Source organism: Biomphalaria glabrata, chromosome 14 (assembly GCF_947242115.1).
Source record: "Biomphalaria glabrata chromosome 14, xgBioGlab47.1, whole genome shotgun sequence".
Classification (NCBI taxonomy): domain Eukaryota; kingdom Metazoa; phylum Mollusca; class Gastropoda; family Planorbidae; genus Biomphalaria; species Biomphalaria glabrata.
Genome location: NC_074724.1, coordinates 6765999 through 6981186, shown reverse-complemented (window position 1 = coordinate 6981186; position 215188 = coordinate 6765999). Strand labels below are relative to the sequence as shown.

General features: G+C 34.3%; 6 protein-coding genes and 5 long non-coding RNA genes across 19 annotated transcripts; 7 read left to right on the top strand and 4 right to left on the bottom strand.

The window, feature by feature from the left end:
• The first annotated feature begins 3510 nt into the window (after positions 1–3510).
• On the top strand, positions 3511–7284 carry LOC106069687 (homeobox-like protein HDP1). The gene is made up of 2 exons (XM_056011114.1): positions 3511–4192; positions 7280–7284. Exons 1-2 carry the CDS (start codon positions 3511–3513, stop codon positions 7282–7284), a joined length of 687 nt encoding a protein of 228 aa, XP_055867089.1.
• Positions 7285–11041: 3757 nt separating this feature from the next.
• LOC129922843 (uncharacterized) lies at positions 11042–24675 on the top strand. The gene is made up of 5 exons (XM_056010550.1): positions 11042–11293; positions 12673–13029; positions 15405–15523; positions 16974–17169; positions 23875–24675. Exons 1-5 carry the CDS (start codon positions 11233–11235, stop codon positions 23982–23984), a joined length of 843 nt encoding a protein of 280 aa, XP_055866525.1. The 5' UTR covers positions 11042–11232; the 3' UTR covers positions 23985–24675.
• A 4255-nt stretch (positions 24676–28930) lies between these two features.
• Positions 28931–31755, bottom strand: LOC129922848 (uncharacterized). The gene is made up of 2 exons (XR_008774760.1): positions 29119–31755; positions 28931–28972 (listed from the first exon to the last, which is right to left on the bottom strand). It is a non-coding gene; the product is annotated as an uncharacterized LOC129922848 (long non-coding RNA).
• Positions 31756–46829: 15074 nt separating this feature from the next.
• LOC129922844 (uncharacterized) lies at positions 46830–59903 on the top strand. Its single transcript, XM_056010551.1, has 5 exons — positions 46830–47319; positions 53110–53481; positions 55469–55587; positions 57484–57682; positions 59788–59903. The coding sequence occupies exons 1-5, from the start codon at positions 47259–47261 to the stop codon at positions 59901–59903; spliced, it is 867 nt and encodes a 288-aa protein (XP_055866526.1). The 5' UTR covers positions 46830–47258.
• A 12550-nt stretch (positions 59904–72453) lies between these two features.
• LOC106055300 (uncharacterized) lies at positions 72454–114735 on the bottom strand. Of its 2 annotated transcripts, XM_056010524.1 has the most exons (10): positions 114589–114735; positions 105747–105814; positions 105488–105571; positions 103099–103262; positions 96805–96997; positions 92806–93069; positions 88294–88353; positions 84742–84808; positions 83875–83895; positions 72454–76542 (listed from the first exon to the last, which is right to left on the bottom strand). In XM_056010524.1, the coding sequence occupies exons 3-10, from the start codon at positions 105543–105545 to the stop codon at positions 75999–76001; spliced, it is 1371 nt and encodes a 456-aa protein (XP_055866499.1). In that variant the 5' UTR covers positions 105546–105571; positions 105747–105814; positions 114589–114735; the 3' UTR covers positions 72454–75998. The 2 variants fall into 2 exon arrangements, with proteins under 2 accessions (XP_055866499.1, XP_055866500.1); XM_056010525.1 differs by lacking the exon at positions 88294–88353.
• On the top strand, positions 76542–84732 carry LOC129922846 (uncharacterized). 2 transcript variants are annotated; one of them, XR_008774758.1, is made up of 3 exons: positions 76542–77507; positions 81644–81731; positions 83549–84732. It is a non-coding gene; the product is annotated as an uncharacterized LOC129922846 (long non-coding RNA). The 2 variants fall into 2 exon arrangements; XR_008774757.1 differs by having other exon boundaries at positions 83521–84732.
• A 213-nt stretch (positions 114736–114948) lies between the features above and the next one.
• On the bottom strand, positions 114949–131836 carry LOC129922847 (uncharacterized). Its single transcript, XR_008774759.1, has 3 exons — positions 131717–131836; positions 124218–124686; positions 114949–115371 (listed from the first exon to the last, which is right to left on the bottom strand). It is a non-coding gene; the product is annotated as an uncharacterized LOC129922847 (long non-coding RNA).
• On the top strand, positions 125169–127812 carry LOC129922845 (uncharacterized). Its single transcript, XR_008774756.1, has 3 exons — positions 125169–125520; positions 126114–126190; positions 126470–127812. It is a non-coding gene; the product is annotated as an uncharacterized LOC129922845 (long non-coding RNA).
• Positions 131837–131917: 81 nt separating the features above from the next.
• On the top strand, positions 131918–176232 carry LOC129922840 (uncharacterized). Of its 7 annotated transcripts, XM_056010528.1 has the most exons (14): positions 131992–132057; positions 135389–135504; positions 136296–136333; positions 139692–139765; positions 144177–144536; positions 147214–147332; positions 148898–149084; positions 154853–154927; positions 157866–157967; positions 158315–158369; positions 159563–159585; positions 166770–166835; positions 168834–168971; positions 175263–176232. In XM_056010528.1, exons 4-14 carry the CDS (start codon positions 139702–139704, stop codon positions 175349–175351), a joined length of 1278 nt encoding a protein of 425 aa, XP_055866503.1. In that variant the 5' UTR covers positions 131992–132057; positions 135389–135504; positions 136296–136333; positions 139692–139701; the 3' UTR covers positions 175352–176232. The 7 variants fall into 7 exon arrangements, with proteins under 7 accessions (XP_055866506.1, XP_055866508.1, XP_055866507.1 ...); XM_056010527.1 differs by lacking the exon at positions 135389–135504; XM_056010530.1 differs by lacking the exon at positions 136296–136333.
• Positions 176233–184069: 7837 nt separating this feature from the next.
• Positions 184070–199465, top strand: LOC129922912 (uncharacterized). The gene is made up of 6 exons (XM_056011113.1): positions 184070–184088; positions 189067–189438; positions 193723–193841; positions 195608–195816; positions 198823–198826; positions 199364–199465. The coding sequence occupies exons 1-6, from the start codon at positions 184070–184072 to the stop codon at positions 199463–199465; spliced, it is 825 nt and encodes a 274-aa protein (XP_055867088.1).
• Positions 199466–201849: 2384 nt separating this feature from the next.
• LOC129922645 (uncharacterized) lies at positions 201850–204673 on the bottom strand. The gene is made up of 2 exons (XR_008774568.1): positions 202038–204673; positions 201850–201891 (listed from the first exon to the last, which is right to left on the bottom strand). It is a non-coding gene; the product is annotated as an uncharacterized LOC129922645 (long non-coding RNA).
• Between the last annotated feature and the right edge of the window lie 10515 nt (positions 204674–215188).

Sequence of the window (215188 nt, the reverse complement as noted above, 5' to 3'; positions counted from 1 at the left end):
AACCACACACAATTTCGCCATGTTTGGGTAAACCTGCAAGGCAGCAGAAATTTGAATTCAGTGTTCTTTCTTCTACGTGGTTAGCCAGCCAAAGAAAATGAGTCCCTCCTCCAGAAGCTTACTGATTTAGGCGCCAGTTACTCACATTTGCCCCTTCTCCTGTTAATGAAAACAGTTCCGCGGACCCAATATTTGAGCCGGACGTAAAAGATAAAGAAAATTGACGAGAAACTGTTCTTTTCTAAAACTTTTACAATGATACTTAAGGCAAGTTATTGTATTAAGTTATTAAAATTAATGTTTAAATGAATACTTCATAGAACAACAAATTCATATATGAAACATGTTATCCATTGCAACGGAAGACGAACCTGCAACAAAAAAAAAAAACGGTGACTGAGTGGTAAAGCGCTTGGCTTCCAAACCTGGTTCATATCCTGGTGAACAGTTTTTTTTTTTTACTTTTGGGAATTCAGGACTCCTCTGACTTAACCCATATATATATATATATATATATATATATATATATATATATATATATATATATATATATATATATATATAGTTCGTCCATCTTGGTTCGATGATTACCACTTTGTCATGGAGGGGGCTGAGGATTTGCACTCGGGTTTTATGCCTCCTCATGTGGCTGGTGAGACCTATGTGATCCCGAAATGTTCGGCCGCACACTGGGCAGGTTATTCCAGCTGGATCTAGTGTCGTTTGTCTTGCTTTTCTTTTCTGGCGTTTTTCTTCTGCCATATATAATGAGTATCTGACATTAGTTAAAGAAAGAAAAAAGTGGTTCGTCATTGTGCTGGCCACATGACACCATCGTTAAACGTTGACCACAGAAACATATACTTTTACATCATCTGTCTCATAGACGACAAGGTCTGAAACAGGAAATTTACTTTACGGCAAAGAAAGTTATGCGATTTTCAAAGATGACAACAACAAAACAAGGTTACAAAGATAGTAGAAACACAAACTCAAAATCGGCCTTCGAAGTGGTCCACATAGGCAGGTAAAAATAAAGGTTTCAATATTTTCAGAAAGAACACAAGAATGAAATTCTAACAAAGACAAATGAAAGAGAAACATGGGGAAAAGGGTTGACAGATCTTGTGTGGTGCCCCAGGGGGCCAGCAGACCAAATGATAGACGAAAAAGAATGTGAAGTTAGATGTGAACCTGGCGTAACTGATGTCTTAAAATAAATACTGTCAGGGAGAGGTATGGCGAGAATGAATGTTAGTTTGATATTTTGGTATGATTGTTATATCCCCTTGTTATGAATGCGAAGTGTTGCACGTGTTGTGAACTAAGTGATTAAGTCTTCGTTGAATGTGCGAGAGAATGTGTTTGTCAGTAAGGTCTTGCTCCCGGTCCAGGAAGGTTGGACGTTTACTTCCTGGACTGGTATTTATGCATTTATATATTTATAAGTTGATGGACTGGTGTTGTGTTTATTAATATTTACTTGAGCAATATTGGATATTAAAATATTGATATATTCTTGGAGATTTGGAGTTGGAGTTGATATGTAGGCTATCTAGTGGTAACTGTTCTTATTTGAGTAATTAAACAAGTATTGTTAAGTGTTATTGTGGATTCATACCCCCTAACGAGCCAAGTCAAGAAACACATCAACCAAAAGAGACAAGAGCAGAGCTAGCAGCAGCAGTATATATATATATATATATATATATAATAAGAACCCTGACATCTGGAGGCTTCGTCCGGGCAGGTATCGTTGTACCTGTTACCTGTATTATTAAACACCAGAGTATTAACCGGTGTACTAATACAGTATTATTCTTGACATCTATCTAAGGGCTAGTCCGCGCAGGTCAGTTATACCTGTTATGTCATTCGTCACGTTGAAGAAGTCGATAAGAAAATAAAGAATAAGCAACACAAGCAAAGAAAAGGATACCGAATTTTTTGAGCTTCGTCCGGTCTGGGACAGTAACTATTGTACATGACATTGTCTACTAAAGTTGGATTCAAGGCAATCTGTATTATTTGTAACCTACTACTCGTTGACATTTTTGGGCCTCGTTCGGCCAGTATTTGAGAGTCTCTTGACACAAATTGAAGGACTTGACATTGTTTACATTTTTGAGAACACGGAGGAACTATTTTTTTTCGCCATCAACACGTTATTGTTGAAGTCAAGGTCATTGACTAATGTGGACTTGCAGCTACTTCTTGTATACCGAGGTCATTGCGTCACCCACCATTTAAAGAGACATCACCATTTAAAGGGACATCGCCATTTAAAAGGACATCACCATTTAAAGGGACATCGCCATTTAAAAGGACATCACCATTTAATGAGACACTACTACTTACTTACTATTGGATTATTGGATTTAGAGATATCGCCATTTAAAGAGACATCGCCATTTAAAGAGACATCGCCATTTAAAGAGACAACGCCATTTAAAGAGACAACGCCATTTAAAGAGACATCACCATTTAAAAAGACATCACCATTTAAAGAGGCACTACTACTACTACTACTACTACTACTTACTTACTATTGGATTATTCTACATGAATGCAAGTACTCAAGTAATCGTGAATTATCTACCTTTGTTACATTGATGTTGGATTATACTGGACATTAGCGCATCGATGCCCTCTTGGTGATCGTTGAACGTAAAGGAAATATCACTGTGTCTAACCTATGGGACTGACTTGATTATTTGTATATCTGTTTTGTTTTGTATTTGTTTCATTCTCTAAATCTGCTGTGAGTCATAAAGCGTTTACAAGGAGGCCGAACAGCGACCTGACACTCCAGAAGTTCAACATTCTTAAAGCAACACTGTCGTGTGGGAAGAGTTGTCATTTCTTTCCTGGCATCAGACACAGATAAGTTGAGTTTTCTTTTGTCTGTTGTATCAGGGTCGAGTGTACATTGCCTTTTCAATAGGGGAGATAAAGGGTGAATTTTTTTTTCTTTGTTGATCCTTTTTATAATTTATTGTCTTATGTAAATTGAACAATGTTAATTGTTAACTTAACCTTTATAAATTAATTTACGCTTATTCAGTAATATATCTTATTATTTGTGATTACCATGGACGAGTTTAAACCTAGGTCAATTGAGGTATTAATAGAACAGGCTCACATGTTTGGAATTCAGGGTGATGAATTACGAGAGTTTGTTTTAAACCAACAAAAACTAGATCTAGATAGATTAAAAGATTTAAACCGACAAAAACTAGATCTAGAAAGATTAAATTTAGAATTAGAAAGAAACGCAATAGAAGTGGTAAAGTTGGAAATAGAACTGGACGAGTTTAAACCTAGGTCAATTGAGGTATTAATAGAACAGGCCCACATATTTGGAATTGAGGGTGATGAATTACGAGAGTTTGTCTTAAACCAACAAAACTAGATCTAGAAAGATTTAAAGATTTAAACCGACAAAAACTAGATCTAGAAAGATCAAAATTAGAATTAGAAAGAAAGGCAATAGAAGTGGTAAAGTTGAAAATGGAACTGGAAGTAAAACTGTCATTACAGGGAGATGTAAACTATAAAATAGAAATTGAAAATGACGTATTAACTAATGAGGAACAAAATAACTGCCAGGATATTGATAATAATATAAGTGGAATAGAAGATAATGAAGAAATTGAGAATGTCTTATCAAGTAAGGAACTAAATGATTGTAATTATACTGTTAATGATATTAATGAGATAGAAATTGGAGAAGTAATAGAAAATGTCTTAACTATTGAGGAACTTAATGATATTAATGAGATAGAAATTGGAGAAGTAATAGAAAATGTCTTAACTATTGAGGAACTTAATGATATTAATGAGATAGAAATTGGAGAAGTAATAGAAAATGTCTTAACTACTGAGGAACTTAATGATATTAATGAGATAGAAATTGGAGAAGTCATAGAAAATGTCTTAACTACTGAGGAACTTATTGATAAGGAACTTATTGATTGTCAGTTTATTGACAATAATAATATTCATGTTCTGAGACCATTTCACAGAGTACACAAACCATTAAAGAGATTAAACCTAACAAAAGGAGTTTATCAAGTTGTTGGTACTGGTAAAGTTAAACCAGACCCCAATAGGCTACAAATGTTTTTGTACCTAAAAATCCCCAGAAGACGAAAAAAAAGTCTTAAAGAAGTTTGTCAAGTTGTTGTTGGGGGTAAAGTTAAACCAGACCCCAATAGGCTACAAATGTTTTTGTACCTAAAACTTCCAAGAAAAAGAAAAAAGAAATCTTGACGTAGTGTTTCCCCTCTCCCAGTCGCTGAGAAGGGGAATGTCCACGAGGGTCACCTGAATTCCCGAGTGCGACTTGGCAATAGAGAAAATTCAGCATTGTCTGTCTTCATGTATTTTAATTAATTTTTTGTACCAAATCTTAATAGTTATTGTGTTTATCTAAACAGTACACCCGAAATAGCTTGCTGTGTGTTGCACCAAGTAGATGGCTTCCTTCCGGTAAAGTGCAGAGAGCTGACATATAGAGAGCAACATTACTTCATTAGTAGCGTGAGTGTCCAACGCCTAGACAGATACCTCTGATACCCAGGAGGATGCACAATTCAGTTTGACCACAGACCATTGTCTACTAACAGATACACTGTCAAGACTTAGCATATTTGTATTAGTTATAATTGATAGAATTCATTTTTTTCCCCAATACAATGTGAAACGTGCCTTTAACTATTAGAGATGGTATCTTGTCATATATTATTGCTATACATAGGAGTTGATCTTTTCTTGTATTTTTGCTGTTTTACATATTAAATATTAACGTGGGAAGTACTATGCCTGCCGACTTCAAATTGTAATTTAACTCTCCATCCCACTATTTTTTTTTCTCATTTATTCTTTTCTCATTTATTCTTTTCTCATTTATTCTTTTCTCTCTTTCCCTTTGTTGTAAATAGCTGGACACATTCCTTTTGTTAGGTTAATAAGGACTATTTCACTTTAATGTACATTATATACATTTGTTTGTAGATATATATGTTTATATATATATATATATATATGTATATAAGTATGTGTATGACACAGTGTGTGTATGTATGTATATTTATTTATATATTTGAATGACTGTTATCTAATAACAGTCATATCGTGAGAGGGGGGATGTCAGGGAGAGGGATGGCGAGAATGAATGTTAGTTTGATATTTTGGTATGATTGTTATATCCCCTTGTTATGAATGCAAAGTGTTGCACGTGTTGTGAACTAAGTGATTAAGTCTTCGTTGAATGTGCGAGAGAATGTGTTTGTCAGTAAGGTCTTGCTCCCGGTCCAGGAAGGTTGGACGTTTACTTCCTGGACTGGTATTTATGCATTTATATATTTATAAGTTGATGGACTGGTGTTGTGTTTATTAATATTTACTTGAGCAATATTGGATATTAAAATATTGATATATTCTTGGAGATTTGGAGTTGGAGTTGATATGTAGGCTATCTAGTGGTAACTGTTCTTATTTGAGTAATTAAACAAGTATTGTTAAGTGTTATTGAGGATTCATACCCCTAGCGAGCCTAGTCAACATGAACAAGAGACAAGAGCAGAGCTAGCAGCAGCAGTATATATATATATATATATAATAAGAACCCTGACAATACCTAATTGATCTGTCGGTCATCATTGGCTCCACCTGGTCATCTTTAGGCACATCTACCCAGCCCTTCTTTGGACGTCCCTAGGTGCAACTTTTAATTCTAGCGGTGGATAATTTTTAATAGATCCCCCCCCCCTTTTTCAATCGTCTATCTTTTCCTGCATCTTTATAAGTCTGCGTAAATTAAAATGTTTACAGTACATCGTTTCTTCAACCAAACCTAATCACAGTTCCTTATTTATTAGTTGTTTTTTTTATGTTAAAAATATGTGTATCTTATTTCATAGTGGACAAATGTAATATGAGTTTTCATAACTTTATTCATTATCTCAACAGGCTTATATACGCTTGACTTTATTTGTTAAACCACATCTGTTGACATAATGCCCATTGCAATTATTGATATCAGGACCAATGTGAGCTACATCGTCAATTAAATTAAACACATTCTAGAAATGAGCCTAAGTTGCTTGACACGCTCTTAAGAGTCAATAATTTACTGGACTAAATCTAGACTAGATTTATCTATATATGTGTAAATACAAACGACCAGATTGTATTAAAATATGTCTTTATTAGCTTGAACTTAGTTATCTAATATATTATTTAGATCAGTTTAGGGACCCCTTTAAAAGCCCTATGATATTAGCGGACCCCCGACGCAACCTGATTTGTCTGCCCTATTTACATATTTCTAAAACCACTGGCATAATCAAACTCACCGATACCATCTGTGTTTTTTTTTTTTTTTTTTGCATTGCCATAATATATAACTTTAAGAGTTGTTTTTTTTTTCTATTTCCTGCATTGCTCATAATTTTCTTTGATTTGCATACACTTCTGATGGAAATTATTAAAGAAAAAAAAAACAACTGGTTTCTCTTTCAGTTCCTTATGACAAAATGACACTCTTATTTAGCACGTTTCTAACTTTCAACAATGACAGAAACAAATGACACATTAAAATAAATAACCCATTCAAACAAATTACAAATTCAAAGGAATGACACACATGTCACGGATGAATGTGTGTATGTATGTATAATCTATTTTTACATTCTGCGCGAATGACCGGAAGTGTGTCTTGTTGTCAGAGGTTGATCAGAGAGAGACCAGCGTGTGTGATATACAGTAAAGCTGTTTAAAGTATATTTGTTTGATCTAGTGGTTTCATTGTTTTATTTCGTTAACTAGAACTGAACTAGGGACACCTAGACGAGACCTAAGGTAGATTCTATCGAATTATAAGTAGATAGAGTTATATAATAGGAAAGCGGTGACAACACACATACATATATATACATTCTAATGAACAAATTACAATGGAAAGTGTTAAATGAGTTACAAGTGATATAGGGCCTAAGGATTGTCGAATAACTAAGTGGTAAGCACGGTATGAGTTACCGAAGTCTAGTTTACCAGAAGTGTATTAGTCGTTCAATGACTACACAAGTTTCTTAGGTATAAACATTCTTAAAATAGACATGTACGAGGGTAACAAAAAAGGAAGGCTAATTCATAATGGGGATGACTATCTACCATATTTTTAACACATTTATGCAACCAGTTTTTAATTTTAGGTCCAAAAAAATAAGTATAACAATTGTATTGCTAAATTAAATAACTTCCTTTATACTTTCAGACTAACTCTTATGTTTACAAAAAAAAATTACTTTTTTTTAAAAAAAGAGAAAAAAATATATATTTGGTAAGCGTATAAGTAGAACATAATTTAAAACAACAATTAATAAGTAGTTTTTCATATTATCGCCATAATTTATACAGCGATTACATTTATCTTCACATTCACTTTCACCTATCTCTTCTTCTGCTGGATCGTTTTCAACACACAAAATCTATCAACATTCCTTTTCCATTCTTCTCGGACATCTGTCTTTGATAGTAATTCATTTTGATATTCTTTCTGAAAATATAGAAACCTGACTTATTTTAAGCCCTTTGAACACTACGGAGGCCCAATTTTAAGTTTGTGTTTCCACAAAAACTGTCTTTGTAACCTTATTTTTTTTTGGTTACAAACTTGCGCAACAACTTTGCAAAGATGTTGAAGAGTTGGGAAGCGCGGTGGCTAATTGTACAGCGTTTGGCTACCAAACCATGGGTCTCTGGCTCGAGACCCGGTATAGAATGACATTTTAAATTTCGGCATCTTAGGGTACCAAACATTAATTGTGGAAAAGCAAAAGTGATTGATCATTGTACTGGCCACATGACAAACTCGTTAACCGTTGGCCACAGAAACAGATGACCTTTACAGCATACGCCTTATTGATCGCAAGGTCTAAAAGGCGAACTTTATTTTGTACTATAATATAGTTTCCCGAGATGTTTACCATGCTTAACAATACTTTTCAAATAGCAACTAATGTATAAAATGTGAATATGATGATCTCGCGATACAAATGTAAATAAGACAGATAATATAAAGTCAATTTCATGTTATTGTTTATTAGTTATAAGCAGGAAAATGTATGATTAAACATACAGCTTTTATGATTAATATCCAATGTTAACGTTATGATTTAGATTTTATGACATTAGAAAAAAATGAATGATATTAAAGTTTGGGGTTTTCGAAATAGTGGGCAATCATAAAATAATTTTGCAGAACTAAAAAGATTGAGTACCGCTGAACTTGGCGATGTTTACGTGGCTTTCAGGTTAAAAAAAAAGAAAAAAAAAAACAAGAGCCAACAGTTTCATAACATGTTGTTAAATTTAGAACTTAAACATACGAAAATTTAGATAATCTAATTGAAATATTCAAACTTAATTTAGTAAGAGCGCTGTAATCATTCATAAGAAGTCTGTTAAGATTACATTATTATACATGTTTTCGACATTGTATAGTAAATTTAAAATTTTTTTTTTACAGATTAGTAACGTATAAAGCAGATGATGTAAAAAAAAATCTTCTGTTTCAATGGCAAAAGTGTTAACCAGGATGTCAGGTGGCCAACATAAAGACAAACCGCTATTACTTTTTTTTAAACACACGTCAGGTTCTTTTTTGGCTTGGCTGGCATCAAAGATCTCTGCAAATCCTTAACTTTAAAATCCCAGTCTCCACTGTGATTTGAACCATCTTGCTTCCACGACCCCGTAGTTACAAATATTGGTTGAAATAAAACTTGGATTTCCGTTATTCAATCTATGCCATTACAAACCACTTACCACCTCACTTACATAAGGGAAGATTCATGGTGAATTTTAAGTATTTGTGTTGCAAGTTGTATACATATCTCTTGTTTAACATTTTGTATTTAATAATCATTGAAATATGATCACCAGTTATTGTGTGATCGAGATTTTCATTGTTACAATGGCAATTACATATTCTGGTAAATAAACTGATTTAATATTAATAGCTTAAAATTGCCAATATTATTATTATATTATTTAATTATTATTATTTACTATTAAAGCTCTCTTATTACATATTTGTATGATGAAGTAGCAGAGTACTTAACATTTAATATTTTTAATATTTGATTTGTAGGCTAAATTTTTTTGTGTGTTTTGTTAAATATTTTACATGATTCAGATGTTTCTTCAGAAATTAAAATAATCTACTTCCTAGTCCAATCCTCCAAAAGGATGATGGGGGATGGAAGCCAGCAGGATATGAATTAGGACCATCAAAAATTCGAATACTACACGATAAGCAGCCGTCTATTTTTGCACTAGTGTCATCTCCGACACCCACTTCATCTTATCTTTACCTTCCTCTATGCAGATCAAAATTCTTGTTGTTGATTTGGCCCCTATTGACTTTTAACTCCAATTGAAACATTTAACAGTAAAACTACTTCATCATTGACCTCTGTACTCGGGAATTCCTCTCAGTTTGGTCTATGTCCATCCTGATGTCTTTGCTTCTTATTCCACTCTTAATGTTTGCGTTTCTCTACCAGCATATCATGTATGTCATTATGTACACGCTTGACCATTGATTGTTTGTATAATATAAAACGTATAATGACCTACATTTGTATCTTTTGTTTCGGTTAGTATGTGGGATTTTTTTTTATTGCTCTTTTACGCATATAAAAAATATAAAGTTACGGTTAGTGGGTCTCTGCGCTGACTCTTATGAGGATAATTCCTAAAGGAGGTAACACTCAGATGTGAAAACCAATTTATTAAAGCAGGCGAAAGACCAACAACTCAAGGGTACTCGACGCTGATGAACGATGCGATTAACGAGTTCAATAATAATGAAGGGAACCGTCGAATGTCGTCAAGCAAAATCTCTACATCAATAAAACCTGCCTCTCTCTAAAGCTTTCAAAAGTAGTTTGTTTACATTTCGCTATTTTTCATCAAATCCGAATCTTTTTATTTTACTGATAGCGTTATGAAACATATCATATCAAATTATTATTTCAGGAAAACGAAACAGACAGTTTCCATGACTTCTAAGTCAAAATGGTTAAGTCCGGCGCTGCTGTTTTGTGTTTGTAAAATGTTTGTTTGTAAAATGTTTGATTGCAAAATGTTTTACAATGTTTCGAATGTTCCGTCAGAGTTAAAGATAGTTTACTTTCTAGTCAAAACCTTCCATAGAACAAAGGGAGAAGGGAGCGGGCAGGGTTTGATAAATTTAAACGACAGTCCAGCGTTCAGGCAGCCGTAGTGTGAACACTACTCTTGTGTTTTCTCGTGGACTATCAGCAGAAACAAGAGAGTGATCTTTCCTTTACTTCTTGTTTAAAGTTTTCAAGGAAGAAGAGAATTATATATATATAGAAGAAGATTGTCTTTGTTGCTTTTTAACTGTAGCGTCCCCCCCCCCTTTCCACTGACATTCAACCGGTGGTGCAGCTCGAGACACGTGAAAATTATGCGCCCTCATGTTTAAAAGGTTAGGCACCTCTAAAAGTAAGCTCAACAAAACAATGTTATAACACATCGAGAAATGCCGACCTCTTTAAACATACGGAAGTATGAGATATTCTAATTTCAACCTTTAGCATAAGTAAGATCTCTGTCTGCCTTTACAAGAAGTTTGTTGAGAGCTCTTCAAACTTATCTATATAGATGCATAACAGAAAAGCATTCACTTCAGACTCGCAATCTATTGCGCAGATAAGCTACAAATTATCAGTTTCTATGACCAACGGTTAGCTAGGGTGTCTTTTGGCCAGTATAACTATCACCCACATTTACATTACACAAACTAATGTCAGGTACCTAGTAGGGTTGGATGGCATCAAGGGTGCCATAAAAATCACAAATTTCAAAATTTCAGCTTTTACTGGGAATCAAACCCGAGAAATTCAGCTTGAAAATCAAGAGCTTTACCAATTAACTTTTACGCCCCCATATTAATGCTCATAATACAAATATTTTTGAAAAACACAAAAAAAGTGCATTTCCCTTGTTCACTCAGTGTCGCGACAACCACTTACCACCACACTTACAAATATTGAAGCTATGTACACTAGCTGATAGTAACTATTTGTATTACTAAAATTAGGGTCTAATATATAATACATTTATACATACATTATATGTAGATAGTTGTTTCCATATCTCTTGTATAACTTTATATATGTTACTTCACTTTGGGAAATGATCTCCAGAGATTTTGGGATTCAGCTTTTCATTTTGACTATGGCAATGACTTTTTCTGGTAAGAGACTAATTGTAAATATTATTTAATTACTATTATAGTATTACAGCTCTGAAATCTATTGCATATTTATATGATAAAGATGCTGGTAAATTTTCATTTATTTTTTTTCATTTCTAGGCTACATCTTATTTCAAACACCCACTTCATCCTATCTTCTCTTTGGCTACCTCTCTGTAAATCTCTTCTCAAATTTCCTCTCAAATTTCTTGTTGTTGACTTTATTCTTTGGACTTATTGAAACATTTGGCCTGAATAGTACTTAGACATTGACCTCTGTACTAGATAATTCCTCTCAGTTTGGTGTGTTTATCCTTCTGTCGTTTCTTCTTGTTCCACTCTAAATGTTTGCATTTCTCTACCAGCTTTTCAGATCCTGCTTGATATAGACACTAATATATAATTGTGCACATGATTGACGATTGATTCTTTATTTAAAATTAACAATGTAAAGACCTATATTGTTCTCCTTTGGTTGGCTCTTAATCGTTTATTTAACTGCTGTTTTATTACGCATATGCTAAAAAAAAAAACGCTACCATCTTACTAAATGCTATACTTGTTTATGGTAAAAACTTAATCCCAACTTAAACACAAACATGCCATTTAGAAATCTACTTATTGTTTTACCTGACGATTTAAGATAGATAAGAAATACTTTCAAGCGCGGGATGTCAACTTTCGTGGCATCAAAGTGTCAGCATAACTGTAAAGTAAATTGAGACACCCTAACATAGTGTATTTTAATTTGCCCTCGAATGGATTAACTACGTATTCAGAAAGGACGAGAATTGGTTCACATCAGAAGTCACTCTAAGTCTCAGTACAGTTTTCTCGCAAAAAAAAAGACCTATCAGAGCTTGTAGCCTGACAGGATCGAAAATCGTCTCGGCGTTAGGAGAGTATTATAGAGCCTGACCTAATACTCTAACGGAATTTACTTGCCATTATCGCAGAAAGGGCCTATACAATTAAGCCATTAGAAAAAAAAAAGCCTTTTCTAATAGATCATATTTGATTAAACTAAACAAAAAATGATAAAAATTAAAAAAAAGTGTTACATACAAAAGAACCATGTATGTCAAAAAAGTTAAAATACTTCTTTCAGTGAATGTAACCTATAAAGCAGCTGATGTAAAAATAATTTGTTACTGTAGCCAATCTAATGTCACGTAGGCAATTAGTACCCATTACAGTTGGGTGAACTTAGAGGAGCTCTAAAATTTCCCAAATAAAAATAAATATCCCTCTTTTTGCCTTCTACTATATATTTTTGACATTATTAAACTTGCAACTAAATCAATAAATAATTTTTAGATTTGTTTCTGCATTTTATTAACAAAATTAAATTAGTCTAAAATAAATTATTTATCTTTCAGATTTCTTCATCTTAGAGTGTCCTCCTGTTATGAAAGGTGCAGTGGTAATAGTCAAAACATATTTTCCAGTAAATTATTCCCTTTTGAAAAATGGTAAATCAGCACTTTTCTTTTACTTAAATAACACACAAATAGGTAATTGTGAGCTCAATTCTAAAAATGTCTGTCAAAATGAACACAAAGATCCCAATATCAACTTAACACAAACTTTGACTGCTGGCCAATACATCTCTACATTAACATCAAGCGCTAACACAATTTGGAGGAAGACGTCAACCAGTACATTATCTGGTGAAACATGGAGAGTGCAATTAGGAAGCACAAAAATCAATGAAACTTGTGACATTCAAGTCTATGGTAAGATTTAGAGATAGAGATAGAATTAAAATTAATAATAGTATTTACTTTATTTTTTTTTCTATCTTGGTTTTTAATAATAGATTTACAAAAGCTTGAAATTTAATAACTTTTCCCCTGGTTGACTTTCGTTGTATTTATAACTTCTTTTTTTATCCGAGACGGAGGCGCGGTGGCTGAGCGGTATAGCGCTTGAATTGGGGAAAAGTAAAGTCGTTGTGACGGCTATATGACACCCTCGTAAACCGTAGGACACAAATAAAACAGATGCCCTTTACATCATCTGCCCAATACACCACATGGTCTGAAAGGGAAGCTTTTTCTTTTTTTTATCCGAGAGATGAAGAACAAAATTATGTTGTTGGTAAAGTCAAAGTTTAATTTGACTGTTTTAGTACAATTGGAAAATAACTGTTGTTTCCTGAAAACTAAACCTTATCTATGTTTATTGTTTACTCAATTAAAACGAATTAAACTTGGCATATCTTGTTAAGTGACACTAAGAAAAATTGAGATGCTACAGACATATCCTAGGTATCACATTTAAAGACCATATCACAAAGAAGAGATAAGAGACAGTGTTAGGGTTACTACAGCGAATGGTCCCCACGATGACCTGCTAACTACTGTACAAAAATCCGAAACTAAATCTCTATGGCCATGTTACGAGGTCTTCATGACACCTAAAGAATGGACCATTAGAAGAGGTACTATGCAAGGCATTAGAAAGAGTGGAATGAATAAAGACGGTCGACAAATCATGTTTGGTGCCCAGACGAGGAAGAAGGATTTAACCATTAACAAAGATAGAATCACAAACAGAAAAGAATTTGGCTGAAAGGCACTCGACGACTTAGCGATTTTGTGAGACGGTGCAGTCGAGAGCCATAGGTATCTATCTATCTATTGTTAAGGTCTCCGCGCGGTGTTGATTCTTGGCAATCTGTCTAGTGTAGATCTGACTGGAAGTAACGCTGAACTCAACTACTTCAGTAACACCGGCGAAAGGCCGAAACAATCAAACATGTAGTCGACGCTGATATGTTGTTCTACAAATATGTTTAATACTCAAGAAGGAAATCGTCCGATGTCAGTTATGTCGTAATCAAGTCTACTACTCTACAAGAAGTGTCTTCCTTTTAGCGTCACTTAGAGCGTTCTTATTTTTTAAAGATATGTCACGTCACTTGTCGCTAATTAAAACTTTCCCCTTATTCCCGAAACAAATAACTAATTCCTAATCATGTCATAACACTATCTATTTATCTATCTATTTATCTATCTATCTATCTATCTATCTATTTAGATATCTATCTATCTATCTATCTATCTATCTATTGTTGATGGTCTGTTTTGTTGATAATTATAGGTTCTAGATGTTGATGTTACATGCGAGTTCGTTGAAGACACAACAACAGATTGAACAATGAATATACTTGATAACGCAGGCTGATAACTTCAAACAATTTAATGAATAAACAAAAGGACACAGTCCTCTATCGTCGCTAGCCTAGCGTCGTCATCCAAGGCGACTTGTCCGTTATTCTCTCTAGTTCGTAATCCTACTTTTTAATTAATCGTCACGTCACTAAGGAAAAACCCGATTAAACTCAACTTCTACACGTCTTGTGTCATTACACTATCTCTCTCTCTCTCTCTCTATCTCTCTCTCTATCTCTCTCTCTCTATCTCTCTATCTCTATCTCTCTCTATCTCTCTCTCTCTCTCTCTATCTCTCTCTATCTCTCTCTCTCTCTCTCTCTATCTCTCTCTCTCTATCTCTATCTCTCTCTCTCTATCTCTCTCTCTCTATCTCTCTCTCTCTATCTCTCTCTCTCTCTCTCTCTATCTCTATCTCTCTCTCTCTATCTCTCTCTATCTCTCTCTCTATCTCTCTCTCTATCTCTCTCTCTATCTCTCTCTCTATCTCTCTCTCTCTCTCTCTCTCTCTCTCTCTCTCTATCTATCTATCTATCTATCTCTATGTCTGTCTGTTTTGTCAAAATAGATATTTTGAAATATTTTTTGTTTATTTTAAAATACAAATACAAAATCAATATAATACTATTTGAATCAGTATTCTTTTTTGTATAATAAACCCATCAGAGGCTCCGTAAAGATCCCTAATTAAAAATCTCAGTATTAACCAAGATTCGAACCTGGAACCCCGGTTCGGAAGCCAAGAGCTTTACCGCTCAGCCACCACGCCTGCATTAGTAGTTGTAGTCATGTTTGTTTGTTTTTTTGGTTCCTCGAGAGTGTAAAAGAAATATTGCACTTTTTGTTTACTTTCTTATTTTCTGGGAATAATATTAAACAAGCATGAAACTATTATTTTTTAATATACCTTGGCTAAAACTTCTTTTTTTTTTCAGCTATATTTGACAAACCAGAATGTTTCCCGAACATTTCAATGGAGCATTTTATTTTAACATGCTTTCTAAGAAAAGTATTCCCCGAGGCATTATGTGTATTCCATATTACACTGAATAATGTAAGTATAATCGCTAGTAGATCCTAGGCTACTATTAATAAATTGAATTTCATAAATTGAGTCTTCGGTGTTTAATAAGGAGATATTGTTTAGCATTGACTTTTAGAAAATATAAGCAATTTTGTATTTGTGCTCTTTGTCTTATTTCGAACTTAAAACTCAAGTGATGACATTTATCTTTCAATAGCACGTTGGGAACATATTTTTTGATAATTTTTTTCTTCAACCTCGACTCGTAACCTTTCGCTTTTTATTAATTTTACTTTTTTTTTAGCGGCCCTCAAAAGTTGAAAAGACGCTATTAGTTTTGTGTGGAATGTCTGTCCGTCCGTCTTTGTATTAAAAAAAAAGTTTACATATGTATAGCTAAGTTGAATAAGGTCTGTCATACTAGCTAGTACGTTTATATATGAAAAAGTGTTTACTATTTTTAAGAGAAAAATTCTATTTAGTATGCATATAAAATTGACTTAATTTAAAACCACAATTAATAAGTATTTTTTATAATTATGTTGTGAACCATGCTATCCCACATCGGAACAAAGGGATTTTTTTTTACGAAAATGTTTTATGTTGAGCATTTGAAAAGATTATCCTTTCCAAAACAATTTGATCAATAAGATAATCATTATATGAAATCAGTGACGTTCACATTTAACTTTACCATCACTTTCACCTATCCTTTCCTTTGGTCCTTTTGTCTATCTAATAAACAAAAAAACAACTGTACATGACAGATGAGATGATATAAAATGAATTAGTCCCCTTGAGCCCTTAAGTTCAAATTCAATTCTTACATTTTTTTTAATGCATTTAAAAAGCGATCACTGTATTCTTTACACAGATACCCCCTTCATTCTCCTTCCCTTTTCCAACTGGTCCAGACATGTGATAGGATCATAGCGTATTTAGAAAAGTATAGAATTGCGATAAACAAAAACAATTGGTAAAAATAGTTCGTATCGCAAAATATATTATTGTTAGTTTAGATCTATTACAGATTTATTTACATGACTGATTCAATCTAATTGATATGATTTTACATCGTATAAGCTTTGTGTTTTTTTTTAAGTATACTTATGTTTGTATTGTTCCCATTATAGTTAGCATTCCTTTTTTTGTAACTTAAGTTTATTCCCCAATACCAAATTAGAGCCTTCCGGTATACTTTTGTAGGAAGATTCTCAAAATGGAGAGTACTTCTGCTTTTAATAATCATATTTTAAGCATTTGAAAAAAAGATAATAATAATTTTGATTTTTTTTTCTGTACTGTAGAATGAATTTGTAGCTTCTTATGAAAAAAAAAAAAAACTTGCCTTTCTAAAATAAAATGTATAATACCAATTATTTAATACACATTATTGTATACATTTATGCAACTCCAAAGTATTTAAAAAAAAAATGTAAGCTGTATATTTCTAAACATGTGTTATTAACGTGTATAACAGATTTATATTTTAAACGGAAGTGTAGCCTATAACCACACCAAGATTGATGGTGGAGACTATTACGAAACATCTTGCACATTCAGTTCTCCGACTATAGAAAATGAAATACATCAGGTCACTGTGACTATGTACCCCAACATTACTGGTACAGTCAGTGATAGAAAATATGGAAAAAGTATCACATTTTTTTTTCCAGGTAATTTTTAGTGTATCTTGAAAATAATTTTTAAAAATGTACATTCTATGTCACTAGATCATTAATTGTTTGTTCTAGTTGATCGTTGTGTCTAACATGTATTAATTATGTTTATTATATCTATTGTTGTAAATGAATAAGATCAACAGTGTTATAATACACAAGTCCCTTCGTATTCAGTCATTAATTTACTACTTAACATTTGGTCATAAGGGTGATGCACGAGGAAAGTTCAAATGAAGTATCTTAGTTGAGACCTACAATAATTATTAAGTTAAAGAGTTGTTTGTATGTTTTTTAAACGTATATATTAAAGTTTAAAATAATATTTTCTCTTTATTTCGTCGGCCAGTAACAAAAACAAAAAAATAGACGAATGGGATTTTATTCTGGTCATAAGAACTTATTTTCTTTGCTTTAATGCTAAGCCATTCTTTTGCCAACTTTCAGATAACATGATATAAATATCATTGGCTGTAATTATCTGACTGTCTGAGAGATTAATATCGCTGATCAGATATACATATATATATATATATATATATATATATATATATATATATATATATATATATATATATATATATATATATATATATATATATATATATATATATATATAGCACAGTGTCATTTGGCCAGCACAACGACCGACCACCTTTACTTTCCCAAATTAAAGTCAGGTACCCGATAGAGTCTGTTTGACTCAGGGAAGCTATAAAAATAAAAATCGCATTCTTCACCAGGATTCGAACCAAGGGTCACCATTTTCGGAAACCGCCTGATTAACCACTCAGCCACCGCGCCCCACATATGGCCAACATTTTCAGACATTTTTGTTTAAAATATTTATGTTCAAGCTCATACATGCTGCAGGACGTGCATGTTCAAATCCTGAGCCATCGCGATGACAGACCGTAACGCATACGATACGACCAGGAATTTATCCTATTTTTATAATAGTCACCATTTTTTTATGCATCAACATATACTGTAATTACACTTCCATTAATTATTATTTTAAAAAAGCTTGCAATTAGCTATGTTAAAATTCACGTTTTAACTCTTTCTCTCCTAACCGACGATACAAACGTTGATTCCATCAGAATGTGGTAAATAATTACGGAGAGTTAATTAACAAACTCTATATAAAGTGTTACTAGTAACTATTATAAGCAGCTCACTCACTCATGATTTGAAATGTACGCTATATATTTGGTGTATGCATTAATATAGATCGTATATCTCACTGTAATAACACGTTAGACCTACACATTATAACACTCACAAAAAATGGTTGAGCCAGGCATGATGTCAACTCTGGTAGACTACTACATTTCTGTTGAATGGGTTATCACCATCAACACGCGCTTAAAAATATATACCAATATTTCTGGTACTACATCAAGTTTTTCAATGCAACGTTGTACCACAGTTGTATGCAAATAAATTTCGTCTGTATATTATAAATACATTTTGCTTTAGTATTAATTTAATGTCCCATGCCTTTTTTTATACTCTGTTCGTATATACGCCCACATAGATGTTATAAGGGTAGGTCTGCCATCACTAGACTTCTAGACTAGACTAGTCAGAAGTTTTTCAAGTTCTACTTTATTAATTTTTATAAGTAGAAAAAAACGATAGTATGTTTATGCAATAAAATTAGTATTTTAAGAAATGGAATTTTATTGAAAAAATATGTTTTTGTTGTTTTTTTAAAGGACAAAAACAATCTTATGTTATCTAATAAAATACAGACGTTACTTCAAAAATGATTATGATTACGTCCGACGCGTTATGGCTATGCATCTAGTCATGCATGTTAACCAATGAGTCAAATTCTGACAAGTCATTGGTCTTCCTGGCTGCCTCAGGCAACCCATTTAAGGCTCTGATAGCACTAGGGAAGAAGGAGCATTTGTACAAATTTGTTCTAGCATATAAGAACGAGGACTGTGCAGGAACGGGATAACACTGGCCAGTTTTTAAACTTCCTGCAAGACGAATCCTTATCCGTGATGATAATATACCAGAGTGCATATGACCAGACAGCAATCCAATTCTTCAAACTATGCTTACCTAGTAATTATTATTGTTAATGTTAATTCGTAATATTTTAGAATATATATATATACTAGACATATGTTACCCGCGACCCGCGGGTCTTTATTTGCGCATTACTGTCGATATAGTCACTGAGAGTGTTTTGTAAACAATTAAACGAAATAATAATGTAATAAGTAAAGCGAATGTGTCAATGTAAAAATAGTGTGAATGAAACTATCAAATCAAAATAGCTAATAGGCTTAATTAAATCCATTTTTTTTTTCAAATTAAAACATTTGCTTGTAGGCCTACATATATTTGATTAAAATTTGAGATGAATAGACTAAATTTTGTTCATGTGTATAAAGTATAAAGTAGATCTTGAGGTAGACGTAGATCTAAATCTACACTAATCTAGAGTTATGTGCTGCGCATGCGTGAACTTTTTTTCATGAATGAATATAGGCCTATCTCAACACGGCTACGCAGCTTTAGCGAACAGCGAACGAATGTATTAAAAATGCTTTAGAAAACAAATTTGAATGTTAATTTGATTAAAATATCAAATGAATGGACAATAATTAGTATGTTTATGTGTTAAAGCATAAAACTATCTTTGCGAAAAGAAGTTTTATCATCTTAGAGTTCAGTAGGCCTAAGAGTTTTAGACCTAGGCCTAGGCCTAGGAATAGACTCAGACCTCAGAAGAGAGATGTGTTAATGTGTAACCATTTGGTAATGTCTAATGAAAGAATGTTCGCCAGGAAATCTGTAGATATCAGGAACTAATTTATGTAAAAAATGCTTTTGAATAATCTAGTGGATTGGATTTATATGTATGTTAAACTTAGCTTATGATCCTTTCACGTTATTTCTCTTTCGCTACGAAAATAAAATTAGGTTTGCGAAAATGGGTTTACCCGAAGTCGATACATTCTTATCTATTAAAAACGAAAAGAGCGATAGCTTTGTTAAATGAATGGGATTATAAAGTGAACAATTAAACGAAATTATATTTAGTACGCGATTCATGAATGAATATAGATCTAGGCCTATCTCAACTCGGCTTCGCAGCTTTCGTAGGCGAATGTAGCTTTAGAAAACCAAATTTGAATGTTTATTTGATCAAAATATGAAATGAATGGACTTTAATTAATATGTTTATGTGTTAAAGTATACAACTATCTGTGCGAAGAGAAGTTTTATCATCTTAGAGTTGAATTAGAGTTTTAGATCTAGGGATGGGATTATAAAGTAAACAATTAAACGAATTAATATTTAGTACGCAATTCATTACGAATTGTCTAATGAAAGAATGTTCGTCAGGAAATCTGTAATCACAGATATAAGGAACTAATTAATGTAAAAAATGCTTTTGAAACACAAAATTGAAGGTTAATTTTATTATATAATGAAATCAATGGATCTTCTTTTGTATTTTCATGTGTCAAAGTAAAAAACTATCTGCGCAAAGTGTATTTTTTAAAATTAGATCTAGGTCTAAATCCTTTCTATCTTTTCTCATGTCAACATTGTAGACATGGCCTAGATCCATAAAATACTATAGCTTTAATAGAGTCGGACAACTTTATTTTTTTTGAGGGTCTTAAGTTTGTTTTAGGGCTACAATACATACACCACGGTCTAAGTTGGTACCCAAGGAACATTCCTGCCTAGTTTTATCAAGATTGGTCAAGCGGTTTTGATGTCTATAAGTAACATACATACATACATACATACATACACCTCACATTCTACTTTATAATATAGATAATAAATGGGCATTGACAATAAGAAGCATATTTGCGGCAGTGGAGTAGCTAGGGATTGGGAGCTCCCTGGGGGGGGGGGGTGCTTGACCTCTTTAGGGCCCCTGAATTTTGACATTCGTCATCATGACATAAGATAATGGCGTAACATTTACTGTAAAAAAAAATCTCGGACACTCATTTAGGAGCCTAGGGTATTTTCAAATTTTAACCCCCACCCTAGCTACGCCACTGATTGCAATCATTGCTGCTTGACGTCATTATTGAAATGCGTTTCAATATTTTATCAGTACATATAGATATGTATTACAAACACAGCTCTCTTTCTACTAATCTAAAGTTCTAGAAATAATTTGTGTAATCACGATTCTACCTTTTTAAAAGAAATCACTCATTTAAATAAGAACCAGAGATTTATCCAATACAGTCTCCATTGCTTGAGCCAGGCATTATATATACACATGTTCTATATTTCCAGATTATTTCACTGTCAACACATACACGAACAAATAAAGTCAACCTGAATGGTACTAAGTAAAGTATCTGGCCCTACAGTTTTTTAAGTATTTTGTTTGGTACATTTGAAATTTGAATGCGCTCGCATTTTTTTCTCAAACGTTAATGAGCCGCAACTCTTATCTGGATTTTTTTTCTTCACACAAAATTATTGTCATTGCTATAAAACATTTGAAAAGGTAGGTTGAGAATTTTTCTTTAATATTCAATTTAAGTTTCAAACAACTTTTTAACTTTAACATTTGGAAAAAACGTATTAATATTTTTTTTTATTTTGTAAATGTTATTAATAATTATGATTTGACCCAGACTAATTATTTTATCAAACGTTTTGATTTGTACTTCAATAAAGTCAGAGTACATTGCACCTTTATGTGTAGTTAGACCTAAAACCTGGACCATAAAACATAGTAGAGTAACGTTCCCTTTCAAACGTTGCGCTCTATATGGCAGATGATGTTACTTATACAACAATTATCGAACATGGTGTTATGTGGCCAGCACAACGACCAACCGCCTTTACTTTTCCATAGTCATGTACCCATTAGAGTTGGGTGGACTCAAAGGCGCTTTAAAAATCTCCAAATTCAAAATCCCAGTATTCACCGAGATTCGAACACCAGGTTCAGCCACATGCCCATGGCATATTATAGCCATGTAATGTTTTAGAATGATAGTCATTAAGTTTGTAGTGTGAATTTGGATCTATTAGAATGTGACAAGATCTAGAATTTAGAGTTTGTAAATTACTGGTCACTGTATGGCACAGAGTTTTCATATTAAACTTAGCCTATAGACTAAAGTGTAATTATAATTATCTGTATATGTCGCTCTCTCTCTCTCTCTCTCTCTCTCTCTCTCTCTCTCTCTCTAAATCTTTTGTTTACATTGAAATATACATGGACTTATAGAAATAAAATAGAATGTTATATATTTGTATTTTTTTAAAGAAAGACTACTTGTTATGAACGCCTTGGACAAAACAGCTCTATAACTAATTGTGATACAAGTCATACAGACATTGAAAGTTATGAAATTTCTAGCGATGATTACGGAGAAAAATAATCGGAGCTGTCGCCAATGCATTGAAATGGAATCATATTTTCTCTGTGATACATGTATTGAGATATTTCACATTTTTAGACATATTGTTACGTATTTCTGAATCTTCTGGCTAGATGTATTAGTAGGCACACAAATAAAAACACAGCAAAGAACTTGACGACTAAACTTTCAGTTTCATATAACTTTAATGACTATTAACTCTAACAATTTATTACTGTAACATGTAGCGTAGAAGACTGTACAATATCTGTCAGTTTACAGTTAGCTATACTTCGTTGCAATTCATCTCTTCACTTAGTTGCAATTCATCTCTTCTCAACTTCCATCGAGCCGTATTCCACAGAACAGACCAACGACACACTTCCCAGTGTCGCTCCAGGTCTCCTAAAGCTGAACCAAGTCGCACTCAAGTCTACCGAATCAGAGCCGCACACGTCTTACATCGACTGTAACGGCTCAAGTCCACTGTAGTTCGCTGTATAGACTTTAACGACAGTAGTCCACTCCAGTTAACTCTACCCTAGTTAACTTGCACCGAGTCGTACACATTTCTCTTCCACAGAGCCGCACACGTCTTACATAGACTGTATCGACTGTAACGGCTCACTCACGACTCCATACGACTGACTTTCACATTAACTTTCTGGCTTATATAGAGTCCCTAATCGCTTCTCCAAAGTTGCACAAACACTCCTAGTATCCTCTGGAATAACATGTCAGGAAACGTCACATCCTGTCTTTATTTATACACGTAGATTCCAGAAAACACTCGCTGCAGTGTCATCAAGTCGGGGTCACACGTAGTGACCTTTATCTGTCACTGTTCATTAGTAACTGTCCCCCTACTTAGATCTGTTCGTCCCCTGGAACAACACGTGTGGACACGTCACATCCTGTCTTTGTTTGTACATGTAGATTGCAGGGAACACTAGCTGCTGTGTCATCTCGCCGGGGTCATACGTTGACCTCTACCTATCACTGTTCATTTGTAACAATATGTTACTTGAATTTGTAATTGTATTATAAATTATCTGTATACCTTAGACACACTTTGTAAAGACTCATTTGATATCAAATTTTATTTCTTTAGTTTTCTTAACACAATTTTTAATACTTATTGTAGCATTACAATACGGATTATATTGTTTTATTTTCCACCCTAGACAATTATTAATATTATAATTTAAACTTTCGATGTCAGTATCCTTCTTTCATTTATTTATAATAATGATTATTACTTATGTCTAAATGTACAAGTATGCTATATATGATTTTATGTCTTGCTTACATGTATTAATCCTGGCAGATACTTCCGATGGTCTGTTACTTTTGTTCACCTTACTGTCAATACAAGATCCTGAACTATCGATAATAAGAGAGGTAAGTTTTGTCATTATTACCTTTATGACTCTGTAACTCGATCGGTCTTCCAGCTGATCGGTTTTTAAAATGGGAGTTGCTGCTCTTACGGAAATGCTAACATATTTATTTACTGTGTGCTGGGACAGATGTACTATCCGCAAGAACTTCGAGATGCCACCATCCTTGTACAAAAAGGTCAGGATACTTTTTGTCAGAATAAAGTAGCCTCCATAGTAGGCAGTGTGCTTTCTGAAAGTCAGTGTGGTTTCCGGGCAGGTATAGACACATTGGATATATATTTTGACATACGTCAAATGCAGGGAAAAGAATCTAGACTTCTATACTGCATTCATCCATCTCACTAAAGCAATTGACACAGTGATTCGCGATGTCTTGTGGAGGATTTTGTCTCGGCTCCAATGTTCTACAAGATTCATCGCAATTCTGAATCAACTGCATGAGGGTCAAAAAGGTCAAATCGGATTCAACGGTGACCTATCAGCTGACTTCTCTGTAGAGAATGATGTGAAATAGAGCTGTGTGCTTGCTTCAACACTCTTTGCAATATTCTTTAGAACAATGCTAAATAAAATGAGGCAACGCCTGCATGAGGGCATCTACATTAGGTTCCTAACCGAAGGCAGCTTTTTTAACATATGACGCCTGCTCTACCCTTGCACAAATTAAAGAGATGATTGCTTCTGAGTTAATCTATGCGGACGATTACGCCTTTCTTGCACACACCTAACAGAGGCTTCAACTTCCAGTCCTTGTATTTTGCTGAAGCTGCCTCGTTTGGTCTGTCCATCAAGGTAAAAAGAAACGTGTAGGCCATGCTTCAAAAGTCCCCAATCGGAATTTAACCAGCTTCACAAATCAATTTGATTGCCCTCTATTTTTATATTGTTCACCACTTTACTCTCTTTTCAGCACAGTGTCTAGCAATGGGTCACTGTACAGAAAAATAGACAATCGTCTCGCAAATGCAATGCTTTTGGTCGCCTCAAACTGAGTATAACAGAATATATATCTGTACCTTGTTACAAAAATTAATGTTTATAAAGCAGTGGTTCTCACCATACGTTTGTATGACTATAAGACCAAGTTGCTCCATCGAAGTCATTAAAGACTAATTGAACACTCCATCAAAGATGCATTCATTCCATAACGGGCATACGCCAAGACTACATTAGGGATGAATATGTTCTGCTGGAGGCCGGTGTAGACGGTATAGAAGCACTAATAACTATTCAACATCCGCGCTGCGTAGGACACCAATCCCGTATTGTGTTCGCATGTCAAAGGCGATCTTCCTTAGTAAGCTTAAAGGAGGAATGTATAACAGAGGTACCTCCATATAATCTATAAAGATCAACACATGCGCCATTTTGCCCTCATCGGCATAGATGAAAATAGTTAGCAACAGATGGCATCTAAAATAGACAGATCTCACAAAAGCTGCGGGACACACATTAAAAACTTAAACTTTGTCTGTCTGTCAGTTAAAAAGCTTGAACACGTTTTTTCTCTTATTTCCCATTCTCGGATCAAGTTGAAATTTTGGACAGTTATTCACTAAACCTGACAAGACATGAATCAATTAAAAAATAAAAAATCAGTTGATTATTTTTGGTGACCAATTATTTTGTTTTATTTTAAAATAAGGAGAAATAATGCTACTTAATGAGAGATGTGAATTTGTATATGATTTTAGTCCCCTTATTACATTTTGACACTTTTTTTCTTTCTCTCAGCCACTCAGGCACCGCTCCTTCACAATTTCTAGTAGGGTTTTAGTTTACTCTTCAATAAAATATTTTTTTCCTTTTCTTTATTTCTAATGTTTAGAAAAAGTAATATAATATATTCTATTATATAAAACGTAACATTATACATTTCTATTGAAATATTTTTTTTTGCTTAGATTTAAATATTTAGAAAAGAAAATGATACTCTCCAATCTGTAGCGTATACATGTATACGTGTACGAGAAAAAGCAAAGAAGTGTCCTGCATCTGAAATTGTAAGTAAGCAAACTAAATTTTAAAATAAACTTTCAGATAAAGACTTGTAAATAACAATGCTAATATAACCATAGTTGTTACTACAGTAAAATATATCCATTGTGCAATAATAGTTTGTGTTTTAAAAAGTAGCACACATTTGACGCAAGGCCTTTGAGATACTTGATCAAAGAAAAGGATTGGTTTGTGTGGATAAAAAGGAGAGATTTTTTCCAATTAGACCAAAGGTCTCCCGAATCACAGTCAGTCTTAAGCCGATGCTCTGTTCGCTAATAATGGCGAGACTGTAAAATTATCCATATTGAAGAGTCTGAAATGTAAAGCTACAACCAGTGAATCATTTTTTATAATAGCAGTGAAACATTCATTTTTAATATATCAGTGAAACATTTACTTTATAATAGCAGTTACACATTAATTTTAACCAAAAAAAAACAACAGTAAAACATGTCCGTAAGGAAATTTTTCTTACAATTTGTGCATTATAAACAAAACATTATAACTATAAAAGTCAAAATGTACATTCACACCAGACTCACTCATAATTTACATGTGAAAAGTTTATATCAGATTGTTTCTATTTAATGACTTGATAGCCAGGGGAACAAAAGAGTGTGTCTGTCTTTGGTATCAGTGTCTTGTATCTCTTTTGTGATGGTAATATCACAAAATTCTGACCCAAGTGTTTATTTTTTATTTCTAGAATCTTAGCTTTTTTATGAATGTTTGTCTCAAACAGCTGCCTAAATGTTTTTTTTTGCCAATGACTTTGGCAGCAGCATTTAGGGTTCTATGAAGTTTATTTTTATTTTTAATGTTCAGATTGCCATACCATCACGATAATATTAACCATTTTAATACACAATCCTAGAATTTTCAAGTTGCCTGTTATATTAACAGGTTCTAATTAAATAGTGAGATCAATATTGTTTCCACTCTGTCTGATCTTTTTTATTCCGAATTATTTTTTCTTCATTTAATTTGCATATCTTTATAATACTTTTGTTCACCTTACTGTCAATACAAGATCCTGAACTATCGAGAATAAGAGAGGTAAGTTTTGTCATTATTACCTTTATGACTCCGTAACTCGGTTTTTAAAATGGGAGTTGCTGTTCTTACGGAAATGCTAACATATTTATTTACTGTGTGCTGGGACAGATGCACTATCCCGCAAGAACTTCGAGATGCCACCATCCTTGTACAAAAAGGTCAGGATACTTTTTGTCAGAATAAAGTAGCCTCCATAGTAGGCAGTGTGCTTTCTGAAAGTCAGTGTGGTTTCCGGGCAGGTATAGACATATTGGATATATATTTTGACATACGTCAAATGCAGGGAAAAGAATCTAGACTTCTATGCTGCATTCATCCATCTCACTAAAGCAATTGACACAGTGATTCGCGATGTCTTGTGGAGGATTTTGTCTCGGCTCCGATGTTCTACAAGATTCATCGCAATTCTGAATCAACTGCATGAGGGTCAAAAAGGTCAAATCGGATTCAACGGTGACCTATCAGCTGACTTCTCTGTAGAGAATGATGTGAAATAGAGCTGTGTGCTTGCTTCAACACTCTTTGCAATATTCTTTAGAACAATGCTAAATAAAATGAGGCAACGCCTGCATGAGGGCATCTACATTAGGTTCCTAACCGAAGGCAGCTTTTTTAACATATGACGCCTGCTCTAGCCGTGCACAAATTAAAGAGATGATTGCTTCTGAGTTAATCTATGCGGACGATTACGCCTTTCTTGCACACACCTAACAGAGGCTTCAACTTCCAGTCCTTGTATTTTGCTGAAGCTGCCTCGTTTGGTATGTCCATCAAGGTAAAAAGAAACGTGTAGGCCATGCTTCAAAAGTCCCCAATCGGAATTTAACCAGCTTCACAAATCAATTTGATTGCCCTCTATTTTTATATTGTTCAGCAATTTACTCTCTTTTCAGCACAGTGTCTAAAAATGGGTCACTGTACAGAAAAATAGACAATCGTCTCGCAAATGCAACGCTTTTGGTCGCCTCAAACTGAGTATAACAGAATATATATCTGTACCTAGTTACAAAAATTAATGTTTATAAAGCAGTGGTTCTCACCATACGTTTGTATGACTATAAGACCAAGTTGCTCATCGAAGTCATTAAAGACTAATTGAACACTCCATCAAAGATGCATTCATTCCATAACGGGCATACGCCAAGACTACATTACGGATGAATATGTTCTGCTGGAGGCCGGTGTAGACGGTATAGAAGCACTAATAACTATTCAACATCCGCGCTGCGTAGGACACCAATCCCGCATTGTGGTCGCATGTCAAAGGCGATCTTCTTTAGTAAGCTTAAAGTAGGAATGTATAACAGAGGTACCTCCATATAATCTATAAAGATCAACACATGCGCCATTTTGCCCTCATCGGCATAGATGAAAATATTTAGCAACAGATGGCATCTAAAATAGACAGATCTCACAAAAGCTGCGGGACACACATTGAAAATTTAAACTTTGTCTGTCTGTCAGTTAAAAAGCTTGAACACGTTTTTTCTCTTATTTCCCATTCTCGGATCAAGTTGAAATTTTGGACAGTTATTCACTAAACCTGACAAGACATGAATCAATTAAAAAATAAAAAATCAGTTGATTATTTTTGGTGATCAATTATTTTGTTTTATTTTAAAATAAGGAGAATAAATGCTACTTAATGAGAGATTTGGATTTGTATATGATTTTAGTCCCCTTATTACATTTTGACACTTTTTTTTCTTTCTCTCAGGCACCGCTCCTTCACAATTTCTAATAGGGTTTTAGTTTACTCTTCAATACAATATTTTTTTCTTTTCTTTATTTCTAATGTTTAGATAAAGTAATATATTCTATTATATGAAACGTAACATTATACATTTCTATTAAAAATCTTTTTTTTTCTTTACATTGAAATATTTAGAAAAGAAAATGATACACTCCAATCTGTAGCGTATACATGTATACGTGTACGAGAAAAAGCAAAGAAGTGTCCTGCATCTGAAATAGTAAGTAAACGAACTAAATTTTAAAATAAACTTTCAGATAAAGACGTGTAAATAACAATGCTAATATAAACATATTTGTTACTACAGTAAAATATATCCATTCTGCAATAATAGTTTGTGTTTTAAAAAGTAGCACACATTTGACGCAAGGCCTTGAGATACTTGATCAAAGAAAAGGATTGGTCTGTGTGGCTAAAAATGAGAGATTTTTTCCCATTAGCCCAAAGGTTTCCCGAATCACAGTCAGTCTTAAGCCGATGCTCGGTTAGCTAATAATGGCGAGACTGTAAAATTATCCATATTGAAGAGTCTGAAATTTAAAGCTACAACCAGTGAATCATTTTTATAATAGCATTGAAACATTCATTTTTTATATCAGTGAAACATTTACTTTATAATAGCAGTTACACATTAATTTAAACCAAAAAAAAACAACAGTAAAACATGTCCGTAAGGAAATTTTTCTTACAATTTGTGCATTATAAACAAAACATTATAACTATAAAAGTCAAAATGTACATTCACACCAGACTCACTCATACATTACATATGAAAAGTTTATATCAAATTGTTTCTATTTAATGATTTGATTGCCAGGGGAACAAAAGAGTGTGTCTGTCTTTGGTATCGGTGTCTTGTACCTCTTTTGTGATGGTAATATCACAAAATCCTGACCCAAGGGTTTATTTTTATTTCTAGAATCTTAGCTTTTTTATGGATGTTTTATGGATGTTTGTCTCAAACAGCTGCCCAAATGTTGTTGTTTTTTTTTTGTTTTTTTGTCAATGACTTTGCCAGCAGCATTTAGGGTTCTATGAAGTTTATTTTTATTTTTAATGTTCAGATTGCCATACCATCACGACAAAATTAACCATTTTAATACACACTTCAAGAATTTTAAAGTTGTCTGTTTTATTAACAGGTTCTAATTAAATAGTGAGATCAATATTGTTTCCACTCTGTCCGATCTTTTTATTCCGAATTGTTTTTTCTTCATTTAATTTGCATATCTTTCCAATACAAAAACCCCAAACAAACAGGAAACTAGAAGTAGTATTTTTATGTTTACCATGTACTTGACATGACAATCATTTAGTCATATTTAACTAGGAACTTCTAATCATACATTAGACACCGTTCTGTACTTCCTGAGCATACTTTAAACACAAATGATCCACTTTGACTGTGACACAAAGAGACAATAGTTCAGCTTCGTGAAGTAAGTGATTGTTAAATTAGTGTCATTCAATTTTCTGATGATGGTGTGACTTTAGTTTTATGAAGTATATATTTATTATTATTTTAGTCTAACACTGAATTTCTGATACAAATATCAACTGGTAGGCATGTTGGGCACTAATATTATCTACGGGTCATTTGTCCTGGAATATAACAAAACTGTGCGAAATTTTAATCAGCGTTTTAAAGAATTATTATAAAAGAAAATGATAAAATGTCTAGATATTTTATTTCGTATTCAGGCATATAGGTAGTTTAGTAAAAAGAGTTATGTTCCTCTTTCAGACCTTTTCTATAAATAGGGCAGATGATGTAAAAGTCATCTGTTTCTGTGGCCCACGGTTTTACGAGGCTGTCAGGTGGCAAGCACAACAACCAACCGCCTTTACTTTACACCAACTGTAAGGTACTCAATCGAGCTGGGTGGACTCAGAGGCGCTCAAGATCCCGAAATGGAAAATCCCAGCCTTCACTAAGATTTGAACCTTTGGACCTCAGCTTTACCGCTCAGCCATCGCGTCTCCTATATAGGATGTTAGACATAATTTTGCATTAGAACTGTTCACAATTAACCTTATCTCAACTATCTGAAGTTTGTTTGAACCTTGATTAAGTTCCAGTACACATTTCTATGTTAGTGTTTTTCAACATTTTACAATTAGTCGACTAATAAGCTAGAAAGCTTCATAAAGGGGAAAGGTTTATATCTTAAGCACAAAACACCCTGACATGCAGGTATGCATACAGCTGCGGCCCTAGGCCAATTTTACATAATGCTCCAAATTGAGGCCCAAGCAGGGGCCCAAAAAAAGTACATTTAGCATCAGTCATAGCTTTTGTCACAGGCTTTCAAAGATGTAGGACTTACAGGATTAACATATTCAGAGTATCATATAATTAACGTAACTTTCATTAACCCAACGGCGCATATTGCATTTATTGTTTCCTATTGCATGTTTATATAATAAATGTTGATATAATGATCCAATTAATAAAAATAGTTCTTGTTGTAAAAAATAAATATTAGAAGAGCGTCTCAATAGCATACATTAAATTGGGGCCCGCAATTTGTAAGGCTGGCCCTGACAGTCTATGCATACGCCTACTGTCAACATTGCTAATTAGTCAAGTAAGAAGAATTCGGAATCACATGTCGCGCACATGTGTCTTATAAAGATTGATAGTTGTAAAATCCTTAAGAGTTAAACACTACATGTAGAGTGTTGGTTAAGTTGCAATATCAAGCTACTGAACAGAATTATGAACTTAGACCCTCTCCTTTTATGGTCTATGGTACAATGTATTCTTAATTCAATAATGTACTTCACTTTATCTATTGTGTACTAGGAAGCTTCTGGTGCAACTTCCACTATGATAGATCATCCAACTGCATGTTTAAAAAATTCCTCCGACATTGCTGTCAAGTTTATTTACTTAATTAATTAATACTGCGTTCTATTAACATAGTAAAACACAGATGGTTGAATTATTGTATCGCCTGATTTAGTCACGATACGACTATGGTTCATCTCAGGGAAATGAGGGGATTGCCTGCTTTGGTCAGAACAATATCGCCCACTTAACAAGGTTAACAGTTCCCCTCTCCACGGAGCTGATCTACCCAAAGGAACGCCAAGTGCAGACACAGTATTGGAACATCGACATCGCAAGCCTCTTCAGGCGCTATCACTGATTAAAAATGAATAAAAAAATGAATTCGTGTAAAAGAGGGTGTGTGTGTGTGTTTTTGTCTGTAGAGCATATTTGTCTTTTTCAATTAAAATATTCATTTAATTTGGATCTCTCATTATGTTTGTGTGATTATTTCAATAAATTTCACTATTTAAATAGAGACAGAAATACAGACACAAGAAGAAGATGCAAAATCTGTTAAAAATTGATATAAAAGGGAGGCAATGAAAGAAATGTCAAAATTAAAAAAATATGGTAAAAGCTAGCTAATTAGCATTGAATTTTAAAAGAAATTAATACAGTAATAAAACTTACCTTTTTAAATTTCTAACAATTCTTCAAATAGTTAGAAATTAAGATAAATGAAATTTACGGAAAATGAAAACCGATTCCGTGTATTATTTTGAGTACCACAGGTTAGTTTTTACATATTGTCCTAGGGGTTATAAGGCACACATACATCTATTACCTAGTCCACGAATGAGCAAATTACGACCACGGGCCACATGCGGTCCGCCGAAGTGTTTTATGCGGCCCGCGAACACCTAAAGAAATCAGGTGTGTCCTCACATTACAAATATAAAAATGCAAATATATTAAAAATAAATAATCGTAAATATGTATAGAAATTATTTAAACGTTTGATTATTATCACTTATAGCAAAGAGTCCATAGAAACATTGTCTGTAAAAGTCATTCTAAAAAGTTTAGAGTAAACGAAGATTATTTTAAATGGCAATATTTCGAACAATTTAATCAAAGACCCAAACTCATGTCAGTATTTATTCCATGCTATGAAAAATTTTGTTGAAGGTGTTGGGTTGGCTTGTACTAGATGGCAAGGTTAACAACTGATGGAGATCGTGATTAGACTGAGTTAAAACAGGCTTTGTAATAAAATAAAGAGCAATATCCATTTCCAACTGTAAACCGTAAACTCATTACAGGAAAGTTTACACAAAGCTGCATTGAATATCATGTAAATTAATGCAAATAAAACCACATGTTCTAATATAAGGCATAGGACTGGCCTTAGGCATAGGCAAACTATGCAGTTTAATGGGGCCTACGATTATTGAAGGCCTCGCACAGAACATATACTGTGTGATTTTAGAGAAGAAATAGCGAAACTTGTCCGCAGTGTTTACTGTTGAAGTACACTAGGGTTTTAATAACCTGCATAATTTTATTTTTTTCGCTGTAATTTTTTTTTTCTGTTTTATTTGGGGCCACCAAATTCACTTTGCTTAGGGCCGCCAATTATCTAAGGTGGTCTTGACTGGCAGTTCTGAAAAGTACTTGAAGATTTGAAAACAAAACATTCCGATGTTCAGTAGCAAAGTAGTATCTGCTGGCCTAGCATTAGAAGAATGAGAAGTCTAAAGGAAGAAATTGTTAGGTTCCTTGAAGGACATGGACTGTGACTTATTACAAATATTTCAAATGAAGAGTTGAAAACAGAATTCATGTTTATCAACAGAGGTGTTTCAATTAGTTGTTTGCACATGAAATGTATGTACATCTTAATACTTTTTAAACCAAGCTATTCCATTCTTGAGGCCAGCAAATGAAATTGTTTTATTGTTTTCCTAAGCTAAAAGGTGAAACCTTCTGGTGACATGTATCCTTTTCATGGCCTATCTTAATGATTTGCCCAGCTCACTCCGGTGTCGCAAACTGCTATATGCTGACGATATTGTCCTCTGGTCAACCGGGAAGAAAGCTGACCAACTTCAGGCAGCATTACAAGCCGACCTCCAAACCATCTCCTCGTATTGTTCAAAATGGCAGATTCAGATAAACGTTGCCAAAACGACCTGGAGCCTGTTCAGCCTGGGAATCGACATTCTTGGGGCCCCATTCGAGCTCCAACTTGGTGGGCTGCGACTCCAACGTGAAAACACGCCAAAATATCTAGGAGTTACACTAGATAGGAAGCTCTCAATGCACTTGCACATCCAGGATGTTGAACGAAAGGCCTCGGAGAAGTTGAGGTTACTCAGAAAGCTAGCCAGTACCAAGTGGGGCGCCCGAGCTGACACGCTCCGCACACTGTATACAGGGGCTGTCAGGTCCCAAATTGAGTACAGCCTGCCCGTGCAGGTGTACGCAAGCAAGACAGCCCTCGAATCACTCGACCGTGTACAGGCCCAGGCTCTCCGATTCATTTGCGGCACCTATAGAAAGAGCCCAACTTCCGCTGCAGAAATTATGTCCAACGTGGCTCCTCTCAGCCTGAGGAGAGAGCGCGCCGTGCTAACTGCCCTGGAACGCTACAAATGTGCGAACCAGGGCTCCCGACCCACACTTTAGTCAGTCATTGGAGAGAAAAACATAGGATCAAACGGACCTCATTTATGCACTGCGCTACAAATTTGAGTGCACAAGCTGGCCTCTCCACTGACCGGGTCCCAATTAGACGGATAAGCACGTGCCCGACCTGGAGGAGACAGCCCATCCCTCCAATAAATTTCACTATACATGGGTTGGAGGGGGCCACAAAAAGACACACACACCCGGACCTACTTCGAAAAATGGCATTGGAAACACTAAAGACCTACCCGGCCGATGCCATATACCGTTACACAGACGGGTCGGTCATGAAGGACCCCGTAAGAGCTGGGTATGGGGCCTATATCTGTTACCCAGACCTGAACCCTGAAAAGCTGGCAGGCACATGCGCCCTGCCGCATGTAGCTTTGATGCTGAATTAACGGCGATTACGAATACCCTAAAACACGTGCTCCAAAAACTGCGCGAAAAGATAACCGTTGCGACTACCGTTGTAATGGTTAGCGATTCCCAGTCCTGCCTCCAAGCCATGGCTGACTTCGGGGGAAAGTCCAAATTGGTGGAAGAGGCATTAGGCGCCGCAAATAACATCCGCCTGCTTATTGGAGCTGTCATCGTTATGCAGTGGGTGCCCTCGCACTGCGGCGTGAGGGGCAATGCCGTGGCTGATGCTCTAGCACGAGAAGGAGCGCTGGCCGTGCCCGCTTTCGAATCGCCAAGTACGTTCCAACAGCCTACGACAGTAATACGAGAGGGGGTACATGAAAAGTGGTTGAAATCCTGGGATGACTCCAACACTGCCAGGGGAGTCTGGCAGCACATGCGCCGCCCAAATCGAGAGGACCCGTGGTGGAGGCTAAAAAGGTCGGAACAAACAACAATAGCGCAGTGGCGTACGGGACACTGCCCCATAGGTGCGTACTTCGCCCGGTTCCGGCCAAATTTTGATGCCCGTTGCCGACACTGTGGGGAATCAGAAGAGACGGTGGCGCACGTCTTGCAAGAGTGTCCGCAGCTCCGAGAGCTGCGGGAGGACGTATCTAGTGGTTTACTAAATTTGTATGGAAGCTACGAGGCACTACGCCAAACAGCAGAGTTCCTTACCAGGGCACTACGGGAGACCTAGGTCTCCCTGCCTTGTCACCAATTGGAGTTCATCTCAGGTGACATGGTTGAAAAGTACAAGACCTATTTTTATTCCTTGAATGTGGAAGTTGAAAGCAAGACGTCAAGAACTTGGAACTGTTTTCAAAAGAAGCTGATTCAGCTATAGATGACATACCTCCTAACAAATTGTGACCTGAAAGAGAAGTTCCAGTCAGTTCTTTCACGGGAGTTTCATGGGTGCCAGAAGCTGTATACCCGTGCTTAAAAAAAATTGCTACTAAACTTTCACATTATTTGGAGTCACATTCATATGTGAACATTCTTTTTTTTGTTTGAAAATTACCAAGTGTTAGAGCAAGTCGATGCTGATAGACTGCATTTGACAGCAGCCACGAGAAAACAACAACTAGTAAGCTAGTTCGACAGTTTCGGAACTTTATACACGAGAGTAAACAATTATATACTTTACATTAAATACTACTATACTTTTGTGGTGAAATGTGGTGATGTAAACAGATGATAGCAATATTTTAAAATAATATTCTTAAAATTAGTTCAAGAAAATGCTAATTCTTGTAATTCCTCAATTAGGTGTGCAAAAAAATAATATGCGGCCCCCCAGTCCACACTTTTTTTTAATGCGGCCCTGGGCAGAAAAAGGATGCCCACCCCTGACCTAGTCTATCTATAGTGAATTTATGGCTGCAGGCAAACTCTAAGAGTCTAATTATTCAGTCGCTAGTTTCTCCTATTCCAAAAACGTACAGTAGTTCCTGCCCATTGCTCATAGGCATCTTATCCTATCAAAGAGTTCCTTTAATAATAATAATAATATTCTTTTTGGAAGTTCCTTAATGCACTTCTCTGTTTCATTGTAGAAGCTCTCTAATTCATCATCGGAAGTTAAGGCATACACTTAAATAGTTATTACGTTGAGAGTCTCGCCTCGACTCAAAAGGGCTTATCCTGCTATATACAGGAAACTAAGCGTGACGTATAACACACACAATATTCTTTACAACAATTCTTGCCCAATGCAAAGTATTTCCTAAACACTGAAACGCTCACGTAACACCATCCTCACTTTGTATATCCAACTAAGAACAGTCACTGACAGGATAGATCTGAGAGATTTGACGAAAGTCAAGAGAATAATTTTTGCTTTGATTTTGTTTATTTTATTTGAGATTTCAATACTAAAGCATCACTTGCCAAACACAGCCAAGGGGGTTTTGAGTTGAAAACCCCCCTACCAGGGAATTATGCAGTTAAATCACCGTAATCTATTTAAAAAAATGCCTTAGACAATCCACATATCCCAAAAGCACAGCAACGGAAGATTTTGATTTTTAAAACCCTCAACCAAAATCTATATATATATTGTTGTAACTCTCTAAGGCAGGAACTCAACGAAAGACAGGTCAGCAACAGTAAACGATGTATTTATTTATTATAACTAGTATAAGCATCAACAAATAGTAATAGTTACTAGTTAGACTTGGACGTCTGCTATAAAGTCACAAGGAGTACTATGTCTTAAGTTCTAAGAGTCCTACTTCATACCAGAACACAGAACAGACCACCGACACACTTCCCAGTGTCGCTCCAGGTCTCCCACACAGTTTCCTAGTATCACACAGGACAGCACTCAGCACCAGACTGTTCAGACTCCCATGACTTTTAGCCGGCTCACAACAGTCCTTCTTCCTGTCTCTATATGTCTTTCACTAGTCGTGTTCAGTAGTGCTCAGATGCGCACCATTAGTGTAGCGCGGGAGCGGGGTTACAATACAGACGTTACTTCAAAAAAGGAAAATGAGTACGTCCTACGCGTCATGCATCAACACATGCATGCCACTGGTTTTCCTCAGGCAACCCATCCCATCATCTAATAGCACTAGGGAAGATGGAGCATTTGTACTAATATCCATTAAAATCCATTGTGCATGTAGATTTCAATGTTCTATTTACACAACCTCTTACCTCATAAACTATTTTTATACAGATTTTAATTTGTAGCTATTGTGCAAATCATTAAGTGTTTTGTGTTGACAATGAATGTAAATGAATGAAATTTGTTTTTATTTTAGACATCGGGTAGTATTGACCTTTAGCAAAGTTCAGCTCTAATATTTTTTTAAGTTTCAAGGCATTGTTCCTTGTAGAGTTATATTTTAGAAAAAAAAAGAATTTGAGAAAGAATTTTTATTTTTTAAACTATGTGACTGTGTTTTCATACTATTTTATTGCTTTTCACGCTGGCTTAAAATATGTATTTAGTTTCGCCATGGTTTCGCTTTAAATTTGTTGTCTTAAAGAGATCTATTAAGTTACGTATGCATTTTAGGATTAGGAAATGATATAAACATTATTTACCTTGTCTATGTAATTGCATGTAATAATTTGTGTATTTGTTTTACAGTTGAATATATATAGCCAGGATTTTTTTCGGAGGGTTTGTGGATTCCCCCTATGAGATGGGGATATGTTTGTGTGTGTGTATATATACATAATAAATCTTCATTATATTAGAATAGTCTCTTCTGTTATTTAGTAGAAAGACAGTAGACATCCCGCCCTTACCACCAAGGGAATCTGGAGGAGCGCTGTGAGTTATCTAAAGCAAATTAATCTGGTACTCTTGTAAAAAAAAAATATAGGTCAAAATCCAAATATGCTATTCATTGCACTTTATTAATGGAGCCCAGAAAATGGTAACTATATTTTTGTATAATTGTTTATTGAATGTGGAAGGGAAACCGCAAGATCCCTTTTAGTTAAGCTCATTAAATTTAGTAATTGTAGCTTTTCCTTTTTCCTTTTGCTGCAAATGGGGGGGGGGGTAACATTGAAACCCCTCTTGGTTACGCTCATAATGGAATATGGTCTTTGTAGTTTGCTTTCGATCTTTTATTGACAATGGAGTTTTATTGTCAAAACCATCTGTTAGGCGGTTTTCAACTCAAAACCATCTGGAGGTTGCTTTTAACACTAACCTCAGTTGGCTATGTACATACAATTCGACGTCTGTATTTTACATTTGTTTAATATTGAAGAGGGTGTTTTAAACTCAAAACATGCTTGAGTAGGGTTTTAATTAAACTACACACCCACTGGAGGGGGTTTAAACTAAAAACCTGCTGGAGGGGGATTTAAACTAAAAACCCTCTCATGGGGTTTTAAACTGAAAAATTCTCTAGGCTACGTTCATAGAATTTGGTGACTGTAGCTGACTTTTTTTTTATATTGAAGAGGGGGGATAAGGGGGATAAGGCTTAAACCATAAACCCCCAACGGTTTTTACAGTAGAAGTGATGGATTAAAATTATAATCTCTATTATAATAAACAAAATTAAAGCAAAGAAACAGTCACATAATTCGACCCCTCTCTTGCTGGGGGGATTTATATAAACTCAAATTCGTGTCTGAAAAGTAAAGAGATGTGAAGTACATTACATGGTTCTATCTCTTATCTATTAGTTTTATCACATCTATAGCGCAGAAGTTACTTTCTTTTTTCCGTTTTATGTTCCCTTTCAGTCGTCTACGCCGGTCCTCAGCAGTAGATTTTCATTTGGTTTCAAATGTGTTTCCATAAGGCTATATCACAGATCTCCATTTTGAAGCAACTAGATGTCAGGTACTTTCCTCTATGCCAGTTAAAGCATGGGCTTCAAATTACCTTTTTAATAACGTAAATTAAACTGTATTATTCTTTTTGATAAAGTTGCTGTTAAATTAAACAATGTATGAAGTATATAAAATAAAAGTTTTTGGTAAAAATCAAACTTTATATGTTTTTTTTTTTCATTCATAGTTTCGCAGTTACAAAACGTACCTTTTTTTTGTCTCAAACATAAAAAGCTAATACTATGAGATGATAGCTAATGTCTTTTACTTCAAGTATTTCTTTAAAATAAAAAAAAAAGTCTTTAATTGAACAATTAATAAAATTAAGATATTATTGGTAAATAATTGAAACAAATAGACAACATATGGATATTGAATATGTCAGTTTGACTGCTTATCAACAACACGGTGTTAAATTAAAATAGCACTTCAAACTGAACAAAAAAAAAGTTATTTGATTTATTTAGTTTTACTAAACTTCAATATCACTGCCTGTTATTGCAATCTGAGCATTAAAAATAGGAATAAACTTTATAGAATCCTAAATGCTGCTGGCAAAATCATTGGCAAAAAACAAACCCCATTTGGGCAGTTGTTTGAGACAAACATCTATAAAAAAAAGCTAACAAGATCCTCGAAATAAAGAATCACCCTTTGTGTCAGGATTTTGTGATTTTACCATCACAAATGAGTTACAATACACCGATAGCAAAGACAAACAGACACAAACACTCTTTTGTTCCCCTGGCAATCAAATCATTAAATAAGAACAATCTGGTATAAACTTTGTCACATGTAAATTATGAGTGAGTCTGGTGTGAATGTACACTTTGGTTTCTTATAGTTATAATGTTTTTTCGTTTGGTGTATTATTATTATTATTATTATTATTATTATTATTATATTAACATTACTGTTTAATTGTGTATTCATCGTTCCTATCAAAAATCTAAAATAAAAACAAACTATTAAAAACGACATTAATTGTCTTCCTGAGATATGTTGAGAAACTTAATTTTAGAAAATGTTCATTCGGCGTTACACTGAATAAAATCTGCTTAGCTTGAAAGACAGTACAAGAATCACAAGGTTGTGCTAAATATATAGACGGCACGTACGACTTGAACGTCATTAAGTGAATAAAGCGCTTTCAATAAGGTAAAAATAACTAAAAAAAAAACATTTTAAAATGTATGCATTTTGATGAACGTGGCGAAAGCAAATATTTTTTTCTTTATCTAAAGCTGGCAATTGAGAGAGATTCTATTAAATGCAAAAGACAAAGAGGAACGGAGAAATACTATGACAGATCATTTGTGGAGCCCAAACGGCTCAATAAGTGATGGTGAAGAAACATTGATAGGAAAGTAAATTACTTTTTATTCAAATATTTGTTACCCAATTATAATTCAATGTTTATATATTTAAAGGAAAAGGCAGACGACAAACTCGTGATGATCACGCGTACCCATGTTTAAAATCCTGTTGGTTATTAGTCATAATCTGTATATTTTTTAAGTGCTGTTTGCTGTAAACAGCCTAAAGGTCGCCGGCTCCTTATTGTTCCTCAGGGTTCAACCACACACAATTTCGCCATGTTTGGATAAACCTGCAAGGCAGCAGAAATTTGAATTCAGTGTTCTTTCTTCTACGTGGGTAGCCAGCCAAAGAAAATGAGTCCCTCCTCCAGAAGCTTACTGATTTAGGCGCCAGTTACTCACATTTGCCCCTTCTCCTGTTAATGAAAACAGTTCCGCGGACCCAATATTTGAGCCGCACGTAAAAGATAAAGAAAATTCACGAGAAACTGTTCTTTTCTAAAACTTTTACAATGATACTTAAGGCAAGTTATTGTATTAAGTTATTAAAATTTAATGTTTAAAGGAATACTTCATAGAACAACAAATTCATATATGAAACATAATATCCATTGCAACGAAAGACGAACCTGCAACAAAAAAAAAAACGGTGGCTGAGTGGTAAAGCGCTTGGCTTCCAAATTTGGTTCATATCCTGGTGAACAGTTGTTGTTTTTTTTACTTTTGGGAATTCAGGACTCCTCTGACTTAACCCATATATATATATATATATAGTTCGTCCATCGTGGTTCGATGATGACCACTTTGTCATGGAGGGGGCTGAGGGTTTGCACTCGGGTTTTATGCCTCCTCATGTGGCTGGTGAGACCTATGTGATCCCGGAATGTTCGGCCGCACACTGGGCAGGTTATTCCAGTTGGATCTAGTGTCGTTTGTCTTGCTTTTCTTTTCTGGCGTTTTTCTTCTGCCATATATAATGAGTACCTGACAATAGTTAAAGAAAGAAAAAAGTGGTTCGTCATTGTGCTGGCCACATGACACCATCGTTAAACGTTGACCACAGAAACATATACTTTTACATCATCTGTCTCATAGACGACAAGGTCTGAAACAGGAAATTTACTTTACGGCAAAGAAAGTTATGCGATTTTCAAAGATGACAACAACAAAACAAGGTCACAAAGATAGTTTGTGTAGAAACATAAACTCAAAATCGGCCACCGAAGTGGTCCACATAGGCAGGTAAAAATAAAGGTTTCAATATTTTCAGAAAGAACACAAGAATGAAATTCTAACAAAGACAAATGACAGAGAAACATGGGGAAAAGGGTTGACAGATCTTGTGTGGTGCCCCAGGGGGCCAGCAGACCAAATGATAGACGAAAAAGAATGTGAAGTTAGATGTGAACCTGGCGTAACTGATGTCTTAAAATAAATACCTAATTGATCTGTCGGTCATCATTGGCTCCACCTGGTCATCTTTAGGCACATCTACCCAGCCCTTCTTTGGACGTCTCTAGGTGCAACTATTAATTCTAGCGGTGGATAATTTTTAATAGATCCCCCCCCCCTTTTTTTCAATCGTCTATCTTTTCCTGCATCTTTATAAGTCTGCGTAAATTAAAATGTTTACAGTACGTCGTTTCTTCAACCAAACCTAATCACAGTTCCTTATTTATTAGTTGTTTTTTTTTATGTTAAAAATATGTGTATCTTATTTCATAGTGGACAAATGTAATATGAGTTTTCATAACTTTATTCATTATCTCAACAGGTTTATATACGCTTGACTTTATTTGTTAAACCACATCTGTTGACATAATGCCCAGTGCAATTATTGATATCAGGACCAATGTGAGCTACATCATCAATTAAATTAAACACATTCTAGAAATGAGCCTAAGTTGCTTGACACGCTCTTAAGAGTCAATAATTTACTGGACTAAATCTAGACTAGATTTATCTATATATGTGTAAATACAAACGACCAGATTGTATTAAAATATGTCTTTATTAGCTTGAACTTAGTTATCTAATATATTATTTAGATCAGTTTAGGGACCCCTTTAAAAGCCCTATGATATTAGCGGACCACCGACGCAACCTGATTTGTCTGCCCTATTTACATATTTCTAAAACCACTGGCATAATCAAACTCACCGATACCATCTGTGTTTTTTTTTTTTTTTTTGCAATGCCATAATATATAACTTTAAGAGTTGTTTTTTTTTTCTATTTTCTGCATTGCTCATAATTTTCTTTGATTTGCATACACTTCTGATGGAAATTATTAAAGAAAAAAAAAAACAACTGGTTTCTCTTTCAGTTCCTTATGACAAAATGACGCTCTTATTTAGCACGTTTCTAACTTTCGCTCAATGACAGAAACAAATGACACATTAAAATAAATAACCCATTCAAACAAATTACAAATTCAAAGGAATGACACACATGTCACGGATGAATGTGTGTATGTATGTATAATCTATTTTTACATTCTGCGCGAATGACCGGAAGTGTGTCTTGTTGTCAGAGGTTGATCAGAGAGAGACCAGCGTGTGTGATATACAGTAAAGCTGTTTAAAGTATATTTGTTTGATCTAGTGGTTTCATTGTTTTATTTCGTTAACTAGAACTGAACTAGGGACACCTAGACGTATCGAGACCTAAGGTAGATTCTATCGAATTATAAGTAGATAGAGTTATATAATAGGAAAGCGGTGACAACACACATACATATATATACATTCTAATGAACAAATTACAATGGAAAGTGTTAAATGAGTTACAAGTGATATAGGGCCTAAGGATTGTCGAACAACTAAGTGGTAAGCACCGTATGAGTTACCGAAGTCTAGTTTACCAGAAGTGTATTAGTCGTTCAATGACTACACGAGTTTCTTAGATATAAACATTCTTAAAATAGACATGTACGAGGGTAACAAAAAAGGAAGGCTAATTCGTAATGGGGATGAATATCTACCATATTTTTAACACATTTATGCAACCAGTTTTTAATTTTAGGTCCAAAAAAAAATAAGTTTAACAATTGTATTGCTAAATTAAATAAGTTCCTTTATACTTTCAGACTAAATCTTATGTTTACAAAAAAAAATGTTTACTTTAAAAAAAAAAGAGAAAAAAATATATATTTGGTAAGCGTATAAGTGGAACATAATTTAAAACAACAATTAATAAGTAGTTTTTCATATTATCGCCATAATTGATACAGCGATTACATTTATCTTCACATTCACTTTCACCTATCTCTTCTTCTGCTGGATCGTTTCCAACACACAAATCTATCAACATTCTTTTTCCATTCTTCTCGTACATCTGTCTTTGATAGTAATTCATTTTGATATTCTTTCTGAAAATATAGAAACCTGACTTATTTTAAGCCCTTTGAACACTACGGAGGCCCAATTTTAAGTTTGTGTTTCCACAAAAACTGTCTTTGTAACCTTGTTTTTTTTTGGTTACAAACTTGCGCAACAACTTTGCAAAGATGTTGAAGAGTTGGAAGGCGGCGGCTAAGCGGTACAGCGTTTGGCTTCCAAACCAGGGGTCTCTGGCTCGAGACCCGGTATAGAATGACATTTTAAATTTCGACATCTTAGGGTACCAAACATTAATTGTCGAAAAGCAAAAGTGATTGGTCATTGTGCTGGCCACATGACAAACTCGTTAACCGTTGGCCACAGAAACAGATGACCTTTACAGCATACGCCCTATGGATCGCAAGGTCTAAAAGGCGAACTTTATTTTGTACTATAATATAGTTTCCCGAGATGTTTACCATGCTTAACAATACTTTTCAAATAGCAACTAATGTATAAAATGTGAATATGATGATCTCGCTATACAAATGTAAATAAGACAGATAATAAAAAGTCAATTTCATGTTATTGTTGTTTAGTTATAAGCAGAAAAATGTATGATTATACATACAGTTTTTACGATTAATATCCGATGTTAACGTTATGATTTAGATTTTATGACATTAGAAAAAAAAATGATATTAAGGTTTGGGGTGTTGGAAATAGAGGGCAATCATAAAATGATTTTCGCAGAACTAAAAAAATTGAGAACCGCTGAACTTGGCGATGTTTACGTGGCTTTCAGGTTAAAAAAAAAAAAAAAAAAAACAAGAGCCAACAGTTTCATAACATGTTGTTAAATTTAACTTAAACATACGAAATTTTAGATAATCTAATTGAAATATTCAAACTTAATTTAGTAAGAGCGCTGGAATCATTCATAAGAAGTCTGTTAAGATTTCATTATTATACATGTTTTCGACATTGTATAGTAAATTTAAAAATTCTCCTTTACAGATTAGTAACGTATAAAGCAGATGATGTAAAAAACAATCTTCTGTTTCAATGGCAAAAAGTGTTAACCAGGATGTCAGGTGGCCAACATAAAGACAAACCGCTATTACTTTTTTTCAAAACACATGTCAGGTTCTTATTTGGCTTGGCTGGCATCAAAGATCTCTGCAAATCATTAACTTTAAAATCCCAGTCTCCACTGTGATTCGAACCATCTTGCTTCCACGACCCCGTAGTTACAAATATTGGATTTCCGTTATTCAATCTATGCCATTACAAACCACTTACCACCTCACTTACATAAGGGAAGATTCATGGTGAACTTTAAGTATTTGTGTTGCAAGTTGTATACATATCTCTTGTTTAACATTTTGTATTTAATAATCATTGAAACATGATCGCCAGTTATTGTGTGATCGAGACTTTCATTGTTACAATGGCAATTACATATTCTGGTAATAAACTGATTTAATATTAATAGCTTAAAATTGCCAATATTATTATTATATTATTCAATTATTATTATTTACTATTAAAGCTCTCTTATTACATATTCGTATGATGAAGTAGCAGAGTACTTAACATTTAATATTTTTAATATTTGATTTGTAGGCTAAATTTTTTCTGTGTTTTGTTAAATATTTTACATGATTCAGATGTTTCTTCAGAGATGAAAATAATCTACTTCCTAGTCCAATCCTCCAAAAGGATGAAGGGTGATGGAAGCCAGCAGGATATGAATTAGGACCATCAAAAATTCGAATACTACACGATAAGCAGCCGTCTATTTTTGCACTAGTGTCATCTCCGACACCCACTTCATCTTATCTTTACCTTCCTCTATGTTGATCAAAACTCTTGTTGTTGATTTGGCCCCTATTGACTTTTAACTCCAATTGAAACATTTAACAGCAACACTACTTCGTCATTGACCTCTGTACTCGGGAATTCCTCTCAGTTTGGTCTATGTCCATCCTGATGTCTTTGCTTCTTATTCCACTCTTAATGTTTGCGTTTCTCTACCAGCATATCATGTATGTCATTATGTACACGCTTGACCATTGATTGTTTGTATAATATAAAACATATAATGACCTACATTTGTATCTATTGTTTCGGTTAGTATGTGGGATTTTTTTTTACTGCTCTTGTACGCATATAAAAAATAAAAAGTTACGGTTAGTGGGTCTCTGCGCTGAGTCTTATGAGGATAATTCCTAAAGGAGGTAACACTCAGATGTGAAAACCAATTAATTAACGCAGGCGAAAGACCAACAACTCAAGGGTACTCGACGCTGATGAATGATGCGATTAACGAGTTCAATAATAATGAAGGGAACCGTCGAATGTCGTCAAGCAAAATCTCTACATTAATAAAACCTACCTCTCTCTAAAGCCTTCAAAAGTAGTTTGTTTAAATTTCGCTATTTTTCATCAAATCCGAATCTTTTTATTTTACTGATAGCGTTATGAAACATATCATATCAAATTATTATTTCTGGAAAACGAAACAGACAGTTTCCATGACTTCTAAGTCAAAATGGTTAAGTCCGGCGCTGCTGTTTTGTGTTTGTAAAATGTTGGTTTGTAAAATGTTTGTTTGTAAAATGTTTTACAATGTTCCGTCAGAGTTAAAGATAGTTTACTTTCTAGTCCAAACCTTCCATAGAACAAAGGGGGATGGGAGCGGGCAGTGTTTGATAAATTTAAACGACAGTCCAGCGCTCAGGCAGCCATCCGTAGTGTGAATACTACTCTTGTGTTTTCTATCAGCAGAAATAAGAGAGTGATCTTTTCTTTACTTCTTTTTTAAACTTTTGAGTGAAGAAGAGATTTATATATATAGAAAAAGATTGTCTTTGTTGCTTTTTAACTGTAGCGTCCCCCCTCCACTCACATTCAACCGGTGGCGCAGCTCGAGACACGTGAAAATTATGTGGCCCTCATGTTTAAAAGGTTAGGCACCTCTAAAAGTAAGCTTAATAAAAAAAATGTTATAACACATCGAGAAATGCCGCCCTCTTTAAACATACGGAAGTATGAGATCATCTAATTTCAACATTTAGCATAAGTAAGATCTCTTTCTGCCTTTACAAGAAGTTTGTTGAGAGCTCTTCAAACTCATCTATATAGATGCATAAAAGAAAAGCATTCACTTCAGACTCGCAATCTATTGCGCAGATAAGCTACAAACTATCAGTTTCTATGACCAACGGTTAAAGAGGGTGTTTGTTGGCCAGTATAACTATCACCCACATTTGCATTACACAAACTAATGTCAGGCACTCATTAGGGTTGGATGGCATCAAGGGCGCCATAAAAATCACAAATTTAAAATTTCAGCTTTTACTGGGAATCAAACCCGAGACATTCAGCTTGAAAATCAAGCGCTTTACCAATTAACTTTTACGCCCCCATATTAATGCTCATAATACAAATATTTTTGAAAAACACAAAAAAGTGCATTTCCCTTGTTCACTCAAAGTCGCGACAACCACTTACCACCACACTTACAAATATTGAAGCTATGTACACTAGCTGATAGTAACTATTTGTATTACTAAAACTAGGGTCTAATATATAATACGTTTATACATACATTATATGTAGCTAGTTGTTTCCATATCTCTTGTATAACTTTATATATGTTACTTCACTTTGGGAAATGATCTCCAGAGATTTTGGGATTCAGCTTTTCGTTTTGACTATGGGAATGACTTTTTCTGGTAAGAGACTCATTGTAAATATTATTTAATTACTATTATAGTATTACAGCTCTGAAATGTATTGCATATTTATATGATAAAGATGCTGTTAATCTTTCATTTATTTTTTTCATTTCTAGACTACATCTTATTTCAAACACCCACTTCATCCCATCTTCTCTTTGGCTTCCTCTCTGTAAAACTCTTCTCAAATGTCCTCTCAAATTTCTTGTTGTTGACTTTATTCTTTGGACTTATTGACTCTAAGTTCACCCAACTGTAATTGGTACTAATTGGTACGTGACATTAGATAGGCTACAGTAACAAATTATTTTTACATCAGCTGCTTTATAGGTTACATTCACTGAAAGAAGTACTTTAACTTTTTTGACATACATGGTTCTTTTGTATGTAACACTTTTTTTTTATTTTTATCATTTTTTTGTTTAGTTTAATCAAATATGATCTATTAGAAAAGGCTTTTTTTTTTCTAATGACTTAATTGTATAGGCCTTTTCTGAGATAATGGCAAGTAAATTCCGTTAGAGTATTAGGTCAGGCTCTATAATACTCTCCTAACCCCGAGACGATTTTCGACCCTGTCAGGCTACAAGCTCTGATAGGTCTTTTTTTTTGCGAGAAAACTGTACTGAGACTTAGAGTAACTTCTGATGTGAACCAATTCTCGTCCTTTCTAAATACGTAGTTAATCCATTCGATGGCAAATCATAATACACTATGTTAGGGTGTCTCAATTTACTTTACAGTTTTGCTGACACTTTGATGCCACGAAAGTTGACATCCCGCGCTTGAAAGTATTTCTTATCTACCTTAAATCGTCAGGTTCGGTCGTAATAAAGCCTAGGTACAAATCCGGTCATAATAAACAATAAAACACCTAGCAACAAATCAACCGCTTAACCGGTGCATAGGGCTAGTTTATATATAGGTCTGTGACGGGACTCTTTCCAGCACAAGTTGTAGGATTAAAAAAAATATTAACACGTAATCTCTAATATATAAATATATCTATACTATAAAGTAGAATGTGAGGTGTATGTATGTATGTATGTATGTATGTTACTTATAGACATCAAAACCGCTTGACCAATCTTGATAAAACTAGGCAGGAATGTTCTTTGGGTACTAACTTAGACCGTAGTGTATGTATTGAAGCCCTAAAACAAACTTAAGACCCTAAAAAAAAAATAAAGTCGTCCGACTCTATTACAGCTATAGTATTTTATGGATCTAGGCCATGTCTACAATGTTGACATGAGAAAAGATAGAAAGGATTTAGACCTAGATCTAATTTTAAGAAATACACTTTGCTCAGATAGTTTTTTACTTTGACACATAAAAATACAAAAGAAGATCCATTGATTTCATTATATAATAAAATTAACCTTCAATTTTGTGTTTCAAAAGCATTTTTTACATTAATTAGTTCCTTATATCTGTGATTACAGATTTCCTGACGAACATTCTTTCATTAGACAATTCCGTAATGAATCGCGTACTTAATATTAATTCGTTTAATTGTTTACTTTATAATCCCATCCCTAGATCTAAAACTCTAATTCAACTCTAAGATGATAAAACTTCTCTTCGCACAGATAGTTTTATACTTTAACACATAAACATATTAATTAAAGTCCATTCATTTCATATTTTGATCAAATAAACATTCAAATTTGTTTTCTAAAGCTACATTCATCTACGAAAGCTGCGAAGCCGAGTTGAGATAGGCCTAGATCTATATTCATTCATGAATCGCGTACTAAAAATTTTTTCGTTTAATTGTTCACTTTATAATCCCATTCATTTAACAAAGTTATCGCTCTTTTCGTTTTTAATAGATAAGAATGTATCGACTTCTGGTAAACCCATTTTCGCAAAACTAATTTTATTTTCGTAGCGAAAGAGAAATAACGTGAAAAGATCATTAGCTACGTTTAACATACATCTAAATCCAATCCAATAGATTATCCAAAAGCATTTTTTACATAAATTAGTTCCTGATATCTGTGATTACAGATTTCCTGGCGAACATTATTTCATTAGACATTACTAAATGGTTACACATTTACACATCTCTCTACCGAGTCTATTCCTAGGCCTAGGTCTAAAACTCTTATTGAGCTCTAAGATGATAAAACTTCTTTTCGCAAAGATAGTTTTATGCTTTAACACATAAACATACTAATTATTGTCCATTCATTTCATATTTTAATCAAATTAACATTCAAATTTGTTTTTCTAAAGCATTTTTAATATATTCGTTCTCTGTTCGCTAAAGCTGCGTAGCCGTGTTGAGATAGGCCTATATTCATTCATGAAAAAAAGTTCATGCATGCCCAGCACAGAATGAACTCTATAAAAGCCAATTTTTAACTCTAGATTAGTGTAGAATTAGATCTATGTCTACCTCAAGATCTACTTTATACTTTATACACATGAACATACAAAATTTAGTCTATTCATCTCAAATTTTAATCAAATATATGTAGGCCTACAAGCAAATGTTTTAATTTGAACAAATGGATTTAAGCCTATTAGCTATTCTGATTTGATAGCTTCATTCACACTATTTTTACATTGACACATTCGCTTTACTTATTACATTATTATTTCGTTTAATTGTTTACAAAACACTCTCAGTGACTATATCGACAGTAATGCGCAAATAAAGACCCGCGGGTCGCGGGTAACATATGTCTAGTATATAAATATAGCGTAGCCAGGGGGGGGGGGAGGTTTGGGTTCATTTTGTTTATTTTAGGTGAGATTTTAATACTGTTACGATTCTCTCTCTCCTAATAAGGCCTTCTGTAAACACTGATAAACACAACACATCAACATATCAAAATCTTGACAACAAGAGCTCCACAATATCGGGTACTTTAATAATGAGTGAATAAGTAGGTAAAAGCCAATACTAGACAATTGGCATCAAACACATCAACAACTAAAATGTCACTCTGTACATCACCGTACAAAACTCTACTGTCTCTCTTTCTGGACTTGTACATCAACACATGAGGACTCAACCAGGACCGACTTCATAGCCGACTAACAGTCCCGGTCTCGACGCTCTCCGGTCTTGAACTGCCGCTTTCCTACACACTGTGTCCTCGTACACGCAGGCTTTCGATCACATGACATTGGTCATATTTGCGTGTAATCGTGTAATCGTAGTACTGTCCCTTGTCCATGGCCCCGCTGACCTGAGTGATTCACGTGTGTGTCAGCTGAGCCTATAGTTAACGCTTTTTCGACGCCAATAGGGTTATAACAATACTAAATCATCACTTACCACAGCACAGTCAAAGGGGTTTTTGAGTTAAAAAGCCTCAAACAGGGGGTTTTGAGTTTAAAACCCCCTACCAGAAGGTTTTGAGTAAAAAAAATATCAGGGGGTTTTGAGATAAAAACCCCTACCAGGGGTTTTGCAGTTAAATCCCCCTCTTCTATAAACAAAACTAAAAAAAATGCAAACGACAATCCCCAAATTCTAAGAAAACAGCTAAGGAAGATTTTGACGTTAAAACCGCCTCCAAAAATTACGATAAACCCCTCTCAATATAAAAAGGCAAATTACACGCTCAAAATTCTCAAAGGGGGTTTGAGTTTAACCCCCCCCCTTACAGTTGGGGTTTGAAGCTAAAAAATTCCTCTTCAATATAAAAAAAGCAAATTACACACTATAAAATCTATGAGCTTAGCCAAAGGGATTTTGAGTTTAAAACCCCCTGCCAGCGGGGTCTGAAGCTGAAAAATACCTCTTCAATTTAAAAAAAAAGCGAATTACGCACTCAAAATGCTATGAGCGTAGCCAAAGGGGGGTTTTAGTTTAAATCCCCTTTCAGAGGGTTTTGATGCTAAAAAATACCTATTCAATATAAAAAAATTCTTTGAGCGTAACTAAGCTAATTAGGGGTTTTGAGTTTAAACCCCCCTCCTCCAGATGGCTTTTTTTAAAATTTAAAACCCCTCCAGATGGTTTTGAGTTTAAAATTCCCCTACAGAGCGTTTTGAGTTGAAAGCCTCTCTCTTCAATATTATTTTAAAGCAAACTACAGTCAGCAAATTCTATGACCGTAGCTAAATGGGGTTTTGAATTAAAAAAAAACAACAAAAAACTCCAGAGATTTTTTAGTTTAAAACCCCTCAACAGATGATTTAGACGATAAAACTTTCCTTTTCGATATAAAATCTAAAGCGAAATACAGGCATGTAATTCCAAGAGCGTAGTCAAGAGAGGTTACAAATTTCTACCAGTGGCTGGGCTCCATTAATAAAGTGCAGTGAATAGTCATCTGCCGAAATTGAAAAACACTCAAATGTGGCTCAACAAAGATGGCTAAGATAGATTTTAGGAGTCAGTTATGGAGATTCGGTCTAAAGTAAAGAAATCATATATCGAACTCTTAGTAAGGTTGTGACAGAGCGTCGCATGAGGTTTTGCGGGACATGTTCTCCGACAAAATGAATTACGCATAATAAGAGTTGTCGAAACAGCTTGCTGGAAAATGCGCCGAACGGCGCGAGGGGGTCTAAGTCAGTAAGAATAGCACATTAGGTTTTTGAAATAAAACTTTTCAATAGCGAGATCCTGCACTGCAGATATCTCAGAATATGCATTTTGTTGGCTTTCAATACCAGAAATAGTGCTCGGCGGCGGGGCTTCGCCCCGCGCTGGAGGAGCGCTGCGAGCTCCCCCAGACCCCTTTGCTAGCAAGGGCGAGGAGTCTACAAATTTTCCACTAATTTCAGGAAGAACATTATCTAGGGCACAATAAACGTTCTCCGAAAGGGTCTGAATGTAATATAATATAATTTTATTCCGCCGGGGGTCCCCCCCGAAAAAAATCCTGGCTACGCCCATGATATATATATATATTTGTGTGTGTGTGTGTGCAGGGCCGGTATTAGGTCACTGGAACCTATGCGACCGCAGTGGGCCCCGCGCTTTCATAGGCCCAGCGCGATGCGAATTATAGGTGTAAATTATTAAATTAAACCATTTTAATTAAATATTAAAGGGTTCCTGGAATTTTCCTTAAATAATAAAATATAAGAAAAAGTCATGAAAATCTCCTGAAATTATTAAAATCTTCTGAAAACTGATGCAAAGCTCCTTTAAACCGACAAAATAATTTTTTCGGGGTGTCATTCAATATGGAAAACGCCAATCCACTCGCGATTAAAAAAACAAACAATAGGCATTGTCAGCTTTTATTTAATAAAAATGTAATAATAAGCAGAACTTTAACCAAAACAAGAAGTTCAAATACTTAATTTACTTACTTACTGGCATACAGATATACATCTAAATCTATCTCGACCTCTTAGAGAAAAAAAAAAAAAAACAAAAGCGATATCTTGCTAGTCGATAGTAAAACTAACTGGCAGATGTGAATGTTTATCGGCTTTTTTTTTGTTTGAAAATTACTAGTCTATCTACTGTAGATGGCTCGTAAAGTAAATTTGAATGTGATTTGATACACAATAAATAAAATGCAAATACGAATTTATTTTCTAAAACAAAATCTTAATTTTCACTAATTATCCTAATCACAACCCAAATTAGGCCCCGCGCTATCCGTTTCGCATAGGGCCCTGCAACCCGTAGGACCGGCCCTGTGTGCGTGTGTGTAAAGTATAGTCTTCTAGTATTCTTTTATTTATAAGTGTATCTTAGCATCATTTTGTTATCTTTATTTAATGTAATATTTTCACAACAAAAACTACCAATTTTTTAACATTCATACTTTAATTAATTAATAGATCTTTTTTTTTTTCTCTCAGGTTCCTTTATTTTAGAGTGCCCTCCAGTAAATGAAGGTGCAGCTGCAATTGTGATAACGTATTTTAACAGAAACTATAATTACATATTTGTAAATGAAGAGCCAAGACTTTTTTATTATAGAAATGACATAATGGTAGGTTACTGTGAGGTAGATTCTGTCTATGTCTGTAGAAAAATAATCCAAGGAACCATTAATGCAGAAATCAATTTCAATAAGAATTCTACTGAGGACCAATACATCATCACTATAGAATCACGCACTACCTCAAAGCTGAGAAACATGACATCTAAGAAATTCTACAACGAAGTATGGAGAATATCCTTAGGACTCAATGCACTAGACAGTAAAACATGTGACATTAAATTCTATGGTAGGAGTTTAGATACTGTTAAAAAAAAATAAAATTATTTACAATGAGTAATGCATTGTTTTATTCCTTTATTTCTGATATTCTCCTCCACCCAACAACATCTACAACCAGTGGCGTAGCTAGGTATTCGTGGCAGAAAAACCTGATGGGCCCCCTTCTCCCATAATAAGAAGAATCATATTGGTTGAGAATAGAATATTTTTTGCCGATTATAGAGTTTAGATATAGATCTACATTTCATTCATTTGTGTTCTAGTTTAAAAAAAAAAAAAAAACATTTGTAAGTATCTTCTTTTCGTAATAAAATGAGTTAAGGAATGAATCTGATTTATAAATATTTAATAACGGTATTTACTTTTCATTTTAGTGTGTTTTTTTTTAAATTGTGCAAGTATTCCGTATTGGATTATTATTACTATTATTCCGTTTTGCATTATTGATCATCAGTATTTATAATTCAGCGTTTCTCAAACTTTGGGTTCCCTCTGGGATGGGGGGTGTGCAAGTTCCTGGCAAAAATGGGTGTTATAGAGCGTGTGTGTTTCGTAAGCGGCAGTAAGAAGAGGTTAAGCGATTGATTGGTGGTTATGCATTGAAATTAACGTAATTCAAATATAAAACGACAGACAATCTTCAGACACGAAAGAGTGAAGACGTTATTTTTGTGGTGAGCTAGATTCCGTTTAAATATCAGTATATTTAATTAATAATAGATCTCTATCTAAAATTAAATTTGTGAATATCGTAATAACAGTTATATTGAGGGGTTTTTTTTTCACATAAGAAGTTGTTTAAATTTTATTTAGCAAAAATGTAAAACGCTTACATTGGTCCAGTTGTACTAGTTGTTTATAGTGACAAGCCAACGACCAACTAACAACAGAGAGGAGGGGGCGGCGAAAAAAAAGTTTCATTTTCAGTGTAATTTATCTTAAAATTAGTAAAATTACAAGTTTAAAAATTAAAATATCTTAAGTAAGAGAATCCGTTTTATCGTCTAATAAGACCTTGCTTAATGTAGGCCGCTTTTTTGCGAGGCGCGTATACAACAATATGGGTCAAAGCGTTTTAAAGAAAACGATTTCGCTAGTGTGATTCTTCTTTTATCTCAGAATAGTCGAATTCCATCTATCTATTGCACTTTATTTTAGCGACGACTTTTGTGTGGCCCTCGCCTTTTTTTTTTTACAAGATGAATAGTGCGTTCTGAAAGAAAACACATCAATATTAGCTTTTTTAGTCTTTTTTCAGAGAGAAAAAGGCCAGAAGACGCTTAGCACCTAGTCATTACCGAAATCAAACACATTGCGGACTTTGACTAAACATTTAAAACGCTTAAAATTTATGTAGGCAACACTATTCGGGAAAAAAAAAACTGACTCATTGTAGTGAAATTTCATGAAATAAATTTCGATAACATACATAGTGTTAAAAATATAAATGAAAAATAAAACCTAAAAATTGTGTTATAATAGACTAAGTTTGTTTTCTTAATCATTTTATACTTTTAAAAAATCAAAAATTAAAATTAAAATTGAAAGTAAAACATCTTAAAGGGAGGGCATTGGGATATGACAACGATACAAATGTGGAAGGGAAATAAGAATAAAACAAAAAAATATTTAAATCAAAGAGCAATTTAGGTACAGTCAAAATAAAAAAAAGTTCTACAAAAATAAAAAAATGGGGGTCGGCATTTTTTAATTTCGCACGCAGGCAACCGCTGCTCTGATTAGGCCTATGCTGTTTGCATGTTTAGTTGTGCATCGTAAAAGATAATAATAAAATCTCTAGATAAATTCCCCACTATGCCTAGATGGTAGCTTAAGTCTAATCAATAAAAATATGTCATCACCTCTCGGTTCAGCAGAAAGAAATAATTAGTAACATTAATAATAATAGTTAACGTCCTTATTTTCTGGGAATAATATTATGAAACTTTTTTTCTTTTAATTTTCCTTGGCTAAAACTTCCTTTTTTTTTTCAGCTATTTTTGACGATCCAGAATGTTTCCCGAACATCTCAATGGAGCATTTTATTTTAACATGCTTTTTAAGAAGAGTATTTCCCGAGGCATTATGTGACTTCGATATTATACTTAATAATGTAAGTAAAATTGCTGGTAGATCCTAGGCTACTTTTAATTCTAAAAAAAAATAAATTTTATAAATCTAGCTTTTGGTATTCAATAAGAAGATATTGTTGAACAATAAATTTTAGAAAACATAAAGAATTTTGTTTATACGCTCTTTAACTTCATTCAAAATAAAATCTCTATATTTTCGCTAGTAGTAGACAATACAAATTATTTTTAAAAAAATAATAATAGAAATGACATTCATCTTTCAATAGAACGCTATAAACAAATTATTTTTTTTACTTTTTTCTTCAATCTCGATCGTAACCTTTCTAATATCATTAATTTTTACCTTTTTTTTTCTTAAAATCTTTTTTTAAAAAAGCAACAGAGTTTTTCTTTCTTGTACAAAAGATTGAATTCTTTATTTCTCCCACTTCCAACCTCTTGTAAAGCTAAATTTTTGCACATTTAATTCAATGAATTTATCCCCTCGAGGCTTGAGCCCTCAAATTTAAATCCAAGCCTTACAACATTTTTAAAAATGCATTTAAAAAGCGATAACATTATTCTTCACACAGATAACCCCTCCCACCCTTACCCAACTTGTCCAGACAAGTGATAGGATCAAGGTGCATTTAGAAAGCTAAAAAAGCGTTAAACAAAAACAAATATTTCAATCACACATATTATTATTATTAGTCTAGATCTAACATGGGCGTAGCCAGGATTTCTTTTTTCGGAGGGGGGATGTTGGGGGGATCCCCCCCCCCCCGCAAAAAAAAAAATTATATTTTATATGTATGTATTTATGTATGTATGTGTGTGTGTGTACATAATCTTCATTACATTCTGACCCTTCATTCTTTCCGAAGACGTTTATTGTGCCCTCTTTGTTGAGCCATATTTAGTGTTTTTCGGTTTCGCAGATGTTTATTCACTGCACTTTATTAATGCAGCCCCGCCACTTGTATAAATGTATAACCTCCATGGGCGTAGCCGGGGGGGGGGGGTTGGGGTTCCCGATCGGAATTTAGTCACTGATTTTTTGCTTTGATTTCTGGATTTTTTTTTTATTCAAAACCCCATTTAGCTACGGTCATAGAAATGGCTAACTGTAGTTTGCATTAGAATAACATTGAAGATAGAGGTTTTCCACCTCAGAATTCCCAGTAAGGGGATTAGAAACTTAAAACCATCTGGAGGGAAATAGTAATGAGCAAAATGAGGAACTCCTTCGAAACGTGGAAAAATAATTGTGTTACTAAATTCCAATCCTCCCCATCGGGGGGGGGGAGATTTTATTTCGGAGGGGGGGTCCCTCCCCCCCCCCGGCTACGCCCATGAGATCTATTATAAATTTAATGACATAACTGGTCCTAAATAATTAATATAATTTCACTTCGTAAAAGTTTCGTGTTGTTGACATGTTGTTGTTCTTTAAGTATTTTTGTTTGTCTTGTTCCCAATATAGCTCAAATTCCCTTCCCCCCCCCCTCTTTCCTCTCTTGTACTGTTTTTATTGTTTACAATATAAAACCAAAACTGAGAACAAAAATCAAGTGTTAACAAAGAACAATTTACATATTGTAACTTTAGTTTATTCCCCCATACCATATTAGCCATACCGTATTGTAGCTTTAATATATTTTAGTAGGATAGACTCTCAAAAGGAAGACAAAACTTGCTTTTTATAATCGACGTACTTTGAAAATAGATAACAATATTAGTTTGTTTTTTTCCTGCACTTTAGAATGAAGTTCTAGCTTCTTATGAGAAAACAAAACCTTGTCTTGCTAAAAGAAAATTTTAAATACACACTTAACTTAACACACAGTATTGTATACATTTATGCAACTCATGTGTATTCTAATTTTTTTTTTAAATGTATATTTCTAAACATGTGTTATTAATGTGTTTAACAGACTGATAGTTTTGTAGGAAGTATAGACTATAAACAGACAGAGATTGATGATGGCGCCTATTACAAAACATCCTGCACATTAAGTGCAATGACTAGTACAGAAAATGGAAAATATCAGATCACTGTGACTATGTACCCCAACATCAATGGTATTGTCAGTGATAGAAAATATGGGAAAAGTATCACAATTTTTTATCCAGGTTATTTCTAGTGTATCTTAAAAAAAATAGCATGTGCCCCGTATATGTTATGCCACTAGATCAATAATTGTATGTTCTATTTGATAGTTGTCTCTAGCATGTAGTAATATTGTACATTTTCATCCTTGATATAAAGATCAACCGTGTTATAATGTCTGTTGTGAGAACGAGCAAAATATGTTCTTTCACCATTTCTCAACATTCTATAATTAATTTAATACTTATTTTTTTGACATATGGTTGATGCAAGAGGAAAGTTTACACGCAGTCTCTTAGTTGTGACCTTCTATAATTATTAAATTAAAGAGTTGTTGTTTTTTAGTTATTTAAGTTTAGTTTATTTAAGTTTATTAAGCTCATCAACAAATAGTAAAAAAAAAAACACGAATGAGATTTAATTCTTGTATTTGTATGTATATGTATATATATATATATACATCGGCGTAGCCAGTGGGGAAATGAACTCTCCCCCCCCCCCCTGGGGGTCGGAGTTTAGTGACTGATCTTTTGCTTTAATTTTGTTTATTATAGGTGAAATTTCAATACTAAACAATCACTTGACCTAGCACAGCCAAGGGGGGGGGGTTGAGTTTAAAACCCCCTGCCAGAGGGTTTTGATGGGTTTTGAGTTTGAAATCTCCTACCTGGGGGTTTTGAGGGGTCTTGATTTTGAAACTCCATACCAGGGGGTTTTAAGATTAAGTACCAAGTACGCTTATGAACACCCGACTCTAGCAAAGTTGTGTTTTAGTGAGCGTCTAAAGGCAGCACAGAAAAATCTTCTCCAAATACCTAGTTCCCTCTCATGTCCACAAATGAGCTTGGACCAAAGCATTCTTAGCATGCTATAAGCTATATAAAAGCCTTAATTTTTGTGATGTCATGATGTGATGCGTTTCAACTTATATTTTTATCTGTGCATATAGATATCTATAAAATAACACTGCTCTCTTTAATCTAATCATAAGTTCTAACAATAATATTTTTTTAACACGATTCTTTTTTTTCTGTAAGAAATTAATCATTTAAATAAGAACCATAAATGTATTTATCAATGGCTCCATTGTTTGAGCAAGTCATTAAGTAAATGCTTGTTCTACATTTCCACATCATATTATACGTAACACTGTCAACACATACATAAACAAATAAAATCATCTGTATGGTACTTTGTAAGGTATCTGACCCCAAAGTTTTTAAGTATTTTGTTTGGTTTATTTGAAATTGAAATGCTCTCTCTTTTTTTACGCTCAAAACTTAATGATCCGCAACTCTTGTCTTGTTTTTTCACACAAAATTGTTGTCATTGCTATACAAAATTTGAAACGGTAGGTTGCAATTTTTTTTTAATTAAATGTAAGTTTCAAACAACTTTTAGCTTTAAAATTTGTAGCAATTGTGACATTAAATATTAAAAAAAAAAAACATTTGTATTTTTACATTTTGTAATATCCATTAAAAGTTTGTTCCGGTCTATTTATTTTATCAAAAGTTTTGATTTGTAATTCATAACAGTGCCAGTGCAGTACATCTCTATCTGTAGTTAGACCTAACACCTGGGCCTAAAGCATAATATAGTAAAGTATAGTTGCCCTTTCAAATGTTTGATGTGGCAGATGACGTTAAGGTTATCTGTTTACTTATCCAACATCCAACAGTTAACGAACATAGTGTCATGTAGCCAGCACATTGACCAACCGACTTTACTTTTCCAAAGTCAGGTACCCATTAGAGTTGGGTGAACTCAAAGGCGCCCTAAATATCCCCAAATTCAAAATTCCAGTATTTACCGAGATTCGAGCACCAGGTTCAGAAGCCAACCACCAAGCCACGTGCCCTAGCACATTATTTGCTTGTAATGTTTTAGAATAATAGTCATTTACTTTATAGTGTGTATTTGGATCCGTTAGAATGTGACGAGATCTAGAATCTAGAGTTTGTAAACTAGTGGTCATTGTATGACATATAGTTGTCCCAATAAACTTAATCCATATGCTATATTTTGTAATTTTAATTATCTGTATATGTCTCTCTCACTCAATTGTTTTGCATGTATTGAAATATACATGGACATATATAATTGAAATATTATCCTTTTTTTATAGAAAGGCTACTAGTTATAAAAGATTTAAAGAAAACAGTTCTAGACCTAATTGAGATGCTGGTCAAACAGACATTGAAAGTTAGGACATCTCTAGTGATGATGACGAAAACATCCTGAGCAGTTTCCAGTGCATTGTCCGTAGAAACATTACTTACAGAGAAATGGACTCAACTTTTTTTCTTTATGATACATGTATTGAAGAATTTCACATGTGTAGATCTGTGTTACTTGAATTTGCAATTGTATTATACATATTTTGTATACCTTAGTTACTCTTTGTGAAGACTCATTTGATACCAACCTTTAGTTCTTTAATTTTCTTAACATATTTATTTATATACAAATTGTAGCATTACAATAAGGATTAAATTGTTTTATCTTCCACCATCCACTATTATTATAGCAAAAATCAAATTTTTGACATAAGTACCCTTCTCTTATATATTTATAATAATAATTATCTTTACGATTTTATTTTTTACAGAAACAGAATCTTCTGATGGTCTCTTACTTTAGATAACAATGACTGTCAATGCAAGATTATGAACTATCAAGAAAATGAGAGGTAGCTTTTGTTATTCTTACCTTCATGTTTTCATAATCTTAACTATACATACAGCCATGAGTTTATGAACTTTCCTGAACTCTTAATGTTAATTTTGAATTTTTGCAAATTAAAGAGACAAAACGCAAGGCTCGTTCGATTATCCAACTCACGTTTTTAAAATGGGTGTTGGTGCTCTCACAGAAAGGTTAACATACCTCTTTACTATGTGCTGGGACACATACGACTATCCCGTCATAAACTCGAGATACCATCATCCTTGTACAAAAAGCGACAAATCAGACTGTTCCAATTACCGTGGCATTATCTTATTGTTAGTATCAAGAAAAAAAAATTAAAGCATTTAATATTTGAAGCAATTTAAAAGTAAGTCATATTTCAAGCAAAAAAAAATATATATATCTCATCTTGTGAGCTCTTCGTGGGATGTTCTTCAAAAGAACGAACTACTTATACCAAGAGATGCAATGACTTGGAGGCCAATACGATGATAGTGTTTTTTAATTTATTGTAAACGGCAATCTCCAAATAACATATACTCCAGTCTTGAACTGTTATATCAAAATAAATAATATAGGTACAGAAGCAAGTTTATTATCAGCAAATGTATTCATTATAAGGGACGTCACTCAAAAAATAAACATTGTTGTTCGCTGTACTGGTTAATGGACTTGCTCTACTGCTATGTTGTTGGTTGCAGAAATTTTGCAACATCTGACACCCTTAAGGGAGTGAAAAAAAATGCTACAAAGATCTTGAATTTCTATATAACCAAACTCAAAAAATTATAGCTTTTATATAGCGCTACTTTCATGCGTATAGCATGCCTAGAGCGCTTTGGTCCAATCTCAGTTGTGGACCAGTTGGGGGGGGGAGGGATGGGGGTATCTAGGAGACGGTTTTTCCGTGCTGCTCTGCCCGAGTCGGGTGTCGAACCTCGAGCCCCCTTCATAGGTAGCCAAGACAAGCCATGTTCAAGCGCACTTAGCCTCTCGACCACATCCATATTAACGGTGAAACATAAAACAGTATCATTGGTATGAATAATGTAGCCACCTCAAGAGTCAAATGCCAACTGATAATAGCCTACATATTAATAATTTCTTAGAACTCCTTATTACCATGATGTACAATGTCACGTTACAATTCCGTCAATTATGGTGCGTCCCCTTTCTAGATCATTTTCTAGACAAACTAATATTATACTAAAGTGAATAGTAATTTTAGAATTAACATTTTTCGCTGTATATTTATTGTAACTCATTTCGTTTATTTTAGCTTAAAGTTTAAAGAAAAACGACAGACCATGTACTTCAATGGAGAAATCATCCAAGCATCATCAAATGCAGTTTCTTTAACATCAACCACCTATAATAATCTATATACGAATAACGAATTGGCTAAGAAAAAAAATTCACTAGCTTCTAAGTAAGAAGCTAGTGAATTTTTTTCTTAGCCAATTCGTTTAGATTGATAACTATGCAATATTTTTTACTATTTTCTTTAAGGAATCACTTTGAAAATTAATTTATTAAATGATAATCCATAAATCATTGTTAAAATGTTAAAAAAAGAGATGATTCTGATGTTTGACCCAAAATTGATGATTAAAAGTACAATTTTTTATATAGAATAATAATACATTTTACAAAGCTTATATCAGCTTGCTCTGTCTATCTCTCTCTCTCTCTCTCTCTCTCTCTCTCTCTCTCTCTCTCTCTCTCTCTCTCTATATATATATATATATATATATATATATATATATATATATATATATATATATATATGTCTCTCTGTCTCTTTAGTTAAAGTTCAAACATGTTCTTCTCCCATTTCCAATTCTGTGAAAAAAAGTTGTAACTTTGCACAAGTATTCATTGAGCATGATAAGACTACAGTTTTAAAATATAAATTACCAATTAATTAATCTATTATTAATGGGGAATAAGTGATACTTAATGAAAGTTGCGGATGTATATATGGATTTAATCCACTTATTACGTTTTGATACGTTTTTTCTTTCACTTCCCTTCTGGTCGATGACAATTCACGAATCGATCAAAAAAATTAACCAATTAGGTAATCAATTATTGCTTATTAATTAATTGTGTTTTATATATCAGAAAAGGAACTAGACCCTGCCATTTTCTGGAAAAAAGGCAGTAATCAGAAGCTCATTCCCTTAGATATGTGTTTTTTAGCGGCCCCCGAAAGGGGAAAAGACGCTATTAGTTTTGTGCGAAATGTCTGTCCGTCTGTCCCGTTTAGATCTCGTAGACTAGAAGAGATATTGAAAATCCGACTTCACAATATTTTAGACCATTCAAAGTTCTGATGCAACGGCTACTTTTTTTTTCCCTGAAAGCGAAAATTTTCATTTTTAAAATCAATTATGCAAGCAGTTTTTTATAAGAAAAAGCTAATTAGTATGCATTGTAAGTTAGACCTAATTTAAGACGAATAGTAATCTTATAAACATCATTTTCGTGAAAATTTTTTTCTATGTAGCGGAAATTTTTTTTTTTTTTTTTTTTTTGAGGATTCGAAAATGAGATTGAGCCTTTTCATAACAATTAACTTATTTAGTTCGAACCGAGGGTCCCTGGTTCGAATCCTGGTGAAGACTGGGATTTTCAACTTCTGAGTCTACCCAGCTCTAATGGGTACCTGGCATTAGTTGGGGAAAAGCAAAGGCGGTTGGTCGTTGTGCTTGGCTACATGACATCCTCGTTAACCGTAGGCCACAAAAACAGATGAACTTTACATCATCTGCCCTATAGACCACAAACTAGTTAGGCCAGGTTCACATCTAACTTTACATTCACTTTCACGTATCCTTTGATCTGCGGGATGGTTGGGGCACTACACAAGATCTGTTAACCTTCTTTCTCCATTATTATCTCTCATTTGTCTTTGATATAATTTCATTCGGATGTACTTTCTGAAAATATTGAAGCCTACCTGGGTGGACCACTGGTCGTGCGGTTTGCGCGCTGGACTGTCGTTTGGATTTATCGACGATCGAAGGTTCAAACCCTGCCTGCTCCCATCCCCCGTCGTCCTGCGTGAGGTTTGGACTAGGAAGTAAAGTATCTTCAACTCTGAAGGATTATCCGAATTATGTAAAACATTTTACTTCGGGGGCCGATTTTGAGTTTGTGTTTCCACACAAACTGTATTTTGTAACCTTGTTTATTATTTTGTTATGTAATATTTTTTAATGCTTGTTTTTAATTTATTGTGAAATCTTTTATTCAGAAATGTGGTTTGTTTAAGCTGGTAGCTTCACATGAGAGATTTCCATCCAGTTCTAACAAAGGCAAAGCTAAAAAAGGGGATGGGTTGGTTGAGGAGCATATTATGTGTCTCCAAAAAATATTTACTTATGATTTGTTAAACTATATTTTGAAACAATATTTGCATTTAATTAATTAATAGTTTATTTGTTTATTTTAAATGTCTTTATGAACTCCTATTTTATTGTTGTTTTTTTAAATAACGATTAGCTTTTCATTTCATTGAATTGACAGTGTAAAACTAAATTAGTCTCTTATGTTAGTATGACATTTTTAATTCAGCAAAAAGTTCATATATAGATGCATACATAGATATTAATATAAGTATTATAGGCACTGTATTTAACATCACCCTCACTGGTGTGAAATCATATTTTTTATAAACCTGCTGCATATAAGGAACATAAAGATGCCTTTAAGGATGGGATGACTAAGGGTACCGCGCTTGGCTTCCAAACCAGGGTCCCTGGTTCGAATCTTGGTGAAGACTGGGATTTTTAGTTTCGGGATCTTTGGGCGCTTCTGAGTCCACCAAGCTCTAATGGGTACCTGACATTATTTGGGGAAAAGTAAAATTTGTGCTGGCCACATGACACCCTCGTTAACCGTAGACCACAGAAACAGATGACCTTTACATCATCTGCCCTATAGATCAAAATGTCTGAAAGGGGAGGTTTACTTTTACTAACTAGATGCCTTTAACAGCACACTCATTTCCAATAAACTCGAAAAGGCTGTGAAGTAAAATCTTTACATGCAACATATAAAGCAGATAAAATACATTACAGTACTGACTGCTTTTGGTCTTAGGTTCTGCTAATGTTTCTTTTTTAGCTAAATATAGCATACATATTATAAGTTATAACACAAGTTATATATCATCTCTGTGGGATTTTACAATTCGAGAGACGATCTTTTCCCTTTGCAACTTCTTGTGTGACTAAAGAGGAGTCCAATGCTTGATACACAGCTGCGATCGCAGGTTGGGCATATATAATCACCAGGCGCCGTTGCATTTTCACCCTTCGTTCTGCTTCTGTAGTGTATGGCATCTGCAATCCGAGACACTAATTTTATGCTCTCTCTCTCTCTCTCCATGTAGATCCATCCAGAGCTACTTTTTCCCAGCTGCTAGTGTTTATTTTGAAGACCTTCATGTCGCGTTTGCATTCATCCGTATAATGTTAGAGTGGGCGACCAGCGGTTCTCCTGCCTTCTATTAGATCGCCATAGAGACTGTCCTGTGGAAGTCGACCTACTGGCATTCTACGAACGTGGCCAAGCCAGCCAAGGCGTCTGCTGCTGATAACAGAGCGAATGTCCTGGTGCTCTTTGTAGCACTTCCTCATTGGTTATCTTATCTTGCCACCTTATTTTAAAGTTCCGCCTTAGGCATCGGAGGTGGAAAACATTCAGCTTTTTTTCCTGCCATGAGTAAGTTGACCAAGTTTCAATTCCGTATAGCAAGGTGCTCAACACACAGGTCCGGTAGACTAGGGCTTTAGTATTGTTAGTCAGCAATATGTTGTCCCACACTCTTTTCTGCAACCGTGACATGGTGGCCATTGCTTTGGCTATCCTGTTGTTAATGTCTTTATCCAGTAGAGTATTGTTGGATATGATGGAGCCAAAATAGCAAAAGTGATACACAATTTCTAGTGGTTGGCCATTAATGTTTACTTGAGGTGCAGTATTTGTGTTCTGGACTAGTATCTTAGTCTTGCTTTGACTAATGTTTAAGTCGAACTTCTGGCAAGCAGCAGATAGTTTGTCAACCAGGAACTGAAGCTGAATATCGGAATCAGCCACAATAGCTGCATCATTAGCATACAGGAGATCCCTGATAAGTATCTTCCTAACCTTGGTTTTTGCCAGCAGCCTTGATACATTAAATAGTTTTCCAGAGGATCTTGTATGGAGAAACACACCTTCGTTTATGTCGTTGTACGCAGTAGACAGGAGAAGAATATGCTAAACAGAGTAGGTGCGAGCACACATCCCTGCTTGACACCACTGCCAACCTCAAATTGTGCTGATTGGGCTCCATTGAATTTGACAGTGCCTTTCGTTTCCTCGTTAAAGCACTCAATAAACTTAAGTAGTATGGGAGAGCAACCTATTTTCCGTAGGAGTTTGAAAAGGTCACTTCTACTGACCATGTCAAAGGCTTTAGTAAGATCAACAAAAACGATGTAAAGGGGTCTGTCTCTCTCTCTGAATTTCTCCTGCAGTAGTCGTAGAGAAGACATCATGTCTATAGTGGATCTACCACTCCTAAATCCACACTGAGACTCTGGGTAGACTCTAAAAGCTATCACTTGCAGCCTGGATAGTGCCATTCTTGCAAAGATTTTGCCAACTATACTGAGGAGAGAGAGATACCCCTATAATTGTAACATTCACTCCAATCCTCTTTGTTCTTGGATATTGTGACTATAGTTGCGTCACGTATGTCCTCTGGGACATGACCTGTTTCCCAACAGCGGCAGAGGAGAATTTAGAGTTCAGGGATCAGGAGTGATTCGTTCACTTTAACTACTTCCACTGGGATACCATCACTCCCTGGAGATTTTCTATTTTTCATGCAGTTAATTGCTTTTTTGAGGTTACTAAGGCTCGGAAGCTCATCTAGGCATTCCAGTACTGGAAGATCTGGTAGAGAAGACAGGGCGACGATCGTCTACTGTATTCTGTGTGGCATAGACATCGAGGTGGTGTTCTGTCCATCATTCTAGCTGCTTGGTTTGATCTGTAATTTTTTCTCCAGATTTTGATAGAAGGGGGGCAGGCTTAGACACTGTTGGACCCAGGTCCGCTTTAATGCCATCAAACAGAGCTTTAATACTTTCTGAGTAGAGACTGTCTTGGATTCTGTTGCAGATATCCCTCAAAAAATTAATAGAACATTGTCTAGTCATTTGTTTCGCCTCTTTATTAGCACTTTTAAAGGCTTGCAAAGATTTTGGACTAGGCTTTGTCTTGTGAGCGAGGTGTGCAGATCGCTTTTCTCGATGCAAGGTTCCATATGGGCTAGATTCGCCTCAAATCAGTCTACATTTTTGTGTTTTTGAGGCCCAAAGGCGGTGATTGCTGAACTGTAGATTACATCTCTTAATTTCTCCCATCTGATAGAGATGTCTTCTTTATCACTTAACGAGGGGATTGAACTGCTCAGGAGCTAGCCAAAGAGTACAGACTTCTCTGGGTCACCTTCATGGTTGACGTTGATTCGCCTAGTTCTAATTTGAGTGGAAGTATAAGCCTTCTTGAGAACCAATTTGACCTCGTATATATCATTTACCTTTAAAAAAGCTTATTAACACTTCCTAATTTTAGTACAGCAGATACACAAAAAGGCTTTCTATTTCTAGTTATTCCTCCATATTTCATAATATCAAATGCAGGGGAAAAAATAGAGAAAGCACAATCCTCGCTACACTGTTTTTTGATGGCTTAAATACTTTTTCCCTCGTTAGCTATAATTTCACACACACTCCCACACACGCACTCAGAAATGCATCTAGAATTGTAGGTATTTTCATAACTTCTTACCTCTTATATATATATTGTAAAAATGTAATGATTTGTGGAGGCCATCTACAATATCCAGCTGCAATGAATATTTATTGTTGTATTTTTTGTTCAAATTTCGATGCATTTTTCCTCCTTGTGTAATAATGTCGAAAAAGTATATTTAAAAAAAAAAAAAATTATTCTCGCTATTTTAAACTAAGAAATTTTTGGCTTACATGATGTCATTGCTTTTCAAAATAGTTTGCATCTTTCTTTTTCTTTTTTTGCTTGAAATGTTCATGTCTTAAAGAAGCAAATAAAATAATCTTTGCAGTTTTAGACTTTCCAATGATATAAACACTTTTTTTTTTAATGTCTGTAAATAAACGTCATAAATTATTTAGCATTACAATTGAGTGTATATCAATATATATATATATATATATATATATATATATATATATATATATATATATATATATATATATATATATATATATATATATATATATATATATATATATATATGTTGGGTTTGGCACAGAAGAACTAAATAAAAATGACGAAGGCAACTCGTGGGCCGATTTCAATCCGTTTATTACACACTAAAGACCTGTTAAATGCAAACGAAAAACATAATTGCATATGGGCATAAACTAAACATAATAAGTCTAAACGGTTAGTCCAAGTTGTACACATAACATCCAAGTCTAAATATTACATTAAAAAAAAACAACCATATAGTGTAAACCAATCATCTCTTATACGAACACAAGAGAGATATGGAAAACCCGAAACATTATAAAAATAAAAAACAACGTAGTTCTCTAAAAATAAATCATTCATTGTTTTAATAGTTTCGCTCGTTTCCTCTCCATACAAAAAAAACAACAAAAAACAATTAAGATAACGATAAGGCCTACAACAGATCTATACATTTATTCTTAAAGCTATTATCTACACACTGGTTGTAAAAATACATTTACAAGATGGACTATTAATATTCTATATAGTATCTATTTCGTCTAGTATCATAAATCTACACAATTCAATAAACGAAATCATTTACATGCTGGTTTTCTAAAATAAGGATAGTCCAACCAGTGGCGTCACTAGGGTGGGTGTCACCCGGTGCGGTAAGATCAGGTTGGCACACGCGAACGCGACATGAAGCTCTTCAAAATCGACACTGGCAACTGAGAAGAGGTGGCACTGGATAGATCCACATGGAGAGAGAGCATAAAGGAAGGGTCACGGATTGCAGATGTCATACACAACAGAAGCAGAAAGAAGGGTGAAAATGCAACGGCGCCTGGTGATTATATATGCCCAACCTGCGATCGCAGCTGTGTATCTTTAGTCACACAAGAAGTTGCAAAGGGAAAAGATCGTCTCTCGAGACGTAAAATGCCACATATGTTTAGATATTAATTTTTTTTTAAACTTATGCTTTGCTTATTATTATCCTGTTATAATGATTCAATCGGAGAGTCATACTTTGTTTTTAAAAAACGTATTTTAACAAAACACACTCCTAGATTTTTTTTATTTTTTTTTAGCAAAAAGACGTATAATTAATTAATATTTTATAAATTAAAATTCCCATATTAAAGACATTTACATTCTAGAATTTAATATTATTCAAAGAAATATTTGTTGAAAAAAATCTAGATCTATATTACATTTACATTTTAGGAAACACAAACTCAAAATCGGCCCCTGAAGTGGTACACCCAGGCAGGTAAAATGGCAGGTTTCGATATTTTCAGATAGAAAATCAGAATGAAATTCTATCAAAGACAAATGATAGTGAAGAAAGCAGATTGACAGATCTTGTGTGGTGCCCCAACGGTCCATCAGACCAAAAGATAGGTGAAAGAGAAGCTGAAGTTAGTTGTAAACCTGTCATAACTGATGTCTTCTAATGAATATCTTATTGATCTAATTGTTTTGTTATGGGTCAATCTCTTATTCAAAGCCTGAAGAAAAAACATTTCCGTAAAAAAAAATTCCTTTAGTTAAATGTTTGGTATTGCACACTGTGGTGATTGCTGTTCACTCGATAATATGAAAAACTACTTATTAATTGTTGTTTTAAATTATGTCCAACTTATATGTATACTAAATAGATTGTTTCTCTTTTTAAAGAAAGCAAACTTTTTTTTTTGCAAATGAAGAAGTTAATATGACAGAGATTAATTAACTTAGTAATACAAATGTATAAAACAGTGTTGTTGTTGTTTTTTTTACAAAAAATCTAAATCCGTTTACAAAAAAGTGTTGAAAATATGTTGGATTGTCATCTCCCCTACTAAAGGGCTTCTGGTGTTCTTCTTCTTATATAATACAGACGTTACTTCAAAAAAGAAGATGATTACGTCCTACGCGTCATGCATTTAGTCATGCATATTAACCAATGACTTAAATTCTGCCAAATCACTGGTTTTCCTGGCTAGATCAGGCAACCCATTCCATGCTCTAATAGCACTAGGGAAGAAGGAGTATTTGTACAAATTTGTCCTAGCATATGGGACGAGGAATGTGCCTTTATCTTTGTGTCTTTCAGAGTATTTTATTAAATTTTGTTTTTGTATTTGAAGATTATGGTTCAGTGTTTTATGTATGATTGCTACTTTACTTTTGAGCCTTCTGTCCTGAAGGCTTTGTAAATTCAGTGGTGTTTGTTACTATTACTGGTAAATAGTTGTAAAACTGCTTGCATAAGTGATTTTAAAAATTAGATTTTTCAGAAAAAAAAGTAGCCGTTGCATCAGAATGGCATTAAATTAAATTGCATAAAATGGTCTAAAATATTATGATGTCGGAATTTCACTATGTTTTCTAGTTTACGAGATCTAAATAGGACAGACGTACAGAAAATGCACACAAAACTAATAGTATCGTTTCCCTTTTTGGGAGATGCTAAAAATTAGTGTAAGTATTAAGATCCTAAGGCAGGCGATGGCTGCTTGCTTGGCGAAAAGAAATTTAAAAAATAGATGTTATTTTCACTAGATCTAGGTCTCCATGACAATTTTGTCATCCATTCCTCACTCACAACTTACCCATCATTGATTCTCCCGCTTGCGGTGAATGTAAAAAAAAAAATTGTTTAAAAAAAATGCGAACATTTCATTTCCATCTACCTTGTGTCTAAAACAACTAATTCATTTTCATGAAAAAAAAACGCAACAGTTAAATTGAATAAAATATTTTTTTTAATACGACTCGTTGTGTTTTTGTTTTTTAAGCCAATACATCAAAAGAGTATACTTCCTTCCATTTTTAAACTTTATTGATTTTATGTTTGTGTGTAACTGCATGGCGTGCAACTTGCTTTTGTAGACATTGTATACAATTTCATTTTCTTTTTTTTTATCTTATGATCCCAACATTGACTGAATACGTCTTTTGTATGTAAAAATGTATAAAGCAATTAAATCTAGGTAAAACTATATTTGTGTGTGTGTTGAAAGTTGTGGTAAAAAAAAAAAGATAATAAAATTCTTGGGTTAGAGAGTAACAACTAAATATAGAGCTTTTTGAAGTTCTTATACGTTGAATTAAATAGCTGAAAAATGTAAGTGGTTAATAAAATAATAATAATAATAATAATGAGCATCTGCTGTACTGGGATAGGCCTATTCTGACCGACAAAACGGTAGATTTCAATCGCCAGGATCTTCTACCATTATCGACATCGCCCTACCACTGTCGCATAACTTAAGAAAAACTGAGATATAAAAACAAAGAAAATATGGGAATCTAAGATTGGAGATTAAACGTATATGGAAATTGTCCAAAATAACAATATACCCCATTGTTATATCAACCGAGGGGATAATAACAACTGACCTCACAGACACCTTCAAGACCCTTAGCATTCCTAGGAACATCCTCGTTGCCTGTCAGAGGGCGGTACTGCTGCAGACCTGCCACATCACCAGAAAATTCCTCAGTGGAAACTGTTAAAGGGACTACGATGAATTTTGTTTCTCTTTCGCGAAACTCGACCCTGGCAGCGCCCAGAGAATGACTACTCGTTCATTTCTAACATAATAATAATCTTTATAATTTGTCTTACATTCTGTGCATTACACCAAACAAAACATCATAACTATAGTTAACCAAAATATACATTCACACCAAACTCATTCATAATTTACATGCGAAAAGTTTATAGCAGATGGTTTCTATTCAATGATTTGATTGCCAGGGGAACAAAAGACCGTTTGTCTTTGCTATCTGTATCTTGTATGTAGAAAATTTTTTGTAGAAGTAGGCCTAGTGAAGGGAGAGATTTAGAAAAGTGATACTAGAATTCATAGAGAGGTCGATATTCTAATTAAACTTAACAAACTTATACGTCGGCCAAAATTATGTTGGAGGAGAGTTGAAATGGTGAAGAGGAGGTTGGGCCAAAATATTGTGAACGTTTTATGCGCAAGTTGCAACAATAAAAAAAATGGCTTTTTAAGAGCCTATCAAATATTTCTAGTAAATACTGAAAAGCAGAAGAATTTTCAGATAGTGTTTAAAAAACTTTTTTTTTTAATTAAAAAGTAGAGTTGGAGTGGGGGGGGGTGTAGAAGAGAAAAACAATCAAATTTACGGACCGGTCCAATTCAAGATAATAGATACATTAATTCGGTTGACCAAACGAAGGGTGCGTTTACAAGTGAAACTTTGTATTATTATTATGGTAACAAAACAGAGAAGAGTTCGTGGTAAAACAATATATAACCTCGGAACAAATCAACGGGCATAGCCGATGGGTAAGGCAACTGTTGGTATATACATATAGTGCTAGTAGAATTTCACTAGTTCTAAGACTTGTGTTTTATATCTACAAGCTCTCGCAACTAAAATCTTTCCTTTTAAAAAGTCTTATTGGAGTTTCCCGTTACTGAATTTGTAATCACGGATATTTCCGTTCGCCGTTCTCCATGGAAAAGCAGATGTGTGACGTTGTCAGGGTTTTTCAAGTTGATATTACTTATTGCGCGGTTTTCATCTCGCTCTGTTCAAGATCAACCATAGTCGTTCTACGACTGAAGGATGCCAATATTATTACTAAATGCTTATATTTTTATGTTGAATGTGCAGCTTACAAGTTTATGTCTCAAGTGTTGATTTGACACAGATCTTAATTACTTGAAGTTATCCATATGAACATAATATAGATATACCTTAATTAACTAAGGAAAACAAATGTATAATTTCCCCAGGTTAAAACCATACAAAAAACTTATCACGTACACATTCACACATAATATAATACAAAACTAAGCGGTTGATTTTTTCTTGGCATTTAATTCTTTTTACAATTGTTAAACAAAATGATAATAAAAAAGAAAATCGATTAAGTTATTAAACAAAGTAAGGTGACCAGACGTATCGACTTAGGCGTGACAGTCTCGCTTTGGACTAAACTTCTAAATGTAGATCGTAATTTTCAACTGGTAGCTCTCAGTAAGCCTACATCAGGGTAGTCTACTTCTCAAACATTTAAATATTCTTATAATTAATCAATTTGCAGCCGCTAAAGGTATTTATCATACAGTTTTCCATGCAGGTACAGAATGTCAGTGCTCTTGAAGTATTAACTTAATGGTTCAGAAATGCACGAAAAAAGCATGGAAACATGAAAAGGTTCCTCCTCAACGAAGTAGGCCTACGCATGGATGACGCGAGTTGGTTAGAAAAAGTGATGTAGCAGTGACAATCATAAACTTATACGAAAATTATGCCTTGTACCGGATATTTAACAGAGAGAAACGGCATATGAGATTAACGCTTTCAGATAGTTCGCACAGAAAGATGCTATACCGTATCTTAGAAAACGTTTCAGAAAGCCAGCTGTTTAAATTATTGTGTGTCTGTGTGTACATGATATATTGTACTAACGTCTAAGTTGTTAAAATATTGCAATAAAAATCCAAGCCTGTTCTTTTTACGCCCCGAGATGTGTCCCGCTTTGGGTCCCAAAAAATCTGGTCACCTTAAAAAAGTAAAAAGCATAGCATAAGCATGACAACAATTATTAATTATTTTAAATACATTTCTTGAAATAAGTGTAACAATTAAAATATATAAATAAATATATATATATATATATACATATATATATATATAGGAATATAAGTAAACAGTGTCGAAATTGGGGAAGTATAGACAGTGCGGCCTCCAAAGGGGTCACCTTTTGAAAATATTAATGAGTTTAAATGTAATCTAACATCATTTGAATGTATTTTCACTAAAGACTTCAAAGGAGCAATGTGGGTTTCAATTTTAAAAAATCTGCCTGGACATACTCTTTATTAAATCACATATGAAAAAAAAAAATTCTTAAGAAACATAAGCCAACAAAAGAGAAAAAAAAAAAACATAATAAGAGACAATGTGTTTTGTATATAACAATATTTAATGCACATCATGAATTTTTCAAGATATCCCTCCAAAACAAAACAAATAAAAAAAAATGAAACAAAAAATTATTATATACCAGATTGTTTAATGTCCAAGTCAACATTTACACACAACATAATTTGAACACTGGGCAAAACAAGACTTTGACAATATTTGCATAAAAGGATATTGACTTTTTTTTTTCACAACAATGTATTAATTACAAAACAAAATCTTTTATAATTACAGCCTCAAAAAAAAAAAATTGCTGAAGAATCATTAAGAACTAAACAATACTGACAATAGGTTTACAAATAGCATAAAGCTGACTTAGTTATTAGTTTGATAAGCTTCTACACATGAATCAGTAAAAAGTTTAAAAAATATAAATATTTACAATATGAAATGAAATGTTTCTATGTTAATTATTATTTTTTTGAATGAAAACAACGTTCTATTGCTCTGGGTTTGATAGTCTGTGTTGTTAGCCCTTCTTACACCCTAATTAAATTGTTCAAGATTTTCAGAAAATTGGTGTATATTTTGCTTAAATCTTAGTAATTCTAGCCAAGATAATAGGCTAAGATATCCCTCACCCTAACTATAAAAAAACTAGACTGCTTAAAAAAACAACTTTAGTCTTTTAGTCGCTAGAAAGAGCCACTTCACTTGTTAAAGCGTGCCTCTTGAAAAAAAAAAAATATATATTTATATATAATACCATAGTTTTCCTTTCTTAACTTTAATTATCAAGATATCAGAAACATTTAAAATTGCTCAAAAGTTTTTACCTATTAGTCTCTAAAACTTCCTAAGCTTTGTTAAGATCAAAATTTTCCTCAAGCCATTTCAAAGTTAAATTTGGCAAAGAGCCTTTTTTTCATTCTAATAGACATGCTAATTCCAAAATTGAGTTTAAATAAGTCACAGAAAATTAAAAGTAAGGATCAAAATGTTCATTATGAGCTGAAAGGTTAAATTAATAATACTTTTACAATGTATAATCTGTTAGTTACAATGTGAAATCAGTAAACAAATGTTCTTTTATTACAATTTACCTTTCGAGGGAGAAACTCTTAAAGATAAAGTATACCAAAGTAAAAAAGATGACATAACTATTGCATGTGTGTTGAGATGTCCAAAAAGGTTCAAGATAAATCCCTTTTAAGGACCTTTGACCATGGCCAGGATAAGGAATTGGCTCTTCACCAACCCTTCTCTCTGTAGGCCCCCATCAACTAGATTTAATAGCATCCGTTTGTTCATGAGTCAGGGTACCTTAAGCCAATGCAATGGGTTCTCCCGACCCATGCAAGGCCGGAGGCAGAGCCCACGAGGGGACACTTCATATTCCTATAATTTACCATTGCTCTCCGTATAATCTCCACTGGAGAATGGTGCAATGGATGCGGACTGGTTAGCAAGCCTTTCTCACATCCTCACCACATGCAAGTACACTTGCTAGAATATGACTGTGGTAGCTCACTGGAGGCCCTATTTGCTCTCGTTCTTAGCCTTTCCACTTTTCCCAGGCAGACATTTCCACGGAGGCGCAGAGGTGACAGGAGATTTTCCTAGGCCTAGATGTGTGTAGATTAATGTTTCGATTACTAATTTCATTTTGACAACTTCAAGTGATTAATATGAACATATACATTATTGCAACTGCAGGTTAATTATTATGAAAACTTTCTTGGATCATGCCTGATAGTTTCATAGTTTAATTGATAATTTAAAAAAAAAAAGCAACAGAGATTTTTTAAAAAGTCTGAGTAGGCCTAAATTGAAAATAAAAAATCCAAGCTTCTTAAATAGATATTGCATTAGATATATGGTGGTTATAATTACATATATCGGTACACACTACATATATATATATATATATACATGCATTTATACCCCCAGGCCCCCCCCCCAAAAAAAAGACATACTTTAAAAAAGATAAATCATTTCATAATGTGTGTATTACAATACTGACTGTTAAACATGCAATATCTAGAGTGTATCAACCAAAACAAAATCTTAGTTAGTAATGCAGATTATTTCATCTCAAAACGCACAGTTAGTGTTAGTTCAAGAAAAAGGATTGGCAGCTAAAAAACTTGATATTAACTGGTACTCCGGAAAAAAATATTAGAAAACAAAAGCAGCAATAGTGGAAAAGACACATTCAGATACAGAAAGACAGCCCAATGAAATGCTGAATTCAAGAAAAAACACAATTCTATCGCCAGCTTTACTTTAAGCATATACTATGACTGTCAAAAAAACAACAAAAAACAACTTCAATCAACAGCTTAATAAAAGCTTATTGTGAATCCTCAATTGGCAAGGGGTGATTGTGAATCCTCAATCGGCAAGGGTAATTGTGAATCCTCAATTGGCAAGGGTGATTGTGAATCCTCAATCAGCAAGGGTGATTGTGAAATCTCAAATTAAAACCGATTGTTCTGATTTTGGATCACCCATTTCATTTGCTAGCTTTTTTATTATAGTTTCAAGCTCATTATTCCCATCTACAAGATCCTTATTATCATCTTTTAGATATTCATTCCTCTTTTCAAGATCCTGTATCCACTGTTTATGATCCTGATTCGGATTCATATTTTTCATTTCTTTTATCCTTTTTTCAAGATCCTGATTACATTTTTTTATTTCATTATTTCTCTTTTCAAGCTCCTGTTTTCTCTTTATAATACATCTCCTCTTTTCCAGCTCTAGATTCCACTTTGTCAAAAACAAAATATGATTCCTTAAAACAAGTTCATTATTCTTCTTTTCAAGGTAATGATTTGTCGTTTCAAGGTCATGATTATCATTCCTAAGCTTCTTATTTGTCATTTCCGGTACGTCTCTGTGAGCATAAATATCCTGGTAGTCTTGAATCAACTTCCGATGGTTCTTCTTAAGCTCTTCAAAAGTCTTTATAAGCCCCTGATATCTAGCATCCACTACTGGTGTAAAAATTATGATCCTGGAGGTAAAAAAACAACAAAATTAAAACATTTAGTAGCTTTATTAATTTTAATATGATTTATATTTAGCTTACATTAAGGCGTACATTGATTGATTTTAGTCATAGTGCAAAGAGATAATGTCCTCTTCTGTTCTGTCTTTCATCTTCAATAGTTACTATTTGAGCATTTGAGTAAAACTAAAATAATAACTCTTTATCTATGATGAGGACTCAGAGCTTATACAAACTTAAGTTGCACATATGTATCATTAATAATGCTTACAGCTAATCCAAAATTTCTCAAACAAAATAAATAGATAATTATATCCTTTGAATGTCGCATTAACTAAGCCTAGTCTAAATTAGGATCACTGATAGAAAAGAGGAAAAGCCTTCCAAATGAGGACAGAAAAGAGGACAAAAAGTACAAGTAAATTTAATTTATTAGACATATCAGTAAAAACTAATACTGAAAATTTGATCTATTAAGTATCTTTATTTTGATCAGATCAAGAGACATTTTCTTCAGATTTTATTTTTAGAAAGATGTCTCTGAAAGACTCAATGGAGATTTCTTAATCTGTTTTGTCAACTAGGCAGATACTGTGAATGGGACAGTTCACACTTTTTATCATAGGAAAAAAAGTTGAATGTATACGAGTCCAGATTTACATATAGAGGGTTGTAAAAAAATGTTCCATATCTTTCTGTACTGCAAATGATTTCAACCTGAAAAGTTGTTTAAAAAACTAAACATTCACATCTAATTCTTTTAGGTATAGTATTCTTGACAGTGTAGAATTGTAAGTGACCTTGTACATTTAAATCAGAAAATATAAAGGAGTAAATTTAATGCTAGATTCATATGGCATTGCATTAAATAACAGAGTGAGGCTAATTTTTTTTTCTTTTAGGCTAAAGCCTGCATGACGGAAGACAGGACCTCAAAAACGAAGACCAGAACTCCTTTTGCCAGATGCCTGGTAAGCCTACTTTAAAATCAATACCTCAATTTTAATCAAGAAGCTCATTTCTTTTAAAGACAATTTGTTTTTTTATGAATTTGATGACTTTTTGAAAGAACGATTAATATGCTTTTAATAAATAATTAATAAAACTAATTAATAAACAATAAATAAAAGATAATAAAGGATTTTTTTCCCACCCCTATTACCTTCACTTCACTAGAAAAAAAAAATCTTAGTTATTTCCCTGTATATAAATTCATAGTTTTGTGATATATAATACAGACGTTACTTCAAAAAAGAAGATGATTACGTCCTACGCGTCATGCATTTAGTCATGCATATTAACCAATGACTTAAATTCTGCCAAGTCACTGGTTTTCCTGGCTAGCTCAGGCAACCCATTCCATGCTCTAATAGCACTAGGAAAGAAGGAGCACTTGTACAAATTTGTCCTAGCATATGGGACGAGGAATGTGCCTTTATCTTTGTGTCTTTCAGAGTATTTTATTAAATTTTGTTTTTGTATTTGAAGATTATGGTTCAGTGTTTTATGTATTATTGCTACTTTACTTTTGAGCCTTCTGTCCTGAAGGCTTTCTAAATTTAGTGATTTTACTAAAGGTGTTACTCTAGTCAAATGTGAATATTCGTTTGTTATGAATCGCACTGCTCTATTTTGTGTCTGTTCTAGTTTCTTAATGTTTTCTTGAGTTGAGGGGTCCCAAACAGAGGATGCATATTCTATTATTGGCCTAACCAAGGTTAAATAACATTTTAGTTTTATGTTCTTATTTGATTTATAGAAATTTCTTTTAATAAATCCTAATGCTTTGTTTGATTTTTTTGTAGTTTCATCAATATGTGGATTCCATGACAGTTTTTCATTTATTATAACACCTAGGTATTTTGCGTTTTTAGTCTGTGTTACTGGTTTGCCATGAATAAGATAAGTGGAATTAATTTGTTTTAGTTTTTTTGTTACTCTTAACAACTGACATTTTTCTGGGTGGAAAGACATGCTCCAATTTGATTCCCATTTCTGTAATTCATCTAATTCTCTTTGTAAAATATCTGTGTCTTGTGTTGTTTTTATTGTTCTATATATTATGCAATCGTCTGCAAATAATCTGACTTTTGTTCCTGAAGTAATGCAATTTGGTAAATCATTTATGTAAATTAAAAATAGTAGTGGACCCAAGACTGTTCCTTGAGGTACACCTGAGTTTACTGTTATCGGTGTTGATTTAGAGCCATTTATTATTACAGTTTGTTCTCTCCCTATCAGAAAATCTTTAATCCACTGATGCAGTGGACCATTAATGCCGAAATATTTTAATTTTTTAAGCAAACTATGGTGGTGAACTTTGTCAAAAGCCTTAGAAAAATCTAGTAAGATAGCATCTATTTGTTCACTATTATCTAAACCTTTTGAAAAATCATCAGTTAGTCCTATTAGTTGTGTTTCACATGATCTATATTTCCTAAAGCCATGTTGGTATGGTGTGAGGACATTATGTTTGTCTAAGTGGTTTATGATGTTGCTACATATTATGTGTTCTAGGATTTTACATGTAATGCTGGTAAGTGATACTGGTCTGTAGTTTCCTGGGTCAGATTTTTCTCCTTTTTTAAATAGGGGGGTGACATTAGCTTCTTTCCAGTCCTTTGGTACTCTGCCCTGGTTAAGTGAAGCCTGAAAGAGTATTTTGAACACTGGGGCTAGCTCATTACTTAGTTCTTTGAGTAATCTAGCTGGAATACCATCAGGTCCAGAAGCTTTATTTGGTTTGGTGTTGGCTAATAGTTTTTGAATTCCATTTTCTTGTACTACTATATCTTCTATGTTGTCTACTTGGTTCAAATTCAGTAATATGTCTTTGTCTCCTGGGGCTGAGAATGCTGATGCAAAGTATTTGTTTAGAATGTTTGCTTTAGTTTCATTATCATTATGTATTATGTTATGTTCATCTTTTAATGGCGCTACGCCTGTTGTTTCCATTTTCTTAGACTTAATGTATGACCATAGGTTTTTGTTGTTGTCTTTAGATATTACATTGTTTATGTATTCACTCTGCAGCTGTCTGCTTACTTTTTGGGTTAAGTGTTTAATTTTTATATACTTTTTGTAAACTCTTTCTGCATTAGTTTCTTTAAATTTTCTATATAGGTTTTCCTTCTGTTTACAAAGCTTCTTTAGTCTATTATTAAACCAGCATTTATTTATTTTGTTTGATGTGTATTTAGTTGGTATTTGATTTTCTATAATGCTTTTAAGATGGTTTTTAATGAAATTCCAGAGGTCATCGACTGGTTGGTTAATGTCTTTTTCTAATAAGAATGTTTGTTGAAAGTTTAATGCAGCTTGGTGTAGTTGTGTTAGGTTACATTTATTCCAGAGTAATATTTTTCTTTTGGGTTTTGTATTGGCTACTGCTTTTATCTGACTGTGTATTTTTATGATCTCATGGTCTGATAGACCAGGGATAATATCATAATCAACTACTAATCCAGGTCTGTTGGTTAAGAAGAGATCTAATATGTTGTTTAATCTAGTTGGCTTTTTAATGATTTGATCTAAACTTAGGTTGTGTAAAGTTTCTATAAAAAGCTCATTTATGTCCTTAAGGTTTTGGTGTTTATCTATGGTTAGTGTTTTCCAATTTATATCAGGTAGGTTGAAATCACCCATAATCCAAAAAACTGCATTTTTATTTGTCTCTTTAAGTGTCGTAATCTGATTATATAGTTCCTGCATGTATTCTAAACTAGAATTTGGTGGTCTGTAAATGCTGCCTATTATTAGGGATGTTGAGGTGGTATTAATTTTACAAAATGTTGATTCTATATTTTTTGAGTTAGGTAAGGTAATTTCTTCTGCTATAAGAGTGTTTTTTATTGCTAAAAGAACTCCTCCATGATTATCAGCCCTATCTTTTCTAAAAATTTCATAATTACTATTGAAAATTTCTGCATTATAAATTTCAGATATAGATCCAGACTTGGAAACATTCAAAAGACAAATCTAAACTATAATAGAGCTATGGTATTAAAGATTCTAGTTTTGTGATAAAGATCCAGACTTAGGAGCATAACAAGGCAGCAATCTAGATAGAATTCTACATAAGTGTGCTCAAAATGTTTCTGAAAATCTATTTCTTCATATAACTCTTTAGCGAATATAGTTTGGAATTTTCAATGATGTTTGTTTAGTATATACATTTTTAGACCAAATTTTATTTTAAGTTCATTATATCCTAAGACATCATAATTGTCAAACCAAATTTTTTTTCTATAAGGCGAGTTAACTCGTAACTTTTCCAAAGGTATAATTGAAGTTGCAAATTTCTAAGAAAGCAAGCTAAATAGTAGTTAAAGTAAAGTTTCCCATTTCAGACCTTGCAATCTATGGGGCAGATGATGTTAAGGTCAATAAATAAATAGAGGAATGGTAAATACATTTTAGATTAATAAAGTAAGTAAAAAGAAAAAGTTCCCCTTTCAGAACTTATGGTCTGTTTAAATAAAGAAAAGTGATAAGAAAATACATGTGATTAAAAGTTGGTTAAAACAATATTAAAAAACTACAACCATGTAGCAATTTAAGTCTATGATTATTTATTTAAACATTTTGTTACTAATATTACCAGCATTTTAAACAAACAGCTAAATAATTTGTAGGTGTATTCATATTAAAGAAGTTTGTTAGATAATACTAGATATACCAAACTATTTGACTTAGTTAACATGATGTACTTTTTAAGGACACACACATTTTTTTTCCATAAGATTAATAGGGGACAGTGGCGTAGCTGAGGAAGGAGGCATGGGGGGGGAGGGGGGGAAATTTGAAGATCCCCCTAGGCCCCCACTTGAGGGGGGCCCCCAAATTGTTGTCCGAGATTTGTTTGAAAATACATAAATTAATATATTTGATTGATAAAGAGTGTCAACTGGTGTTTTTTTTTCAACATTTATGGATTAAATTTATAACAAAGACTTAGATCTAGGTCTATCAGTAGACTGTTGCCTTTGTTGACATTTTAAAAATATTTTTTCCCACAGAGATCAAAGATGTTTTTTTAAAGTTAGTTTTACATTTTAAAATGCAAATCTTTAATAGATTTGTTGCCGATTTATTTTCCTTTTTAAAGAGATCAAACATGTGCTGGCAGCAGGAACTAAGAACATCTCTCTCTTTGTTGCCACGAATAAAACTGTTTGATATACATCGAATCCCAGGTATCTTGTTACCTTTACTAATAATAGATTTAAATGGCGAGTATTTTAAGGTTATGCTAATTAACCTTGAAAAAAAATTTACAGAATCGGTATAACATATCTAATAGTTATTCTTAATAATGCTAGAATTGTCCATTATTTGGGTTTGGATTCTATAATTTCAGAATTCAACTTCACACTCGAGTTATTACCCCTCTATTCATCTTTCCTCAATCCAATGGAAATATGCTTTTCTAATTAAAAAAAAACCCAAACAAACCGTTCTAATAGAGCGATAAAAGAGTTGATTGCAAAGGTGGGAAAATGAATCAAAAAACCTAAATGTATGATGTCTTTTCATCAGACGAAATTTCACAATCATGGCATATTTTTTATTTGTGAAATACGTCAGTCTGCTTATCGGAGTATTTCTATACTCGAGCATAGCGAGATATTGATCTTTCCCACTTTTGTATGCTTTGAATCCTTTTGCTTTAGCACAAAAGATAACCAACAATGACGTATATATTGTATAATATTAGCACATAATCTTCATGCAGTGGAAAATTAAGAATTTTTTGCCTATCTGGAATTCTGGTCAAAGCTCCTGCGCCCAATTAATATAGTTCAGAAGAAACTTCAAAAGTCTTGACTGCACATAGGGAAGCTGCAGAAGAAATTAGTACCCTTTCATGCTTTCTGCAAAATGATGAGAAACAGACAAAAACCCAATCCATCGAAAAGGCAAAAGAAGGTAGTGAATACTATGGATGCCCTATAATCAAAACAACCAGAAGAAAGAAAAGACTTGATGGGAAGTTGAGTTCTGATGTAGGACTGTCAATAGAACTGCAATTCAAACGTGTTGTGACAGAAGTGCTGGACAGATTTCATATGGAGATGAAGGGCAGATTACAAAGGCTGGAAAGAAAATGGATACCTTTGGATTTCTTCTTGAACCAAGACACCTGTTGGATGATGATGTGCTCATGACAAACTGTTTTACTTTTTCCTGTCTGTATGATGAAATAAATGGCAAATCGCTTGTTCAATGATGTCATTAATGCACGAGCACTTTTCATCAACAAACCGGTAATACAATCACCAATAGATATATTGCGGAAACAGGCTTCATATGGTAATGATGTGTGCTCAAACCTTGCAACTTCCTCTGATATACAGCTTACTCAGGCCACTTCCATTGCGTCATGTGAGAGATCATTCTCAAAGCTCAAGCTCATCAAAAACTATCTCAAGAGCACAATGACGCAAGAAAAGCTTATCATGGCTTTAATGTCAGTGAAGTCACTAATACTAGAAAGTATTGATGTAGATGATGTTATAGATGTCTTTGCTGAACAGAATGCACGAAGTGAAGCAATATGAATTGAGATTTGTCACTTGTGCATTATTTAGCTAATAAACAACAGTATTATTCATTAAAAGAGTCTTAATGATTATTTTTTGTTAAGTTTACTGATATACTGAACCAACTTGATTTTGGGCTTATATATTTTTTACATACATTATCTCATGTTATATGTCGAATGGCAAAATGCAAGGGGCCCACAAAGAGGTCAATTGTCCAGGCTCCTAAATCCCCAGCTACCCCCCTTGGGGGAAGGGGGGGGGGGGGAGGGAAGGGAAAGGGGAGAGATGTGTTGAAGATTTCTTTTTTGTTATATATGATATTTTACTGTGTTTTCAATAATGGTAATTACTCACCAATCTGGTTTTATAAAACTTGCTATGATTAAAATCAAGTAAACTAAATATGCATTGTTCATAAAACCTCATGATTATTTTTCAGACATATTTCTCTAATTTCACCACCACAGGCCTAGTTTGTATGACATCTATAAATGTGGAAGGCAGACAGGAAGAAGAGTTACCATCTTCTTCAATTCAAGTGAATCATGCAATAATCCATGGATACAGTAATTGTTTCTTCCCATGTCTAGCATATATACAAGAAGGTAATAAATTTTTATCAGATGTGACTCCTGCATATAAACTATGTATACATATACATATTAAATGAGCTATGCAAAATATGTATTTGGGTTAAACACTTTGACTTTTCCAATGAAAAACAAATTCAATAAATCAACTTGCAAAATTTAGGTACACATTCATTCTTCTTATTATAAAGGTAAATACTTACAATATCAGAAGTCCCAATGCTCTGAAGAAATGGAAAAATATGTTTAAAATATACATAAATCATATATCCTAATGTTGTTTTTTAATATGTTAACACAATGACTGAATTTTTTTTTCATGTTAATGGCTCAGTTGTTTTTTTAAGAGTTTTATAATTTTAATAAAACTTCTTATAATCCCTTTTTTATTTAATTATATTTTTTTTTACAAAATTAAATATTAACATTCCTGCCATTCTGTTGTTATAAATGTTTTGTTTTGAACTGAATGAACATCAAAGTGTACATGTAGTTTAATACTAATTGCATAAACCACTAAACTTAAGTGATATGATAATGAAAAAATTTCCAAGCTTTTGAAAATTAACTCTGATTTTACAAGTATTAATTTAAAAAAAAAAAGATGATGCTTATGTTGAAATTATTATTGTGATATTCAATTTGTTTCAAAATTAAGATTTATATTTTTATTGAATGAATGAAATTTATAGGAATAAAATTAAATATCATGAAATATGCCTGTTTGTATTCCATTGTGAAATTTAGCAAATAAGTGCATTGTTATCACACAGAAGGACAAAAGTAATAATAGTTTAACTCTCAAAATAAATACATAACTATTAGGTATTCTTGGCTGCTAAAAATCTGGGTTTCTTTAAGGCAATGACACATACAAATATACAAAGAATTATAAATCAAACCATCTACTGAATAACACTTAAAATTTTAGATACTGGTACCCAATTCACTGAAGCAAGACATATCAATAATATTATAACATTCATTATTTTTTATTAAGTAAGCACGCATTGACATGCATTAAATAAAAGGGACATAATGTAATACATTGTCAGTTGGGTATAACTTACATAACACTGACTATGGCAAATAAAACAATCCAGACAATACTGCTACAGTTGCATGATTCATCAGCATCTGTATAAGGAAAAACAAGGATAGTACTTACTTAAGTTTATTTAAAATATTATGGATACTGATTATTGAAACTTTACAATATAGCATCTCATTAATCGACCAGATTGTGAACATGCTTAGTTGTTGATACAATTATATGTAGATTTTGTAAATGTTCATAAAAATGCTTTGATACTACTGTAATTCCATAGCTTGAAGAGATTCTTTTGAAACCTTCCACTTTATTCCATGTTAAAATCATTATTTTAAAAAAAATCATTATTACCTAACAATTTTTCTTTTACATAAAAATTGATATAAAGTAATTTCAATGAAAGATTTTTAGATGCATGATTAGGGAACATGAGTACAATTTTTATATAAACTCATCGGAAATCTTATATGTATCTCTTATAATGTTTAGAAAGAAAAAAAAAGTTATTGAACTCTAAACTTATTATATCTACAACTGAAGGATATTTCTCATGCAGAGTATAACAAAATAAATTATTTTAGCAATGACACCACAGGTTATAAGTCTCAACCAATGGATTATTGCAAAATGTGGTATCTGTTAGGTGGTAGAAACATGGGTTTGTAAGTATTCACTGATTACAGGTAGTAGATTATTAATGCCTTGATTGATTGTAAGAAATTCAAACATTACAACAGAGTGATATATATGAAAATAAAACAATGTAGAAAGAACTGCAAACTTATTTATATTAGAACAATTACTTACTGCTTACTCGCATTTAAAAAACTTATGTTTGTTTGTTTTTTTCAAGCATAAGAACTTTAGTTTTTTTCAGACCTTGGGGGCAATGTGGTATATTATGTAAAGCTCATTCATTTCTATGATAACATTCATTAAAGTTACTGTGCGGTCACTGTCAGCACAACAATGAAAATTATTTACTTTTATCAACTTTAGTGAGATTACCATTTTTTCTCCGGCAATACTTCTAAGCCTCACCAAGGCGCTTGGGGGGGAAAATGTTGTTAGAGGAGACGATTAGGCCATAGAGGATTAGGCCAATAAAGACAAAAAAATCCCATTGAGACTTGTCAAGGTATTCAAGAGCTATCCTAAAGCAGTAGATTTGTGCAGGTAGACTGTAGTCAATTTGTGATGAGACTGCGCCTCAATAAAACCATCAAAGCATGTCTGCTCAGGCTCCTCACTTCATGGATGCCAACTTCCGCACAATGCAAAGTTTCCTTGTTGTTCTTCCATTCTCCAGCTGAGGGTGAGTCAGAAAGGCTGCCTGAGCATGGCAGTCCTGAGCGTGAACAGAGAATAGAACGTCTTGGAGGTGTTCATCTCAAACCTTCTTTTTTTTTCTTCTGTAGAGCTTATGGAGATCTTCTTCCAACAATTTTTGTAAAGTGGTTGCATTTCTTACAGATTTCCAAAGGACAATATCATCAGCATATAGAAGCTTTTAGCATTTTAGCTGAGCTGATGGGTCATTTATGAAGGCCGTGAAAAGGATGCATGACAGGACTGAGCCCTGTTGGAGGCCTTGCTCGAGGATCATTTCCCTTGAGACTCCTCCTAGCATCATGATCTGATTGTACCCTCTTGTAGGAGGTTTCTAATCCAGTAATATCCATCCTCTCACCCCCACGGCTCTTAACTTATGAAGCAAACCAGGCCGTCAAAATTGATCATGTCTGTTTTAAATTAAATAAAAAAAACTACAAAAGTACTTTCTGTCCTTCGAAAAAATCAGTAATCTTCCATGCTCTGCACAAAGATGATAACTTGGTCTGTTGTGGACATTCCTTGTAAATAGGCGGATCTGATAGGAGACTGACTCTGAGTTTGTATAATAAAACAGACTCTTTTTGTAAACTTTTTGTGTTTATTTTTGGGAAAGAGGATGCTATGTTATATGTGTTCAGTATTGGGAAAAATGGTAGCCCTTTTTTCAGGTGGTACATTCTCCCTTTCTACCAACTTGACAGATTTGGTGGTGTAAGTTGAATTAGTCCCCTGAGAAATCTTGAGCCATAAGTGAAAATTTGTTTATGGATTTTAAAAAATGCAAGATGTAAACATTTACCATGATACCCCATTCTTTCCTCTCCCTTTCACAACTGGTCCAGACAAGTGATAGGATCATAGCGCATTGAGAAAGCTAAAGCTAAACAAAAAAATTCTAAAAAATATTTCTAATTGCACAAATATATTATGTTTAGTTTGTACATAACTTTTATTAAATTACATGACTGATCCAGACTAATTAATACAACTACACTTAATAATGTTACGAATGAACAGTGACAAGTAGAGGTCACTACGTGTGACCCCAGCGAGATGACACAGCAGCGAGTATTCTCTGGAATCCACGTGTATAAAAACAAAGACAGGATGTGACGTATCCTCACGTGTTGTTCCAGAAGATACTAGCAGTGTTTTTGCAATCTTGGAGAAGCGATTATGGACTCTATATAAACCAGAAAGTTAACGTGAAAAGTCAGTCATCTGTAGAGTTGTTAGTACAGTCGTCGTTACTGTGGTCTACTGTGCGAGACAGTAGAAGAGAGATGTGTACGACTCAATGCAAGTTAACTAGGGTAGAGTTAACTACAGTGGACTTGAGCCATTACAGTCGATACAGTCTATGTAAGACGTGTATGGCTCTGATTTGGTAGAGTTGAGTACGACTCGGAAAAGCTGAGTAGAGCAGACTACATCTTGATGCGAGTTGAGAAAGATTGAAGTGCCGTACAAAGTACAGAAAATTGTAAACAACCAAAATTCATACAGTCTTCTAAGCTACTTGTTGCAGTCAGTTTATATTTAATAAAGTTATATGAAGCCGGAAGTTGAGTTGTCAAGTTCTTTGCAGTATTTTTATTTGTGTCTAGTAGTACATTTAGCCAAAAGATTTAGAAATACATAACAATATAACCTTTCATTTAATTTTGTTTTTACAGTATTTTTCTTTTGTTATAATGTTATAAATTATTTTATTTCCATAATTTATGTCGATTTAAAATAAAATATTGTTCTTTAAAATATATGAATATATAATAAATGTTTAAAATATATATTATTTCCAAGACATTTAGTAGTTTTTTGTTTTTTTTATTGCAACTGCAAAATATTAATAACAATGTAAGCACTTTTTAAAGCTTTATATTATAAATGTGCATTATCTGGATGTTACCTACATAGCGTGTTTCCGCAAACGCAACAACTCTTTGCATTAAGAGCATAGCCACCTGCATGTCCCATATTTTCTTTTATATACAAGTATTTCATTGACTTATTTTTTTTTTTATTGTTTTGCAACTAGTTTCCATTTCTGGTTTAATGTAAACAGTATTAAGTTTAATTATTCATATAATAGCTGTTGTACTTTTACGTAGCAGCAATGTCTGATAAGAAGCCATCACCTATAGTTATATGGAATTATTTTGATTTGATAACAATGGACATCTCTAAAGCACCATGCAAGCGTTGCAAAGGTGAACCGCCCAAAATAAATGTTTACCTTTTGCAGTTGGTTTTGTAGAACTTTCAGGAAATATAGGAGTTTGCTTCACGTCATCGCCTAAAAATATTTGTTATGTTATTTTAGACAATTCATTTATAAAAGCGTAAAGTCCCGAAAACTTGTTGTTTTTTTATGACAGATGGTTGCCCATGTTTTATTTTTTAATGCCAGTTATAGAAAGTACAGTTAAAAAAGGAAAATACAGAAAAAAACAGTAATATTGTACTTGTATGTTTTGTTTACTAGAGAGTTCACAATAAAAAAAAAAAAGCAAACAAAAAGTATGAACTTAGGCATACAGAGTGTAGTCATTTACCTTCTAAAACATACAAATAGAGTTCTGCTTTCTATAGAGTGGTTAATATACATGTTATCTGTTTCTGTGGCCCACGGTTAATGAGGGTTACATGTGGCCAGCACAATGACCAACTGCCTTTATTTTTCCTCAACTAATGTCAGGTACCCATCAGAGCGGGTGCTGACTCAGAGGCATCCAAAGACCACGAAATTAAAAATTCCAATCTTTACTAGGAGTCACTTTGGAATCTAAGAGCTTTACCGCTTGGCCACAGCACCTCCTTATACATTAAACTTTCAAGACCAAATCTGTCTGTAATGCGGTTTCCTGTAAATTTTACATTCTTTTGCTTCTTTATCTCAAAGAGGACGTCAGAAAATTAATTACAGGCATGTTTAGTCTTTAGTCCCTGACTTTGTACGGTTGAATTCTTACACTCAATGCCTTTATCATTTTATCATTACATGTGAAATATTTCTGCATCAAACAGTATGTCTTGCTTGCAATCATTAAGGATCATCCTTTTTAAATCAACCTTCTTCTTCTTCTTCGTTTTCATTTTTTTTTGTTGAGTGTTGAGATGACTAGATCAATACATGAGATGAACTCCGCAGTGGTTTCCAAATCAAAAAGCTATCCATATAGTTTTTTTTCTGTTGGGGTGTTTTGAGGCCAGTGTTTTGTATGGGCCTCTTGGTAAGAGAGCAGTTTTGGAGGATGTGGTCAGCATTTTCTGGTGACACTCCTCATGGGCAGATTTCACTAGTTCCAATTTTGAGCTTCTGGTATTGTCACATTCTGTTGTGTCCGGTCCTTAGTAGAAAGATTAGACGTCCATCTTTCATATTTCTTGTGATTTGGATGAGAGCTCGTCCATTTCTCATTTATTTTATTTACAATTAATTTCTTCATTTCTTCTGGATAGAGTGCAGAGTTTGATTGTGAGTTTGTTAAATCAATGAGTGGCTATTGTTTATTTTATTTTGCCAGGTTATGCTGTAGCCAAGTTATCCGGGCTACTGGATTATTAAGTTGAGTTTTCGGGACTCTACTGCATTTTTTTTTTCAGAAAAAAAAATTTTGACTAATTTAATGCTTTAAAATTATTTGCAAAATGGCTTATATCTTAATATGCTAGACAAGAGAATAAGAGTGTAAAACACAACAACATTACACAAAACAATCTTTATATATAATTCTCTTCTTCCCTCAACAGTTTGGACGAGCAAGAAGTAAAGGAAAAATCACTCTCTTATTTCTGTAGATAGTCACCCCATGAAAAAACAAGAGTAGTATTCACACTACAGAAGGCTGCCTGTGCGCTGGACTGTCGTTTAAATGTATCAAACCCTGCCCTCTCCCATCCCCCTTTGTATTAGAAACTAAATTCGTCTATGCATTTTATTCATTCTTTACTACGTACCAAATTACTTTACGAGCCTTGCGTGTAGCAAAGTCATACAGTACATCATAATAATTCTGTTTCCTACATACAGGGGCGGCCCTGGGCGAGCGTCATGTGCGGGGCCCTTATCCATAAGGGGAGACTATATATACCATACCACATCACGCTATAGGGATAATATGATATGTCCGACTCTAAGCTGTGGGCCTTATTTTTGCTCTAAAACATAGAACAATACATAGGTACTGAAACATACTTTTGGCTGACTGTTGGCAGCTCAAGTACATTTTTATACTGTTTTGGAATTGTTCTGCATTAACAGGAGCAAATACAAAGGAAAATACTTGTGCACTTCTAATATTATGTCTCCTCCCTCACTCTGAAAATTGAAGCCAATTGGAGGATCTATTAGAACAAAGTATGTTATAAGAGCTACAGAGGTCCATACACTTTTGCAGACCCGACTATACCACAGGTTTTCAAATAATTAATTTAAAAACAAGTTTTTCCATGGTCACACAATGTCTATGCATAGCAGCCTTTTGGAAAAAAACAACATTTTAATATGTCATCGCCAAACTTTGTGGAAGCTGATTGGCCGGAATAGCTGTACAAGCACATCAACTGGTTCATTACAGGCTAGGTTACAGTACCAAATAAGGAATCCTTCTCATATACCCTCAACCCTTTTTTTTTCCATTGCAGACTAAAATAACAGTATACTTAATGTATACGTACCAGTTCTTTTAATACTACTATGTGACATAACAGTGATGTATGACACTTAAAAAAACTACTGTACATTTTTAGAGTTTTTAAAAGGAACAGCATGTATAAGTTATTAATGTAGTGGGATATGGTTATCTAATGGTTTTAAGTGCTTGGGGATGCCATATGCTATTGTCTATATCTGAAAATAGTTTACGTTTATAAACTAAATACTATGACAATCTGAAGTTTGCGTGCGGTCTTCCAATGTATTACCAGCATAAGTCAATAAAACACTGTATGATTGTTTATTAATTTTCATTTTTTAAAAATCTATTTTCCTATGTAGCATTTATGTTACTAAAAAAAGTTATAAATAACTTTTTCATTTACAATTTTTCATAATGCAAAGAGTAGTTCACACTTCATTAGTATGAATTTCGCTGATCAAATCTGATTGGACGTCGATGTTTATATACAAAATAAATGTTTTGGAACTTGTTGCTTCCACCTACGAGTTTTTATTGATGTCAAGGTGAATTGTTAAACGATGATAGCCTCTTAGAATCGGCAGGTCATTAGATGCTGTCTTTATCAAAACTGAAAGGTATTTTGAAACCAAAAATGTATGTTAAGAGCTTAAATGGTATTTGGTATTATAAAGATATTGGGAAAATATTGCGTAACAAGTCCTAGTTTATGAGAACTGATTTGGTTTTTGAACTTGGTGATGATAAACGATCGCAGGGCCCCTCTCAGGCGCAGGGCCTGGGGCAGTTGCCGCTACTGCCTACAAAGATCACACTCAATAGCAAGAATTGCCAAATGTTTCAATCTATCTTTGAGAATGTTGACCTCAAGTAATTCTTCATTAGTTTGAAGCGTGTGAAGCTTCTTTTACCTGATTACACAATTACGGCTAATGCATAATGTTTTTATTTATCGCGCATAGGATTGGTGTTTTCCATATTGAATGACACCCCTAAATGACAATTTTTTTCTAAATATTTGTGTATATTTTAAGGACTTTTTCATATATTTTGCAATTTCGGAAGATTTCCAGGAGCTCCAGGTAAATCGACAAGGAGGGCGCGGGAAATCTGTTTTAAATATAAAATGGTTTAATTTAATAATTTATACACCTTGAACTAGAGCGGGTAATATGAAAGTGCGGATCCTTTCAAAGTGAGGGCCCACTGTGGTCGCATAGGTTGCAGTGGCCTAAGACCGGACACGACCTATGCTACGCCGCAGGTCGACTAGTACAAGATAAAACAAAAAGAATTTTCTCATACAGTTATACACACTAAGGTCAAGAAGCAAATATGTAACTCAAGATAGAAACAAAACAAAATATATTTGCTTCAATAGATAGCTTTCGATTTAAACCATATCGAAAACTGACAAATAAGTTAAAAATCATACCGGGCAAGTGCAAACGATTCTAAAACAATATCAAAAGTAAATATATAATTTCTAGAAGAATCCAAATAGCAAATTACATATGGACTAGATGAGTTAGAGGAATCGATCAATCGGCTTTATGTGTAATGTAATTATCTGCATTTTTTAAAATTGATACTTTTGAGCTTGCATCAAATGTAATTGCTCTGATTGAGAAATATTTTTAACATATGCACAATTCAGTGATCATTTATTGTCAATTCATTGGTGTATTCTTACGAACCCATGTTGAAAAGGGAGATAACAACATACACACACTCAGTTTTCTCATTGTATTTTGAGAAGTTAGGTCTATGTAATGGTCACTTAATCATTGCATGAGTAAAAGACAGAGGTCTATAAGGAAAAAAAAACAACTGTTTATCATCGTAATTTTAATTAATTAAGAAAAAATGCATAATTCAATGGACAGTGTGCATAATCAATCATTATCATTACATGAGAAGTAATAGGTAGCTACTAACTAAAACAAAATATTACTTCTAGGTCATGTGACAATGGCCGCACATCACTACCATTGAATACTTTTAAAAAAAATATATACTTTTGTCATATACAAACAAATTAAATGTTTGTGTATTATATGCATAAGTCCTACTTAACCCCTCACAGAAAATTCTACACAATTACATACCATAGTATAGAAAATTCAAGTTGTAACTTCTCAGCTCTTCATCACACTTCTTTATTTTGATATTAACTTTCTCTGGTTTCAGTTTGATTTCCCTGCCGCTTTCCAAGATTTGATCCTCAACAGTATAATGCAGACTCAAAACTTCCGGTTCTGGAGGCAACAAACTCAATGGTAATTTGTCAACATTGTTTGGAATTAGAACTGTATCATTGTTTTCCACAGCCTTTTTATTGAGGATGAGCAGGAGAGATTCTTTAGCTGGATCTGAAATATATATATGATTTTTATAGCATCATTATTATTATAAATGCAATATAATTAAACAATGATTAATTTAACCTAATATGTTGAGCTTATCTTATAAAATACAGAAGTTACTTCAAAAAAGATGATTACATCCCATGTGTCATGCATGTAAAACAAAAAAAACAATGACTTAAATTCTGACAAGTCATTGGTTTTCCTGGCTGACCCATGCAACCCATTCCATGCTGTAATAGCACTAGGGAAGAAAGAGGATTTGTACAAATTTGTCCTAGCATATGGAACAAGAAATATGCCTTTATCTTTGTGTCTATATGAGTATTTTATTAGGTTTTATTTTTGTATTTGAAGATTATGGTTGAGTGTTTTATTAAAGGTGTTACTCTACTCAAATGTGAATATTTGTTTTTTATGAATCTCTGCATGAAATGTATCACTATCTGAGCTTAAAAAGAAACATAATTCATTTAGTTTTGTAGTTACACAGTCATGTTGCAAGTTTAACAACACCATTGAAGATGTTTATGTTAAAATAAAGAATGTCAAGAGTTATAAATTAAACTTCACTGTTTCCGACATCTTAAAAAAAAAGCTTAATTTAACAATACTTCAATGCATGCGAAGTTGATCTTAGTATGAAATCTCTTTTTATATTACCGCTGGTTAGTTGCCCATTTGTTTCTTAAAATAAAATTCAATGATATAGAGAAAATCTCTAATGCTTCCTCTGTTTTGAAATTACTTTAGCTACCAACTGAAACAATTGGAGAATTTGATTACACAGATTTCAAATGCGCAAAACCCCACAGACCATTACATATTATTCTGAGACTGGACATGAAGATCCCTAACACTGCACAAAAATGTTGTGAAAAAACTTTTTTTTTAAAATTAAACAAGGTGTTGTTTTGTAAAGTAGTTATAAATAAGAACTTAAGTTGTTTTTTTTTTGGTCAAACCTTAACTTATGCAACATATAATTTAATGCTAACATCTAGATCTAATATTCAGAGTAATTGAACATTGAAAATAATAGCATTTTGTTTCATATATATATATATATATATATATATATATTATTTTGCAATTTTGAGATACATAATTTAGATCTCAATAGGTCTAGGTTATCAATCTATTTAAATGTAAAATGCATAGACTTATATATACTATATCTAGATATCTAGACTGGACATGGAGATTTTTTAACACTACAAAAAATGTGAAAATTTTTATAAAAGTTGACACAAAGCAATGTTTTGTAAAGTAATTATAAGAAGAAAAGTTTTTATTTTTTTCAACCCTAACCTATGTAACATATTTTAATTTTTAAATCTAGATCTAGTAATTGAACATCAAAAATATGAGTAATAATTATTATTTTGCAATTTTTAGATAAATAATCTAGAAAGATCAAGGTAATCAATCTATTTAAATGTACATAATAATGCTTGTCTTCAAGTGCGAAGATTAGTGAGGAATGCAGGATTTCCCCTGGCTGCGCAGCCCCAGTTGTGACCTACATATTTTGCCACTCAGGGCAAGCATAACCATTGTCCACAGGTGGCCAATTTAGAATTTCTTTTTGCCGTCTGCGTCTGTCCTCGGCAGCGGATTTTCTTTTTGTCTCAAATGTGTATCCACGACCTTTGTAAGTGACCTCCAGTTGTCTCATTCGGAGGCCACATGCAACCAAGTGCTCTCTTCTATGTCAGCTAAGGCAAGTTGACGCCTTAGCTGATCTTTGAAGTGTTTCCGTGGGGCGCCTCTGTTATGTCGACCACCTTTTAGCTCACATACGTTTATCTCCCCTACGCAATACGTGCCCTGCCCAGCGTAACTGTCAGACCATAAGAAGTCCCTCTATACTGTCCATACCGGCGTTCCCAAGGACATCGCTGTTTGTAGTGTGGTCTTGCCACCGTATGTCCATGATGGAGCGCAAGCATCTTTGGTGAAAGCGCTCAAGTAGTCTTAGTTGCTGTCTGTATAGTACCCATGTCTCAGATCCATATAGAAAGGTTGAGAGAACCAACGTCTTTAAGAGATTGATTTTTGTAGGCAGGCGGAACGATTTATTCCTCCAAATTAAAAATAACTCATTCTATTTAAAATCTACAAAATGGTTTAGCATTATTTTTAAACTTTTAAAACTAAAGTTCTAAGCTATCAAAGGCAGGTTCATCTATGGAACAACCAGATAGACCTGTTAACTACCTCACCCTAAGGTCAATGTTAGTCAACAATCACAAAGAGGAGTGGCTCAACCAATGGGCATCAGGAAACACAGGCAGAGCCATGTACAAAGAAATGACTACACCTAACAAACTGGACAGTATTAACTTTCTCCCCCGCAAAGAACAATCTACATTCTTCCAACTAAGAACAGGACACACACCACTATTAAATTACCACCTGAACAAAATAAACTCCACACAACTCCCCCTTTGCAGACACTGTGCCCACCACTTTGAAACCGTAAACCATATCCTCTTTGAATGCCCCTCCCTAATCCACCTTAGGCAGACCCTACTTCTACTACAGCCCAACATAACCAACACCCTGTACTGCAGTGCTGAACAACTGAAGAAAACAGCACACTTTTTTTCCTTGGCACAGTCTGCAAAAGAGCTCACAGCTCAGCAGCAATAAAGCTGGCTACAAGAAGAAGAAGAAGAAAAAAAAACTTAAGTTCATTATTTTTCTTAAGCAGAAAAGATAGTTTTTTTTAGATTCGGGGCAACATCCCCTACAGCGTGGAAAAAAGGTCTGTGATCTGATCATTCGTTTTTCATATAAGTGGATCTGGTCACGATGTTTTCCGTTGGGACTGTGCCATGTTGTTATTTGCGACTTTTCGGGGCATTTTAATGTGTTAGCCAGCAAAAGATTGTTGTACTTCACAAATTCTAATAGTCACAGACTTTGTTCATTAGTTAAGAGGTTACTGTATCCTCCACTTTCCAGTTTTGGTAGGAGTCACTTCCTAGCCTGAAATTCCAGTCTCCCCTTACAACAAGGATGTCCTTTTTTGGTGATGCCTTTTCATGTATTGAGATCATAGTTGATGTAGTTCCTGTGTACAAGAAACCCCAGTCCTTTTTCGTGAACATCTTGTAGTCCATTGCAGTTTATGAGGGCAAGATACTTGCTTGGCGGAGCCCATACCTCTCTTTGCTTGACCACAGCAGAGTACCTCCAATTAGGGGGTTCGCCTTGGTCCTAAACATGTAGCCGTTGTAGTCCATCCTGGGACTCTTCCGTCCTGGCCAGTAGTCTTAGTCAAGAAGGCCTTTCGCCCAGTGGTGCCATGTTATCAGCACCGCCTCGCATGGTTTAGTCCACTAGCTGAATGAAATTTTGTGAATTTAATTTTGTATAGTTTTTTTTTGGATTGTTTGAATTCTCATAGAAATAATTAATGGTGTCCCGTGACTCGTAGAGACAATTTTAGGTAAGGGGAATGTCGAGTTCAATGCCTTTTCCGTAACAACTAAGATAATTTTAGTGACTAGAAAATGCATAAGAAATCAAAATGTTACAGTGTGTCAGTAAATGAATGACGAGGCTTCTGCAAAACTTACTTTGGACTTTTTACCAAATGATTTTTCCTTTTAGCTTTGGCATTTTATTCTTAGGTCATTTAATTTATTGATTTTAGTTTTCAGTACAAACAATTATGTTTCCATCAAACTATAAATAATTTTAAAATAGAAAAGAAACAAAAAAAAAACAAACCTTTTATAATGCGTGGTCCGGTGATAGTGTTGGAAGTTATCTTCTCCAGCGTAAAATCATTAAATAATTCTGCTCTTATTTGCATTTCACTCTGTGTAACATCGGCAGTAAGATTCCAAAAAAATACATTTTTTTCAAAACAATAACAAGGTGGACTGGTTTTGCATCCAATTTTGAAACTATATTCACACAGCTGAAAAATAAAACATGAACGATTTTTTATTGTTTTTCATTCTTTGTTTTAATTAAAATTAAAATATTACAATCTATTTTTATTTTAACTATTATATCAAGTAACTTATTAAGTATTTGTAATTTTTCTGTAATTGTAACCGAAGAGCCGTTGGTTATATCACTTAAAGGTGCTATTGTTTTTTCTACTTTTGTGTTTTTGCTATATCTTTGAAATGTTTTTTTAAATCATTACATAAAAGTGTATATGTGTATATACTATATATATTGAATGCATAAAGGCAGCACGAAAAACCTTCTTCCAGATACCCCACGCCCACTAGTTCACAAATTTAATTGGACAATAGTGTCACAGTCTTAGTTGACATTGCATGATCTAAAGTTCACGTCATGTTAATAGTTTAAAAGACACGTGGAATTCCTGATGTAGAAAACAGGAAGTAGAATGAATAAAGTTGACTTAGAGGGCAGTCAAGTCAAGTCAGTAAGGTCTTGCTCCCGGTACAGGAAGGTTGGACGTTTCTTTCTGGACACTGGTGTATATATGTATATAGCATGATTGTTGTTTAATAATATTTGAGAGTTGATTTCATAATGTGCTTATTGGATATTAAGGTATTATTCGTATTTCAATGGATATCTATAGTTGAAGCTCCAGTGTCACTAGTAGTAATTGTTCTTATTGTTACCCGCTGAGATGCGGACGTGATTGATACTTTTGATACCGCTGTTATGCGGATAGGATTATTATTTCTTGACTTGTAGCACTAACAAGGAGTGCAGTATATTATTATTATGTTGTAAATAAAATCTTCATGTTGTCTGCTGAACGGACTTGAGTCAGTCGTATAGTGTTTGTCTCGTCACGTGTCTAGAGTACTTCAGGAAGTAAGAACCCAGTATTACACCATTCAATCAGTCTCTAATATTCTACCGGTCATTGACATTCAACCTGTCATTTTACATTTTTGGTAGCCAGTATGTTGTGTTCTAGACACGCACGGACTGAAAACTCAACACCACTCAAGCGAAACCAGTCACAAGTATTCAAGTAGATCATCATTGAACTAACCTGAGCCTGCACTTTTTCACCGGTTGACCTGACCCGTATTTACTAGAGTCCACTTTATCATTGACCAATTCGAACTTAACATCAATAACTTGTATATTTTAAACCTGGTCAATGCTCATTTCTCCACTATTGTCGACATCTTGAGATTGAGCACGGCGTGACATCACCATCGGCAGAAACCGAAGACAGCTGATACTTGTGTGGGTGAAAAACTCAAGGCGTCGCTCGAAGACAGCTGATACATTTGTGTGGGTGAAAAACTCAAGGCGTCGCTCGAAGACAGCTGATACATTAGTGTGGGTGAAAAACTCAAGGCGTCGCTCGAAGACAGCTGATACATTTGTGTGGGTGAAAAACTCAAGGCGTCACTCGAAGACAGCTGATACATTTGTGTGGGTGAAAAATTCAAGGCGTCGCCTGAAGACAGATGATACATCGTTTCCACGTGAGCGCTCGTCACCAACTTTTGACACGCTCTTGCATTGTCGAGGTCTCACCTTACATTGCTATACAGAAGGTCCTCCATTTAGACCTCTGTTCACTTATGGTCATTCTAAATTTTTCAGAGACTTTACATATTTGGATTATCTAAGCTGAAATTTTCCACTTAAGTACTGTTGGATTATTTATACGAATGTTCAAGTACTTTTGGATTATTGATCTTTGACGTTGAAGTTGGACTAACTTGTACCTATTGGCGCTCTCCTAGTCATCGTTGTACGCCGAAGAAATAACACGTGCCTGCATTACTACACTTAACTCTTGGATTATCTTATTGGATTATTTGGATTACCTGTTGGACTTGTGTTAATTGTAAAGGTCAAGCGGAAATATTTTTTGACATTACTTGAGCATTTGAGCCATCTTATGGCATATGACTGGATTATTTTACTACTACTTTGATGCTCACATTGATGTGTATTCTCAATCGGATTATTTAGTTACCTTACCCATGGATTATTATTGAACTACTCAAGCTGTATTTGTATTTGACAAGCTACAAGAGAGGATTAACCTACTTCAGTCTACAAAAGAAAGTCTGTAAGTTATAATTAAGGATTGAATATATTCATTTGATTAATAAAGTACATTGATTTTGCTGTGGTATAGCAGTAATTGAAGTTGATTATATATAGAGTTAGTGATTGATAACTCTTGGAACCATATTAAATTGTTTTTCATTTTTGATATTTGTTACCTTAAAGGGCGGTCGGCGTGGGTCTGTCTTATGTTTTGAGACTGAAGCGGCACAATTTATTTGTTCCGCTACATTTCACTTCATCTGATAGGGATCTTTAGGGATTTTCTTTTTGTTCTCCTAGTCCTAATAAGGTCCGAGTAGACCAGCCTTGTTCGGTAGGGACTTCTAGATCATTCAGAAATTTTTTTGTTTAGTTGTATTTAGTTATGTTTGTACAATCGTAGTGTAATTTCTCTTAGTATTCATATTGTTTGTTTGTGTAAGTCTTGTATTTACATATCTGTGATTCTCCTGTCAAATTCTTCTATTTATTGATTTCTTTTAAAGCAGGCTGTATTGTTATCTGTATTGTTTTTGTGTTTGTCATTTATCCTTTAATATATCTCTTTATTCTCTTATTAATTTAATTATTTTTTCATTTCATTTTTTTCACTGCACATATAACATGTTACAAAGATATATTTGAAATAATACTATTGTGTTATATATACTATCACTTGATTAGAACTTTATTTTTTTTGAGCTCATGTACATATTTTGTGGTGATACATTTTGACACAACACTTGTCATTATTGATTACTCATCCATTGAATCTATTGATGCCATATTCTACATATAACTTTGATTGTATTAGTACACATGACACTTCAGAAGGTCATGTGTTCACATTTTTGCAAATGTGTAAATTATTTTTTCATGAGTCAATTTGAACAGAACTCAGTCATATTGGAACCTGAGTATGTGACACTATTTATTGAAATGTATTTTTCATCTTTTCAAATGTACATAACCTTTGTAAATTGTATAGATATGATTGTGACATTGATCTTCACTGATGAATTTATTTTTTCCCACATATCAGTTTTGAAGACTATTTGAGCTTAATCTATGGCTTGAAGTATATTTGATAGTGTGTGATGTAGACACTGATTTTTGAGAAGAATATTGTATTGATATGACAAAATTATTGGAGCATTATTGATGGCTCATGAAGTAATATATATAAAGTGTGATGTAATCACAGATTTTTGAGGTGAAGATTGCATTTAATGAGAAAACTATTGGAGCATTATTGATGGCTCATGAAGTAATATATATAAAGTGTGATGTAATCACTGATTTTTTGAAGAGAAGATTGTATTTAATGAGAAACTATTGGAGCATTATCGATGGCTCGTGAAGTAATATATTTGATGTGTGTCGTAGACACTGATTTTTTTAGAAGATTTAATGAGAAAATTATTGGAGCATTATTGATGCCTCGTGAAGTAATATATTTGATGATATGTGATGTAATCACTGAATTTTTGAGAAGATTGTATTTAATATGAGAAAATTATTGGAGCATTATTGATGGCTCGTGAAGTAATATATTTGATGATGTGTGATGTAGACACAGACTTTTTGAGGAGAAGATTGTATTTAATGAGAAAACTATTGGAGCATTATTGATGGCTCATGCAGTATATTTGATATTATGTGATGATAACACTAATTTTGAGAAGAATATTGAATGGATATGAGAAAACTAATGGAGCAATATTAATGGCTCAAAGTAATATATTTGATTTTTGAAAAGAACATTGTATTTGATTGATGAAGACTATTAGAGCACTACTAATGGCTCGAAGTAATATATTTGATGTTACATAATGTGAAAAGCTGATTCATTTTTTTGAGAGAGGATTGTAACTTATACATATGTTAAAGCAACTTGAGTTCACAGTAAGACATATGAGCCAAATGAATATCATGATAACAACCTTCACGCTTTAATATGCTTATGACTTTGATGATTTAGATATGTTCCTCATAAATCATCATTGAAGAATATATTTTCTTGACTTTCATGATTTAGTAGCATTGTCGTTCACATTGCCCATTATTTTTGTACATAAACCATTGAGACAACATAAATATTTATTATAGATACATTTCACTTGCATTGATTTATTTTAAAGAACATTGTCAATATTTTTTCATTTGATCATGTAACAATTGTCAATATTTTTCATTTGATTATGTAACCTGATTGGATAAACTAAGTATATTAGTATACGAGCATTTTTCATGGCTGCTCATTCCTTTGTAAAATTAATATTGAAAGCATTCTTTTGATAAATTGAGAATTTACTTTGAAATTTTGTGTAAAGAAGAAACACTTGCTTTTTCAAACAATGTTGACAACTATGAGTATTGTCTACACAGACAAATATTTTTTCAAATATTGTAAGGTCAAATGAGACCATATATTAGTCTCATCAAATTTTTTGATAGCATGATAAGACATGTGCAAGAGATTGTAGAACATATTGTACATTTGTAGATACTATTTTTTCTCTCAAAAGATGCGACTATACATATAATAGTATTATTACTTAAATTTTAAAAGATTTTTACAAAATCTTTTTTTGAGGGAAAGGGCGTAATGTCACAGTCTTAGTTGACATTGCATGATCTAAAGTTCACGTCATGTTAATAGTTTAAAAGACATGTGGAATTCCTGATGTAGAAAACAGGAAGTAGAATGAATAAAGTTGACTTAGAGGGCAGTCAAGTCAAGTCAGTAAGGTCTTGCTCCCGGTACAGGAAGGTTGGAATTTCTTCCTGGACACTGGTGTATATATGTATATAGCATGATTGTTGTTTAATAATATTTGAGAGTTGATTTCATAATGTGCTTATTGGATATTAAGGTATTATTCGTATTTCAATGGATATCTATAGTTGAAGCTCCAGTGTCACTAGTAGTAATTGTTCTTATTGTTACCCGCTGAGATGCGGACGTGATTGATACTTTTGATACCGCTGTTATGCGGATAGGATTATTATTTCTTGACTTGTAGCACTAACAAGGAGTGCAGTATATTATTATTATGTTGTAAATAAAATCTTCATGTTGTCTGCTGAACGGACTTGAGTCAGTCGTATAGTGTTTGTCTCGTCACGTGTCTAGAGTACTTCAGGAAGTAAGAACCCAGTATTACACCATTCAATCAGTCTCTAATATTCAACCGGTCATTGACATTCAAACGTTCATTTACAAATAGCGCTCTGAGCATGCTATAAGCATAAAAGAAGCGCTTTATAAAAGCTATAATTAATTGAATTTTTAAATTTATAATGTTACCTTTGAAATACAATTAAATTGGATAATGTGACAAAAAATTCATTAACAATATTGAAAAGAAATCATCAGAATAAAGGCCTGTTTTGGGTTTACTTTACCACCAGTTGCACTCTTCTTTTTTCCACACTTTAATGATCACTCTCTCTCTACCTCCGATAATTTAAGAATACAAATATGAGGTAAGGTGATAACCCAGATAACCTATGGATGGAATAATTAAGTGGTTGTCAAAATGTGGTGCTCAACCCCCCACCCCCACAATATAGTAGGAGCATTGGTGATAATCATTATGAATGGTCAAGACAAGGAATTTTACATTAAAGATTTTAATTGATTCTTTATTATTCCAAGTTTGAAACTAGCCTCATATTATCTTTCTGTAGCATACAACATGTTGCGTTCTTTGGCCATCCCAAGAAGCCCTTTTGCGTTGGCCGTACAGTTCTTATGCCACCGGGTATTCACCTACATGTCAAGTTCTATTCATTCCTAAGGTGTAACATCAGTGTTTACACCACATATTTTAGCATTATTAAATGTTAAATTAGCAATATATGTGCGAGCTTTATGACTCAAGTTAAATGACAAGTCCTTTTCTATATGTTTTCTAGTTTTTAAATACATAAGTAGCACATTTTATAATAAATAAAATAAGTTCTGGTTAGATCACGTCAGATCACGTAAGATTAATTACTTACTGGATCATTTTTTATGAATGGCATATAGAAAAGGCCTATATATCGAGTCATATCAGTTATATCAGCATTGATGTGGGCGATACAATCAAACTTGTCCACCTTGTCAATGAGAACATTCCCGCACTTAGGTCTACTTACACATTCTAATGTGATGTTGGTAGATGCTGAAGATTAAAGTATAAATATGAAAGAGATTTATTAAAAAGTATACAAACAAACAAACAAAAGTTGTAGGGGTTTTTGGCCTTTGGTTTAACATAAAATAACATTCTAATATTTTCGTTTCATTGCTTCATCTGTCCACAAATATTCATGTGTTAAAGAGATTTCAAAAGATACCCAGGAATTTTCTTTTTAATAGTATTAAAATAAATTATTGAACATAATTTAGTTTTGGAGACTTTAGGTCTAGGGGTTTCTAACGCCACCATAGACCAGCATGCGTTACAGATCGAAACAGAACACACAGGTAGCATACAATTGATAAAAGAATCCCTTTTGTCAACAAGATAAAATAGTTTAATGTAATTAAAATAAAAGGGGGGAGGGATTACAAAAAGAGAGGAGAATAATCATACAACCTAAAGCAATATACAAAGTAAAGTAAAGATAAATGAGATGGTTAACTCATCATAATGACTGGTGACTGCATAAATGTGTGAGTGTCCTATTGTTTGTATGACTTAGCTCTTGGGATCCTGGGTTCGGTCGATGTCTCAGAAGCTTATCCCTCTGCCTAGGTGCTGTAGACTGTTTTAGCCTGCTAGTATGAGCATCAGCTTGGAAGGTGCCAGCTCCAGCTGGAATACCTTGGTTGAATTAGTAATAGCCCAGCCGCTATTATCTGTCCTTGAAGTGGGAGTGGCACAGCGGGGGTGGGGCTGAGAATTGACTTCGGGTTAACTTAGTACCGGTACTCAGTGTTCACTGATGCCAAGGTTCCTTCCTCCAGCCACGGAGTTAAAGGTAGGTTCAACAGGAGCAAGAAGTTTGGGGACTCTGCAACAGGCAGGAATTCCACATAGCAGGAACCAATCTGTGTCTCCAGTCGCAATCAGGCACAAGATCCAAGTGAAAAGAACAAGTGAAAGGGAGCACAATAAATAGGATTTGTAAACGCCCCTCAATGTTCTAAATAAAATGTTGCTCCCGATTAGAGCAGTTTGAGCCTAATATGTCACTTGGCCAGAAACAGGAATTGGGATGGACAGCATGTGATAGATCATGTGATAAGTCAAGATAGATAGTATGACATCCAGTCAAGATTAGCTCTTCCCACTCATTTGCCAATGAGAACACCTGGCTAGAGGTCAAGTGTGATGTGCGCTCAGGGTCTAGAGTCTAGACAAAAGGGGAAGGAACAGTAAGATGAGAGGAGCTTAGATTGTCTCGCACTAATGATAAAGTCAACAGGGTTGATGGAATTGAGACAAGAATAGAATAATGGAAACTTGCCGGGATGGGCAAACTGGTGAGTAGCAAACGTGGTTTGACATTCATACTAAGAGAAGGGGAGATAAGCCAAGGAACATGACAACTCGGAGGACATTGTGGTAGACTCAGTCTAGCGAGAAGAGAAAAAGGTGGGGTTTGGTGGTGAAATCGGGCCTAAGAATAAGAAATAATTGGGATGAAACAAATAAATACTAATTAATGCTGTGATAAAATTGAGAGACTGTCAGCAAGCTTTTGACCTGTGACAATATCAACTGTGGGGATAACGACAACTGACCTCATAGATATCGCTGCCTTTCAGAGGATGGTACTGCTGAAGACCTGCCACATTACCAAAAAGTTTCCCAGTAAACACTTTTAAATGGACTACAAGGAATTTTGTTTCTCGCTAACGAAGCTTGACTCCTGGCAGTGCCAGAGAAGAAATATTAGTTTGATTTTAACATAATAATAATAATACTTTTAATTCACAACCTTATTACCAAACACCAGAGGTCAATCTACTCCCTGACTCGAAACACAAATATGAAAGGTGCTGTTAGTGATAGAACAAGAGGAGCCAAAAGGATTAAATGGAGGAAAGAAATGGGTATTGACATAATTAAATTGTTCCCCTGTAGAAATAAACGTGATGATAAACCTCTCCCAGCTAATAGGCAAAATCTCTTCCAGGAATTCAATAAAATCTTCAAAGCCCTTAATATTCCGAAGAAAATTAGTTGCCTGACAGAAGAAGGTACAGATGAAGACCTGCCACATCACCAGAAAATTCCTCACTGGACACTGATAAAAGGACTACATTGAAATTTATTTCTCTTTAGCAAAAACTCGCCCCTTGAAATGCCAGTAGCATAATAATAATTTGATCAATAATGATAATAATAATAATATAATAATAAAGAATAATAATATTCCTATTATTGTCAATAATTACCTTCTTCAGTATTCACAAAAATAGCTAATATATAGAGATTGTAGAACAACCGCAACATTGATACATAGACTGTTTGAAAGTTATCTGAAGAAAATAATTTGATAAAGTAATAATACACATCAATATCTTGCCTTGGTTTAAAAATAGTAATGATGGTTAGTTTTTTCTGTTATCAATAATTTTATAATTAAAATTTATGTTTGTGTATTGAAGATTAGTAAAATATGTTTTTAAAATGCATTAAATATTGCTCAATTACCTTTTTGAAAATGTATGACTTGACAATAGTTTTAAAGTGTTTGTCAACCTATTGCCATTGACGAAGCCCTAAAAGAAAAAGATGGTAGTTACAAACGTTTTTGTTTTTATTCACGGTAGGGTTAAATTTAAGAGTTTTACTCTACCATGGCAATCACAAAATAGTAAGATTAAGGTCAACTGGTCCACGTGAATGTGTGTATGGCAAATATATAGATCTATATATATAGAATATAGACATCTAGAATTCTAGATCTAGATTTATGATCTAGGAATAGGATGGAGCTATCATACTAGACTCTAGTATCATAATCATTATTCATACGCTGATGATAAGGTAAAAAAAGCTAGATCTAAAAGGTTATTTCGCATTTTCGGGTAGACTCTATATAGATAGAGATCTATTTCAATTTTTATGTCGGCAGATCAAACTTATTAGAATTAGATCTAATTACTAAGGTACGATCATGGTCTTAGGGACTTAGGCCGGGGCAAAATGGATTTGTTTCAAACTTTTGTTTACGTTTTTGATAAAAAGCGAAAGTTCGGAAATAAGCGCATGCGCCATAATTTAAGAAATGTAACTTCCTGTCTTTCTTTGAATTCGATTTATTAAGTTTTAGTTTAAAAGATCAAAACGTAATTGAATGTGAAAAAAAAAGTCCGATACCAAGCCGGCAATCAGTCAGACTGGCATTTGCCGGCAAGCTTTTTTTTTTTACTTAGATTATGCCGGCGATCTTGCATTCATGTCCTTGATCTATTATAAGAATCTAGATCTATATTTCTATATCTAGTTCTAGATCTAAATTAATCTAGATGTTATCAATCTAGATGATACATAGTAACATACTAAATTAGATCTAGAATGTAGAGAATCGTAACGTAATGTCTAGCTAAACTTTTACTCTATTTAATACTCTTTTATAGTTATAGGGTTGTAGTCCTAGACTTTGGACTAGATCTAGATCTAGAATCCAGATCTACAATGTGTTTTGAGAACCCCCCCCCCCCCCGAAATGAAATCCCCCCCTCCTCTGGGACCGGGGGGGGGGGGGGTGTCGAAGTTTAGTGACTGATCTTTTCCTTCAATTTTGTTTATTTTAGGTGCAATTTTAATACTTAACCATCACTTGCCATACTAGCACAGCCAAGGGGGTTTTGAGTTTAAAAACCCCCTACCAAGGGGTTTTGAGTTGGAAACCCCCTACCAGGGGGTTTTGAGTTTGAAACCCCCTACCAAGGGGTTTTGAGTTTGAAAACCCCTACCAGGGGGTTTATGTTTAAAACCCCCTACCAGTGGTTTTGAGTTTAAAACTCCCTACTCCCTCGCGTTCTTCATTTCTAGACTAAAGCTATTAAGAACCAGTCAGATATGGGCACAATGTGTTCACCCCACCTTTTCTGCCCCCCCCCCCCCATAGGATGGCTTCCAGTGACCTCCGTGACCGCTCGTAAGCTAGTCAAGAGAGGGAAATAAAAAAGGATACCATCTTCTATAAAAGAAACAAAAAATGCAAACGACAATCCCCGAATTCCAAGAGCACATCTAAGGAAGATTTTTATATTTTAAACCCCTCTCCAAAATTTACGATAAACCCCTCTTGAATATAAAAAAGCAAATTACACACTAAAAATTGTATGAGCGTAGCCAAAGGGGTTTTGTTTAAACCCCTCTTCAGCTGGTTTTGAAGCTAAAGATACCTCTTCAATAAAAAAAAAAAAAAGCAAATTACGCCCTCAAAATGCTATGAGCATAGCCAAAGGGGTTTTTAGTTTAAACCCCCCGCCAGCGGGATTTGTAGCTAAAAAATAAAACTTCAAAATAAAAATTTAAAAATTCGCAATTAAAATGCTTTGAGCGTAGCCAAGCCTCTTGGGTGTTTTGAGTTTAAATTTCCTTTCAGAGGGGTTTGATGCTAAAAAATACCTCTTCAATATAAAAAAAAAAGCACTAAAATTCGTTGAGCGTAACCCCGCTGCGGGGAAGAAGAGGAAATCGTGCCTCATATTCTGTTTGACTGCCCCAGACTTGCTGATCTCCGTGTCGATAGATCTGGGAAACCCAAAATTCTCGACCTGTATGGCGACATTTATACACTACGTAAGACAGCAGGGTTTCTGTCCAGGTCTTTTGCAAGAGAGGATTTGAGCCTCTCAAGCCCTCACTCTAATGGAGTTTGATGATGATGATGATGATGATAAAAAATAAGTCTTCAATATAAAAAAAAAAAAGCAAATTACACACTAAAATTCGTTAAGCGTAACCAAGCCAATTGGGGGTGAGGAGGGATTTGAGTTTCAACCCCTCTCCTCCAGATGGCTTTTTTAAAAGTTTAAAACCCCTCAAGATAGTTTTGAGTTTAAAATCTCCTTACAGGACGTTTTAAGTTTGAAAGCCTCTCTCTTCAATGTTATTTCTAAAGCAAACTACAGTCACCAAATTCTATGACCGTAGCTAAATGTGGTTTTGAATTAAACAAAACAACAAATCCAGATATATTTAGTTTAACCCCCCCCCCCCCCAACAAATGATTTTGACGATAAAACATCTAAAGCAAAATAGTCACCTAATTCCAAGATCGTAGTCAAGAGAAGTTACACAAGTCTACCAGTGGCTGCTCTCCATTAATAAAGTGCAATGAAAGCACTAATTGTGGCTATACAAAGATGGCTAAGACAGATTTTAGGAGTCAGTTATAGAGATCGGGTCTAAATCAAGGAAATCCTATGCCAAAGTGGGACTCGACCCTTTAGTAAGGTTGTGACAGAGCGTCGCACGAGGTTTGCGGGACATGTTCACCGACAAAATGAATTACGTTTAACAAGAGTTGCGATGACATCCTAGTACAACTTGGCGCCAGACTTTCATGGAGGTCCTCAGAGCAGGTGGGAAGAGGCTTCAGACATTGCCAGTGACAGATTTTTGTGGAAACAGCTTGCCAGCCAATGCGCCGATCGGCGCGGGAGGGTTTAAGTCAGTAAGAATAGCACATTAGGTTTTTGAAATAAAACTTTTTGATAGCAAAATAATGCACTGTAGGTACCTCAGAATATGCATTTAGTTGGCTTTCAATACCAGAAATAGTGCTTGGCGGCGGAGCTCCGCCCCGCGCTGGGGGATCTCTCAGCGCTTCCCCAGACCCCTTGCTGGCAAGGGCGAGGAGTCTACAATTGTTTTCACTAACTCCAGAAGAACCTATTCTGGGGCATAATAAACGTCTTCCAATAGAATGAAGGGTCAGAATGTAATAGAATGTAATAGAGATTAATTATGCACACACACACACGCATCCATCCATTCAAACAATTTTTTTTCGGGGGGGGGGGAGAAAAAAAATCCCCCCAAACCTCCACTCCCCCGAAAAAAAAACCTGGCTACGCCCATGTATTTCTACTGATGAACCTACAAAAAGATAAGTCGAGTTGGTTTAGTAGCTACTCAGTAACTGAACGGTACCAACCCGCCACTCCCTCACTCTCGCGTTTTTCATTTCTAGACTAAAGCTATTAAGAACCAGTCAGATATGGGCACAATGTGTTCACCCCACCTTTTTGTATTTGCGTACTGACGGTCATTTTTGGGAGATTTTGCGTAACGAATACGCATTTTGCGTAACGGTAGGACAGTGTCACTATGTGATGTAAAACTAAAATATGATTTTATTCTTTTTGACTCACAATCGACTGGTGTCTGGAAATTTAAGCTCCCAGTAATTTAGGCACCCGGAAATTGAGCACTTTTTGACAAGGCGGAAAATTAGGCACTGTTCAATAGAGACTTAATTGTGAAGATAATTGATTGTTTAGCGCATATTTTATTCCGAAAATACCAACAATAACTATTTTCAACAGATTCAAAAGAAAAGCTGACAAAACGAAAAAAAAAGGTCAATCACAAGAATGCGGGGGGGGGGGGGGCGAATCACATAATATAATTTCGGCCTACACATCAAAGGATTCTGGGGAGGGGAGGTAGAGATGATTCCCCGCTTACTGCTTCACATCCATCACCAACCCTTTAGATCGGGGATTCTCAACAACCTGTGGTTCGCGACACCCTTGTGGGTCGAATGACGATTTGCCGGGGGTCGGATAAGACCATAAAAAATATGGACACTTTGTCTATTCCATTGGAAATTATTTTTTCTTTAGTTATTGAGAGACAGACAACAGAATGATTTCCTTAATGTTGTTGCAGTAGAAATATTTTTGACAATTTGTAAGTTAGTGAATAACATACATTACGTAATGTGGAATCATATAGGCCTACATTGTTTTCGTCGTAACGCAAGTGAAAAGCTGCTTGGTTAATAATGAATAATACGCCATAGTTTTATAGTCCATGTCATTGGAGGTAATATTTCCATTTTAATCATTCAATGAAAATGTATCTCCACAAAAAAAAAAATGACAACAAAAGAGAATATATAATGTCGATTTTTACGGTATCATTTTACTTAAAGCAGCAATCGCAAAACCCAAGTGCGTCATTTGTAACGAATCTATGAAGCCGAAATAAATGGAACGTCATTTTTATAACAAACATCCGATGTTTGCTGACAAAAATACAAAGTATTTTAGAGGTAAGTTTTCTCTTTCGTAAACCTCTCGAGACGACTTAAACAAAGTGTTTAAAGAGAATGCTGGTTCAATTTTCGAAAATTAGCCTATAAGATTTTTTGAAAAAAATATGAGTTGTGTCTGCACAGATGGTTCTCCAAGTTTGCTATTAGGTTGATTGAAAAATATTACAAGTTGTCAGCACCTTAAATCTTCAGCAAAATATTTAAAATATAACGTCATAGATCTATACAATAATTCCATCATATGTAGACCTAAATCTATTTAAATTCAATTTTTATAACAAAAAAAAAATGGGTACCTAGATTTACACTTCATTATGTTTTTGATGTCATTCTAATTTAAGAATAATAATTTATTACTCCCACCCCTCCCCTATTCATTTTTAAAAGTACTACTTCTATCTATCTATATCTATATATGTAATTCTCCTCTTCCCTCAACAGTTTAAACAAGAAGTAAAGGAAAGATCACTCTCTTATTTCTGCGGATAAAATACGAGAAAATACAAGAGTAGTGTTCACACTAGGATGGCTGGCTGCGCGATGGACTGTCGTTTAAATGTATCAAACTCTGCTCGCTCCCATCCCCCTTTGTCAAGCGGGAGGTTTGGACTAGGAACTAATCTAAGTAATCTAATAATATATATATATCTTAAGGAACAACCCGAAACATGTAAAACATTTTACAAGCAAACATTTTAAAAACACTAACTAGCAGCGCCGGACTTATATTGTAACATTGTAACCAAGAAGTTATGGAAAGAGAACAATTAAAAAAATAAATAAATTGATCCTTTACCAACATTAGACAATTAGTAGACTATTTCGTGTACGTCTATGCGTTCATTATAAAAGTTTGCCAACAAGTAAAAGTTATTGGTACCAGTAACATATTGTTAAGGCTCAACCCTTAACCCCAAATATGTTATTTAACACTTTTCCATACCAAGTTAAAAAAAACTAAAATAGATGCGATGCATTTAATAACAAATCTCCTCTCTTATTGCTAAAGACATTCCCTTGACGTTATGATAGTGAAAACAAACAAATTTAAGGATGTAGGCTAGACTCGAAAACTTCTTAAATCCTAACTAAAGCTTAAAAAAATGTTTGCCAAGTACTGAAGTAGTGATTGTTCAACAATTCTGTATGGATTCTGTACAGGAAGCAGCTACGATGGGAATACGCGGGACGACCGTATGCAAAAGGTTTAGGGAGCTGAAAGGTGATTGATGTAACAAAGGTGCTCTATCGAGTTCACTAGACCGAATCAGAAACCCCATTAGTAACGAACCATGCCGGGATTGCCAGAGTCGGACCACCGCCCCATACCCAGCTCTCACAGTGCCCTCGAGCGTCTGCACGAAGCCGTGGACACTCCACGGACGGGGAAAGGGCAGCCCGCTCCACCGGTAGATTCATTTCTCTGACCAGCCCACGCGCCACATGTATGAAGCAGAGCCGTTTTTTGAGACGTCTCTTGCCCTCCCAGTTGTCGACCAGACTTCTGAGCGGACATCCCTCCTCCAGCCCCGCATCAGCTTGCTTTAATTGCCATAGAAAAAATCACATGGGAGCTGGTGGCTTTAAAAGGAGACAGCTGGAGATCTCTTACAAAGGATGCCGTCATTGTATACTTTGTTACTCGATCTACCACTTCGAGGGGGTGGTCATTCATTCAATTGATTTAAATGGATATTTCTAAAACATAACTTAAAAAAAAAAGATTTATTGTTAAACCCCGATTTACAGTGATTTGAATCAGTCTAGATAATATATAGGAACAGGATAAACGGTACATATAATAATAATAATAATAATAATAATAATCTTTATTATCTGTAAGAAAATTTGTCTTACAATTTGTGCATTACACCAAACAAAAAACATTATAACTATAAGAAACCAAAGGAGACTAGATCTGATGTTATGAATTTTGTAAATTTAAATAATCTCGAGCTACTAGATCTAGAACTAGTCTAGATCTGTACACCTTGGATAGCTGTATGAAGTATGTGAATAAGCCTATGTACTTAGGACTGTCGTCTGATGTTATGAATTTTGTAAATTTAAATAATCTCGAGCTACTAGATCTAGAACTAGTCTAGATCTGTACACCTTGGATAGCTGTATGAAGTATGTGAATAAGCCTATGTACTTAGGACTGTCGTCTGATGTTAAGAATTTTGTAAATTTAAATAATCTCGAGCTACTAGATCTAGAACTAGTCTAGATCTGTACACCTTGGATAGCTGTATGAAGTATGTGAATAAGCCTATGTACTTAGGACTGTCGTCTGATGTTAAGAATTTTGTAAATTTAAATAATCTCGAGCTACTAGATCTAGAACTAGTCTAGATCTGTACACCTTGGATAGCTGTATGAAGTATGTGAATAAGCCTATGTACTTAGGACTGTCGTCTGATGTTAAGAATTTTGTAAATTTAAATAATCTCGAGCTACTAGATCTAGAACTAGTCTAGATCTGTACACCTTGGATAGCTGTATGAAGTATGTGAATAAGCCTATGTACTTAGGACTGTCGTCTGATGTTAAGAATTTTGTAAATTTAAATAATCTCGAGCTACTAGATCTAGAACTAGTCTAGATCTGTACACCATGGATAGCTGTATGAAGTATGTGAATAAGCCTATGTACTTAGGACTGTCGTCTGATGTTAAGAATTTTGTAAATTTAAATAATCTCGAGCTACTAGATCTAGAACTAGTCTAGATCTGTACACCATGGATAGCTGTATGAAGTATGTGAATAAGCCTATTTATATGTACTTAGGACTGTCGTCTGATGTTAAGAATTTTGTAAATTTAAATAATCTCGAGCTACTAGATCTAGAACTAGTCTAGATCTGTACACCTTGGATAGCTGTATGAAGTATGTGAATAAGCCTATGTACTTAGGACTGTCGTCTGATGTTAAGAATTTTGTAAATTTAAATAATCTCGAGCTACTAGATCTAGAACTAGTCTAGATCTGTACACCTTGGATAGCTGTATGAAGTATGTGAATAAGCCTATGTACTTAGGACTGTCGTCTGATGTTAAGAATTTTGTAAATTTAAATAATCTCGAGCTACTAGATCTAGAACTAGTCTAGATCTGTACACCTTGGATAGCTGTATGAAGTATGTGAATAAGCCTATGTACTTAGGACTGTCGTCTGATGTTAAGAATTTTGTAAATTTAAATAATCTCGAGCTACTAGATCTAGAACTAGTCTAGATCTGTACACCTTGGATAGCTGTATGAAGTATGTGAATAAGCCTATGTACTTAGGACTGTCGTCTGATGTTAAGAATTTTGTAAATTTAAATAATCTCGAGCTACTAGATCTAGAACTAGTCTAGATCTGTACACCTTGGATAGCTGTATGAAGTATGTGAATAAGCCTATGTACTTAGGACTGTCGTCTGATGTTAAGAATTTTGTAAATTTAAATAATCTCGAGCTACTAGATCTAGAACTAGTCTAGATCTGTACACCTTGGATAGCTGTATGAAGTATGTGAATAAGCCTATGTACTTAGGACTGTCGTCTGGTTACGCTGGCCGACTTTAAGTCCTGTCAGCATACATCTTTTTGTTGTCCAGTAGAACGTTTGGAGTAGGACGTAATAATAGTTTCCTAGTGAATATCCTAAACTTACTAAGCAAACAAAAAAAAAAAAAAAGAAACTAGATAAACTAATTCATTTGGGTTATTTCTATAGGCCTACTCTGGTTCTAAGATTAGTTATGATTAGTATCGAGGATATTCATGATCTGCTGAAAGATCAAGAGTAGTTATGGACTTGAATGACAGCATAGAATGTTTAAAAATTCTCTGGAAGCAAAACAAAATTCACGTATTAGGGTTTATATCAGCGGTTCTCAACCTTTAAAGCTCGGCGACACCCTTTTTACAATCTCACTCTTCGGCGACCCCCATCCACACAGCAATAGAAGAATAGACAAAAAACGATCCATATTTTCGATGGACTTAGGCGACCCCTGGCAAATCGTCAATCGACCCCTAAGGGGGTCGCGACCCACGCCCACAGGCTGAGAACCCCTGGCTTAGATCTACATAAGTAGGTAATAGATCTAGATCTAGTACGGGTAGGCCTAGAAGTTAAGATTATTTACAACCGTACAGTCTAGGTCTGAGATTATGATGTTCTAAACAAAGTATTTAGGTCTAATTCTTCTCAAATGCATTTGAAGATGTAAACATAAAATCCTAAAAATAATTATATTATTACCTTTTAGGTGCTGAATTTGGTCTTAAAGAATTCTTTGTAGATTGTATAGCTCACGTATCAGAAATTACCGATTTTAGGGACTTTCCAGTACTAAGTGATGAAAATTCCGAACCTTTCGTAGTCGTTTAATTCAACCAAGGGAGATAACTATAAATAGAAAGCTATAATTGGTATCATGGTATAGAAAAACAGTTGGATTTACTAGATCTGTGTACTGCATTGTGTATTTAATGAATTATCACTATATCAATTTTTTAAGCTCCAACGCTATCTATCATATCTATCTACATGGGCGTAGCCGGGGGGGGGGGGTTCTTGGGGTTCAACCCCCCCCCCCCCCCCGAAATGAAATCCCCCCCCCTCAAATTATGCACTCAAAATGTTATGAGCGTAGCTAAATGGGTTTTGACTCAGGTGTTCCTCAAGGAACAGTCTTGGGTCCACTACTATTTTTAATTTACATAAATGATTTACCAAATTGCATTACTTCAGGAACAAAAGTCAGATTATTTGCAGACGATTGCATAATATATAGAACAATAAAAACAACACAAGACACAGATATTTTACAAAGAGAATTAGATGAATTACAGAAATGGGAATCAAATTGGAGCATGTCTTTCCACCCAGAAAAATGTCAGTTGATAAGAGTAACAAAAAAACTAAAACAAATTAATTCCACTTATCTTATTCATGGCAAACCAGTAACACAGACTAAAAACGCAAAATACCTAGGTGTTATAATAAATGAAAAACTGTCATGGAATCCACATATTGATGAAACTACAAAAAAAATCAAACAAAGCATTAGGATTTATTAAAAGAAATTTCTATAAATCAAATAAGAACATAAAACTAAAATGTTATTTAACCTTGGTTAGGCCAATAATAGAATATGCATCCTCCGTTTGGGACCCCTCAACTCAAGAAAACATTAAGAAACTGGAACAGACACAAAAATAGAGCAGTAAGATTCATAACAAACGAATATTCACATTTGACTAGAGTAACACCTTTAGTAAAATCACTAAATTTAGAAAGCCTTCAGGACAGAAGGCTCAAAAGTAAAGTAGCAATCATACATAAAACACTGAACCATAATCTTCAAATACAAAAACAAAATTTAATAAAATACTCTGAAAGACACAAAGATAAAGGCACATTCCTCGTCCCATATGCTAGGACAAATTTGTACAAATACTCCTTCCTCCCTAGTGCAATTAGAGCATGGAGTGGGTTGCCTGAGCTAGCCAGGAAAACCAGTGACTTGGCAGAATTTAAGTCATTGGTTAATATGCATGACTAAATGCATGACGCGTAGAAAGTAATCATCTTCTTTTTTGAAGTAACGTCTGTATTATATAAGATAAGATAAGATAAGATAAGATTGACTCAGTTTTAAGTTTAAACTCCCCTCCAGTGGAGTTTGAAGCTAAAAAATACATCTTCAATTTAAAAAAAAAAGCAAATTACACACTCTAAAATCTAAGGGGTAGCCAAATGGGTTTAAACCCCCCGCCAGCGGAGTTTTTTATATCCCCCTTCACAAGGGTTTGATGCTAAAAAATACCTCTTCAATATTAAAAAAGCAAATTACACACTAAAATTATTGGAGCGTATCCAAGCCAATTGGGGGTTTTGAGTTTAAACTCCATTCCTCCAGATGGTTTTGAGTTTAAAATCCCCCTACAGAGCGTTTTGAGTAGGGAAACCTCTATCTTCAATATTACTCTAAAGCAAACTACAGTTACCAAATTCTATGGTCGTAGCTAAATGGAATTTTGAATTAAAAAAAAAATAACAAAGTCCTGAGATTTTTAGTTTTAAACCTCTAACAGATTATTTTAACGATAAAACTTCACTTCACATCTAAAGCAAACTACAGTCACCTAATTCCATGAGCGTATCCAAGAAAGGTTACACATTTCTACCAGTGGCGGGGCTCCCTTAATAAAGTGCAGTGAATAGTCATCTGCCGAAATTGAAAAACACTAAATGTGGCTCAACAAAGATGGCTAAGACAGATTTTAGGAGTCAGTTGTTGAGATCAGGTCTACATCAAGGAAATCCTTTGCCGAACTGGGAGTCGACACCCTAGTAAGACAGTGACAGAGCGTCGCATGAGGTTTGCGGGACATGTTCTCCGACAAAATAAATTTTGCATAATTAGAGTTGCGATGACATCCTAGTACAACTTGGCGCCACACATTCATGGGAAGAGGTTTCAGAAATTACCAGTGACAGATTTTTGTGGAAACAGCTTGACGGCAAATGCGCCGAACGGCACGGCATGGTCTAAATCAGTAAAAATAGCACATATATTTTTGAAATAGGACTTTTTAATAGCAGGAAATTGCACCTCAGAATATGCATTTTGTTGGCATTCTGTGCCAGAAATAGTGCTTGGCGGCGGGGCGGAGAGCCCCGCGCTAGGATTAGTTCCTAGAGCTCCTCCAGACCCCCTTGCTGGCAATGGCGGGGAGTCAACAATTTTTCCACTAACTACAGGAAGAACCTATTCTAGGGCACAATAAACGTGTCCCGAAAGAAGGAAGGGTCAGAATGTAATAAGGATTATGAACACACACACACATACATATATACAAATTTTTTTTTCGCGAGGGGGGGGGGGGAGAAAAAAATCCCCCCCCCCTAGGCCTCCCCCCCCCCCCCACAGAAAAAAAAATATATATCCTGTCCCATTTCAAGACGTAATCAAATCCAATGACTCATCTGGGCGCATTCACTAGCGGATCCAGAACTTTGGAGTGGGGAGGGGGAACTTTTTTTTTCAAACCCTAACCCTAACTCACAGTAAACCCTAACCCTATGCATAAACGTGCTTACAGCATATATGTGAGAATTAAAAAAAACACATTGTTTCTCAACTTTCGGTGAAAGCTAAAATATGATAGCATGGGGGTAAGGGGGTGCGCAGTAAGTCTTTTCAGTGGGGTTCGGGGCGAAGCCCTGACGCCAAAAGAGTTTTCTTGCATTCTTCCCTGCTGAAACGCATTCTTTTGACATCTACAGCTCATCATTCATCAATGGGGATCGGGGCAAAGCCACTACGCCAAAAGAGTTTTCTTGCATTTTTCACTGCAGAAATGCATTCTCCTGACATCTACAGTTCATTATTCATCCTATTAAATAATAACTTTTTCAATAATGTTTTACTTGAAAAATTTTCTAATATGAATTTATAGGCCCTTACTACAATGCAAATAAAACCATTTGAAAATATCCCACATATTAAGATTAAGGTTTTGTGAATCGCAGTCGAAAAAAAAAATTCGAAAAATAAAATTTTTAAAGAAGCTCATTTGTAAGTGATACATTTTGTTCAATAGGCATGTTTGTAACTTTGTTTTGCTACAGAACTATAATTCAAAGCTCTAACAAAACATTTCGAAAGTAGGAGGAGAAATTAAGTGGACCAATTAGATTCTAGATAAGGATTTGAGCATAAATTTTGAGCTATAGTTTCAAATTTATTTAACTAAAAAAATATCAGATTGAGTAAAGGTTGGAAAAAGGTGACTAGGAAAAGAATATTTGGGTCTTTCTTTTAAAAAATTATGATAAATTCATGTGAAATTACATAAACACTGTCGCCATATTTGACCTGTTTTAAAACATCATGTTTTCGTCTGGAAAGCGGAGGGGTGGTAGAGTGAAAACGATTAAACCTCGCTCCTTTTTTATAATTTCTGCTAATGATTTGGCATTAAAGAATAGAGGTGGGGCTACTCGATATAAGAATTTAATTGATAGCATTTATAAATTATATTAGTGACAGATTTTTTTTTTAATTTTGTAATTTCTTAACTATAAAACAAAAAGAAAAAGTATTGGTTTGCCCGATGGGCGGAAGGCGATTGCATGTATCGCCCCTCCCACCTGGTAAACTCCTTTTTCATTTTATATTTACTAATGATAAAATTTGAGATTAGAGTGTTGTGCGACATAATATACAAATGGGTTCACATATCAATACGTAGCTTATATTATATAGATATTTAACTAATTTTGTTCACAAACTATGATTTTTCCATAAAAATAGGACCAGCCAAACCACACACTCAGAGGGCTAGAATGGGGAGTAGATTCAATCGCCCCCCCCCATAACCCCACTGAATCGGCCAAGATACCAGAAGGGAGTCGATATAATATATAATTTATATATCAATTCAACTGAATTTGTTCACAAACTATGATTTCCCCTTAAAAGTAGACCCCCCCCACTCAAAGGGTTTAGGTGGGAAGAGCAGTAGATGCATTCTCACATTCCCCCCCCCCCATTCAATCGGCCAACAGGGAACGACATAATATAATGATCTTTTAAAACACTAATAACAAGTTTTAATCATATAGATAGATAATAAATTGATTCTGTTAGCAAGTTGTGATTTCTACAAATAAATTAGACCGCCCCCCCACTCGAATGTTTAATGGGAGGGAGGCGTGATTGATGCCTACGCCCCCTCCTGACCACACCAAATTGGCCAACATACTACAAGGGGGGGGGCGACATCATCCAAAAATAGGTTGAAATATAAATAATTAGTATATATTATTATCATAAGCAATAATATCGTATACAAATTGTGTGAATTCTGTACTAAAATTCGCCCTTCAGGGGGAGGGGGTCGGTCGAGTGGGGGGGGGGGGGCAATCGCCCCTACCGCCCCCCCCCCACTGGATTCGCCAGTGGGGCGCATCCATTGTCTTCCGAGACAGAAGGAAACATATATATATATACATATAGGGGCCTATATGCAAATATATATATGGGCCTATATGTATATATATATATATATATATATATATATATATATATATATATATATATATATATATATATATATATATATATATATATATATATATATACATATAGGGCCTATATGCAAATATATATATATATATATACATATAGGGCCTATATGCAGCCCAACAAGAAAACTCAACAAAGTTTGCATTCAAAAGTTTCCTAGAGTTTACCTAGCTGTCGTAAGGAAAACAAAATATATTACCATTATCAATTATTTTCTTGTCCTCCCAAAAATTAAATCGTTTACGATTTATCTTCCTCTTCTCAAATACTTCTGATCATGTGGTTTAAAGATGCCAGGGGGTGGAGAACGGGGTGACTGGAAATTTAGGCACCGGATATTTAGCACCAGGAAATTTAGGCATCCGGATAAGTAGGTAAACGGAAATTTAGGCACCGGATAATCAGGCACTTTTTGACATCGCAGATAATTAGGCACAGGGAAGTTAGGGACTCTCTAATAATGACCTTCATTTTGAACATAATTAAAAAGCTTTAACGTGGGGGATTAGGTGGTACTGATGTTGATATTGATGATCATTTCTTTTGAGGTAGTTGCCTCGAAATAATTACTTGTATATAGATTATAAAATTAATACTATTATTAGTTTATTAACATGTAAAAACCGATACCTATTGCCTATTGTTATAGCGATAACAACGATTGGTCTTAAACCTCTAAGTAATGCACATAATGCCCTTAGCCTCCCCCCCCCCAAGCACTATCACTAAAAGGAGAGGATTCATCTCGAGTGATGTTGAAGTTGGTCGTGAAATTACGTAATGAGTCATTAGGCTACTCACTGGAGTAATGGGTATGGAACAGCATTGTACAAGGGTGCTGAAATGGAAGTCTGTAGAAAAGTTTCTCCATATAGTAAAGTTGGAAATGAAAATGAGGGCTTTAAGATCGTTACTTATAAGGATAAAATATGTTAATAAACTAAAGTAGTTTTCATTTCTAGCGGTCCCCGTAAAAATGTAAAAGCCGCTATTAGGTTTGTGCAAAAATGTCCGTCTGTCACACTCAGATCTCAAAATCTAGAAGAGAAATGAAAAATATTTTACATCTTGTGATGCGGCTTGAAAAGTTTAGGTGCAATGGCTACTTTTCTTTTCTAAAAGCACACCTTTGGTTTATAAAATAAATTTTGCAAGCGATTTTTTCACAAAAATACACAAATTCTAAACCAATAGATAAATGTAAGAGAGATAATGTTGCAATATGTTAACAAAGAATGATAATTTTTTTGTGTATTTTCAGAATCACTAAGCCAGATGCGCCTGTTGAATGTACAAGAAATGTTCACAACAAATATAAATATTATTTAAAGGTATTTTTTCTGGTCAACTAGCTGCTAAAATTAAAAGAAAACATTTATGTTTGTTTATGTAGGCTTAGAATGCACCTTGTATATAAATATCACGCACATTTTTTTAAAAGGGACTTTTTAATGCTGCAAAATCAATGCCAACGACTGTTTTTTTGCTCTTAAAAATTATATTACATTCAATTTCCAAAAACACAATCAATATGTTGTTCCGGTTTTTTAATGTAAATAGCATATAAAGGCTAAATGAAAATGTCTATACTGACTTATATTTCATTAACTATAAAGTTGTTCCGGATAATGTTTAATAAAAAATAAATTATGTCTAATGATTGTTTTAAATCAAACAATTGTCTTACATTACACTTATATTTTTGGACAATACGTCACTATAGTATAATTATCGATATAAAATTGTTTCGTATTTTTAGCTTCTAGACTTTCTAGACCAGTGGTTCCCAAACTTTTTTGTCTCGTAGATCCCTTACCTTGTTTTCTGGTTTTCCATAGACCCGCTGCTTAAGTTTAATTGAATTTTTGAAAATTCATCCATTTCAATATTTCGTTTAAAATAATATCTAACCAGTGACACGAGGAGTGCAAATGTAATTTAAAACTACATTTTAAGTTGAATCTATTTTTTTAAAATAAATTTATTAACAAAATTCAAATTTCAACCCATTATTTAATAGTTAACACGTACAGCATACAATCACTAAACACATTGGAAACATTTGTTTTTAAAAGCTTGCAAGCTCATATTCCATTGCTAAGGAGATTATTTTTCATATACGGATTTGTTGTTTTATGAAGTAGTTCTTCAAAACATTAAATATTAATGTGCCTTAAGTATCACAGTAAAAGTTTTTAACAAAGCATTTTTCGTGGACTTCTGAAGCCATAATAATTTGAATTTAAAAAAATCCATCATTACTAGACAAGATTGATTCAGCCAGCTGTATAGAGAAATACATCCTTTGCAAAGACTTACTTAAGAAGAATGAAATATTTGACTATATTCCAACGGAGCTCAAGAATTTAGTGAACTCTTCTACAAATCCATTGCCCTAACACCCCATGAGTCAGAGTTTTGCATGGATGGTTCTCAGAAAGCCACCACAAAAGGAGGAGCTGGAATACTCATTGAATGGCCCAATGGAGAAAAAAATAATTTAAAAATTAAGTTTATTATAACTAATGAGCTCTATGACAACCATAGACAAGAAATAGGAGCACTAGAGCTAACAGCTACCATGCTAAAAAATCAGCCAAGTTCACCAAACAGTTAATTTTATTTCGTGACCAATATAAAATAAAGTCCTTGACACTTGACAAACTCTGATGCCTCCTAAATAAAACAATTCATGATGCCTGGACTGACGTTCTGTGGTCACCTTGCCTGCTCGCATCTCCCGTCGGGAGATTTGGGATTGGATGTAATTATCCACATAATCTGAAGGAACATCCAAAAGATTTTGTACAAAACATATTGTGTGACTCAACAGCAACATCAAGAACACTATTCTACCATGTTGAAATAGAAGGAAACAGAAGGCTGACACACTTGCTAAATGTAAGAAAACAAATACACACTTGAACATAGCACTCTATCCTGAAGAAATGAAGAAACTAATAGTGAATTGTAAAAACGAGAAACGGACAAGCTCTTATTCAATATACAAGAAAGATGAAACCTATTATAAACTATCCAATAGGACCAACTATAATTGTTCACATCAGAAACGTTCACATTATAATGAGAAAACAAATGTTCCGGAAGCTAAAAATTGGGACCATTGAAATTTGCCCTTTTGGAGTGTCCCCAGAGAATGCGGACCATGTCTTCAAAATTGCATTCTTCATCAAGAGGCCCAAAACAAGACTTAGACTTACTTAGACTTAGGTCCTCCCGCGCCGTTCGGCGCATTTGGCGGCAAGCTGTCTCCATAATGATCTGTCACTGGCAATGTCTGAAGCCTCCTCCCACCTGGTGTCCACTGTTCTGAGGTCCTCCATGAAGGTGTGTCGCCAGGTAATACGAGGACGTCCCTGTTTGCGCTTTCCTCGTTTTATCTTCCATGTTATCTCAACTCTTGGTGTGCGTAATTCATTTTGATGTAGAACATGTCCCGCAAACCTCATGCGACGCTCAGTCACAACCTCACTAAGTGTTCGACTCCTAGTTCGGCATAGGATTTCCTTGTTTGAGATCCGGTCTGGACACCGGCCACAAAAATCCAAACATGAAATTCTTTTAATGATATAAGTTTGTGTAAGAGATTTTACAATTTCTTCAACGGCTGGTAAAAATCAATATCGTGTGAGGTTTTCAGAATTTTACGATAATCATCAACTTCTCAATGTCAGGTCAATGAGAGATTGTGTGAGTGTATTCTGAACTTTATCTTTGAGTGTTTGAAAGATTTGCAAAAATCTCAAATGATCCACCAGCATAATTGGTTTCATAGCATCATAAAAAAGGCACATTAACACTCTCTTGTTTGACAAGGAAGTAATGAAGTTCAATTTCAAATACTTAATGCTGTAAAGTCTACATTTCTTTTTGTTAAATTAATAACTAGACAAAATTACACTATTTAAATATAATTATTAAATAAAATAAAACAATGTTTCATTTAATCAGCAGGATAAAAATTTTAAGGATTTCCTAAGGAACAAATCATAAATGTTTGGATGAAAAAATTCCAATTGTCAAAATTAATGTCACAACATGCTGAATTAAGATTCTTTATCGTAGACCCCCGAACACATCTCATAGACCCCCTATTCCCATTTTAACTTTCGTAGACCTCTTGGAAGTCTTCGTAGACCCCTGGGGCCTGGGGGTCTATATAGACCACTTGGGGAAACACTGTTCTAGACCATAGACAGAGTACTTTATGCTGTTCGGACACCTATTGGCCAAAATTTCAAAGTTTGACTTTGACAGCGTATTATTTAATAATTGTTTGACATAGAAACGAAAATGAAGTACCAAAATGCTCTTTAGTATAAGAAGAAAAGGTTGTCTACCTATTTTTGTACCCCTAACCTATATTTTTATTATATTTAAGGTCAAAGAGACCATGTGTCATTATTTAATTCGGACAGATCTGTCACAGTTTTTTGATTTCGGACACCATAATTTATTTCAGTCTCTATATTATGGCTTCAATAAACTCAGATTTTAATTCTATATTAATATTAACTAAATTTTAAGATACCCCATGTATTTCCAATAAGACAATATATGTTTATTTTTAATTTCAAAGTAGTTTTGTCATAGTAAAATCAGTTTATATTGTATGACTGAATAGAGTTAAATTATGAAGATTGTAGCCTATATTAATTTGTAGTTTATTTTATGTTTGCATGTTTTATTGAGAGTTTTACTTTATTTTCGACTGTTTATTTTATTTTGTGTTTATTAATTTTTCACTATTTATATTAATCATCATCATCACCATCAAACTCCATTTGAGTGAGGGCTTGATAGGCTTAAATCCTCTCTTGCAAAAGCCCTGGACAGAAATCCTGCTTTCTTGCGTAGTGGTACACGTCGCCATACAGATCGAGAATTTTTGGTTTTCCAGACCTGTCGAGGAGGAGGTCAGCAAGTCTGGGACAAAAAGAATATAATGCACGGTTTCCTCTTCTTCCCCACAGCATGGGCACCGTGAATCAAAATTTGGCCATAGCCGTGAGAAATATGAGCCAACAGAACAAAGGCCTGTCCTGCACAGTGCTATAATAGCTTGCTCAAGCCTGGACAGCTTCCACCTCGGGGAAATGCGGTCAGGGCGCCTCATGCGCTCCCATACTCCACGGGCTTTTGGGGTTTTGTCCCAGCACTAAAAACCACTTTTCTATTTCTGTTTTTTTTTAAATTATAGCCAGTTGGTGGAATTTGCCATCCCTGGTGGGCCAAGGAGTCTGCAATAGATCAGAGATATAACAATGTATTTATTTCAAACTCATTAAGGCTGCTATTGTATTGTTAGTAGTTTTCAAACTATATACATGTATAAATAAGATACAGTACGTAACCCTACGCATACATCAAGTCTCCGATGCATTATCAAACTTAAAATACAAATATTACACACATATAGTATGGCATGCCGTTTGTGGGCCGGGTTATATGGAAAATGCCAGGGCCGATTTTGATACCCAGTCCGCCCCTTCATGAACAAAAGCTATTTTCAAATACATCTATATATATATAATTCTCTTCTTCCCTCAAAAGTTTAAACAAGAAGTAAAGGAAAGATCACTCTCTTATTTCTGCTGATAGTCCACGAAAAAACAAGAGTAGTGTTCACACTACGGATGGCTGCGCGCTAGACCGGCGCCTTCGACATAGAAAGCCTATAGCTCTGACCAGGTCGCGGCCTACGTCATCACTGGTCAGAGGCCAAGGTTATGCGTCACTGATTGATGCGTGTGTACGTAACCACTCAGTCCACTGTGTTGCTGTGTAGTTTACATAGACAGAAATATTTCTTTTGAAACAAATAGAATCTTCATCTAAATATGATTTAGACTTTTCAAAATATTCATCATGGATTAAAACTCTAGATCTACAATGGTGAACAAATGTCTCGTTTTGTAAAGGATCTAGATCTAGCACTACTAGTAACTAGCAGATATGCTTTCCGATTACCAAAAGATGATGAATGGTGGCTTAGAAAGAAAAAATGGCCAGCGGTAATACCTTTGGCTTAGTAGAAGGATTAGATCTACGTACCATTAAAGGAGTACTCTAAAGTAAGTAAATATTTCTAGATCCAGCATATTAACATTATACATAATTAATTGACTTTTATGCTTTTGATGATTAACATGATAATCATTATATAAAGTCAAAGTGGGTAGATCTAGAAATCTAGGCCTAGCCTAGGCATTGAATACTTGATCTAGGCTAGGACGATGTAGATCTAATTGTAAATCTATTCATTTAATAACGATTCTGTCAATAATTATAGAGTCTAGATCTAGTTTATATACCAATAGCATAGTATAGTCCGTATATTATATAGAAGTACAAATAGACAGGTAGTGACTTATAGATTTATAATAGATAGAGATACATAAATATATTTTATATATATTATATATATATTATATATATAACCAGTAGAAGTACAGATCTATAATCTTTGTAGTCTATTACTAGTATTCTATAGTTACATAGACTCATTCTATGAGACTGTTAGACAGTTACTATTAGATCTGTCATATTTTATACCTCGGTATATACCAAATTATTCTAGTAAATATATAGGCCTAATATATACATTTTATTTTATATTTTATACAGTTTGCATTTCATTTCAAAAAAATTAATTGTAAACTTTCAGATCTGCCATTAACATTTTCAAGACGAAGTATCATGGACAGTATTGAAGGATTACGTACTATAAAGGAATACTCTAAAGTAAGTAATAATTATTACTAGCATCTAGCATATAATATTAGTATTATAAATAATTTAAATTTTTTATGCTTTTGATGATCAACAAGACTATAAAAAGAGGCTATTGCTAGGAAGTAAATACTACTTTAGGCTAGAACTATGTAACTCTATTAATTTAATAACGATTCTATCAATAGATATTCTAGTAAATGTTTGATATTATTATATTATATACAGTATCTATTTACAGTTTGCATTTCATGTAAAAAATATTAATAGTAAACTTTATTTAACTTTCAGATCTGCCGTTAACATTTTGAAGACGATGAAGTATTGTGGACTAGCTACTACACATGAAAAAGTAGAGAGTGCATTAAAAAAAGTGTTAAGTCTCAGGAAGTCGCAGGATGGCTGCCTGGTCTTGTGGTTTGCGCGCTGGACTGTCGTTTGGATTTATCGATGTCTCTGTTTCAAACCCTGCCCGCTCCCATCCCCTGTCGTCAACTCTGAAGGAACATCCGAAACATGTCAAACATATAAGGATATAATAGTAAAAAAAACATATCAGTGATTTCAGTGAATTTCAAGATAGTGTAAGAAATATAAATGTGTCTTCGTTTTGGATGTTCTTTGTCAAGAGGAGTGTATGATTTATGTACATTGTAAAGGTTCTGGTCCAGTTAAGGTAGTATATATATATTCCAATGTTCTTGGTACATCTCTTTGATGTTTTTTTTTTAAACAAACAGAAGTATTTGGTAAAGGTGATAAGCTACTTCTTAAAACTGTATCCTACATTTATGAAATTACTAGTTTGTTAGAACTCATAGAACAATATTCTACAAAAAATTTTACCAACAATACTAACAGTTTTTAAATGCTATTAAAGAAAACACTAAGTACACAAATACAAAAAATGACAATGAAATAAATATATTAAATTGACTTAAACCAAACAGGACTAAATAAGAAGACCATGTCACTTTTTATGGACTATCTAAATTAAGTATTGTCTACCCAAATCCTGCAGATTCCTGCTTATATAAGTTATTGACCATGTACACTACATATATTTAAAGGTTTAAGATACAGTGGGATAAATCAAAAAGATGAAAATATTTCTTTTATCTTTCCTAATTTTAATGATTCATCAAAACATCATAAAGGTTCTCTGTAAGTCTAACTGTTAGATGTTATATTATGGGTAATTATCTTGTTTTTTGAAGTAACTTGTGTAATCTATAAGATAAGATATGTTGCTGGTTATTGTGTTCATGTGGTTCTAAAGAAATTTAATGACTGCATGACTGGGGATGGGAGCGGCCAGGGTTTGAACTTGGGACCATCAATAAATCTAAGCGACAGTTCGGAGCGCAAGCCGCTCCACCAGGCAGCCATCCATATATATATAATATATAATTTAAATAACATTAACATTATATGAGCAAACCGCTTGAAAAGGCAGCCATCCATATATTTAAATCACATTAACATTATATGTAATCATTGTATTTTTAAAATGTGTATTGTAAATTATTGAAATTTTTTTTTCCATATGTTCATTAAGCAATTGCAATAAAAACTTAACTCATTAAAGTGGTATCCTTTGTCTGCAAATAAAATTGCTATATAACACTACACATTTGTTTTCATGTTATGTTATTTCTGTTGTGATGCTTGTTATCATTAGTGTGTACATTAAGTTGTAAAGCAACTGATCAATTTTATATTCTAATAACATATGTAGGTGTAATACTGTTTATAGAAAAGTCATAACATACATGACTACACGTTAATGAGTTATAGACTATATCACTTAGCCTAAGCACTAGTGCAAACATTCAGCCAGGTGTGATACAGTTCAGTTTACAACACACACAAAGCAGTCTTCAATCACTTAGTGTGTATATTAAGTAAATACATAAAGTCTAGACCTAGTAATTAGTCTACTTTAATAATACGTCTGTTTATAGTTATGAGGATCTAAGTCTGATCTAGTACTTAATCTACTTTAATACGTCTGTTTATAGTTATGAGGATCTAATTCTAGACCTAGTAATTTGTCTACTTTAATAATACGTCTGTTTATAGTTATGAGAATCTAAGTCTAGACATAGTAATTTGTCTAGTTTAATAATACGTCTGTTTATAGTTATGAGAATCTAAGTCTAGACCTAGTAATTTGTCTAGTTTAATAATACGTCTGTTTATAGTTATGAGAATCTAAGTCAAGATCTAGTAATTTGTCTACTTTAATAATACGTCTGTTTATAGTTATGAGCATCTAAGTCTAGACCTAGTAATTTGTCTAGTTTAATAATACGTCTGTTTATAGTTATGAGAATCTAAGTCTAGACCTAGTAATTTGTCTACTTTAATAATACGTCTGTTTATAGTTATAAGCATCTAAGTCTAGACCTAGTAATTTGTCTACTTTAATAATACGTCTGTTTATAGTTATGAGAATCTAAGTCTAGACCTAGTAATTTGTCTAGTTTAATAATACGTCTGTTTATAGTTATGAGAATCTAAGTCAAGATCTAGTAATTTGTCTACTTTAATAATACGTCTGTTTATAGTTATGACAATCTAAGTCTAGACCTAGTAATTTGTCTACTTTAATAATACGTCTGTTTATAGTTATAAGCATCTAAGTCTAGACCTAGTAATTTGTCTACTTTAATAATACGTCTGTTTATGGTTATGAGAATCTAAGTCTAGACATAGTAATTTGTCTAGTTTAATAATACGTCTGTTTATAGTTATGAGAATCTAAGTCTAGACCTAGTAATTTGTCTAGTTTAATAATACGTCTGTTTATAGTTATGAGAATCTAAGTCAAGATCTAGTAATTTGTCTACTTTAATAATACGTCTGTTTATAGTTATGAGCATCTAAGTCTAGACCTAGTAATTTGTCTAGTTTAATAATACGTCTGTTTATAGTTATGAGAATCTAAGTCTAGACCTAGTAATTTGTCTACTTTAATAATACGTCTGTTTATAGTTATGAGCATCTAAGTCTAGACCTAGTAATTTGTCTACTTTAATAATACGTCTGTTTATAGTTATTAGGACAACAACTACATGTTGGTTGTGTTACGTTTTACAACACTTCGCCTAAGCGCTAATGCTAACACAATCACTTAGTGTGTATATTAAGTAAATACATAAAGTCTAGATCCAGTGATTAGTCTAGTTTAATAATACGTCTGTGTATAGTCATCAGGACAACTACACGTTGGCTGTGTTACAGTTTACAACACTTCGCCTAAGCGCTAACACACAGCCAGGCTCTGGTTACGATCAGAAACAATGGTCGCTGACCTACTACGTCACAAACCAGCCTTACGGCCTGGGGTCACGGAGGTCACGGCTAGACTGTCGTTTAAAAATGTATCAAACCCTGCCCGCTCCCATCCTCCTTTGTCCTGTGGAAGGTTCGGACTAGAAAGTAAACTATCTTTAACTCTGACGGAACATTTGAAACATTGTAAAACATTTTACAAACAAACAGAAAAAAAAACACAAAACAGCAGCGCCGGACTTAACCATTATGACCTAAAAGTCATGGAAAGAGATTAAGTAATCTATTATGTGTATATATGTTAATAATACTTAACCATTGTGGGCCCTATGCGAAACGGATTTCGCGGGGCCAAGTTTGGGTAGGGAAGCGGACAATAAGTGAAATTTAAAAGAGTTTGTATTAGAAAGTAAATTTGTCTATGCATTTTATACATTCTTAACTACGTACAGAATTACTTTAAGAACCTTGTGTGTAGTAAAGTCATAAAACATATCATAATAATTATGTTTTCTACATAGATCACGATTAATAGCAAGAATTACCAAATATTTCAATCTATCTTTGAGATTTGTTGACCTCAAGTAATTCTTCATTAGTTTGAGGCGCAAAAAGCTTCTTTCACCAGGTGACACAATTACAGCTGATGCATAATGCCGCGTGTAAGTTTGGCGTTTTTCATATTGAATGACACCCCAAAATATTTTAAGGACTTTTTTCGTATATTTTGCGATTTAGGGAGATTTCCCGGAGCTCCTGGTAAATCGACACGAGGGCGCTGGAAATCTCTTTTAAGTTATACAATGGTTTAATTTAATAATGTATGCGACTTGAATTATGAAAGTGCTGATCCTATGAATTTATATATATAATTTTCTTCTTCGCTCAAGAGTTTGGACGAGAAGAAGAAGTAAAGGAAAGATCACTCTTTTATTTCTGCGGATAGAGTTATTCCACGAACTTTACGAGCCTTGCATATAGCGAAGTCTTACATTGTATCATGAAAATTGTATTTCCTACATAAATAACGCTTGATGAATAGCAACAATTGATGAATGTTTCAATCTATCTACGAGAATTGTTGAACTAAAGTAATTCTTCATTAGTTTGAGGCGCGAGAAGCTTCTTTCACCTGATTATACAATTACGGCTAATGCATAATGCCGTTTTTATTTATCGCCCGTAGGACAGGCGTTTTCCATATTGAATGACACCCCAAAATGACAATTTTTACCTATATATTTCACGAGATTTGTATGAGTTTTCAAAAGATCTTTTAATAATTTCCGGAGATTTCCATGACTTTTTCATATATTTTGCTATTTCAGGAGATTTCCAGGAGCACCTGGAAAATTAGGCGGCGGCGAGAAATCTGTTATAAGTTATAAAATGTTTTAATTTAATAATTTACACATAGAAGTAGTTCGGGTCCTATGAAAGTGTGGGGCCCACTGCGGTCGGAAAGGTTGCTGTGGCCTATGGCCGTCCCTGCAAAATAGCGGCGTATGCTACGCCGCCGGTTTACTAGTATTTAATATTACAATATTAAGATTTTATAGAAACTTAATAGTTGATGTGCATCGCTGAGAAAAGAATTACTGTCTCTTTAGTTAGTCACACGTTTCACTAGTTTGACCGTTATAGTTTTTTCAAAAGAAAAAAAAATATATTTATGTAAATTTGGCATGACTAGATTTAAAAAAAAAACACAACATGGCGTAATCAGCCATCGTTTTCAGAAGATATACGATTACTGTTTTAATTTAAATTGGCTTTAATTTTATTGAAAGAATTTCTAAGCTTTACTAACATTTTTTTACGTAAATACAATCTAGATTACATTTCGTCCAGGTTTTGTATTAGGTCTATATGACCATATAATGATAATATTAATAAATATTCACACAACGTATGAATTACAGATGGCTGATATGATAAATATTTATTTTCACACAACTGACGGTGTCAAAATCACGGGTTCGATAGACGGTTTAATCCATATATTTTACTTATTTATTTATTTATATATATTTTTTTTACATATATTAAGTTCTATAATGTCTTTTTAACAAAGCTTTTTTAAATAATTTTTCATGTTAAAAGTCAAAGACCCCCCCCCCCCCAAACACTAAATGCCATGAAACGTGAAAATTTCATATTAATTTAACGTCGCCGGGTAAGAGGTGTATACTAGGGTTGTCTGTGAACAATAATAAAATAAAATAAAGATATATCACATACAAATCAGGCAACTCAACATCCTAAGGTTTACAGAACAAGTTAAAATCTCTAACCATTCCTTAAAGAACAAAATGTAAACAGAACACTTCTACAAAAAACACTACTATAGAAAATAAGCCTCTGAGGACTCACACTACAAAAGCTTTGCCACAACCGGACAGTTGTTTACACATCCTATAAAATTTTAGAGATTCAGACTTTTGAGAAGCTGCTTACAACCACTTAACACCACTTGAAAAAAAACAAAAACAAAAAAAAAATACACACGTAACGTCAATTTAAAGTAGATGCTGTTAGTGCTTTCGTAGTAATAGCTGATTCCTATTGTGTTTCTGTTTTACGTAAGTATTTGGTTTATAATATTGTTACTTAAATTATTCACAACAGTTACACATGCATTAGTATTTGCTTTTACTCGATTACATAAAATTACATATATATGCTACCCCTAAAGTGTAATGTTCCGACAATCTAGATTTTTTTTTTATCCGTTAATTTGTGTAATTCGCATTTTACGTAAATAATGTATATTTAAATTTCTTTTCTTCTTCTTCTTTCTCACTATTAATTTTGTAGTGTTCAGATGACAAGACCAATATATGGCATGAACTGGGCAGTGGTTTCTAAATTAGGGAGCTCTTCATATAGTTTTCTTTCCATAGGGGTGTTTTGGGGGCAGTGTCTTGTTCGGGCATCTTTGTAAAGAATGCAGTTTTACAGAAATGGTCAGCATTCTCTGGTGACACTCCACATGGCAGATTTCACTGTTTCCAATGTTGTCTCATTACGTTGTGTCCGGTTCTGAGGCGAAAGATTAGACGTTGATCTTGTCGGGATAGCTTTTAATAGGCATCACCTTTCTTGATATGCAGATGATAACTTGTCCGTTTCTTATTTATTCTATTCACTAATGGTTTCTTCATTTCTTCTGTTATAATGCAATGTTAACTTGTGTGTTTGTTCACCCATACTTGGCAAGTGTGTCAACCTTCAAGCTCAATTTGTGCTAGTATCCATCAAATTACAGCTTTTTAACAACACCGTAATGGGAAAAGGCTGATATTAGGTTTATGCAAAATGTCCGTCTGCCCGTCTGTCAGACTCAGATTTTTGCGAAAACTAAAAAAGAAATGAAAAAATATTATTTCACCATGCGATGCGGCTTAGATGTGATTTTTAAAAACCAACCGTTTAATTTATACATTAATTATGTAAGAGATTTTTTTCATTCCGGATATTGTTTGATAAAAAATAAATTATGTCCATTGATTGTTTGAAATCTCGTAATTGACTAATATTACTCATATATTCTTTGACAATACGTCACTATATTTTAATTATCGATGTCAAATTGTTCCGTATTTTCATCTTAAAACAAATTTATGGCAAATGACTTTCTTTTATACATTTTTTAAAATGAAAAATTGTTTAACTCTATGTAAAATGGCAATCCTTCTTACACTACATTTAATTTTCTAGCTAAAACGTTACAAAATCTAATTATCTTAAATATTAAGTTCCGATTTGAAAGGAAAATAACTTTCTAACACAAAAGTATGGTTGAAAATCTCTCCACAAGGCTACGCTACATCTAATTTTCATACGAGATTATCCCAAAAATGTATTTATGGCATGGGCGTAGCCAGAGGGGGGGGGGTTTGGGGTTCAACCCCCCCCCCCTCCCCAGAGATGAAAATCCCCCCCCCCCCGCAGGATGGATGTCAGAGTTTATGGACTGATCTTTGCTTTAATTTGTTTATTTTAGGTGCAATTTTAATACTAAACCATCACTTGCCCTAGCACAGCTAAGGGGATTTGAGTTAAAACCCCCTACCAGGGGTTATGAGTTTGAAACCCCATACCAGGGGTTTTGAGTCTAAAACCCCCTACCAGGGGCTTTGACTTTAAAATCATCTACCATGGGTTTTAAGTTTAAAACCCCCTACCAGGGCTTTGAGTTTCAAACCCCCTACCAGGGGGTTTTGAGTTTGAAACCCCATACAAGGGGGTTTTGCATTTAAAACCCCCTCTTCTATAAAATAAAAAATGCAAACGACAATCACCAAATTCCAAGAGCACATCTAAGGAAGATTTTGATTTTAAACCCCTCTCCAAAATTTACGATAAACCCCTCTTCAATATAAAAAAGCAAATCACACACTCAAAATTGTATGACCGTAGCCAAAGGGGTTTTGAGTTTAAACCCCTCTTCAGCTGGGTTTGAAGCTAAAAATACCTCTCCAGTATAAAATAAAGCACTTAAAATGCTATGGGTATAACCAGCGGGATTCGAAGCAAAAAAATAAATCTTCAAAATAAAATAAATAAAAAATTTCGCAATCAAAAATTTGTTTTAAGATGAAATTACAGAACAATTTGATATCGATAATGCTTCTAACTCATTTACTTGAAACAAAACACTTCTTTGTCACAACCAAAGCGAGTGGAGATGATGCCAATTTGTCATGCGTCGAAAGCGAATTTAAACCTACATAGAAACATCCGACGACGGCCGAGAGCTTCCGACGGACTGACAACAGTGGCGACACGTGTAATGGGGAGGTGTGTGGTGAAAAGCGAGTACAGTTGGCTGAGAGATTAAATCAGTACCTAATCCTTGTTAAACGATTCAGAACTATTTTAAAAAAATATCTCGATAAAATAAATAATATTTGCGTATGGAACAAGAGCCGCAGCTTCACATCCAAAGAGCCGCATGTGTCTCGCGAGCCGTAGGCTGCGACCCAAAAGTTAGGCCAGGGGAGGCGCGGTACCTGAGTGGCAAAGCGCTTGGCTTCAGAACCGGAAGTCCCGGGTTCGAATCCTGGTGAAGACTGGGATTTTCAACTTCGAAATCCTTGGGCGCCTCTTAGTCCACCCAGCTCTAATGTGTACCTGACATTAGTTGGGGTAATACATATATTATTGCTGTAACTAAAGGGAGGCAACTCAACGAGGCAACGATGTTTATTTACAGGGACATCACTGGTACATAAAACATCATCTGTTTTTAGCACAGTCTCTTCATATCGGCACTATCGTTCTCTCCTTCCTTATGTTGGCATCCTTCTCAGTCTGGTTTCTGACAGTGCGCACCCTCTGAACTATCTTGAATAACTGTGTGCATGGGAGGGTTATAACAATATATATATATATAAGGATTACAGACACATTTTTAGTGCTTTTTACCTTTCGACTGTCTCTCTATCATGTTAATATAACAAAAAAGATAAAAGCTTATGTAAATCTAATTAAGCTTTAATTTCCCTTTCGAAACATCGTAATAATTTTAAGTATCTGTAACAGATTTTTTCGGATGTTTATATATATATATATATATATATATATATATATATATATATATATATATATATATATATATATATATATATATACATATAGTGAGAGAAAAATATATACCATTAATCATGGACGTAGCCAAGATTTTTTTTCGGGCGGATGGGGGGGGGGGGGGGGGGGTTGGGAGGGGGGAGAGACTCAGTATTCCGAGTTCCTTCTGTCCAAAAAAGTGCGATGGCTTTTCAAAGGTTGTAACTTTTGCTTTGTGCTTGAATGAAATACATACATTTCTAAATGCAAAAGACATTAGTCACCCAGAATTAGAAAACGACAAATAGTTTCACAAATTTTACTTTATGGTTGATATAACAGAAATTAAATGAGGTGAATCTAAAACTGCAAGGAAAAGGAAAACCCATCCTAGGGTTTGTTAGAAGAATAAAAAGAAAAAGAAAAAAAAATTCTTTTTGCAGAAGCTATCCAGAGCGGTAAGTTACTTCATTTTCTATGTCCAAAGTAGTATCGCGATAAAATCAGTGCAACTTATGACACGATTTACTTCAGCACAGTTATAAAAAAAAATCAAAGATGAATTATCTCAAAGATTAGAGCAATCCAAAACCATTTAAACCAATCTAGCATTCCTAGTACACCATCTCAACACAAATAGTAACGAAATCCACATTGATGTATTTGAAATTGATATTGGATCTCTAGACATACAATTGATTTAAAAAGTAAAGCTTTGAGGGGTGGAAAAGTAATGTAGGAAGACTTGGAGCTCTATAAATGTATGTACGTAGCGCAAATAAAAGTGGACAGCTTTTGAAGGAATGTCTCGAGTTATTTTGGCGCATGAAATAATTTTCTAGATTGCTACAGTGAGGTGAAGAAGTTGGCATTTGGAGTGCTGACTATCTTCGGATCGACATATTTTCGTAAGCAGGGCCGCGGCTACATATTGTGCAATGTCATTATTCATTATCATTATTCCAAGTTTTTTTTTTTTTTTTAATTTAATAAACAAAATTATTTAAATATTTTATATAAATTCTAATTATTCCGCTATCCTTTTAAAAAAAAAATATTTTGGAAATTTATAAAAGAACAAAAATAGAGCGGCACAGTAGGTATTCCCACTGAAATTACCATAGGCGCCTATTCATTTCTGGACTTGAATTTTGGCGGGTTGTTTGTAATATTTGTTTTGAAAGACACTTACAGAAGCAGATCAGTCAACACATTATTTTCTTATTATTATTATCTACTTACTCCATAGATCTATGACCACTATTGTTTAGTGAAATAGCCCGCCCTGTAAGTAGAACTAGTAATTAAAAAGTTAGTGTTGAAAATATTTTCACTTTTATTTTAAATGGCTGTACTAAGCAAGTTAAATCTCCTTATATTGTTATAACAGTTATATTTTGTTTTTTATCACAAGAGAAGTTTTTTTCAAGTTATTTAAAGTTTATTTATTAAAAATATAATACGCCTACATCGGTTCAGCTGTCTCATCTGTTTGGAGCTACAAGCCAACGACCGATTAACAAAGGGGGGGGGGCCGCAAAAACAAAGTTTATTTTCATTGTAATTATTAATCCATGTCCGAATATTATTAAAATTACATAATTACCAATGTTTAAAATAAAATATCTTAAGTAAGAGACGTCGTTTCATCTTCTAATAAGACCTTGTCAAATTTAGACCATTTTCGCGAGAGGTGTATGCAACGATGTGTGTCAAAACTTTTTGAAGAAAAAATTTCAAAACGTCTCCGTTATAATGTGATTCTACTGGATTTTCTTGTCTCAGAATGGGCGAATCTCTTCCGACTATTGCACTTTATTATAGTGAGGACTTTTGAGTGTAAAAAAATGGTCCGCGAAAGAGATGTACTTAGCTCGAAGATGGTCTTAAAAAAGATCATGCCAATTACAGACGTCTATGCGCTACACGTACCTAGAATGTCGCTCGCATGATAGGGGCCTCTTACTGACCAGGGTTGCCTCTTTAATTAGACTTAATATGGTCCTCGACTTTTTTTTTACTAGGATGATTATTTCGTTCTGAAAGAAAGCACAGCTGTGACGATACGAAACTTGCATACAAAAGTTCATTTGAGTTTTTCCCAGCAAACCTTGAGAAACTTTAATTTTTAACTTTAACAATTATTTTCTTGTCCACCCATAACTAATTTCTTTTAGGATTTATCTCCCCTCGCACTGCTTCTCACGGGACGAATCTCGACATAAAACATTAACTAGCCTCTTTAGGGCTAACTTTTAATTTTGACCGCTGTACAGATGACCAGCACACAATGGTCGCGGCACCAGCGCGACCCGAAATGAAACCTCTTGCTGACTTCAGCTGAAACTCTCCCCATCTTCAATTCTATCTCCATGAAGAATATTTTACAAAGCTTAAAAATTGTATAGGCAACACTATTTTTGAAAAAAATAAAAGCAACAACGGACACATGTTGTGAAATTTTATTATGTAAATTTGGATTCTAAAAATAGTTTTGAATTGATAGAAATAAAAAAGAAAAAAGAAAAAAACAATTAAGAAATTGTGTTATAATTATGAATACGTTTCTTTTCCTTTTCATTACTTTCTTTAATAAAAAAAAAAACCTCACGGAACTCACTACATCGCTCCTCTAGATCCCCAGCTTCTAAGGAGGGCTCGAATAAAATTTAGTAATGTAGGGATCACATTGAAAAATGCTAGAGGAACACTGCCTTAATTTGTTTTCTGTTTTATTTCAAGTCATTGTAAATGTGACTTGTACTTGTGGAATATTTATTTTGTATTCAACTCAAGAAAAATATTCAGCGCTGAGTTGCTTCATTTTGTACTGGTGGTGTGTTGGATAAATTTGTAGGCACTACTGAATGTATGTCAGATGGTTGTGAGGCCAATGCACATCTCTCCAACATACAATCGTGATGATTATTCTAAAAAATTACGGAACGTTGAAAAAGATTCACCATCAATGGCTTTTGTATTTCGAGGAATTTATCCTAAATTTTATGATCTTAATAACCTCACATGAAATTACATGAAAACGTTCTGGGGTTTTGCCTAATTACTGAGACAACTAGAGAAGGGCTTTGTGACGTCGTGGAAGAAAAGTTTCAAAGTTAAAATTGGAAATAAAACATCTAAAAGGGCATGATGGATGCGACAACAACAGTTTGAATATGAAACAAATGATCTACAAAAAAAAAAATAAACGAATTTAAATCAAAGGGCACTTTTGGTACTGTGTCCAGCTTATTCTTAAATAATTTCTTTTCTAGAAAAAAAGGGGGGGGGGGCGGCATTTTAAAATTTTGCACCACAACCCTCGCGGCGGCCCTGTGCGTAAGAAAGCGTTCTCTTGCATGATTATAATTAATAGTAAAGTAAAAAGCCAACTAACAAAAGAAAATTTAGAGTCAACTTTGAAACTAAAAACAAGTTATTAGCCAACCCAAATGTATCCCAACTTTCTAAAACCATGCAAAACCATGGCTCCCATTGAATTTGTTTGCTCAATTGTTTGTTATTTAAGTACAAGTTAGTAAAGTAAGTAAATGTATAACTGCTTAAGTTGTTACCAAGATACAAAATAATAATAATTATCTAATATAGCCATATATATATATTATCTAATGTGTTGTGAAAAACACTACGTATATATGAATAAATACATTCGTTTTTTTATTTAAAAAAATAATTGTGTGAGTACTATTTAATTGGCAAGAAATAAATTTGCGGCTCTTTAGAAACTTTGAAATTTCGTAAATTGTAATTTATGGCTCTTCCGACTCAAAAGGTTGCCGACCCCTAGCCTAACTGAAGTGTTGTAATTGATGTAATTGTTTTGAAAAGGCTCATTCTCTTATTCAAATCCTCAAAAAGAATGAAGCTTGAGTTATTTTAATGTAGAAGTCTGTGAACTTTTTGAAAACCTTACCTCTTCTGAAGTTTTTTTTTTTTTATTTTAAAGTGTTGAATTTTTTGAAAAATCTGCTTGCATATATAATATAAAAAATTAAATGGTTTATTTTCGGAAAAGAAAAAAAGTAGCCGGTGCATCAGAACTTTGAATGATCTAAAATATTATGATGTCCGATTTTTACTTTCTTTTCTAGTTACTGAGATCTAATTGGGGCGGACGGACTCTGAATTAATGTATGATAAGGATCAAAGTGATCTTTAGTCCCAGAGTTACATAAATTCTAAATTTTCCAAAACTAAGACTTTCTTCAAATAAAAATGACAAAGTAATGCACAATTACATAGAATCTGCCTCCATATTTGACAATTTAAACAGTAATGTCGAAGAGTAAACGATTAATCATTTAACAGATGTCTTTCTATTTTATAAGTATTGCTAATGATTGTAAAGAAACGACCGCAGCGCAAAAATGTCTGCGCTGAGCTCACATGCCCGTTTAGATTGACAAAAAGAAAACTTTATCATTGTAAAATAGTCATTTTAATGATTTTGAGCATGGTGTAATTGTAGTCACTCACTGAGCTTTTCTGTATGTTGTGTCTGTTCTTATTATTCTTATTAATGGGATTTTTTATTATTAAAAAAAAAAAGCCCTCGTATAAGGATAAATAAAATAGTCAGTCTAAATATTTTTTTTTTTAATGTTGTTTCTTTTTCTCATTGTAGGTTGAAGAAAATGAAAATTAATGGTGATGTTAAGGCTTTATTTATCTTTGTGACCATGTTATTTATCTTCTCAGGTAAGATAATGAATTAATAATCTAAAAAATTATTTAATAAATTACAAACTCGTTTTATTAAATAATACTCGATTAGTAAACATTAATATTAAATCTTCCCATTTTTACTGCGCAAACAGCGATTCTCAGCCTATGAGTCGTGACACTGATGGATTTAAATCAAGATTAGTCAGTGGTTGATTGGTAGTTTTTCCGAATATGTGAATCTTTACATTGCAGTTTGTTTTGTATTGTTAATTTATATCCTATATTATTTATCGAGTAATTCTTGTACATAACCATTATATCCTGGTATTCAATTTAGATTCTCTTTTCGCCGTCTAGGTTTGTCTTCAGCAATGGATTTTTTAGTATCTAATGTGTATCCAGTGGCCTTTGTAAAAAAAAATAATCTCCAGCTATCACGTTTTTAACCCGCCTACTGTCAGATGCCCTCTTCTATTTCAATTAAAGCAAGTTGATGCCTAAGCTGGCCTTTAAAGCTTTTCTGTGGTCATGTCTGTAACGTCAACCATCTTTCAGCTCACAAAAAAAAGAGGCTGACTTACGGATTAGTGCTTTCTCCAGCGTAACTGTCGGACTCTAAGAAGTATCTTTATACTGCTCATACCGGCGTTCGCTAGAACATCGCAGTTTGTAGTGAGGTCTTGCTACCGTATGTACATGATGGAGCGAAAACATCTTTGGTTAATGCGTTCAAGATGTCTTAGTTGTTTTCTGTATAGTACCTATGTTTCAGATCCATATAGAAGGGTTGAGATAACCACTGCTTGGTAGACACTGATTTTTGTAGGCAGGCAGATTGATTTATTAAGCCAATTCACTCCTGGACACGTCCAAAATTACTACTGGCCATGGCCATACCATTGTCAGACGGTTATCATTTTCCTTTGAAAACGATGCGTTATTCGATACCATGCTTTCTAAATACCACGTTAAGGGGATGTCCATTTACGGGATCTTTGGGGCTGACTAGATTTTATTGGCTGAATATTACTTTTGTTTTTGTTTTTTGAGGTTTAGAAATAATCAAAAAAAAGCATCAGCGTACGCGAATTCGTTGACTGCTCCGACTTTTTTGTCCAAAAATTGATTTGATGAATACTTCTTTAGAATACTAACGCAATATTATTAAAGTCTTTCTACCATTTTATTTTGTTAAAAGTAAAAAAAAGTACATGTTTTACCCTAGAGATAATGCATTTTTTAAGGTTTCGTACTAAAGATTTAATGAATGCACCAATTGCACTATTAATGTCTGAACGTGGCCATTTGAAAAAATACACTGCAAAGACTTTTTTCCAAGCCAATAGTAGCCCAACACTTTTAGGCAAAAGATGAAATGTAAACGACTCGACGTGAGCTGCGGTTGTCTAAACTGTATTATATTCCCATGGTGCCCACAAAATTCAGGACTTCTAAAATGCCTATGGGGGGAAATATTTCTCTATTGGTAACATTATCTCGGTGTATTAATCGTAGGACTCTTCTCGCCAAGTTAGGTAGCCGTTTGGACAATGATTGTATTGATAAAGTGGATTTTAAACTCCAGTCTAATTTATTAGCTTCTGCAGATAGTCCGCACTTTTTGAAAGACAGCTCCTGCTTTCCAGTCCAACAAGCAAAACTACGATATGCATCTTTATGGCTTGAGATTGCGCTACCTAGATAGGTGAACTTATCTTTTTGTTCAAAATCTGTCGGACCAATGTTGATGAGGTTACTGATTAACCTGCACCCAATATGCATAACTTCGAAGACTTCTTTATCCGTCATCTCGTGTATAAATTTAATAGTACTTCAAAGTAATGCTATTTCGTCTAAAAAATTTAACCCGGTTTGGTTTACGCCATGGAAATTTGAATGCAGCCTGTTTAATGTACTTCTATTACATCGTTGATGGCTATTAGAAAGAGAAATGGAGATTAGATACACCCTAATCTTATATCCGTCTCGATGTGATACACCAGCTTGATTTTCTTTGGACATGTTGCTGAATCTAACAAATTGCAAGACGCCTTACTCTCTTGCTATTTTCCAGAGTTATTCCTATGGACGCTCTAAAACTTTTTTTTTTAATCTACAAAACTGATCAACATCCTTGTGACGACCCTCGTGTATGACGTGTATGAGTGGCTTTTTAGGAGTTTAGAAAATGATTAGTTTTGAGTTGCCACACACTGGGCCATCAGATATATATCGAGAGCAGGAAAGCAACAAAGCAAAAAATGGAGAAAGATACAAGAATTGTAAAAAAAAAATGATGAATATTTATTTACATAATATGTACAAGGCAAAAAAAATGGGAGGGGGATTTGCATCTATCTCTTAGTGATGTTGTATCATCATACTTGGCACTTTATGAGAGAGTATGTCACTTTTGTCTTCCGAACTTATCTGGTTGTCCTACTGATGCAGCAGCTGGCTATACTCATGGGTGAAGGTCTTGCAGCTGGAGGTGGCGCTCTAGCAGGTAGAGGGTCGCCGGTGATTCAGTTCTTGTCACAGTTCTGATATCTGTTGTGGGCACAGTAGAGCGGGTGAACGGCTACCGTGGGCACAAGTGGACTGCGGGCAGAGCTGATCTGCCGTGGGCAGCGTCATTAGCAGAATAGGTCCTGGGCGAAATAGAAGGTGTAGTAGTTGAGTGATAAAGCATTTGGCATTTTGAAAAAAAAAATAGATCAATTATAAGACATCAGTTAGGCCAGGGGAGGCGCGGTGGCTGAGCGGTAAAGCTACCTAGATAGGGTCCCGGGTTCGAATCCTGGTGAAGACTGGAATTTTCTACTTTGGGCGCTTCTGAGTCCACTCATCTCTAATGGGTACCTGACATTAGTTGGGGACATTAGTAAAGGCGGTTGGTCGTTGTGCTGGCTACATGAAACCTACGTTAACCGTAGGCCACAAAAACAGATGAACTTTACATCATCTGCCCTATAGACCACAAGGTCTAAAAGGCCTAGTTAGGCCATTTACTTTCACCTATCCATTGATCTGCGGGACCGTTGGGGCACTACACAAGATATGTTAACCTTCTTTCTCCATTCTTATCTCTCATTTGTCTTTGATATAATTTCATTTGGATGTTTTTTTCTGAAAATATTGAAGCCTGCCTGAGTGGACCATTATGGGGGCCGATTTTGAGTTTGTGTTTCCACACAAACTGTCTTTTGTAACCTTGTTGTTTATACTTTTCAGTAAATATCAATTGACTGCGTGAACGTAATTTTTTCCCTAATCATTTTTCGTTTGCTTTTTTTCGATACATTTTTTAATGCTTGATTTCACTATGTTTAGAAAATTAATCTATGTTTTTTTTTTAATTTTATTTTCACTTTTTAAACTTATTCATTAAGTTATTAAATTTATCTCTTTCATAAACTGTGTATTCGTTTCTAATATATAATGAGAAAAGGTAATAATAATAATAATAATAATAATGACACCTTCAAGGCCCTTAACATTCCTAGGAACATCTTCGTTGCCTGTCAGAGGGCGGTACTGCTGCAGACCTGCCACATCACCAGAAAATTCCTCAGTGGAAACTGTTTAAGGGACTACGATGAATTTTGTTTCTCTTTAGCGAAACTCGACCCTGGCAGCGCCAGAGAATGACTACTCGTTCATTTCTAACATAATAATGATAATATAATAACAATAATAAGGCTTAATTTCGAGCCCGAAGATTAATAACGAATGCACTATTTTCATGCAGTTACGCAGCCCCTACTGTGACATACATATTTTGTCACATCTAGCGCAGGCATAACCATTGTCGTAGAATTAGATTTTCTTTTCACCGTCTACGTCTGTCCTTGGCAGCGATTTTCTTTTAGTCTCAAATCTATATCCCGCGTCATTTGTGACCTCCAGCTGTCTAGTTCTGAGGCCGCCTGCAGCCAGGTACTCTTTCTATGCTAGTTTTGGCAAGTTGGTGGCTAAGCTGGTCTTTAAAGCTATAACAAGAATTCAATACGCCAACATCGGTTTAGTTCTCAAATATTTTTAGGGTTACAAACTAATAACTACTATCAACATTGGCATTTAGTAATTGATCCCTAGTGCGGATTTTCTATATGTATCATCTAAATATATGTATATATATATATATATATATATACATATATATATATATATATATATATATATATATATATATATATATATATATATATATATATATATATATATATATATATATATATATGATCTTCTCATTTTTTGTCTGCACTTTGCTTTATACTTCTTTTTTTGTATTACTGTGTTTTATAATTTTCTATGTCTAAACATTTAAATTGTTTATGTTCATACTGACGACTAGTGACGACCTATAATATCCATTATGATTTATACTCATGCTGCATTTTACTTTTTTATTAATAATTTAATTTGTTTTATTATCTTTCAGATTCCTTTATTTTAGAGTGTCCGCCTGTTAAAGAAGGTGCAGATGTTATTGTTAAAACATACATCCCTCAGAATCAGAATAACACTGTTACAAATGAAATACGGAAACTTGTTTTTTATAGAGATGACTCAGAAATATGTAGCTGCTCATTAATTAATGATCATATTTGTTACAATAAAATACAAAACGTGAGTAAAGACATATGTGTCACAAATAATCAGACCTCAGACAAATTCAACACCACCATTAAATTACTTACAATCCCAAGTTGGAATAACATCTCATCCAAGATCTTTAGTAACAATACATGGAAGGTGAACTTTGGAAACGTAAATGAAACATGTGACATTAAGTTCTATGGTAGGAGTTTAGACATAGACATAGAATTAAAATTTACAGGATTATAATATTTTTTAAATAAGATATTTAGGAACAGTTTATTCTCATTTATATACAGCTATTTTATTTAATTTCAACATAGTTACACTGTTTCGGTTCCATTTTCCAGTCCATTTAGGAAACAATCGAGTCAAAAAATTTGAGCAGTCATTTTTTTATCCAAGTAAACAAAGATGCCAATTAGAGCTTGCACAATAATTCAGAGGCATCTCCGACTGACGATACATTACAAATATTCCGAGTGATGCTTCAGAAAAATAAAAACTTAACGCTTGATATTGAAGCATCGAGTTATTATAGCATTATATTTATCAATTCATTCCGTATGACGTGAAAAAAAAATACTTTTGACTACGTCATTCGACCTAGTTAGACTAAACAATTTTTTTTTCAGAACGACTGAGTTGACAAGGGTTAATAGACATCGGGGCAGCGAATTCTTATAGGCTTTCATTTAAAGATATCTTTCCGAAAACGTCAATAAGAAAAAAGCAGTAATTCATTACGTCAGACAACACAATAAGACAAAAGATGTCTAAACGATCATTATCTTTACTTTTTTTGGTCCACTAGAGTGCCCGATAGTATGTAAAAGTAAATTTCTAACTTAAGAATAAATAATAGTGTAGTATACATTAAATACAGAGAATGTCAAATGCCTTATATCTTTAAAAAGGTAAGAATACTATTACAATACTTCTATTCAAGTCAGAACATCATGGAGAGCGGAACTGGGACGCTTGTATCAAAAAACGGTTTAAACAATATTTATAGAAATTTAACAGTTGGTGTATATCGCTGGAAAAAAGAATTACCACTCGTTGGCCACACGGGGGAAAACTCTAGTTTGATCGTTATAATTATTCAAATAGAAATGAAGTGAAAACAAATGTGTATAGAGATCAAGACATAGATCAAGATTTAGATCCAATATCGGTTTTGAAAGGACTACCGTGTTTATGAAATGATTATCGCTTGTGGGAACTTCCGATTACATAGCTTTTCTAACTGAAGAGTTTAATACATAGTATTTAAGATAGCTCAGCATCGTCTTCTTAGTGTAGATCTAGATTATCAGAATATTATATAGTGACTATAGTGTTCTTTCTCGGAGAGAAAGGGGGAGGTGGCTTGGTAAAAAAAAAAAAAAAAATTTAAATCTAACGTTCATTTAAAAAAAAAAAAACCTCTGTAAGTTCCATAAAAAAGGTATTTTTTTAAATTTATTTTTCTTTCTTGTTCATAATTGTATTGCATTTTCTCCTTCAACCAATCTTTAAAAATTATCCCTTTTAAGAAAATTAAAATTATATCTATATATATATATAATTCTCCTCTTCCCTAAAGAGTTTGAACGAGAAAAAAAAGTAAAGGAAAGATCACTCTCTTATTTCTGCGGGTAGTCACCTCACGAAAAAACAATAGTGGGTGGGGGGAGAGAACAAATGGGTATTCACACGTCGATACGGATGGCTGCGCGCTGGACTGTCAAACCCAGCCCGCTCACAACTTCCTTCGTCCTGCGGGAGGTTCGGACTAGGAAGTAAGCTATCGTCAACTTTGAAGGAACATCCGAAACATATAAAACATTTTACAAGCAAACATTTTACAAACAATAAATATCAGCGCCGGACTTAAGCATTGTGACCAAGAAGTCATGGATAAAGAACAAGTAATCTACTATGTATATTTACAGGTTACTAAATAGCAGGCCCGGACTTAACAATTGTGGGGCCCAATGCGAAACGGATTTCGCGGGGCCAAGTTTGGGTAGGGAAGCAGATAATAAGTGAAATTTAAGAGTTTGTATTAGAAAATAAATTCGTGTATGCATTTTATTCATTCTTTACTACGTACAGAATTACTTTACGAGCCTTGCGTGTAGCAAAGTCATACAGTATATCATAATAATTGTGTTTCCTAAATAGATCTCGCTCAATAGCAAGAATTACCAAATGTTTCAATCTATCTTTGAGAATTGTTGACCTCAAGGAATTCTTCATTAGTTTAAGGCGCGAGAAGCTTCTTTCACCAAATTACATAATTACGACTAATACATAATGCCAAATTTTTTATCGCGCGTATGATTGGCGTTTTCCATAATGAATGACAACCCAAAATGACAATTTTTGTGTATATATTTATTTCCGTATATTTTAAGGACTATTTCGTATATTTTGCAATTTCGGGAGATTTCCAGGAGCTCCGTGTAAATCGATAGGAGGGCGCGGGAAATCTGTTTGAAGTTGTAAAATGGTTTAATTTAATGATTTATACACCTTGAATCAAAGCCGGTCCAATGAAAGTGCGGGTCCTATCAAAATGCGAGTTCTATGAAAGTGCGGGATCCACTGCTGTCGCACAGGTTGCAGTGGCCTAAGGCTGGCCCATTAAAATAGCGGCGTTTGCTACGCCGCCGGTCGATTAGTGCTATATATTATATCTCGGTCATGGAATGTATTGAACACTGCTAAAATGACCGAAAATAGTTATGGTAAAAAAAAAAGATTTAAAATGAGGCTGCAGATGTTAAATCTAGTTAATTGTGGGCATTACGTTTCACTTCTTTAATTCCGATAATGGCATAAAGCAAATATGTAATATTCAATAATGTTGTTGTTTTTTTCTTTCTTTTTAGCTTTTCGTGGCAAGCCAGAATGTTACTCAAATATTTCATCAGAATATCTCAAGATAATGTGTTATTTAAACAATGTTTTCCCACAAGCGAAGTGTGACTTAAAGGTTACACCATATGAGGTATGTGAAATTCTTAGTATATGTAAAAAACATTCTAATGATTCCCCTGTTACCTACTCTTTCTAAGGAGCCCATGTAAGGGGAAAAGAAGCTATTAGCTTTGTGTATGTCTGCCGGTATGTCAGTCTATTAACTTTTAAATCTCAAAATCCTGGACAGTAATGGATAATCTAGTAACAACATAATTAGCGAATTGCAGGTGTAACGGAACCATTTTTTTTTTCAGAAAGCAACTTATTATTATTATTATCTTAAATTCTGCAAACCGTGCTATTGTAAAACATTTAGGGGTATTCAATAAGCCGGGAATTCATGTTTTAAACCCTTAATTCTTAGAATGCTTCTCATTGTTACAATGAATGCATCAAAAATAAAATTTTATTAGACTTTAGACTATAATATGGGCCTTATCTTAATGACTAACAAAAAAAAAGACAGAGGTCCCGTAAAGACCAGTGAAGGTGATGTTTAATTGCCAACTTTTTCTACATAATTTTTATGCTAACCGTTTTATTTTAAACTAAAGGTTTTATAATTACAGTTAAAAAGCTAAAAACGCACTCGAGGAAACGAAGGACCCCCGCTTGACTTGCTATGCCATAAAGTTAGATTTGTGTAATTCTTTAACACATTATCGGAACTGCGTTATAGCTTTGATAAATAAACCAGAAAAAAAAATTATAAAAATATAATAAAACAATACCTTTTTTATACAATTTATAGAGCAATTACTTATCTCTTTGTAAAGATTAAATGTAAGTTTAAAAAAAAAAACTCGCTTCATCTATCGAATTCCCCCGAGAAAGAAACCTTGTTAAATGAATTTTATAATATTTCTATACGAGTCATTTAGATTTAGATTTAGAAGACGATGCGCAAAATGTTCCTGAACATTAATTTTTTTAACTCTTGAATCAATAATGCCTTACATTCACAAATTTCGGATAGTCCTTTTAAAACACTCGATAGTTCTTTTAAAGCAGATGTTGGATCTAGATCTAGACCTAGTTCTCTAGCCAAACTTTAAATATTTTTTACTCCCCAAAATTATAACGGTCTAACTATAGTTTTCCAAGTATGGCAAAAGAAATAGTAATTCTTGTATCAACAATATACATCAACAGTAAATTATTTCTTTAAAATTAATTAGAGCCGTTCTTTAAACCCTGTCAAGATTCCCCCAGGTTCCAGGTTCCTCCACGACTTTGTTATTTGAATAAAGGTATATTAAAAACAATTTGTGCACGTTATTCTCATATTACTATTATTATTTGGATGGCGAATTATGGTAATAGTAGTAAACCAGACAAAATCTTAACGAATCAGATAAAGAATGTATTCCACAAACAGATGTCGAGGGGAACGATCGAAGAACGTGACTCTGCTAGTGTCACCACCAGGTTTATTACAATATATAAAAAAGAACAATGAACTAATCTGTGATTTTTTTTTTCAAAATTGACCGTAAAAGATGATTTGCTTCTGATTGAATAATACATCTGAAACAATAATTTTAAATCATTACAATACTTTGAAAATATATTCATTAATACATTTTCTTTCAGAATGTTACTATATCTGCGACTTTAGAGTATAATGTTCCTGCTGGTGACTATTACAATTCATCTTGCATATTTAATTTATCTATGCCTGAGAATGTAACATATAAAGGGAAGGTGACTATGTACCCTAATATTACTGATGATAAAAGTGATTTACAATATGGGCAAAGTGCTGAAATTACTTTTTCAGGTAATTTGTATATGTCTCTTCAATATATAAGGTATACTGATATTTTTACTAATTCAAATAAATGTCAGTATGTAATTGTTCTGTACAGTTAAGAATACATCCCAAACAACCTTTTTCTTCGTTGGTTCATTGGCATACCAAGCATCTGTCCAAATTCCCGTCTAGCTAAGGAGAAATATTTGTGACTTTTCAGCGGCCCCAAAGGGAAAAAGAAGTTATTAGTTTTGTGGGAAATGTCTGTCCGTCCGTCCCGTTTAAATCTCAAAGATAGTGAAAATCCGACATCATAATATTTTAGTCCATTCAAAGTTCTGATGCAACAGCTACTTTTTCTTTTCTAAAAGCGAAAAAACTAATTTTTTAAATCACTTATGCAAGCAGTGTTTTCATAAAAAATACACCATTTTTATAACTATTCACTAATAATAGTAACAAACACGGGAGGCTCTTTAGTAAGTGAGATGACAATGCAACATATTTTTAACACATTATGCTAACGGTTTTTGATTTTTTTGTTAAAAAAAATAACATAAATTTTGCTACGTTATGTAAGTTCTGTCCTACTAACTTCTACTTTTACCCCAAAAAATGTTTAATTTTTTTAAGAGAAAAAATCTATTTAGTATGCATATACGTCGGACATAATTTAAAACAACAATTAATAAGTAGGTTTTCATATTATCGCGTGAACTTCAGTGTCTAAATCAACTACTATAGAACACTTAACTAAAGGAGTTTTTTTATTTTTTTACGGAATTTTTTTTTTTTTTTAGGATTTGAATAAGAGATTGACCCTTTACAAAACAATTAGATCAATTAGATATTCATTATAAGACATCCAGGTTCGCATTTATATTTTCACCACATTCACTTTCACCTATCCTTTGGTTTGCTGGACCGCTGGGTCACTACACTAGATATTTCAACATTCTATCTCCATTCTTCTCTGTCATTTATCTTTGATAGAATTTAATTTTGATGCTCTTTCTGAAACTATTGAAACCTGCCTTTTTTCCTGCCTGGGTGGACCACTTCGTGTCCGATTTTGAGTTTGTGTTTCCACACAAACTATCTTTGTAACGTTGTTTTTTGTAGTTCCATCTGGGGATAATAGAGTATCGGCCTGTGGTCACTTGTGGCTAGCTGGTCAGCTATATCTCTCGTGCACTTTTTGAGATATTACTGGTTACAAAGGCTAGAACTGGAATGAAGGATGTTTACCAAGCTATTGAGAAGAAAGTTGGCTAATCACCAGGCTTATTTAACACGATTGTCATTCTTCTAGTTCTTCTCCATTGTAATTGAGATCTGGGTATCCCCAACTCGGGGAGTGACTGTTCATATCCCCAATAACCAGACAACATTCTTCACGGTTGTTAATTTCTATACATTCTAGATTCAGTTCCTTTTCCGGGGGGCAGTAGCAATTGAAGATATCTTATATATTATCATATATAATACAGACGTTTCTTTGAAAAAGAAGATGATTAGGTTTCCCTCTGGAAGAATCAGCTTAGTACTCATTATTTCTGATTCTGCTAGGGTTGTGCAGTGTTATATCTGTGGTAGAAATGTAACTTTTTTATATAATGGTGACGATTTCTCCTTTGGGCTTGTTTTCTCTATCTTGTCTGATACTGGTGTAGCCTGTAATAAAGAAACGTAGGCTACTATTCACGTGGTCTTCTCGAATGCAGGCTGCATCTGTTTCATTTTCACGAAGAACTATTTTTAAAGATTTTTTTCCCCCTCTACTCCATTGAACGATTTTTAGTTTTTTTTTCTTCTTTGTCTTGGCTTGGAGTGTTGGCCATGAATTTAAAATGTTCACGCAGAAATCCAGGATAAAAATCAAGTTAAGAATACTCTCGATGAAAGATAACTAATCTAACAAGTTTCATTTTTATTGCTTGGCTCGTTAGGGGTTTACTAACAATTAAGAACACTTAATACTAAATATAACTTCAACATCCATGAATAGCAATAATACTTTCCATGAAATAATAATAGCTCTAATATTTAATAAAGCAAACAATAAATATTAATACACAATCACTAGTCCAGAAAGTAACCGTCCAACCTTCCTGAACCGGGAACGAGACCTCACTGACTAACACACTCTCTTGCACATTGAACTTAAAACAGAACTATTTCTAGATTTAGACTCTAAATCTAGACCTAGACTTAGATCTTAAATCTAGATTTAGATCTAAAACTAGGTCTAGATCTAGTTATATCTATTTCTAATTTGTATGACATTTGACAATGGAGATATTAATTTTATTTGCGAAGGCAAAGTCTTGTTATTTGTATACAATTGTATCTTAAAGTAGGTCAAGAATCATTTTTATTTCGTGTTTCCATTCTATTTAATTTTGTAAGAAGAATAAATCTTTTGTAGTTTCTCTTCAATTCATGTAACATGTTATTAATTTTGAATGTACGGATAAGGTTAATAATTATTATTTTAAAAAATATAAGTGTACGCTAAATAAATATATGGAGATGCTGTGGTTGAGGGGTAGAGCAATTTGAACCGTAAGTCCCGTGTTCGAATCCTGGTGAAGACTATCAGTGGACCACTTCGGGGGTCGATTTTGAGTTTGTGTTTCCATATAAACTGTTTTGTAACCTTGTTAATAATGAAATTGCATTTTTTAAATTAGTTTGGTAATAATCTCTTATAATAAAATTACCTACATTTTCTTGTTAATTTGTTCCAAGTCAACCATTGTTGAGAAGATATCCGGTTATTTCGTCCCCGGTCACTTCATCTCCGGTCACTTCATTCCCGGCACTGGCGGATCCAGAACTTTGGAGTGGGGGGGCAATTTTTTTCCAAACCCTAACCCTAACGCCCAGTTAACCCTAACCCTACGCATAAACGTGCGTACAGCATATATATATATATATATATATATATATATATATATATATATATATATATATATATATATATATATATATATATATATTCGATATATAAGAATAAAATAAGACTGTCTCTAAATCTTCGGCGAAAAAAGCTGAAAAAAAACCAGTCATGTTGAGGACTTTCTCTTGCAAGCTTGGGGGTCTGGGAGAGCGCTGAAAGCTTCTTAAGTGGGGTTCGTTTTCTTGCATTTTTCACGTCTGAAACGCATTCTCTGACATCTACAGCTCATTTCTTATCAGTGGGGCTCGGTGCGAAGCCCCGACGCCAAAAGCGTTGTCCTGCATTTTTCACTGCAGAAACGCATATTCCTGACCTACAGCTCATTATTCATTCTATTATAAAGGACCTTTTGAATAATGTGGAAAAATATTCTAATATGAATTTTTAGTCCCTTAATACATTGCAAATACAACCGATTTGTTCTTTAAAAAGATAAGATACCCCAGATATTTAGATTAGATATTTAGATTAAGGCTTTGAGGATCGCCACCGAAAAAAAAATTCAATTAATAATATTTAATAAAATTCAAGCATAAATTGTGAGTAATAGTCCTAAATTTATTTAAAGAAAAATATGAGATAGAGTAAAGGTTGGGAAAAGGCGACTATGAAAAGATTACCTGTCTTTTGAACTCATCTCAACCGTGACTGTTATATTGAAAAATTTCGTTTGAATTATAACTTTTCCAAAGCAAAGTCTTTCTTAAAATAGTTAAGATAATACATAAACTCTGTCTGGAAAGGGGAAGGGCGGTAAAATGAAAACGATTAATCCTCGCTCCTTTTTATAATTTCTGCTAATGATTGCATTTTGCATTAAAGAATAGGGGTTGGGCGACTCGATACAAGAATTTACTTTATAGCATATATAAATTATATTAGTGACAGATTTTTGTAATTTTGTAATTTCTTACTATAATACAAAAAGAAAAAGTATTGGTTTGTCCGATGGGGGGAAGGTGATTGCATGTATCGCACTTCCACTTGTTTATATTATATAGATGTTCGACTAATTTTGTTCACATATTATGATTTCTCCCTAAAAGTAGGACCGCCCCCCCCCACACACAAAGGGTTTAGATGGGAAGGGCAGTAGAGGTATTCGCTCCTCCCCTTCCAATCGGCCAACAGGTGAACGACATAATATAAAGACCGGTTAAAATACCAATAATAAGTTTTAATCATATAGATATTTAATTGATTCTGTTAGTAAGTTGTTTTTTCTACAAATAAATAGGACCTCCCCTCCCCCCCACTCGAAAGTTTATGGGGGGGGGGGGCGGATTGATGCCATCGCCCCCTCCCGACCCTACCTAATCGGCCAAAATACTAGAAGGGGGGGCGAAATAATCTAAAAATAGGTTGAAATATAAATAATTAGTATATATTATTAACATAAGTAATAAATTCGTATACAAATTGTGTGAATTCTATACTAAAATTCACCCCCCCCTTCGGGGGGGGGGGTCGGCCGAGTAGGGGGGGGGGCGATCGCCCCCAACCGCCCTCCCCTGGATCCGCCAGTGATTCCCGGTCATTTCATCCCCTGGTCATTTCATCACCTGCTATTTTTATCATCTGATCATTTTATCTAACAAATAGTAATTTTAAAATCATGAAATAAGCAATATTTAATAATTTAATTGTTTTATTTAAATGACAAAAGTGTAACACATTAGACGAGAATAAAATTGAAATTAAATGCCATTAAAGACTATAATAATTTAACTATATAAATATAGAGGTAATGTAAAAAAAAAGTGTTATCCTCATATGGATGAAGTTAGCCTTTATTAGGAAAAAACAACAACACCATATTTTAAGGCTAAAAATGACGCGCCCAATTGAAAAAAAGAGCGATTGAAAATAAGATAAAGTGAAAGTGAAACATGGTCGTACTTCGATCACACCCTGACATTTGATGATAAGTTATCAGCGGCACGATCAGCAGCACGGTCATAATTATTCTAATCGCACTTTTGTCTCTCAAAAGATTTTCTCTAATTCCACCAAAGCTTGGCCTTTCATCATTACCTCATTACGTAATATTTAATCCTCCAAGTCCAATAGAAGCGCTATAGCTAAGTTCACACCTAGATTTACAATATATTATAATATTTCTCATCAAGAATGCAAAGAGGAAGAGGAAACACTATAAACGCATTAGTAACATGTCAAAAGATATCAAAAAGCATTCTGCATAATCATATTTATATTTTAGATAAAATGAGGGCTTAAAGTCGAAGCCTTAACAGCATAATTAAACAATGACAAAAAGAAAAATATGAATTGGGGATGAAATGACCAAGGGATGAAATGACTGGGGGATTAAATGACCGGGGGATGAAATGACCAGGGGATGAAATGATCGGGGATGAAGTGACCAGGGATGAAATGATCTGTGATAAAATGACCGGTCACCGTTGAAAAAGAAAAAGAAAAGTGAAATTTCGACTATTTGTAAGATTTTAAAAAGCCTAAACTGCATTCCATCAAATGTTCTGTATTCATTATTTGGGCTAAAAAGCTGGCATTATAGTTATTACTGCACTTGATATCTGGTTACAAAGTAAAGCACGATATTTTTCATTGAGAGATGTCAAAACCATAGACAAGGAGCTATAGACTGCACGTAACGCGTTGCTAGCAGGTTTTTCAAAACGGACTTTTGAATCACTTTAATTAATTTCAATAATTTATGTTTGTAAGGAAATATTTAAATATATAAATATGTAAATATTTAAATATAGTATATTAAATACATATGTTTGCTATTATATTTACAATTTAACGTTTTTTCGCTTTTTTTGGCTACTTTCATTGTACCTTCTAGACTCACAGGTTACACCAATAGAAACATCTACTATACAACGTACTAATCAAACAACATCTTACAGTAGGATTAGCGGTAATTTAATTATTGTTATAAAAAATATTTTAAGTATCTATATATATATATAGGCTAAATCTATTTAAAAAAAACAAACAATTACATTATCGATTTAGAAAAAAAAATAGTCAATATAATCTTTGTTACTAAAAAAAAAAACTTATATTTTAATTGTTTTGGTACTTTGTATAATAACATTAAGAATAAGATTTTGTCTTTATAAATCTTACTAATGTAAAAGACTATTTGAATTGTATAAGTATTAAGCTATTTTAACCCGCTAAAAACAAATATATTAACATAGACATTCTATTGAGCGGCCCAGGAAGGGGAAAGACGCTATTAATTAGATCTCAGAAACTAGAAAATGAAAATCGGACATCATGATATTTTAGATCATTTAAGTTCTGATGCAGTGTCTACTTTTTTCTTTTCCGAAAGTGAACCCTTTAATTTTTTATATTATCTATGCAAGCAGATGTTTAAAAAAATACACCACTTTTCAATGAAAAACTTCAGGGAAGGTAAGTATCATTTAAAAAGATCACTTACTTCTTCATTAATAAGTCAAGCTTTATTCATAGATTCGCGCATTGGTACAAAAAATTTGCATCCAAGGTCACAATGGAAAAAGTATCAATGTATTATTAGATCTAGATCTAGTTTGCATGTAAAATGAAAGGGAAGATATTATGTTGTATTCATTAATAAAAGTCTTAAATTGTGTGATCCAAGTCATTTTAGCTCATTACCTAAAGTTAGTCAAGAATTGTATTTTTCGTGTTGCCTTCTTCTTCTTCTTCATCGTTCTCATTGTTATGTTGGAGTGTTCATATGACTAGACCAATACATGAGATGAACTGCGCAGTGGTTTCCAAATCAGGGAGCTCTCCATATAGTTTTCTTTCTATTGGGGTGATTTGGGGCCAATGTCTTATACGGGCCTCTTGGTAGAGAGAGCAGTTTTGGAGGACGTGGTCGGCATTTTCTGGTGATACTCCACATGGGCAGATTTCACTGGTTCCAATTTTGAGCTTCCGGAACATGTGTTGTCGCATTCTGTTGTGTCCGGTCCTGAGTCGAAAGATTAGACGCTGGTCTTGTCGGGATAGCTTATAGTAAGCATCATCTTTCTTGTGATTTGGATGGGAGCTCGTCCATTTCTCATTTATTTTATCTACAATTAATTTCTTCATTTCTTCTGGATAGAGAGCAGAGTTTACTTGTGAGTTTGTTCTCCCACTCTTGGCGAGTGTGTCAGCCTTCTCATTTCCTGCTAGTTGTATGTGAGCTGGTATCCATTGAATGACAGTTTTTTTGCTGTTGTGGTTGAGCTTTGTGAGTGCTGTTCTGAGGTTTTTAATATAAGGGGAATCAGAGTTTTGCAGGCTTTGGAGGGTTGTTTTTGCGTCTGTTAGAAAGACAATCTGACTGTGAGGGGAACTTGGATGATTTGCTAGCATGGTAGCAGCTAGTGCTAGTGCTTCCCTTTCTGCTCTGTGACTGTCAGAGAGCTCTCCAGTTGCAAAGGATTTTTCTAGTTTTCCTCCATCTGGCCATTCGATAAGTATTCCAGCTCCTCCATTTGTGGTGGCTTTATGGGATGAGCCATCCGTGTAAACTCTGATCCACTGATTGCTAGGGTAATTGGTATGTAGAAAACAGTTCACTATTTCCTTGAGCTCTGTTGGTCTGTAATCAGATTTTCTTTTTATGTTTTCAATATGGTCCCTTATAGTAGGAAGAGGGCTTTCGTCCCAGGGTGGAGATTCATTATAGTGTATCGAGGATTCCAGAGTAATTTTTTCAAGTTGGTGTTTCTTTTTAGGTTTAGAGATTCCTGTATGAAATTGGTCCTTTTGAGACGGTTTTTTGTGCCAGTTTTGTGGATTTTTGTTCTGAGTGGGTGCCTCTCCAAGGTTTCCAATTTTGTGAATTGGGAAAGGATTTTTATTTCTCTTCTTTCATCCAGAGAGATCAGGGCAGCGGTTTCCTCCATAGCTCTTATGGGTGTTGTTTTGATTGCTCCTGTCATTATCCTTAGACCAATATTTTGAACCTTGTCTATTTTTCTAAGGTTGGTTTGGGCTGCTGAGCCCCATGCTGTGGCACCATATTCTAGTACAGGTCTTACATAACTGGTATAGGTCTTTTTCAGGATGTTGTGATTTGCTCCCCAATCTGTGCCAGCTAATTTTTCTCATCCTCATCGTGTTGCCAATTTATCTAATTTTGTAAGAATAATTAATTATTTTTAGTTTTTCTTCATTACATATATTATTAATTTTGAATGTATGGATAAGGCTAATAATTATTATTTTGAAAATATAAGTGTACGCTAAATGAATATATAGAGGCGCAGTGGCTGAGTAGTAAAGCGCTTGACTTCCTAACTGGAGGTCCTGCGTTATAATACTAATGAAGGCTGGGATTTTTACATTCAGCTCTAATGGGTACCTGACATTAGTTGTGGAAAAAGTAAAGGTGGATGGACGTTATGCAGGCCACATGACATACTCGTTAACCTTGGGCCATAGAAACCGATGACCTTTACATTATCTCCCCCATAGATCACTAGTTCTGAAAGTGGAACTTTTTTTAATGAATACTTGAAAAAACAGTAACTTGTGATTGAAAAAGTAGCCTACTTATTTTTGATAAAAAAATATTTTGAAAGATTTAAACTTTAAAAGAAAAAAAAAATTATTTTATTATTACTATTTTATTGCCCAATGATTTTTTTTAATTTTATTACTTTCATCGATCAAAACAAGACTATGGCTTGAATATTCGTGGTCCATTGGTGAATTCGATAGGAGTGGCCTCTGATTTTGTATGAAAACACAAACTCTCTTTGCTATCTTTTTGTTTGTGAGCTTAACATTTCTATTGTATAAAAATGTATTGTTTAAAAATCACAAGTTAGAACTTTTGTTATTCTTTTATTTTTCAATAGAAATTAATATTGTATTGGTCCTGACAGCATCTGTTGTTTGCCTGCTACTTTTTATTACTGTTGCTGTGATCGTAACTTTTCTCATTATAAGGAGAAGAAAAGGTTAAGTTTGTTTTATTTATGAAAGCTATTGCTAGACTGCTGCTTTCACTTAGTCTACTATGTAACTTCTAATTTTTCAAAAACACAATTTCCCATACATTACCTAATACTTTTTTAGCTGAATAGCTTTTTAAACTGTCTTTCCTTGTACACACACACACACATATACAAACACATACATACATACACACACACATACACACATAAACACACATACATGCATACATATATACATACATACACACATACATATATATATATATATGATATATATGATATATATGATATATATATATATATATATATATATATATAGATATATATATATATTTCAATCTTTGATTCAGGTTATATTGAGGAGGATAACTGTTGCACATGTTCTTGGCTTACATCAAATTATAAGTAAGTCAATCGTTTCACATAACATTACTGTGGCTTTAGTAGCAACGAAATCCATATTTAACAAAGCTTATATTAACTCATTCGTCCGTCTATACGGTGCAAATTTTGAACACGCTTTTTTTTTTTTCACTTCCCATTCTCGGATCAAGTTGAAACAGTTGCACAGTTATTTATTGTCCCTAAAAACACAGGAATCAAGCAAATAAATTAATAATTGTTTCAATTAGTCGTAATTAATTATTTATATAATAACAGGACAAGCTAACGTAGATGAGCCTTTGCAGAGAATCAGAATGTCGCAAAAAAATAAAATCGAAACTGTTAATAGATAACTATATAAACTTACTTCTCGAAAGCATTCGTCTAGCTCAGTGGTTATCGTGTCGCATCTCCATGAAGAAGCCTTAAACATTCGAGTTTGAATTCAGGTCAAGCAACTTATGATACTATATTTTTGAAGTCCCAGCACAGAAACCTTCTCACAGACACTCCATTCTTCCCCACCCTCCAGCTGGTCCACACAATTGATTAGACAATGGCGCATTAAGTATGCTAAAAGCAGACAAATAGCTCTAAATAAAAATCAATTAATAACCACTTTTTCAATTGCAAAAGGTGTAATTGTTTTTCCTAGATCTATTACAAATTGATTACATCATTGAGTCCAAATATTTAATACAATTTCACTTAATATAAGGTTTTATTTTGAAGTATTTATATATTTTACTTGGCTTGCTACGGCATTTTACATGTTAACCTTGCGTATAATGACTCTTTGTGTATCAATGTGACAAAATGTATAGATCTCAACTGGGTTTGCATTGTCACGTTAAATATTGTACTCAACAGCAATCCCCATCTTTAAGCTTGAAGATAATGCCTTAATACATATTTTGTTTAGATAATATATTTTAAATAATAGTTTCAAGAAGTTTAGAATGATCATCTATTTAATCAATATAAAATTCCTTTAGGGAAACAAATAATTTACTACTTTACTACTTTAAATAAGTTAGCATCATTATGCGATTTATAAACATGGATGTTGTTCTGTGTAGACTATTGATTTTAGGAAATGTCTTTAGATCATAAATAAATGCTGATTTTGTTTTAATTTACAAATGGTTAAGAATATTTTAAAAGTAATATTTATTCATCTTTAAAACAATTATTTTTTTTATCTTCTCGCACAGATTTCTATGTCATAATAAAAAAGGTAAATTTAAATATACTCCATTTTTTAAAAAATTTTATTCGTTTTGCTGAAATATAAAATGTCTCTACATATCTTTATTACAATTAGAGACCGGAAGTTCCATTTACTTACTTTAAAATCATTGAATGCCTTAAAAAAAAACATGAGAATACAAATCTTACGTTAGAAAATTAAAATACTAAATAAACAAAATATCTAAACAGATGTGCTTAGAGATACAGTGCCAAATTAAAAACCAGAATTGCTCTATTCGTCGAAAATTAAAACAAGTAAAATACAATCTAGAAATAGACTTTACACTCTCGCCATCTTTTTTTGTTACTATGATGAGACGAATGCTCAAAAATGAGTTGTAACAGATCGCAATTTGCATGGGCGTCAAAATTGGGACATTCTATTGTACTTATCCTACTTGTTATTTGGTATACAGTGTGTAAAGTGTGGCTAAGTGAAACAAGTCTCTTGACTTTCTATCAAGCGGGCTCGAGTTTCAATCCCAACTCGAGCAGAGTTATGTTAGCTCAGCTTCTAAATGCAAAAAGGAAACCTGATTAATAAAATAGATTGGCCTATAGTGGCTGAGCGGTAAAGCGCTTGGCTCCTGAACTGGGAGTCTCGGGTTCGAATCCTTGGGAATAAATACTTTCGGGATCTCTGACACCTCAAAGTCCACCCAGGTTTAATAGGTACCTGACATTATTTGGGGAAAAATAAAGGATGTTGGTCGTTGTGCTGGCCACATGACACCCTCGTTAGCCTAAGGCCACAAAAGCCTATGACATTCACAACATCTGCCACATAGACCATAAGGTCTAAAAATGGAACGTAGAGTTCTGTGATTGCTATAAGCATAAAAGTTACTCTATGCAAACGAGAGGCCGGATTTTTTTTTTTCAAGAGAGGGCAGTTGGAGCTTCAGTCCCCGGGGTCTCCAAAAGAGATATTTAAAAATATAGGCATTTATACGGGTCAGAAACTTTTAAGTTGTTTATTGTTTTGTTTCTCTCTCTCTCTGTTTTGTTTTTCATTTTAACAATAGTTGGCTTACGGTTGGCGAAAGTGTGTTCGCTTGCAGCGCGCTTGTAATATATAATAACTGCTCCGGAATTAAGGACAGCGTTTTTAGAATGTGTATATTAATTATTTTTTTTTAAATTGAATGAAATGTTATACAATATAAAGGTACTCTCCTTTACCTCATAAATGTCATGCTTTTTAAATATAAGTATTATTAATTATAACTATTTAATGAAATGTATAAGCGAAGCTTTTGAAAAAAATCGAATAGGCCCCCAATAAAATCCTGCCACGGGTTTTCACTATTTAAAAATTAAAATGTAAGTCATAATTGATAATGTTTCGTCGCTCTTATAATGTACTTTAACAATGTTGAATAAAAAATTGAATAGTTTATATCTTAAAAGGATTTAAACTGAACGAAGCAGGAACAAACATTGAATGAGAGTTGTAAGTGCACGTTTTATTTCTGCTGATAATTCAAGTGGCAATTAATGAGTCAGTTTTTTTAAAAGCCTTTCTAAAACTGTGGAATGGGAAATGCAGGCAAGAGGGATGTAAAGGAAAAATAAAAAAAATCGTTGTTTTTTTTTTTTTTGGGGTACAGAATCCATGTTTCAGTATTAATTCTGTCGTTTTATTTTCTATGTAGTAGGATCGTGCAAGCTATGTTCGGGTCTGCAACAAGTTCAAATTAATACTTATTTTTTAATAACGACAGATTAATAAGTATTCGCAATTATGACTTTAAGTCTGTCTTTCTTACATAAATACATCAATACTCTTTATGTCTTTTGCGTGAACAGAATAATCCATTCGCAAAACAACTATCTGTAAATAAGGATGATCCTTCGGCTATCAAGCACAATGCAAATAAATATGCTCTACAGACTAGGATGGTACAAAAAATGACGCAAGAAACACGGAAACATTCGGCTAACGGAGATTTAATAAAAAGACAACTTAAAAGAATGAGTTTTAGCCGACTCGTTCGCAAATACGTCTGATAAAAAGTTAGATCTACATCTAGTTTATTTGACAAATGGAAGAGGGAAATGTAATTATTTTTTTTTTTCTGCGAGGGGAAAAGTGACCCAATTCATCTCTTGCTCACTACCTACCTTTTCGTGATACTAATTTATCTAATTTTATAAAAAAAATAAATCTTTTCTTTAGTTTTTCTTTATTACATGTAACATTTTATTAATTTGAATGTATGGATAAGGTTAATAATTTTTATTTACAATAATATAAGTTTACTCAATGAATATATGGAGGCGCGGTGGCTGAGTGGTAAAGCGCTTGTCTTCCGAACTGGGGGTCCTAGGTTTGAATTCTGGTAAAGACTGGGATTTTTACATTCGGGATCTTCAGTGCGCCTCTGATTCGATCCAGCTCTAATAGGTACCTGACATTAGTTGGGGAAAAATAAATTTATTAGTCCTTTTGCTGGCCTCATTACACTCTCGTTAACAGTGGGCCATAGAAACAGAAACTAGTGACTTACACATTATCTGCCTCATAGATCACTAGGTCTGTAAGGGGAACTTTACGTAAGGAATATATGAAAAACAACAAGTTGTAATTGAAAAAGTATTTGTGTTTGATAAAAATTCATTTTGAAAAATTTAAACTTTAAAAGAGAAAAATATTTAATTTTATTATTTCTATTTTAGTGCCATATGATTTTTCAATACTATTACGTTCAACGATCAAAACAAGACGATGGTGGCCCCCTCTGAGTTTGTGTGATAACACAAACTTTCTTTGTAATCTTTTTTTTTTATGATAAAATATAACTTTTTGGAGGCAATGAGAAAGAAATTCTTGCAGGGAAATTTTTGGGCGGAGAATAGTGCAGAGTTCACCCTGTTGACTGAAGAGTTTGAGAGTTAAGGGTCGCAAACGTAAAACGTGTTCGTCAAGCGGACGACGTTGTTAGTGTTAAAGAGCCCCTGTTTTACTGGGAACTTCTTATCCTACTAGTACACACCACTCTCTACTTCCTGAACATACTTGAAACAAACACACTTCACTGCTGCTCAGTGAGACTCACACACACAGGAGTTCAACTCATTCTAGTGTGTGACTGCTAAATTTGATGAAGTTAATTAGTCAATTAAGTGTGACAATTGTAGCATAAACAGATAACACTGATGTACACATACACAATACAAAGACAACAAATTGAAAAAGCACTTAGTGTATGTATGACTATGTGTGTCAGGGTTTTGTGTGTAAATGCTGCTCTTGTTTTCATCTTTAGTGTTATTGTTGTATTAGTTATACTAAGGTGGACAGTTGTAGTTAAACTGAATTTCTATTTGTTTGGACCAATAAATTGATCTAATTTTATTGTATCTTACAATATGTTTGGTCGGAAATTGAGAAATTGTCAGGGCTTTGCTCTATATGCTTCCCTGTGAAAAAAAAAAGAAATCTATGAAAAGAAAATGATGTAGTCTTTACATCATGAGCGTAGCCATGGGGGTTGGGGTTCAACCCACACACCAAAATGAAATTCCTTCCTGCTTTGATGTTGTTTATTTCAGGTGAGATTTTAATTTTAAACAGGCAAATGGTTAAGAGTTAAAAAATTCTCTTCCAGGGAATTTTGAGGTTAAAACCACCTCTTATATAAAAAGAAAAAATACAAACTACAATCACGAATTTCCATGAGCGTAGCCAAGGAGGATTTTGAGTTTAAAATCCTCTCCGAATATTTTTAAATGATAAAACCACCTAAGACCAAACATATAACAGTCACCAGATTCTATGAGCGTAGCCAAGAGGCGTTTTGTGTTTAAAAACACCTCTACAAGGCTAAAAACCACCTCTTAATTATAAATTTAAAACAAACAACACAAACAAAATTATATACGCGTATTCAAGAGTTTAACCCCCACCCTCACTCGAACTTTACGTTAAAACCCCCTCCAGATGGTTTTGAGTTTAGAAACCCCCCACAGGTAGTTTAGAGGTTAAAAAACCCATCTTCAATATTATTATAAAGCAAACAACAGTGACCAAATTCTATGTGTGTCGTTAAAGGGGTTTTAAGTTTGTTAAAAAAAAAAAAACTCCAGTAATTTTTTTTATTTTAACCCCCCCCCCCCAAACAGATGGTTTTGACTATAAAAACGTCCATTTTAATATAAGATCTAAAGCAAACTACAGTCACCAAATTCCATGAACGTAGCCATGAGGGGTTACACATTTGTACCAGTTGCTGGGCTCCATTAATAAAGTGCAGTGAATAGCGGATTTGGTTCTTGAACTAAAAATTTGTAATAGCAGGAAAATGCACTGTAGATACCTCAGAATAGTATTTTTTTTTAAATACCGGAAATAGTGCTTTGAGGCGGGGCCTTTTTCGGAACGCAACTGGCGGAGCTCGCAGCTCTCCTCCAGACCCCCTACCTGGCAAGGGGCCGGGTGTCTACAATCTTTCAACTAACTCCATTAAACTAAACGTCTAACGAAAGAATGAAGGGTCAGAATGAAATAAAGATTAATTTCTTTCACACTCACTAACAATATATATATACATCGGGGGCGAGAGGGATTAATAATCCTGGCTACATCTATGCTTTACATTATTCTCTTCTGTGCTATGATACAAATCCTTAAAATAATCTTAGGGCACATTAGAGTGTCAAAGGAAATTTTCGCCGTGAAATGGTTGATAAGATGCATCTAAAAAGACAACGATAAATAATAAAAAAAAAAACTACAAGAACCATCTCTTATTTATATTATTATGTTGTTGTTTTTTTTCGTATCTTGCCGCTTTTAGACCTTCCAATCTATAGATGCGTCTATTGTCAAAGGTCAACATACGTCTGTACTTTAAATTGTTATGACATGTGAAATTAGAAGAGTTTTAATAACCTGAAATTCAAGACTCCAGTTTTCATTAGACCCAATCTGTTTGAATGTATGCGCTTTAAATCATCATCTTTTTAAAAACATTTTATTTTTGTCATACACAGAGAGGAATGGGTGTCACAATCGTCTCAGGCATTTCTATACTATCTGGCCTATGTTTATGATACGATGAAAATTCAATTCTAGTTCTGTCATCAAAGTCATTCTGTTAAGTTTGATAATGTATCAATAGCTGTACACATGCATACTCTGATTATAGATACTTCGCTCAGAGGGCGTCTTTGTAAAAGAATTATATAAAACCTTTAACAATTTAATACGTGCCTTAATGACATCCATGCGGCCCTTATCTTATAAAATACTGACGTGATTTAAAAAAAGAAGACGATTACTGTGGTACTACCGGCCCCTTTTTGATACCGGTTCACCGGGCGTTTGCCCGAATGCCAATATAGCCAGTCCGCCACTGGTCATACATCTATTTTTTTTATACATCTATATTTTTTTTTCTTTTTCTTTGTGTCCTTTTTTTTCCGAGAAGAAATCATACAAAGATGTTTAGAAAAACGGATGTCTCTCATGATTAGCAGGCATTGTTTTAGTAGTGGCACAACGGAATGCCCATACAGGGGAAAATTATTACTTAAATCATTATTGACAATCTAGTCTTTTGTTTTCATCTTGACTATTAAGATCCGGCTAGCTTTATTTAAGACAGCGCTTCTCAAAATTATACTAGCAACATGTCCCCCTTAGAAAGAAATCAAAAAACATTCCTTAGTGCTAGGAATAGCTCTGTTAGCTCACTCACCGTGATATAGGCAAAGCACTGGTACCAAGCTTTCACTTGCATGTTAAGAGGGAAGAATGGATTATCCTGACGATAGGGCTCAATTCAACCTATTGTGGACACTGAAATTTCACATGTCAAAAAAAATAGTGTCCAACTTAAACTTAATGATCACCTCATAAGTTATTCAGCGCTCCCAAAAGACCCTCCTATAGGGAACAGTATCTGGAAAAAAGAAGAGGAGGAAGGCAGAAGAAGCGATGGAAAGACAACATCAAATGACAGGCCTGTCATTGAATACAATTCTATCCAAGGCAAAGGACAGAAAGAAATGGAGAAAGACGGTTAACAGATCTTATGTGGTATCCTAATGGTTCAAAGTACTAAGGGATAGGTTAGGTGAAGGTGAACACATGTTAAGCATATACTTCTGAAATGGGTGTGACCGTTGTTATCTTCATGTTAATTGACAAAAAATGTTTAGTGGGTCTGTTTTGTTTTTTCCTCAACAACAAAGTGTAACAAATTTCTGACACAAAAATCTGACTTGAGAGAGAGGGGTACAATCGGATTAAATAGATTTATTGAAATGTCTTTTTGGGTAACACTTTTTAACCAATCTCCTTAAACAGATACCAGTTGAAAACGAGCTGAAAGTGCTATGGTCATATCTCTTGTTTGTGTGTGTGTGGGGGGGGGGGATTATCTGGGAGAAGTTTATATGCTACCTTTTGGCATTCTGCAATCACAAGTCTGGTAAAAGTTTGTACACATCATTTCTCCAACTACCAATCTCGGATTAAGCTGAAATTTTGCACAATTATTTATTTTATTTGAAAACACAATAATCAATTTTAAAAATTAACTAATTAATTAATTAATTAACTATTTGTAATTAATTACTTTGTTTGGCATCTTAAACAAGGAAAAGAAATCGTACATGCCAGATGTGGTGGTATAAGTTAAATTAGTCCCCTTGAGGACTCTTAAGCCCTGAGTGAACATTTTTGATGGATTTAAAAACCGATCGTGTAAACACTCACCAAGATACCCCCATCTTCCCGCCTCCTTTTGCATTGGGTCCAGACAAGTGATACGATCATAACACATTGAGAAAGCTAAACGAAAACAATTGAAAAATATATTTCTAATGGCACATTTTTTATTATGTTTATATCTAAGATGTAGGGTTACATATACATATCGAATAGCATGACTAATCAAAACTAATTGTTTTGTTTAAAACATTTTAATTGACTTTTAGAAATGAAAACCTTTACGTCTAGCCTTAACCTCAAACATAAATGGATCGAGATTCAAGCTCGAGACGATTGTGACGAAAGCTAAAACACATAGGACTGGATCATAAGCCATTAATATTGCTTTTCTAAACGGAAGAAAAACCAAGTTTTAAATGTTTTCAATAACGCTAAATTTTACAATTCAAACGCTGCACACTTGTGTAATTATAACCATTTTGTATTTTTAGTAACAGAAATCAACAACACTATGATTTATACACTTACTTTACCTAGACTAAAGAGTAATATTGGTGGTAATACTTTCTTTGTTTCAAAGCATGTATTGTATCTGAATCTTGCTGTTAATAGAAAGTGTTATTACTATTCCTTTAGAATCGTTTACTATAGTTTCAACATATTTCATTGTTACTATCTTACTCACCACTGACATATCACTAATTGAAAGTTTTGTTAACTTTAACATAATCAACATGACTGCATGTGTTTTCTTAAGATTCACGTTCACAAGCTTATTATTGTATTCTATCTCTCTGTTTATATTTTATTCTATCTATCTATCTATATATATATATAATTTTCTCTTCATGCTTCAACAGTTCGGACACCAAGTAATGGAAAGGTCACTTTTTTATTTCTGCAAATCGAAAGGACTAGAGTTACCCCAAGTAATTTTAGAGGCGCAAAAAAGAGGAGTGGGGGAGAACAAGTAGTATTCACCAGTCACTAAAAGCTATAAAATTTTGTAATAATTTATACACCTAGAATTAGCGCGGGTTCTATGAAAGTGCTGGTCCTACGAAAGTGCGGGAGGTTTGGACTAGGAAGTAATTATCTTCAACTCTGAAGGAACATCCGAAACATGTAAAACATTTTACAACAAATATTTTCAAAAAAAAATATCAGAAACTATGAACTAAAAACTTATAATAACTACAACCCTATCTCCGTAGGTACAAAAAAGAACCAACTTGTTATTGCCAAAAGTGTTGCCGATTCTGTTGCATTGTTAGTTTTAATATTTTTAATATGTATATGTATTCAAGGCTTCAATGTGTAATTTACAAAGACCGAAAGAAGAGAATAGAAAGAGGATTAACACAGACATTGGGCTCACTAAGACCTTTCTTCCAGGAACAGTACTAGGAAGAGACGATGGGAGGGAAGCACGAATGGATAGACATTCTACACAAAACTAATAGAGGCTTGTTCACTTTCGGGGACCGCTAAAAATGGAAATTATTGCATTATTTTACATATAACAATACACACCCTGATAGTCCCATTTTAGTATAGTCCCTCAATTCTCGATTATTACAAATCACACTTAACGTTTACTGTTAATAGTTATCTGTGTGATGAACTGTCGAAAATATAGCCGTCTTTGTCTTGCATCACCATTGTTTAGACTATTGATAATAAGATGTTCTTTGTTAAATTTGTTGATTTTACCTTTACTTTTACCTATCTCTTAGTCTGTTGCACCATGCAAAATTCGTCGACAGTCTTTCTCCATTCCTCTCTGTCTTTAGCCTTAGTTAGAACCTCTTTCAATGGCAGGCCCGTCAAATCTTTTACGTAGTCCTCCCATTGCTTTCTTTGTCTCTCTTCTTCTTTTTCCTGGTACTGTTCCCTAAAGGAAAGTCTTTGCGAACCCCGATGATCTTATAATATGTCCATAGATTTTTAGCTTCCCATTTTTACGATAGTTAGCAGGTCATCATGGGGTCCAATTGATGCAGTAACCCTGTATCATCTCTTGCTTTGTGATGCGGTCTTTGAATCTGTTGATACCATTTCAAATGAACATTATAATTATATTATATTTCTTCTTTGCACTCGTGATGATTCATTATTTTATAACGCCTGCTGATTTAGTAAGCTTTTTTACTGAACATTTTACGTGTATGCAATGTGTATAATAAAAATTTTAAATAACAATTCCTGAGTATTTTTTTCCTGAAAACTTTGATAGTTTTCTTTTTAACCATCCATTATATTAAGACATAAACATGCACAAAGTTACATATATTACGTATGAATGTTATGTGTAATTAATAATGCCTGACTAGTAGCATGTCATTGAAATATTTTCTCATAAAGTTGATTATTGCATTTATTATAATAAAAAATATATCTTTTAAATCCTAATGATATTGGCAGTACTAAAACTTTTAAGATATGTAATGAAAAGAGAATTCTTTACTTTTGTTTTTTTTTTACAGACATATGACAGTTTGAAAAGCATTGTATTGAATTTTTAGTTATAGTATTTTCCTTTTTTTTCTGCCTAGATTCATATTCCAATGTGAATAAACTTCAGTTGTCAGGCTTTACAGTTTGTCATTCTGATGATCTAAATACAGCAATTTTGAAAGTAACCCAATCAAAGACATTCGACGCGGGATATGAAAACTGTACGAGTGTTACAGGTAGCGTTACTATGTTACTAGACAGTGTTTCTCAAATATAGATTTGTATATCATAACACAAGGAGAAAAGTTTTATTTGCAACCGTTAACCACCAGGTGGTCTCACAGTGTGCTATCAGCTACCACGAATGTATGAAAGAAGAATATATATATATATATATATATATATATATAGAGAGAGAGAGAGAGATAAATAGATAGATAGATAGATAGATAGATAGATAGATAGATAGATAGATAGATAGATAGATAGATAGATAGATAGATAGATAGATAGATAGATAGATAGATAGATAGATATGACTCTCTTTGGTCTCGGAAGGCGATGGATGCGCCCAGATGAGACACTGGTATTGGTTTCGTCTTGAGACGGTACAGAATCTGCTGTGGCTAATCAAGCCAATTCTAGAGCGGTAGACTTTGCCATAATTCGTGCATGTATATACATCTGATTTAGGACTAGCGGACAGGGCAGCTTTCTTTTTTTTTCCCTCTTGATTAAGGCCGCTTCGTTTCATTAGCTCTTAGCGAAGATCGTCCCAGCACGCACAGCGTGTCTCCATGCACTCCTGTCTTTGGCTATTTCTTTCCACATACTTTCCTTTATATCTGTGGCTCTCATGTTTCGCTTGCAGACATGTTCATAGGTTAGTCTTGGGCGACTCTTGTATCTGACTCCCTCCACAAGCTCAGCATATAAAATGTCTTTCGGGATTCTACCATCTGGCATGCGGTTGACATGTCCGAGCCAGCGTAGTCTTTTTTGTATCAAAGAGCATACATGCTGTTCATATTGGCCAATCTCAAAACTTCCTGGTTGGAGACATGGTCCCTCCAAGAGATGCGCATTATGCGTCTCAGGCAGAGCAAGTGGAAACTATTCAATTTGTGCTCTTGGTACATGTATGTTGACCAGCTTTCACTGCCTAAAGAAGAGTGCTCACTACATAGGCATTGTAGACTAGGATGTCGGTTGCTGTGGTCAATTTGGCATTTTCCCATACGCAGTCAGAGAGTTTTGCCAATGTTGTAGAAGGTTTTCCTATTTTTTTTGTCAGCTCGAAGTCTAAATCTAGGTTACTGGCAATAGTTGATCCCACGTAGGTAAATTTCTGTACCACCGTAAAGGTGTGGTTCCCAATATGTATCACAGGTATTTCTGTGACATCTTGTTCCTGGATTTCGGTCTTGGAGAGACTTATTGTAAGGCTAAACTCTTGACAAGCAGCTGCCAAGGCCTTCACTAGCTTTGTGAATAAGATGTGAGTGCCACGTCATGGCGAACAGCAGCTCTCTAATCTAGATATAATATCTTTTCGTTTTGGCTTTAAGACGTGCCAAGTTAAAGAGCCTTCCATCGGATCTGCTATGGATATATATTCCTTCTTCCAGGGATTTAAAAGCACTGGTTAGTACAACTGAGAAGAAGATGCCAAATAGTGTAGGGGCCAGTATACATCCTTGTTTTACACCGCTAGTAATGGAGAATGACCTGGAGGAGGAATTTTCAAACTGTACAGTGCCCAGCATATATGAAAAGCTGACACTAGTTTCCTTAACTTATTTGGACATCCAATTCTCTCAAGTACAGCAAACAGACCACGTCTGCTAACAAGATCAATATATATATATATATATATATATATATATATATATATATATATATATATATATATATATATATATATATATATATATATATATATATACACACACATATGCCAACATCAGTCGTTTTTTTTTTTTTTTGGTGAGCTGAATGGTGGTCGACATAACAGAGGTTCCCCGCGGAAACGCTTTAAAGACGAGCTTATATTTATATTTATTTATAAGTATACCAGTTTAGGCGCCAAATTGCTTTAACTGACATAGAAGAGAACACCTGGTTGCATGCGGCTTCAGAACAAGACAGCTAGAGGTCACTTACAAAAGCGGGGGATACACATTTGAGACCAAAAAAAAATCCGCTGCCGAGGACAGACGCAGACGGCGAAAAGAAAATCTTAATGGACCACCGGTGGACAATGCCTATGCTTGCGCTAGACCAACACAAAATATGTAGTTCACAGTTGGGACTGCGTAGCCATGTAGATACTGCTTTCGTCATAAATGTTCGGACTCAAAGACAAGCATTATTATAACGCATGTACGTCTGTAATGATCTTTGTAGGATTATCTTTGAGTTAATTAAGACGTCTAGGACCTTTTATTTCAAATACAAAAGTCTTGAACAAAACGATGTCAAAATGTCCGAATGTAGAGGCATGTACACAAGTTGGTATGTGTTCATTTTATACACTTACGGATATGTTTTGAAAAGTCTTCTAAAAATGTTTTTAATCAACATTGACTCAAGACATTTTATACCTCTTAAAAGCTTCTTCTTACTTATAATATTTATTTTTGAAACATTGGTAGCAGTTTCATTTACTTTTTATTATTCATTCTTGAATTTATAATTAAATTGGAAAACATTCTTTGACCCTTGAATAATAGATTAACAGACTATGCTTTACCTCCCTTCTCAACACATATGAAACTTTTTTTTTATTTGGGTGTGGGGAAGGACAGCCTACAGTTTGAGAAATACTGTAAGGGTAAAATCATTTTAATGCAAGTAGTGTAAATACCTAGCAGAGATTTAAAATGTTACACGTGAAGAAGAAGGTTCGTATGTTATGTCCAGTTTTTATTTTCAATGCCAAGGTAGGTAACTCTAAAAAGGGAAATAGTGTATGGTTGCCTGGTTATGTGACTGCTCTATTGATAGGCGCTCTAGCTGGCTTAACAAAATGAGCAAAAAAAATTCAAGTCTTTGTTTAAATTTTTCAAAACTATTTTTTTACTAACTCAAATCAAAGTCTCTAAATGCAGGTATATATTTGAACATTCAATTCACTATGAACATTTTCTGGCAGAAGAGTAGAATCAGTTCAACTTCAGCTGTTTGACGAAGGATTTGTGGCTGAGTAGACTAAATCATTTAATTGGCTACCTCTCAAGGGATGGGATCTAGCTTAAATCCTTTCTCAAAAAGTGCTTGATGAGGTCTAAATTAAGCGCGAAAACCTTTTCCCAGATCTCAATATAAGAGAATTTGAGAATTAATCTTAGCGCACTCGATACAAATGGGATAAAAATACTAGGCTAAAAAATAAAGCCAATATTCAATTTTACATATAGAATGATTTTTTAGGGAAATATACACATTTATTTTGGTAAAATTTGTGTAATGACGAAACTGAGCGATCCAGTAAGGACTACCATTCCGTACAGATGCTCTGGTGTTCTTTTAGCTCTAAATGTTATTGTACATGGCAATTGGGAAAAAAATTCATAAGTTCTAAAACAGTGTTGGAAAACATATCTCGCGTCGTGTCGTTTTACATTGCATCTTTTGCATAAAACTATTGGCTTATTATTGGTTTGTAGGTTGCAGCTGGGACTGCGTATCAACGTCAAATACAGTACTACACATTTTTCTTCGAACTCGAACAAAAGACATCATTATTATTATTATTGCCTTGGAAGAATGTCATTGTAGTTGAACTTCTCAAATGGTTACGTTCAGACATTTAGTTTTGACATTTAGTAAACTCATTATGGCTTTAGTACTAAAGTAATATACATCTTTTGGTAATATGTAAAAGAGAGACTTTGTAACAATGTAAAATTTGCGCAATTTTCTCTAATAGACTATTAAAAACATTGCGATATAATTGTAAAAAAGGTTTCAACAATTCTATTTTTCGATGACTAATTCGGAGCACTAAAGTTAAATATCAACTTTAAGTTTCTCTTAAAGTTTGCATTTAAATATATTGCAATAATTTAACAGCAAAAAAAAACTGCATAAAAGGACAATGTAAATTATAATATGCTATTTAAACTGGAAATAGCTAGTCATTTGCATGTGTGGGAAAGATCCAAGCAAATGTAAATTTTTACACCCCTAGTACCTATGGCTCGTATCCTAGGATTGGCTAGGACGCTGGTGGATAAAAGCGAGGCCGAAGACTGAGCACGCCAGTAAAACTCCCCCAGAATAACTCCCTATATTCCTTCTTTGTACTACATAAGCCATGCAGGAGTCCGACATAAAAAGCCCCCCCCCCCCATAAGAAACGGAGTGTTTGTAGTGTGTGGGTTATTGCATGTTTGTTGGGGATTTCTTTCATCCAGTGCGGTGGACTCGGTTAGGCACCCTTTTCACAAAATGCCAACAAATATTTTTGAGTTTCAGAAACAATGCTAGGTGGATGAAATTTTGGAACACTCAAGCATAACGTTTGTTAAGCTTTCCCTAATTAAATGAAAGAAATTGCAAAAGAATTTATAAGATTCTGTTTTTTTATCCAATTTATATTAGGACATACAAGTCGGAGCAGTAAATTTTCAATATAAATTGAAAATTTATTCTAAAACTTTTAATTAATATTATAATAACATAAAAAAATATTTTATACAACATCATGCATACTATAATATATCGAAGTATCGAAGCGTATTATGAAATTCATAGATATTCTTCGCTTATAAATTGATATATACCAACGTCGAAGAAAATGTTCTATTAAAATATATTTTTCTACCATGGTAGCTCAAAGACATTAAAGACACCTCGAACGCTTCCATTAAAGTTCCCTTTGCTTCATAATGGACATACGTTGACAAGACTACATTACAAATAACTATGTTCTGCTGGAGGCCGGTGGGGACGTATAGAATCACTCATTACCATTTAACAGCTTAGCTGGGTCGGACACTTATACCGCATGGGATACGAACGCACGATTCTTTTGCAGGATTAAAGGAGTACGGCGTAACAGAGGTGCCACTTGTAAGCGCTCAAAAGATCAACTTGTGCGCCAATTGGCCTTCACTGGCATTGAGGAAAGTAACTGGCAGTATATGTCCTCAGAAAGAGATCATTGGAGAGCTCTTACAGAGGCTATGGGACACCAATTGGAAACTCAAAGGAAAGCCTTTATTGAAGACAGGCGCAGACGTCGAAAAACGAAAACGTAAATAGACGTTACTGTCTGCATGAGATGCTGAGAAATATGAAGGTCGCACTTGGTTTGCAATGTCATGTTAAGCTCTGCACTCATCCTTAATCTTCAGAATCAGAGACATTGCCATTAATATTTTGAAGTTTAAACCTAGTTCAACCTAACAAAACACTTACTAATTCTACACAAAGCTATTCTTTTCCGAACTGAGAGGTCTCGTGTTCAAATCCCAGTCTTGTGCCACAGAGGCGTGGCTCTCGTTCGCACACTTCTTCTTAGGATCGGCTTTGTTCCGTGAGCCAATGGTTGTGTTGTGTCTTATGTTCGTTGATGAGGCCTCAGGGGTTACCGCTTCATCATCCCACCACTGCTCTGCTTTGTGTTTTTTTTGTTTAGTAAAATAGTCATATTGGATGTAGAACTATTTGTGTGTGTGTGTGGGGGGGGTAAGTTATATTGGTAATTAACTCTCTCACAAAATAAACAGAGCTTTTTTGTTACCGTGAAAAATTGTGGCGAATGGGAGAGAAATGATATTCGAATATACGGGATGGTCCAATGCAACGTTTTAGATAACTAGAAGTAGCTGACCAAAGGAATGTTTGGCGAAGTGTTTAGTGTTATCGTTTTCGTTATAAGTAAGATTAAAGGGATCGGATCCATTATATTTTTATAAGTAAGCATCTCAACCAAATTCTCAAAGGCATACTCCGTTACTTTTAACATCATAAAAAATACAAGATACCGATCACATAACGCCAACAAACACAAGAACGTATTTGTCTCTAAGCAATTAAATCAATATTGTAACTGTAACTTGTAATGTTTAAGCAAAAAATGTTATGTAAAAGTATATTGTACTCTTACTTTGTTTTCTTAATGCGTGATGAACCATTGTAAAATACATTTCTTCACGAATAATTAAGATTTTAATAATACTTATCATTATTATTTAGATTGCTGTTTCGGAGGTTTTTTGCCAACGCAGTTATTACAGCATAAGATTTTCAATTTTTTCATGAAGCTATATTATATTGCTATGTTTCTAAAATAATTTGGTTCTGATATTTCATAAAAAAAATTTATGGACTCAACAGTTTGAGACAATTGCGATACGATACCACACCAAAGCGCGTACCACACTAATAAGCATTAACCCATACTAAAGAGGAATTATAAATGTTTTATAACATACACGAACAATAGTCAATCATTAGTATTCATACTTTATGACTAGATATAGTTATCTAACCACATACTTTTTCTTTCTTTTGTTTAGGAGTTAACTTACAAAACAAAGAAAAACAACCAGACATTTATTTCAATGGCGACATCATCAAGCCCAGTGTCACAAACATCAAACATTAGAAATGTACCTAGAGGCTTTCGAAAATTCCGTTGTAAAAATGTGACAGTATTTGTTGTACACTTTTAATTCGCCTTGTTGAATCGCTATCAGTACTTTATTTTTATTTTTATTATCAAAGATGTCTATACATTGTATTTCATTTGAGAATGATTATCATTAAACTCATTTTAATCAGAGCGTACGAGGCTCTAATCCCCAAAATCACTAGCCTGAACAGAATTTTTTTTTTATGTTTTTAACTCTACCCCCCAACCTTTTTTTTCTTTTTGGCAAATAAAATAAAAAAAAAAAATCACCACCTTGTTAGCCAGAAAAGGAATACAAATCAAGCTAGTTGTTTGCGAAGGCAATAGTCTGGCATGCGGACTACATGTCCCGTCCATCGAAGTTGGGACATTTTCACGTCGCATTGATACTTTGCATGTTGGACATCTCTGCGATTTCTGTGTCTGGTATCCGGTCGAACCAACGCACCTTATGGATACTTCTTAAACAGCGTAGGTGGAAGGAGTTTAACTTTTTTATGTGGCGGTAATATTGGGTCCAGGACTCTGATGCATATAAGAGTGACGGGAGAACTTCAATACTGTAGACATTTAGATTTGTGGATATGCTGAGTCCTCTCCGTTGCCACACTTGTCCTTGAAGTCTGCCAAACCAGACTATAGAAACAATATATAAGTGTACAATCTTCTATGTTCATGAGAACTTCACTAACAGAGTGCTTACAAAGTTAACTTGAGAAGGCTAAAGATACGAGTTTATATTCAGTTCGTACCCACCTTCCTTTTTATATAAATGATTTTTTTTTACTGTTAGTCTAGATCATGGGCGTAGCCAGGGGGGGGGGGTTCTTGGGGTTCAAACCCCCCCCCCCCCCCCGAAATGAAATCCCCCCCCTCGGGGGGGGGGGGGAGTCGGAATTTAGTGACTGACTTTTTGCTTTGATTTTGTTTATTTTAGGTGAGATTTTATTACTAAACCATCACTTGCCTCAGCACAACCAAAGGGGTTTTGAGTTTAAAAACCCCTACCAAGGGGGTTCGAGTTTAAAACCCCTACCAGAGGGGTTCGAGTTTAAAACCCCCTACCAGGGTTTTGAGTTTTAAACCCCCTAGCTGGGGTTTTTGCAGTTAACTCCCCCTCTTCTATACAACAAAACAAAAAAAATGCAAACGAAAATCCCCTTATTCCAAGAGCACAGTTCAGGAAGATTTTTATTTTAAAACCCCGTCTAAAATTTACGATAAACCCCCTCTTTAATATAAAAAAAAGCTAATTAAGCACTCAAAATGTTATGAGCGTAGCTAAATGGGTTTTGACTCAGTTTTGACTCCAGTGGAGTTTGAAGCTAAAAAGTACCTCTTGAATATAAATAAAAGAAAATTACTCACTCTAAAATCCAAGAGCTTAGTCAAAGGGGTTTTGAGTTTAAACCCCCCGTCAGGGGGGTTTGAGGATAAAAAATACATCTTCAGTGTAAAAGAAAAAGCAAATTATGCACTCAAAATGCTATGAGCGTTACCGAAAGGGGTTTTGAGTTTAAACCCCTATTCAGATGGGTTTGGTGCTAAAAATACATCTTCAATATAAAAAAAAAGCAAATTACACACTAAAATTATTTGAGCGTAGCCAAGCCAATCGGGGGTTTTGAGTTTAAACCCTTCTTCTACAGATGGCTTTTTTTTTAAAGTTTAAAACCCCTTCAGATGGTTTTGAGTTTAAGATCCCCCTGCAGAGCATTTTGAGGTGGAAAACCCCCAACAGAAGATTTTGACGATAAAACTTCTCTTTTCGATATAAAATCTAAAGCAAACTACAGTCACTTCATTCCAAGAGCGTATTCAAGAGAGGTTACACATTTTTACCAGTAGCAGGGCTCCATTAATAAACTGCAGTGAATAGTCATCTACCGAAATCGAATAAACACTAAATGTGGCTCAACATAGAGGGCTAAGACAGATTTTAGGAGTCAGTTATAGAGATCGGGTCTAGATCAAGGAAATCCTATGCCGAACTGGGAGTCGACCCTTAGATTGTGAGAGAACGACGCATGAGGTTTGCGGGACATGTTCTCCGACAAAATGAATTACGCATAAGAAGAGTTGCAATGATATCCTAGTACAACTTGACGCCACTCATTCATGGAGGTCCTCATGGTAGGTGGGAAGAGGCTTCAGACATTACCAGTGACAGTAAGAATAGCACATTAGGTTTTTGAAATAAAACTTTTTAATAGCAGGAAAATGCACTGTAGATACCTCAGAATATGCATTTTGTTGGCTTTCAATACTAGAAATAGTGCTTGGCGGCGGGGCTTCGCCCCGCGCTGGGGAGCTTCTAGCGCTCCCCCAGACCCCTTGCTAGTAATGGCGGGAAGTATACAATTTTATGGAAACAGCTTGATGGCAAATGCGCCGAACGACGAGGGAGGGTCTAAGTCAGTAAGAATAGCACATTAGGTTTTTGAAATAGAACTTTTTAATAGCAGGAAAATGCACTGTAGATACCTCAGAATATGCATTTTGTTGGCTTTCAATACCAGAAATAGTGCTTGGCGGCGGGGCTTCGCCCCACGCTGGGGGAGCTCCTAGCGCTCCCCCAGACCCCTTGATAGTAATGTCGGGAAATGTACAATTTTTCCACTAATCATGGAAGAACCTATTCTAGGGCACAATAAACGTCTTCCGAAAGAATGAAGGGTCAGAATGTAATAAAGATTATGTACACACACACACATACATAAATACATATAATTTTTTTCCTGGGGGGGGGGGATTCACTCCCTCAAAACCCCCCCCCCCCCCGAAAAAAAATCCTGGCTACGCCCATGGTCTAGATCTATTACAAATTTAATTACATAAGTGATTCAAACTAATAAATCCAACTATGCTAAATATATGCTTATTTTTTTAAATCATGATTTTATATTCTGTAATTTATCCTTGCATTGAAAAATCTTGAATCGTTTGCTGTTAAAATCTTTATCTAAAATGCGCTTTTAAGCGTGAGAATTTCCTTAATTTTTTAAACAATTAGATTGAAAGTACTAAGTTATGAAATTATGTTTGTATCTGTAAGTATGCTAGTAAATAACTTTATTACATAAATTTGTATTGTATAATATTTGTAGGGTATAGATGAAACAGAGAAGTATGTTTATCCTTTTGAAAAAAAAAAAATTTTTTTTATTGTTTTGTTAATGGTTAAAATAGAAGTAAAAAACAATTCTAAGATTTTTTTTCTAAACGATTTTTTTTTCAAATATATTCAATTGCGTATTTTTTTTACCGCATTACCTTTTAAAATGTACCCAGCGACTCCTTATTTAAATTAAATGTATATAAATATAATTTTAAGTTCTATTTATATCGCAAAGTACTAACTCTGCAAAAATTGTGCGGTTTATATACCATTTTTTAAATATTAAGTAAATATATACAATTCTCTGTACTTAAGTTTTACTTATGTAATTAGCTCATGAGAGATAAATAAGATAAAATGTTTAAAATATATTAATATTAATGTCATGAGGAAATTGAGCAACACAAAAATTCGAGATATTATTTTGACATTAAAATTTAGAATTTGTTTTTGTTTTGAAATTAGTTACTAAAGGTTTATAAGTAAAAATTTTCATTGTACATTAATCAATCATTAAACTAACTTAAATTTTTTCTTATAATTGAATTAAATCAATATTGAAATAAAAAGTTTGCATTTCAGAGTGTTGGTTATAATTATTTTTTTTTCTTTCTTTTTAGTTACATATACAACAAGCCCATATGTTTCATGTTATTAATTTTAAAACAAGGTTAGAAAGACAGTTTTATGAAACCCGAAAATCGGCCCCAAAGTGGTCCACCCAGGCAGGTAAAAAGGCAGGTTTTAAAATATTTACCGAAAGATTATAAGAATGAAATTCTATCAAATGCAAATGACAGAGAAGACTGAAGAAAGAAGGTTGACAGATCTTGTGTGGTGCCCAACGGTCCAGCAGACCAAGGGATAGGTGAAAATGAATGCGAAGTAACATGTGAACTAATGTGTTATTTATGACTATTGATCCAATTGTCTTGTAAAAGGTTAATCTCTCATTCAATAATAAAAAAATCCCTTAAAAAAAATTCTTTAGTTTAGTGTTCAGTGATTGTAATACTCAGATGCAGTTGATGTGATAATATAAAAAAATTACGTATTACTTGTTGTTTTAAATTATGTTCCACTTAAACGCATACTAAATAGATTTTTTTCTCTTTAAAAAAATAAATCTTTTGTAAATGTAGTAGTTATTGTGACTAAATTTATATAAGTAAACAATACAATTGTAAAAAAAACATTTGTTGAAAAAAATCTAAAGCCGTTTGTATAAATGTGCTAAAAATATGGTAAATTTTAATCTCCCTTACTAAATAGCTTCAGTGTTTGTAATTATCAATTGTTAATAGTTATAAAAGTTGTGTATTTTTATGAAAAAAATGCTTGCATCCTTGATTTCAAAAATTAAATTGTTCGGTTTCAGAAAAGAAAAAAGTAGCTGTTGCATCAGAACTTTGGTCTAAAATACTATGATATCGGATTTTCACTTTCTTTTCTAGTTTACGAGATCTGAAAGGGACGGACAGAAGGACGGACCACACAAAACTAATAGCGTCTTTTCCCCTTTCGGAGTCCGCTATAAATGAAATGAGAAATTGAAAAAGTAACAAAAAAGTCAAAGCTATTATTCTAAATTTGCTATAGCTTGCGCATATACCAAATATTAGTTTCTGAAGTTAATTGTGTCTGATTTACAAAGAATTTATTGTGGTGGTGATAGTATCTAACGGACGTATTGTTAATACAAGAGCACCCCCAAGGGGCCTCGACACCGCCACTGTGGTGCATTCTATACACAAGTGATAATCGATGGGCGGGACATGTAGTCCGCATGCCAGACAATCGCCTTCCCAAACGACTTCTGTACGGGGAGTTGTGTGCAGGAGAGCGCTCCCTGGGAGGTCAATACAAGAGCTATAAAGACATTTTCAAGAGCTCCTTTAAGGTATGCGAAATCGACATTCACGACTGGGAAGCACTTGCTCTCGATCGCTTCTCATGGCGTGAAGCTGTGAGTCTCGGAGTCTCAAGATTGGAAGTAGGAAGAGTGGGCAGGGTGAAAGCGCGCCAAACAAACAAAAAGCTGAAAGAAGAAGCAGGCTTATCTGCAACTGACGAACCTACCCATGCCACGTAAGCGGCCGACTTTTTTAGAGGGATATACCTCAATTGTTAAATTTAAAAGAACACCATTAGAGCTGTTTTTGAGATCAGCTGTTCAGGTTCCTGCTGGGTCCAGGTTCTATGAAATAGTGACTTGAATACAGGTATTATAGTCATTGGAACTAAATTATTTTTTTTCTCATCAAAGTATCTTTAAAGACGTTTCTGCTAGAGTCATGATAGCTATGTGAAATGTAACAAAATAAATACAAAAAAATCTGGGTAATCTGCATAAATATTGTATACGCAAAAATGGCTTTTAAAAGTACTAGATTTATACATTAAATTTTGATAAAGGAAAAACTAGAAAATCATTTTATATTTGGTTTAACAAAACAAAACAAAATGCATAAATATTTATAAACAATATTTGCATTCAAAAGTATACAATTTTTATTAATACAGTACATTTAGGTTATGAAAAATTAGAAAAATGTAAGTTTTGGTTAGATCGGAGGCGTGACTGCTAAGTGGTTTAAGAACCGACGGTCCCGGGTTTGAATCATGGTGAAGACTTGGATATTTAATTTTGGGATCTTTATGAGTCCACCCATTTCATTACATAACTTGTAAAAATTAAAGACGGTTGGTCGCTGTGCTGACATAATGACACTCTCTTTTTCCGTGGGCCGCACAAAGATTATATCCTCTGCCCTATAGACCCCATTGCCTGAAAGGGAACATAGACTTAGAGTTACCAGACACATAGGAACACAGAAAAGATAAAAAAAAAAGGTGAAATAGAGCTTGCAAAGAATGAAAAAAAGGACCTAAAGAACTAGGCTTACCATATTTTGCCAAAATCTGGCACAAATGAAAGGCTCTATTGCTGCTTTATAGTATTACACTTTCTGCAAAGACGATGCTGTGGAAAGAAGGAATATGGTGGAGTTTCCTCAGTGTACTCGGCCTTTGGCCTTGGTTCTAATCCGAGCGTCACGATATACGAGTCATCGCTAATAGGGATGTAATTGTTTTTCATCTGCTAGGATTTTTCTCAGATAGAAGTAGAAGCTTGTTCAGTAGAACAGATGTAGTCAAGCTTCCATATTCCTAGATGTCCAAAAGTCTTACGCTTAAAAGACAATTACAAAAATAGAAGAAATAAAAATTATTTGTGAAACAATGAACATCTTGTCCTCAGATTGCACTCAGTGAGAAAAATGTCTCTTACTGAGTCGATGGGCAGTCTGTTTCTCTCTTATGTTGATCAGCGCAAACGTTAACGTAATACCAGCGAATGCAAAATAAAAGTTACAGATCTTAAGTAGACTTGATCACTAGTTAATGTTTTAAACAGATTGGAAAATCATCATTCTATAAAACTGGTTCTCAAAAATACTTTCCTACTTCTGCTATTTATGAGTAATTGTGAATATTTCAATTACTAGATAAGAAATGTTGAATTCAATTGGTAAATCAATAAAACGTCATTAAAATAAACAACTGACTTCTAGACGGACTTGTCCACCTTTTTGTAGAAAGGCTGGAAGGATCCACCTTTTGCCAGAATTTGGTTATTTATCCCCCATGACCAAAACCTACAATGTATCTCAAGCAATCATTCTTATTGCCTCATTGAATTGCTTATTATTAATTAAGAATATCTCCCTTGCTATGCTCATATGAGGTAATATCTTCTTTGATTGTAACGACAAACAAACTTGAATTTAGAATCTCAGTCTTCACCAGGATTTGAACTCGGAACCCTCGGTTTGGAAGCCAAGTGCTTTACGGCTTAGCCACCGCGGCTCCACCGTCTACCTGCTAGAGTGCAATCCCCAGCTACCAGCCTTCCATTAAGGAGATAAAGATGTAAAGATTGTCTCTAAACTCCTGATCTGCAAAAAAAATTCACAATGACTTTCTCTTTTTTGATGTTGCAAAGATGTAGAATAGTTGAGAGGCGCGGTGTTCAAGCAGTACAGCGCTTGACTTACGAACTGGGGTCCTAGGCTCAAATCGTGGTAAAGACTGAGATCTTTAATTTCTGATTCCGCCCAAGCCAAATAGTGGGCTATTATAATAATCAGTCTCGGAACCAAAAAGGTTGAGCTCTGAACTGAGCGATTTTTACGGGTGATGCTGCCGGAATCTGAATTTAAATGGCTTCCAGGTCCAAAATGAAAGGCACCTGTGAACAAAAGCAAGAGAAATCATTTTTATATCACATTGGGAAACGTAGACCTTAAACATACGAACATTTTAGATAATTTAATTGAATATAAAAGCATAATTAAGTTAACATTTACAAAGATATCTGTTAAGATTGTATTATACATGTGCATATTCAATAAAACAAAAGTATGCTATACAGACTTGCAATTAAAATGCCAGATGAGTTAAAAATAACCTATTTTTATTGCCAACAAGTTTAACGAGGGTGTCATATGGCTAGCATAACAACAAACCGCCATTACTTTTCTAAAATTAATGTCAGGTACTTATTAGGCTTTGTTAGCATCAAGGCGCTCTGAAAATAACAAACTTCTTCTTCTTCTAGCCAGCTTTATTGCTGCTGAGCTGTGAGCTCTTTTGCAGACTGTGCCACGGAGAAAAAGTGTGCTGTTTTCTTCAGTTGTTCAGCACTGCCGTACAGAGTGTTGGTTATGTTGGGCTGTAGTAGAAGTAGGGTCTGCCTAAGGTGGATTTTGGAGGGGCATTCAAGAAGGATATGGTTTACGGTTTCAAAGGGGTGGGCGCAGTGTCTGCAAATGGGGGTGGGGTTGTGTGGAGTTTATTTTGTTCAGATGTTAATTTAACAGAGGTGTGTGTCCTGTTCTTAGTTGGAAAATTGTAGATTGTTCTTTGCGGGGGAGGAAGTTAATGCTGTCCAGTTTGATAGGCAAAGTCATTTCCTTGTACATGACTCTGCCTGTTTCCTGAGGTAGCTTACAGGTCCGTCTGGATGTTCCATAGATGAACCTGCCTTTGATAGCTTATCTGTAGTGTGATATTGAGATTTAATTTTGATATCATCTAATGGATTATCACAATGAGTGTTGTCACTTGGGCTGTTTGAGGTGCTGCTGTTAAGTGCTTGCAGAGTGGGAGTTTGTAAAGACAACATTATATGATAGTGATAGCACTTCTTCATATAATTTGTTTTCCACTGTCTGTAGTGCTGTGGTAATTGATTCCACAAACGTCAAAATCCCAGTCTTTACTGGGATTGGAACCAATTTGCCTCCATAGTTATGCACATAATACAAATATCGGTTGAAGTAAAACTTGGATCTTCGTTCTTCACTCAATGCGTCACAAACCACTTACCACCTCGCTTACAAAAAGGGAAGCTACACAGTGTAGTGTAAGTATTTATGTCGCTACAAAACTAGAGTCTAAGAGATTATGTGTTGCTAGTTGTATACATATTTCTTGTTTAACTTTTAGTATTGAATAATCATTGAAATATGATTGCCAGTTATTGTGTAATTGAGATTTTCATTGTTACTATGGCAATTACTTATTCTGGTAAGAGACAAGGTTAACATTAATAGCTTTACATTGCCAATATTATTACTATATTATTCACGTATTATTTACTATTAAAACTCCCTTATTGCTTATTTGTATGATGAAGTAACAAATTAATTATATCCAATATTTTATCCTTTCATTTGCCGACTACAATTCGGATGTTTCTACAGAGTTAAAGATAATCTACTACTAGCTCAAACCTCCCACAGGACGATAGGGGCTGGCATCGGGCAGGGTATGATCTGGGACGGTTCCCGATCACTTCATCATATGTCTCTTCATCACCGGTCACTTCATCCCCGGTCATTTCAGCCCCTGGTCACTTCATCCCCGGTCATTTCATGTTCGATCACTTCATCTCTGGTCATTTCATCCTCTGGTCATTTCATCCCCTGATTTTTTCATTTTCTGATCATTTTACCTAACAAATAGTGATTGAAAAAAATCATGAAATGAGCAATATTTAATATATTTTATATCAATAAACAAAATACATACTTACATATACAAATAGAAATGAAAAATCGATAGAAATAAAGTCCTATAACACAATTTATAACTTTATTGTTTAAAAGGAATTAAAGCAAAACTTATATAGGCGACATGATATCTTGGGGATGGTTGAAGTAAGACTTTATTAGAAGAAAAAAATAAAACCTTATTTCAATGCTAAAAATGACGCTCCCTTTTTCAAGAAAGAGCGATTGAAAAATAAAATAAAGTGAAGCAGGGTCACATTTCCACCAGTTATCAGCATCACGGTAATAACTATTCTAATCGCACTTCTATCTCTCAAAAAAATTCCACTACTTGCACCTTTTGATACACTATTAGTAACATGTCAAAAAATGTCAAAAAGCATTCTACATAATCATATTTATATATTAGATGAAATGAGGACTTAAAGTCAAAGCCTTAACAGCACAATTAAACAATGAAAAAGAAAAAAAAATAATTTGGGATGAAATGAGCGTAGGATGAAATGACCGGGCATAAAGTGACCGGGGATGAAGTGACCGGGGATCAAATGACCGGTGATGAAGTCACCAGAGATGAAGTGACTGTTCACCATCTGGAACCATCGATACATCCGAACGACAGTCCAGCAAGCATACTATTAGACCAGACAGCAAACCTTTTTTTCACTTGTGTCATCTCCACACCCACTTCATCTTGTCTTTACATTTCTCTCTGTAGATCAAATCTCTTGTTGTTGACTTACTAGACTTTATTCTTTTAACTCCGATTGAGACATTTGGCCGCAACAGTATTTCGTTATCGGCCTCTGTACTAGGGAATCGCTCTCAGTTTGATTTATGTCCATCCTGCCGTCTTTGTTTCTTATGTCACTCTTGATGTATGCGTTTTTCTACCAGCACATTATTATATCTTTCTGCACACATTTGATCATTGATTGTTTTTGTAATATAAACAGTTTAATGACTTATATTGTTATCTATTGTTATCTGATATAATAGAGACGTTACTTCAAAAAAGAAGATGATTACGTCCTACGCGTCATGCATCTAGCCATGCATATTAACCAATGACTTAAATTCTGCCAAGTCACTGGTTTTCCTGGCTAGATTAGGCAACCCATTCCATGCTCTAATAGCACTAGGGCGTCGGCAACATTTTGAGTCGAAAGAGCCAAAAATTACAATTTACCAAATTTTATAGTTTTTAAAGAGCCACAAATTTTTCTTGCCAAAAATAAATAGTGCTCACACAATTAATTTTTTAATTAATTTTATTAATTCATATATACGTGTTTTTCCACACCAAATTAGATAATATATATATGGTTTTAGTTGATAATTATTTTTACTCTTGGTAACTACTAAAGCAGTTAAGCATTTACTTACAACACTAACTTGTGCTTCACTAACAAACAATTGAGACAATTCAATGGGATGTTGGCTTTGCATGGTTTTAGAAAGTTTGGATACATTAGGCTCATAACTTGTTTTTAGTTTCAAACACGACTCTAAATTTCCTTTTTTTTTAGTTGACTTCTTACTGTACTTTTATTTATATGTGAATATAACACTTGCTCGCACGAATATGTCAATTCGAAGATAGTCAGTACTTCAAATGCCAACTTCACCTCACTGTAGCATTCTGGAAGACTATTCCATGCGTCGAATTGAATTTCTAGAGATCCAGTATCAATTTCTAATGGCTCAATGTGGATTTTGTTTCGATTTGAGTTGAGAGGATTTATTAGGAATGCTAGAATAGTTTAGTTGAAGTACTCAAATCTGTCAAGATTTTCATCTATGATTTTTTTTATAACTGTGCTGAAGTAATTTGTGTCAATAGTTGCACTGATTTTATCGCGATACTGCTTTAGACATTTCAAATGAAGTAAGTGCATATCTTCTGCAAAAAAAATTTTTTTTTCTTCGAAATAAACTAATTCTTCTACCAAAACATAGGCTGGGTTTTACTTTCCTTGTAGTTTTAGATTCAGCTCATTTCCTTTTGCTGTTATATCAACCATAAAGTACAATTTTTGCAACCATGTGTCGTTCTCTTATACAGGGTGATTAATACCTTTTTTTCATTTAGAAATGTATTTATTTAATTCAAGCACAAAGCAAAACGTTCTCCAGCCCTCGCACTTTATTGTAAAGAAGGATGCCGGAATGCTGTGTCTCCATCTCGTTAAAGAGTTCTTTTAACTGAAGATGATGTTTACCATCATGATTATCAAATTTATAACCAGAAGTATTTCGGCCATAAATATTAGGGCACAAAGCGCTTTTTGGTGTATGTGAAATGTAAGAATTTGTTGGTTTATTTGGCTCGAAGAATCGTTGTTGCTCCTTAATTTTTCCTGTCATACTTCTGGCTCCATCAGTTGCTGTTTAAACGATTTTATTTAACTCGATCTCATTGTCTTCAAGGCATTTCTGCACCGCATTTGCTCTATCTTTCCCTCTAGTTTGTCATGAGAGTAGCAATCCTGGAAGATCTACTTTTAAGGTCCTTAAGGGAAAAAATATACCAAACAAAATGGGCAACTTGTGTCGTGGCTTTTATGTCGCAAGACTAGCAAGTGATAAGGCAGAAGAAATTTGAATATCTTCCACCTGGAAATATGTTACATTTGAAGATATTTTAGCTATTCTATCTTGTACTGTTTTAGCGGATAGTGGCATATCTTTGATTTTTTTTTCAAAGTTACAAAGTTTCTGTTTTTTCGTTGTTGTTTTTTTAAACCACGAAACAGTTCTTCAGGTGCACGTGACATACTCACCATCTGAAAATGGTTTGCCTTTTAGTGCAATTTCTATTGGTACTGCAAAGCTTGCCAGATTAGCGTTACTTGTAGAATGCTTCTAACTTTGAGAAGATCATTCGCTTCTAACTCATTTACTTGAAACAACAGACTATACGTCACAGCCAAAGCACGTAGTGAAGATGCCGTTTCGTCTAGCGTCGAAAGCAAATTAAAACCTACATAGAAACACCCAACGACGGCGTCATTTGAGAGCTTTCGACGACTAACGACACTGACGACGCGTGTAATGGGGGGGGGGTATAAGGCTGAGAGATAGAATCGGTGCTTATTCTTCGTTAAAAGATTCAGAACTATTTCGAAAAATGTTTCGATAAAATAAATAATATTTGCGTATGTAACTAAAGAGCCGCAGCTTCACATCCAAAGAGCCGCATGTGGCTCGCGAGTCGCAGGTTGCCGACCCCGGCACTAGGGAAGAAGGAGTATTTGTACAAATTTGTCCTAGCAAATGGGTCGAGGAATGTGCCTTTATCTTTGTGTCTTTTAGAGTATTTTATTAAATTTTGTTTTTCCTTGTTTCCGTTGATATGTCAAGTTTTTGTCATTCTTTTGTTATTTATTTTTTTTACTACTCTTCTATGCAATACAAAATTAAACGTTACTGTTATTGGTACCTCTGCGCTGTGTCCTGTGTGGAGAAGTCCTAATGGAGGTAACAGTAAAATGCGCAAACCAATTAACACAAGCAAAAGGTCAACAACACAAAGGTACTTGACGCTGATGAACGATGTCGATCAACAATATCATTAATAATGAAGGAATACGTCAAGTATCGTCATTCTAAATCTCTACGTTCATAAAACCCGCCTCTCTCTAGAGCTGTTACAAGAAGTCTGATTACTTTTCACTATTCTTTCTCAAATCCTGAATGCATGACGCGTAGGACGTAATCATCTTCTTTTTTTGAAGTAACTTCTGTATTATATAAGATTAGATAAATCCTAGATTGTTTGTTTTTTACTTGAGGCGTCATTGTCTCTAAATGAAAAACCTTTCCTTATGAAACAAATAGCTTTTCGCGTCTTCTTCCTAATCGTCTCTAAACATTACAAACTAACTAAAAGCATAAATTATTGAGATTGAAAGTAACTATCACCTCAACTACAAATACAGGCCATTAAAAAATATATATATTTTCCCTGTTGAGGAAGTAAAACTAAGAACACCTTCGACCAAGGAATGGTAACTTTCATGGCATCTAAGTGGCACCACAACTACAAAATTTGTGGAGACAGGCGAACAACAGCAGAACTGGCTTTTGACACAGTGTTGAGCTAGAAAGAGGTGTAAAGCTGAAATAGTGTCCGTTTCTTTTCACAAGCTAATAGGACTGAAGTCTCAGTCGTCTCGCAAAAAAAAAGTTAGCTTCTGACTGGTCGAGAAATAGTTTCGGCGGCGATATGAATTTTCTGAGCTAGGTCTCAGCCTTTAACTTACTTTATCTCAAATATCATCTACACAAATGACAGCATTAAAAAGAAAATTCATAAAAAAATTATTTCTAGACTATCTGGAATTGAACACAAAAAAAAAAACAACTGAACAAAGAAAAAAAAGTGTTTACACAAAAGAAAAATGAATTTTGGCTAAAAGCTATACGGTAATTTCTATTTCTATGCAGTTTATCTTTTATTTTTAAATAAAATTTTGCTTTTTGTCTTTCAGATTCCTTTATTTTAGAATGTCCTCCTGTACAGGAAGATGCAGTGGTAATTGTGAGAACGTATTTCCCAAGAAATCACCAGTACGAAATCGAAAATGAAGAGCTACAACTTTTCTATTACAGAAATAGCGTTAGAGTAGTTATTTACAAGATAAATACTTTCTCTTCCCGTACAGTAAAAATCTTTGAAAACATTGATGCAAAAATCAATTTAAAAAACATATTGACTGATGACCAATACATCATTACTATAGAATCACGCAGTAACTCAAGTTCGAGAAACATGCAATCTAAAAAATCATATAACGAATCATGGAAAGTGAACTTAGGAACAAAAGGACTACACAGTAAAACATGTGACATTAAATTCTATGGTAGGGTTAAGAGACATAATAAACAATTATGAAGGGGTTTTTGTCTATCTCGATAATTTTGTTTCATTTTTCTAAACCTTTTATTTTTGACTCTTCACTTACATTCCAAATATATGCGTTGAAATGGGTTGCCTGAGCTAGCCAGGAAAACCAGTGACCTGGCAGAATTTAAGTCATTGGTTAACATGCATGACGCGTAGGACGAAACTTCTTTTTTGAAGTAACGTCTGTATTATATAAGATAAGTAAATAAATGAAGAAAAAAAAATGACTATATATGGTAACAGAATAAACACGTACATGCACTCCATAACATAATGTCTAACAAAAACAAAATCCTTAGAGCAGTGATCTGAAGTGAAAAGAACTCGATAAAGACTAAAAGAATAGTATGGACGTAAAGGTATTTAAATGTTCTCCATCTAATCAAAATTATCATAAGTTGATATTGTAAAAAGTCATTGTAATAATTTCGTTATTTACTACTAGAATAAATATAACAACTTGAAATGTGATAGAAAAGGATTAATTATTTATTTCTTGACTTTCATTTATTCGATTTTATTAATTTTATCAAATGTTAAATTAGCTTATTAAAATTTGACAAAATACTTATTGTAAACTGAGCATGTTTTCTTTAGAATAAAAAAAAAACAAGGTTACAAAGACAGTTTGTGTGGAAACACAAACTCAAAATCGGCCCCCGAAGTGGTCCACCCAGGCAGGCTTTAATATTTTCAGAAAGAACATCAGAATGAAATTATTTCAAAGACAAATGAGAGATAAGAATGGAGAAAGAAGGTTGACAGATATTGTGTAGTGCCCCAACGATACAGCAGATCAAAGGATAGGTGCAAGTGAATGCAAAGTTAGATGTGAACCTGGCCTAACTAGTTCCCCTTTCAGACCTTGTGGTCTATAGGGCAGATGATGTAAAGTTCATCTGTTTTTGTGGCCTACGGTTAACGAGGGTGTCAAGTAGCCAGCACAACGACCAACCGCCTTTACTTTTCCCCAACTAATGTCAGGTACCCATTAGAACTGGATAGACTCAGAGGCGCCCAAGGATTCCAAAGTTGAAAATCCCAGTCTTCACCAGGATTCGAACCCGGGACCCTCAGTTCAGAAGCCAAGCGCTTTACCGCTAACTAAAGTCTTGTAAATAATGTAATTGTTTTGAAAAGTCTCAATCTCTTATTCGATTCCTTAAAAAAAAAAACATTTCCGCTATAATGAAAAAAGTTCAAGGAAATAATATTTATAAGATTACTATTCGTTTTAAATTAAGTCTAGCTTATAAATGCATACTAATTAGCTTTTTCTCTTTAAAAAAAAGCTTGCATAACTGATCTTAAAAATGAGATTTTTCGCTTTCAGGAAAAAAAAAGTAGCCGTTGCATCAGAACTTTGAATGGTCTAAAATATTGTGATGTCGGATTTTCAATATCTTTTCTAGTTTACGAGATCTAAACGGGACAGACGGACAGACATTTCACACAAAACTAATAGCGTCTTTTCCCTTTCGGGGGCCGCTAAAAAAACTTAGACCCTTATGAAACAATTTAACTTTATTACGTTTATTTAAAACTTTACTCGTTACATCCAACTAGCAATGTACCCAAGTAGAGTATGGAATATTTGGTATCCTAATGTTTTCCTTCACTTTTGAGCTTCAGAAACGTATTCTCCTGCAACATTGAAAGCACTATTCTGCAACATTGAAAGCACTATTCTGCAACATTGAAAGCACTATTCTGCAACATTGAAAGCACTATTCTGCAACATTGAAAGCACTATTCTGCAACATTGAAAGCACTATTCTGCAACATTGAAAGCACTATTCTGCAACATTGAAAGCACTATTCTGCAACATTGAAAGCACTATTCTGTAACATTGAAAGCACTATTCTGCGACATTGAAAGCACTATTCTGCAACATTGAAAGCACTATTCTGCGACATTGAAAGCACTATTCTGCGACATTGAAAGCACTATTCTGCAACATTGAAAGCACTATTCTGCAACATTGAAAGCACTATTCTGCAACATTGACAGCACTATTCTGTAACATTGAAAGCACTATTTGTACAAAGGTTATGCTGAGTGATAAAATGCTTGGCTTCTGAAAAGGGGGTCCCGTGTTCGAAATCGAACCCCGGTGAAGAGTAGGATTTAACTTCGACATCTTTACAGCGCCTCTCAGACCACACATCTCTAATAGGTGCCTGTTACGTGCGCATCGTAGTGTAAATGTGAAATGGTGCAAATGCGTGTTGAAAGGAGGAGGGAACAAAAATGAAGGAATAAAAGCAATATAGTGTTTACAGTGTTAATTAAAATTAAGTATATATAAACTATGATTTTGTTGTTTTGGTGTAAGTGAAACGCTAAAGAGTCTCATTATATAATAAGATGTAACAATGGCTAACATTAGTTGGGGAAAAGTAAAGGTGGTTGGCTGTTGTGCTGGCCACATGACACCCTCGATACCGTGAACCACAGAAATAGATGACCTTGTAAAATGTTTTGTAAAATGTTTTACATAATTCCGATGTTCCTTCAGAATTGAAGATAGTTTAGTTCGACGTGGGATGGGAGCGGGCGGGGTTTGAACCCTCGACCGTCGATAAATCTGAACGACAGCGCAGAGCGCAAACCGCACGACCAGGCAGCCATTACATATTCTGCTCTGTAGTCTACAGGGTCTAAAGGGGAAGTTTTACAAATTGCTTTCTTTACTTTGTTTACTGACTCTGTCTATCTGTCTGATTATAAAAAATCAACACGTTATTTCTCTTGCACACATTCTTGAATAATTCTAATTTCGAATTGAAAAAACAAACAAACATGAATCAATAAAATATTAACTAATTAGTCACTTAAAAAAAAAAAAAGTAAAGTTTCCCTTTCAGATCTTGCGATCTATGGGGCAGATGTTGTTAAGGTCATCTGTTTCTATGGCCAACGGTTAACAAGCAGGGTGTTTATGTGGCCAGCACAACGACCAACCGCCTTTACTTTCCCCAACTTAAGTCAGGTACCCGTTAGAGTTTGGTGGACTTAAAGGCGCCCTACAAATCCCGAAATTCAAAATCCCAGTCTTCACCGAGATTCGAACCCAGGACCCCAGGTTCGGAAGCCGAGCGCTTAACCACTCAGCCACCGCGACACCAATTGGTCACTTAATTATTGGTAATTAATTATTTAGTTTGATATTGAAAAATGTAAATACTGATAGATATAAACTTGTTAATGTTTACTTCTTTCTCTTGTATAAGCTTTGTTTTGTTTCATTTTTTTTTTTGCTTGTCATGAGTAGGATGATTGCTAGTCATATCCAATTGAAATCGTTATCACTAATTTAGCTTAATCCAAAAAAACACTAACCGTGGAGTAGCCTGTGCGTCTCTAATATGCATAGCTACTATCCAAATTAAAAAAAAAAGAAATATTTAAACGCTGCAACAGTGTCCCACAAATTCTGGCAGCACATGAAGCGCCTTGACCAGCCTTCCCATGGTAGATACTGCCCAGGCCTAAACAAGCTATTGTAACACAAGAAACGGTCAATGTCCTGTTGGTTTACATTTTGCACAGTTCTAGTGCGAGCTTTGATTTACAATAACCCCAATGCTTTGAGCAAGAGAAGATTGTCTTACTTTCTCCTTGACATATAATACATGCTGAAATGTATTTAACTAAGTCTTGGGAGCTGCATGCTTGTGACCTGTATTTTAACAAATGATTTGAGCACAGCTACGTGCTTTTTTTCCCAAGACATTTGCAAAAGAGGATTTTAATCTTTTAGGCCATCCTCAAATAGAGTTTACTCACATGATGTTAGCTAATTTAGCTATTTACTAGTTGTAAAGTAAAAAAAAAAATAAAGTTCAAGTTTTAGACCATTGCGGGCAGGTGATTTAAAAGTCATCTGTTTCTATGGCCAACGGTTTACGAGGATGTCATGTGGCCAGCACGACGATCAACCGCCTTTACTTTCCCCAACTAATGGGTACCCATCAAAGGTTCCCTAAGTATCCGTAATTAAAAATCTCAGTATTAACCAAGATTCGAACCTGGGACCGCGGTTCGGAAACCAAGAGCTTTACCGCTCAGCCACCGCGCCTGTAGTCATGTTTGTTGTTGTTTTTTTGTTCCTCGAGAGTGTAAAAGAAATATTGCACTTTTTGTTTACTTTCTTATTTTCTGGGAATAATATTAAACAAGCATGAAACTATTATTTTTAATTTACCTTGGCTAAAACTTCTTTTTTTTTTTTTTCAGCTATTTTTGACAAGCCAGAATGTTTCCCGAACATTTCAATGGAGCATTTTATTTTAACATGCTTTCTAAGAAAAGTATTCCCCAAGGCATTATGTGTATTCCATATTACACTGAATAACGTAAGTATAATCACTAGTATATCCTAGGCTACTTTTAATAAATTGAATTTCATAAATCTAGTCTTCGGAGATAATAAGGAGATATAAGGAGATATTGTTTAGCATTGACTTTTAGAAAATATAAACACTTTTGTTTATGTGATCTTTGTCTTATTTCGAACTTAAAACTCAAGTGATGACATTTATCTTTCAATAGAACGTTGGGAACATTTTTTTTGATAAATTTTTTCTTCAACCTCGATCGTAACCTTTCGCTTTTAAGTAATTTTACCTTTTTTTTTAGCGGCCCTTGAAAGTTGAAAAGACGCTATTAGTTTTGTGTGGAATGTCTGTCCGTCCGTCTTTGTATTAAAAAAAAGTTTACATATGTATAGCTAAGTTGAATAAGGTCTGTCATACTAGCTAGTACGTTTATATAAGAAAAAGTGTTTACTATTTTTTAAGAGAAAAAATCTATTTAGTATGCATATAAAATTGACATAATTAAAATCACAATTAATAAGTATTTTTTATAATTATGGAGTGAACCATACTATCTCGTTCCATAACAAAGGGATTTTTTTTTTACGAAAATGTTTTTTGTTGAGCATTTGAGCAAAAGATTATCCTTTCCAAAACAATTTGATCAATAAGATAATCATTATATGAAATCAGTGACGTTCACATTTAACTTTACCATCACTTTCACCTATCCTTTCCTTTGGTCTGCTGGACCGTTGGGGCACCACGCAAGGTCTGTCGACCTTCTTTCTCCATTCTTCTCTGTCATTTGCCTTTGAATTTCATTGTGATATTATTTCTGAAAATATTAAAACTTGACTTTTTACCTGCCTGGGTGAACCATTTGGGGGCCGATTTTGGATTGACGTTTGCACACAAACTGTTTTTGTAACCTTGTTTTTCTTAAATTTCTTTTTCTAAAAAAAACTTATAGTAACTCAGTCTCTCTAGTAAAAAGTTTGTACTCGTTATTTCTCCCACTTCCAACCTCGGGTCAAGCTAGAAATTTGTACAACTATTTCTATTACCTGGAGAAACAAGAATCAATCAATAAATAAACGATTAGTTAATTAACTATCTAATAAACAAAAAAACAACTGTACATGACAGATGTTATGATATAAAATGAATTAGTTCCCTTGAGCCCATAAGTTCAAATTCAATTCTTACATTTTTTTAAAATGCATTTAAAAAGCGATCACTGTATTCTTTACACAGATACCCCCTTCATTCTCCTTCCCTTTTCCAACTGGTCCAGACATGTGATAGGATCATAGCGTATTTAGAAAAGTATAGAATTGCGATAAACAAAAACAATTGGTATAAATAGTTCGTATCGCAAAATTTATTATTGTTAGTTTAGATCTATTACAAATTTATTTACATAACTGATTCAGTCTAATTGATATGATTTTACATAGTATAAGCTTTGTGTTTTTTTTTAAGTATATTTATGTTTGTATTGTTCCCATTATAGTTAACATTCCTTTTTTGTAACTTAAGTTTATTCCCCAATACCAAATTAGAGCCTTCCAGTATACTTTTTGTAGGAAGATTCTCAATAATAATTGTGATTTTTTTTCTGCACCGTAGAATGAATTTGTAGCTTCTTATGAAAAAAAACCACCTTGCCTTTCTAAAATAAAATTTATAATACCAATTAATTAATACACATTATTGTATACATTTATGCAATTCCAATGTATTTTAATAAAAATAATGTAAACTGTATATTTCTAAACATGTGTTATTAACGTGTATAACAGATTTATATTTTAAACGGAAGTGTAGCCTATAAACACACAAAGACTGATGGTGGAGACTATTACGAAACATCTTGCACATTCAGTTCTCCGACTATAGAAAATGAAATACATCAGATCACTGTGACTATGTACCCCAACATTACTGGTACAGTCAGTGATAGAAAATATGGAAAAAGTATCACATTTTTTTTTCCAGGTAATTTTTTAGTGTATCTTGAAAATAATTTTTAAAAAATGTACATTCTATGTCACCAGATCATTCATTGTTTGTTCTATTTGATCGTTGTGTCTAACATGTAGTAATGTGGTTCATTTTATCTATTGTTGTAAATGAATAAGACCAACAGTGTTATAATACACGAGTCCCTTCGTATTCAGTCATTAATTTACTATTTAACATTGGGTCATAAAGGTGATGCACGAGGAAAGTTCAAATGAAGTATCTTAGTTGAGACCTACAATAATTATTAAGTTAAAGAGTTTTTTTGTTTGTTTTTTAAACGTATATTAAAGTTTAAAATAATATTTTCTCTTTATTTCGTCGGCCAGTAACAAAAACAAAAAAATAGACGAATGGGATTTTATTCTGGTCATAAGAACTTATTTTCTTTGCTTTAATGCTAAGCCAGTCTTTGGCCAACTTTCAGATAACATGATATAAATTTCATTGGCTGTAATTATCTTACTGTCTGAGAGATTAATATCGCTGATCAGATATACTTATATATATATATATATATAATAGCACAGTGTCATTTGGCCAGCACAACGACCGACCACCTTTACTTTCCCAAACTAAAGTCAGGTACTCGATAGAGTCTGTTTGACTCAGGGAAGCTATAAAAATAAAAATCACATTCTTCACCAGGATTCGAACCTAGGGTCACCATTTTCGGAAACCGCCTGATTAACCACTCAGCCACCGCGCCCCACATATGGCCTACATTTTCAGACATTTTTGTTTAAAATATTTATGTTCAAGCTCATACACGCTGCAGGACGTGCATGTTCGAATCCTGAGCCATCGCGACGACAGACCGTAATGCATACGATACGACCAGGAATTTATCCTATTTTTATAATAGTCACCATTTTTTTATGCATCAACATATACTGTAATTACGCTTCCATTAATTATTATTTTAAAAAAGCTTGCAATTAGCTATGTTAAAATTCACGTTTTAACTCTTTCTCTCCTAACCGACGATACAAACGTTGATTCCATCAGAATGTGGTAAATAATTACGGAGAGAAAGAGTTAATTAACAAACTCTATATAAGGTGTTACTAGTAACTATTATAAGCAGCTCACTCACTCATGATTTGAAATGTACGCTATATATTTGGTGTCAGCATTAATTTAGATCCTATATCTCACTGTAATAACACGTTAGACCTACCCATTATAACACTCACAAAAAATGGTTGAGCCAGGCATGATGTCAACTCTGGTAGACTACTACATTTCTGTTGTATTGGTTATCACCATCAACACACGCTTAAAAATATATACCAATATTTCTGGTACTACATCAAGTTTTTCAATGCAACGTTGTACCACAGTTGTATGCAAATAAATTTCGTCTGTATATTATAAATACATTTTGCTTTAGTATTAATTTAATGTCCCATGCCTTTTTTTTATACTCTGCTTGTATATACGCCCACATAGATGTTATAAGGGTAGGTCTGCCATCACTAGACTTCTAGACTAGACTAGTCAGAAGTTTTTCAAGTTCTACTTTATTAATTTTTATAAGTAGAAAAAAACGATAGTATGTTTATGCAATAAAATTAGTATTTTAAGAAATGGAATTTTATTGAAAAAAATATGTTTTTGTTGTTTTTTTAAAGGACAAAAACAATCTTATGTTATCTAATAAAATACAGATGTTACTTCAAAAATGATTATGATTACATCCGACGCGTTATGGCTATGCATCTAGTCATGCATGTTAACCAATGAGTCAAATTCTGACAAGTCATTGGTCTTCCTGGCTGCCTAAGGCTACCAATTTAAGGCTCTGATAGCACTAGGGAAGAAGGAGCATTTGTACAAATTTGTTCTAGCATATAAGAACGAGGACTGTGCAGGAACGGGATAACACTGGCCAGTTTTTAAACTTCCTGCAAGACGAATCCTTATCCGTGATGATAATATACCAAAGTGCATATGACCAGACAGCAATCCAATTCTTCAAACTATGCTTAGCTAGTAATTATTATTGTTAATGTTAATTCGTAATATTTTAGAATATATATATATATAAAATAAATGGGCATTGACAATAAGAAGCATATTTGAGGCAGTGGCGTAGCTAGGGATTGGGAGCTCCCTGGGGGTGGGGGGGGTGCTTGACCTCTTTAGGGCCCCTGAATTTTGACATTCGTCATCATGACATAAGATAATGGCGTAACATTTACTGTAAAAAAAAAATCTCGGACACTCATTTAGGAGCCTAGGTTATTTTCAAATTTTAACCCCCACCCTAGCTACGCCACTGATTGCAATCATTGCTGCTTGGCGTCATTATTGAAATGCGTTTTAATATTTTATCATTACATATAGATATGTATTACAAACACAGCTCTTTTTCTATTAATCTAAAGTTCTAGCAATAATTTGTGTAATCACGGTTCTACCTTTTTAAAAGAAATCACTCATTTAAATAAGAACCAGAGATTTATCCAATACCGTCTCCATTGCTTGAGCCAGGCATTATATATGCACATGTTCTATACTTCCAGATTATTTCACTGTCAACACATACACGAACAAATAAAATCAACCTGAATGGTACTAAGTAAAGTATCTGGCCCTACAGTTTTTTAAGTATTTTGTTTGGTACATTTGAAATTTAAATGCGCTCGCATTTTTTTCTCAAACGTTAATGAGCCGCAACTCTTATCTGGATTTTTTTCTTCACACAAAATTATTGTCATTGCCACAAAGCATTTGAAAAGGTAGGTTGAGAATTTGTCTTTAATTTCAATTTAAGTTTCAAACAACTTTTTAACTTTTACATTTTTTAAAATCGTGACATTAAATATTTAAAAAAAAACGTATTAATATTTTTTTATATTTTGTAAATGCTATTAGTAATTATAATTTGACCCAGAGTAATTACTTTATCAAACGTTTTGATTTGTTCTTCAATACAGTTAGAGTACATTACATTTCTTTGTGTAGTTAGACCTAACACCTGGACCAAAAGCATAGTAGAGTAAAGTAAAGATCCCTTTCAAACGTTGGGCTCTATATGGTAGATGTTGTTACTTATCCGACGATTAACGAACAGGGTGTTATGTGGGCTTTACTTTTCCATAGTCAGGTACCCATTAGAGTTGGGTGGACTCAAAGGCGCTCTAAAAAAATCTTCAAATTCAAAATCCCAGTATTCACCGAGATTCGAGCACCAGGTTCATAAGCCAAGCGATTGCCTACTCAGCCACATGCCCATGGCATATTATAACCATGTAATGTTTTAGAATGATAGTCATTTACTTTATAGTGTGAATTTGGATCTATTAGAATGTGACAAGATCTAGAATTTAGGGCTTGTAATCTGGTGGTCATTGTATGGCATAGAGTTTTCACATTAAACTTAGCCTATAGACTAAATTGTGTAATTATAATTATCTGTATATGTCGCTCTCTCTCTCTTTCTCTCTCTCTCTTTAAATCTTTTGCTCACATTGAAATATACATGGACTTATATAAATGAAATAGAATATTATATATTTGTGTTTTTTTAGAACGCCTTGGACAAAACAGCTCTAGAACTAATTGAGGTACAAGTCATACAGACATTGAAAGTTATGAAATTTATAGCGATGATCACGGAAAAAATAACCTGAGCTGTCTCCAATGCATTAAAATGGAATTATATTTTCTTTGTGATACATGTATTGAGATATTTCACATTTTTAGACCTATATTACTTGAATTTGTTATTGTATTATAAATTATCTGTATACCTTAGACACACTTTGTAAAGACTCATTTGATATCAAATTTTATTTCTTTAGTTTTCTTAACACAATTTTTAATACTTATTGTAGCATTACAATACGGATTATATTGTTTTATCTTCCACCCTAGACAATTATTAATATTATAATTTAAACTTTCGATGTCAGTATCCTTTTTTCATTTATTTATAATAATGATTATTACTTATGTCTAAATGTACAAGTATGCTATATATGATTTTATTTCTTGCTTACATGTATTAATCCTGGAAGATACTTCCGATGGTCTGTTACTTTTGTTCACCTTACTGTCAATACAAGATCCTGAACTATCGAGAATAAGAGAGGTAAGTTTTGTCATTATTACCTTTATGACTCCGTAACTCGGTTTTTAAAATGGGAGTTGCTGTTCTTACGGAAATGCTAACATATTTATTTACTGTGTGCTGGGACAGATGCACTATCCCGCAAGAACTTCGAGATGCCACCATCCTTGTACAAAAAGGTCAGGATACTTTTTGTCAGAATAAAGTAGCCTCCATAGTAGGCAGTGTGCTTTCTGAAAGTCAGTGTGGTTTCCGGGCAGGTATAGACATATTGGATATATATTTTGACATACGTCAAATGCAGGGAAAAGAATCTAGACTTCTATGCTGCATTCATCCATCTCACTAAAGCAATTGACACAGTGATTCGCGATGTCTTGTGGAGGATTTTGTCTCGGCTCCGATGTTCTACAAGATTCATCGCAATTCTGAATCAACTGCATGAGGGTCAAAAAGGTCAAATCGGATTCAACGGTGACCTATCAGCTGACTTCTCTGTAGAGAATGATGTGAAATAGAGCTGTGTGCTTGCTTCAACACTCTTTGCAATATTCTTTAGAACAATGCTAAATAAAATGAGGCAACGCCTGCATGAGGGCATCTACATTAGGTTCCTAACCGAAGGCAGCTTTTTTAACATATGACGCCTGCTCTAGCCGTGCACAAATTAAAGAGATGATTGCTTCTGAGTTAATCTATGCGGACGATTACGCCTTTCTTGCACACACCTAACAGAGGCTTCAACTTCCAGTCCTTGTATTTTGCTGAAGCTGCCTCGTTTGGTATGTCCATCAAGGTAAAAAGAAACGTGTAGGCCATGCTTCAAAAGTCCCCAATCGGAATTTAACCAGCTTCACAAATCAATTTGATTGCCCTCTATTTTTATATTGTTCAGCAATTTACTCTCTTTTCAGCACAGTGTCTAAAAATGGGTCACTGTACAGAAAAATAGACAATCGTCTCGCAAATGCAACGCTTTTGGTCGCCTCAAACTGAGTATAACAGAATATATATCTGTACCTAGTTACAAAAATTAATGTTTATAAAGCAGTGGTTCTCACCATACGTTTGTATGACTATAAGACCAAGTTGCTCATCGAAGTCATTAAAGACTAATTGAACACTCCATCAAAGATGCATTCATTCCATAACGGGCATACGCCAAGACTACATTACGGATGAATATGTTCTGCTGGAGGCCGGTGTAGACGGTATAGAAGCACTAATAACTATTCAACATCCGCGCTGCGTAGGACACCAATCCCGCATTGTGGTCGCATGTCAAAGGCGATCTTCTTTAGTAAGCTTAAAGTAGGAATGTATAACAGAGGTACCTCCATATAATCTATAAAGATCAACACATGCGCCATTTTGCCCTCATCGGCATAGATGAAAATATTTAGCAACAGATGGCATCTAAAATAGACAGATCTCACAAAAGCTGCGGGACACACATTGAAAATTTAAACTTTGTCTGTCTGTCAGTTAAAAAGCTTGAACACGTTTTTTCTCTTATTTCCCATTCTCGGATCAAGTTGAAATTTTGGACAGTTATTCACTAAACCTGACAAGACATGAATCAATTAAAAAATAAAAAATCAGTTGATTATTTTTGGTGATCAATTATTTTGTTTTATTTTAAAATAAGGAGAATAAATGCTACTTAATGAGAGATTTGGATTTGTATATGATTTTAGTCCCCTTATTACATTTTGACACTTTTTTTTCTTTCTCTCAGGCACCGCTCCTTCACAATTTCTAATAGGGTTTTAGTTTACTCTTCAATACAATATTTTTTTCTTTTCTTTATTTCTAATGTTTAGATAAAGTAATATATTCTATTATATGAAACGTAACATTATACATTTCTATTAAAAATCTTTTTTTTTCTTTACATTGAAATATTTAGAAAAGAAAATGATACACTCCAATCTGTAGCGTATACATGTATACGTGTACGAGAAAAAGCAAAGAAGTGTCCTGCATCTGAAATAGTAAGTAAACGAACTAAATTTTAAAATAAACTTTCAGATAAAGACGTGTAAATAACAATGCTAATATAAACATATTTGTTACTACAGTAAAATATATCCATTCTGCAATAATAGTTTGTGTTTTAAAAAGTAGCACACATTTGACGCAAGGCCTTGAGATACTTGATCAAAGAAAAGGATTGGTCTGTGTGGCTAAAAATGAGAGATTTTTTCCCATTAGCCCAAAGGTTTCCCGAATCACAGTCAGTCTTAAGCCGATGCTCGGTTAGCTAATAATGGCGAGACTGTAAAATTATCCATATTGAAGAGTCTGAAATTTAAAGCTACAACCAGTGAATCATTTTTATAATAGCATTGAAACATTCATTTTTTATATCAGTGAAACATTTACTTTATAATAGCAGTTACACATTAATTTAAACCAAAAAAAAACAACAGTAAAACATGTCCGTAAGGAAATTTTTCTTACAATTTGTGCATTATAAACAAAACATTATAACTATAAAAGTCAAAATGTACATTCACACCAGACTCACTCATACATTACATATGAAAAGTTTATATCAAATTGTTTCTATTTAATGATTTGATTGCCAGGGGAACAAAAGAGTGTGTCTGTCTTTGGTATCGGTGTCTTGTACCTCTTTTGTGATGGTAATATCACAAAATCCTGACCCAAGGGTTTATTTTTATTTCTAGAATCTTAGCTTTTTTATGGATGTTTTATGGATGTTTGTCTCAAACAGCTGCCCAAATGTTGTTGTTTTTTTTTTGTTTTTTTGTCAATGACTTTGCCAGCAGCATTTAGGGTTCTATGAAGTTTATTTTTATTTTTAATGTTCAGATTGCCATACCATCACGACAAAATTAACCATTTTAATACACACTTCAAGAATTTTAAAGTTGTCTGTTTTATTAACAGGTTCTAATTAAATAGTGAGATCAATATTGTTTCCACTCTGTCCGATCTTTTTATTCCGAATTGTTTTTTCTTCATTTAATTTGCATATCTTTCCAATACAAAAACCCCAAACAAACAGGAAACTAGAAGTAGTATTTTTATGTTTACCATGTACTTGACATGACAATCATTTAGTCATATTTAACTAGGAACTTCTAATCATACATTAGACACCGTTCTGTACTTCCTGAGCATACTTTAAACACAAATGATCCACTTTGACTGTGACACAAAGAGACAATAGTTCAGCTTCGTGAAGTAAGTGATTGTTAAATTAGTGTCATTCAATTTTCTGATGATGGTGTGACTTTAGTTTTATGAAGTATATATTTATTATTATTTTAGTCTAACACTGAATTTCTGATACAAATATCAACTGGTAGGCATGTTGGGCACTAATATTATCTACGGGTCATTTGTCCTGGAATATAACAAAACTGTGCGAAATTTTAATCAGCGTTTTAAAGAATTATTATAAAAGAAAATGATAAAATGTCTAGATATTTTATTTCGTATTCAGGCATATAGGTAGTTTAGTAAAAAGAGTTATGTTCCTCTTTCAGACCTTTTCTATAAATAGGGCAGATGATGTAAAAGTCATCTGTTTCTGTGGCCCACGGTTTTACGAGGCTGTCAGGTGGCAAGCACAACAACCAACCGCCTTTACTTTACACCAACTGTAAGGTACTCAATCGAGCTGGGTGGACTCAGAGGCGCTCAAGATCCCGAAATGGAAAATCCCAGCCTTCACTAAGATTTGAACCTTTGGACCTCAGCTTTACCGCTCAGCCATCGCGTCTCCTATATAGGATGTTAGACATAATTTTGCATTAGAACTGTTCACAATTAACCTTATCTCAACTATCTGAAGTTTGTTTGAACCTTGATTAAGTTCCAGTACACATTTCTATGTTAGTGTTTTTCAACATTTTACAATTAGTCGACTAATAAGCTAGAAAGCTTCATAAAGGGGAAAGGTTTATATCTTAAGCACAAAACACCCTGACATGCAGGTATGCATACAGCTGCGGCCCTAGGCCAATTTTACATAATGCTCCAAATTGAGGCCCAAGCAGGGGCCCAAAAAAAGTACATTTAGCATCAGTCATAGCTTTTGTCACAGGCTTTCAAAGATGTAGGACTTACAGGATTAACATATTCAGAGTATCATATAATTAACGTAACTTTCATTAACCCAACGGCGCATATTGCATTTATTGTTTCCTATTGCATGTTTATATAATAAATGTTGATATAATGATCCAATTAATAAAAATAGTTCTTGTTGTAAAAAATAAATATTAGAAGAGCGTCTCAATAGCATACATTAAATTGGGGCCCGCAATTTGTAAGGCTGGCCCTGACAGTCTATGCATACGCCTACTGTCAACATTGCTAATTAGTCAAGTAAGAAGAATTCGGAATCACATGTCGCGCACATGTGTCTTATAAAGATTGATAGTTGTAAAATCCTTAAGAGTTAAACACTACATGTAGAGTGTTGGTTAAGTTGCAATATCAAGCTACTGAACAGAATTATGAACTTAGACCCTCTCCTTTTATGGTCTATGGTACAATGTATTCTTAATTCAATAATGTACTTCACTTTATCTATTGTGTACTAGGAAGCTTCTGGTGCAACTTCCACTATGATAGATCATCCAACTGCATGTTTAAAAAATTCCTCCGACATTGCTGTCAAGTTTATTTACTTAATTAATTAATACTGCGTTCTATTAACATAGTAAAACACAGATGGTTGAATTATTGTATCGCCTGATTTAGTCACGATACGACTATGGTTCATCTCAGGGAAATGAGGGGATTGCCTGCTTTGGTCAGAACAATATCGCCCACTTAACAAGGTTAACAGTTCCCCTCTCCACGGAGCTGATCTACCCAAAGGAACGCCAAGTGCAGACACAGTTTTGGAACAGCGACATCGCAAGCCTCTTCAGGCGCTATCACTGATTAAAAATGAATAAAAAAATGAATTCGTGTAAAAGAGGGTGTGTGTGTGTGTTTTTGTCTGTAGAGCATATTTGTCTTTTTCAATTAAAATATTCATTTAATTTGGATCTCTCATTATGTTTGTGTGATTATTTCAATAAATTTCACTATTTAAATAGAGACAGAAATACAGACACAAGAAGAAGATGCAAAATCTGTTAAAAATTGATATAAAAGGGAGGCAATGAAAGAAATGTCAAAATTAAAAAAATATGGTAAAAGCTAGCTAATTAGCATTGAATTTTAAAAGAAATTAATACAGTAATAAAACTTACCTTTTTAAATTTCTAACAATTCTTCAAATAGTTAGAAATTAAGATAAATGAAATTTACGGAAAATGAAAACCGATTCCGTGTATTATTTTGAGTACCACAGGTTAGTTTTTACATATTGTCCTAGGGGTTATAAGGCACACATACATCTATTACCTAGTCCACGAATGAGCAAATTACGACCACGGGCCACATGCGGTCCGCCGAAGTGTTTTATGCGGCCCGCGAACACCTAAAGAAATCAGGTGTGTCCTCACATTACAAATATAAAAATGCAAATATATTAAAAATAAATAATCGTAAATATGTATAGAAATTATTTAAACGTTTGATTATTATCACTTATAGCAAAGAGTCCATAGAAACATTGTCTGTAAAAGTCATTCTAAAAAGTTTAGAGTAAACGAAGATTATTTTAAATGGCAATATTTCGAACAATTTAATCAAAGACCCAAACTCATGTCAGTATTTATTCCATGCTATGAAAAATTTTGTTGAAGGTGTTGGGTTGGCTTGTACTAGATGGCAAGGTTAACAACTGATGGAGATCGTGATTAGACTGAGTTAAAACAGGCTTTGTAATAAAATAAAGAGCAATATCCATTTCCAACTGTAAACCGTAAACTCATTACAGGAAAGTTTACACAAAGCTGCATTGAATATCATGTAAATTAATGCAAATAAAACCACATGTTCTAATATAAGGCATAGGACTGGCCTTAGGCATAGGCAAACTATGCAGTTTAATGGGGCCTACGATTATTGAAGGCCTCGCACAGAACATATACTGTGTGATTTTAGAGAAGAAATAGCGAAACTTGTCCGCAGTGTTTACTGTTGAAGTACACTAGGGTTTTAATAACCTGCATAATTTTATTTTTTTCGCTGTAATTTTTTTTTTCTGTTTTATTTGGGGCCACCAAATTCACTTTGCTTAGGGCCGCCAATTATCTAAGGTGGTCTTGACTGGCAGTTCTGAAAAGTACTTGAAGATTTGAAAACAAAACATTCCGATGTTCAGTAGCAAAGTAGTATCTGCTGGCCTAGCATTAGAAGAATGAGAAGTCTAAAGGAAGAAATTGTTAGGTTCCTTGAAGGACATGGACTGTGACTTATTACAAATATTTCAAATGAAGAGTTGAAAACAGAATTCATGTTTATCAACAGAGGTGTTTCAATTAGTTGTTTGCACATGAAATGTATGTACATCTTAATACTTTTTAAACCAAGCTATTCCATTCTTGAGGCCAGCAAATGAAATTGTTTTATTGTTTTCCTAAGCTAAAAGGTGAAACCTTCTGGTGACATGTATCCTTTTCATGGCCTATCTTAATGATTTGCCCAGCTCACTCCGGTGTCGCAAACTGCTATATGCTGACGATATTGTCCTCTGGTCAACCGGGAAGAAAGCTGACCAACTTCAGGCAGCATTACAAGCCGACCTCCAAACCATCTCCTCGTATTGTTCAAAATGGCAGATTCAGATAAACGTTGCCAAAACGACCTGGAGCCTGTTCAGCCTGGGAATCGACATTCTTGGGGCCCCATTCGAGCTCCAACTTGGTGGGCTGCGACTCCAACGTGAAAACACGCCAAAATATCTAGGAGTTACACTAGATAGGAAGCTCTCAATGCACTTGCACATCCAGGATGTTGAACGAAAGGCCTCGGAGAAGTTGAGGTTACTCAGAAAGCTAGCCAGTACCAAGTGGGGCGCCCGAGCTGACACGCTCCGCACACTGTATACAGGGGCTGTCAGGTCCCAAATTGAGTACAGCCTGCCCGTGCAGGTGTACGCAAGCAAGACAGCCCTCGAATCACTCGACCGTGTACAGGCCCAGGCTCTCCGATTCATTTGCGGCACCTATAGAAAGAGCCCAACTTCCGCTGCAGAAATTATGTCCAACGTGGCTCCTCTCAGCCTGAGGAGAGAGCGCGCCGTGCTAACTGCCCTGGAACGCTACAAAAGGGGCGAACCAGGGCTCCCGACCCACACTTTAGTCAGTCATTGGAGAGAAAAACATAGGATCAAACGGACCTCATTTATGCACTGCGCTACAAATTTGAGTGCACAAGCTGGCCTCTCCACTGACCGGGTCCCAATTAGACGGATAAGCACGTGCCCGACCTGGAGGAGACAGCCCATCCCTCCAATAAATTTCACTATACATGGGTTGGAGGGGGCCACAAAAAGACACACACACCCGGACCTACTTCGAAAAATGGCATTGGAAACACTAAAGACCTACCCGGCCGATGCCATATACCGTTACACAGACGGGTCGGTCATGAAGGACCCCGTAAGAGCTGGGTATGGGGCCTATATCTGTTACCCAGACCTGAACCCTGAAAAGCTGGCAGGCACATGCGCCCTGCCGCATGTAGCTTTGATGCTGAATTAACGGCGATTACGAATACCCTAAAACACGTGCTCCAAAAACTGCGCGAAAAGATAACCGTTGCGACTACCGTTGTAATGGTTAGCGATTCCCAGTCCTGCCTCCAAGCCATGGCTGACTTCGGGGGAAAGTCCAAATTGGTGGAAGAGGCATTAGGCGCCGCAAATAACATCCGCCTGCTTATTGGAGCTGTCATCGTTATGCAGTGGGTGCCCTCGCACTGCGGCGTGAGGGGCAATGCCGTGGCTGATGCTCTAGCACGAGAAGGAGCGCTGGCCGTGCCCGCTTTCGAATCGCCAAGTACGTTCCAACAGCCTACGACAGTAATACGAGAGGGGGTACATGAAAAGTGGTTGAAATCCTGGGATGACTCCAACACTGCCAGGGGAGTCTGGCAGCACATGCGCCGCCCAAATCGAGAGGACCCGTGGTGGAGGCTAAAAAGGTCGGAACAAACAACAATAGCGCAGTGGCGTACGGGACACTGCCCCATAGGTGCGTACTTCGCCCGGTTCCGGCCAAATTTTGATGCCCGTTGCCGACACTGTGGGGAATCAGAAGAGACGGTGGCGCACGTCTTGCAAGAGTGTCCGCAGCTCCGAGAGCTGCGGGAGGACGTATCTAGTGGTTTACTAAATTTGTATGGAAGCTACGAGGCACTACGCCAAACAGCAGAGTTCCTTACCAGGGCACTACGGGAGACCTAGGTCTCCCTGCCTTGTCACCAATTGGAGTTCATCTCAGGTGACATGGTTGAAAAGTACAAGACCTATTTTTATTCCTTGAATGTGGAAGTTGAAAGCAAGACGTCAAGAACTTGGAACTGTTTTCAAAAGAAGCTGATTCAGCTATAGATGACATACCTCCTAACAAATTGTGACCTGAAAGAGAAGTTCCAGTCAGTTCTTTCACGGGAGTTTCATGGGTGCCAGAAGCTGTATACCCGTGCTTAAAAAAAATTGCTACTAAACTTTCACATTATTTGGAGTCACATTCATATGTGAACATTCTTTTTTTTGTTTGAAAATTACCAAGTGTTAGAGCAAGTCGATGCTGATAGACTGCATTTGACAGCAGCCACGAGAAAACAACAACTAGTAAGCTAGTTCGACAGTTTCGGAACTTTATACACGAGAGTAAACAATTATATACTTTACATTAAATACTACTATACTTTTGTGGTGAAATGTGGTGATGTAAACAGATGATAGCAATATTTTAAAATAATATTCTTAAAATTAGTTCAAGAAAATGCTAATTCTTGTAATTCCTCAATTAGGTGTGCAAAAAAATAATATGCGGCCCCCCAGTCCACACTTTTTTTTAATGCGGCCCTGGGCAGAAAAAGGATGCCCACCCCTGACCTAGTCTATCTATAGTGAATTTATGGCTGCAGGCAAACTCTAAGAGTCTAATTATTCAGTCGCTAGTTTCTCCTATTCCAAAAACGTACAGTAGTTCCTGCCCATTGCTCATAGGCATCTTATCCTATCAAAGAGTTCCTTTAATAATAATAATAATATTCTTTTTGGAAGTTCCTTAATGCACTTCTCTGTTTCATTGTAGAAGCTCTCTAATTCATCATCGGAAGTTAAGGCATACACTTAAATAGTTATTACGTTGAGAGTCTCGCCTCGACTCAAAAGGGCTTATCCTGCTATATACAGGAAACTAAGCGTGACGTATAACACACACAATATTCTTTACAACAATTCTTGCCCAATGCAAAGTATTTCCTAAACACTGAAACGCTCACGTAACACCATCCTCACTTTGTATATCCAACTAAGAACAGTCACTGACAGGATAGATCTGAGAGATTTGACGAAAGTCAAGAGAATAATTTTTGCTTTGATTTTGTTTATTTTATTTGAGATTTCAATACTAAAGCATCACTTGCCAAACACAGCCAAGGGGGTTTTGAGTTGAAAACCCCCCTACCAGGGAATTATGCAGTTAAATCACCGTAATCTATTTAAAAAAATGCCTTAGACAATCCACATATCCCAAAAGCACAGCAACGGAAGATTTTGATTTTTAAAACCCTCAACCAAAATCTATATATATATTGTTGTAACTCTCTAAGGCAGGAACTCAACGAAAGACAGGTCAGCAACAGTAAACGATGTATTTATTTATTATAACTAGTATAAGCATCAACAAATAGTAATAGTTACTAGTTAGACTTGGACGTCTGCTATAAAGTCACAAGGAGTACTATGTCTTAAGTTCTAAGAGTCCTACTTCATACCAGAACACAGAACAGACCACCGACACACTTCCCAGTGTCGCTTCAGGTCTCCCACACAGTTTCCTAGTATCACACAGGACAGCACTCAGCACCAGACTGTTCAGACTCCCATGACTTTTAGCCGGCTCACAACAGTCCTTCTTCCTGTCTCTATATGTCTTTCACTAGTCGTGTTCAGTAGTGCTCAGATGCGCACCATTAGTGTAGCGCGGGATCGGGGTTACAATACAGACGTTACTTCAGAAAAGGAAAATGAGTACGTCCTACGCGTCATGCATCAACACATGCATGCCACTGGTTTTCCTCAGGCAACCCATCCCATCATCTAAAAGCACTAGGGAAGATGGAGCATTTGTACTAATATCCATTAAAATCCATCGTGCATGTAGAGTTCAATGTTATATTTACACAACCTCTTACCTCTTAAACTATTTTTATACAGATTGTAATTTGTAGCTATTGTGCAAATCATTAAGTGTTTTGTGTTGACAATGAATGTAAATGAATGAAATTTGTATTTATTTTAGGCATTGAGTAGTATTGACCTTTAGCAATGTTCAGCTCTAATATTTTTTTAAGTTTCAAGGCATTGTTCCTTGTAGAGTTATATTTTAGAAAAAAAAAAGAATTCGAGAAAGAATTTTTATTTTTTAAACTATGTGACTGTGTTTTCATACTATTTTATTGCTTTTCACGCTGGCTTAAAATATGTATTTGGTTTCGCTTTAAATTTGTTGTCTTAAAGAGATCTATAAAGTTACGTATGCATTTTAGGATTAGGAAATGATATAAACATTATTTACCTTGTCTATGTAATTGCATGTAATAATTTGTGTATTTGTTTTACAGTTGAATATATATAGCCAGGATTTTTTTCGGAGGGTTTGTGGATTCCCCCCTATGAGATGGGGATATATTTGTGTGTGTGTATATACATAATAAATCTTCATTATATTAGAATAGTCTCTTCTGTTATTTAGTAGAAAGACAGTAGACATCCCGCCCTTACCACCAAGGGAATCTGGAGGAGCGCTGGGAGTTATCTAAAGCAAATTAATCTGGTACTCTTGTAAAAAAAAAATATAGGTCAAAATCCAAATATGCTATTCATTGCACTTTATTAATGGAGCCCAGAAAATGGTAACTATATTTTTGTATAATTGTTTATTGAATGTGGAAGGGAAACCGCAATATCCATTTTAGTTAAGCTCATTAAATTTAGTAATTGTAGCTTTTCCTTTTTCCTTTTGCTGCAAATGGGGGGGGGGGTTAACATTCAAACCCCTCTTGGTTACGCTCATAATGGAATATGGTCTTTGTAGTTTGCTTTCGATCTTTTATTGACAATGGAGTTTTATTGTCAAAACCATCTGTTAGGCGGTTTTCAACTCAAAACCATCTGGAGTTGTTTTTAACACAAACCTCTGTTGGCTATGTACATACAATTCGACGTCTGTATTTTACATTTGTTTAATATTGAAGAGGGTGTTTTAAACTCAAAACATGCTTAAATAGGGTTTTAATTAAAATACACACCCACTGGAGGGGGTTTAAACTAAAAACCTGCTGGAGGGGGTTTTAAACTGAAAACCTCTCTAAGCTACGTTCATAGATTTTGGTGACTGTAGCTGTCTTTAGTTTTATATTAAAGAGGGGGGATAAGGTTTAAAATCCTATAGAGTGGGATTTTAAAGTAAAAACCTCTCTTAAGGAGTTTTTTCTTTTTTTGTGTTTTGTTTTGAAGATTTATTAATTTTAAAAAATGTTGATTTAAACTCAAAACCCCCAAAGGCTTTACAGTGGAAGTGATGGATAAAAATTAAAATCTCTATTATAATAAACAAAATTAAAGCAAAGAAACAGTCACATATCTCGACCCCTCTCTTGCTGGGGGGATTTATATAAATTGAAATTCGTGTCTGAAAAGTAAAGAGATGGGAAGTACATTACATGGTTCTATCTCTTATCTATTAGTTTTATCAGATCTATAGCGCAGACGTTACTTTCTTTTTGCTGTTTAAAGTTCCCTTTCAGTCGTCTACGCCGGTCCTCAGCAGTAGATTTTCATTTGGTTTCAAATGTGTTTCCATAAGGCTTTGTCACAGATCTCCATTTGGAAGCACCCAGATGTCAGGTACTTTTCTCTATGCCAGTTAAAGCAAAGCTTGACTCCTGGGCTTCAAATTAAATATTTTATAACGTAAATTAAACTGTATTATTCTTTTTGATAAAGTTGCTGTTAAATTAAGCAATACATGAAGTATATGAAATATTTTTTTTTTTTGTAAAAATGAATACAAATCTATGTCTTTTTTTTTATTCATAGTTTCGCAACTACAAAATGTACCTTTTTTTATCTCAAACATTAAAAACTAATACTATGAGATGATAGCTAATGTCTTTTGCTTCCAGTTTTGTTTTTTTTTAATATACAAAAAAATAAGTCTTTAATTGAACAAAGAATAAAATTATGATATTATTGGTAAATAATTGAAACAAATAGACAACATATGGATATGGAATATGTCAGTTTGACTGCTTTTCAAGACAATGAGTCCCTCCTCCAGAAGCTTACTGATTTAGGCACCAGTTACTCACATTTGTCCCTTCTCGTGTTAATGAAAAGAGTTCCGCGGACCCAATATTTGAGCCAGAAGTAAAAGATCAAGAAATACACGAGAAACTGTTCTTTGCAAAAACGTTTACAATACTTCTTAAGGCAAGTTAATGTATTAAGTATTTAATATTTAATGTTTAAATGAATACTTCATAGAACCACAAATTTCTTTATGAAACATAATATCCATTGCAACGGATGACGAACCGGCAACAACACAGAAAACGGTGGCTGAGTGGTAAAGCGCTTGGCTACCAAACCTGGTTCAAATCCTGGTGAACACAGGTATTTTTTTTTTACTTTTGGGAATTTAGGAGGCCTCTGAGTTAACCCATATATAATGAGTACCTGACATTTGTTAAAGAAAGAAAAAAGTGGTTAGTCGTTGTGCTGGCCACATGACACCTTCGTTAAACGTTGACCATAGATGACAAGGTCCGAAACAGGAAATTTACTTTACGGAAAAGAAAGTTGTCACATTTTCAAAGATGCCAACAACAAAACAAGGTTACAAAGACAGTTTGTGTGGAAACATAAACCACAATTCGGCCACCGAAGTGGTCCACATAGGCAGGTAAAAATGCAGGTTTCAATATTTTCAGAAAGAACATAAGAATGAAATTCTAACAAAGACAAATGACAGAGAAACATGGAGAAAAAGGTTGACAAATCTGGTGTGGTGCCCCAGGGGGGCAGCTAACCAAATGATAGATGAAAAAGAATGTGAAGTTAGATATGAACCTGGCGTAATTGATATCTTAAAATAAATATCTAATTAATTTTTCGGTCATCATTGGCTCCACCTGTTCATCTTTATGCACACCTACCATGCGCTTCTTTGGACGTCTCTAGGTGCGACTTATAATTCTAGCGGTGGATAATTTTTAATAGATCTCCCCCTTTCCATCGTCTATCTTTTCCTGCATCTTTATAAGTTTGCGTAAATGAAAATGTTTACAGTACGATTACAGTACGTCGTTTCTTCCACCAAACCTAATCACAGTTCCTTATTTATTAGTTGTTTTTTTATGTTAAAAATATGTGTATCTTTTTTCATAGTGGACAAATGTAATATGAGTTTTCATAACTTTATTCATTATCTCAACAGGTTTATATACGCTTGACTTTATTTGTTAAACCACTTCTGTTGACATAATGCCCATTGCAATTATCGATGTCAGGATCAATGTGAGCTACATCGTCTAGAGTTGCTTGACACACTCTTAAGAGCCAATAATTTACTGGACCGAATCTAGACTAGACTCATTTATATATGTGTAAATACAAACGACCAGATTGTATTAAAATATGTCCTTATTAACTTGAAGTTATCTAATATATTATTTAGATCAGTTTAGGGACCCCTTTAAAAGCACTATGATATTAGCGGACCACGGACGCAACCTGATTTGTCTGACCTATTTAGATATTTCTAAAACCACTGGCATAATCAAACTCACCGATACCATCTGTGTTTTTTTTTTTTGCTCTGCGCTGTTTGCATTGCCATAATATATAAAGCTTTAAGAGTTTTTTGATTTTCTGCATTGCTCATAATTTTCTTTGATTTGCATACACTTCTACTGGACATTTTTAAAGAAAAAAACTGGTTTCTCTTTCAGTTCCTAATGACAAAATGACTCTCTGATTTAGCACATTTCTAACTTTCGCTCAATGACAGAAACAAATGACAAATTTATAAAAATAACCCATTCAAACGAATGACAAATTCAAACGAATGACAAATTCAAACGAAAGACAAATTCAAACGAAAGACAAATTCAAACGAAAGACAAATTCAAACAAAAGACAAATTCAAACAAATGACAAATTCAAACGAAAGACAAATTCAAACGAAAGACAAATTCAAACGAAAGACAAATTCAAACAAATGACAAATTCAAACAAAAGACAAATTCAAACAAATGACAAATTCAAACGAAAGACAAATTCAAACGAAAGACAAATTCAAACAAATGACACACACACACACACATATATATATATATATATATATATATATATATATATATATTCTAATATACAAGTGACAAAGGAAAGTGTCAAATGAATTACAAGAGATATAAAGATTGTCGAACAACTAAGTGGTAAGCACGGTACGAGTTGCCAAAGTCTAGTTTACCAGAAGTGTATTAGTCGTTCAATGACTACACGAGTTTCTAGTATTTTAGTCAGATTCTTCTTCTTCTTCTTCTAGCCAGCTTTATTGCTGCTGAGCTGTGAGCAAGGGGGAGTTGTGTGGAGTTTATTTTGTTCAGGTGGTAATTTAATAGTGGTGTGTGTCCTGTTCTTAGTTGGAAGATTGTAGATCTTAGTCAGATATAAACATTCTTAACATAGACATGTACAAGGGTAACAAAAAAGGAAGGCTAATTCGTAAGGGGGATGAATATCTACCATATTTTTAACACATTTATGCAACCAGTTTTTAATTTTAGGTCCAAAAAAAATAAGTATAACAATTGTATTGCTAAATTAAAAAAATTCTTTTATACTTTCAGACTAACTCTTATGTTTACAAAAAAAAAATTTACTTTTTTAAAAAAAAGAGAAAAAAATATATATTTGGTAAGCGTATAAGTGAAACATAATTTAAAACAACAATTAATAAGTAGTTTTTCATATTATCGCCATAATTGATACAGCGATTACATTTATCTTCACATTCACTTTCACCTATCTCTTCTTCTGCTGGATCGTTTCCAACACACAAATCTATCAACATTCTTTTTCCATTCTTCTCGGACATCTGTCTTT

Bases quoted from the DNA above. Each gene is read 5' to 3' on its own strand.
- LOC106069687 (XM_056011114.1), top strand. From the start codon at position 3,511: ATGGAACTGGAAGTAAAACTGTCATTACAGGGAGATGTAAACTATAAA.
- LOC129922843 (XM_056010550.1), top strand. From the start codon at position 11,233: ATGATCTCCAGAGATTTTGGGATTCAGCTTTTCATTTTGACTATGGCA. The intron at 13,030-15,404 runs GTAAGATTTAGA...TTTTTTTTTCAG, and splicing joins TTGTGACATTCAAGTCTATG to CTATATTTGACAAACCAGAA. The intron at 15,524-16,973 runs GTAAGTATAATC...CGTGTATAACAG, and splicing joins TCCATATTACACTGAATAAT to ATTTATATTTTAAACGGAAG.
- LOC129922844 (XM_056010551.1), top strand. From the start codon at position 47,259: ATGATCTCCAGAGATTTTGGGATTCAGCTTTTCGTTTTGACTATGGGA. The intron at 55,588-57,483 runs GTAAGTAAAATT...TGTGTTTAACAG, and splicing joins TCGATATTATACTTAATAAT to ACTGATAGTTTTGTAGGAAG. The intron at 57,683-59,787 runs GTTATTTCTAGT...CTTTTTTTATAG, and splicing joins TATCACAATTTTTTATCCAG to AAAGGCTACTAGTTATAAAA.
- LOC106055300 (XM_056010524.1), bottom strand. From the start codon at position 105,545: ATGTTGCGGTTGTTCTACAATCTCTATATATTAGCTATTTTTGTGAAT. The intron at 103,263-105,487 runs GTAATTATTGAC...TTTAATCTTCAG, and splicing joins TTTTGTGAATACTGAAGAAG to CATCTACCAACATCACATTA. The intron at 76,543-83,874 runs GTAAGTATTTAC...TTTTACCTCCAG, and splicing joins GCATTGGGACTTCTGATATT to GATCATAATTTTTACACCAG.
- LOC129922840 (XM_056010526.1), top strand. From the start codon at position 139,702: ATGAAAATTAATGGTGATGTTAAGGCTTTATTTATCTTTGTGACCATG. The intron at 139,766-144,176 runs GTAAGATAATGA...ATTATCTTTCAG, and splicing joins CATGTTATTTATCTTCTCAG to ATTCCTTTATTTTAGAGTGT. The intron at 159,586-166,769 runs GTAAATTTAAAT...TTGTATTTTTAG, and splicing joins TCTATGTCATAATAAAAAAG to TAACAGAAATCAACAACACT.
- LOC129922912 (XM_056011113.1), top strand. The intron at 189,439-193,722 runs GTAGGGTTAAGA...TTTTTTTTTCAG, and splicing joins ATGTGACATTAAATTCTATG to CTATTTTTGACAAGCCAGAA. The intron at 193,842-195,607 runs GTAAGTATAATC...CGTGTATAACAG, and splicing joins TCCATATTACACTGAATAAC to ATTTATATTTTAAACGGAAG.